We start from the raw sequence: 267,617 nt of genomic DNA, 5'->3' as shown, positions 1-267,617 counted from the left end.
GGTTTTTCTGAAGTCAGCCTGTTCATCATTTCTTATAGCACAATAGTATTCCATTACATTCGTATACCACAACTTGCTCAGCCATTCCCCAGTTGATGGACATCCCCTCAATTTCCAATTCTTTGCCACCACAAAAAGAGCTGCTATGAATATTTTTGTACATGTGGATCCTTTCCCCATTTGTTTGATCTCTTTGGGATATAGCCCTAGTAGTGCTATTGCTGGATCAAAGGGTATGCACATTTTTGTAGTCCTTTGGGCATAGTTCCAAATTGTTCTCCAAAATAGTTGGATCATTTTGCAACTCCACCAACAATGTATTAGCATTCCAATTTTCCCACATCCTCTACAACACTGGATTTTATTTTAATTAAAGGGGCCATCCCTTGACTCACTTCTTAAACAGGCCTAATCACTGAATGGCTGTTGCCTCAGACAAACTGAGACCTAGGAAAGACTTCAGCTTAAAAAGACCAAGGTCTCCCACTACATCCAGGACCATCTCCAGTCATCCTGATCTATATCTTGCTACTGGACTCAGATGGCTCTGGAGGAGAAAGTGAATCTGGTGACTTTGCACTGCCCTCCCTCCTTCAAATCCAATTCAATTGATAGTAATGGCATCATCTTCCTGATGTCATGGTCCTCTTCCAGAATGAAGTACAAACCACAACAACCAGGAGAGTGGTACAGACATTAATGCCACAGGAATTCAAGGAAATAAGAAATTATTGAAGACAGGGAATAGGAGAAGGACTCATGGGAGAAATGGGACTTGAACTGGACCTTGAGGGCTAGGTATAGCTTTGATAAGCACAAAGGGTGATAAGTAGAAAGGAAGTGAGAGAAGGGAGGGCATTCTAAGCTATGGTAATGGTATTAACAAAAGCATGGTGGCAAAAGGGCAGTGAGTAGATCAATTTGGGCACGGGGCCATGCAAATGACCTTGAAGCTTTTGTAGAGCTCTATTAGCTTGTCATTGTAAATATTCTCTCCTTTCATATAGATGGCAACCCTACTAAGACTAAGTGGATGGTCTTTATGAGTTTCGGTAGAGCAGTCATGAGGCTCTCCTTGATGAGGCTCTATGAATTTAGCTAGCCTGGTCCTTGGAGGACCTGAACTATATCCCAAAGTTCCCAGTTTGGCAGAACCTGCCAGATATTGCATTCCACTGGCCAAGACTTTTTGAGTTTCCAAATTATACTAAGCTGTTCAAGTATGACCTTAGTAGAAGAGTATATTATTACTACTGTGTATACTACCACATCAAAGACCTGTAATTTCATCAATGTAGAATCTTCCTCTATGCACATTGATCTTAACACCCCCTGTGACTCAATAGATGATCTCAAAATACTACGTTGGTTGAAAATTGATAACTCCACAGTCAATCTGATGATGAGATCCTCTGAATTTAGCTAGCCTGATTTTGTATAACAGACATTCATTACCAGGCTCATATCATACTTCTATTACTTTTAATGAGAATGATAACATATTTACATAGCATTTTATAGTTCCAGAGAACTTCCAGCACTTATTTAATTTTATTATCCTCATTTCATCGCTAAAGAGACAGAAATTCAGAGATATTGTGACATGTTCATGATTTACCTAGTATTTAATGGAGTTAAGACAAACCCAAGTCTTACTCCACTTCCAATTCTCTTTCCATTATAATAGCAGATGATTGGCCCTTAGAACCCTGGACTAAGGATCTTAAACTTTATTCTAGAGCCAGCCAAGTGTAGTCTTGGTGATTTTCAAGTAGGGAGAATGATACCAAGAGAGTGGCACAGATATCAATGCTACAAGTAATTCAAGGAAAGGAGACATGAGTGAGGACAGGGCATAGGAAAAGGGCTCATGGGGCATATAGGACTGGAGCTGGACTTTGAAGGTTCGATATGCCTTTAATAAGCAGAAAAGAAGAAAGGAAGGAAGGAAATAAACATTTATCAAATGCTGTGCTATGTGCCAGGCACTGTGCTAAGCACTTTATAAATATCTCATTTTATCCTTAGGACAATTCTCGGAGATAGTTGTTATTATTATTCCTATTTTACAGTTGAAGAAATCAAGGCAGATGAAAGTTAAGTGACTTGCTCAGGGTCACACAGCTTCTAAGTTTCTGAGGTTGGATTTAAACTAAGATCTTCTTGCCTCGAGGCCTATTTGTTGTACCAAGTAGTTGCCACGGTGTACACATTGTTATTTTAGGAAGAATGATCTGTCACCTGTGGATGGGATGATTTGGCAGGGATGAAGCTGGGGTAGGGGATTGTAGTAGTCAAGCATTAGAGAGCAGATTTCAAGGGATTCAGATTAAAGGCATGTAGAATCCTGTGGCCTGAGATTCTGTTAATGAAAATACAAATGGTTCCATTGAGGAAGAAAAGGAAGACATGTTTAAAGAGACTTCAATGGCCACACAGGAATCTCTCTTCTAAGTTCAGATTTTTAAAAGGCACATGTAGGAAGAGGTGAAAGTCAGAGTAAGTAGTCTCAGTGTCTAGGTACCACTTTCAGCGCAGGTGCAGAGGCACACATGTATGGGAGAAGTGTCTGTGAATAATAATGAGTCATAGATCATGGTGAGAAAGTTTAACCTGCTTAACTCTAATAGCCAACATCTTGTTCCTGCTTGTGACTCACTTCTCTGTGTCTGTCCTGGTAATCATTCCTGAATCTTCCTCTTCAGGCTCCCTGCACTCACCCCTTGCTTTTTCCTGGACAGATCCCTTGGGATGACTTGACCTTTGGTGAGAACCTACCTTTGTATGAACTACTAATAGATAACAGACTCAGAATTGGAACCTGAGAGACCAGGTTCCTCCTCGTTTTACAAATAAAAAAAAACAAAGTTGAGGCACATAGCCCAATGCCCTCCAAGCTACCCTTTCTGGTCTACAAAGTCTTTCATGCCCCTACAAGAATAACTCACACTGTAAGGCAGAACATTATTTTACCATTTAGGTAGTAGGGCTCTTTAAGTCATGGAAAGCAGAAATTACTGCTTAATCTTGCCCCAGATCTCTTTTCTCCTAAATCTAAACAATAGTGAAATGCACTCTTGCATAGCTCAGCATAGCCCGTACCTCCAAAGCATATAGATAAGAAAGCTTGCAATATAATTGCTTTAGATAATTATGTTTATACCAGAGACCAGGACACCTGGTCTAGTCTGCGTGATCTCTGACCTGTAATGATGGGGTGCTCGGGTGCTTGTGCTTGTACATGTGCCCCAATTTCTCCCTAGTCTCAGAAACACTGTCTCTGACAAACACTCCCCAACCCAAGGACACTGTGCCTAGCAGTTATTCATGCATGGGCCTCAGCACGACCCTTATCTCTCTCCCTGGTACAACTACACAGAGCTGGGCTGCTCAGGCCCCAGCCCTCAGATCATGTCTCTGGAAGCCTCCCAATTCCTTAGTAAGTTCCTGTGTTGTGAGAAAGCTTTCGCCTGTTGCAGAGCATTCTCTCATCAAGACAGAGGGAGAGGGGTGTCCTTGGCCAGCCCAAGGACTCTTCCTCCTGCCAGACTCCAAAGATTCATCCCCCTCCCCGTCCGGTATACTCCCTGTACTTTCCCATACATAGCCCCCAAAGACACCTGCACTTTTGGGTTACCTCATCAGTGTTCCTGGCATTTCTTTCCCATGTTCTTTTCCGTATAAACCCTAGCTCGACTCCTGATCGGGGCTGCTTGATTTGGGTATGCATACCCCTTGCAGCCGCGTGCTAATAAATGCACACTTTAAATTACGTCTGGGTCTCGCTCACTGATTTCTCGGTACAACATTTTGGAGGCCCCAGCGAGATAGCAGCCTACCGTGTAGCTGCAGAGACCCACCTGGAGAGGACATCAGACTCAGGAGGGGGGAATTGTTCTGTTCTGACTTTTAAGGGAGCTGGCCCCTGATGATGTTCCAGGGCCCCAGAACTCAGGACTAGGAGAAGCCTCCCTCCCCGACTCTGACTGTACCTCATTTTGGCCCCCATGGACCTGGTAACCCTCCAGAGGTAAGTGTCTGCAGACCTGTTTTCTGGTGGGGAAGCAGTATAGGATGTGGCAGAAGCACTTAGCGCCTCAATCCCCTGGGAACCCCGGGACGTTGGGACTATGCCTGTATCTGGTTCCTGGTTCCTGGTTTCTGTCTTAGTTGTTTTGGTCTATTCATTTATATGTGTAGAGATTGTGTTTTTAAGAGATTCTGTTTCGCAATCATCTGCCTGAAGCCACCTCTGTTTCATACTGAAAGGCAGGTGTCAGACTGGATTGCAGACAGTTTTCTCCAAGGCAGTTCCTCCAACTTCCATTGGGAGGATGTGTTTGTGTTCAGGCTTTTATTGTTTGTCTGTGTCTGTGTTCTGCAATAATGGGGGGTATGGCTAGTACATCATTTCCCTCGGCTTTTGGGTTGTTTGCAGCCAGACAGCCAAAGGCTGCAGCAGAACTCTGAAAAGTTGCCTTCTTTCTCCCCCTCTCCCTCCCCAGGTAACAGGAGCTTCAAAGGAGTGTGTGGATGGGAGAGGGAAAGAGAGAAGAATACTTTATTATTTAGGTTATATGGTTGGTAGAGGGCAAGTTGGGAAGGATTTTTGAAGTGTCAGGTTGGAATTAGAAAGGAATGAGATATGTACAGGTTTTCAGGGGATTTTAAATCATTAGAAAGAAAGGCAAGGAAGTTTAAGCATGTAGGAGAGAGGAGTGTGTGTAGAAAATTTGAAGGGAATATGGTTTAGTTGCATGGTGTGACTGGAGGTTTTGAAAGTGAGAAGGTTTTGGGACTTTTGCATGAGTAATAGTTTCTCTCTCTCTGCATTCTAACTCTGGCCAAATTTGAGTGTGGAGACAAAGAGAAAAGTTCTTGTGTACCAGAACATAGCAAATGGTTTATGTGCTGAGGACTGCGGCTTGCTGGGTTTAGTTGATATTTTCCCACGAGCCCCAACTCATCCAAATTGGTAAATATGTGATGTTTTCAATTTCAGAACTTGTTACACTGTTTTGCACTTAGGTACATTGAAGGAAACTCAGATGAGTGGATTATTTTGAGTGTATAGTAAGGGCAGTTTGAGGAGAGAGAGAGGGAGGGAGAGCCCTATTCAATTGTCTCCCTTCAGATTTAAAAAAAATAAAAGGAAAGCTGAATAGCTTTAGATAGTTTAGGAAGGTGTGAGGAAGTTGTCCGTTCAAAGTAGAGGGATGGAGAAATAAACTAATGTCCAAACCTATAGATGGAGCTACGGAGAGATGGAGGGAATTATGTCAACCCACCTTTCAGGCTAGATCCCCGGGTGGGTTCTTTTAAAGATTGGTCATTATGGGAAAGAAAAAGCAATCAGAATACTGGTCCAGTACATTTCTAAGCTTAACAAGAGTATTGCATTTGGGAATACATTTTTGTCTACCCCTCCAAAGCTAAATAAATAAATAGGGGAGAATGAATGGGTTAGAATAAACTTCCAAGTTTTATTTGCTTTTAAGAGGAAGTTTCACCTATAATCCTTATCAAATCTGTATAAACATTTCCTGTGTTGTGACATTCCTGAATAAATGAGAATCCTTGAGATATGTTAATTTGGAGATTTATGGACTACCACATTCACTGTCTAGGTGAGATTCCAGAATATAATAGTTTTTCCTAATTTCCAGTGATATATTTACAGACAAAGAAAAAAAACTGAGTACATTTTTAAAGGTTTGATAATATTTGTTATTGTGGTAATGTTCTTCACGCATTATAAAAACTGAATTTTTTTTCTCCATTACAAACACCTTTTTGGCTAAGGAACTTTGTGATGTCTAGGAATTCTGCAACAACTAGGAATTTAGTTTGTTATGGTACTTTGGGAAGTTATTTATGTTACTTGAGGACATTTTACATCAACTTAGTTTTAATGAATTCCATTTTTAAAGGTTTATTTTTACTTTAAGGTAGAAAGGAAAGATATCTATCACCTTAAAAAGTTTTTCACAAATGTTCTTCATGAAAGTTTAGTGATTATTCTTAACATCAGGATAAATTTTAATCTGTTTTTAAAGAAGGGCTTATAGCTAAAACAATTTGACTATCACTTATGAAAGTTATCAGACTGTTAACTAAGTTATTTGAAGTTACTGTTTTAATGTTACAACCTAGAATTGTTAATTGATTGCTGTGTGAAAAGGAGGGAATTGGGTAAAAGCCTTATCCAGATTGGTTCTGCCGGTTCAGAACGGTCCTCCTTGGGATAAAGAAGTCGACAGGCAGGAGCACCAGGATTAGCCCCTCCCTGGGGTATAAGGCAATTCCCCTTACTTTGTAAACTTGCCCTGGTCCCTGAAAAAAAATCTGTGTGAGCAAGGTCATCTGCTCTGAGAAAAAAAAAAACTTGTTTGGAGTTTCTAACAATGAACTTGGCTTGCTGAGAAGTTACAAGTTTATGTACAGTAGATAGAAATGATTTCTAATGATTGGCTTTTACACCAGGACAAGTTTAAATGTTAAGTGCAATCTCTTATGTATGTGAGTCCTGGTAAATCTTTATTGCTTATTGCAATTCCATGGGAGTATATTAACTGTATCTGTCTTTAAGCTATGGTTAGTGAAACTTGCTGTTGGAGGAAAAATGCTCTTGGGACTATAACTAATTTTGTTTTGAGTTTGAATATGGGTATCTGAGAGAAATGCCACAAGCTACTAACGGGTAGTGATCTGCATCTGGGAAAAAGCTGTGAGGACAATCTTAGCCTCAATCTAGGATGGGATCCTCCTGACTCAGTTTCCCTATTGTGTTCCTTTGAGAAGGAATGTTTGCCACCTGACTATTGCTGAGTCTGGCTATGATGTGGAATTGATATTGCATGGTTGGAGAACTGTAACTGTTACCTGAATTCAAACAGAGCTAAGGATTTTCTATCCTGTCATATTTGTATGTCACATGTCCCTGCCTTTTTCCTTTTGTAGTAGATTTCTCTTATCAGAGCAGGTGATCAGTAAAAAATATCAGCACAATATAAGTATGTGAGATCTTGCTGTTTTGATCTGAATTTGTAGTTATCCCATGGCCTAAGTATACAATCAGTGTTTGAATTTATCATATGTAAAAGATTCAATTTCTGAAAGTATAATTAGAGAAGAATAAACAAGCTTGTGAACAAGGACATAAATCCATCAACTTGTGAGGTTGAAGTTAGTAACCTCTTTGTTTTGTTTAAGAAATAGGATTCCAGCATAGTTATGTTAGTGAAGAGTAGTAAGACCTCTTTTGTGTTAAATTAATGGGAAATCTAATATTATTTTTAATCTGGAATTAGAACATGTGCAGAAATTTATACAAACTTCTGGAGACTCACCTCAAGATGTTTCCATTATTTAAAGGGATTATGAGAGCAGTAGTATTTGTCTGTGGTCAGTCTCTTACTGTTACCAATTTGAGATTAAATTCTTATTATCTAGGGTATGTGATTGTGTGAGACAGAAATTTGCTATTGTTTTGAGCTTTGATTACCAGGATAATTGTCTGAGTTGTCATGAAGCCAAGAGTAGAATGGCATGTGCTGCAGGCTGATAACTGATAAAGGTGGAAGTCTGTGCCTGGGAAGACTTTTGAGGACCACCTTGGACACAGCCTAGGTAGGATCTTCCTGACTCTATTTCCCAATTGTGCTATTTCCTTTATGAACAGGAAAATCCCCACCTGATTAATCCCAAGCTCTGCTTTTAACATCCAGTGACTGCATGATTGCCTATCAGAGATGACTCATGCCTGGAATCAAATAGAGCTAAGGAAGTTCTTTCCTTCTGATATATGACCCTGTTCCTCTGGAACATCTCTGCATTACCATAATAGGATGCAAGTACATTCATGGCCAAATAATAATAATATAGGGATAACATCCTCCTAAGGAGGAAATGTTTACACACAATAATAAGACAAAGGTGTAATGTGATAGATGTCTAATTAAATAGGATAGCAAATTTTGAGAAAAGAGGTCTGGGGCAAGATTAAGCAGTAATTTCTGCTTTCCATGACTTAAAGGGCCCTACTACCTAAATGTTAAAATAATATTCTGCATTACAACACATATATCACACTTGAAAACTTCCAAAGTACTTCCTTACGACAACCCAGGACAGAGCCTTGGGGGACATCCATGGCTATTGAGCATGACATGGATGAAGGTCCATTCAAGGAGACTGAGAAGAAGCCATCAGATAGATGGGAGAAGAACCAGGAGAGAACAGTGTCATGAAAGCCTAGAGAGGAGAAAGTATCAAGAAGAGGGTGACTGACAATGTCAAAGGCTGTAAAGAGGTCAAGAAGAATGAGAATTGAGAAAAGGTCAAATTGGGCAATTAAGAAATCATTGATAACTTTGGAGAGAGCAGTTTTAGTGGAATGATGAGGTCAGAAGCTGGACAGCAGAGAGTTAAGACAAGAGTGAGGGGAAAGGAAGTGGAGGCATTTGGTAGAAAGCCTTCTTAAGGAGTATAGCCACGAAAGGAAGGAGAAATATAGGCCAATGGAATGAATGGATCAGTTGAGAGGGCTTTTTTTTTTTGAGAATGGGGAAGATATGTACGTCTTTGTAGGCAGTAGGGAAGCAGTCACTAGACAGAGAGAGATAAAAGATTTTAAGAAGGAGGAGGGTGCAGGACTTTGAGTTCGTACCATATAAGACTCTTTGAAGAAACTGGGATTGTTTAGACTGGAAAAAATAAGCTTTGGGGACATGACAGTTATCTTTCAGTGGGGAAGATGGATTAGATTTGTTATGACTGGTCCCAAGGCACAAAACTAGGAAAAATTAGTGGTAATTGCAGAGAAGCAGATTTACGTTTGATGTAAGGAAAAACTTTCTAATAATTATAACTATCCAAAAATGGGAATTGGCTGCCTTGGAAGGTAGTAGGTTCCTGCCTGGAGGTCTTCAAGCAAAGTCTGCATAAATACTTTTCAGGGATGTTGTAGAAGAGATTCTTGTTCAAGTCTAGATTGGACTAGATTGCCCCTGACATGCCTTCTGGTTCTTCGATTCTGTGGTGCACTTAGACAATTGAAAACCTTAGGGGTGATAGACTGGAAGATTGAGATGAGAAGTTTGACTTCAGGGTAGTTTGGGGGCTTAGGCAATTGGAGGCATTATTAGATCAGATTGACAGAGATGGAAAATGGGAGAATTTGGAAGGTGGGGAGGAGGGTATACTTAGGGAGATAGCAAATTTTGTCAAAGGCACCAGAGCACACAGACATTTGGGATGGGAGGGATGTCCCTTGCATGCATGAAAGTGTTTGCGCATAGTGTGTGTATGTGTGTGTGTGCGAGTGTGTGGTATGTGCTTGGTGAAGTAGCCTCTGTCTTTGACAATCTGTGCTAGGTGGAATTCCAGGACAATGTTTAGGAATGAGGAGTCTGATGGAATATGGAGGGGGAAGAGGTGGATCCTCTGCCCTAGGACATCTTTCAGACTAAGATGAACTGCTACTGATACAGGGTCAGTCAGTCAATCAATAGAAATGTATTGAACTACATTAAAGGCACTGCACAAAGCATTTTAAATAGGATAGATATTGTTTTGCCAGCAAGAAAGGGAGTTGGATTAGATGACCTCTTGGAGTTCCTTCTACTTCCAAGATTCAGGCATTTATTGAAAGGAACCAGATGGTTCAAGGGAGTTTCTATTTTCATGCTATCAGGCACCAGTTTTTTTGACTAAACATAGACTCTGGCTCCCATTTTTCTGGGTGGCCCTGGTTTGAGAATAGCCTCCAGCTATACCCACCATCTGGACTTGAATGTCCTTTCCAGGAGGACATGCCTTCCTGAAGAGAAGACAGATTTCTTGAACAGAACCTATAGAATGAGCCAGAATTCTTTCCTAGAGGTGTCTTCCATGCAGGATCCCAGTAGTCATATACATTCAAAATGAAGGGGTCCAATTGGAGTTCAGACATATTTGGTTCTGGCCCAAGTTAGATTGTATGAACATAATATGGACATGCCCATGGATGTGACATAGAGTACAGAGTTAAATTTCGTTTCTGTATTTCTACCTTATTGCTCTTTAGTTTCTTAAGATTTAGCTTTCTGAGTATGTAAGATCCTGTGCCATTTGACCATCATTGTCAGCCTTATCATTGGGTTAGGCAAGGAGGATACAGAGGTATAAGACTCATAGTCTTGGAGAGCTGCTTGTTCCTTTAAGAGATTGAATGACTTGCCAGAATCACACATCCAGTAGTGTCAGTGGTAGGATTTAAACCCAGGGCTTCCTCACTCCAAGACCTGTTCTTCATTTCTCCCCTAAGCCCTAGCTACTTGTAATTATACATAAAGTTTCTGAAAATAAAATGCCATGCTGCTTCCAGGAGAGATGTGCCTAAGTGTGCCTGGTGTGGGACCCAAGACCTTCCCTGGGTTTGTGGTGCCTAGGATAAATCACACTCTATGTTTCTCCCTCAGAAACATTTTTAGCAGGTAAAATATGGTTAAACTGGGCAATTTTGATGGGGGTAATAAGTCACAAAAGGCTAACAAATAGTCTAAGAAGTGAAAGTAAAATTAGGTGGGATAATCCTATTTGCCTTTCTTTAGGTGTTATAGTCTGATTATATATATGAGCCTCAGGTTGTGTGTGTTCATTTTTTTTAAAGCAACAGCTGGAAGAGTTAATTCCTTCTCTCAAGATGATTGCCTCTTTGAATCATTTCCCAGTTACTAGATCTTTAAGGGACCCTGAGTTTAAGGCTTGGGATAATTTCCCCAATTTTCCATACACTGGGGATAATTCTGATTACCTTAAGGAATAATTACAGTGAATGGTGAGTGAAAAGGTTCCTGGATGACTAGTACTCATTGGCTCCTGATAGATTTCTGGTGGAAAATTCAGTCTACAAAACTGGTGATGGTCAAAGTGGAGACATGGGAGACTTTTAGGTGACGGAAAGAGTGACAATACAAGTGTCTGTGCTCCTTGGATCTCTTGCAGCCCTGATTAGAACTGATATATAGGGTATGGTTGTACAACTACAAGTAAATAGAAAAAAAATTATTGATGTTTTCTTGACACTCCTTATAACTCCACAATTGCTATAACAAATAGTCCTTATGTAACTTTTGGAAAGGAAAAGCTTCAACAAATACACAATGAAGTTGTTTGTAGAGGTGATAAGTTGGAGATGGTCTTGGGGATCTTGGAATCATGCCTTAAGCTGCAATTTCTTGCCCAATAATCTATACTGGGTCATTGTGAAGGCCCAGCGAAGAGCATCAGTCTCTTGATAACAACCAAGAAGCACTTTGGAGCCTTCTACATATCCAGCCCAGTGCTAGTCATAGAAGGGGATAGAGAAGAAATATAGAATATGGTCTGTGTAAGGATGTGCAGGCACCCACCTAGTCCCTCAGCATACTGAGCAAAGCTTTATCTTCTAGGTGGGTATAGTGAACCTCACCACCTTTCCTTTGGACTATTGCAATAATCTCTTAATTGGTCTCCCTGCCTCACTCTATGTAATCACATCTCATTCTGTATAATCTATCTGTAATATAATTGCCGAAATGATTTTTCTTAATTACAGATCTGACCATGCCACTCCCCTTTTAAAGAAGTGCCAGTGGCTTCTTGTTGCTTCTAGGAAATACATCCATACACACACACACACGTACACACATATATATGTATGCATATATAAATATATGTTTATATATAAGTATATATGTGTATATACACATAAACATCATGCACACACATACATGTATATACATACACACATATACATCCATACACACACACACACACACATACACACACACACACGCGCAAGAACTTTGCTGGCTTGTAAAGCCATTTACATCCTGATCCCAACCTATCTTGCCAATCTCATAATGCATCACTCCCCTTCTCTCACTCTAGCCCAATTGAACTCCTTTCTGATCCTCACACTTGGCATCCCCCTCTCCATGTCAGTGACTTTGTACTGGCTGTCCTTCTTTCCTGTAATCTTCCTTTCTACCTTATGGAATATCCTACTTTCCTTACTTCTTAGCCCAAGCTCTATCTTCTACCTGAAACTTTTCCTGATTCCATGCTTTCTTTCCCCCACCTAGTTATATCCTCCCTCTTATATCCTCCCTCCTACATCTACATGGCACTCATTTTGTATTTATTCTGCACATACTATTGTAGTGGAGTAGTTGATCTTTGACCAGTCCCTTAGACTTGAAGGTAATCACAAGGTGCTAATGAAATGTTAAATTAATTATAAATATATGTCTGTGCCCTGTTCCTTTATTAAATACAAGCACCTTTCTCTGAATGAATCAGAAAGGGCAATCTCATTGGTTAATGAAAGATGGTTAATCCCCAGGTGATCTTAAATTAAAAAAACAACACAGTTTGAGTATTAGAGGTTCAGAGATGTTTTAGAGTAAGACTTTTGTATAGGAGGAGGAGGGGGTTTCTTTCCTCTCCCCCTACCATTGACTATGGCATCTAGTAGTAACTTATCCAGGAGACATGTCATTCAGCAGTTTGGGAGTTCAAGGCTCATTTGGCAAAGCAGAGACAAACTCCAGATAGATACAGACAAACAGTCATCCAGAGGAGGAAGCCATTTCAAGGTCTTAGACTTGAAGACTTGAAGACTCAAGAAAGAGTTCACAATTGAGATTTAGACTGCAAAGAGAACTACACAAGGAGAGAAAGGACTTCTAGGTCCTATGGTTCTGGATTGTAAGTTGCCTTGGCACATGGACTTTCTACGCATATACCTCATTACCATTGTACTCCAAGCTTGAACCCACTCTTTCCATGGATGCTATGTGTATTTGTGGGAAAGGGTACCTCAGGTTTTGAGGAGAAAATGTCTTGTAGCAATTATTTTGATTAAGCCATCTTAGTAAATGCCTTTGCTAAGAGCTAATTATGTTTACTGGCTGATTGTTAGTGGGAAGCACACTAGTGGGGGCTTGTAACCTATAGTTTTAGAAGGGTAGCCCCTCAGGGAGTACTCTAAAACCTGATGTAGCAGCACCCTCTGGTGACCCAAGCCATGAGTTCAAGTTCAAGAAACCCAGAGGACTGTTTTATATTTGTATATGTACATGTTGTCTCCTACAATAGAATATAAATTCCTTGAGGGCAGGGACCATTCCATTGTTGTCTTTGTATCCCCACTGCCTAGCACAGTGCCTAACATACAGTAGAGGCTTAATAAATGTCTATTGTCATGGCATGTTTCACTCTACTTGTAGTATACAGACTTTGCTGGCCTCCATTGCCTGGTTTTCTTTCCTTTGATCACTTTCTGGATCGTTCCACAGCTCTAGTGAAAACAGAGCTCCTTGTCTATTCTTTTCTCTTTCCTTTTGTTTTAATTAGCTCTGAAATTCTATTTTAGGGGGCCCCAAACCATATCTGGATTCACTTCTCTGAAAGATGATGGGCAAAAATCAATAAAACTTGCCTTTTTATAGCTGATGATAGCTTCCTTGGTTAAGGGAGAAAAACCCCCAAAACTATAGAGAGAAGACCAATATCAAAACCTTTATTACAGAAATATCAGCATTTGTGTTTTGTTTCAGCCTCTCTGTCTTGGGAAAAGTGGGCAGTGATGACTTAAAAAATACTCAGGAGGTTCTCGCTTTGGGGCCAGCAGATAATCCAGGAAGAGGAACTGAGGAAGTTGTTATCTTGACTACTTTTCTGCCTTTTATGTAACATGCTGTAATGCTGAACATCCAAATGAGACAGGCTGTGCTGTTTTACAGTCATTAGTTGTAGCTCTATTTTTATTTCTCCCAACTAAGGACTGGAGCTGCTGTTTTCACATTCTCACAAAGGACACCTTTGCTGGGGGAACAAGTGGATTCTTGTAAAATGCTCATTATTTTAACCTCTGCACAGCCCTGTCTGTGAGATTTCTTTCATCATATTTTAGGGGCTTTTTTTTTTTTACTAAATTTACAATTTATTTAAATCATGCATGATGTAGGATGGTTTTGTCTAGTAGCAAAATTAAAAGGAACTACCCAGCCTTCCTGGTTATTTTTTTTAGTTGGAAGTGACTGTTGGAAAGGAGATGATTTATTCCACTTGGAATGAATTTGGGTGAGCCTATGGCAAATAGCTCCAAACTAAACAGTTTGACTAACACTTCCCCACCCCCCACCCCCCTCCACTCCCTGTCCTTTGGTAATCTACAAGGAGCTAGTCAGACATGGACGAAGTAGAGATATCATTGTATTTTTTTTTTTTGTGAGGCAATTGGGGTTAAGTGTCTTGCCCGGAGTCACACAGCTAGTGAGTGTTATGTGTCTGAGGCCAGCTTTGAACTCAGATCCTCCTGACTTCAGGGCCAGTGCGCTATCCACTGCGCAACCTAGCTTCCCTGAAATATCACTGTATTTGCTGGCAGGAGATCTGGTTTGGAACCCTGTCTCAGCTTTGTGCTACTTGTGTGTCACTGCACAAGTCACTTGGCCTCTGTGATCCTCAGTGTCTTCATCTTTTGAATGAGGGGGTTGGATTAGGTGATTTCTATGGTCCTTTCTGTCATTAAAACCTAGGATCATAAAAAGAACTGGAGTTTAAATTTCCACAGGGCCCTCACTGCTATGTAATCAAGGGGGCTTTTTAATCCCTCTTAGGGGTATAGAGGGACCTGTGATTTTATTGGTATAGGGAACTCCCAGTGAGGGAAGGTCACCTACCACTGCAGATTTGTGACTAGTCTGCAACTTGTAGTCTTAGCAACTGGATAACTGAGATGGTAAGTGACTTGCTCATGCTCACACAGCTACATGTCAAAGATGTGACTTGAACCTGTTATGGTTAAAACAAGGCAAACTGAGACAAAAAGTTCCATGCATGATCAATTTATTAGTAAAGCACAAATTTACCAGTCAATAGGATCTCAGCTTCTTCAGTAAAGCTAAGACCCTAAATGAGGGGGACAGCTCTCTTTTATAGTTTTGGGGAATACAGAACAAAGAATTGAATTTCATTGATGGAGAATAAGGGATGATCGGTTAAAAGAGCTTGAATCATGAATAGTGGACCAGAGTTCTTTGGATAACAAACCAGACTTCCTTGAAGGATAGTTTGATGTAAAGATACTGCACCAGACTTCCTGGTGTCCATCTGCATCTCTCAAGGATAACAGGTTTCCTTGAGGCAAGAGTAGAACAGTAGGAGGGCTGGATTTCCAAACTTAACTCATTACAGGCCAGCTGAATTTCTGAACTAAGTTCAGAGACAAAGAATCATGATTTGGGCAGTTACAGGAAAAAAAATCAATTAACTATAAATGGGATCAATTTAAAATGATATAGAATCAATCTGATTATTTCAAACCAAAGTCTTCCTGACTCTACTTTCTATCTACTACATGTCATGTCTTTATTCATTCAGTTAAAACCCCCCTCCATTTATTAAACATTGGCTTTGTTGAGAGCTTCTTACAGGAGGTGCTAGGAGTGATAAGATATGCTGGAGCTAGCTCTTACTGCCTTGAGAGAGCTGATTGTTTCTTTTTCAGTGTATGCATTTACACCCTGGCAAGCATTACAAATCAGAGCTTCATTTATTGTTTTGTTGATTGCCTAGACTTAAGAAAGTTTTAGAGAAAATGTTAATAATGCAGATTAAACTTAACAAGTTTATCTTGCATACTTTTTTTTCTTGGGGAGCCAGTTGTTAAACATTTATCATCATACCGCTGGATGTAGTTAAGTCCTTCATGAAAGTTGTAATATAGTATAAGGGTGGAGTTTTCTATCTCCCTTCCCTCTTCATTGAGGGAATCACAGAAAGCCCAGATAGCTCCATTGAATCAAATTCATTAATATATCGAGTACAAATTATGTGCAAACAAATCCTTAATATATTTGAGAGGAGTAAAGTGCTTTAGTCAATGGATAAAGACAGATGATTCCACAAAGGAAGTATCTTGTGACTACTCGATGGAATGTAAGTTCTACTGGGGACAGGAATTCTTCCTTCCTTCCTTCTTTCCTTCCTTCCTTCCTTCCTTTCCTTCCTTCCTTCCTCCTTCCTTCCTTCCTTCCTTCCTTCCTTCCTTCCTTCCTTCCTTCCTTCCTTCCTTCCTTCCTTCCTTCCTTCCTTCCTTCCTTCCTTCCTTCCTTCCTTTCTCCTTCTTTCTTTCTTTCTTTCTTTCTTTCTTTCTTTCTTTCTTTCTTTCTTTCTTTCTTTCTTTCTTTCTTTCTTTCTTTCTTTCTTTCTTTCTTTCTTTCTTTCTTTCTCTCTCTCTCTCTTTCTTTCTTTCTTTCTCTCCTTCCTTCTTTCTTTTTTGTATTTGTTTCCCCAGTGCTTAGAATAGCTTTAACAAAGTAATAAACTAATAAATGCTTGTTGAATGATTGATTGTAGGACAGATGATATTTGTAGAAGAAAAGAAAATATTAATAATTACATGAAAAGATGCTCCAGCTCCCTAGTAATCAGAGAAATGCAAATCAAGACCAGCTCAAGATACCACCAGATGTATACTTACATGGCAAATATTAGGGAAAAAAATGATAAAATTCAGCATTGGTGAGGCTGCAGGGAAACAAGCACTCTATGTTTGCACTTTGTTGGTGGGAGCATAGACTTGTGCTAACATTTCGGAAAACAATATAGTATAATGACAGTCTACAATAATAGTTAAAAAACAGTAGTACTTTTAAATCCTCCTAATACTAAAACTTTTCCCTAAAAACATAACAAAAAGGGACAGAAAAGGACCTATTAGAAAGAATTTGCATTCCCTATATTCATATGTAATTGCAAAACTCTGGAAACAGCCCATATGCCCAACAACTGGAGAATAGACAAGTAAATTATGGTCTATTTATTTAATAGAATATATTATAAAAATCAGAAGTGAGAATATAGGGAAATATGGAAAGACCTTGTAATAAAGCCAGAATTGTATATGCATTTACTAGAACTAGAAACACGGAAAAAAAGAGAGCAAAGGCAAAGGTAGCCAGAAGCTCAGATAGACTTGGAAAAAGACACAGACATTAAAACACACACACACAAACATTTCTTGCTTGTTTTATTTCTGTTTATTTGTTTGGTTCTCCCTTATTAAGCAATAATGGTCTTAGATATAATCCTATTTCTTATTTTTATGTTTGTTTGGTTATTTTTCTTCCTCACTATTATGGAATTAGAACTGGAAGGGACCTTGGAGGCTGTCTTGATCAACCTCAATTTACAGAAGGAAGCTGAAATTAAGTCTTGCCTAAAGTCACATAAAAAGAGGTGCTCCTCAAGGCTCTTTCCATTGTGTTGATGGTTATTAAGTTTATAGTAATAAAAACAACAAAAAAGACCTCACCCCAAAATCAAATACTGAAACTCAGAGGCTAGAAGAAAGAAAAGAGAGTAGAATAAGGTTGTCAAGGAAACCTCCAGACTAGGCCAATGACAGTCATGAGAACTGGTGACCTTGGCCATCATATTCCTTTTCTTTTTCTCTCTTCTCTGCTTGCTACAGAGGTAGAATCAAGGATATGTGTGTGTGTGTGTGTGTGTGTGTATATTTATATATATATATATGGAGAGAGAGAGAGAGAGAGAGAGAGAGAGAGAGAGAGAGAGAGAGAGAGAGAGAGAGAGAGAGAGAGAAACAGAGAGACAGAGAGAGAGACAGAGAGGAGTTGCTGAATATAGATTTTTTTTAAACAAATGAAACACCTATAGGTGAGTGAATATTTCTCTTTAAAGCAGAACAAGGAAAACTAAAGTGAGATTAAACAGTAATAAATAATAGTTGAAGTTTACTAGATTTGAAATTAGAGAACCTGTGTTGAATCTTGGATCTTTTATGTGACCTTGAGTGAATCATTTAACCTTTTTAAGCCTCCATTTTTCATCTGTAAAATAAAGGGGTTGGATTTGGTGGTTTTGTTTTTTTTATAATCCCTTATAACTCTAAACTCTATGATCCTGGTCAAGATGGTACAGTGAATAAAGTCACAGACAGTGTGGTGTAGTGTTTAGGAAACTGATTTCTAAGCCAAGAAGACTGCATTCAAGTTTTGCCTTGGACATATGTTGGCTGTGTGACCTTGGCTAAGTCATTCTACTTCTGAGTACTCTGGATAACTGTTAGACGATAAGTTGCAACCTGAAGTAGTTGAGGGAGTTTACTCACTTGGGAGGTCCCTAAAACAGTGAAACCATAGGTCCTCTTCTTATTCCAGGTGATCTTAGTCAGTATCATGATAGGATGTGTGCAGCAGCAAGGCACAGCTGGTCAGGGATTGGGAGAGAGCCAGGAAGATTTCAGACTTTCAGAAGACTAGTCCAACCCATACCTGAACAGGAATCCCCTCGACAACAACCCCAATAATATTTGGAGATGGAATCTTTATTATCATTAAAGTATGTAATTTTTATCTAGATGGATTTACATTTCTTTAGATTCTCCCCTCACATTATGTATTATTTGCTTTTACATAGTAATTACAGAGCAGTTAATTTATGCTTGACAAAGAGTTAATTCTTTTTTAATAGGAAAAACACAATTGACAAGCTCATATACTCTCTTAATTATCCATACCTGGGGTCATTAGTCCATTCAGCTCTGGAGCAAGACACCACTGCACACCTAATGAAAACCAACTGAACTGCAAAGCTAAAGCTGCCATGAAATAAATAGTGTCATACAAGTTAACCTTCCAGATCAAAACCTATACCATGGCAACAAGGTCACAATAATGATTTCCTTTTTTTTTTTTTTAAATTAAGTGGCTACCATATTAGACTGGAACTCATTGGTACCATTTTGCTTTTACTTCAGTCTGTCAACAATCCATGACTGCGTTGGTTTGCATACTCCCTCCACCTATGTAGACTGCAACCCCCTCTATACCTTAGTAGATAGCTATATACAAAAGTTGGGGGGAGGTGTGCTGAAAAAACTGTCACTTTATAGCCAATTTTCAGGTAATGAGCCTCTCCAAGCATAACTAAGATGGTTCTTGTATGACAGATATACGGTACATTTCCAGGTTCGTATGGAAGACCTTTCCATACTTCTGTACTTCCAGAACTCACACTTTGCTAGAATAGCTTTTGAAAAGCTAGACCCACCTGCATCCCACAATACAGTCTCATGGCGGAGCTTCAGTAGGGGCTATGCTTAATCATGTCCCCAAAAGTAAAATTGTGAAATAGGAAAAGTTTTTGTCTTTGGTGGACTTACCCACTGGATGGGTATTTCCATTCTACCTCACATTGTCCATCTGTTTGGAAATTCTTGGGACTGCTCCTGGCTGCCTCAGGTACTATGATATCCCCTTTCCTAGGTTCTATGTTTTTTGTTAGAGTCCTTGGGCAGTCAGCCTCTCTCCTGAGAGTAAGAGAAAGAGAGAAGGGAGAGAGAAAAATAATAATGATGATTAACAATATCTAGCATTTATATAGCCTTTTAAAGTTTGCAAAACACTTTACATGTTAACTTATATGGTGAGTTCCTCCCAGGGGCTCCATTTTGGTGAGAGGCTTGGGCTGGCCAAACTTTGTTCCCTTCCCAGCTATGCTTTTGACTTCAATATCATGTGCTTTCACACCAGAACTTTCCTCAGAGAAAGGAAGGAAGGGGGAAGGGGAGTATTGAGAAGAGGAAGAGGGGGAAGAAGGTATAAAGAAGAGAAGGAGAGAAAGTACAGGAAGGAGTAGAGGAAGAAAAAAGGGAAAGGAAGAGCAGAAAGGAGGAAGGGGGAGGGAGAAGCGGGAGAGAGAGGAAAGGAAGAAAAAGAGGAAGAGAGGATAAAGAGAGACAAGACAGGAGGAAAAGGAGAGAAGAGGGAGTATGGGGAACAGGAGAAGGAGAAGAGAGAATAGAGCTTAGAGATCATTGGAGTTAATTCCATTTTGTGACATCTCAAGTTTGTTTATAAAAAAGGAGCATATTCACATGCACTGTTATGGTATTGCCATCATTGTAACACATATGTTTTTATGGTGATTAACACCTTTTATATCAGTGCTGCACACTTCTCACTTTTTGGAGGTGAGTTTCGGAGAACATTGGATTAAGAATAGAAAAGCCTGTAATCCAGGGCTGGCTCTACTACTGATATCTGTGTGACCTTGGATAAGGTACTCATCCAAGTTTCTGTGTCCTCATCTGTAAAATGGAGATAGTAGTTTCTGTGCTACCTAACATTTTGTCATGAGGATTAAATCAAATATGATAATGTATATAAAGTGATATGCAACTCTGACTTCACAGTGCCATATGTGTGTCATGATTATTATAAAGATCCCAATTGCGTTGAGGTCATGCATCACTTACTAGTTGCAGCATACCTATCCCTATGCAACTGGAGAATCAAAGACATTATTATGTACAGTTGTATTTTTAGTGAGGTGCATTTTGATTTTGAGCGAGATGAATTAGAGTCTCACTTGGGGACCAGAAAACAACAACTGGTTCCATCAAAACTTTTTATATCAAAACAATGTTTCATTAAATGTAAAGCAAATGTGCTGATGCAAATCCCTTTTTATTTTAGAAGCTGATCTTTTTTGTAATAGAACAAAGACTGGTAAAAATATTCCCATTTGCAGTCATCAGGATGGCAAAACTTGAATTTAATGAATAAACGTCTTTCTCATTCACATTTTTACATTATTCAGCAGTTTGATCTGTACTGACCATTTAGAAATGCTTCCTCAGTGAGGCTAAAATTGGTAATAAAATCATTTATTACTTTGGAATAGTCTTGGTGTGAAGCTCCAGTCACAGTGCTGTATTTTTCCCTGGTCTTGGTCTGAATTAAGAACTTCTGAACATCAGAATTGACTGTACTGAATTAGACCCATGTTCTCTCCAATCTGAGAGACAGGTGGCAAAGCGTGGCCACTCCCTAGGTTATTAACTTCTAGAGGCCATGAAAATTTCCTTAAACATCCTAGCTTTGATTCAATCCAATTTAATCTAAAATATTTGCTAATTATGTGAGAGAAACTATGCTAGAACCTATGGGGGTTAAAGTGATGAAATAAGACATGAGATCTGCCCTGAAGAACCTTATAATCTAATATCAGAATCAAAGACACATAGACAACTAACTGGAATACACACTAGAAACTGGCCAAGTACAGAGGAGAATTGTAAAGAAAATATCGTGAATGATTTGAGAAGATCTGAGCTTGCCTAAAAACCCAGGAGAAAGAACAATAAACATGGATTCAAATCCTGACCCTGTTACTCAGAGCTATAAAAAGAAATTCTGGCATTCATGACAAATTCATTTGTTGGAGGTAGGAAAAAACTCATGGCATTTTGCCTCAGCAGAAGCCTGCCAACATTATATTTACAGAGAGTCCAGTAGTCTATGCCATTGTAGCACCACTGGCAATACTTTATCCCTCTACCCTCAGAAGGGAGTGGTGATGCAAGGAGGTGTGGTAGTAGGGAAAGGAAGGCCCTAGGAGAGTCACCATGATATGGTGACAAGGCCCTGTGGTGATGACCTAGTACCAAGTGAGGAAGGGAGTGGAAGTGGTACAAATCTAAGGGCCTGGGTTGGGAAGGAAGTGTGCTTCTCCTGGATGTGGGCTTACCAGAGGCCCTCACCACATTGCCTAGTTGCTGGTGTTTTTACTTACTACTTGTGTGAACTTGAGTAAATCACTTGACCCAAATACTGTCTACTGAGCCCTCTTCTCTTTCTATACTTTCTCTTTTGGTGATCCTATCAGCTTCCATTTGTTTAATGTTCATCTCTTGGTGGATGGTCCACAGATATCCATCCATTCATCCATCTGTCTATCTATCTATCGATCTATCTATCTATCTATCTATCTATCTATCTATCTATCCATCTACCTGTCCATCCATCCATCCATCCATCCATCTATTCCTAGTGTTTCCCATGAGCTACTGTATTATATCACCAATTTCCATTTGCTCATCATAAACGAGGCATCCCATAGACGTCAAAATTCAACATGGCCAAAATAAAACTCATTATCTATCCCCCCCCCAATCTAACTACTCTTCCAAACATCCTTATTTCTGTGAAAGAAACCCCTGTTTTTCCAGTCTTCCAAGATTATCATCTTGGTATAATCCTTGACTCCATATTCTCCCTTACTCCACATAGCCAATCAGTTGCCAGATTTTGCTATTTAAACCCCCTCAGCGTCTCTCATATCCTACCCCTTCTGGCACCTGTACAACATAGTATCAAATACTAGTGTAAGGGTTATTAACCAGCATTCCAGAAAGTCACCCCAGAACACTATGCGTAGCAAAACCCCCCCAAAACAACAGCAACCCAGCACCAATATATGCAAGAGACATAGCACAAATGCAGAGTGGCTTCAGTTGACAGGTTGCTTCAGTGACCAAAGTCAAATTCTTAATTATATTCAGGATGTATCACATATACATTTCACAGTGTCACTTGGATATTTATAGAATAAAAGCAAAAAATGTAGAAATAATAACAGTGGTAGACCTACTAACAGCATCATAGACCAAATTGCAAGCGAAGCAAGATTATCAAACAAATGGAGTCACAAAGTGGATATAAGGCCAAAGTTAATAACAACAACAACAACAACAACAATAATAATAGCATGAAAATATAATAAGCAGAAGCATAATTGAAAAAAGTAAATATATGAGCATAGGCAATTATATTCAAGACACATAGTACAAGAGTAATGGCATCGTCATCTGGCCATTTGTGTAACTATTTTCCCAGTTTCAACTGGGATGTTGTAAGTCAGTTTAGTCATTGTGTGGATAGGCCTAACCCACCTGTGACCTGTTGATTTATCTACCCTTGTACTTATGCTTGTCAATGGTATGAGCTGATAATAATTCTCATCAGAATGATAATCTTGTCCACCTAAATCTGTCCCTGTAGGGGACCCAGGTTGGCTAGTAGTGTTAACTATAGCTGGAGAGAATTCTCTATCCCCAAACAGTTTCTAGGATTGAAATATTAGGCAGAAAATGTATTTCTGATGGATTCTCTCATCTCTCCTCACCTGAATTGATTATTGGGGTGTAGAACGCAGGGTCTTCTTTACTTGAAACATCTGTTTCTAATCTGTTGTGTGAATCAGACAGACTTTGCATGACTAGCAGATAGATATTTTTTCTTAGAAACTGCTGAAGTGAATGAGTATTTGCCAGCTTCAACTTGCCTATCTGGGCAAGGTCAACTAACACGCCAATTGGCCATAAGTGATTAACACGAATTATCTTTGCTGTTTCCCCACTAGTCTCAAGGGTTATTTTGTAAATAGACGAGTTTCTTAGCCTTTCCACACATAAGACATGGGTAGTTTTCCATTAGTCTGTTAGCCTGTGTGTCCCATGAATATCAAGATTTCTTAGCAGGACACTGTCATTTTATTGAGGTTCCTGACAATAAACATGAGTTTATTATCATCATGTATTTCTTTCATCATTCTTTCTGGCTGACGATGTAGCTATGTGGTAAATATCTTTCAACTTAACTCTCAACTGAAAGACACACTGGTCATGAGTATCTGCAGTCTCTCTGTCCTCAGAGACCCCCAAACACAGGCTGATAGGTAGGTGTGGCTCATGTCCAAATACCAGCAGGTAGGGTATAAAGTCAGTAGCATCATTCCTGGTGGAATTGTATGTATACCAGAAAAACCACATACTGGATGCACTGAGATTTTTGTTTTCATCTCATGTCCCTAACATGTTCATCAGAGCGTGGCCAGAACATTCAGATTGTGGGTGCCCTTGGGGAAGGTAAGATGTTGTTTTAGACTTCTTGATGAAAGCCAAAGCCAATATCTCTTTAAACATATCTACCTTAATATGAATGGATCCTGGCAGGAAGTCTATACATTGAGAAATGTTTTTTCCCCACAATACTTTAGCATCTACAGAGACTTTCTGGTTCCTTATTGGGTATGTTTGAGACCATTTGGCAAAGTGATGTGTCACCACCAATAGGACTTATGTTATTGCTATCTCCTTCCAGAGATAGGAAGTCAATGCAGACAAGTTTCAAAGGTTTTCTAGTAATTCTATTCTTAAAGCAAGCAACATGAGTTAGTGGTACTTTTGGGGAGGAGAAGGCACACAATGAATACAAGTCTCACGCTTCTTGTTGATAGCTGTGGCCATCTTGGACCAGCAAAATTTGTTTCTATTAGGTCTAGAGTCCTTTCTTGATCCATATGTCCACAATCACTGTAGAACTTTCATGACGATAGCATGATGTGCAACTGCTTCCTGACACCATGAGTGAGAACAGTAGCAGTCTGGTTTAGTACTCCATTGCCTAGCTCTGACTCCCTCTATTGTCTTAATAGCGCAGCATCTTCAGAAGACTGGCACTTGAATCCTTTGCCATCACCACCTCATTTCTTGGTCTGTATTACTTTGGTTAGTCGTTCATCAGCCATCTGCTCTCCTTTCCAGTCATTGATAGACAACTGAAGCAAAGAAGGTTGAATCAACGAAGCCAGATTCATGTATGCTGCTGGCAGATGGTCTATGACATGGTGGAAGTCCTGGACTTTAAGATATATTTCCCTCTACTTGAAGACTAGTCCTTTGCCTGTTGCATATAGCTTTTACATCTTCTTTAGGTATTACCGGAGCACTGGTGTCCCATGGTCTTCTAGATAGTGCATCTGCATCCACATTAATCCTTTCTGGCTGGTAGCAAATGCTGAATTCACAGTTTGCTAGTGCTGTCACTCTTCTCTGACAAATAACATCTGACTTGACACTTGTCAGAATATGTCATGATTTTTGTCAGTCCACACTTGCAACTTTGCTCCATACACATAATCTCTAAGTTTTTCAAAGGCAGCCCACTTCAAAGTCAGAAACTTCAGCCTGTAAACAGGAGAGAATGGTTTCACTATTGCTCAGGCTTCTGCTGGCAAATGTAACTATTTTCACACTCCCATCACTCTCTTGATACAAGACTGTTCCCAAACCCACCATGCTGGCATTTATATGAAGGACAAGAGGCTTGCTTGGGTCAGCATAGGTCAATACTGGTGCATCTGCAAGGCAGTTAACCAAATCTTTAAATGCTTGTTCATGTCTATTCAAATTTCAGGCAATTTTCTTCTAGCTAATCCAACACTTTTGTCAGTCTCTCCTCATGTTCTTCCAGGATCTTCCTAAAAGTGATGTTATCAAGGTACACTAACACTTGTCACCAACCACTTCCTCCAGTTGTTTCTGAAAGTTCAGAGAACCTCTTGAGATGCCATAGAACATATATTTGAACTAGCAAAATCCAACTGGACAGCTGAAAGCAGTCTTTTTTTTTTTGTGAGGCAATTGGGGTTAAGTGACTTGGCCAGGGTCACACAGCTAGTAAATATCATGTGTCTGAGACTGGATTTGAACTCAGGTCCTTCTGACTCCAAGGCCAGAGCTCTATCCACTGCTCCCCTAGCTGTTCCTGAAAGCGGTCTTTTTAAAAAAAGTTTTTGAATGTTTTATTTGTTCCTAGTTATATGTAAAAACAATTTTTAACCTTTGTTTTTTTTTTTAAATTTTGAGTTCCAAATTCTTACCCATCCTCCCTTTCCTCCCCTATCATTAAGAAAGCAAGCAATTTGATAAAGGCTATACATATGAAGTCATGAAAAACAATTTCCATATTAATCATGTTGTGGAAGAAAACACAGGCAAAAAACCTCAAGAAAAATAAAGTAAAAAACCCCAAACAAACAACAACCCAGTATATTTTGATCTACATTCAGATTCCATCAGTTCTTTTTCTCTGGAGGTAGATAGCATTTTTCATCATAGGTCCTTCAGAATTGCCTTGGATCTTTGTATTACTGGATCATTGAAAGTTAATCATTGTACAATATTGCTGTTACAGTGTACAATATTCTTTTGGTTCTGCTCACTTCACTTTGCATCAGTTCATGCAACTCTTTCCAGGCTTTTCTGAAACCATCCTGCTCATCATTTCTTATAGCACAACAGTATTTCATCACAATCATATATCACAACTTGTTCAGCAATTTCCCAATTGATGGTCATCTCCTCAATTTCTAGTTCTTTGCCACCACAAAAGATCTATTATGAAGATTTTTGTACATATAGGTCCTTTTTTTTTAAAAAACCCTTTCTCTTCCATAGAAATCTGGTAGTAAGTACCATGCAAATCCAACACAAGAAAACCATCGACTGCCTAACAGACAATCAAAACCATCTTGAATTCTTGGCATAGTGCATTGGTCTGCTTTAATTCTCTTGTTAAAAACCTGGTAGTCTACACATATGCAAATCTTTCCAGATTTCTTTGATACCACCACTATGGGCAATGCTCAAAGGCTATTAGACTCTGATATCATTTAACAGCAGGTTCTTGAGATGCTGTCTGAGGTCATTCATCACAGCCAAAGAGATCTTTCTAGGTCTTTCCTGAAATGGTTGTGAGTAGGTGAGCTCGATTTTGTGAGTTGCTCCCTGTGTACAATCCACATCCTGCTGGTGCAGGGAGAACACACCTGTCTCTTGCTGAATTTCTTCCTCAGTTACCCCTTTCCTCTAGCACCAGGCAATCCTCCAAATCAAATATCTTAGGATCCACATCAATTGTTTTTTTTTTAAATTTAATTTAATTTAATTTTTTAAAATTTTTTTCCCATATGCTTTTGAGTTGAAAATTTTTTCTCCCTTTTTCTCCCCCCCTCCAAAGACAGTGCACAATCTGACATAGGCTTTACATTTACATACCCATTAAACATATTTTCACATTAGTGAAGTTGTAGGTAAAAATTAAAACCAATAGGAGGAACCATCAGAAAGATGAAACAAAATTCAACTTAAGGTAAAAATAAGTGAGAGCAATTCGACTTCCATAGTTCTTTCTCTGGATGTGGACAGCATTTTCCATCCTGAGGCCTCTGGAGATGTCTTAGATCCTCGTAATGCTGAGAAGGGTTCAGTTTAACATTCTTAGTCATTGCATAACATGGCTGCTATTGTATACAAAGTCCTCTGGGTTCTGCTCACTTCACTCAGCATCAGACCATATAAGTCTTCCCAGGTTTTTCTGAAGTCAGCCTGTTCATCATTTCTTATAGAACAATCCACTTCAGTTGTTGAAGGATGAGGCATGCCCTTGTGATGATTAATGTCATCATTTGACTTTAACCTACTATATAGCTCTGTGTATGGATGGTCATACACAAATAAGTCACAGTGTATTTGTAGTATTCAGGTAGTATTCATAACAGATTGGAATTAATTCCAGTTAGTACTGAAACTCTATTGACACATAAGTGGTCTGGACAAACCAAAGCCAGAATGTTCATTACTTTGTTGGCACCAGCCTTAGCTTTGCAACATTATAAGGACATTGCAATGTATCCCAGGTCTGGATAGTTTTTGTCACTCTGTCCTCCAAGGCCAAAATCTACAAGAAGCTGCACAGGTATTTCTTCAAACAGATGAATGGAACACAATGTTAACTTCTGCTACCTTGTACAGAACAACAAAGCAATTCACATTCCCAACTTTTACAGACATCTCTGTGCAAGGTCCTATGAGAGCAGGCAGAAAAGAGCCAGGAGAAATCACTGAGGAGGTAATTGTCTGTTTGTTGTACCTGGAACAACCTCCTTCCCTGGGGCCATTTCCTTTTCCCTGAAACTCATTCTGTAGTCCTTAGTCTGTAACTAGCAAGGTCCCATTCTCTTTTTGAGTGTACTTAGCTAGTGTATAGGACAGCTAGTTGGTGCAGTGGGTAGAGCACTGGGTTTGGAAGCAAGAAGATTCATTTTCATGAGTTCAAATCTGGCCACAGAAACTCGCTAGCAGTGTGACTCTGGTCAAGTCACTTAACCTTGTTTGCCTCAGTTCCTCATCTATACAATGGGCTGAAGAGGGAAATGATAAAAGATTCTAGTAACCTTGCCAAGAAGACCTCAGATGGAGTCAGGAAGGGTAGTTGGACAATACTGTAAGGACTCAACAACAACAAAGCTAATGTGTGATCATTTTCTTCATAGTTGTAACAGAAATTAGATCTACCTCCCAGGTCTTCCCTGTGTGATGATGTACGTATGTTAATCAGTCATGGTCTCCATTCCTTGGTTCCAGGACTTTTCCAGTCACTGCTATTCTCCTTCAGAAGTGTTTTTGTGAGCATCTGTTTCAACTTCTCTGTTCCACCTCATCTGTTTGGTCCATGTTTCCACTGTCCAAGTAGTTTCTACTTAACGTTCCAATTGTCCGAGTGTACTGAAATGGATTCATCATATTTGAGCCCTGCATGCACTCGCTCCAACCTGATATCATCTTCTATCTCAGGGAACTGAAGATGTGGTGGACGTTGGAGGCTGCCATAGTCTTGCTGATGCCATGGGATGACCATCTCCTTTCCCTTCTCGTCTTGTTCTTCTTGAGAGTCCCAAAACTCCTACCGCAGCTGGAGCATGAAAGCCTTTAACTTCCTATCTGAGGACTGATCTTGAATTAGCTTCCTCTGTTCCCAAACTGGGAAGAACTATTAATAAAGTGAAATTCACTTCACTTGTCCAGTTTCTTATTTCTAGAATGAGGAGATTAGGTTAGACGTGTTCTAAGATCCTCTCTAGTTGTAAATCTTACCTGTCACCTAAGGAATCACTTTAACCTTTCCCAAAACTGGTTAGATTTCCAACCTGCATTCTCTAGGGAAAAAAATCTTTAAATTTCTTACCCAATGTGAAAAGTAGTATTCTTTTTTACATTTCCTAAATGTGTCTATTTAAAACTTTAACATGTTTCCCAACTCTTTGGGGCCCTATTTCCTTAGACCTGTATGTGGACCTGGAGAGGAAACTCTGGGGATTTTCAGAAATAAGGAGAATGAATGTTTCTAATTGGCTGATAGTGACGCTGTGGCATTTGAACTCATTGATAATGCCCATCCAGTTCTTGCTGACTACAAACGTAATGACTACTAGACAGACTCTGCAACCCTGGGTTGAGGCAGGGATAAAAATGAGGATATTTTCATCCTGACTCAGTTCTTGGCAAGAAGAGCCATCTTTTAAAAAATTATTTTAAGTTTCCACTGTGTAAATTAATTCAGCCGTAAATAACTATTCAGACAACTAGGAATTTGACAAGATGAAGTGTCATCTACCAAAGAGTCCTGGTAATTGGGTTGCATTTTTTGTATTTGTTTTGCTAACAACATTAAGTAACACTTGCTTAATTCCTGGTTTTAACTTGATAGTGTTATTTCTAGAAGTATGGTAATTATATTGATATCTTTTTTTAAAAAAAGTTTTATCTTTTGCTTTCACATCACCTTCATACATACACACACACACACACACACACACACACACACATGCATGCATGTGCACAAAACCATCCCTGTAACAAAGAATAAGAGAAAAAAATTTGTTTACTAAAACTAACATATCAACTGAACCTGATGGCATATGTAATGTTCCACAGCCATAATCCTCAACCTCTACAAAAAAGGGAGGTGGGTGCTTTTTCTTATCTCTTTTTCTTCAGGACCAAACTTTTGGTCATTATCAATGAATTATCAAATGGATGAATAAAAAAAGTGTCTGTTAAGTGTTTACTATATGTCATTATATATTTTCACTATGGCATGTTCAGGTTTTGTTGCTGCTGTTGTTTTTCCACTTGTAGTTTGTAGTCACGATGTAAATTATTTTTCTGGGTGTTGATATCTTTGGAAAGAAGTTTAGACTGTAGAGTGCAAAAGAGGACACAGAAAATGAGAGAGAGTCTGACTGGCTGCAAGAACTGTTCTCAGTTCTCTTTCTGGTTGAGCATTAAACCTTGAGCCAACCCACCAGCCTTTCATTGACCCATTTTCTTGATCTATAAAATGAGGAATAATAATACCTGCCTATGTCCTAAATGCCCAGGGAGGACTGACTAAATGTGTGCAAAGTGCTCAAAGCTAGGGATGATTGAAGCTAAGTGAGCATAATGTGTTCCTAAAATCGGAAAAGGAATTTCCTTTGCCAAGTTTATCTCTACACAACTGCTTCTCCCAAATCTTTCTCTCTGTACTTGTGGGGAGTTGAATCTTTCTTAAGGAAAGAAACTCAGGTATCCTGCTATTTGGAATTATTTGATTCTCTGCTTTTGCTGAGACCTGAAAGGCATAATGATGCTTGAGATAATGGATGTGAAAGTGCTCTGAAAGCATGATGGGATATACACATGTAAGGGTATTATTATTATTAAGCATGAATCTGCCCTCTATTTTATGTGATATACATACACACATATTTCTGGAAGTTAAATCTGGAGTAAAATGAATGAACTCAACACTTTTCTCTTATAAATTATTATACAGCATAAAGCATTACTCTCCTAGATGAGCAAGGTGGTAGCTATTTCTAAAGTGGAGACTTTGGAATTCAACCCTCTGAATTATTCAAGCTCTTATAATTAGAAAAATTAAAATTAAAACAATGCCAGGATGCCACTTTAGGCCCGTTAGATTAGCAAAGATCATTATTTTTTTTTTAAAAAAAGATAAAATTCAATATTAACAAGCCTGTGGAGAAATAGGCAACCCACACTGCTGGTGGAGCTGTGAATTTGGTAAAATTAGTTTTGGAAATCAAAGTAGAATTATACAGTAAGAGTTACAAAGCTATTTGTACCCTTTGATCCAGTGATCATACTATTAAGATTGTACCCTAAGGATGCTATTGAAAGGAAAGAAAGGCCTTTGTTGATGCAGGTATTCTATCCATGCACTTGGATGGCATGATTCTTTTTCGTGTCCTGTTGTGAGACCTTCACAAGATTTATACAGGACTCTTGGAAGTGGAGCAAAGGGGGAAGACCCTCTGTATGAGAAAGATGCTTCTCTCATGCTTCAGTAACTTTATCCTGGAAGATCACTTCAGCCCTGGAACTTACACTTTAGAGTGTCCTTGGGCCCCTCTGTCCAATTGGCGGGGATAGGGCTCCTCTGCACTTTTCCATCACCCCATACCCCACTGTATACCTTCTTCTTCCACCCCTTTTTCATCTTTTATGTGCTCTTTTCCCCTTTAAAATATAAACCCTTTGAAGGCAGGAACTGTCTTTCCTTTGTTTGTATATGTATTCCCATCACTTAGCACAATGCCTGGCACATAGTAAATACTTAATGCTTGTTAGCTGACTACTGACTTTCCTCACAGTCTCATGACATTGCATGAATACCATGTGATTCCCTCTGCTCTTCCTTTTCTTCTTTTCTGTACTTTTAGAAAATGCTCCAATACCCTTTCTTTCTTTTCTGTTTTTTTGTTTTTGTTTTTTAAGAGGCAGCCCTCTAACTGGTAGCCACTCTGCTCTTCCCACTCTCCTGCCAGCGGAACAAACAAACTAACTTTGTAATACATATGCATAGTCAAGCAAAACAAATTCCCACATTGGCTATGACAAATAATGAGTCATTTTGTATCTTAAGTACATCACCTGTTTGTCAGCATAGGGGTAGTGTGCTTTATCAGCAGTCCTTTGGAATTCCAGTTTTGCATTGCATTGATCAAAGTTCCTACATCTTTTTTTAGTTGTTTTTCTTTACAATGTTATTACTGTATAAATTGTTCTCTGGGGCCTCACCGCTTTACTCTGTATCAGCTCATACAAGTGTTTCCAGGTATTCCCAAGTTGTCAATTTTGTCATTTCATATGGTGTAATAATGTTACATTACATTCATATACATATATAATTTGTTCAGCTTCTCACCAATTGATAGTCACTCCTTTGTGTACAGTTCTTTGCTGCCACAAAAATCGATGCTATAAATATTTTTGTGTTTAAAGGTTCTCTTCTTTCTTTGCTGTCTTTAGGATTACAGGCTTAGTGATGTATTGCTAGGTCAAAGATTATGCATAGCTTAGTGATTTTTCTTTTAGGCATTGATCCAAGTTGCATTCCAGAATGGCTTTCTGTACCAACATTGCAACACTTTCCTCATTTGTAAAACAAGGAGATTTAGTTAGATGAACTTTGACATCCCTTTCAGCTCTTGATCTATGATCTTTCCATTTTGCTACAACTTCTTTTTTGTTTTATGGTTCAATTTATTAAGTAGATTTTTATTGTTATATTTTATTTTTATATTACCTAGATTTCCCTGAGTATGCCTTCCTTTCCCCCTTCTAGAGGGCCTTTGTTATAAGTAACAAAGTTATGTTTTAAGCTATAGCAAGAACATCAATGTTGATATAACTAATTTCTTCCGGTAAGCTATCTACTGACTGAGATCCCTGGAAAAGTATGCTAAGTTTAGAGTGCCAATAGTTAAATCAGTGTTTATAGACCATTAAAAAACTGTGTGATTCTTTTTTAAAAAATGTATTTATTTATTTATTTTAGTTTCAACATTCACTTCTATAAGATTTTGAGTTCTAAACTTTTTCCCCCTCCATCCATGCCCCCCTCTGAAAGATGGTATGCAATCTGATATTGGCTATCCATATACATTCATATCACACATATTTCCATATTAGTCATATGGTAAAGAACAAAGGGGAAAACCACAAGAAAGAAGAAACAAACAGACAGAAAAGGAGAGAATAGTATGCTTTGATATGCATTCAAACTCCATAGTTCTTTCTCTGGATGTGGATAGCATTTTCCATCACGAGTCTTTTGGAGTTGTCTTAGATCCTTGCATTGCTGAGAAGAGCTAAGTCTATCAAAGCTGGTCATCAAACAATGCTGCTGTTACTGTGTTCAATGTTCTCCTGGTTCTGCTCACTTCACTCAGCATCAGACCATACAAGTCTTTCCAGGTTTTTCTGAAGTCTGCCTGCTCATCATTTCTTATAGAGCAATAGTATTCCATTACATTCATATACCACAATTTGTTCAGCCATTCCCCAATTGATGGGCATTCCCTCAATTTCCAATTCTTTGCCACCACAAAAAGAGCTGCTATAAATCGTTTTGTAGACATGGGTCCCTTTCCTTTTTTATGATATCTTTGGGATATAGACCTAGTATTGGAACTGCTGGATCAAAGGCTATACGTAGTTTTATAGCCCTTTGGGCATAGTTCCAAATTGTTGTCCAGATTGGTTGGATCAAATTGTGTGATTCTTAATGCCTTCTGTCCCCTTTCCCACTATTCTGCCAGTGTCACTTCAAAAGCAGAAGGGGGCCACCTAGGACTGATGACCATTTTCTATTTCTCGTAGTTTCAAGGATTGCTATAGCCAAAGTGGGAATCACCAAGGGGCTATTGTGTTGGTGATGAGCCTCTCCAGACGTTACTAGGCTTATCTTTTGTAAGCCCACATAGTTGATTGCTTGGACTGAACCTGAAGCCATTCCAGCATGGTAGAACCTGCTAGAGCTTTTGCTTTGCTGGAATTGCTGGTATATCATTTGATAGATGCACTAGGGAATTGCAAAACAGAGAAAGAAGGTTGTTGCCAACAGGAGGATCAGGAAGTACTTCAAAGAAGAGATGCCTTTTAAAGAATAGATAGAAGCTCAACAGATGGAGATGGAGAGTAAAGGCATTCCAGGTATAGAATCCTAATTTCCTAGAATTTTGGAATGGGCAGGGACCTTAGAAAACAGCTAGTTCCAACCTTTCATTTTACAAATGAGGCAACTCATCCCTAAGGCCTGGGGACATAAAGTGATTCATTCAAATGAACAGCCTGAGTGAAATCACAGGAGTATGAAAAAGTACGTATGTGTTTGGGGGATGTAGAGTTTTGCCAGAGCATGGAGTACATGAAATAATGCTAGTGGAGGCTAGCAAGGTTAAGTCGATACAGGCTTGTGGAGAGCCTTGAATGACACGAATTTTACTTCTTGATCTCATCAGCTCCCACAGATTCAATTATTACCTCTATGTAGATGTTTTTCAGATCCACTTATCTAGCCCTAAGTTTTCTCCTAACCTCTAGTCTCTCATCTCCACTTGCCTATTGGACATCTCAGGTTGGATGTCTCATAGACATATTAAACTCAACACTGGCCAATAATTTTGTCCCCTCAAACCTTCCACTCTTCCTAACTTTCTTTTTTTTTCCCCAACCAAAGACAAGATTTATTAAAACATCCATCACATTGGGCAGACCCTTAAGGAGTCTGAACATTAGTGAGCTATTGGCTAGATTGTAAGAATCTGAGCAGTGGCTAGCTTTTAGGAATCTGAGCCCCTAACTTTCCTATTACTGTTTAGGGCACTACCATCCATCCAATCACCCAGGCTAACAGTCTAGGTGCTATATACCCCACTCATCAGTCTCTCTCACTTCCCCCTCTCTCCATATCTAATTTGTTTCTAAGTAGATTCTAACTTTGTAACATGTCTCCAATATTCCCCCTTCTCTCCTTTAACACTGCTACCATCCTGGTGCCACCTCATGCCTGACCTATTGTTATAGCCTTTTTATTGGCAAGTCTCTCTCCACTCCAGTCCCTTCTCCTCTGAGTTGTTAAATTGAGCTTCCCAAATTGAAGGTCTGACCATGCAAGGACCTCCCATCCTATCTTCAGTAAATTCCAGTGGCTCCCTATTATCTCCAGGATCAAATATATAGTCCTTTGTTTGACTTTTAAAGCTTTCATAGCCTTCCTGCCTTCCCGGTCTTCTTATACCCCACTTTTCATCATGTGCTTTGTGATACAGTGACATTGCTGTTCCTTTCACCAGATAACCTATGTCCCAACTTTCTTTTTTTTTAATCCTCACACCTTGAATTTTATTTAATTTTATTTTTAATTTATGAAATAAAACAAGCATTTCCATAACATAGTAGAATAAAAATGATTGCACATGAAACTGCAAATCTGTTATGTACAGCTTGCTATTCCTTTTAAATAGATAATAAAGTTATCATGTAAGTGTCTTTTATTCTTTTTTCTTCTCCTCCCCCACCCTAGAGACACCAGTATGCACAGTACAGTAGGCTACCAGTAGACACAAATATGTGCATATAAAATCATTTTATACATACTTCTATTGATCAATTCTTTCTCTAGATGCAGACGGTGTCTTCCTTCACATGTCCTTTGTAGTTAATTTGGGTATTTATAATAGACAAAATGACTTAGTCACTCAAAGTTGCTCTTAAAACAATATTGCTGTTACTGTATACAGTGTTCTCTTGGTTCTGCTCATTTTGCTCTTTATTATTTCATAAGTCTGTCCATTGCCTGTGCCCACGCCTGGAATGCTTTCCTCATCTCTGCCTCCTGGCATTCTTCAAATGCTAGCTTAAAGTCCTACCTTCTGCAGGAAGCCTTTCTGAATCCCTCTTGACATCTTCCCTCTGAGATTATCTGCAAGTTAGCCTGTACCTATATGATATGTACATAGTTGTCTGCATGTTGTCTCCTATATTAGGTTGTGATCAACTTGAAAGCCTTTTACTTTTTTTTTCCTTCCCCAGCATTTAACACAATACCTGGCAGATAGTAGGAACTTCATAAATGCTTTTTGATTAGACTTGATTTGATATGTGATATGCCTATTTGTGTAGACATAGTAGATGGTTATTAAATGTTTATTCTTCATTATCACACACTGGGGCAAATATGCACCACTGAAAATCTGAAGCACAGCTTTTGTTGTCAATCAGCCTTTTCAGTCATGTCTGACTCTTCATGACCCCATTTGGTGTTTTCTTGGCAGAGATACTGGAATAGTTTGCCATGTCTTTCTCTGGCTCAATTTTTTTTAACAGATGAGGAATTGAGGTAAACAGGATTAAGTGACTCGTCCAGGGTCATGAAACTAGAAAGTGTCTGAGGCCAGATTTGAAGTCAGGAAGATGAGTCTTCCTGAGTCCAGATCTGAGCACTCCATCCTAAATCATTTCTTTTTGATGTGAATCCACTGAAAGCCCCTGGAAGCTCCTTTGGTGTCCTAATCTCAATTTTGAGAAATGCCGATAGCCAAATAATCTTGATGTCTTGAGATAAAGCATTAAAAATTTTTAAAAAAGGGATCCTAATGTAACTGCATATGGCATGCTCTTCTGAGCATTCTTTCTCAAGAAAAATATAATCAATAAAAGAAACTAGATAGATCCAGAGGAGAAATCATGTAGTCAAGGTGATGGGGTAAGTGCTACCAGGATCATAATTAGCAATTTTGAGATACAAGCACCACAAAACACATTTTTTCAAGTCAAATTTTTGTTTGTTTGTTTGTTTGTTTTTGGCTAGGCAGTAGGGTTAAGTGACATGCCCAGGGTCACACAGCTAGTAAGTGTTATGTGTCTGAGGCCAGATTTGAACTCAGGTCCTCCTGAATCCAGGGCTAGTGCTCTATCCACTGTGCCACCTAGCTGCCCCTCAAGTAAAATTTTTAAGGAAAAAAGTCTGTTGGGGGCAGGGCAGGAGAACTTGGGACCTGGGGCCATATAGCAGAGAAACAAAGATTTCCAGATGTCACAAAGCTGCTGCTGGGGAGGCTGCCATGGAGAGGCATGGGCAGAGCATCTCACTTGGTAGATTCCTATTTTAAACAATCATTCCAGTTAACTAAGTTAACTGAGCACTAGGCTCAGTTGTTTTCTATGCAGTTTCACATGCCCGGAATACTCTCCCTCCGTATTTCTGCCTCCAGGCCCCTTTGGCTTCCCTCAGAGCCTTACTAAAATCCCACCTTTCCTGATCCCCCTTCATGCTAGTAGGGCCTTCATTCTAGTGATGACTTCCAACTTACCCTGTGTACGTCTTGTTTGAACATAGTTGTTTTCTCATTAGACAGTGAGCTCCTTGAGATCAGGGACCATGTTTTGCCTTTCTCTGTATCCCTGGCTCTTTGCACAGTGTCTGGTATAAAGTAGGTGCTTAATAAATTCCTATTGACTGGCTGACTAAGTTTTGGTTCCTAAAATGACATGCTGGTTGCCTCATTCTTGCTATGTCTCTGGGCATTGTCAATGGAGCCAGATAATAAACCTAGAACTCTATACTTTGGAAAAATAAAACCCAAGATACATATGATAGAAATAATGAGGGATTTTGATAGGATAAATAGATTTTTCACCAAATGCTAGAAGCTTATAAGAGGCAAATTTAGGAATTTCAAAGAAAATACTATTTCACACAATGGATAGTAAACCTAAGTAACTCATTATTTAGGACAAAGTTTCTGTCTTTTTTACCTTTATATTTCTCTTGGTACCCAGTAGATTATTTGTAATAAGTATTTATATTGAATTAATGAACAAATGAATTCTCCCCAAAGCTGGTATAGGCTGAAAATATAAATAGTGTAGCTAGAAAAATAAGTTAGATAAATTCATGGCAAGCAGATTCCTGATGAATAATCAGAGGGAAATTAGGGTGTTTGGGGGTATAACCCTAGCTGCTGCAGCTGACAATAAGAAGGATGCCCTTGCCTTTTCACAACCTGCCCCTTCATACCCACTATCAGAGACAGAACACTGGACTGATTGTGCAAGCTATGGGACTTAACTCACTATTGTAATTCTCATTCACATATTCATATTCTGGGTCTTTAACATCCATTTAATTCTCCCAACCAGCTTTCTCTAAATGAGTGGAAACATTTGTTAGCGTAGAAAGATCTAAGACAAAATACTTTAAAAGCATCAGAGCAAAACAAATGCGCCTTAGGAGAAATATCGGGATGGTTTTGCATGTATAAAAATAGTTTTTATAATTATAAACTCAATAATCATCAACAAAGACAAATAAATAAGTGTAACCTTTGTGCCAAAGTCCATTGGTATGAGACCATCTTCTGGGTGGTGGAGCATCTGCCTGCGTGTGGGATAGAGCCAGTGAGAGTTAGAGAGAGGACAGGTTTGGTCTCTTCAGGCTCTTTGGGCTCTGCAGTTTCTTCAGGTGCTTCTGGCTTCCAGCTTCCAGAGAGAAGATGGATAAGTCAGCCCCGCTTTAGGCTGCTGAAAGGAGAATAAATTCTGGGAAGAAGCTGACATGAAAGGGGCTAGCAATTTCCATCTAGTTTGCTACACTGGAGACTTCAGGGAATTTCCACTTGGGTTCTCTGTCTCTGTCTGTGTGTTGGTCTGTCTGTCTTTCTCTCTCTTTCTCCTCCTTCTTTTCTCCTTCTCCTTCTTTTCTCCTTCTCTTCCTTCTTCCTCCCTCTCCCTCTCTCTCTTTCTCCTTCACACAGTATTGTCTGATATATATTCTCTTAAGTATACTTCTTCTGATTTCTGTTATATTACTAAGTTGAATGAATGGGTTTCTTTGCTACTTGCCTTGTGTGTTCTCTGTGGAATTAGTATTTGGTGGGAAGGGAATCAAGTGTTGGACATAGAGTTTGGGGTCTTCTCTTCCCCATTAATGAATAGTGATCCATTTAGCTTTTATCTGAAAACTACAATCCCTAAGAGACCAGATAGATGTAATTCTAGCCCAATATCCCCTATCTCTAAGAAGAGCCTCTACCCTCCAACTCCTACTTCCTCTCTTGGCAGGAAATAAAGAATCCCTTGGAGAGGGGAGAGGTGGAGAAAAGGTTAGAGATGTCTATTCTGTCTCCCTTTGAGCCACACAGTGATACCCCATGCCACATGTAGGGGACAGCCTCCATACATAAGTACACTGAATCTTGTGTTAACTCCTCTATGTTTAACAGAGCAAAGAGAAAACAAAACAAAACCCAAGAAATTTACTAGACTGTGAGCTCCTTGAGAGTAGGGGGTGGAGTCTGGTTTTGTTTTGTTTTAGTTTTGGTCTGTTGTCTTTCTTTGTATCCCTGGCACTTAATAAATACTTGTCGACTGACTGACATTTTGACCCCTTGGTCCAGTTTAACTCTACACTGCCCTCCTCTCTCAAGCCCCTTTATCCTGTCATATATCTTGCCCTTCTTCCTTCCCTCCCCACCAGCCCCTTGGATTATTCCCATCACGTGCCATCTTAGGGTCTTAATTATGTGCTCCCAAAGAAAATCATGAAACTGTGCTGACTATGTTCACTGCAAATTTATAGTATATAATTTTTTCATAGTATGTAATTTCAACTGGGCTCTCACTGAAGCAGGGCAATATTTTTACATATCCCTGACTCACTATTCCACTTTCTGCAGCCTTTCCAAACCTTTTCATTCCTTTTCAAACCTCTCATGCCTTCCCCTCCCCACATCCTCTTAGCTGAGAACTTTGCTTTATATTTCACTGAAAAAATTGCAGCCAGTCACAGAGAGCTCCTTCTTATCCTCATCTCCTATCACCCGGGTCCCTTCTGCTGCTATATCTCTCCTCACCCCTGTTTCGTATCAAAGGTGTCCTTCTTATTAAGGCACATTTCTCTACATTCACAAGTGATCTCATCCTGACCTGTCTTTTCCAGTAGATTGCCTCCAAAGGCAGCTGGTGGTGCAGTGGAAAGAATGCTGGGCCTGGAGTCAGGAAGATCTGAATTCAAATCCAGCCTCAGAAGACACTTGCTAGCTGTGTAAAACGAGGCAAGTCACTTAACCTCAAGTTTCCTCAACTGTAAAAAGAGGGATAATAGTAGCATCTACCTTGCAAGGTTATTGTGAGGATCAAATGAGGTAATATTTGTAAAAAACACAGCATAGTGTCTGGTATGTAATAGTTGTCTCTCCTCTGGTGAAGGCTCTTATCACATCATGCATGTACTACTGCAATAGTGGCCTGTTGGGTGGTTTCCCTGCCTTAAGTCTGTCCCTATTTAGCCCATCCTTCACTCAGGTGTTAAATTTATCTTCCTGAAAACGAGTTCTAACCATGTTACCTCCTCTTCTCCTGTTCAATGAATTCTAGTTGCTCCCTATTGCTTCTAGGAACCAATGTAAAATTCTCTGTTTAGCCTTTAAAGACATTTGTAACCTGGCCCCTTTTTATTTTTCCAGTCTGCTTACACTTTACTATTTTCCACATTTACCCAGTGGCCTTGGCTTTGTTGCTGTTCCTTGAACAAGACTCTCCATCTCCCACCTCTGAGTAATTTCATTGGCTGTCTTGCATGCCTGGAGCTCTCTCTTTCTTTCTCTCTACCTCCAGGCTTTCCTGGCTTCCTTCAAGTCTTCCCTTCTGCAAGAAGCCTTTCCCATTCCTTCTTAAATTTCATGCTTCATTCCAAGACTACTCCCAGTTTATCCTGTGTATATCTTGTATGTACAGCATTATTTGTACAGCTCTGGTAACATCCTCTGTTATACGTGAGATCCTCTTTATATCCTCAATGCTTAGCACAGTTCACAGCACATAGTAGGTGTTTAATAAATGCTTGTTGAGCAAGTAACTGAGTACTCTGTTCCTTTCCAAGCCTAGTTGAGTTTCTGTGATGTTCCATATTGTTTTTTTCCCCAGTTCTATATTAGTTGTGCTGATCTCAATATCCATCACTTGATATATGTCTTTCCATATTTACTTGTATTCACTTTTGCCATTTTTCTATGGCACATTCTTTCATTACATTAATATTTGTTGTTGTTCAGTTGAGTCTGCCTTTTCATGACCTCATTTGGGGTTTTCTTGGCAAAGATGCTGGAGTGATTTGCCGTTTCCTTCTCCAGCTCATTTTACAGATAAGGAAACTGAGACAATTAAGGTTAAGCAACTTGCCAAGGATCACACAGCTAATAAGTGTCTGAGGCTAGATTTGAACTCTGGTTTGCCTGACTCCAGGTCTGGCACTCTATCTACTGCACTATCTAGCTGCCCTTTACATTAATATGCCATGAGTTATTGAGCCACTGCAGTTAAAGGCAAATTGTAGGTGTTTATTAAGAATCAATGTCCCATGACTTGTATATTCTCCCTCTGTTTATTCTGATAAGACTTATTCTCCTAATTTCTCAGATAGTAATGATCATAACAGACTGTCTCTTACTTTAGAATATGAAGATATGGTCCCATTCAAAACCACTGATCCATCAAACTTGCCCAATTAAAAGCCACTGGAAAATGTTATGCAGGTGAGCAATAAGGACAACTTTCATAATGTTTTGTATTAGTTAATAGGATTATACATCTAGAGCTGACAGCGACTTTAGATACCATGGAGTCTAAAACTTTTATTTTGCACATAAGGAAACTGAGATCCAGGGACGTTAAGTGACTTGCCTGGGGTCAGTGATGTTTTTAGTTGCATGTGTATGCTCTGCTTTTATGAACCATGACTGATACCATTACTCTCTTTACCTGCTCCCCAAAATAAAATAGAAGAAAGATTATTTTTGTCCTTAAGGATGAACTTTGATGGATATTTCTTTAATGCATTTTATCAGCCATCAAAATTCCTACCCCTTTTAAAGGGCCTGCCAGTCTCCTATGCTCTGCTTCAGAATGTGACACTTCAAGTTATCTCTGATCTGTAGAGTTGACCAGGTGGAAGTACTTGGCTAAAGCTCTCTCTTCATACTAGGTTTGAGATACAGTTTGGAAAGGATCCCATAACATCTCAGATTGCTGCTTTGTCCTGTGGTTACCATCCCCTTTCCCCCTTTACTTTTTAAAAAAAATTTTTAAACTTTTGGCTAGACCATGGCAGAAAGTAATTAAGATTATGACATTAACTGGTTATTATGGGAGTCATGCCATTTAGGTCTCAAGTCTAGACCTAGTTACCTAGAACTGGGTCCTTTCCACTCTGACATCCTACAGTCTGTAAATCAGAGAATACTTTCATCCACAGAGTGCTGAAGAAAGACTAAAAATATTCTTGTTCTGTTTTTTGTTTCTTTATAATAATAATAATATATTATAATATAATAAAATAGAAAATGAGATATTGAATTATATAATCAAATTATATATTAATATAAATGATATTATTATTATAATGCTACATTGCCTCATTAATATTAATTATATATCAATAATATAATATTTAAATCATATAAGATTATTATTAGTAGTGGTAGTAGTACCCCTGGGGTATAGTAAATCTGGGTAATCTCCTAATTTGGGGATTTTGAAGGTGGTAGGAGGAGGCACCTAGCAATTTGGTGGTCAACAAAGGCCAATCAACACTGCTTGCAACTCTTCCTTCCTCACATCCTCTATCCTCCTCTTATGACTTCCTTAGGATATTTCTTTGTGGTAATTACTGTTTACCCTACTTCTATCAATTGTTATTTACAATTGTCTGTACTCCAGGGTTTGATGGTCAAGGCTTCCATTAGTGTTCATTTTAGCCAGCTGTAGTTATGTATAAAAATGGTAAGGATAAAAATGTTCATTGTTAGCACATGAGGCTACAGGGAGTAAAGATGCTAGGTGAAAGATATATTTTTTCTTTTTCCTTTATGAGTACTTGATAACAACTTTAGACAACTTGTTGAAAGATCTTGAGCAAAGTACTTAGTTTAGCCCTATGACTTGAAAAACTACTAAAATTTGGGAAGGACAAAGGAGAGGCAGAGAAGAGGAAAAGTAATAGGCATAGGTAAGAAGGCAAAGTAATTATCCGAATATATTGTGGTTCAGTGTCTATAAGCGGTAACAAAGGAAGAGAAATAGTAGTGGTAATATTTGGCCTCCATAAAATTGAATACAACATTAATCTGGTGAGTTACGCACTCATTAGCTGTGGAGCTAAACCAGGCACTTAGTTGTTCAAGATTTTCGGCAGGATGCCTGAAATTGTTATGCAGACTGGAGCACCCCCTCTATGCTCATTAAAAAAATATCTGTCTTTCACATCTTGATGGAAGCCTCAGTCTCCATAGCCTCATCTGACTGAGCTATCCAGAAATAATAATAATTGTATTATGTAATAATAATATTAATACTAATGCGCAGCATCTGTCTACTGAGACTCTCAGAACATTTGCCGTCCACTCTACTTACTAAAGAAGACTAAGTGCCAGTGGGGACAATTGGGATTTAGACTTCTGATTGTGGAAATTGGGCTATTTTGAAACTGAGGATTCTATCATTAAGCTACCCCTCAAGCTTTTGCATAACATGATTTCCCCCTGAAACAGCAGCTGCCTTTTAAGCAGTATTGTTAAAACAGATGATAAATCTCCAGGTGTAGAACGAGCCAAGGCACAGAAGCAAAACGTGCATTTGAACAAAGGCTCATTGTTTCCAATCTGTTTACAGCTTCTGTTTAACATGTGCTATTAATAGGAAAACCATTTAATTTCCTAGGACTCTGCCACACTTATAGGAAAGTGGCATTGAGAGCCAGCTTGGGCTGGAGGATGGCAACACATTATGTGGAACTACTCGGCATAAGGTTCTTGCTAATTGTGAAGTCTATTGGCACTGGACTCTTGCTCTGTTTACTTCTCCTCTTGCAAAAGATTTCATTGCCAAATCGGGGTCTTAATTGACTGGATCAGGGTTACTGTGATCAATCTGGGCAAAGGCCATATCTTCATAGTCTGCATTTGGCCACAGCTGTGGTCTCCGCATTCATGCCAGTTGCCCCTGACTATCTGTCCAGTTTCTGTGGCCAGTGCAATGCCTTAGGAATAGAACTTCTGAATGGAATGAGTTTAATGGACACCTAAAGAAGGTCAGTGCTTAGGAACTTGATTTAGTCACTGATGAAGAGACTTTCATAACATGCCATGTTGGGAGCCTTAATGGCCTTGTTTCATATACCTGGGATCATAATTACTTGGGAGAATTGTTCCAATTTAATAAAGCAGGAGTGGTACATTGTTTTTATCAATCTGGTATCTCATTGATGTGAATATTCCCTCCATTGGTGCAGATTGCAGCCCACCTTTGCCTTTTTATCTCACACAGTTCTTGACTATATTCTTTCCTAGATCCTTCACTACCACTGTGCTGAAGGTCTTCCTCAAGGGCTTTTTAGATTTCAAGAGTAGCAAGGTTTTATATCTACTTTCTTAAAAAAAAATCAGGTCATTTTGACATGAGCTCCTTCAGTTTCCCATCTGCAACTCTCAACTTCTCTGTCTTCTCCTTCTAGCCATTCTTAGTGGATGAGGGGGCCTAACTAGCATCTCCAACTGCTTCCTTGATCTCGTTCTCTCCCATCTCCTTCAGGCTCTTACTCTGTCAATTACCTTTACACAACCCCCATCTTTGGCCTTGCCCTCCTCACTTTGGCTCTTTCATCTTTGCCTACAAACTTGTTCAGGTTTCTTGTCTCCTAAAAAATAAACCTTTTATCTTAACCTTGCCATTATCCGAAGCTATTGAAAAGGGAGCATATTCTTGCTGCCTCTACTGCCTTACCACCCACTCACTCCTTAAGCACATGCTCACACCACATTTCTTCACAGTTTGGCTTCCTTCCTCACCACTTCACTAAAACTGTTCTTTCCAAAGTCTCTAAATGACCTCCTTCCTGCCAGTTCTAAAGGTCTTTTCCCAGTCCATATCCATGTTGACAGTTCTCCAGCATTTGGCATTATTACCTATTCCTTCTTGGTCTTCTCTCTTCCCTTGAACTCTGTGCTGTTGTAATCTCATGTTTTTTTCCTCTGTATTCTTCCTCTTTCTGTCTCCTGGATGAGGCTGTCTATTGCTGGCCCTCTGTTCTATCTACGTTCTCTTTCTTGGCAACCTTAACCATTCCTGAAACTTCAGTTACCTCTTTGCAGCTGCAAGGATCTAAATCTATAACTTCCAACCTTAACTTCTCTGAGTATAGGCCTGCATTTTCAAATGTCTGCTTTCTGGACATCTTTATCTAGGTGCTTAGCTTTCATCTAAAACTCTGTATGTACAAAACTGAATTCTTTTCCCTGAAACCTCCTTATCCTCTTAACTTCTCTGTTTCTGCTGATAGTACCCCATTTCTCCCAGCCAACTGATTTTTTCTGCCCTTCCTCACCTCCCTTGTATCTAATGAGTAGACGTGTCCTATTGGTTCCCTCTCTGTAGCAGTTCACAATCTATGTCCCCCTTTCTACTCAGACTTATCAAGTGAACTATTTTAACAGTCTCATAAATGGCCTTATATCATATATATGTTACATATTATATTTTATATTATATATCTGCTTCTTATATGCTCTCTCTCCAAGCTATCCTTCACACTGCTGGCAGGGTAGTCTTTTTTATGCACCAGTCTAAACTTGTCTCAGAAACCTTTGTTACTTCCCCTTGCTTACCAAAATAAAGCACAGACTCCTTAACTTAGCATTCAGGGCTCTTCATAGTCTAGCTCCAATCTCCTTTTCTAGCCTCATCACCCACTACTTCCTTTCATGAACTCTGTATTCCAGCCAAACTATACTTGTCAACATTCAGTGAGCTCATCCCACCCCTTTCCAGCTCTATATCCCTGCACTCTGTTGCCTATACTTAGAATGGCTTGCTCTAAGATATCTACCTATGGAAATCCTTCTAATACTTTAATGTCCAACTTAGGAGACATTTCCTCTCATATCTCCAGCACAAGAGATGTCTCCCCCTTAAATCTCTGTTTGAACTTCTCCTAAGTTCTTAGATTGTTAAAACATAGTTGTCTTTCTGTTTATTGTATTTCCTTGCTAGATTATGAGTTCATTGAGGGCAAGGACTACCTACTATTTCATCTCAGTCTGATAAAGGTGGATTAGCCTAAAGCACATTCAGATATTTCCTGCTGATTCCTCCAATTATGTGGAAACTCTGGGGAGCTGATTTCCAGTTATGAGTGACTGTGGTGATGAAAAGTCCTCAACGTGGCTGAGGAGCTAGAAAATTGATTCAGGTGTTACTGAGCCAGAATTAAGTAGATATGCAAAAGGGGCAACCCACTCCTTCATTGCTTTCTCTTCTTCCTGGTAGCAAGTGAAGTGGAATTACTCTCAGCTGCCAAGTGGTAAAAGAGTAGCTAGCAATATCTCCTTATCTGGCTGCCGTGTGTCCAAGAAAACCCAAAACGAGGTCATGAAGAATCAGATGCAACTGACAACAACAAATGTTAATGTAATGAAATAATGTAGTGCCATAGAAAAATGGCAAAAGTGAATACAAGTAAATATGGAAAGATATATATCAAATCATATAAATTGAGATCAGCAAAACTAATATAGAACTAAAAAAGGAAAACAGTGTTGAATATCACAGAAACTCAACTAGGCTTGGAAAGGAACAGAGAATTCATAGTTACTTGCTCAACAAGCATTTATTAAGCACCTTCTATCATACCAGGAACTGTGCTAAGTGCTGGAGATATAAAGAAGATCTCATGGAATTACAGGGGATATTACAGGAGTTGTACAAATAACTCTGTGCATACAAGATATATACAGGATAAACTGGGGATAGTCTCAGAGGGAAGGCATGAAGCTTAAGAAGAAACAGGGAAACTGGAAAGACTTGCATGAACTGATGCTGAGTGAAGTGATCAAAACCAGGAGAACATTGTACACAGTAACAGTAACATTGTGCGATGACCAACTTTGATAGAATTAGCTCTTCTCAGCAATGCAATGATCTAAGACAAATCCAGTTTTACCCCAGTGCTTAGGAAACATAGTGCCTGGCACATAGTAAATACTTAATAAATGCTTTCCCCCTGCTTTTCTTCTTTCTTTCCTACCTAAGTATTCTTAACTCCTAGGTCTCCACTACACCACTCTGTCTCTTGTGTTACCCAGAATCTCCACAAAAGAGACAAATGGTCCATTGTAAGATTTCAGAAAATAAAAGAGAATCCCAAATAGCTACTGTACATTCATTCACTCAGCAATTATGTATTGGGCACCTAGTAGGTGCCAGGTGCTGTGGGGAATTTTTTTCCATTTGGAAGATCTTTTCACAAATGTGGTGAACCAATTCCATTGAAGCAACTCCTCTGTGACTTTTTTTTAGTTGCCTGGGGGTATATTCAAGAAGTTAAGTGACTTTCCCATAGCCAGACCAGTAGTATTTGTGCCATAAGCAGAATTTGAATGCAGTTCTTCCTGCCTCCAAGATCAGCTCTCTATTCACTATACCAGGTTCCTCTCTGCAATGAAACGGATGTCTTAGAATCTGTCCCTGTCCTTGTCCCTACAGGACTTTACAATTAAATTGGAGAATTAATAAATACAAGCAACTACACTAAATGGCAACTCATGTCAAGCACTCTACGGGTAGTACAGATGAGATACAATAGCTGGCATTTATATAGCACCTGCTCTGTGCCAGGCATGGTGAGGTAGGTCTTTTGATTCATTTTTCTCCTATTTTTAGGTGAATTTGAATTCTTAGATGGGGGTGCCCACATTACGTGGTGGATTTGGGAGATACCAGAAGTCCCACTTGCCACCGTAAGGTTGGTGATTGAGGTATCCCCTGGACCAGCAATGGACAAGGACAGCATCAGAATACAGAATGAGAGACACCCAGAGGATGAATGGACATGCAATGAGAGCTACCTCAGAAGAGCAGCAGCTTCAGGGAGTGTGATACCTTGCCCTAGAGAGAAGTGTAGGCTGTGGATTCACAGGGCTCCAGCTGGGTTGCCTGCCCAGAAGTGAGCTCCACATAGAGGATACTTTGTGAGGACTCTGTGAATGGACAAAAGGACACCTAGGGCCAGAAGCTGGGAGGTGCCTCTTTCTCCCATGTGTTCCCTATATGTATACCTCACTGTACTTTAAGTTTAATCCCACTCTCCCCATTCTCTCCCATGATTTGAAGGGAATGTTTTGTACTAATTGCTCTTTTTGTATCTTCCTAGTAAATCCCTCTTTCAAAATAGTGAATGGACTCTGGCAGACTGAGAATGGGGGTATGTAGGTGGGGGCTCAATAGAAGCCTCAGCCCTCATGGCTGCCCCTAGATCACTGAGGGTAGTAATTAGTTGTTCCACTGGGAACAACCTGTGAACTCGTGTCCATTGAGGGAGTGCCCAGAGGAATTGCTATATTTGTACCCCTAGCACCTAGCATAGTGCATTTCACTTATTTATTGTTTAATAAATGTTTATCAAGTTGAATTGAATTGAATGAGGGGGTTGGACTTGAGAACCTCTAAGTTTCTTTTGGTTCTTAAGGTCTGACATAATTGTCTGTCTGAACTTTGGGGACCTAGACAAAAGTCTTTCTGTTATGCACCTTGTAACTATTCCTAGGGTCTCTAAGTACAAAAATGTACACATAATCTACCTCTGAAGGGACTGTTAGAAGGTCTGGACAGAGGCATGCCATGAAAAAAAAAACCAGACAAAAATGGCTGGCTGTCAGGTGGGTCATTGTAGGATGACAGTGCTGTGGTAGGATCATCATAGAGCAGCATCCTTCCTTCAAGTATGTAGCTTCAGAAACTTAATCTTATAGATTCTGTCAGGGATATGGTAACTGAAATTTCTTCCTTTCCTTCAGGCTGCAGAGAACTGATTTATAAATAAAACTACAAATATCATGTTTTGTGATCAGAGATATAGCTGTCTACTGACCGAATCGTCACATCTACTATCTAGTTTCTAGGGAGCTAGGAGACTGAATTCCTAATCAGAAGGTTGCTTGACGAGCATAGAATCAGAGCAAAGGGGGTTATGGAATCCTTGAGGAATATTTCATCTAAGCTATGACAGAGCCTAGTGAATTATGCATGCCCTATGATGAAGCATGCTTGGTGTAGGGAAAAGGGTGCTGGAGAGGGAATGAGAAGATCTAGGTTCGGGTCCAGGCTCTGTGACTTAATAGTTGTATGACCTGGGGTACATTGTTTAACTAAGGATCACAAATTCCTAAAGCTAGAACTAGAACAGATCTTGGGGGCCCTCTAGTCTTATCCCCTCATTTTATAGATGAGGAAAGTGAGGACCAGCAGAATTAAGTCAGGGTGATATAGTGTATTAAGTATTAGAAACAGGTGCTCTTTTCACTGAATCTCATTTCTTCCATCAATCTACAAAATGAGGTTGTGTAGGATGTGGAATAGATCAGGGGTCAACACACTGTGACCTGAGGGCCTAATCAGCCCATCTGCTTATTTTTGTATGTTCTATGAGCTAGGAATGGTTTTTATATAAGTTCCTGGGTGTACAAAAACAGGTGGTGGGTCTAACATAGTTTGATGAACCCTGAGCTATATAGACGATGAGGTTCTTTCTAGATCTAACATTTTATAATCCTGTGATTCTCACTTTGCTTCTGCAGAGATAGATCCATGGAGTTCATCAGAAGATAAAGAATCCCCTCTGTCACATTATGTACTTAACCTTAGTCTCTGGGGTTCATCCCCTGTGAGTAGAGCCTTTGCTCACTTCCCACCCAGGAAAAGAGGGTAGGTGCTTTGGGGAATGTTAGACTCAGGATATAGAATCAAATGTGAGTAGGAAAGAGCATTAAGCCAAAACTAACTGTGCCTGCCCCTCTCCTCACTGTTTCAGCTGTGCAATTGCTATTTCAGTTGTGGTCTGGAATCAGGTGTGATTCTGATCACATTGAAAAGGGGGGAAGGAGGTAAACTAGAGGGGAATCAGAACTAGGGAGATGGGAGGAGCACAGCTGGTGAGTCAGAGCTTTCATCATCATTATCATAATTAAATACACATATATATGGAAGCCATCCTGTGGTGGGCACTGGACAAAGGAAGATAAATAGATGTGGTTCTGAGACAGACAACATTAACTCTGACACTTAAAGGGGCGTGGACAGCAATAAGCACTGAATAGAAGAGAGAAATGCATTTAATGGAACAATGTGTAAAGAATGAGTCTCAAGGGGGCTATATTTGAGAGGGGAATTGCTGGTTCTGTTCTAGAGTAGGGGTTGCCCACTTGCTGGACGTGCCAGAAAGGGGATTTTTTGGTCGGTGTGGGTTGGACTAGATGTTTATTTTCAGTTCTGAGATGCTGTGGGAAGGCTACTGTAGAGGAGATGGGATTTTAGAAATTCCTTTGAATCATCAAACACATTTATTAAATGCCAAGGGTAAGTAAGGAAGGGAATAAGCATTTATATAGCACCTACTATGTGCCAGGCACTGTGCTAAGCGCTTTACAAATATTATCTCATTTAATCCTCATGACAACTCTGCAAGGTGGGTATTATTATTATCCCCATTTTATGGTTGAAGAAACTGAGGCAAACAGAAGTCACACAACTAAATAAGTCTGAGGCTGGATTTGAATTTAGATTTTCATGACTTTAGGCCCTAGCGCTCTATCCATTGTACCACTTAGCTGCCAAGTGTGTACCAGGCCCTACATCGGGCAAAGAATTCGATAATCCACATTTCAAGGAGCTGAGGGAAAAGAGCTTAGAGAAATGGGAACTGAAGGAAAGACTTTCTGGGATTAGGCATCATAGATTTAGAGCAGGAAGGACTACAGAGGTCACACAGTCCAACTCCCTAATTTTATGGATGAGGAACTGTCTCAGAGAGGTTAAATTACTTGCCCAAGGTCACAAAGCCAGTATACATCACAGGCAGAACTTGAACCCAAGTCTTACTGATTCCAGGGCCACTTCTCTATCCACTCTCACATATCTCCTGGAATTTGAGAGAGGGTTTGATGGTAGGAGTCAGATAACTGGATATATCAGGATAACTCTTATCTATAACCCTGAGAAGTAACCAGAGAATGGATTTTTAGCAGAAATGGCATTGGGAAAGGAGGTAGGAGGACCAGTTTTTTTTGGGCTAAGCCCCCAACTCTCTGCATGATGTTGGTCAAGTCACTTTACCTCTATGGTCCTGTTTCCTCATCTATAAAATGATTAAGTTGGACTAGATGAAATCTAATTTCTTTTCTACCTCTAACATTCTATGACTGTAGATCTGTGGGACATCCATAGAATAAAATTAAGAAATTTCTAGTGGCTTGAAACTTTCTGTTGAATGGAATGAACATAGTTTCACTTTGGAGCACTAGTAAAGTGGACAGAAGGCCTGTAAGCCCACCTCTCAGAGTTATCTATAAATACAAAGACATCTCAATCCTAGTTATACTTACTTCTCTGACCTATACTTAGGAGAGCCTGTGACTAAGGTTTGGGTATGTAAAAGAACCTTAGGCCCTTTCACATCAGTAGATCGAGGTCTCATGACATAGATGGCATAATGCCAAAACTAGCTTCTAAACGGAACCAGCTGGAAGGAATACAGAACAGATGTGCCAAGAAGACAGAACAAATCAACCCCAGCTTGTGAACATGGGGAAAAGGCTCACATTGTATACTTACACAGTTCATTTTAATAAAAGAGCATGTCTATTGTTTGGGGTCCTTCTCAAAACAAAGCAAAGCAAAAATCTGACTCCATAGTAAGCATTCCTGATCACACCAGCCAGAGCCAAGGTGAGATCTTGGGCAGCAAGGTGGTGCAGTAGATAGAGAATAAAGCCTGAAGTTAGGAAGACCTGAGCTCAGGTACTTCCTAGCTGTATGATCCTGGGCAGGTCACTTAACTTCTGTTTAGATCAAAAGATCTACCTATCTATCTATCTATCTATCTATCTATCTATCTATCTATCTATCTATCTATCTATCTATCTATCTATCTATCTATCTATCTATCTATCTATCTATCTCACTGTATAAATGCTAGCTACTATACCTCGTTCGTACTACCCTTAGGGTGCTTATCGTGTGTTGCCATTTACTGTAGTGGTTTGTGTTTATTTATTCTCCAATTTAGTTATAAAGTCTTATAGGACAAGGACAGAGTCTAAGACATCTGTTTCATTGCAGAGAGGAACCTGGCATAGTGAATAGAGGGCTGATCTTGGAGGCAGGAAGAACTGCATTCAAATTCTGCTTATGTCACAAATACTACTAGTCTGGCTATGGGAAAGTCACTTAACTTCTTGAATATACCCCAGGCAACTATATACCAAATATACACCAGTCACAGAGGAGTTGTTGATCTTCTTCAATGGAAAATTCTGCATCTGAAGTTCCCTGCATTTGTGAAGAGATCTTCCAAATGGAAAAAAAATTCCCCACAGCACCTGGCACCTACTAGGTGCCCAATACATAATTGCTGAGTGAATGAATGTACAGTAGCTATTTGGGATTCTCTTTTATTTTCTGAAATCTTAAAATGGACCATTTGTCTCTTTTGTGGAGACTCTGGGTAACACAAGAGACAGAGTGGTGTAGTGGAGACCTAGGAGTTAAGAATACTTAGGAAGGAAAGCAGGAAAAAAGCATTTATTAAGTAGGCACTGACCATGTGTCCTAAGCACTGGCCTAAAACTGAAGTGGAAAGAAAGCCCCTGGCCTCAAGGAGCTTACATTCTAATGGGGGAAGAAAACACAAAAGAGTCCTGGAATGGAGTAGGGAGGAAGGGAGTGATAAAGGTGCTCAGTTTAGAGGCATGGTTTTGAACTCTAAAAGCCAGGAACAGGGCTAGGAGGGGAAGGGAGACCAGTCTGGGCCCCTCCACAAAATGGAGGCTCCAGGAATAATGCATCAATAGGAGAAGGGGGCAGGCCTTACAGAAGGATGATGCATTTTGGGAAAGCTGTAGGATGGTTGGATGTTCCAGGGTTTAGATGCTCCAGGCACTGATGAGACAACCTGGTTTGGAAGTCTGGGAGCCAGGAGCAGGGTGAGGAGAGGTCAGGTCCTACCTCTGACACATATTGGCTCTGTGACCCTTGGCAAGTCACTTAATTTTCCTCTACCTTGGGCAACTCTTAAACTATAGACACCTGTGGAGAAGGGACCCATCTGCATTGATAGGGGATATTTTTAACTGGGAACTCCCTGCACTGGTGAAATCTCAACTCTGCTTAGAAAGATAAAAGGACTCACAGGACTCTGGAGAGCTGAAAGTAGTAGCTGGCCAGTCAAAAAAGGCTGCTCTAAAGTGCTCTGAAAAATGTTCTTCCATTCCACCAGGAGAGATGTGATGCAGTAGGATGGCAAACCCTTTCTGCTGTTTTGTTGAGACCAAGGAGGTTCATAGGTCTACTAGAGCTGAATGGAAGGGTGGCCTGGGCAAATTATTTAACATCCATGCTTACCTGGGGCAGGAAGGTGATTTGAAACTAGGTCCTCTGGCACCAAAGAACTGCTTTTCCCTCAAAGCCCTGCTCTCAGTGGTGGGCTGTGTTAGGACTGAGGCTGGGTGAGCCAAGAGAGCCATCAGAGATTGAAGGCTCCAGCTTCTCATTTTTCCTGACCAGAAACAGGACTAGATTTTGCTCAGTATAGCATCATCTAGTCTCATGGAAAGAGCATTCACTGAGTCAGGAACCTAGCCCTGTCTCCACCACTCAAGTCCATAATGTGACCTGGGGCAACTTATTTTAATCTTTCTGCACCTCAGGTACTTGCATCTGTAACATGAAGGGGCTGGTTCCTTCTGACTCTCATGCTCTATGAACTTGACATTGAGGGAATGTAACAGAACAGTTAAAATCTGCTGTGTGCAATGCAGCACTGTATTTGGTGCTGTGAGGGTACCAAAAATTATAAGACACCCCTGCTTCTCTTTGCCTCTCTTGACAGCTGATTTCCCAGTAGCAAATCCAGGATACTCACACTAGCCTGAAATTTCCCTCACTGCACAGTAAAGGTAGGGCTGGACAACTTCCACAAAGCACATCAGGAAAATTTCCCTATTAGGAGACCAGAGTTCAGATTTCTACAGTGCTTTCCACTTTACAAAGTGCTTTTTTCCCACCCTTGAGATACCTCTCAAGTTGTTCAAGTATTATTAATTCCATTTTACAGATGAGAAAATGGAGGCTCAGAGATTTCAACTTATTTACCCAATGAGTGGAACTCTGAAATCAGTGGTCTTTCTAGTGTACCACACTTCTAAAGGGCTGCATGTCATTCTTACTTACTCTCCCCCTGGAAAAATGAAAGGAAAAGTGCTGCTTAGTTCATGGTGGAGATTTCTATACTCCTCCATACATTACCAAATATTTCATATGTGTAGCTTTTGTGGATTCTTATCTCAATCTTTAAAGTAGTTGGTGCAAGTCTTACCATCCCTGTTTTTTTATGGAAGACAAAACTCAGGCCATAAAAATAAAGTGACTTGCCCAAGGTCACCCAGTTAAATTCAAATAGACATTTATTAAGTGTAGGGCACTATGATAGATGCTGGGGTTAGACAGAAAAATGGCTATGAAACAGAACACATCTTCAAGGAACTCATAGTCTAATAGGGCATCAAGGAAAACTTACTTCATTGAAAGACAGCATAAGAGTTGGACCTTGAAGGGAGGGAGATAATTTATTAGAGGGAGTTGGAGATGGGTTAGTCTTCTGCAGGCAGTGATGGGCAGGGCAAAGTAGTTCAAGGACAAGAAGGGAAACATAGAGCAGTGCCAGTGGCAGAGCCCAAATTTGAACCTGTGCCCTCTGATTCTGAGACTGATGAATGTTCTTTTCACTATGTACACCACATTGTCCCTGGGCAAATAGCTGAGTATCCCCTCTGGGATAGCCTGACTGTGCTACAGGTAGGGAGAGGAAGAAGATAATAATTCAAAGTTTGGAGAATAACAGGATAGGGACTATCCTGGGATTTCATAAGTATAGGGAAATCCAAAGTGAGGAAACTTCCTTTACTAATGCAGGGCAGCACCTTCTCTACAGTTTATATAGCCTCTGACAGTTGCCCAGAGCAGAGGTGTGTCAAATTTGCCACCCTTGGGATGCAAACAGCCAGCAAAACTCCAAAGTGAGCAGTCTGATCTGGATTAAAATGTAATTTGGAAATATTGAACAAATTAGATAAAATCACAATACAATATAGATAATGTTAATTTGTAGTTTTCTATGTCAATATGTGACCCTCAGGGATCTTTTTGCGTGTAACACTGGAGCAGGATAGGGGTGGGGTGGGGCAATTAAATGACTTAGTGGTCACACAGAACTAATATGTATCTGAGGTGTGACTTCCAGGTTTTCTATCCGTTATACTATGCTGCTTCTCTTGAATCATAAATTACATTTATATGCACTTTTAAGACATGCAAAGTACTTTGCTTAAACAATCATAGGAAGGAGGGTGGGTATTATTTCTATTTTACTGATGAAGAGACAGGTTCTTCGATGTCAAATGACTTGCCCATAGTCACACAGCTAGTAAGTAACAAAGCCGTGAGTTAAACCCAGGTCTCTCAAAATCCAGTATTTTTTGTTTTTCGCAGTATACCCTGAAACTCTGTTTTGGATTAGGCTGACCCTGTTTGGAGTAAATGATAAGGAATCAAAGCTTTAAGAAGCATGGTGTTTCATGGAGCTGAACTGTAAGACCAGTTTGGAAAGTATCTGGGGGCTGAGGGCCAGGAAAACACTAGGGAATCCAGTAGGCTAAGGAGACAGCAAAAGAGACATCAGAGCAGTATAGTGGTTGGAGCACTGGACTTGGACTCAGGAGGTGCAGATTAGTGTGACCCTGTGCAAGTCATTTAATTTCCTTGGATCTCGGTTTCCTCATCTATAATGTGAAAGGAAGGAAAATAATAAGCATTCATGCTAAAATATCTCATTTGACCTTTACAATAAGGCACTTCCAGGTGTATGCTATTATTATCTTCATTTTACATATGAGGAAACTGAGGCTGAGAGAGGTTAAATAACTTGTCCAGGATCACACAGCTGTAAGAGTCCCATTTGAACACTAGTCTTCCTGACTCCAGGCCCAGCTATTTAGTGCCCACAATGGGCCAGCCACTGTGCTAAGTGCTTTACCATTTCTATCTCACTGGATCCTCACACAAATCCTATGAGGTAGTGCTAATATTATACCCCCACTTTACAGATGAGGAAACCAGGCAAGCAGAGGTTAAGTGCCTTGCCCAGGGTCACACAGCTAGTGTTTGAGGTCACATTTGAAATCAGGTCTTCCTGACTATAAACCCAGCGCTACATCCACTGAACCACCAGCTGTTTCTTGTATGAGGAGGTCGAACTTGACTTAAGGTCCCTTCTTCCTCTACAGTCATCATTTTACGATTAGCTTCCTAGACTCCTCTCCAGGACAGGGCAGGTGCAAGGCAGAAGAGTGCAATGGAAAGCTCAATAGTCAACTGTCAGTCAACAAACATTTATTAAGTGCCTATGTGTTAGGCATTGTACAAAACTCTGGATTTAGGGATCCTCATGAATTATCCACGTGCCAATTCAGATGAGACTATCACTGTGCCATCGACCTAGCTTAAAGCGGCGTGAAACACGCACAATCACACATACAATCTTTCCTCCCCACCTACTTAAGACCCACGTAGTTAGAGTCCCCGCCCAGGGAGCTCATTCTTCGCTCTTAACCCACCTCCCCTTCGCTGTGCTGCCTCTGCGGCCGCACACCGCACACCAACGTGCTCCTGGCAACACCTCCTCGAGTTTAGTCTTAAACTGGCGGTGAGTGCAGCTGCGGCAGCGGTGGCGGCGGTGCCGCACCTCCGGCGACTAAAGTGGCTGCTGTCTCTCCCCGCCCGCCCTAAGGGAGGGAGTGTGCGGCGGAGGTGCGGGGTGGGGCACGGGGTAGGAGGGGATCCCGGGACATCCTCCTTCTTCTCTCTGGTAACCACGGCGGCGGGAGCAGCCGCAGGTGGAACTGGACTCGTTCTGTTCTCCATCGCGGCCTCCGGGGACTGAGCTTTGATGATCCGAGGTTTGGTGGGTCGGAGCTTGCTTATTCCCGCTTCTGTCTCCAACCTCCCGGGGATCCCACTCGGATTTCAGAGGACTGTCCGGGATTGGGTGCCTCCAGAGTGCACAGCATCCAAGAAGAGGGAGCTGCGGCGGGAGGGCTGAGCTCTTAAGAGCACGCGGTTGTTTTCGTTTCTCCTTTCTACGACCCAGAAGACCTCCTCTCCTGGGGAAGAACGTGTGGCAGGTCCTGAGACAGTGGATCCTTTAACCGTGTGGAGCTGGAGCGAGCAGTGCTGGGCACCGCGCTGGACGCTTCTCGAGTGCGCCTCGGAGGTGCCAAAGCTGTGCAGAGTTCCTGGGCGCACCTCTCCTCCTTGGATTAAGTCGGGGTGAAGACAGGCTTTCTCCGGGATCACATTCCCTTTGTTTTCCTGGGGGTTTCTCCCTGCTTTTCTGTCCGAGAAGTGTTATTTCTTGGCACTGCTCCCCCCTTTCCCGGGACTCTCTCATTCACTGCTCACAGGAGTGAACCTGGCCCCTCTAATCCTTGCCACCCCGGTTTCTCCTAGGATTTGAAAAAGGTTCCCTTCCGGGGCTCTTAGACCTGAAGCTTCTTTCACTGCCTTACATTTTTAGGTTCGGAGTCTATTCCTTAGAGCCTGGGGGAGCCCCTGTATCCTTGCCCCCCCCCCCATTGATTTCCATTCTTTCCCCAATTGATGTGCCTGCTTGTTCCAATGAGCATTGAGAGAGAGTGAAAGCTTGGTTCCCTACCTTACCGCTTTGGGAGAGATTTTGAGAGAGAAGGACTTGGGGCTCTGGTGGGCTTTCTGTGTGCTTGCAAAAGAGGAGCACCTCTACCAGGTGGTCTCTTCGCCATGGCCTTCACTTTCGCTGCTTTTTGCTACATGCTGTCTCTGGTCCTGTGCGCGGCGCTCATCTTCTTCGCCATCTGGCACGTGAGTACCCGGTAGCAGTTTCTAACTCTTGTCTCGGGCCGGGGACTCATTCTCACATGTCTCCCTTAACCTTTCCCACTGCCCTATAATAATGCCCTACCCTCCCTGAGTTTTTGCAAACACAGGGTGGAGGGTGGTGCCCGGAGGTTAGCCACTCCACTGCTTCTCGCTACTGACGCCTTCGTAGCAGTCAATAACCAGTCGTGGGTGTTGGCAGGTACGGGAATTGACGCCACCTGAGACACTGGCTCAGCTGGGAAAGGCAGGGGGAGTCCTACTCGCCTTGCCAAGGCTCTGGAGCTTCCTGGGGGCACCGTCCACGCAAACTTTCCTGGGCTGGTCAGTGAGGTTGGTCGTGTCTCCCAGGGCCTGCGGAAGTGCTACTGTCCGCTTCTCTTCCCCTTTATCGTGTGTGTGTGTGTGTGTGTGTGTGTGTGTGTGTGTCGGTAGAGAAGTTGGGCAGAAGAAGCGTCACCGCCGGGCCCGGCAATTAGTCAAGTAACTATAACAACTAAACATTTAAAATGTCAGCATCTGTGGTGGGTTGCATTTAGACATAATTGGAGACAGTGAAAAGCGGTGAAGGGAGAGGTTGGCAGGAAGAAGCAGAGAGATGAAGGGAGAAGGAGAAGGGAAAACCAGAAAAGGAGAAAGGCAGATCGATTCACGGCAATGAGGGAGAAGATTGAAAAGCGGGAGTTAGAAAAACGAGGTGGAGGGGGAAGGGGAGAAATGGTAGAAGGGTATAGAGAAACAGGAGAGACAAAAGGGAATCTAGGAAGAGGTAAAGGAGAGGGGGCCAGAGAAAAACAGAAGAGGAGGAGAGATTATTTCCTTCCTGTTGGGAGGAACCTTTTGACTGCTAGAGCCTAAAATCCTTCCCAGATTGCTTCTGGGGTCGAAACCATGCCCCAGCCTCAGACCTGCTGGGCTGCTGACCCTTGGAAGCATTCAACATCTTTTCCATCTCCCTCCCGGAGGTGTGCCGGGGAAGCCAGCCCAGCTCAGATTTCCCTGCCTCTGCTCCCGGGGTTTCCTCCCTTCCTGGATGAGCAAGTCAAGGGGTTGGCTCCAGGAGGGAGTCCCGGGGATCAAATAGACAGAACCATTTAAATCGGTCCTTTGATGGTGTAAAGCTGGAGGCGGAAGGAGAGGGAGATTGGTGGTGAAAACGAGCAAGCACTGAGAAGAAACCCCATGGAAAGAGCTCTCTCTTCATATATGACTACAGGTTTCAGTGAATAAGCTCCAGGCTCAGAGAGAGGAGACAGAATTGAAACCCTGACCTTGAGCTCTAACCCTGCTCTCTTTGTTCCAGGGGCCTTGCCAATAAACTGAAACTCCCTGGGTTTTCATTTCCTTGTCAGCAAAATAGGACTCAATGTTTCTGCATTAGTGATAGGAAACAGCAAAAACCCAGAGGATTGCATGCTAACAACATCAGTCAGTATGAGTGACAACAGTGATGTATACAGGGAGGAAAATGGGCCATCCTGGTCCCAAGGAGAACAGATGTTGGGAACCTTTCACCATCTTCTTGTACCCCTGAGCTGTGAGGCGCAGCTGTCCCAGAAAAATGGTTAGAATTTCCTTTGAGGAGGTGACCCCAGAGGACAGAACTAAGAGCACTGGGGGAAGGTGCAGAGAAGTCAATATTAATTTATGGAAAAAAATAACCAAAGATCAGAACTATGGTTGAGTGGAGTGAACTGCTTTGAAAAGTAACGAGTTTGCCATTACTGGAGGTCTTCAAACAAACTGGGCTACTACTTGTCCAGATTGTAGAGAGGATTCCTGTTAAGGGTTGAATTACATGACCTCTAAGGTTCCTTTCAGCTGTGATTCTGTGTCTTGTCTTACCAAGGGGATGAACCCTGGGAAACAAGTTCACTGTGTTGTATGGTTGTGGCATGTTTTACTGCAAGCAGAGATGGAGGCTCAAGGAAAATTGTGGGGTGGGTGAGATGCTGGGTGTTTTGTATAAGTGGTTTCTAGAGTGTGTGAGAGAAAGGGAGCTTCTCTTAAAAATAGAACTAAAGATCACAGAGTTCAGCTACAGCAGTTTCTACTAGGGGACTGTGAACAGGAAGGGTATGGAAAGAGATGCTCTTGGCAGAAGGAGGATGTGAAGCATTGAGGTGGGCAGGAGCAATCTGGGATAAGGAAATTTGCATATGACAGATATCTGGGGATTGGTAAAGCAAGTTGCTGAGAGGGAGGCAAAGAAAGGTTTCAGGCCCAGGAGCACCTGAATTGTCAGAAGTCTGGTGGGCAAAGGATCATAGATCTAAAATTAGTGAGTACCCTTGGAAACCATTTAGTTAAACCTCCCAATTATCTTACAAATAAGGAAGTTGAGGGCCAGGGAAATTAAGTGGTCTGACCCAAGTCACATAAATGTATCAAGGGAAGAAGATAAATCCAATTCCTCTATTTTCTTTCCACTGCACTACCTCAGATCAGAGTTGAAAGTTAAGGACGTCTTTTGACGGGCATAGAATCAGAGATCTAGAGTTAAAAGGAATCTCTCAGAAGCCATTTCTCCTAATTCCTTTCTTTTACAGAGGAAGAAATAAGGCTTAGAGAGTTTAACTAAGTTGTCCAGGGTCACACAGGTAGTAAAGTAGCAGAACTAAAATGTTAACTGAGGTAGGCAGACGGTAAACATTTATTGAGCACTTACTAGAGTCAGGCATTGTGCTAAGTGCCAGGGATACAAAAGAAAGACAAAAATCAGTCTCTACTCTCAAGGAGCTCACAGTCTAATAAGGGAGACAGCTTGCAAACAACTAAATTCATAGTTACAAGATAAATGCAGTATAAGCAGAAGGTAAGGTAGAAGATAGTTTATCCTGGCTACCCTAAAGACCAAGTGACCCAATTTACAGAAAAGAGTTTCAAAGGGCTAATCAACAGGCGCTCTCTGACCTTATATTTGTTTACTTTACATTTTGCTGTTTTGATCCTTACCCAAAAGAAGCCTAGGCAGACATTATGATGTTTACTTTGAAAATTAGGAAACTGAGGCTCACAGAGATTAGGTGAGGTCTTCTGACTTCAAATCCTACATTCTTTTTATCATCTCATACTATCAGCAAGGGAAATTATGTAAACCAATGAGCCTTTTGCCAAGTGAATGTAGGCTGTTATTCTGGGGGATAAAACTGACTTATAGGCAATCAGGATTATAATGAGAGAAGATAATTTCACTGATCTTTTCACTCTGAGCTGAAAAGGGAACAGGATGGAGGGTGCCAGATAAATACAAAAATTCCTTGCTGATAACAAGTTTCAAAGGAATTCCTCCCCTCTTATGAATTATTGAAGTTGTTTTCTCGAAAAGGTTAAATATTCTTCTTATTTCAGGAAAAGAAGTTATTACTACTTTCCCTTTTCCTCATGTCCAGAAGGGGGCAGGTACTGAAGAAGACAGAGCTTTGAAATTTGCTGAACTTTCCATCTGAAGTAAAATAGATAACCAGAAAGATTCTTTTTCACCCACTCAGTAGGAAGATAATAAATAATTCAAAAATAGGTTAATTAAGTGGGTGGTTTGTGCAGTTAGTAAAGTAATAGAAGATTAAGTGTCACATTGAAATAAAAAGCTAGGCTTTTTGAGTTGCCATTGGGTTTGCCTCTCTATGAATTAGAGGGTCATAATTTAGACTGCCCTCCCTAGGGATTACTGAACACAATAGGACTTTCAAGTCTGTGACAAGTAGAGATTTATATTCCAGGGAGAATGGCTAGATTTGCATTTCTGGCTGCCGTTTCTATAGAAGAGAATTCAGTTGTCATTTTAATGTTCATATTACAAGGATACTTCTGGTACTCTTCTCCCAACTACGCCTTCTTTCTCTTGTTCCCCAAACCACCTTCTTTTGTTACTTAAAGATATTTGAAACACACTGAGTAAATTGCTGAATTGTGGGGGAAAAAATGAACTTCATTATCTGAGCTACAGTATATCAAAGTTGGTTCTGTGTTAGCATAATTTTTGACCTTTGACCCAGCACTGTGTTTGTCCTCTGAATTTCATAGATTCATAGACACTGAGACTTGGAAGAGACCTCACAGGGGATCAAGTTCAACTATCACCAGAAGCGATGACTCCTTTCTCCTAAATGTGTTGAACTTCTTAATTGCTTAGTAGTTATTGGATAACAATAGCTAACATTTGTATAGTGCTTTAAGTTTTGCAAAAACACTGTAAATATGTTGTATCATTAGATCCTGATAATCACCTTTTATTATCATCTCCATTTTGAAAACAAGCTGAAAGAGGTTAAGAGACCCGCTCATGGTCATACAACTAGCAGGATTTGATTGAATTCGGTTTTAACCTTACTTCTACTGTGCAACCAAGTTGTCTAAATATTGATCTTTATTTTTATTTATTTATTTTGTTTTTTGGGTTTTTTTTAGTGAGGCAATCAGGGTTAAGTGACTTGCCCAAGGTCACACAGCTAGTACATGTCAAGTGTTTGGTCTGAGGCCGGATTTGAACTCAGGTCCTCCTGACTTCAGGGCCAGTACTCTACCCACTGTGCCACCTAGTTGCCCTTAAGTATTGATCTTTAAATAAAGTATTAAGTGTTATACCTGCCATACAAAACCTAGGCCCTATTCTAGATGCATGTTTTTCCTAAATTTATATATTTACATGTTTATATAATTTATGTATTTCCTAGTATCACTCTACCTGTGGATTAACAGCTACCATTTTATCTTCAGACCATTTCATTTTAGAATTAAAAAATTTTTTGACCTGGAAGGGACCTTAGAAATCATCTACTTCAGCCCTCTAACTTTAATAGGTGAGGAAATTAAACAACAGAGAAGTGAAGGGGAAGGGAACAAGCATTTATTAAATACCTACTGTGTGCAGGGCACTGTGCTAAGCACTCACAGCAACCCTGGGAGGTAGGTGCTGTTGTTATCCTCAGTTGATAGTTGAGGAAACTGAGGCAGATAAAGATTAAGTGACTTGGCCAAAGGTCACATGGCTTGTGAGTATCTGAGGCTGAATTTGAACTCCAGTCTTCCTGACTCTAGGTTCAGGACTCTATCCACTATGCCACCTGGCTGCCAAGTGACTTGCCCAGAGTCATACAGTTAATAAGTGGAAAGAACTACCCATGCTGAAGAAATTACAAATCCTTTGCAAAACTCCAGCTAAGAACTTGACTCCAAATAGTTTATTTTTACAGGGGAAGAGAGCATGATAGAAATATTCCCCACTCTGAGTCAGCATTGGGTTCCAGGCCCAGCTTTACCACCAAGGTTCACAGATTTTGAGCTGGAAGAGATTTTAAAGGTCCCACTACTTCTCCTAATCTATAAAATGAACTCTAACTTCCCTTCCAGTTCCACGTCTGTGATCCTTGGTGGAAGAGCTGGGGGGCTTGGAACCCAGTTCATCTATCTCAAAGTGGGGATTGTTTTACTCATTCTTTCCTGTTGTTCCAGGAAAAAAAATATTCTTACTGAGTTCAGCTGGCTGCAGCCAAATAATACTATCACAACACAGATATTCCACAGGTTAAAACCTAGATTTTATTAAGCTTAAGCACAAGTTCAGAGCTCAGAAAAATAACTGAACCCTAATGAGGGTTCTAACAAAGCTTGTGTCGTTTTCATTTGTGTTAGAGAGAGAAATAATTTTTGGTCTTATAGCAATCTTGTACACCCTCTCATAATAGTAAAACAAATTTAATTAAACAGAATCATAATCTCATTCATCCCCTAAGTAAACACACTCAATTTTAGTTCCAGTAGGGAAACTAAGGCCAGTTACATATTAAAGTTAGATTGTCAAGAGTTTACAATGGGCTAACTGAGAGAAGGGATTTATGTGCTACAAAGATAACCACAGGGTCAGACCTGGTTGGGATCCTCCCACAAATAAAAGGAGTCAAGTCATTTTGAAATGTCTGACCTCACTTTTGACTTTTTATCTCAGAAATGTCTGAAGCTTTTAGTAAATTTATCATGCCATGGGGCAGGATTCACTCAGACAATGAGAGCTAACCAAGAGAGGCAACCCTGAACCTCAAATAATAAAGATTAGTAAAAGGAAATAAAATGTTCTTATGACTTTATTCGGTGAAAGTAAAGTATTTGGAATTAATCTCTTATAGGACTTATTGTGTGAGAGGCCTGAAATTTCTTCAGCAAGCCCTATTTGTAAGGGGAAATGTTTGCTACTTAATAGATAAATCCTAGGGGGTTGCCTGAGGCACAAAGATCTTAAATTACTTGCTCAGGGTCACTTACTAATATGAATCCAAGTTAGGATTTAAAGCTTGGTCTTTCAGGCCCCAGCCCAACGTGTTATCTGCTATTCCACTCTGCCTTTCAGGAACTATTTTGAGTAAATAACTAATTTCTCTGAACATCCCTCATATACCCTTGTTTAAAAAAGAAAAAAAAATTCCTGAAGGCTTCACATGTCAAGCTCACTTCTTGCCAAAATAAGGTGAAATCCACCTCTAGGAAACCTTGCAGGCAAAGCTGTTTAGAACACTTGAATAAACGTGATGGAAAGTCATCCCTTGCAGAACCTTTAAGACCAAAGTTTCACTGTTTATGTTTGCATCACATCAAGAATAGCTTTTCAAAAAGAATTCATTAATGTGCGATCCTGGGCAAGAGATTTAGTTTCTTAGTTCCCCAATCAACTTTGTAATAATGGCTGTGGTGTCAGAGTAGCTGACTTTGAATCCTGGCTCTGTCACTTGCTTATTGTATGACCCCTGGTGAAGTCACAGTCTGGCTGGGTCTCAGTTTTCTCTGAAATTAAAGGGTTGAATTAGAGTGCCTCTAATGTCAGTCAGTAAACACTTATTAAGTGCCTACTATGTTCCAGGCACTGTGCTAAGTGCTGGGAATACAAAAAGAGGCAAAAGACAGTTCTTGGCCTCAAGGAACTCACAACCTAATGGGGGGGGGCCGACAACAAGCACAGAAACAAGCTATGGACAGGATAGAAAGGAAATACTCAGAATAGGGAATGCACTAGAATTAAGAGGGATTTTAGTTGGGACTTAAGGAAGCCAGGGAAATCAGTAGGCAGAGATGAGGAGGGAGAGCTTTCCAGACATAGGAGACAACCAGAGAAAATGCCCAGACCCAAGTGATGGAGGTTCTTGTTCATTGAACAGCCAGAAGGACCAGTGTCAGTGGATCAGAGAGTCCCTGGGAGGGAGTAAGTGTAAGAAGACTGGAAGGTAGGAAGGGTTTTGAATCCTAGAGGATTTTGTATTTCATCCTGGAGGCAATAGGAGCTACTAGAGTTTATTTAGTAGGGAGATGACCTGGTTGGACGTGGGCTTTAGAAAAGTCACGTTAGTGGCAGGATGGAGAACGGGTTAGAGTGAGGAGAGACTTGAGGCAGGCAGATCCTCTAGCAGGCTATTGCAGTGGTCCAAGTTATGAGGTGATGAGGGCCTTCACTAGAGTGGTGGCAGTGTCAGAGGGTAGGAGGTTTATTTGAGAGAGGTTGCAAAGGTGAAATCAATAGGCCTTAGCAATGGGATATGGGGGTGGGGAGGTGTTGAGAGATAGTAAGAAGTCAAGGATGACTCCTAGGTTTTGAGCTTGAGGGACTGGTCAAATGGTGTTGCCTTTTAAAGTAATGGGGAAGGGAGGAGTAGGGAAGAATTTTGGGAAAAGATAATGAGTTTGGTTTTGGCCATATTGAGTTTAAGATATCTACTTGACATCCACTTTGAGATGTCTGAAAGGCATTTGGAGGTGTGAGATTGGAGGTCAGCAGAGGGGTTGGAATAGGATAGGTATATCTGAGAATCCTCAGCATAGAGATGGTAATTAAATCCATAGGAGCTGATGAGATTACCAAGTAAGGTGGGATAGAGGGAGAAGAGGGTCCAGGACACCTACAGTTAGAGGGCATGATCTAAATGAGGGTCCAGCAAAGGAGACTGAGAAGGAGCAGTCTGATAGATGGGGGAGAACCAGAAGAGAGTGGCATCCTGAAAACCTAGAGAGAAGAAGATATCAAGAAGAGGGTGACCAAGAGTGTCAAAAGTTACAGAGAAGTAGGAGAGAATAAGGATTGAGAAAAAGTCATTGGATTTGGCTACTAAGAGATTAATGGTAAGGCATTTTCTGTTTCTAAATCTATAATTCCCAAGTTACAGGGCGGTTGCTGATGTTCATTGATACAGGGAGTTCCCTCCCAGGGCATTCTTTAAACCAATAAAATAATGGGTCTAGACCAAAAAATAAATCAGCAATACGAGACTGAGATAAGAAGGAGGCAAACCAGAAGAGAAGAGAGTCATAAAAACCCAGAGAGGAGAGAGGGTCAAGGATGAAAGGGTGTTCAACAGTGTCAGATGCATCAGGGAGGTTGAGATGGATTAAGACTGAGAAAAGACCACTAGATTTGGCAATTGAGACAATTGGGAACTTTGAAGAGATCAGTTTTAGTTGAGTGATGAGGTTAGAAGCCAGATTGCAAAGAGTTCAAGATTGAGAAGAGATCAAGTGTAGATGATTCTTTCAAGGAGTTTGGCTGAACTGGGGAACAGCACTAATGTAGTTGCCCAGTGGCTGTGTAGACATAAAATTGATATCGTAGTCTAGAGGGATTCCAGATTTCCTGATAAAGGACAGCTCCTAGAGAAACATGCAAGAAAGCATGCTCTTCTGGAGAGATGGTCACAGAATTTCAGAATTGGAAGGGACCAGTCCAACTCATATCTGAAAAAGAATCTCATCTACAATATACTTGGCAAGTGGTCATCCAACCTTTGCTTGAAAACTACTAATGAAGGGGTTCTTAAACTGGGATCCATGAAGTTTTAAAAATGTATTTTGAAAACTGTATTTCAATAGCATTGTTGTTCTTTGACAGCTGGGTGGTGGAGTAGATAGAACAGTGAAGCTGGAGTCAAGAAGACCTGAGTTCAAATCCAACTTCAGACACTTACTAGCTGTTTAACTCTGAGCCAGTCACCTAACCTCTGTCTGCCTCAGTTTCCTCAACTGTAAAATGAGGATAACCATAGTACCTACTTCCCAGGATTGTTGTGAGGACCAAATGAGATAACATTTCTAAATAACTTAGCACAGTGCCTAGCACACAGTAGGCATTTAATAAATGTTCATCCTTCTTTCCTTAACTTTGTCACCTATGTATTTAAAAACATTATTCTGAGGAGGGGTCTGTAAGCTTTCCCAGACTTCCCAAAGGGGCCATGATACTAAAAAAAGATTTTAAGAACCCAATAAGAAAAGAAGAATTATGTCACCCAAACTCTCGTGAACCCACTTGGGGTGATGGTGGTGCAGGTTGATAAGAATGATGAGCAGAAAGATTTAGTGTTTGGCTAGATTCATTGCATATTTCCATGAGTTAGTTCTCATGGATGACATCAGCATTGTTGAAATTGAAATGTGGGTAAGTATCATTGAACCTTGTGGCACTACCAATAAAATTGGCTGTGATGGCCTCCTTTTGCTCAGGCAGTGAATGACTCAGTGGCTACCTCCATTTGCTCAGCTGGAATGACCAGGTTAATGGGAATTGGCAGTGGCCAGATCAAGCTGCCATAGGTAGCAATTGGGTTAGGGTGACTCTGAGCTAAGGTGTTAGGAAGCAGGAACCCAAGAGGAAAATATGTTAATGGAAAAAGCACTCGCAAATAGTGACCATTATTTGTGTACAAGGGAGGCGATATGGCAGTAGTTGAAAAGGCCCTGGACTGGGAAGCATACTTGGGTTCAAATCTTAGCTCTTCCCAGAGGTGCACTAATTTGCTGTCTGAACTTCTGCAAGTAATTTAGCCTCTCTGGGTCTCAGTCTCCTCATGTGTAAAATGAGGGCACCTGTCTCTTCCAGCCCTAGTAAATCTGAGGACTGCTTTTGAGAATGTACACTGTAACCCCTACATTAGTCTTTTTAGCTCCACCTGTGTTGGAAGATAGCAATAACCTTGACATTTTTAGGTAGGAAATATGGTGACACATACCTCTTGACTGCCAGCATATGGATTACCTCATTTGGGGATTATCTAAAGGAAATTTCTAAATCCAGGCTGGCTTACCTTCTCTTATTCATCTTACTCTGGAGTTACCTCATTTCTTTGTCCCCTCCATCAGTTAGTGAAGCGTTAGTGAATGCAAACTAATGATGTCATTTTGGTGTTAACCTGAGAGAATGGGGGGGGGGATGCTGGGTAGGAATTGAAGATACATCTGTTTCTGTAAAAAGTCTGCTATATGTTATATACACACATATATAGACATAGCTATATATGCACACACATATATATACACAAATGCATAGGTATATGTATATTTGTATGTGTGTATGTGCATGTATATATGTGTATAGGTGTATATATGTATACACACACATACATATACCCCTATAATACAGGCAACGTTTGGATTAGCCTCTCTTTTCATTCATGTATGTCATTTCAGCTTGATGTTAGGATGGCTTATGGAGAATTTTCACTACAGGCGTCTCTTCTTTGGCATTCCCTTTCCCTGACTTCCATGACTTTAGGTGAAAAAACATTAGTAGGGGCAATTGTCTCAGGAAAATTCCATAAGTAGTTTTTAAATGGGAGATATAGTAGTGGTTTAAAATTGACCTGGGCTCAGGTGGAATATCTGGGAGTGGTCCTGGTGAGGGGAGGGAGAAGGGTCTCGGGTAAGCATGGAGCTGATCATGACAGAAATGGGAGCCAGAAAGGAATATGAGGTATTTTGGCCTTGGGTCCAGGTTGAATTGAACAGGAAGGATTGAGGCAGCTGTTGACACAGGAGAGTCTATGAAAGGGTCTGAGCTGGAGCTAAACTGAGTTGGTTCAACAAAGGATTTGATGCCGTTCAATGCAATTCCACAAATTTTTATTAAGCTCTTGCTATGTGTAAAGCATTGTGACATACAGGCCAAAAAAAGAAACAGTCCCCGCCCTCAGGGAGGTTATATTCTATTGGGAGGGCGTAAAGGGAGATGTATATATGATATATACAGAGATGAGTAAATAGAAAGGAGGGAGAGAGTGCTAACCACTGGGAGAATCAGGAAAGGCCTGATTTAAGTATTATTTTTGAGTATTAGATTTTAAACTCCATGAGGGCAGGGACCAGCCATGTATTATCTAATCTTTGTCTCTCCTTTAGCACCTAGCAGAGTGCTATACATGCAGTAGGTGCTTAATAATCTTTTATAGTTGTGTTGAATGTTTACATGTACTACGCATTATGGGGCTTAAAAAATTCTTGGTTATGTACACTCATTGTCTTCAGGGAGTTTACGCTTCGGTAGAGGGAAAAGAAATAATTTTGATAGGTTTGCTACAAATTACTTATAAAGTCCAAACTCTTCAGCTCAATGTTCAAGGCTCATGTTTGTTACATTGTTTTAAGGTTTACTAAGGACCATCCACAAGTATTATCATTCCCATTGCACAGATGATCCATATGAAGATCATATGAAATAACTCAGATCCATATGAAGTAACTTGGCCAGGATCACATATCAAGTTAATATCAAAGTTAGAATTTGAACGTGGGTCTTTCTTTACTAGTGTCTTCCTTCCCACTCCTATGCCATTTTGCATCTAAATTTGGCCTCATTCTTACTTTGCAATTTAGCTCCCACTGCTCCTCAGTGGAACCCTCCCTGCCTGCTGACTGTTCCCCAAATATGCCTCATGGAAATGTCTGACACTGGCTTTTCTTACCCTGACATGCCCTTCCTTGCTGCCTATTCAAATCCTATCCATCCTTTAAGGTCTAACTGAGGTCACATCTCCTAAGCACTAGGGCCCACAGTGACCTTTTCCTCTCTCTGGACTCCATTATTGGCCTCTGGGTGTGACTATTCATTTTTGGCCCTAATTGTATATTACTATATTTCAGCTATTTGTAAATGTCCTGTATGTACCAAGTCTGTAAATTTCTGGAAAGCAGAGACCATATCATATTTTAAAATATGGGGTCAGTAAATATGGAGGCAGCTAGGTGGCTCGGTGGTTAGAGCACTGGGCCTGGAGTCAGGAAGACCTCAGAGACTTACTAGTTGTGTGACCCTGGGCAAGTCACTTAACCTCTGTTTGCCTTAATCCACTGGAGAAGGGAGTGGCAAACCACTCCAGCATCTTTGCCAAGAAAACCCCATGGATAATATGGTCCGTGAGGTCATGAAGAGTTGGCAATGAATGAACAGCAACAAAATACTTGTTAAATGAATGAGAGCTGGTAACAAAAAGGCCAGTGACATGCTTCCCTTGATTGAAATGATAATGATAACTGGCCATGTGACCTTGGGTAAGTCACTTTTTGGACTTCAGTTTTTTTTCTAAGTAAAATGCTGGAGTTGAATTAGAGAGAAGAGTTCTAGAGTCCCTTCTTCTATAACTCTATGATTATTCATCTCCAGTGTCCAGAAGCTGGCTCAGCAAAACTATAAGGCTAGCCTTTCGATGGTTCATCAGTTGAGGAAATGAATGTGCTGGTGGCCCTGGGGAGGAGAAGCAGCTTAGCTTCCGAGCACTGACCTGGAATGGGCCCAGCACAGGTGGACTGCCTCTGGATAGAGGGCGTCAGCTTATGTGCATCTGCTGCTGCCCTCACCTGCATCGGGAACATCCTTGAATGCCCCCATCAGCTCTGCTGTAAGAACCAGCTCATGAATGTGGAGAATACAAATGAGCCTCCATGACAGGATCCCAAACCAATGAATCACTCTATTGACAAGTCCCAGGAGGTCTGGGGAAAAAATATCATAAGAGGGTAGGGCTTGATGTTTCAAGTTCCCCAAATTCTGATGGAATTGACTAGGGGCCAGGAGCATCTTTAAAGATTGAGGTAACCCTCCCTTAATCTCCTGTGAACCTGCTTCCTGGGGTCCCCTCCAGCTGATCACAACACAGCTGAATCTTCTTGGACAAGTGAAAAAAATTTCTCTTGGATTTCTCAACCGTTTTTCTGATGTCATGGCCCCCTTGGGTAGTCTAGTGAAACTTAGAGACTCCTCAGAATAATATTTTTAAATTTTAAATAATATTTTAAAATTAAAAAAAATACATAGAATTACAGAGAAACCCCATTGTATTGAAATGCAGCTGTCAAACTATTAAAACCAAGTTCATGGGCCCTGGGTTAAGAACTCTTTTAATTGCTACATTTAGCAGTGTATGCATATGGGTAGACAATGAGGGGCTCATGAAGCAAAAACAGTATCATTTAGTCTAGTTTAGGTGTTGTCTGGCTATGTGAGGAAACAATACAACTCATCTGGCCTTGAAACTTGGAACGGATTATATAGAACGCTCCATGAATCTTCACACTCTTGATATTTGCTGGGCATTATTGCTACTATTCATTGATGCAGCTCCCCCATCTCTCTTAGAAATAGTTCAAGCAGGCAGGGCCAAAGGGATAGATGGAAAGTTTGATTCCCAGCATTTCCTGAATTCTCTTCCTCTGCCCTGGGTTCTAAGAATTTCTTTCTTTATCCCTCCCTTGCTAGAATGAGAATTCTAACCTATTGTTCTATCTCTTGGCAGTGCCAAGAGCATCTCTTCCTGCCTCTACCAAACTCAGTGGTTTCATAAATATGCTATTTTATCTTTGTACAATTATTAGTTGTGAGTTTTGTTAAAATCTTAAATAAAATTCAAATGAACTCAACAGCTCCAGTCTTCACCTCTGTCTATATAGCTTAGCGCAGTTTCCCCACCTCTGTTCTTAGCCAATCATCTCTAAAATAATTCAACATGGATTTCACAGGCAAGGAGCAGGACAAAGAAACAGCATCAATAGCCCCAGTGCAAAGACTGTGAAAACAATACTTAGATTTCATACTAGGAGAGGCAGTCAGTGCAATGGACAGAGAGCTAACTTCAAAACTAGGAAGCTGTTGTTGCCCGGTCGTTTTCAGTTGTATTTGACTCTTTGTGGGCTCATTTGGGGTTTTCATGGGAAAGATACTGGAGTGGTTTGCCATTTCTTTCTCCAGGTCATTTTACAGATTAGGAAAATGAGGCAGACAAGGTTAAGTGACTTGCCCAGGGTCACACAGGTAGTAAGTGTCTGAGGAAAGATTTGAGCTCAGAAAGATGAATCTTCCTGACTCCAGGCCTGGAGCTCTATCCACTGTACCAAGTTCAAACAATACTTAAATTAGGTATTCTCCTGGAGGGCAGAGACTATCTTTATTTTTGCTTTTATTTATTTTTCCAGATTTTAGCACAATGCCTGGTACATAGTAAGCACTGAAATCAATGCTTGTTGACTTGACTTCATGATTTGAAATCCTCTTAAAAGGGGCCTTATGTAAGGGAATCCATGATCAAGCCTCCTGACCCATTTTAGCTGTGTGACCATGAGATCATAGGATCATAGATTTGGAGCCAGAAGGGACCTTAGAGATTACCTGGTCCGAACCCTCTCATTTTAATGATGAAGCAATTGTGTCCCAGGGTAGGCTAAATGACTTGCCCATGGCCACATAGGTAATAAATAACAGAATTGGGATTGGAGCCCAGGTCCTCAGACTCGAAATCCAGTGCTCATTCTGCATCACCAAGGGAAGTCCCTTAATCCCTTAGTATTCAGGCCAACTCTGCAAATTATACATTGCAGGCAAGTTGCCAGTGTGCATTGGTGGAAGAAGTAGAGCTATCTTCCACATTAGAAGTCGATAATGAGATCACAACTCTTCTCTCCTCCCCCTCCCATTCCCTGATGGCCCCTGGTGAGCATCCTCCAATCCCCTGCCAGTCTTTTGGAAAGAGATTTCCAGATTTTACTTCATTCATCTCTTTTAGAGAGGACAGTGTTTTTTATATCTGTTATCAAAAGCACACTTAGCGGCAGGATATTTTCTTAAGTGGGAACAATGATGAGAGCCCATCAACAGCTTTGGGAGGACCCTGGTGGCCAATTGCTTCCCCTCATTTGTCACACACACTTGGTGGTCTTCATATAGTGTACTGAGGGTCTGACAAACACAGAGAATGCAAAACCTCCCTTACGGGAGGGCGCAGGAGAAATTTTAAAAAAAGAACACTGACGTTTTTTCCTTGATGTTGATTTCAGGCCAAAAGATATTTTAAATTTCTGTTCGTTGTCATTGTCCCAGGGTGAAGCATGAAAATCGCATCCAAGTTTCTTTTCTCTTTTCTCCACAGTGGATGCTAAGGGAGGGTTTTTGACTGAATGACTGGCTCATTGACTGACTTCATTTCACTCTGGCCCCGCTCCTGGTAGTAACAACTAGCTGGGAGCAAGATAATTGTTCCTGCCAGTGATTATTTGGCTTAAGGGACTTCATCTTGATTGCTCCCACTATGTTCATCAGCATTTATTGTTTATTTTTATGTCTTATTCAAGCCTATGAGGCGGCAAGGTATGGTGGGTAGTACATCAAACTTGGATTCAAGAAGACTTGAGCCTCTGGCACATAGGCATGGGCAAATCCCTTAACCTCTTGGAGACTCAGGCAACTCCTGGCAACTTTTCTGTTGGCAGTGATCTACGATTTCCTCGTGTACGTTGTTTATTTATTCTAGCCCATGAGTTGTGTCAACCCATTTAGATGATAAGTCCTATAAGGTCATGAAGTAATGTTTTCCATTAAAAAAATGTCCCCCTATGGTACTTGACACAGTTCTAGGTACATTAGGTGTTACTTAACAAGTCTTTTTTTCCCCCCTCTAATTTTCCATCTCTGCTCATCTATTAAGTCCTTCTCTGTTCCTCTGTTGCCAAGTAGTAATGCCCAAATTTCCCCTATCCTAAAAATTCTCACTTGACTCTACTACCCTTTCAAACTATTATTCTGTATCTTTTTCCTTTCACAGTCAATTTCCTAGAAAAAAGGAAACTGTCCATACTCATTTCCTCCTATTCTCCCTCACTTTTCAACCCTTGCAATCTGGCTTCTGAACCTCATAACTCAATTGAAACTACTTTCTCCAAGATTACCATTAGTCTTTTGATTCCCAAATTGTGTGACTTCTTCTCAGGCCTTAGCCTTCTTGGCCTCTGTAAAGCATTTGGAACTGTTGGCTGCCCTCTCCTCCTGACCGCTCTGTCCTCTGTGTGTGTTCATGACGCTATACTACCGGATGGATGGCTACTCTTCAGTCTCATTTGTGGGATCACTATCCATGTCCTGCCCCACCATATTTGGGTGTACCTGTAGACCCTGTCCTCATGCTGCTTTTTTTGATTCTCTACTCTCTTTTGATTTCATCATCTCCTATGGGTTCAATTATCCCCTCTGTGCAGAAGACTCCTGGCTCTGTAAGTCTATCTGTCTCTATATCTCTGCCTCTATCTCTCTGTTATAATCCCATATATCCAGCCTTTTCTGAACTCCAACAGCCTCTTGGACATTTCTAGTTAGAAGTCCTATTGATGTCATAAACTCAACATGTCCAACATAGAGCTTCTCATCTTTTCCCCAGAGTCTTCCCTTTTCTTAACTTCCTTGTTTCTATTGAAGGTCCTAGTATCCTTCACATTGCCAAGATTTACAACCTTGAGATCCTTTTTCACTCTTCATTCTTTTTGACCACTTCTTCTACCCCCTCATATCCAATTAGTTGTTAAATATTATCTATTTCTACAATGTAGTAAATGTTATGTCCCTTTCTTTCTATGCTCACAGCCACCACCCTAGTTCAGATCTTCATCAGTTCTTACCTAAACTAGTGCAATAGTGTCCAATCCCTCTAAATGGATATTCCAAAAGCACAGATCTGATTATGTCCCTTCCCTACTCAGTAAACTCCAGCAGTGACCTTGGGATAAAATACAAACTCCTTTGTTTGGAAGGGAAAGCCCTTCACAATCTGACTTCAGCCCATTTTTCAGATAAATTAGGTATATCTCTCTTGCACAAACTCAGTATGGCTAAACCAACCTCCTGTTGTTGGCCAAACCAACTTCGCTGTTCCATTTTATCTCCAGCTTCCATGCCTTACCTGTGCTATGCTGGAAATACACTCTTTACCTGTGCCTCACAGCATTCCCGGTTCTCTTCAAGGCTCAACTCAAGGGCCGTTTCCTCCAAGCTCCTTGGATCCTCCCAACCCCCCAATTTTCCAGTGCCCTTTCCACTGATTCTTATTGATTTTGTGTGTACTTTGCATTTGCTTCTCTGTGTTCTTGTTCAAAGTTAGCTAGTTGTCAGAGAGATAGATTGTCAGAATTGTCAGTTGGACTTGGAATCAGGAAGACCTGAGTTCAGTTCCAGTCTCAGGCACTGTCTTTGTCACCTTGGGCAAGTCACTTCTTTTCTTAGCTGTAGGATGGTGATAATACTTTCTTCTACATCCCGGTTGTTATGAGGATCAGATGAGACAAAATATGTGAAGTGCTTTGCAAGCTTTAAAGAGTATATAACACATTAGCTATCATGACCGTCATTATTATGTTGTAGGTATGGTTGTTGTTACTTTGTTTTTCCTCCCATAGAATGTAAACTTCTTCAAAGTGGGGACAGTTTGGTTTTGCATCCCTAGTGCCTAGCAAAGCTAATAAATGCTTATTGAATGAAGGAATGAATAATACAATTTGGCTGGCTGATTGATAGTGGGCAGGCTTACTATCAACTCCTCTTCACTCCTTGCAACGTGAAGACAGGTAATTAATTTCTCATCTCCATCATATGTGCCACTTTCTCCTTTTTCTCCATCCCTGCCCCCAAAGACTCTCTCTTCCCCCTTAAAATCCTTACTTCTTTCTCCTCCCTCTCTATATCTTACATCTTCCAGTATCCTTCAGGCATTGCTTGTAGCCTATCTTGTGGTTCCTTTGGGCTGCAGGGAGAGATGACCATCTCTTCCCCCAAGAGTCTGAAGTAGTGCACTGACATTTCAGCCCACGATATCTTTTGACTTTGGAATCCTACTGGCTGGCTGAGGGGGATTTGTGCAGAGAAAGAAAACAGAATCTTGGAGCTGACTTCCCTTGTGCAAAGAAGAGAAGCATTTTTTTTTCATTACTGGCAACTGATTCATGAACCCTAAAAAAGAGTTTATAGCAACACAGCCAGCTAGCTATAGCAGCGCAGATGGCCCCCTATATAATATACAAATTGGCTTTGTATCTTAGATAGGAAGCAGATTTCAATGTATTTTCTAAACCTTGTTAAAAAAAGAAGTTAGCAATTGTTCTCAACAGGGAAGTATTTGTCTTTAGCTGCAATTTGGAAATTGCCAAATGAAATTCCCCAATTCTCTAAAATGCAGAGATTAGGAACACAGGGGCCCTGATTCCCACTGCTGCTTCTGTCTCTGTTGAATTATCATATGACCTTAGGCATGTCACAGAATTCTCAAGGTGCAAACATACTGCATCTCCTAGGTCATAAGATTCAGTTCAATTCAACAAACTAGTTTGGTCAGTCAGGTAAAATCTAGGAGCATTTATAAGCACCTGCTTTATGCCAGGCACTATGCTAAGTGCCCACGATACAAAGAAAGGCAAAAGATGGTCTCTGCTCTCCAGTTCATGGTCTTTTGGGGGAGGTCAACATGAAAACAACTATGTGCATAGTTACAGGATAGGTGGTTGGTTGTTGTCCTTCTGTGTCCTTTGAAGAGGTGGTGACGGTGTCGGAGGAGAGAAGGGAGGTGTATATGACAGATGTCATGAAGGTAGGAATGACAGTGTTTGGCAGCTGGTAATGCTTACATAGTGCCTGGCACATAGTAGATGTTAATAAATGCTTGTTGACAACTGATTGGATTTGGGGAGGGGTGAGGAGTTCAGAATGACTCCTAGTTTGTCAGCCTGCGTGCCTGGAAGGATGTTAGTACCCTTAGACAGTAATAGGAAAGTTAGGAAAAGGGGAAGTTTTTTGGGGAAGGAGAATGAATTCAGGTTTGAACATACGGAGCATAAGATTGCTATGGGACATCCAGTTGGAGATGACCAATAGATAGTTGCATATGGGAGACTAGAGGTCAGGAGAGAAGTTAGGGCACGAGACTTAATCTTAGGGTTGTGGTTTCCTCCAGGTTGGGCAATACCGCTTTTGAAGAGGCAGCTTGGAATCAGGAAACCTCAGCCATCTACCACTTGTGCAGCAGGCACTCGATACCTATGGGACCCAGGCAAGTCGCTTAACTCTCTGTGCCTCAATTTTGTATCAATACAAAGACAGAAACAGAAACATCTTCCCTCTTAAGGAATTTATATCCTAGTGGATCACAGATTTAAAACTGGGAGGGATCTTGGAGATCATCTAGTCCAGTCTTGCTCATTTTACTGGTGATGGAACTTAAGCCTGGAAAATCAAGTCCCTTGTCCAAGGTCTTACTAACACATCCTACTAGCAAATGGCAGAGGTGAGATTCAAATCTAGACCCTCTGACTCCAAATCTAACCCTTTTCCGGTGGTCCAGAAACCAGATCCAGCTCAGGGTAGATTGAAGTTGTGGTTCATAATGGGGAAAGGAAGAGGAAGAAGAGAAGGGTAGCTTCGTGGAACTTGTTCTTGTGATGTGATCAGCCAACGAGGCCAAAGAAGATGATGTTGAATCTTTGTTTGTGGATAAGCCAATGTGGATAAACCTTTGTTTTCCAAGGGAACTTTTACAGACCACTCCCTGTTACTTTGTTGTTTGGTATTTTGTTCAGTCATTTTTCAGATATGTCTGACTCTTCGTGACCCCATTTGGAATTTTCTTGGTAAAGATACTGGAGTGGTTTGTCATTTCCTTCTTCACCTAATTACACAGATGAGGAAACTGAGGCAAGCAGGGTTATGTGACTTGCCCAGGGTTACATAGCTAGTAAATATCTGGGGCCAGATTTGAACTCAGGAAGATGAGTCTTCCTGACTCAGGGCCCAGCACTCTATCTACTGTGCCACCTAGCTGCCCTACTCCCTGGCACGATAATTGGTTAATGATGTGTAGGTCATACTTATTTAACAGTGAATTTCAGGATTCTGTCTAAATGCTTCCCCAGTAAAGGAGCTTTAGAATTTGAGTCAGAAGAAACTTGGCCATCATTCTTTGTGGCATCAAATATAATTTGAAATAAGCAAGCCAGTGACCAAGGCTTGGGAATCTGTGTTTTTGGTGGGTTTTAGTGTGATGCATTTAACTTGTGATGGCTGTCTTACAGGGTAATGAGTGGGATGGAGGTTCCTGAGGATATTCTGATAAAGAGATTGTTGTCAGTGAGTGTGGTAGAAGCATCAAGATAAAGCACCGTGCTGGTCATGATGGTTGGGGAAGAGGTCCTCTTTCAGAAAATGTGAGGATTTCAGGCAATCTGGAAGGCAACATCAAAGCCAGATGTTATGAAACTTAAAATCACTACATCATCACTGGACTGTGAATTTTCCTGAGGCACCTCATGTGCTTTTTTCTTGGAAGCTCTGACCAGGATTTGAGCAGGGGCCAGCATTACATATATGCTTTACTGTATGTATTTCAGTTTCAGAAAGAAAAAAATAATGTGTTCTCCTTCTGACATTCTCTTCTCTCTTTGGTTTGCTGTTTTAAAAGAAAACCTCATAGATAGCCCTAGAAAGGGGCTAGGCAGCCTTTAAGGCAGAATTCTGAAGCCATTGCTGCTAGGACTAGCTTACTTCCTACCTATGTGATGTTGGATAAGTCATTTAATTTTTCCAGATCTTTGTTCATCTGTAAAATAAACGGATTGTAAGCATGGCGGTGCAATGGTGCGAATCCAAATAAACATTGGATTTGGAGTCAGTGGAGAAAGAGGAAGGAATAAGCATTTATATAGTACCTACTATGTGCAGGACACTGTGCTAAGCACTTCACAAATATCTCATTTGCTCCTCACAACAACCCTGTGAGATAGGTGCTGTTATTATCCTTGTTTTATAGTTGAGGAAACTGAGGCAAACAGAGAAAGTGACTTGCCCAGGGTCCCCCAGCTAGTAACTGTCTGAGGCCATATTTGAACTCAGGAAGATGAGTCTTCCCGACTGCATCTACTCTTATCACCTAACTGCCCCCTAACAGTCTATGTTCACCGCCATATTTCTCTTTTCTTCCTCCCACCCACTGCCTTTTCTCTTCTCCTGTGGTATATTTCCGAATTACTTGATTCTTTGGGTGGCATTCATAGTAAATAGATTGCTTAGCTCTGCACCAGAACCTTACAAGTTTTTTTTTTTTGCTAGCTTTCTGCCTTATCTTCTGTTACAAAGAATGCAAAAAGTGACTCCTGTCTGTGGCTTCTGCCAAGAAAGGTGTGCTTGCAGTAGTAAGGTTGGTAAGTTCTAAGAACCATAGCAGATTGGAGAACCAAAATACTTTACTTCCTCAGACAGAAGAGAGAGGAAAGGGACAATGTCTTCTTTTGCCTTTGTATCTCTCCTTGTATTTAGCATGTTTCTCTGATTAATTCACTTATTGAGTGTTTGTTGAAGTTCTTTTTACAGGCTTATGACCTTTCTCCAATAAGCCACTGAAAAGCATATATTTAATCTTAATTTTTATATTCTAAGTGGATAACTGTACCTCTGGACAAACAGGTTGATGTAATACATTAAGTTTCCTTGATCTGTGTTCTGCCTGGGGGAGTGTTTACTGTCCCCCTTACTGATTGGCAAAGACTTTCTCTTCATAGCAGATCACCCATATTAGCAAAGGGCTATTATCATCTATAAGTCAAACATTCTGTAGAGACTTATAAGAATGATTTGAGGACAAGTTGCACTGTCACATTTGTGTAGATCACAGAATTTCAGAACCAGAAGGAATCTGAGAGATTATGTATTCTAACCCTCTGATTTTACAGATGAAAAACTAGCTAGCTCAAGGTCACATAGTTAGCAACAGAGAAGACACTGGAATGTAGACCACAGGATTCTTATTCCACTGCTCTTTGAACCTTATCATCTTGGCTCATTACTCTTCCTGATAAACTTGAGGCATACCATTTATCCTTAAATAATACAGCAAAATACAAAAAAAAAAATCAAATTCACAGACCCCAGGTTAAGAACTCCTGGCCTAAAGGGAGAGACACCCCTCACCAATGCTACATGAGGAAAGAATCTCTCTGGGTAAACCCTACATGGGAGAGCTTTCCTTGTTTAAATGTTATATATGGGAGTCTATTATATTAAGATTTAAGGAGACAGTGTTGGTGCTTTGAAGTTCCCAAGGCCATTGCAAGAGTGGAGAGAAATAGAATTTTCTGCCAGTTTAACATCTCGTTGGACTCCTAGTCCCAAACCATGGAAAATAACAGAGAAGTGAAATTGTACTGTCGGGTTCTAAGGCAACCGCTTCCTCCTTCCTTCCTGCTTATCTTTTCTTCCTAGGTACAATCCCTTCCTGTACTTCTCCTTGGGAAATTCTACCTTTGTCTAAGGAGCACTCCACATCTAGACTGTATCTGGTAAATTTGCCTTATAATTAGCAAAGTTTGCAGCTTTTGTTACTCTGCTGTGTAAATTATTTTGCCCTGTAAATGGGGGAAGAAACATCAATTGTCTCACATGGGGGGGATAGTGATATTCTGGCTTATAGCTGTGTGGGGTGTACTCTGTGCTGGCATCTCTGTGAAAATTAGTTCCTCCTTGCTGTTCTGATTGTCATAAATGAGCCCAATGAGCTTGGTGTGAAAGATTATTAAAATGAAGAAAGAACTGACTCTGTAGATAATATGAGATTCTTGAGAAATAAACACCAGATAGCTGTGACAAACAAAATAATAAATGTTGGAAATGGGACAGAGACATCAAGCCTGGTCAGGAGTGGGGGTGAGTGGAGAGGTGTGTGTGAAGAACACCTCAGATCCCAAGGAGAAAAAACAGAAAAGAGCTAATCAGAGCTTGGTTGAAAGTCAAGTTAACTATCCACTTACTTGTTGCCTTTTACTTTTCTGTAGCTAAAGCAGCTGGTGAATCATTTCTTTCTTTAACTCTCCCTACAATCTGCCTCTTCCCCCTCCTCCAAACCCACAAAACAAAACAACTCAAGAAGTAAGAAGCGTTCTTCCAGGCGCTCTAACAAAGGTCAGATGCAGTCTCCATGTAAGTCTCAGGGTCTGTTTCACCTGTCCATTCTTCCATGCATTTATAGAACAACAGTAGCTATTGAACTAGGCCTGGGGTAGGGGACCTACAGCCTTGAGGCTACACGTGACTCGTTAGGTCTTCAAGTTCGGTCCTTTGACTGAATCCAAACTTCATGGAACAAATCCCTTCATAAAAAGAATTCGAATATCTTGAATTCCATCTTGGAGGGGTGAGAAATCCTCAGGCATCCTGAAGAAATAGCAAAAGGGAAAAAAAAGTTGAAATGCTTCCTTAATCCTTAATAAAAGGATTTGTTCTGTGAAGGTCGGATTCGGTCAAAGGGCCACACTTGGGGACCTAGAGGGCCACAGGTGGCCTTAAGGCTGCAGGTTCCCCACCTTGCCCCATCTTTCCCTGGTATTGGTGCTGGGTTGGACAATTTGGGGGTGGGGAGAGCCCATTCATAGGAAGGACTTGGGAAGTTCTGGTCTTAGCTAACTAGTTTTTTCATCTTTAAAATGAGGGCTATTGGACTAGATCAGGGCTTCTTAAACTTTTTTTCCACCTTTTTGAGTTTTGGCAGCTTGCTGGCATAGTATGGCATGTGTGAAGTTGCCTGATACAACAAGGGCGAGTGTTGCCAGAAATACCTTGGATTCTTTATGTGTTTGATTTTTAATTAATTTTTGGTTGTTTCAAGTTCGAAACCTTTTACTGTTGCCAAATTTTTTGTGAACCCATATGGGGTTGTGACCCACAGTTTAAGAAGTGCTGCATTAGATAACCCACTTATATACCTTCAGCCCTAATGTTCAACGTGAATTTATTGAACGATTCACTTCAATGCACATTTAAATGCCAATTATATGCAAGGTATTATACTAGGAGCTGGAGTTACATAGCCGAAATATGACATTATCCCTACCCTCAAGGAATTTAGTCAATTTCAGTTTATAGATAAGAATAATAAAAGATTGGAAGATCATTCAGTGTAATCCAGCCAATTCAATAACCACTTAAGTGCTTGCTATGGATAAAATATTGTGTTAATCATTTGGGGTATAAGGACAAAATGAAAACCACTGGCTGCCCTGAAGGAGCTTACATTCTACTGTGGGAATACAACATGCTAGCAGTTAAGTATATACACTTATCCCTTCCACATCAAGACTCCCCATGGCGGTTTTGCTAATTGCTGGTTGGTATAAGAAATTAAATGGGAATTTTTTGGGAGTTTTGCAGAAGCTGCAGGCAACATGTGAAGGCCAGCAGATCAGAAGCTCAGAAGTGCATAAATACATGTATTATATTGTATAACATCAACATATTTTATCTTTTAATAGAGTAATAATTCAGATTTTCTCTGGTATTAAGGGAGAGATTTTACCTAGATTTTCCAGATCATGAGAGTGTTGGAAATGGAGGTGTTACACTCCTAACCCTGGAGATACAGAAAGGATCACCATATATGATGATTTGAGGCAGGGGAGAGTATTAAAAACAAAGGGCGCCAGAAGGGCTTCCCTTCAGAGGTGGTATATGTGCTGAGCCTTGAAGGAAGGAAGAGATTTTAGGTGAGGAGGAAATGAATTCCAGGTATGGAGTAGGGGGAATGGTGAGGTCAGCTTGTGCAAAGGCAGAGATGGGAGAGGAAAATACCTGGGAGGCCAGTTTGGCTGAGATGGTGAATGCATGAAGGGGGAATAACATATAATAAACCTAGAAAAGCAGTTTGGAGCCAGATTGGAAAGTATTCTAAATGCCAAGCAAAGGAGTTTGTATTTTATCCTTGAAGCAACAGAGGAGAGGAAAAATATGAGATCTTTTGAAGTAGGGGAGTGGGGAGGGAATGGGAATAAGTATTTATTAAGTACCTACTATGTGCCAGGCACTGTGCTAAATACTTTACAATTATTATTTCATTTGATACAACAACCTTATTATCCCTGTTTTACAGATGGGGAAACTGAGGCATGCAGAGGTTAAGTGACTTACCCAGGATCACACAGCTAGTAAGCATTTGAAGCCAGATTTCTTCCTGATTCCAGACCCAGTCCTCTACCCACTGTGCCATCAATTGCCTCTTGAATACTGAATGTAGAAGAAACTTTGGGGGTACGGGGAAGAGGAAGGGAAGAATCAAAGATGACTCAGAGTCTATGAACTTGGGTAACGGGGTGGATGATGGTATCTTCAAGTGAAGCAGGGAAGTTTGGAGGAGGGTTCAGTTTGGTGGAGGAGAGGAGGATGCAAATGATGATGAATGCTGTTTTGGACATGCTGAGTTTGAAGTGTTTGTAGATGTCCAATAGGCAGCTATAGGGGAAAGGCTAGGGCTGATATATAGGTCTGAGAATCATCAGTGTGAAGATGATAATTCAACCCATGGGAGCTGATTGAGATATGACTAAGAGAGGGTGTAGAGAGGGAAAAGACTCTTTGGGAGCACCTGGCTTGGAAGACTTGAGTTCAAATCCAGCCTCAGACACTTATTAGCTGTGTGACCCTAGGCAAGTCACTTAACCTCTGCATGCCTCAGTTTCCCCATCTGTAAAATGGGCATAATAAAAGCACCCATCTCCCAGGGTTGTTGTGAGTATCAAATGAAATAATAATTGTAAAGTATTTAGCACAGTGCCTGGCACATGGTAAGTGCTATATAAAATGAACCTGACAGTTATAGGGTGAGATACAGAACAGTGTCACAAAAACCCAGGGAAGAGAGTATGTTCAGAAGGAAAGGGCAGTCAACAATTTATAACTAGAAAGGGCCTTAGAAATCATCTGCTCTTGCTTGCTGTCTTGGGAAGGGGGAAGGGAGAAAAATTTGGAACTCCAAATCTTTCAAAAAAGAAATGTTGAAAATTGTCTTTACATACAATTAGAAAAAAAATACTATTAAATTTTTTTTTAAAAAAATCATCTGCTCCAGTTTCCTCATTTTTACAGGTGAGGATCTGACACTCATAGATATGTCCAGGGTCACGCAGGCCTCAGGTAACAGATTTGGCATTTGACCCCAGTTCTTCCAGCTCTAGACACATGCTTTTGGAGCGTGCTAAATGAGATAAAGGCATGTAGACAAAATACTGGAGGAAACTTTAAAGATGGGGGGAGCCTTTTCAGTTGTGGAGAAAAGGTGGTACTTGAGGTGGGCCTTGTCTCGTATCCAGATTGTTTGTCTTATTTAATATTTGTCATATTTCTTTCCTTGTAATTGAGTCACATTTTTGAAGGGCCTTAGAATAATAGGTTTTAGTAAATAGGGGGTGAAAATCTACCCTCCTGTCATTTTACAGATGAAGAAACTGAGTCTCAAAGAGTTGAGTGACTTACCCAAGGCCACACAGCTAGTTCATGGCAGAGCCAGGATTAGAGTGAAAGCCTTTTGATTCCACAGAATCCCCAAGTTTTGAATGGCTCCAATTGTTAGGAAGTTTGTCTAAATTGGCCTCCATGAAACTTCCACCCATTTCTGGTTCTACCCGCTGCGATCAAAAAGAGGATATGGGAAAACACTGATCATGTTCCCTTGTGAATCTTTTCTTCTCCAGGCAAACCATCTCCAGATGACTTCACCTGGTCCTGATGTGGCCTGGACTTGAGGCCCCTCGCCATTTTGCTTACCCTTGAGTAAATTCTCTCCAGCTTCTCGGTGGCTTTTCGAAGTGTCCAGAAACTAATATTCTTTTCCAGAAGTCATCTGAACAGATGTGGGAAGTTCAGACTCTTGATTCAGACTAGGCTTTTTTGGTTTTGTTTTGTTTTTCTTAACTGTCATTGTTAACTTACTGAGCTTATAGTCCACCAGAACTCTCAAATCTTTTTCCAGGAAACTGCTTAAATGTACCTCTCTTATTTTGTCCCTCTGTTATTGTTCAGTCATTTCAGTCATGTCTGAGTCTTCCTGACCCCATTTGGGGTTTTCCTGGCGAAGATACTCCAGTGGTTTGCCATCTCCTTCTCCAGCTCATTTATCAGATGAGGAAACGGAGGCAAACAGGGTTAAATGACTTGCCCAAGGACATACGGTAGTAAGTGTCTGAGGCTGGATTTGAACTCCTGAGTCTTCCTGATTGTAAGCCAAGTGATCTATCCACTTTGCCACCTAGCTGCCTCATTTTGTGTTAGTGAAGTTGATTTTGTATAAGACTTTCTATTTATCCCTATTAAATTTTGTCTTCTTAGGTTAAGCCCAATAGTCTACCCTGTTAAAATCTTTATGGATCCTGACTTTCTCATCCAGTGTCAGTCAGGCAATAAATACTTACTAAGTGTTTATTGGGGCAGCTAGGTGGCACAGTGGATAGAGTGCCTGGATTGGTGTCAGGAAGCTGGGTTAAAATATGTCCTCAGACACTTACTAGTTGTGTGACCTGGGCAAGTCACTTACTCTGTTTGTCTCAGTTTCCTCATCTGTAAAATAAGCTGGAGAAAGAAATGGTAAACTGCTCCAGTGTCTTTGCCAAGAAAACCCCAAATGGAGTCATGAAAAGTAGTTGGACACTACTGAAACAACTGAACAAAAAGTGTAGATTGTGCTAGACTGTGCTAAGTGTTGGAGATACAAAGAAAGCCAAAAATAGTCCATTTCCTCAAGGGGCTCACAGTCTAATGGGGGAAAGAACATGCAAAAACTCTGCATGAATAAGCTATATACAGAATAAATAGGAAATGATTAACAGAAGGAAGGCAGTAGGATTAAGAGAGGTTGGGAAAGGCTTCCTGTAGAAGATGAGGTTTTAGCTGGGACTTGAAGAAAGCCAGGCAAGCCAGGAGGCTGAGATGAGGAGAAAGAGCATGCTTTGAATGGTAAAAATATCCAGAGCTGGGAGATGGAGTGTCTTGTTCAAGGAATAGTAAGGAGAGACCAGTGTGTTAGCTGACCTTCCCAGCTTAGTAGCATGTATGCGTTTTTTCCAAGCCACTGATAAAAGTGTTAAACAGTGCAGGAACCAGTACAAATCTCGTATGTATTAGCATGTTTAATCCCCTTTCTTTTCAGTTAAAAGTCTTTTTGTAGATTTAAAAAAAAATTAGACAAATACAGTTTTACTAGCCCTTGTTATATAATATTCCATTCCTGGACAAGATCCTATCATTCTTATATTTTAAAGGATGGTCTGGATATCCAAAGTCTATTCTCAGACATCATCTTCTTAATTAGTTAGCTGTTCACTGCCCAAATCTCTCATTAGTCCATTCTCAAATTATCCAAAGTTTGGATTAGCTATGGCACATATGCATTTAAATTTTAGAAAAAAAATTTAAACTAACAATAGTAAGTTACAACAGAAAGTTGTCCAACAATCTCATAATTGCCCAATTTTATGGTCTTTCCTCCTCCTTCTAGACCTAGCTGCTGTTTTTTGACACTGTTGACCCAACTGTCTTCTTAGATACTTTCTCCTTTCTGGATGCTCATCACATGACTCCTAATCTCTCTTTCTACTTGTCTGACTGCTCCTCCATTTCCTTTATTGGCTCATCAGCCATATTACTGCCATAACACTATGGATATCTTCTAAGATTTTGTCCTAGTCTTTCTTCTATTCATCTCTCTTTCATTCCTCCCTGGGCTCCACTATTGACTATGGATTTGTTTTTCTACCATAACCCAGCAGACTTCTCACCCTGGAGGATCAGGCCATCCCTGTGGCTCCGTACTGTGATTGCTCAGTTCTTCCTGGAGCCTCCATTTTGAAGAAAGTGTCTAGGCCAGCCATGCTCACTCCTTTGTTCTTCTCTGGGCTCTGCTCTGGACTCTCCAGACTTCTTTCTCCACCATGCCTCCACATCAATACCTATTCCTTTTCCTTTTCAGTTTCCTTTTATGTATTGTCTTCCCCTAGTAGAATATAAGCTCCTTGAGGGCAGGTACTGTCTTTCTTTTGGCTTGTATTTGTATTTTTAGCACTTAGCACAGTGCCTGGAACATAGTGAAGACTTAAATAAATGCTTGTTGCCTCAACTTGACTCTTTACACTCCCTCTCTTGGTAACCTCATCCATTTTCATGGGCTTAATTATCATCAGATGACTCACAGATGTCTATATCCAGTTCTGGTTTCTCCCTCGAGCTTCAGTCCTGCTCCACCAAAGACTGTGTCATTCACTGTATTTGTATTCCTGACACCCAACACAGTACTTGGCATATAATAGGTGATTAATGAATGCGTGGTGAATAAATGACTGATGTGGGCAAATCAGAAAAGCAGCAACTTAAAGAGGGAAGCTTTTTAGACCAGTGCTTTGCATCTTCCTAAGAGCAAATTTTGCACATATGTTTGACAAAAACTGCTGGGAAAACTGGAAAAGCGTGTGGCAGAAACTGGGTATAGACCAAAATCTTACACTAGATACCAAAATAAGGTCAAAATGGGTTCACGACTTAGATATAAAGGCTGATACTATAAGAAAACTGGGAGAGCAAGGAATAGTTTACCTGTCAGATTTATGGAGAACAGGAGAATTTATGACTAAATAAGAGATAGAGAACATTATGAAATACAAAATGGATAATTTTGGTTACATTAAATTGAAAATTTTTTTGCACAAACAAAGCCAATGCAACCAAGATTAGGAGGGAAGCAGAAAACTGAGAAAGAATTTTTACAACCAGTGTCTCTGATAAGGGCCTCATTTCTAAAATATATAGAGAATGAAGTAAAATTTTTAAGAATGCAAGTTATTCTGCAATTGATAAATGGTCAAAGGATATGAACAGGTGGTTCTCAGATGAAGAAATTAAAGCCATCTATAATCATATGAAAAAATGCTCTAAATCACTATTGATTAGAGAAATGCAAATCAAAACAACTCTGAGGTAACACATCATACCTATCAGATTGGCCAACATGACAAAACAGGAAAATGATAAATGTTGGAGAGGATATGGGAAAATTGGAACACTAATGCATTGTTGATGGAGTTGTGAATTGATCCAACCATTTTGGAGAGCAATTTGGAGGTATGCCCAAAGGGCTATAAAAATGTGCATACCCTTAGACCCAGCAATAGCACTTCTAGGGTTGTATCCCAAAAAGATCAAACAAATGGGGAAAGGACCCACATGTACAAAAATATTTATAGCAACTCTTTCTGTGGTGGCAAAGAATTGGAAATTGAGGGAATGCCCATCAATTGGGGAATGGCTGAACAAATTGTGGTATATGAATGTAATGGAATACTATTGCTCTATAAGAAATGATGAGCAGGCAGACTTCAGAAAAACCTGGAAAGACTTGTATGGTCTGATGCTGAGTGAAGTGAGCAGAACCAGGAGAATGTTGTACACAGTAATAGCTACGTTGTGCGATGACTAACTTTGATAGATTTAGCTCTTCTTAGCAATGCAAGGCTCTAAGACATCTCCAAAAGACTCATGATGGAAAATGCTATCCACATCTAGAAAAAGAACTAGAGAGTCTGAATTCAGATCTAAGCATACAATTTGCTCTTTTTTCTGTTTTGTTTATTCTTTCTTGTGGTTCCTCCTATTGGTTCTAATTCTTTACAGTATGACTAATGGGAAAATAAAAAAAATTATAAAAAATATTTGCACACATGCCTTGCACATCTGTTGATTCCCAACTTGCAGTGGGAGGGCAAACCTCTATCTCATCAACAAACATAACACAAGAAGCTGAAGAATAACCCCAAAAAGGAAGTAAATGCTAAATGGAAACCCAAATAAAACCTTTAGCAGTGGACAGGGCATTGGACTTCAGGCTGGAGACCTGGATTCAAATTCCAGATCAGTTACTCATATGCTGTGTGACCTCAGGAAACAAGCCAAACAAAAACTATTCCCTACACATGTAGAATGGCATGGGAAGGTTTCTGGCGAGTCCACATAATCTTGTTTTCCTCAAACAATTGGGTATTTTTGCTGGTCTTTGGGGAGTGATGTAGAGAAAGCATATTTGTTAGATCATCTTAGGACACAGTTATCAAGTTCATTGTTGAGTGCAAAGTGTAACATTGAGCAAGAACGCTTAAAATGGAAATATTTAGAGAACTGTTTTAGTTTGTGGCTGCTTTATTTTAATTCACAGTGTTGCTAAATTATGTTACCAAATGAGTGATGAAAAAAAAAAGACTAATACTAGAAGCTTTTCTTCCTTGGTAACACCTGCCAATGCCTTAACTCTCCGGGCAAAACCTTCAAATATGGGCGCAATCTCTTCACCTCTCTGACGCTGTGTGTATTATCTTGAAGGTTAGGGAAATGGGGTAGATTGACCTCTAAGGCATCTCGGAAAAGAAATAATTCTGTTTTGTGGTTCAGTTGAAAGGATGATGGAAATTAGATAGAAGGGACCTCAATAATAATAATAATGAATATATCATGAATGTTTAGTGCTTAGTACAGAGCCTGGCACATAGCTGGTTGGTTTTTTTCCATTCTCAAAGAGGCTCGAAATGATATCACTATGCTAGAGTCAAATTACAGTGTGTCTGGCTGTAGCTGATCAGACCAATATGAACTTGGAATATTCTACCACAGGTTGGGCACAAATAATCCACGTGAACATTTGGAGTGGGTTTTCTAAATTTGCACATCTTGCATTTCTTTTGAGCTATTTCAATTCTGCTTTGCTCATAGTAGGCACATAGCAGATATGTAATAAATGTTTATTGAGTAATAATAATAGCTAATATTTACTCATTTGGTCCTCACAACAACCATGGGAGCTAGGTGCTATCACTATCTTCATTTTACAGATGAGGAAACTAAGGCAAACAGAGGTTAAGTGACTTGCCTAGGGTCACACAAATAGTTAAGTGTCTGAGGCTTAATCACTGTGGAGCCACTTAGCTGCCCCATATTGATGTCAAACAATCGCTAAGGTGTGGGCCCTAAAGTTCCCCTCACCCCTGATTCCAGGCAGCTCTGATAGTAGATTCCAGCTTCATTATTAGTCTTTCCAATGAAAAACTCAGCAGTTGTCCTTCTTGCTTATTTTTGGAAGGTCTTTGTAAGCCAACAAGAAATCTATAACACTTTCTGAGGAGGTGAGGAGGGAGACTCCCTGTGTCTTGGCTAATCTCTCCTGGCTCAATATAAATAAGTAGGACTTTTGTCAAGCTGAGGGTGCTGTGTGATTTATCACAAAGTGTCCAATGGCTGCCCTGTGGCTGGCTCCATTGACCATATTACTCACCAAGCTGAGAGCTGGATATCATGTGGTGTGGTATTTTGTTCTTGGAATAGGTCATATTAAACCAATAAGAGACCTGTCCTTGGTCCAGTACTGTAACAGATTTCCAGCATTTATCACATTTGCCCAAGAGACGTATTTGTTCCTTTTCCTGATTTGTCTAGGGGGCCTGCTGGCTTTTTCTGCAGCTCCCTTCTCATATTGCTTCCTGACAGACAGTGGCATTCGGGACAATTGTTCAGGAGATGGACTGTCATTTCCTCTTTGTGGTCTCAGGGCTTTTGTTATTGATGAATGGGAAAAAAGGAAGCATTTCAACCTTATTTTTTTTTCCTTTTGCTGCTTCTTCAGAATGCCTGAGGGTTTGTCATCGCTATGAGATGGAATTCAAGATATTTGAATTTGGGGGCCCAAACTGATGCAGTCTTCTGCCCTAACAATAAATGAAAGGAAAAGCCCATTGTAGGAGCTTGGGAGAAATGCTTGACAGCAGTGCCTGTGGAGAGGGGTGCATCAAGGTCTGACAAAGCAGGCATAGTGCCAGAGACCCCAAACTAATGCCTGTCAAAGCAAGAAAAGTCAGTGGCCCTTCCTTTGTCAGGTTTTGAATTATGTCCCAAAGAACTCTGAAAACACTGTAAGAGAGCCAAAACCGGGCTAATGAAAGCTTCCAGGTGAAATTGTGACACCGAGGCACTGGAAGAGGTCATCTAGTGGGTACTACAGAATCACTTGATTCCATAAACATTTATTAAGCACCTACTATGTTACAGGCAACTGTTGGGTGGCATAATAACTAGACCTGAATTCAAATCCAGCCTCAGATACTTACTAGCTCTGTGATCCTGGGTAAGTTGCTTAGCCTCTGTCTGCTTCAGTTTCCTCATCTGTAAAATGAGACTAATAATAGCAACTACCTTACAGAGTTGTTGTGAGGATCAAATGAGATCATATTTGTAAAGTGCTTTGCAGACCTTGAAGTGCTCTACAAATGGTTAGCTGCTGTCATTGTTGTTATGATTGTTACCATTCCAGGCACTGTGACAGGTGCTAAGGGCACAAAGGTAAAAATCTTGAGAAACTTCCCTCAGAGGCTACCTAGTCCAAGTCATGGCTGCCTTTCACTTTTTTCCCCAAGAGAAGATGAAGGACCCAGCCCTCCTATTGAGCAAACTGAGGCTTGTCTACTCTGAGGCAGCCTTGTGCCACCAGGGAAGAAGGATCAGCATGGAAGGGTGCTGGAGAGCCAGTATGGGATAGAGTACTAATGATAAACTCACATAGAAACAGATCCCTGATGGCCACAGACAGACTTAGAAAACCACAGGTCAACATCATCTATGTTATATTGTAGTTCTATTTATCTCATTAAACATTTCCCAATTACATTTTAAAAGATCTCGTTTGGACAGCGCTCTATAGTTCACACGTATCAAGAGATTGTCATCTCTGACATAAAGGATACAGTGTTGGACTTGGATTCAGGGAGACCTGAGTTCAAATCCTGCCTCAGACATTTACTAGCTATGGGACCATCAGCAAGTCAATTAACTTCTCTAAGCCTCAGGTTTCTCGTCTGTAAAATGGAGTCATGTTACCTCACAGAATTGTTGTGATGCTCAAATGAGGTAATGTATATAGTAAATAAAGTGCTTTGCAAACCTTAAACCCTCTGTGGTGATGAGAGGTGGGGAGGAATGGAAAGGAATATGTATTTATTAAATAACTACTAGGTTCCAGGCACTGTGCTAAGCACTTTACAGATATTATCTCATTTGATTCTCACAACAACCTAGGGAGGTAGGTGCTATTATTATCCCCATTTTACAGTTGAGGAAACTCAAACAGACAGAAGTTAAATGACTTTCCCATTGTCACACAGCTAGTGGGATCTGAGGCTAGATTTGAACTCAAGTCTTCCTGACTCCAGCTCCACCCTATCTGTTGTACCACCTACCTGCTTCTTTTATGGATTGTAATAAAGCGACTGAATAATCCACTGCCTAACTGGCCTTTTTTGGAGGGCCAACACTCTCAGTGTATGCACCACTATTTCTCATATTTGCCCTTGAGAGAAGTCAGACTACAAGCTAATGGAAGAGAAACAATGCTTCCATGAAGAGAATTTCCCAGCTGGTCTAAGAAGAGCTGAATCCCTACTGAGCCTATAAATCTGTCAGTAACTTGGGCTTTATAAGAAACTCAATCTGAAACTAGTTCATCTTGAGATGGAAGTCTGTAACCTGAAATTCTTTAGCTCAGAGCAGCCAGCCACCAAGATCAGAGCCCTGAAAAGAGCCCCGTGGAGCCCCACATCCTACATCACAGTGCTCTAGGAGTAACTCAGCACTCAGACTGTTGCTGATTGGACTCCAGCGATTTCTTGGAGATTCCTCAAACTCTTCCTGTCACACATTTCAGCAACCATTCCCTTCATCATCAGAACATTCCTCCTTAGGTCCAAACTAAATTATTTCTTGCTTTAGCAGCATTTCTTCTACCTATCATATAAAACTGAAATTTCTCATCCAAAGCTTACCCTGTTTCTTGGACTATATTTATTGTTTTCTCTCTATGAACCTTTTGCTCAAGTCAAGATAATTTTCTTCCTGTCCCTTGCTAATTACTAATTCCTGCCTTGGTGCTTTTGTAACTTATCATTCCTTTCAGGATTCATCCCGCACAACTCTTTGCTTTTTCTTTCCAAAAGCAGATTTTACCTCCTCCAGCAAACCTTCAGTTTACATTTAAAATTGATGTCTTTGGATCCATTAACAACACTAGGCATTTATTAAGCACCTACTGGGTGCCAGGCAGTGGGCTAAGTGAAGAGGATACAAAGGAAGACAAAAGCAGTCCCTACTCTCAAGGAGTTTAAGGTCTAATGGGAGAGGAATTCTTAAGTGCCTGCTATGCACCAGGCATTGTACTGGCTTACAAACAACAACAACAACAACAACAACAACAACAACAAAACCCCAAAGCAATCCCTACTGGCAAAGGATTTACATTTGAACTGAGACTTAGGAAAGACTTTACCTTAAAAAGCCAAGATCTCCCACTGCATCTGAGATCATCTCCAGTCATCCTGATCTGTATCCTGTCACTGGATCCAGAGGGCTCCAGGAGAGAAGGTGAGGTGACCTTGAACAGCTCCCCCCTCACTTAAATCCAATTCACTTGGAAGTCATGGCATCACTTTCCTGATGTCATGGTCTCTTTGAGAATAAATGACAAACAACAACACAAGTGATTTACTATTCTGCCTGTTCCCCATTCTCCTTGACACCCCTCTTGTTTTCAGTATGTGCTTTTATTTGAACTTAGAGCTTAATAAATGAATTTTTAGAGTCGTATTCTTTCTCTCCTTGGTTAATAATAATAGCAAATATTTTCAAGGCATTTTATGATTTCAAAGTGCTTTCACTTGCATTATCTCATTTGATCATCACAGTAATCCTGCTATGTGAGCAGTACAAATATTATTATCCCCATTTTACAAGTGAGGAAACTGAGTATTGAGGATCACAACAGATAGTTGGAAGACTCAGGAGTGAAATCGAAGTTAATTTTTTTTTTTACTCACCCTTTATTATTTACAAAGTGTCCAATTAGGAAATTCCACAAAATTATGAACTTTTGAGATCTTTTACAACAAATGGGCACAACACAATTAATAGGTACCTCTGTTGTGTTTTTAAAAAGTAAAGCACACTGAAATGAGGGAAGGAAAGAAATAACGAATACCTAAAACCTACTGTGATTAAATGTCAGTACTCAAATAGCCCAACCAATATATTTTGTGAAGACAAGCAAAAAAGGAGTCAGTTTTTAATTTAATATTTTAGCTGTAGTACAAGAGAAAAGACAACCTGCCTGTGCTGATGTTTTTGCAAACTAACACTTTGGAAAGAAGATCAGTTTCTGGGGCACTTGTCTTAAATAGATTTTATATTTCCTTGAATTTTGAGTGGTCTTTGTCCTCTAAGAGTTGTAGCTGTGCTACCTTATTTGTGGTAACTGTAATTCCAGTTTGAGTAAGAAGCTCAAGGCAAACATCTCATCTGGCATATTTTTTAAAAATTAATTAATTTTTTAGTTTTCAACATTCACTTCTACAAGATTTTGAGTTCCAAATTTTCTCCCCATCTCTTCCATCCCCCACCCAAGATAACGTGCCTTCTGAATACCCCTTTGCCCAATCTTCTGTCCCTTCTATCACCACCCCCCTTCTCTTATCCTCTTCCCCTTCTATTTTCCTGTAGGTTGGGATACATTTCTATATCCCTTTGCCTGTATATCTTATTTCCCAGTTGCCATGTAAAAACAATTTTTGACATTCGTTTTTAAAACTTTGAGCTCCAAATTCTCTCCCTTCTTCCCTCACCACCCTCCCTCATTGAGAAGGCAAGCACTATGATATAGGTTATACATGTGTAGTCACACAAAACACTTCCATAATAGTCATATTGTGAAAGACTAACGATATTTCCCTCTGTCCTATCCTGCCCGTCATTTATTCTATTTTCTCCTTTGACCCTGTCTGTCCCTCTTCAAAAGTGTTTGCTTCTGATTGCCCCTTCCTCCAATCTGCCCTCTCTTCTATTATTCCACCTCTTTTATCCCCTTTCTCCCTATTTTCCTATAGGGTAAGATAGATTTCCATACTGAATTGACTGTGTATGTTATTCCCTCCTTAAGCCAAATCTAATGAGAGTAAGATTCACTCATTTCCTCTCACCTCCATCCTCTTCCCCTCCAGTGTAAAATCTTTTTCTTGACTCTTTTATGTGAGATAATTTACCCCATTCTGCCTCTCCTTTTCTCCTTCTCCCAGTACAATCCTGTTTCACCTCTTAATTTTAATTTTTAGATATCATCCCTTCATATTCAACTCACCCTATGCCCTCTGTCTATATGTATTCCCTCCAAATACTCTAATACTGAGAAAGGTCTCATGAATTACAAATATCATCTTTCTATGTAGGAATGTAAACAGTTCAACTTTAATAAGTCCCTTATTATTTCTCTTTTCTGTTTACCTTTTCATGCTTCTCCTGAGTCTTGTATTTGAAAATCAAATTTTGTATTCAGCTCTGGTCTTTTCATCAAGAATGCTTGAAAGTCTTCTATTTCATTGAATGGCCATTTTTTTCCCCTGAAGGATTATATTCAGTTTTGCTGGGTATGTGATTATTGGTTTTAATCCTAGGTCCTTTGACCTCTGGATAATCATATTCTAAGCCCTCTGGTCCCTTAATATAAAAGCTGCTAAATCTTGTGTTATCCTGATTGTGTTTCCACAATACTTGAATTGTTTCTTTCTGGCTGATTGCACTATTTTCTCCTTGACCTGGGATTCTGGAATTTGGCTATAATATTCCTAGTAGTTTTCCTTTTGCAATCTATTTCAGGAGGTGATCAGAGGATTCTTTCCATTTCCATTTTACCCTCTGGTTGTAGAAAGGGAAGTTTTCCTTGATAATTTCTTGAAAGATGATGTCTAAGCTTTTTTTTTTTTTATCATGGCTTTCAGGTAGTCCAATAATTTAAAAATTATCTCTCCTGAATCTATTTTCCAGGTCAGTTGTTTTTCCAATGAGATATTTCACATTGTCTTCTATTTTTTCATTCTTTTGGTTTTGTTTTATAATTTTTTGATTTCTCATACAGTCATTAGCTTTCCTTTGTTCTATTGTAATTTTTAAGGAATTGTTTCTTCCATGAGCTTTCGGACCTCCTTTTCCATTTGGCCAATTTTGCTTTTTAAGGCATTTTCCCCCTCATTGGCTTTTTGGATCTCTTTTGCCATTTGGGCTAGTCCGTTTTTAAGGTATTATTTTCTTCAATATTTTTTGGGTCTCCTTTAGCAAGCTGCTGACTTGTTTTTCATGATTTTCTTGCATCATTCTCATTTCTCTTCCCAATTTTTCCTCTACTACTCTTACTTGATTTTCAAAATCCCTTCTGAGCTCTACCATAGCCTGAAGGCAATTCATATTTTTCTTGGAGCTTTGGATGTAGGAACTTTGACTTGGTTGTCTTCTGGTTGTATGTTTTGATCTTCTTTGTCACCAAAGTAAGATTCTATGGTTTGACTTTTTTCCTCTGTTTGCTCATGTTCCCAGCCAATTACTTGACTTTTTAACTCTTTGTTAAGGTAGAACTCTGCTTCCAGTGTGGAGAGTGTACTGACCCAAGCTTCAGGGGTTTTGTGCAGCTGCCACTGTGGCCACCACCCAGGGGCTGCACTAGGGCCAGGACTGGACTGCATTCCTCTCTTACCCAGATACAAAAGACATTTCCCGCTGACCTTCTAAGTTGTCTAAGTTGTGGGATGAGCTGTCTAGAAATTACTACAGCTGCCCATGATTCAGTCTCCTGAGGCCTGCTCCAGGTTTACTGTGGCTCCATCTTTGCCTTCTTCCTTTCCCAGCTTGATGCAACAGACCTTTCCTATCAATCATCCAGGCTGTCTTGGGCTGGAAATTTGTTTCACTCTGTCTTTTTGTGGGTTCTGCTGCTCTAGAATTTGTTTAGAGTCATTTTTTACAAGTATTTGGAGGGGTTTGGGGAGAGCTTAAGCAAGTCACTGCTTTTACTCTGCCATCTTGGCTCTGCCTCTCTGAAGTAAATTCTTACAGGATACCAGGATCTCTGAGCTGGAAGGGGCCTCCCAGCTTCTCTTGTCCTGTAGCTGGACAGAAATTCCCTCTCTGACATCCCTGGCAGGGTTCACCCCACCTCTTATCCCTAGGGATTGGGGACCCGCTGCCTACTGAGGCAGCCCATTCTATATTTGTAAAACCTTCGTTGTATGGGAGTTTTCCTCTCACTGTTTAAATCTAACTTCTTTGATATTCTCCTGTTGCTGTTAGTTTAGTTCTTGAAGGCCAAGTGGAACAAATATGACCTTTATTCCATATGGCTGACTTTCAAACATTTGAAGAATCTGTTATACCTTCTGTAAATCTCTTCTCCAGACTAACCATGAATGACTGACTACATGAATGACTGACTACATGAATGAATGAAAAAGCATTTATTAAGAGCTAGCTACATCCCAAGCACTCTACTAAGCACTCAAGATACAAATATAAAAGCAAAGATATCACTCATCTCAAGGATGTTCTTAGGGTGGAAATAACATACTGATGGTAGCCTGGGAGGGGCACATTGTTATAGAAAGTTAAGGGGATGGTGAATGGGGCCATAGGGGAGTAGATTGGCACAGAACCCAAAGATGATGGTAGAGTGAATCATGATCCCAGAACTGGGAATAGTGGATGAGGGGATGCATCACCAAGGCTGCTGGTGAAGCTATTTAGAAGATGGTTGAAAAGTAGGGAACATAGCAGAGGTGAGGGGGTGCTGCCTGAAATAGCAGATCAGGTGAGGCAGTCCCCAATCAGGATGGTGATGTTCTGATCTTTATTCCCTTCACCTTCCACCTTGGCTTTGTCACAAATGTCCTTCCTAACAGTGGTACTCAGAGATGAACACAATACTTCAGATCTGATAACAGTAATCCAGTTGTTAGCTATTTGAGAACAGGATCTAGTGTTCTTGTCCTCCTCTGGAGAACTTTCATTTCACTTCAATACTTTTAAGTGGGATAGAGCTATTTTGGGATACTCTCTTCTTGTGATGGTGTGTTTAGTGGGAGTAATGGGAGGATGAGGGGGAAGGACAGTGGAGGAAGAAGAATCAGATGAAGGAGGGAGATGATTGTCCCCATTTTCTTCTTCCCCCACATCCCAAGCACTGGTAGTAATAGATACAGAATAACAGGAAGCAGCACAGGAATGAGGAAATGATATCTATTTTCTTTTCTTCTTTTTTTTTTTAAGGCAATTGGGGTTAAGTGACTTGCCCAGGGTCACACAGCTAGTAAGTGTCAAGTGTTTGGTCTGAGGCCAGATTTGAACTCAGGTCCTCCTGACTCCAAGGCTAGAGTTCTATCCACTGTGCCACTTAGCTGCCCCTAAAAGATATCTATTTTCCAAAGTGCTTAGTGAAGCCCTTGCCTAGTCAAAATTTTTTGGTGCTAAGCTTTTGATTAGAGAGTTAACTAAGGAGAGCTTATTTAGGTTCCTTCCCTCTCCCCTGCCACGGCTCCAGCCCTGTGAATCTCATTGGTGTTATTTTATTATATCTATATATATCTATATATATATATATATATATATATATATATATTTATGTATATATATATATGTATATATATATGTATATATGTGTGTGTGTGTGTATGTGTAAATATATGTGTGTATTTATATTTCCAATGACTATAGTTGATTTGTACACATTTATTTCCACCACATACCTTCCCTCCCATGGAATGTAAGCACCTCAAGAAAGAAATAGTTTCTCATCTTGTCTTTATATCACCAGGGCCTAGCACAATGCCTGGTGTATTATAGGCCTTATGAAATGCTTGGTGAATTGATTTGGATTTTTCTCCTGCCTGCTGGGCATAAAGGTGATTTCTTTTTCCCTTAGTATCTCCAGTCAAGGATAGGACACCAGCTTACAGAGTACATGAAATTCAAGTCAATCTAATGTTCTGACTAATTAGCTGATTTGTTGGAGTTTGCCCCTAATGATAGGAAACGATCTCGGGAGATTTTGAATCTCAGCTGTCTAACAATACTGTTGAACACAGATAATTGAGAGTTGACTAGAAATCTAAAGATCGGCAGGGGTTGGGTGTTGTAATGTTGGATTTGGCTGAGAAGCAGTTATTTGTGAGAGAGGGAAAGGAAGGGAGGGAGGAATAAGGAGAGAGAGAGAGAGAAAATTTTGATAAAAATTATTAACAAAATAAGCTTTATTACATCAAGTTATAAATACATACAAAGATGCATGCAACAGTTTTAGTCATTTATCCAAATTTTTAAAAAAATCAGTCTGCGGTAAACTCAAGACCTGTAATCTACAGTCTTTGTCTGAAAAGTAACTGTCTGTGTTCTTAATTTTTTTAGTAGGCTGATCAGTCTTCTGTATTTATAACTCTTGCATCTTAAATTGGCTTTTAAGCATGAGAGGAGAGGAGAAGAAAGGATGATCATAAGGGAGAGTCATAAGGACCTATTTCTAAAGAAATGACATTTGACATCGCAAAGATTATGCCCAATTGTGTGTCTTTATATGCTACTTTTCCTTTACCTGTCATGCAATTGCAATTCCCCAGGGCGCGGGAGGCTCACTTCCAGGGTAATTGGGCTGCAAAGATACTGAGGATGTAGCCATTTTGAAGCATCAATCAACCAGTTGTAGCTAAGCTCCTAAGGAGAGACATGGGACCAGTCAGCTCCAGATCTGGCTGAAGAACTGGCATTGTCATTGGCTAGTAGGAGGATAATGTGGGGGAAATGAGAGCACCTGCTGAGTTTTAAGAGGTAAGCAGTTGGATGGAATGATGACAAAAATTAATGAACGTAGATAGGAGAGAGGTGAAAGCAAGGCTAGTTCCATGGAAGAAAATGGTATTCATTGCTAATTAGACCTTTTCGCTTGTCACCTCAAATGCAATACTGTATTAAAAGAGAACTTATCACTTTCTCCCTCATACTAGTTCCCCTCCTGACTTTATTTCTGTTATTAGTACCAAGGTTTTCCACATTACCCTTGGAGGAATCTTTGACTTCTCATTCTCCCTTGCCTCCTACACTCAGTTACAGGAAGGGACGTCAGAGACAGTCTAGTCCATCCCCCACCCCCTCACTCATTTTAGAGATTTAGGGATGAAGAAACTGAAGCCCCAGGAGGTCTAGTGATTCATCTAAGGCTGCACAGGTGCAAGCAGCAGGAGTAGCATTTGAATCCAGGTCCTCTAGCTTCAGAGTCGTATTCTTTCCATTGTAAAACTCTTTCTCACTTGTCCTATTGATTTTTACTTTGTAATGTGTTTCTTGTCATACTTTCCTTTCCTGCATGATGTGATGGAAGAAATACTGGATTTGGAGTCAGAAGAACTCAGAGATTCCAGCCCTCCCATTTAATAGGCAAGTCACTTAACTTTTCTGGGCCTCAATTTCCTCACCTATCAAATGAGGGAGTTGATTGGATGACCTTCTAGCTTTAAGTCTGTGATCCTAGAATCCCTGTCTAGGGCTCATCTCTTCATATGTTGAGGGCTAGAGCATTAAACAAAGGGCCTAGCACCGTCCCTTGCTGGTAAGAGAGCAACCACCAGTCCCCTGGCTCTGAGCCTAATTAATCATGACTAATCAATATCATAACGTCTGAGTGAAGATGGTTGCTAAGATCCTCGATGCAGGCTGTGGGTCTGCTCAGATGGCTCACACAGACGCTCTGTGTTTATTTTGAGCACCAGTATGTTTCCAATGGGGAAGACAGCCAGGGCTCAGTTATTTAGGGGATGATCAGCCAGGCCTTTGCACCTGTCCTGCAGTCATAGAGCTGAAATGTACCTTTAGAGACCTTCTATTCTAACCTCTTCATTTTTTTTTGAGTATGATCAAATTTGATTGATATACATCATCTACATTGTTCAATGTATCCTTTACCTACTTCCTGGTGAGACATCCTTTATAACAAAGAATAAAAAAAGAGAAAAAATAGTTCAGTAAAACTAATACGTCGGAATAGTCATTATTTTCAATGCTCCTATCAATAGTTCCCTACCTCTGCAAATAAGGGGAGGGGGCTTCTCATATTTCTTCTTTGGGGCAAGCTTCGTAATTATAATTTTGTAGAATTTACTTTCAATTGTTCTGTTGTCATTCTTTCCATTTACCTGGCTATTATTATTGTATGGATTATTTTCCATGTTCTTCTTACCTCACTTTGCATCAGTTCATGTGTCTTCACATACTTCTCTCTGTACCTCCTATTCATCGTGTCTTAGAGCAAATCAGTATTCCATTACATTTACATACCATGACTTATTTAGCCATTTCCATATCAACAGATGTATCTGTTTTATTTCCAGTTCTATGCTATTTAAGGTACCGTTATGAATATTTTGGTGTATATTGATTTCTCTCCCTTTTTTGAAAGCATCAACAACTTGAGTTTAAATTCCTAGCAGGAGAATCTCTGTGTCAAGTTTCATATCAGTTTCATAGCATAATTCCAAATTTCTTTCTAGGACAGTTGGACCCACTCCACTAGTTTTTGTAGACAAGCAAACTGTAGCCTAAAGGTGAAGCAATTTGCCTAAGGCCATGCAGTGAAAGAACAAGGTTTAAAACCCTATGTCTCCTGATGCTTAGCTCATTGCTCAGCCAGTTATTGGACTTAGTCCCTTGGTTGAAGTCCTACTTCTGAGGCTTACTACCTATAAGGATTGGAGCAAGTCACTTAGCCTGTCTGGGCCTCAGTTTCCTCATCTGTTAAATGAGGAGGTTGGACTAGATGGTGTCTAGCTCTGTGATTCTGCTCCTTCTTGGTTTTGCCCTTTCTGTCTTTTCCTGGTCCTTAGCATCTCAGCCTGAAAAGAGAAAAAGCTGGTTGAATTAGATTCCCGCTGTTGAATGTTCTTATTAAAATTGTGTGACCTTGTGAACTCCAGAGCAGTTTTGGAGAGCTATTCTGTACTCTCTAATGTAATTTGCCTGTCCACTAAAACAATTTTAGTGGCAGCCTTTCTCTTTTTTCTCTTCCCATCCCAGAAATTCTGGAGTGTAAAGAAGTGAGCTCAGGCAGGTGGTGGTGGTGGTGGTGAGGGGTTTGGTTGGGAGTGCTTCCCCTTTTCCTGTTTGGGGAAAATATGTCTTATCCACATTCTACCAAAGGGAAGCTGAGAATCCCAAGACTCTGATAGGTGTGAAATGTCAACTGAACCCAGATATCAGTCTTTTCAATGCTGCAAGTGAGCCTAAACTCATGCCTTGTAGATAGGCTGGGAGCTTGGTGGGAGGTACATCAAGGGGTCAGTTTTGAAACTGGAAGAAAATGGAGTTGGGGTGTGGCACTGGTCAGCCTAGTCATGAGTAGGTGCTGAGCTCTCTTGAGAGAGGCTGCTTGGTGGAAAGGTTGGGTGCCTGATATTTGTTAGATGACAAGGAGGGATTAAGTCAACTCTGGCACACTGTGCTAGCCGTTTATAGCCAGATAGTTTAGGAAAGGGATTCTTAACTTAAGGTCCATGGACCCCTTCGTGATCTTGGATGAAAAAAAAATTATATTTTCATTTTCACTAATCTCTAACTGAAGCTCAGCATTTCCTTCAGTTATGGATTGTTTTAAAATACTGTGTTGAGAAAGGGTCCATAGGTGTTACCAGGCTGCTAAAGGAGCCCATAAACAAAAAAGTTAAGAACTCCTATTTTGAATTATTATTTTAAATGTCAGTAATAATGACAATAGCTAGCACTTATATAGCAAGGTTTTCAAGACACTTTACAAATATTATCTCATTTTAATCTCACAACCACCCAGGGAAGTATATAGTATTATTATTCCTGTTTTGCAAATGAGGACATGGAGGTAGGCAGAGGTTAAGTAATTTGCCTGAAGTCAGGCAGTTATTAAGCATCTGAAGCTGTATTGGATTGTATAATAAGATTATCATGTTCTGTAAATAGATCAGTTTAATCAATTTGTAAATTATCTTATTGTCCTCTGTATTCCTCCTAATTACCAGTAAAGTCCTTTATATGTGAGGTAGGAGTAAAAGCTTAGTGGTAGAGAAAGGTGTAGGGTATAGGTCTATTGTATTTATTTATTCCTGGCCTGGACCTGTAATTTAATTGTTGTTGGGAGGCTCTCTGGTGAGAAACCTCCTTCCATGAACACAGGCTAACCTTCCATGAACACAGGCTAACAACTTCTTCCAATCTACCTTCTTGGGAGCAGGGAAGCTTCTCTAGCAACTTGGAACATCAGAATGTTGCCCGAAGTATTAAGAGGTAAAAAGGCTCTTGGCCAGGGTTACTTGGTCGGCATGCATCATGGGCTGTATGTGTTGACAGGTGATGAACCTAGCCGGTGCTGTTTCTGAGCTCACCTCTCTGTCCCGCACAAGCTCTTGCTTCATTTGTAGTAACCATGTTTTTTTCCTAACCAAAATTTTGGACACATGATCTGGCAGAAGGTATTCCTTTCGTAAAACCTTGTTAAAAATATACTTTCTTTTCTTGAAATCGGGATGTCCCAGATTTTCTGGGACATACAGTTGCCAGAGTTATATTAAAGAGAGTAAAAAAGACTCAAGGGGGTTCTGAGGTTTGCAGACAAGTTCTATTCCCCCTTTTGCTTGGGGGTATTTCCTTACAACACTATAAGGTAGGGCAATATAATAGTGTGGAATACAGCAGGTTTGCCTGGGATCCTGGGTGCCGTGGGAGTGGGGGTTATAATTCCCAGTCATACCATGATGTTCCAGTTCATCTTGACAAATCCTTTCTCTGAAATCCTATGATATATACAATCCATATTTCATATTGTAGCATCTAATTATAAACAGCATTATTTTCTCTAAGTGTTTCATAGGTATTCACCTTGTCTCCCTAAACAAGTTCTAAGTTCTGCAAAGGCAAAAAGCATTTCTTAAGTTACTTCTGGATTCCCTCATGGTACCCAGCACAATATTGGGTGCACAGAATATACTCAGTAATTATGTGATTGTCGATTGTTACAGTTCCCCCTCCTGCCCAATGTTTTCTCCAGATTGGTGGTTCTTAAAATGTATGCCAGGGTGCACTGGAGCATTGGGAATTTTGGTGGGTATGCCACAAAGTTGTAGATGTCACATTTTGCAGATGGAAATTTAGAAATGATTTTATTTAATACAAATTTTTACTTACCCAGGATACATAGTATGGGAAATGTATTATTCATAAAATAAACAAAACTTGCCAATTATACAGGTACGAATCTGAAAACACATCATCTCTTGAATTCCCAGAAACAAAATGACCACACCTATTGAGGGGAGATGGCACATGTGTGAGTCTTGACTCTCAGAAATTACTGCTGTGTGTGCTATTATTCCTTATAGCATAGAATACTGTGCTGTGAGCAAAACAAATTTGAGAACCAGCGAACCAGAGGATTTGGTTGGGGAAGCTAGTTCACTCAAAGGGACTTCCTCATCCCTATGTCAGGGCAGAAGGCTCATAAATTAGGAGTTGTGTGCATTCCAGAGAATACCACTGTGTTGATAGTAATAATAATAATAATAATAATAAAGTTCACAAAGTACATGTTATCTCATTTTAGCATCACAACAATTTGTGAGGTAGGTGCTATTATTATACCCATTTTACAGATGAGGAAACTGTGTTAAGTGATTTGCCTAGAATCACACAGCTAGTAAGTGTCAGAGGCGAGATTTGAATTCATCATCTTGACTTTAAGGACAACATAGTGGGACATATTCCCACCATATAGGATCTCTTTATTCTCTCTTTTCCCAGCAAAGAACGAATCCCAAGATGTATCTTGGGATTTGCATCTAGTGTCAAAATTGAGGCTGGTTCTGGCTTATTTAGACATAGGCAGTTGTACTGTAAAAGATCTGTAGCATCCTTCTATCATGTGGTCTGTGAAAAGAATATTATAGCGATGTTACGTATTCAGCTTGTCTTTCTCCTGAGCTCCAATCCTTTATGAGCAGCTGCCTACTGGGCATTTTAACCTGGATGTTCTGTAGGCGTCTCAAATGCAACATGTTTAAAATAGAGCTAATTATCCTTCCCCCCCAACCTGCCCCTTCACCTTCCCTATTGCTGTTGAGGGTTCCATCATCCTGCCAGTCTCTTGGGTTCACAACCTTAGAATCATTCTCAATTTCTCACTCTTCTTCACTCCACACAATCTGATCAGTTGCCATATCTCATTATTTTGATCTCCTTAATGTCTTTTACAGAGGTCTACTCCTCACATCGTTATCACCTTAATTCAGGCCTCATAATCTGCCCCCTGGACAACTGCAATAGCTTCCTATTTGATCTTCCTGCCTCCTGCCTCTCTCCATTCCATTTCATCTTCCACATAAAGTAATTTTCCTAAAGCACATATCTGACCAAGTCATCCCTTTACTCAATAAACTCATGGGGCTGCCTATTGTCTCTTGGATCAAATATGACCTCCTCTGTTTGGCATTTAAAGCTGCCCACAACCTGGCCCCTTCCTACCTGTCTGTTTTTCTTACTTACACATTTCTGCCCTCCACATGCTCTGTGATCAGACCATATTGGCTTACTTCCTGTTTCACACACACATAGAGTGCCCCATTTCCCTTCTCTATGCTTTTGCATTAGCTGCCCTCCATGCCTACAGTGCCACTTCTTCCTTACCTCTACCTTTCAAAATCCCTGATTTTGTTCAAGACCCAGTTTTGGTGCCATTGTACATGAATTATTTTCTGATCCCCCTAGCCGTTAGGGCATTCTGTCCCCAAACTACCTTGTACTCATTTTGTGTATAACTATATATGTACATGTCATCTCCCTTGTTAGAAATATAAGCAGACAGAGATTATTCTGGTTTTGTCTTTGTACCCACAGCATTGACAGTGCCTGGCACATAATAGTAAGTGCTTAATAAATATTTTTTAGTCAATGCATTGATGCTGTAGTATCATTATTTCATTGCGTAAGTATAAGGGATCACTTCATTTCTTTATTCAACATATTTATTGAGGACTGGCTTTATGCAAATACCTGCACTACCCATTATGCGGGATATAAAGAAGATTGCCTTCTTGGATCCTGAGCTATGAGGCAGTTAGGTTGAGTAGTGATGGACCCAGAATTGGGAAGTCCTGAGTTCAAATCTGGCCTCAGACACATAATGAGGAAGGTTGCTGTCTGTCTGTCTCTGTTTCCTTATCTGCAAAATGGAGGTAATAATAGCACATGAGATCCTATTTGTAAAGTAGTTCACAAACCTTAAAAATCTGTGTAGATGCTAACTTTTATTGTATAGTCTTATAAATACCTTGTAAATGAGAGGTTTCACTTTTTCAAAAGAGCAAGCCTTTCATTTTATCCCCATGTGGTATAAAAAGGCAGACCTGGGATGCCTAGAGATCAGAGTTTGAATCTTAAATCTGATACTTACTAGCTTTGTGACCATGGACTACAAGTCATTTAACCTGAGCTTTTTCATATCTCATGTGGGGATTATAATGTTTGCACTGCCTATGTCATAGGGTTATTTTGAGAGCTCTATAAATGTGAGTTATTAGTGTAATATCACTCTAAATCTGTGATCTCTTCATATTACTACTGTTCCTTCTCATGGAACAGATTTCAATCCATCCATGACTTCTCATCTTAAATTATTCTCATTTTTCGTCTTCCCACAAATCCTCCCTAAGGACCACACTCACAATTCTGGAGGATCTTCTTCTAATTTTCTTAACATTATAGAGGCCTAACTCCATTTCTGGTCATACTTCTTTGATATGTCTTGTGGGCAGTTTACCATTTTTGTTGTGTTTCAGTCTAAGGTGGCACAGTAGATGGAGTGCCAGCCCTGAAGTCAGGAGAACCTGAGTTCAAATCTGGCCTTAGATAATCGCTGTGTGACCCTGGGCAAGTCACTTAACCTTGGTTGTCTCAGTTCCTCATCTGTAAAATGAGTTGGAGGAGATAGCAAGCACTCCAGTATCTTTGCCAAGATACCCCAAATCCCAAATGAGGTCAGGAAGAGTCAGACACAACTGAAACAACTCAATAACGACAACAGCAACAACAACAACAACAACAACAACATTTTCATTGCCTTTCAAATGAATAACAATTTGGATTCTTGGAAGACTGATATTCTTTGATTCTTAGCTAGCTAGATCACATCAGTAGAAGAATATTGGTGTCAAAAAAGATGGGGTTTGTTTTAGGGAGAAATTTAGGGATCATTGAAAGCGCTGCAAAAAATTCCAGCCTGCTCTTTTCCTCCTATTTAAATCCAGGCTCAGTTCATTGCCTACCAGCAGTGTTTTTCCAAGATGTCTGTCTTTATGGAACATCCTTAGGGAGGCAATGTGGAGTAATGAATAGAGTGCTAGACTTAGAATCAGGAAGACCTGGGTTCAAATTTTACCTCACTAGCATGAGACCTCAGGACAGTAAACTTAACCTCTCTGTACCTCAGTTTCTTTTTCTGTAAAATAAAGGGGTTGGACTTGATGACTTCCAAGATCCCTTCCATCTCTAAATCTATTAATCTATGAGCCAGTGAACACTAATGGACTCTCTATCCAGTTGCACATCATAATTTGGACAATAGGCTTTCTTCATCCACTTGATTTTTCCCATGTGGATAACCAGGCCAAACTCTTTTGGATGATTGCAGATTTCATTTAGGAAACTCTGAAGTGTTCCAAGACTTGATACATTTATTGTAATATGATCTACAGCCAGTATTCTTTTTTTTTAGTAGGCAATTGGGGTTAAGTGACTTATCCAAGGTCACACAGCTAGTATCAAATGGTTGGTCTGAGGCTGGATTCGAACTCAGGTCCTCCTGACAGGGCCCATTGCTCTATCCACTGTGCTACTTAGCTCCCCCCCCCAGCCATTATTCTGAGAGCAGTTGGAGGACCTCACCATCTATAGGGAATCCCTCTTTCATTTGGATTTTGTGTTGGACATCTTCTGTGATAGTGACAAAAACCTTGGATGAGAAAATATCTCCTTGGTTTGGGTTTCATTTGCTATTCATAGAGGATCATTGAATAAAGTTATCTCTGTGCTGTCTCCTTCATGGAATCATTTGTTATTTTAACATATGCATGGGGGACACATTGTGGGAGGATAGCCTTTAAGCATACACTTTGCTGGATTGAATTAAACACCTTTTATAATCAACAGATAGTAAGCTCAGTAGGATCTGGAATTTTCAGTTAATTGTATGATTATAAAGATATACAATTTGTGAAAGGTGGTTTTTTTCCCTCATTTTTTCAGCTATTATGACCATGATATGTATGTAGATTATCCTTGTGAAGACTTTGTTTAGATGAGCAAGTAGGAATATTGGTTCATAGTTATTGATGTTCCCAATGACCTTTTTCAGTAATATTAAAATGATTTTCTTCCTACTTATTTTGTATTGTCCCCTATTTCAGATATCTTGACAATCTCAGTGGTGTCAAAGATGTGTCACCTCTATCATATATGGTGTATAATTGATCAGGTCCAATTGCCCTTCTTAGCTTTATTTTCTTTAGTTCCATTTCTACCTTGTCATGTAGTACATCAAGGGATTATGGTGTTCAAGTCCAAATGTGATGGTTCCACTGACATTGATGGAGAAAATAGGGTCTTAAAATGTGTTGACAGATCTTTTTCATTTTTTTTCTGTTTGTTGCTCCCTTTTTAGTTTCATGCTTAAATGGCCTTGGAATGACCTGGCTTAACTGGACTTCAGGCTAGGCTTTCTGCAAACTTATTTTTCCCTCTGTTCTTTCTTGATTTCTTATGAGGTGATACTCATCAAAATCTTCTACCATCCACTTTGAAAGATTTTTCAAATGAATTTATATTCTAAGCTAGTGTTTCCCTTGATTGTAATATTTTCATTGGCAAATAGATGTGTTTACTAATTGAAACAATTTCTAGGCTCTTTGTGGTAGCAATTGCTTTACGTGAGTTAAACTCCCATTGGAAATGATGATAGTTGATATGAATATTTGTTCTTTTATCTGTCTTCCATTTTTCAGCGTTAATAACTTGTTTAAATAGGTCAGGGTGAAGCTATTTTAATTCTCTTCTTTATCTGTTCATTTATACTATTTTTTTCTAATTAGGTATTGATTTTTGATTTTTGCTTTAACAAGTATATTGGGCTAATTCAGAAATGACTCCCACATCAGTAAGTTTGTTAAGCTGTAGTCAATTTCCTTTTTCTAGTTATTTTATTTGATAATTGTTCTGTCTCTTTAGTATGGGATTTCTTAGTTTTTTTTGTGTGTGTCATAAATGCCTTCAGCAGTTTGGTAATGCTATTGAACCTGCTTGGAAACAAAATTTAAATTCATAATTGAAGGAAATGCTAAATTTTAGTTAAAGTTTGTGAAAATAAAGATACACGGAGCAGCTAGGTGGCACAGCAAATAGAGCACTGGCCCTGAAATAGAATGATTTGAGTTCAAATCTGGTCTCAGACCAGACACTTGACACTCACGAGCTGTATGACCCTGGGCAAGTCACTTAACCCTAATTGCCTTGCCAAAAATAAAATAAAGACACCTTTTCCCATCCAAGTACATGGAGCTTCTGAAATCTATTCACCAAATGCTTAGGTGTCCATAGACTCTATGTTAAAAAAAAAAAGCACCTCTGGTCTAATATCTTCTAATTCTGTTCTTGAAGTGTTCATGATCCAAGTTTCTGTGTACTCAACAGATTTCTGGCCTCTTCAGTTTCTTTATCCTTAACCACACTTTCCAACATATTTTTTTTTTTGCTGCTTTTCCCTGCCCTCTGTTGCATTCACATTGTTGAGTATCAAAGTATATGTGTGTTCACTTAATTTGGAAGGGCTTATTGAGCTGTTCAGCCAATTTCTCTACTTTCTCATCCTCTGAAAGTTATCACTAAACTTTAGAGAGTGTGTGTGTGTGTGTGTGTGTGTGTGTGTGTTAAACTAATGGTGCCAGGAAAGATGTCCAAGTGTTCCATGAAATGATGTATTTTGTTACTTTTGAACTCACGATTAAGCCAACTCTATCTACCCTTTTATTTGCCTCCCCCCAAGACTAATCTTTCAGCTATTCTTCCATTTAGCTACAAATTTATTTTGTCTTCCAGTTTCATTCAGATATGGGTTTTGGTGAAGCCTATGGATCCCTTCTCAGAGTAATGCTTTTTAAATTCATAAAATACATAGGATTACAAAGTAAACCAAATATTTATGCAATATTTTGTAAAAGTCCACAGACCACTGAATAGTGAGAACATCAATATTGATATGATTCAATTTTTCCTGTAGTGTGTTGTCATTGCACAAGTATCTTATCTTTAGAGTGCCAAGAGTTAAGTTAATGTTCACGTAAGGCTTCAAAATATGTGATTCTTAGCATATTCTGCCCCTTTTTCTCAGTTCTGCCATTGTTACTGTAAAGGTAGGAGGGGGCCATAAAGGACCAAAGTGCATTATGTGTTTTTTTTTGTTTGTTTGTTTCATGAGTTGCTGTGGTCCAAAATTTACCACCAAGTGGCCAGATTACTAGTGATGAGCTCTCCCACCATTAACTATTTTTGTCAAGGGTACCATCATCTTTCCATGCTCTCAGATTTGCAACTTTGGAGTTGTCCTTGACTCCTTATGCTTCCTCACCCTACATATCTATTCAGCTGCCAAATCTCGACATTTCTACCTCTATAATATCTCTCACATTTGTCCCCTTCTCACTACTGAAGCAGCTTCTACCTTGGTTCATTCTTCGTCATTTCTAGTCTGGCCTATTATAATGACATTTAATTGGTCTCCTTGACTCAAGTATCTTCCAACTCCAATCCATCCTTCGTATAGTTGCCAAAATGACTTTCCTTAAGTATAGGTCACTCCCCCACCCAATAAACTCTAGTGGCTCTCTCTTGCCTCAAGGATAAAATAGAAATGCTTCTGTTTGTCTTTAAAAGTCCTTCAAATTCTAGCCCCAACACTCTGGCTATCATCCTTATCTCTTCCCCTCCCAACCCCTGCCAACACTTACAGGAACCTTGGGCTTTCGAACCCTTGAAACCACTATGGGCTTTGATAGGTAAGCTTTTGCCTTATCTTGCCGGGAACCAGGCTTTCACATCATTTCCTATCTGCTAGCTCCAAATGCTTTACATCCATGCACCCCTCTCCCCTGGTTCCCCTTTTGTGTTACCTCCCCCCATTGGAATGTAAGCTTTTTACATTCTTACAAGACAGGGACCATCTTGCTTGCTTGTATTTGTATCCCCTGCTCTCAGCAGTGTCTGGCACCTAGTATGCACTTAATACATTCTCTCTCTCTCTCTCTCTCTCTCTCTCTCTCTCTCTCTCTCTCTCTCTCTCTCTCCATCCATCCATCCATCCATCCATCCATCCATCCATCCATCCATCCATCCATCCATCTATCTATCTATCTATCTATCTATCTATCTATCTATCTATCTATCTATCCATCTACTCATCTACTTTTCCAGTTTTATTACACATGTGTACTTTCTTTTCAGTACACGATAGTCCAGCCAAACTGGTCTCCTTTGAGTCTATAATGGATTCTGCCATACCTGCAATGTACTCCTTCTTCACCCCCACCTTGCAAAATCCCTGAATTACTTTAAGACTCAATGCAAGTGCCACCTTCTACATGAAGTCTTTCCTGATTCCCATAACTGCTAGTGTCCTTCCCTGAACTTTCTTGTATTTGTTTTCTATTTATTCTGTCTTTGCTTATATACGTACATATTGTTTCCCCCAGTAAATTAGAAGTTCCTTGGTGCAGGAGCTGTTTCATTTTTGTCTCAGTACCCTTAGTGCCTAGTATAGCACATATTGTTGTTGTGTTGTTTCAGTCATTTCTGACTCTTTGTGAGCCACTATGAGGTTTTCTTGACAAAGGTATTGGAGTGGTTCGCCATTTCCTTCTCCAGTTCATTTTACAGATGAGGAGCTGAGGCAAACAGGATTAAGTGACATGTCACACAGCTCTGGGTAAGTATCTGAGGTTCATAAAGGTGGCCCTTTCTGATTCCAAGCCCAGTGCTTGATATACCGCACCACCTAGCTGCCCACTTGGCACATAGTGGGTACTTAATAAATACTACTTGTTGATTCAGCCTTCAGAAACAGACAATCTGCTGCTGGGGCCATACTCAAAGCTTCTCTAACATGATAGAACCATGCCAGAATTATTCAAGAATAGCTTTCGAGAACCCAATATCATCTTCATCCATGCCACAATGAGACAATGGAGTAGGACTTTATTTTTATGTAGTTTGTGTATCTGAATTCACATACAGCTCTCCATAGCACACTATGACAAGGATCATAGAGATACTGGAGACTATTCTACCCACTCATCCAGAATACAGAGGACTGAACCAAGTGAAGGGAGAAATGGGAACTCAGGAACTCAGCAAGTGATCTGTAAGTTGTGTGAAAATGTGAGCTGATGTCAATGTGATTTATGAACTTTGAGTTATAGCCCCAGCAGAGGGCCATATGGAAGTTTGTTTGTGTAGCTGGACATAAATGATGCAAAGTCAATTCGTATTTTCTGTGCAGTTCCAATTGGGTTCCCAAATTCTTCATGTTTTTGCAAACTAACATCTGGCTGCATATACTCATCTGCAGAACTTTTCTCAACTATCTCCCTCATTAATTGATACTCACACATTTTAGGAGAGTGTGATTTTTTAGATTCCTTTCTTGCATTCCTGTCCTCCTATATTTACAATGGATCACACTGAGACTCTTTTGACAGAATATTCTGTTACATCTACATGGATGCTCATTTTACTTAACCTTAGTGAGGAAAAAAACAAGCAAAATCACAGTGAAAATGGTTAGACACTGCCTAATGCAAATTGATACTGATTGGGCCCTGAAAATCAGTCATCTCAGGCTTTAGTGAACCAGGCAGAATAATGAGTCATAGAGACAAGGGCTAGAGAACGTGGATTGTGTGGGGGAGAGAAGATCTTGGTAGAAACATAGCCAAAGGGACTTCTATCCTGTGGAAAGGACGCTGCGGCTCTTTGGAAAGGTCATCAAATCAAAAAACTAAGAATGTTTTTAGAGTCACTGTGCTAGTCTATAGCTCAGTGGGCAGCCCATTGAGTTAGTATACTAGATCTTATATTTTGAACAGGTACTGCAGATGAATGAGGAGTGAGGTCTGGAATTTAATATTAGGAAAAGAACTGCTGATTAGCATTTGGGAAACTGCATAGCACTTTTGACAATCCCAAGCTGCTCCCTGAAGCAAATATCCATCTTTTTAGTACCAATATTTTCCCAGTGCTACTACCTCCTTGTGAACTGTGAAACTCCACAATCTGAGAAGCAACAAAACTGTGGGGGGTCCAAAGGACAATGGAGAGATGTATGGGAGGCATAAGTAGGCTATTGTTGTTCAGTCATTTTTCAGTCCTGTCTGACTCTTTGTGACCCCACTTGGGGTTTTCTTGGCAAAGATACTGGAGTGGTTTGCCATTTCCTTCTCCAGTTAAGTGACTTGCCCAAGGTCCAAGAGCTAGTAAGTGTCTGAGGCCAGATTAAAATTCACAAAGATGAGTCTTCCTGACTCCAGGTCCAATGCTCTATCCACTGTACCACCCAGCCACCTTAAGTAGGCTGTAACATACTGCTAACACTGTACACGAGAAATAGTATAAAAAAGGTATCAAGGAAATGTTTGATTGATGTGGAAGGAGAGCTAGCTGTGTAATAAGAGTGAGAAATAACACATGTACATTCTGAGTGCTGCCCTGGTCCCCACAGAATATTAAGACTTAGATGAAGACCTCCAGCACCTTGGACAGAGCTGCATAAGTTGAGAAAGGATAGATAGGTTAGGATCTGCACCTTTTGAGGAAGTACTGAAATTGATGAGAACATGGATCTATTGATATATAGGAGTATCATAGAATCATAGATTGAGAGCTGGAAGGGACCTTAAATGTAAATCTAAGATGAGAAAACTGAGGCATGGAGAGGGTAAATGACCTGACTAAAGTCACACAGTTATTAAGTTACAAAGGTGGTATTCGAACCAATGTTCTTTGTCTCTAAATCTATCTCTCTTTTCACAACAACATGCTACCTCTCCTATCTCTGTGAACCCAGGTCCAAAGTAAGCCATGGAGTAATTCAGTCTCTCCCCCCACCCCCCTGCCCACTTTCTCTTCCCTCCCAGACTTCTCCCATTTCTTTCTCTTTTGCCTCCTTGCCTGATGACAATAACAAAGATCATAAGCCATATACCTGGAAATACAGGCAACTAATAACACACTCCCTGACAATTGAATAAAAGTGATGAAACATCACTAACACTAATCTGAGATGGGACCTTTCCTGTATATAAAGGTAAAATTGCAAAATTATCTTTGGGAGAATTGGTCTAATGCAGAGTTAGAGGTTTGTAATAACCCACTCTGTAATAACTTAACTACTCTGTTTCCAGCCCTCCTGAGTCCTTGGTTGGCTATAAAGAATATACTTCAATAAGCTGGATTTGGATACGTAAGCTTTGTGTGTTATTGTATGTTTCTCTCTCTCTCTTCTTCCTCCTCTTTCTGCTTCTCCTGCTCCTCCTCCTTCCTCTCTCTCTTCTTCTGTCTCTCCTAGCATGGGTGCTGATTTACTACAAAATTCTTAATTTGAAGAACCACTTGCAGCCAAATGGAGGAATTAGAATGGGTAGGAGATCATGATCAATGCTTTTAATTTCAAGAAAAATTTTAAGGATTCAGACAATTGTATTAAATACTGCAGTGAGGTACTAGTGGTGGCTTTTTGGCACGTGTAACATCATTTTTTACACCCCCATCCCCACACACTGTACGGCAGTCAAACCAGTAGAGACAAGATTTTTGGTTGAGGAAAAGCAGCTACAATGGAAAGAGAGTGGTTAGGCTGATCACAGACACTTATTAGCTGTGTAACCTTGGACAAAGCACTTAACCTCTTGAAACTTGGTGTCCTCATCTATAAAATGGGAATGATAATAATAACAGAGTTGTTATGAGGATAAAATTAAATAACATGTAAAGCACTATATTAATGCTAGCTATGATGATGATTGATGATGATGATAATGATGATGGTAACAACAATGGTGGAATCATAATGGTGAGTGAGTGGGAGCTTTGCTGACCTCTAGTGAAGCTCACTGTGGATATGAGCTCAGCAAAAGTGATGCCCATCTCTTGGTGCTGACTGTCTGGTATGCAGAAGTTCCCTGTGCTGAAGAGGAGCAGATGGAGACCAATAAGCACTTAGGGGGTCAGTGTTTCAGGAGGAGTTCAGTATATAACATAGAAGGAGGAACTGGTAAGGAAGCTGTACATTTTCCAGCAATGTCCTGCTCTTCATGACCACTTCTGGCATTTTCTTGGCCAAGATACTGGGGTGGTTTGCCATTTCCTCTTCCAGCTCATTTTCCAGATGAGGAGTTGAGGTACAAAAAGGTTAAGTGACTTGCCCAGGGTCACACAGCTAGGAAGTGTCTGAGGCTGGATTTGAACTCAAGAAGAGGCGTCTTCCTGACTCCAGGCCTGGCACTCCACCTACTGCAACACCTAGCTGTCCCAACAAGTACAGAAGTACGGGTTAATTAGCATTCTCCTCACTAGATTTTATTTGCTAATCCTGGAGCATCCCTTATGAGGGGCACTACTGTGATTTCAGGAACACAGTTGGCTGCTTTGGTACCTGCCAGTGTGAAGGAGGAAGCCCCAGAGGCTATTTGTTTATCTCTTCAGGTATGCTGAGATAGTGAAATTCAGGGAATATGGACTACAAAGTGAGAGAGGGAAATCAGAAAAAAAAGAAAAAAGGTTTCTAAGCCATTTAAAGTCTTCCACAGTCTAGCTCCCACCTAATTTTCTAGCCTATTTTCATATTTCTCTTCATGAACTCTATGTTCCAGTCTGGTGGTCTACTAGTCCTTCTCTAAAGTTGGTACTCCAAGTCTTATCTCCAGACATTTACACAAACATTTGCCATCTTCTCCTCATCTTTGGCTCCCAGAAACATTATCTTCCTTCAAGGCTTGACTCAGTTGCCACAACCTATGTGAGGCTTTCCCTCTTTTGTAGTTCATTGTCTCTTCTCAGTGTGCCTTATAATTATTTGCGTAAATGTTGTATTACCTCAGTACAATGAGAACTTCTTGAGGGTAGAGGTTCAGCACCCAGTACAGAGCCTTGCATATAATAGGTTCTTAATGAATGTTAAATAATTGAATAATCCCCTATTAGAAGAATAGGGGGTGGGGTGGGTGGGCAGTGAACTTGAACTTGACTTGGTGTACATACTTTTTAGACAAAATCCCAATTTACTTAAACATCAGTTTATGCAGAACACAGTTGTCAGAGAATCACAGAACTGAAGGGAATCTCTTCTATTCCATTTTTGACCTGGAGGCTCCAGTGTCTCTATGTCAATAGCTGAGGATTTATTGGGAAACCAAAGGTTTCTCAGGGAGAAGATTCCACTTCCCATCACCCTCACTTCCCTATAGCCAATTCCAAAGTTTAATGATCCTCACTGCTATCAGGTTCTTCCTTGTATCTAACCTGGATCTTTGACTGTAATTCCTTAAACTATTTCCTTTTGTTGTGTTCTTAGTGAAGACATAAACGAGTTGGCTAGAGATATGTATGTTTGCACACCTAAATTTCACACTCTTTTCTTACTGGCAGAGAGGGTGAGAGTGGGGAAGAGGGGGAGAGAAAAAGAAGAGAAGAGAGAGGGAGAGGATGAAAGGGAAGGAGATAGAAGGGAAGAGAAAGATTGTGTTACCACTCACTTGGCATCTGGTATTCATGTTGGCAGTTTGTGACTGAAAGTCTTCATCTTGTGTTTTCTATTTGTGTACTTAAAGTCTAGGAATACCAAGACGGCAGAAATATTTTAATTTGGCTTAGGTCTTGGTGGCATCTTTTATTCTTTGCCCCCAATCCTTCTGTTCCTTCTGCAACTTGGAGTTGGGGTGGTTATTGACAGAGCTGGGGGTTCTAGAATAGGGGTAGAGAAGGTCTATTGAGACATTCCCTCCTCCCAGAATGGGTGGTCCTATTCCCCTTACTCCCAGTGGATCTTTTCACTGGGTAACCATAGGGAGGGAGGAGAGTATAAAAAGAGGGGAAAATCTAAGAGAGAGAGGAGTGGAGAGGAGGAAGATGAGATGTTGCTCGACCACTTTAGGCTTCATGATAAGGGTCAATGCTGCAAGGATTAGTCCTAAAGACTGGGGAAGAATTGTTGACTGCATTTAACAATGAGCCTTCTGAATAAACAAATACAGTTTACCTATCTCCCAGGCTGAAATGCATGGAAACTGCCACTAGAGGGCTAATGTTTTGCTGAGCAGTCACTGGAGTCTCTAAATACAATTCCAAGCAGCTAAGAAGGTACATAAGCAGATGGATGCCAGGCACTGGATACACCCTAAAACAACAGATGCGCATAACAGCCATGTCCATACAAAGGCTCAGGACAATGAGGATGGCTGCTTGAACTCCATCTACCTATTGACCACTTCTCTGTATCCAATCTCTGTGCTTTCAGGACGTGTTGTCTGTGAGCTTCAGGACAGAGGAATTTGTGGTTCAGTCTTAGTTGTGGGGTTCCCTTGGCAAAGATACTGGAGTGGTTCATCATTTCCTTCTCCAGCACATTTTACAGATGAGGAAACTGAGGCAAACAGGGTTAAGTGACCTGCCCAGGTAGTAAATGTCTGAGACCAGATTCGAATTCAGAGAAGTGAGTCATTCTGACTCCAGGGCTGGTGCTCTACCCACTGCTGCCCAGGACAGAGGAAGCCTCTTTAGAATTAGATTAGAACTGTGGCAGTAATGGTGTAAGATGACACCTATCCATCATCTCCCTTCCTCTTAGTCTGACCTAAGATGAGATTGGATGATGAAAATAATGATAGTGATAGCATCATTAGTGCATAGCCTTTTAGCTTTACAAAATATTTTCATTTGCTTCTCACAATAATTCTATCACGGGACAGGAGAGGGGTTAAAAGAATAAATGAGACAAAGCTTTTTCTTTTTCTTTTTTAAAATCTCACTTTGATCACTAGGTTTAAACCATCTTTTGTTTGAAGGGCTAGAAATACAGTTTATAGTATTACTATTACTATTATTGTTACCAAATCTAATAGCTTTTCTTAATAATGACATTTAACAATTACAAAGAGCATTTATGCATATCAGGCAGCTAGGTGGTACAGTGTAGATGTCTGCCTGGAATTAGGAAGACCTGAGTTCAAATTTGACCTCAGACACTTCCTAGCTATGTGACCCTGGGCAAGTTAATTAAACCTGTTTGCCTCAGTTTCCTTATCTGTAAAATGAGCTGGAGAAGGAAATGGCAAAATACTCCAGTGTGTTTGCTAAGACAACCCCAAATGGAGTCATGAAAAGTTGGATATGACTGAACCACCACCACAAAAATTTATGGCATAAATGTTGTTGAGAGGAGGGCACCCCAGTCAATTGTCGATTACCTTATAATTTCCATCCTTAGAACTTTCGCTTTCCCTCCTTTCCTCTCAACCCTTCTTCTTCATTAGCTTTGTCTCTTTTCTTTCATCCTCTTCCATTAACACACACACACACACACACACACACACACACACACACACATTACTGGGCTTTTCTAGCGTCATTCTTTGTTGGTGGCATTCAAAGCTAAGAAGGTTGTTTGACTTTGCCAAGAAGAGGACTTTAAAAGAAAGGTTCCAAAGAGATTTAGAAAAGAGAATGTGATCAGGAATCTTCCACTCACTCACCTGTTTCCTTGGAAAACAGAGAAAGGCTTTAAGAGCAGCATTGAGCTACAAAAACACATACAACCTGTCCTTGGGAAATACAAAGCAAGCAGGTTAGCAAGCACTTCAAGTTAGTTCTCAGTGAACCTGAGCTGCCCGTAGAGAAAGATGCTCAACGGAGCCTCCATAGTTCTCTTATATCCATTTCTAAATCACGTTTCGTTGCACTGTGAGCCTACCTTGCTGAATTTTGGGGTGTTCAAATGCACAATGTGCTATTATTATTGTTCTGAATTCAAAGGGGTTTTTAGCAGTAGTATATATAGACCAGCCCCTGTAATACAGGAAAACTCCAACTCATCTGAAGTCCAGTTGTTTCTCTAGCTCAGTGAAATTGAGAGATTTTGTTTTATCATCTCTCTTTTCCTGGGTCTTCTTCTTTGGGGAAGGTGTTAATGAGAAGAAAAATTGCCAAAGGGCAGCAGCAGGGGTCTAAAGAAAGAAAAGCAAAAGCCATGGTTAATTCATGAATTGGATAATCTTCGGTCCTAGGGGAATGTGACAAACCTGTATTCTAGCCAGATCTCTTTCAGGCCGGTCTGGGTGGCCATTTTAGGAAACGTGTAGTGTTGAGATGAGGGAGAGCTGGACATTGTTATTAAAAAAAAAAACTTTATCCTTATCTTTCTTTAGGGGCACTTAAAGGGAAAGTATACCGTGTGTTGGAATGACTGTTTTCTTATTGTGGGTGGAAATTGATTGTGTTCCTAAAGCATTACAAAGCGGTGGGATTCTGTCAGCCTGAAAGATAGTATTCTGGGAGTGCACTACTCCCCAGCAGGAAAGGGTGACAATGAAATGGCTGAAACTTTGACACCTGTGCTGAAGGGGTAGTAGTATCAACTGCTGGACCTGGACAAATGTGATATATTGATTGGATCCATCTGGTGCTAATCTTATTTGCCAGGACAGGGCTAAGGCCATTTGAAAGCTCTCAGCAGCCAGAAATCAGTGGGAGAGGCCAGAGGGATCCCAGCATTTATGCTGGAAAGCCTGGGAGTGTATGGTGGCGGGTGGATAGATACCACTTTACAGTGGTGTACCTGTTGGGAGTCAGTAGGAGGCTAGCAAGGTCTTACTGAGTATTTCCTGCATCTATTTACTGAGATGAGATATCCTGGAAAAGGTTAACTCCTTGTTTGCAAGGTTAACACAGATGAGTTGTGGTTTTGTTCTCTATGATTTATTTATCCTTAATAGCTATGAACTTGCCCTAGTAGTCTTGGTACATTGACACTGAATTAAGGATGTTGATTCACTGGGGCCAGTTCATACGTGCTTGGTCTTGGCTTTTAAAAGGAAAGAAGGAAAGAAAAAAGGAAGAGAGAGAGAAGAGAAGAGAAGGGAAGGGAAGAGAAGGAGGGGAGAGGAGGAGAGGGGAGGGGAGGGGAGGGGAAGAGATCAGGAATATGCAAAAAGGAAAGGGGCTAGATAGGTTCCCTAGAGGAACTTGTATATCTTTGAGGTCCTTCTAGGTCCCTCTGGGGAACCATGTGACCCTAGAGATAGGAATAGACAAAGACAGTGGCAGAGTGGTAGGGGAGGTCCTGGACAATGTTGAGGGCCTGGACTCAGTGTGAACTAAGAGCAAGAAGCAGTAAGAGGAAGAACCCCAATGTGGAGGAAATAACTGGACCTTGTCTTTCACTGGCACTGTGCTATTTGGGAAGGATTGACTATTAGCTAGTAATCTTGAGTTCATTCCACCAGGGAGAAGTCATAATCTCAGAATAGTTGGGAGGACTCAGAGGTGGCTCAGCTGGTAAAGTGCTGGACCTGGAGTCAGGAAGACTATTCAAATCCAGCATCAGACACTAGCTGTGTGACCCTGGGGAAGTCACTTAACTTCTATTATTAGCCTCAGTTTCCTCAACCATAAAGTGGGGATAATGATAGCATCTACCTTTCATGGTTGTTGTGAGGATCAAATAAGATGATATTTGTAAAAAGCACATAGCACAGTGCCTGGCACATAGTAGGTGCTATATAAATGTTTATGCCCTTCCCCTGTATCAATCCCTGGGGGGGGGAAGTAAGATACCCTGTAGAGCTCGATTGGTTGACTAGGTTGAGACCTTATGTGCCTTCCTTTTGGAGGGGGGGACACTAATCTCATATTAGCACTATATATCTGATGAAGCATATTTGTGAAGGAGAGGGAGGTATACCTGAGAGGTAAGGAGAGGTTTTTTTTATGACAGTACAGTGGCCCCTTTGTAAGCTACCCTCCTTGTATCTTGTGTTGGTTGCATTTTGGGGGGCACAACTACCCCATATTCAAGATACTTGATGGATAACTTACAAGCCTGTATTGGTACATTCATTTTTAATAATCAGTTGGTAAAATTAGCTCAAAACAAAGGCGTTTACTAAAATCCCATAGAATGAAGAGCAGTAACAAAGCATCCCCACCCCTAAATCTGGCGTTGACTCTCACAGATGCACAGAACATCGATGGGAATGGTGGACACATACATAGAGCACATCAGTTGAAAGTCACACGTGTAGGAAACACATGGCAAAGGCTCTGTCATCTCTGGCACAAAAGGTACCATTGTCACTTGGTGTCCTCATGCTGCCTCTCTGCCCGTAGGGTTCCTGAAAGGCATACTATCTCTTACTGGATGAGTTTTTCTTCCAAAGAAAAATGCTGTCATTGATGATGGTAGCAGTGATAGGAAGAAAGACATTTTCTCCTTGCCTTTTGTACTCTAGAAGTAGTGAAAGGGAGAAGGTGAGGAGCAAGAGTTGGGTTCCTCTCTCATAGATGGCTTTCTTCTCAGCTTCCAAAAATAAACAGACTCCTTTAAATACCTACAAACCTGGCTTGATTTTTAAAAGACCATTAGACAAAACTTATGCTATGAGCCTTTTTTTGCTGTTGTTCAGTCAAGTCCAACTCTTCGTGATGCCATTTGGGTTTTTCTTGGCAGAGATATTGCAGTGGTTTGCCATTTCCTTCTCCAGCTCATTTTACAGATGAGGAAACTGAGGCAAACAGGGTAAGTGACTTGTCCAAGGTGACACAGCTAGTAAGTGTCTTGAGGCCAGATTTGATCTCATAAAAATGAGTTTTCCTGACTCTAGGCTTGGCACTCTGTCCACTGTACAACCTAACTGCCTTTAATCCGTAAGAATTTCACACAAATTTTCTGGACTCATATATGACAAGACAAGTAGTTTAGATCTGCTGAAAGCAAAGTTTAAAAAAAATTAACACAGATGAGTCCCCACAGTATGCACTACTAGTATTCCAGGGATGCAATCTACATATACTCATATCAATGTCCATATTTGTAATGAACATGGTAACACAACGGATATCAGATCTTAAGCATTAAGCCATAGAACAACTATCTCAGGAAACTGGTGGGACTTGTAAGGAAATGCATCAGAAAAGTAATTGTCCAATCTTAATCTGAGAATAAAAGAAAAAAAAATACTGTTTTTTTTCTGGTGGGTGCATGCAAATGTTTAAGGCACCCTAAATATATCCCAGATGAGAATTTCTCTACAATGTAACCTCTTAATGGGTTACCACTTCTCCACAACTCATACTTGTAGGGTGAGTCCCTGGGATAGGGGTGGGGGGAACTAACCCAGGTACATGGTACTCTTAGGGTCCACATTTCTAAAATTATAGCCCCCATTTAAAAGTAAATGTTTACTTTTACTTTTAGAGATCCAAAGAGCACAGTTAAACTCATGGCAAAGGTATTTACTAATAAATTATCTTTCTCATTAACCTAGGACATACTCTCCCCCAAATACACACAGAATCAATGAGAAGAGTTTACAAGTGAAGGAGTGCATAGAATTCATAAGTAGAAGGGCACACAGGTAGAAAAGAGATGATCAAAGCAACTTCTACCAGTGGCCCTCCTGATATCTTCTTGTGATGTCTTCACTCCACTACTTGTAGGGTATAGCATGTCAGCTGGGTGAGTCACCTGGCTAAGCCCCCTGGGTCCTGCTCCTTTGGGGTCTTGGCTGCCATCTCTCTGGCAGAATCTCCACCCCCTGCACTGAACCATCTCTCCTCTCCACTATTCCACTCAATTGAAGCTAGACTCTCTTGGTTCTACTGGATGAGTTGGTCCCACTGCAAGGTGCCATTGCAGACTGGGAAAGAGGGAAAGAGAAATTTCTTCCCCATCCTTGCACTCTGGAGAAGGCACTAGAGAAGAGGTAAAGGACAGTTCCCCCTTAAGAGCAGAGTGTTACCTTTATAGCCAAGTCTCTTCTTCTCTCTTCTAGAGCAAACTTCCCTAGAAACTGACTAAGGATGTGGTTGGCTCTTCATCTAGCTGATGGCCAACCACCCTATAATTCTATCAAATTGACTAAGAATTTCTTCATACCTCCTAAAGGAGTAACAACGTATTTACACTCCCTTATACTTCCTTCACCAGTTATGAATGGGCCACTTCTGCTCTCCCACTTTTCAATAGGCTGTTCAGGATGTCAGTCACTTTGGGTTGTCATAACACTTTACAAGGTGTGAAATGATGCACTGCAATCCGAAAGGATTAAAACTTTTAACACTTCATCATCTCTGTTACCTGATTCTCACATCTTGTAATTTCATGGTGAGAGGTGGAATTCAATTCATTCGAGGTCCCTAATGACACTCACTACAACTGTTTGTGGGCTTGCATGCAAGTAATTTCCCCTTTTTGTCAGGTGAAATAAAGCCCATATATTCCATATACTTTTAGCCTGAAAGCTTGCATGGTTGCCAAGAGAGAGCCCCTTTTCATGAAAAATCTACACTGGAATCAAAGTCTAGTGTTCCTTGATGAAAACTTGGGTAGGGGCAAAATCAAGAGAAATTTGTGAGAGGCTGTTAGGATTGAACCCAGCCAGTGTAAATCCAGAACTATAGTTCTGGCCATGGGATCAAATGTTGCGGAGGAAGAAACTAAGGGAAGGGAAGTGTTTTGTTTATCCTAGGTTACATAAAATAAGTTGAGAGTTGGGCTGAGAGAGAACTGACAGGTTTGAATTCTTGATTGAGTCATTTGAAGTGGGTAACAGAACTGCTCTGTGCTGCTCTCATCCTATCAAGAGCCAGGCTTCCTTACTTCCTTCCTCCTTCCTTCCTCCCCTCTCTCTCCCCTTTCCTCCCTCCCTCCCTTTCTTTCTTCTTTCCTTCCTTTCTTCCTCCCTTACTTCCTTCATTCCTTCCTCCCTTTCTTCCTTCCTCCCTCCCTCTCTTCCTTCCTTCCTTTCTCTGGGTCTTCTTATCTCATGTAGTCATGGCCAGTCTCAAATACTGATTCACATGGAACCATGGTTATTTTCTCAGAAGGAATAATAGGATTTGGCTATGCAACAGTTTTCAAATGTGCCTAGCCATCCTGGACTAGAAATTTTTAGGCTTGGGATAATGGAGTAGAAGATAATTGGAGGTATATTCCCAGGAAGTTGCATAAATAAATTAATTAATTATGCCTACTTAGAATCAGTCCTCTTGAGCCTACCATGCAAATCTATGCAAGATAATACAAAATGAATATTGGAGCCAAATGTACTGGCTTTTTTCCTTTTTAGGACAGCAGTCCTGACCCCAATGCCCCTGTGTTTACTAACTTCTGGTTTTATGTCTGATCATTTTGGCAGTTTGGCTCCAGGACACTGGTGCTGTTGTGTTTACAAACCATTATTTTGGGGAGGGCAAGTGGAAGAAGAGGGGAAATGTTCCAATTAAAAAGAAAAATCCTTTCAACAAATTTCCATAAAAACAAGAAAGTCATTTTTTATTCATAGGAAATTTTGTAAGCTTTCTCTTCCTTGGAAATTAGAAACTAGAAAAAGAATTGTCAGAACTAGACATGTAAAGTGATGACCTTTGGTGGCTGCCAAATCAGCCCTGGGGAAAAGGAGAAGTTAGCCATTTTGGGGAGGATGACATTGAATTGCTAGACTCCCAGAGCAAATTTGTAACTAGGGCAGGATGACCAGAATTTTTCCCAAGGTTATGGAATTTAGAAGGGGCTGACGGTACTTACTTCAGTTGCAGAAAAATAATGGTGTTTAGCTCCTAGTTAGCAAGAATAATCAAGTAAAATCAGAAACTGCCAGATATAGGGCTAGGGTAAGCCCTGGTGTATTCACCTTGCAGAGGCCTCCCCAGCTTTGGCCTCATGCAAGTATCTTGGAGCCTTGAAGGGTTGCCCACCCCACATCTGAGGCTACTTTGTCATTCTGCTTGTCTCAGATACAACAATTCCTAGTTATGACTGTTCCCGGAAGAGCCTTGCAAAACTCAGAGGGAGAAACCCAGTGTTTTTGTAGACTGCTGGCTACTAGGGCAAGTAAGAGAAGAAGGTTTTTTTTTTGGAAATTGGGGTTAAGTGACATGCCCAGGGTCACACAGCTAGTGAGTATCAGGTATTTGGTCTGAGGGCAGATTTGAACTCAGCTCCTCCTGGCTTCAGGGACGGTACTCTATCCACTTGCGCCACCTAGCTGCCCCTGGAGGGTTTGTTTTGAAGGCATTGCTAACACCAGGAAATGTCCAACTTGGTGCAAATTTAGATATAGTGGTTCTTCCTTATGCCAAGGGTTGGGGAGATGCTTGGGGCAACTTTTGCCTGGTGGATCAGAGAATGGATCAAAGCATAGCTGGCGAATCAATTGCACAATTTGGAAATTAGATCAGCAATTTCTGGGTAGGAGGAGGTACCTAGTCTGGCTCCTGTGATTTGAATGCCTTACCTGGTCTCTGAGCATAGAAGCACAACTGATTGTGAGTAGATGGTTGCCATACCCAGTAAATCCCTCTCTGAAAATGCTGGGGGAATCCTTGACATTAGTGTTGTCTTACCATCCAAGTTTACAGAAATGCTTGGAGATACAAAGGAGAATGCAGAAAGGAGGAAGTGGAGAGCCCCAGCTATCACTGTAGTCATGGTGATAACTGCAAAGCTTGTACTACTTGGTGTACGGCTCACTAGACTAGGGCTCCTTTCCAGTGTTGGCCCCAAGCAGTTACTCCATTCACCTTGCTCTTGCTATGCCATTGTTTCACAACAGCCTCCATTTCTGTCCAGGGAAAATGACTTACTGGGGAATGAGCTCTTTCTTACCAGGATCATAACTAGCATTTGTATAGCTCTTTAGAGTTTGCAAAGCACTGTACAAGTGCTAGGTCATTTGATTCTCACAACAATTCTGGGAGGTAGATGCTATCATTATCCTCATTTTACCTTGCTCCCATCTTCCCTACATACTTTTTAAAAAATTCAAATAGCATTCCTCTTCTCCATCACTGGCTCCAAGATGGAGCGGTCACCTGATTCCAAGGATTCCATCATTTCTATTTCAGCAGTTAATCTCTCCTTGTTGTTAGAATCAGGCCCAGAGGAGCAGTTCTTGCTTCTTTCTCTGTTTTTTGAAGGATCTAGTTTATCTTTAAGTACTTTGCCTTCACTTCTAATAATAGGGTGATCAGTGGTACTTCTGAAGAGGTTCTCCCATTCTCTACCCAGATTACAAGGTGACATTTCTAACATGAAAAATCTGACCTGGTCACTCTCCTCCTCAATTGTCTCCAGTGGCTTCCTTTTATTTATTTTATCTTTTATGTTTTTGGTTAGGCAATGGGGTTAAGTGACTTACCCAGGGTCACACAACTAGTAAGAGTTATGTGTCTGAGGTCGGATTTGAACTCAAGTTCTCCTGAATCCAGAGCTTGTGCTCTATCAACTGCACCACCTAGCTGCCCCCTGGCTTCCTTTTATATCTAGCATCAAATATGGACTCCTCTAGCTCTTCACCACCTGGGTCCTGTCCTACCCATTGCAAGGTTGTGACATGTTACTTCCCTTTGTCCTTTCTGTATTTTTGTCCAACTCACCATCTTGCTGTTCCTCCCACGACATCCTTCTCCCTTCTCTTTTTCTCTGGGTCTTTGCACGGTATCTCCCTCACGCCAGGAATGTATAATCTCCCCATCCTACCTCTCTAATTCCCTAGTTTCTGTCAAAGCTCACTTCAAGCAGCCACCACTTACACAAGAATTTTCCTAATCCCTCAACTGCTGATTCCCACTCCCTCCCCATTATCTTGTGTTTTCTTTATATTTCTAATACACTTATAGCAGAGTTTTAATCTATGGAAGCTTAAAACTGTATTAAGCCTCTTGGGACAGCCTTTATATATGCACAGTTTTCTTTAATAGAATGTAAGCTCTTTGAGGGCAAATATGAGCTCATTTTTGAGCTAGTTCATCTATAAAATGGGGATAACAACAGCACCTACCTCCCAGGGTCGTGGTGAGGATCAAAAGAGATATGCTAATTATAAATTGCTGAGCACAATGCCTGGCACATAATAGGTGTTGTATAAATGTTCGTTGTTGTTGTTAATGTTATTGTTGTTATTTTTGTCATTGTGTCCCTAGGACCAAATTTCTTGTTGATTGATAGTATAGGGGGCACATCACTTTAGTGTGGAAAAACTAAGAAAGAGATAAATAGCTTCATACAGATATAGCAGTGCTTTCATGAAGAAGTGCCTTTATTCAAAGAAGATGAATGTAAATTGCTTTTAGATATATAAACCATATGATACTTTAGAACAAATAAAAAAAGGGCAGGGAAGATAGGACAAAGGACATGCTATGTCACTTTACTGGGGTAATAATATCCAAGTTCAAACCAGGTACTTTGTTAATCTGTTTCTGGACTGGGTCTGTCCAAGCTTATTATTGGCTTGGTAAGTGGCTGAAGGCTCACTGCTAAACTGCCACTTAATTTTTTCTGGCTATTTAAGAGGAGCAACAATTGCTTACAATGATCTCTTTAAATTTTTTCTGTCATAGTATTGTCTCAGTCCTAGGAGGTGGAGATAGGGGTCAATCTTTCTCTTGCTCTGGTTTTTCATCTTCTAAGATTGATCTCTCTCTAAGACTGGAGGCACATTCTGTCTTTGTCTGCCCTCCCTCTCACTCCTTTCCCTCCCTGATCCAATAAAGTCACTTAGTGGGTGTCTTGTTCTCTGGTTGAATAACTCATACTTTACAATCTTACTTTTTAAACAAGTTGAACTAGTTTGTAGCACCAATATGCTAAACCAAAGCAAACCACACTATCAACACAGTATAGATCAGAGAAGAAGAGAATTGTATTCCAGTGAGATCGTAGAGACTTTGGGAGTCATTTAGTTCAGCCTCATCATTTTACAGATGAGGAAACCAGGGCCTAGAGATGTTTAAGTGACTTTACTTAGATGACAGAGGTAGTAAATCTCAGGGATGAGATTTGAACCCAGGTCGGATTGGTGTTAAAATCTGAGCTCCAGTCCCATTCATCCATCCATCTAATGGCTTCAACTGGGTCTTTAAAAAAATCCCTTTGGGTATAATTGGGCTTGCATGGCCAAGATGATACAGGATGATTCTCCTACCTGACCCTGCCCTCACCCCCCCAACTTAAAGCTTAACAGCAAATACCAATCTGAGGAAAGGCAAAATTTATAGGCTGTTTGCTCAACTGAATGTCTGGAAAGCCAGTAGCTGCTGAGGGAGTGGGGCAGTGGATAGATTCCCTCTGGGTAAGTCTCACTTTCCTGAGTTGAAATCTGGCCTCAGACACTTACTAGCTGTGTGACCCTGGGCAAGTCACTTAACCCTGCTTGCCTCAGTTTCCTCCTCTATAAAATGAGCTAGAAAAGGAAATGGCAAATGCTCCAGTATCTTTGCCAAGAGAAGCCCAAAGGGGGTCATGAAGAGTCAGAAACAACTGAAAAATGAGTGAAGGAGTAGATTAGATTTGGTTTTCCTTTCAGGCCATGCCAAAGGAAAGATTGATTGGGTGCCGCTTTGATGGACATAGAAAAGGAGCCAGCAAGGAAATAATGCTGTACATTAGATGGCACTCTTTGGTGAGAGTCCTGTGCTGTGAGTCCAGAACCCTGGGCTCTGTTGCTTGATTGATTTGGGGCTGTTGAATGCAGCTTTCCTGTGTTTCAGCTTCCTGCAGCATTCCATTCATGACTGTATACTTTTGTATGACTATATAATACACACACACACATCCTAGAGTGGTAAGAGCTGTACCATGTTCACTGTATGCAAGGGTATCAGCAAGTCAAGAGACCTAGGACCTAGGCTAAGATCTGGCCGTAATTAGTAATGTGCCTTTGAATGACTTCCTTAACTTCTCTGAGTTTTCTCGTCTCCCAAATGGAGCTAAATAGCAGGTTGTGAAACATTTTCGCATGTCTTAGTCCATCCTCACAGCTGTCTTTGAACATAGTATCAATAGTATCACCCCTGTTTTTTGTTGTTATTGGGTTGCTTCAATCGTGTCTAACTCTTCATGACCCCATCTGGAGTTTTCTTGGCAAAGATATTGGAGTGGTTTGCCATTTCCTTCTCCAGCCCATTTTACAGATAAGGAAACTGAGGCAAGTGGCGTTAAGTGACTTGCCCAGGGTCACACAGCTAGTAAGTGTCTGAGACCAGATTTGAACCCAGGAAGATGAGTCTCCCTGATTCCAGGCCCAGCACTTTATCCAATGTGCCATCTAGTTGCCCTATCTTAGCCCCATTTTACATATTGGCCAAATGGGGCTCAAACGGGTTAAGGGACTTGCCTAGGGTCACACAATAACTAAATGGCAGCACCAGAACCCAACTCCAGATCTCTTGAATTCTGATCCACTCTTTCTTCTCTATCCCCTAGCTTTCCTAGCTCACAAAGTGGGTGTCAAGATCTAAGATCTAAGATCATACTATTTATGTATCAAAGTGCTTTGAAAAGTATAGTGTGCTGTTTTTGAGCTCACACGTTATATACACAGACATATAGTTTCATCTGTCAGCTTCACTGAGAACATATCTGTATCCTGGCTTCGGGGCTCTGTATGTTACTATACAGACGATGGGTTGTCGTTTTCAGTTATAAAAGGATTTACAGTTATTAAAAACAACAACAACAACAAAACTCTTGCAACATTGTCCACCAATAGAAATCATTATTCTTGCCCTTCATTTCCAGGCAAGGAGCACGAGGCATGGTTAAAACAACTTGTTCAATGCCGTATTGCAAGTTAGCAACAAAGCCCCAAAGGACAACTTAGACAGAAAATTCCCAACTTGAGACTCAGCACATTGGGGCCTGTGGTTCTTAATACACCTTGCATACTCCAAATAGAATGCTGGAGATGGCAAGGAATTTAGTATAATGTGTGGCTTACATTTCCTAAGTGTTTTTTTTTAACATTTGTGAAATATATCATAACTCTGTGATGCTGAAGAAACTGTAAAATTGAGGATTGGAGAGGTTTCGGGGGGGGGGACCTGCAGCCTCGAGGCTATATGTGGCCTTCTAGGTCCTTGGGTGCAAGCCTTTTGACTGAGTCCAAGTTTTACAGAACAAATCCTTTTATTAAAGGTATTTGTTCTGTGGAGTTTGGGTTCAGTCAAAGGGCCGAATGTGAGGACCTAGAGGGCCACAGGTGGCCTTGAGGCCTCACCCTTGCTTAGGTGATTTGCCCAGTTTCTACTATATAGCCAATTAAGGGAAGACCTAAGACCAGAACTTGGATCTTCTCATTCTGAGCCAGTGAGCTCTTTTTAGCACATTATGCCTCCCTTTTGGTATGGGAAACTGGTACAATGGTTTTAAATAGTTATGTGTGATCAACTATTCCTATCCCTGGAAGTTCAAATGCAACTTCAATACTCAGATACAGGTGTGTGACCCTGGGCGAGTCACTTAGCCCTGTTTGCCTCAGTTCCTCATCTGTAAAATAATCTGGAGAAGGAAATGGCAAACCACTCCAATATCTTGGCCAAGAAAAAAACACATGTGGCTAAGAATTGGAAACCAAAGGGATGCCCTCAATTGGGAAATAGCTAAACAAGCTGTGATATATGTTTGTAATGGAATATTTTTGTGTCATAAGAAATTACAAGCAGGATGATTTCAGAAAAACCTGGAAAGACTTACGTGAACTGATGCATAGTGAAATGAACAGAACCAGGAGAACATTGTACACAGTAACAGCAATATTGTAATGATGATCAACGGTGAATGACTTAGTTATCCTCAGCAGTACAATGATCAAAGACAATCCCAAAAGACTATCTGCCTCCAGAGAAAGAACTGATACCGACTGAATACAGATTGAAGTATGCTACTATTCAAGTCTTCTTGTATAAAATGACTAATATGGGAATGTTTTACATAATCGCACATGTATAACCCATATCTGATTGCTTACCAGTGAGAGGAGAGGTAGGGGAGGTGGGTATAGAATTTGGAACTCAAAACTTTAAATAAAAATGTTAAAAAATTGGAAAAACCCCCCAAATGGAGAGTTGGTCGTGACTGAAATGACTCAACAACAACGTTTCTAACCCTGGCATGGCCCCTATGCCCTATTCTTAATTGTTTCTAAGCTTCTCTCATGCTAGTCTTTTTTCCATTCTAGTCTGTTATTGGTGTTTCTTGGTTTTACTTTTCTAATGAATGAATTTTAGTTATTTAAATTAATGGATTTGGAGGAGTGTGTCTTTACCTCCTAAGACTTTAAAGCAAAGTTTCCATTTTAAATTGGTGCTTTTAGCTTTTACATCACATTCATTTCTGAGTGTACCTCTTCTCTCCCCTTACCCATTAAGCCTTCCAGTTACAAATATTTTAAAAAGGAAAGAAAAAAGAGGTCAGTAAAACCAAGCAACCTATCGACCACATCTTATAGCATATGAAACATTCCGCATCTATAGTCCCTCATCTCGTCAAAGGAGGGACACAGGTGAATTTTTCTCATTTTGTTCTTCTGGGCCAAGCTTGCTTATTGTAATTACATACATGACATGGTGTGTATGTGTTTTGAGCTGTCGTTGGCTCCACATCTGGATTTGAGCATTGGAGTATTGAAGCTGATCACTGTTGGAACAATCCTTCCAGGCTTGTAAAGAAAACCATGGATTCCAGGGCTGAAAAGGACCTTGAAAGACCAACTAGCCCATTGAATGGTCTCCATTTTTTTTTCTGGGGGCCTCATCAAAATCTAGGGAATACTGAGGAGGATTAAACATAATTGTGTAGTCATTTGCAATGTATTTGCACGTTTCTACTCAGACTACTTCCTCTTCCCTGGCAGTTTCAGTCTTAAATTTCAGTCTTACTACTTACAGTTAGCTTTTTTTGATTCTTCTCTTTTCCCACCCCTCCCTTCCATTCTCCACCACTCCCATTCCCTTGGGAATTCCCTTGCCCATTGCTCTCCTTCCCTCTTTTCCACTTCTTTTCCCTCCTCGTCTCTCTTCTCTTCTTGCTAAGTCACCATGATTTTCCTTACCAGGAAGGTATATCCTATGGACAGGAGAAGTAAGAGAACAAGGGAGAATGAATCAAATAATTGTCTTCACTGGCAGCAAGCTGTTCCTACCACTGCACCCCACCCACTCCCTCCTTCCCCATCTGGATACATCTTCCCCTTCTATATTAAAAGCACCATGAGGGGTAGAGACTATCTAGTTTTTTTAGTTTAGTTTAGTTGGTTAATAAATATTTATTAAATGAGTAAATCAATGGGTGAATGAATATATATGTTGGTGAGGTCCACCAGGATATCTCAACCAAATTTAGTACTTCCCAGTGAACATCTGATTGTAGCAAACATATCTAGCATCCAACTGTATCCCCTGACCCTATGTGTCCTTTTCTCTCTTGCTCAGACATGGATGCTGAGGGGGAGAAGGGGAAAAGCAGAGTATGTGGAAGTACTTCTGTTCTGTTTTGCTCCTTGGTGCATGTTCTGAAGGCTGTTCAGGTAGACCCTGCTCTCTCCATACCCCACTTAACAGCAGGTTAGAGGATGTGAGGGAGGTGGCTTCCTGGTGGGGCGGGGGTTGTGGGCCAGTGTTCAGCAGGCAGTGCCAGGAGGAGCAAATTATCTGGTGCCCTGCAGCCTGCCTGGTCTCCTGTGAGCTTGGCTCCACTCCCAGAAGTGGATTGCCTTGGGGGCATCTTTATTTTTTGTTAAATAGAAGGGGAACAGGGAAGTGGTGTCAGGACCAGCTGCGTCTGTGAGCACCAGCATAGACAACAGGCAAATAAGCCAAGGCACCCTATGTTTCCCCAATTTGTACTCATCATTCAGGTCTAGGAGTTCAGTATCAGGGGAGCTGTCTCTTCCTGTCCCCTGCTAGTCCTCAGCCTCCTTCCATACATCCTTCCGTTCAGGTCTTTGCAGCTGTACTGGTTTGATCAATGGATTTATAGCTGGGAGGCACCTCAGAGACATCTGCTCCAACCACCTCATTTTTACAGATGATGGACCTGAGGCCCAGAGATGGGGGAGCAACTTCCCCAGGGTGACACAGCCAATAAACAGCAGAGTTAGGAATTAAACCTTTGTTTTCTGATCGGAAAGTTACTGTATGCTGTTTGGGCTCTTCCTGTCTTCTCAACAGTGTTCTTTTCTCAGCAGGCTATATTTGGCTCTTTTTCTGACTTTTCCCCTTTGAGTCTGGTCACTCTGTCTACTCACCCTTTCTCTAAAGTTGCTAGGTTACAGATAACATGGAAAAGTACACAGAGCATGACTCCAGGCAATCTTGTTCCTGAAGACAGGGAGGGGAGGAGGCTTAAGAAGCTCCAAACCTCTTTTTGCTGGTGGTGGTCTTCCTTAAAGACTTTGTTTCCCTTCCTCTTTCCCTTTCTCCCATATTTCACATCTTCTATGATGCCAAGAAGAAAGTAGAACAGTCTAAACAAACATCTTTGAGGATGGCAGTTATCCATATGAGGAGGCTGACATGGCTGCATGGGTTTTTGTGTTGTAGTACAGTTCTTTGGGTATAATTTGTTGTTTCAGCCTTTTCAATCATTTCAGTGTTGTCCAGCTCTTCTTGACCCCATTTGGGCTTTTCTTGGCAGAGATCCTGGGGTGGTTCACCATTTCCTTCTCCAGCTCATTTTACAGATGAGAAAACTGAGGCAAACAGGATTAAGTGACTTGCCTAGGGAAACATAGTAAGTATCTGAGGCCAGATTTGAACTCAGGAAGATGAATCTTTCTGACTCCATACCTTCCTGCTCTATGTAATGCAACATCTAGTGCATAATAGATGCTTATTAAGTGTTGACTGAATTTGATTGCGGAGGGGAAACATGAGATGTGGTTAGCCGGTCCTGCCTCCAGAAGGCTAAACAAAAAAGCTCTTACTATATGGTGCTAGGGATACAAATACAAAAGTGAGATACAAAAATACAAAAAGTACAAAAAAAAAATACAAAAACTGAGATAGTCCCTGCCCTCAAGGCACTTATATTCTAAAGGGGGCAGGTGACTGGTAACCAGGGAAGGGAATTCCTAGGACCCATCCTGAGATTAGGCCACACCAACGTGCCAGGAGGGCCATGATTTCTTGGGCTCAAGCACAAAGGCTATGCCTGTAGAAAGATGGGATTGTAGCACTGTCAGTCTGAAGTTCAGTGAGTGACCGGGGTAGAGATAGTATATAAAGAAAGAGGGCACAGGTGGATGACAGATTTCATGAAATGAAATGAATATTAATAAAAAAACCTCTCTGACTTGGAGGCTTTTTAAAAATCAGCCTCCTTCCTAAGCTAAGCATGTTGACAGGTACTCAAGATTCATGACAGTTTCTAATTATCTGAAACATCAATGCAGGCACACCCCAAGCAGAGGATTGTATCAAAATGGTACCCTGCCAGGATTGTCATATTGTAATAACCTTACCAAATACAGTCTGACACATCCCCAACTTCCAAATGGGTCCTGGTCATTCAGATCCTGGGCCATGTTAATTTCCCACACTCTCCGACCCTCTCCCTATCCCATTAGCTCTCCATGGGATGGGGTGGAGAAGGGACTCAGTCTCCAGGGTAGGTCTATATTTTGGCTTTTTCTTTTTGCCTGGTCCTGTGTTTTCCTTGGTGTAGTGAACCTACACCTCTCCCTCCTCATCTCTGCCTCCTCTCTTTCCTGGCAGCTTTCAGGTCCCAGCTAAATTCCCATCTCTCACAGAAAGCCTTTCCCTATCCCTATTAATTCTAATGCTTTCCCTCTGCCAATAATTTCCTATTTATCCTCGAGGGCAGGGACTATCTTTTGCCTTTCTTTGTATCTTTAGCACTTGGCACAGTGCCTGGCACATAGTAGGTGCTTAATAAATGCTTATTGACTGACTACATATGCACATTGGCAATTATTCTACAATTTGTAGGCCTAGAGAATCCTGGGACCGAGAAGTTAATTGACCTGCCCAGGTTCACACACCCAGTATGTATCAAAGGAAAGATTTGAACTCAGGACTTCCTGGCTTTCAGGCTGCTTCTCTATCCACTACACTATTCTACCTGTAATATATATATATATATATATATATATAAATACATGTTCATACACATGTATATATATTATGTATGTAAAAGATATATTTTTGTTGTTATTCAGTTATATCTGAATCTTCATGACCCCATTTGGTGTTTTCCTGGCAAAGATACTGGAATGGTTTGCCATTTCCTTCTCCAGCTCTTTTTTACAGATGAGGAAACTGAGGCAAACTGAGGGTTAAATGACTCGCCCAAGGTCACACAGCTAGTAAGTGTTGAGGCCAATTTGAATTCAGGAAGATGAATTTTCCTGACTTCAGGTCCACACCCTATCCACTTCACCACCTAGCTGCCCAAAAACATATACCAGAGACCTTCAGATATAAGTTCCGACTTGAGATCTTCAAGGCCTGGCATAACACCACCTTCAAATATGCACCTAATAAAATTTTGATGATTCCGAGACTTAAAGTCTCACAGAACAGGCACAAGGTAAGAAACTGCAGGGCCTGGTTCTTAGCCTCACCACTAACTAATTGGGTGGCCTTAGACTCCTTAACCTCTATCTCTCAGTATTATCATCTGTCATATCAAGAGAATACCTTATTTGGGATGTGGTAAGTGTAATCACTCAATCAGCCAGTATTTACAGAGTGCCTACTATGTTCCAAGCACTATGCTAGATTCTAGAGTGCAAAATGAAATGGGTGATGTGAAAGCACTTTGAAAAAGAAAGTTAAGACGCCACAAACGTAAGGTAGTCTTTTAGTGCATGGAAAGTAGAATCTGAGTATGAGAACAACTCACATGTAAAGAGTGTTTTAACATTGACAAACTCCATTCAAGCCAAATCTGGCTTATTCCTATTTTACATATAAGGAAACTGAGGGTCAGGGAGGTTAAGTAATTTACTTGGGGTCACCCAGCTGTTAAGTGTGATGAATGGGAGTCAAAGCTAGGTCGTCAGTCTCCAAGTCCAATGCTCTTTCCACCGTGGCCTCAGAACACGGGTGACCTTAGCTAACCAAAAAAAGCCCAAGTGAACAGCACAGGTGTAAAGCCATGGGGCCTTGAGAGGTTCTCTTGAGTTTGGAGCCAGAGAACCTGCTGGCTGGGAGGGAGGGTGGGCAAACAGGGACAGGCTGCACTCTATGACACAGCCTTCCTATCTTTAGTACCTTTCTTGATCTGACTGTGCTTTACACGCAGCACCTGGAACTTATCACCATCCAAATGGTGCAAAGTGCATATAATCAGTGCCTTCAGCTCTATTAGCACTTAGAGCAACCACAAATTTCAGAGGGAAAACCAGGAAAGGAAACCAGCAAAATCTGTGTTATGCAGTCACACCTCCCTCCCATCTCCCACAGAGATTTCATGAGGTGAAAAAAGAATGGCCCAGCCTATCTCTGAAAGAACTTCCTGATGGCAAAAAAGCCCCCTTCTTATAACCAACTCATTCCCATCCCCGGTGGCCCTGTCCATAGGTCTATTCAAGTCTGCAGACTTCCTCCACACTTGCCACCTCAGTCTAAGCAATCCCTATGGAACATCTTGCTAAGCATGATTCACAGCAACAGTAAAGGCCTTTCAGATCCTCACGCTGCAGTTGGGATGACCGCTGTTGGGCAGAGGGCAGCCTTGAAAGCATTGTTAGATGAGTGCGACATACAACATGGCAGTCTCCAAAGAATAGATAATAAGGCTCGTAGGAGGCAGTGGAGAGGTACAGGTTAGGGGTGAGTGGGTTGGGGGTGTAACAGATCAGCTACTTTGAAGAACTGGAATAAGGAGAACGACTGAAAAAGAGAATGGGCTGGTTGTGTGGTGAGGAGGAAGGGGGTCAAAAAGGTAGGCAGCATGAGAATTCTATTTGTAAATCGGGATGTCAGGAAAAATCAAAGAAGGACCATCAGCACGTGAGGTTGACCCCATGTGGTGAACTTATGGGAAGACATGTTATGGAAGAAAAGGCAAGGATCATTGGAGGAAACATCTTTTGTCATTGTTGGGTCATTTCAATTATGTCTGGCTTGACATTTGAAAGACCATTAGACAAAATTTATGCTGTGAGTCTTTTGTTGTTGTTGTTGTTGTTCAGTTGTATCCAACTCTTTGTGACCCCATTTGGGGTTTTCTTAGCAAAGATACTAGAGTAGTTTGCCATTTCCTTCTCCAGATTATTTTACAGATGAAGAAACTGAGACAAACATGGTTAAGTGACTTGTCCAGGGTTACACAGCTAGTAAGTGTCTGAGGCTGAATTTGAACTCAGGGAGATGATTCTTACTGACTCCAGGTTTGGCTTTCTATCCACTGCACCACCCAGATGTTCCAAAACATATAGGTTCCAAGCTGAGGTCTTCAAGGCATAGTACAACACCTTTGAAATAGGTACCTAATAAAATTTTGAGGATTCTGCAGCTTAAAGTCTCATAGAAAGCACACAAGGTGAGAAATTGGAGAACCTAGCTGCTCTGGAGCCAATTATCAGTGAGATCACAGAGCTGTTTGAATATGTGTCAGTCACCGTGGTAGATGCTGGACATAACAGAGACAAAAGGGAAGCAGTCCCTGACCTCACACAACTTAACTTCTAATGAATCATCTCTAGCATGCTTATTTGAGAAGTCAAGGTTTAAAGGTAACTGCAGGGAGAAGAATTAGTGGCTGTTGGAGTTATAATAATGAGTCAGACGTAGAAGAATCTGGGAAGGTTAGGACATACCTCCTAGTGGATTATAGGAAGTAAGAGAATTCTGAGGGTCTGCTCAGGGGTATTTTCACTGCAGTACTCTAGGTAAGCCAGAAAGTTTTGGTCTTTATTGGATCTCTGGCCCAATTTCTACACTATTCCCAGAGGAAAGAAATCCCATTAGTCAAACACTTGTTGATATGACCATCCAAAGTATGGTGGCTCATCTCCTGAATATGGGAGTAATGTGGAAAAATTAGGTGAGCTTATAGAGATTTTGTTGTAGTGACCAGTTTTTATCTATGTTCAAATTGTGAGCAGCCTGAATCTGCTTACTTGCTATCCTTTAATACTGGAGTGATGGGGAGGAATTTAGAGGGGAAGTTGAGAGCTATCCATTCATGAGACAACTCTATGTGGATTAACCCTGCTCAACAGAGAATATTTTCTGCCTTTTTTTTCTGATATATATTGAATGTTTTTCATTGACAACATACTGAATTCTACTCATGCCTACTGCATGCTTGTTACCCTTTGAGTGACTTCCTATTTTAATTCTTTGGAAACTGTGGTTCATAGCCAGATAGCACACCAAAAGAATGCTGATATTAAAAGTATAGGCTTTTGTTTTAGGAAGACACTTAGAGTCAATTGGAAACATCAAATAATTTCTCCAATTCAATCCAGCCTGCTCTTTGGAAGAGTATTGATCATTTGGAGTGTGTTGAGAGGAAGTAACCATGATGGCGAGAGATCTTAAGATCATCCTCAGAAGATTCCTTGAAGGAATTAATGATATTTAGCTGAAAGAAGATTATTTTCATTCTTCATTCAACAACAATTTGTTGTTTTAAAGTTGTTTTTCCAGGTGTTTCCGACTGTTTGTGACTCCATTTGGGTTTTCTTGGCAGAAATACTGGGGTGGTTTGCCACTTCTTTCTCCATCTCATTTTATAGATAAGGAAACTGAGGCAAATAGGGTTAAGTAACTTGCCCAAGGTCACATAGCTAGCAAGTGTTTGAGGTCAGATAACAAGCATTTATTAAATATTTACTAGGTCCCAAAGCACTATGCTAGGCATTAGGGATTCAGAGGCAAAAACAAAAAATAGTCTTTGCCTTCAAGTAGATTGTATCTTACTGAGGGAGAAGGCATCAACATGTACAAAGGCAATTAAGTGCAGAGTAAAATGATTACATTACCGTGGGCACTCCATCCAAACAGAATGCAGTGACTTAGATGGTCTTTGAGAGTTGCTAAGCCTGAACAATTCACCAAACTGAGAGCAACCTGGTCATCCAGCCTCTCCACACTTGGCTGGACTGATCCTCAGATGACAGATACACAATTTGGTACTGTGCCCATGTTTGAAGTCTTTCCACATTGGTAGGATCTACCAATGGTTATGCTCATTTGATATTGCTTTTGGAAGTCAGGGTCAACTCCATGATACAATGAGATGTTTGGAGTAGGACTTGAGAGGATGTTGATAGAGGAAACGGAAAGAAACCGAGTGAATAGATCTGCCTTCTCTCACATTCAGTATCATCATCCCACTCACCTCAAGCCAAGATCTGATTACTCTTTTAATCTTCTCAAGCTTTAAATTAAAGTCCCTTTTCTTGTCTTTAATATGCATTGTCAGCTCTAGCTCATTTGTGTGCCTGAGGTTATTTTTATGAAACTTCTATTCATTTGTGTTTAATGACCTACTCTTATTTCTATCTTCTGTTCATCATTTTTAAAAAATCCAAGTTGTTTTGTGAGTTCCCTATGCAGCCACATCGGTCCTTTTAAACAACTCTTTCTTTCCATCTTCAATGAAATAATTTATATTTGTGTCATCTCATCATAAAATTTTCCATTATTCATTCATTTATCATTAATGTGTATATTTACTTATTTGCACATATTTATTCTCTCCTTCCCACTTTCCCTCCCCCTCAAATGACTAATGAACAAAAAAAATAAAAATAAGACCCTCATAACAAATATTCATAGTCTAGCAAAGCATATTTCTGCATTGGCCATGTCTAAAAATGTATGTTTCTTTCTGCATTTTAAATCCATTTCCTCTCTGGCAGGAGACAGATTGTATGTTTTGTTTTTAGTCCTGTGGCATCATGATTTATCATTGCATTCAGAGTTCTAAAGCCTTTCAAAATTTTTTCTTTATAATAGAATTGTTATTGTTTTCCTAGTCCTGCTCACTTCACTTTACATCATTTTATAGAAGTCTTGCCAGTTTCCTCTGAAACTGTCCATTTTGTTATTTCTTATGGTATAATAATATTCCATTGCATTTAGTTCCTATAATTTGTGTATCCATACCCCCCAATAGATGAACACTCCCTTAGTTTCCAGTTCTTTGCCACTATAAAACGAGAAGCTATAAATATGCTTGGACATTTCCCCTTTCTTTGATCATTGGGTGGAGGGGGGGATGTATAGCCCTAGAAGCTGTATTGTTGGGTCAAAGTGCATGAATTTTTAGACCTAGTTTCAAATTGCATCCCAGAATGGCTAGACCAGGGAGTGGGGAACCATTCTTTGTTCTGTAAAATTTAGATTCAGTCAAAAGGCTGCACTTAAGGGCCTAGAAGGCTGCGTGTGGCTTTAAGTCTGCAGGTTCCCCATCCTTGGGCTAGACCAATTCATAGCTCCACCAAGAGTAGTTTAATGTACCTGCTTCCTGCAGGTCTTTCCCCACCCCCACCTTTTTGATCATTTTCCTCTTTTGTGATCTTTGCCAATCTGATAGGAGTGAGTTGCTTTAATTTTCATTCCTCTAATTATTAGTGATTTGGAGCAATTTTTTCATATCGTTGATAGCTTGGATTTCTTCCTTTGAAAACTACCTGTTCATTGTTTGAATTTTCATTTCTGTTTTGGGGAATGGCTCTAAGTCTTATAAATTTGAATTGGTTCCTTACATTTCTTAGATATGAAACCTTTATCAGTGAAACTTTCTAACTTTAATTATATTAGCTTTTTAAAATTTAAAATTTAAATTTTTTTTTGGTGAGGCAATCAGGGTTAAGTGACTTGCCCAGGGTCACACAGGTAGGATTTGTCAAGTGTCTGAGGTCAGATTTGAACTCGGGTCCTCCTGACTCCATGGCTGGTGCTCTATCTACTGTGCCACCTAGCTGCGCCTAATTATATTAGTTTTGTTTGTGCAAACCCTTTTGGATGTTCTATCATCAAATTTGTGCATTTTACCTCCTCTAATCCACTCTATTCCTTATTTGGTCATGAACATTTCTCCTTTCCATAGATTTGAAAGATAATTTCTTCCTTGCTCCTTATACTTGCTTGTGATGTCAAATTTTATTGGGTGACCAGCACACCTTCCAATTTGTACATGACAAGATGATGCATGGCTATTTCTGTATCCCTCAACAATATTCCAGGTCTTTTACAAATTTGATGCCAGAATGCCTAGGTTTCCAAAATTTTCTGGATTTTTTTTTTATTAGACACCCACATCTTCCAGCCTCCACACAAAGGTTCTACTAAGGCAGCTATGGAAACTTCTCTTAGTTGGATCCAAGGCAGCTATAGTTTCTGCTCTTGCTAAGTTGGGTGCTGAGTCCACATAGGTTTCTCCCTTGCACTTCCCATCCTCCAGTACCTGGACAGTCTACTTGCTACTTGATCAGCACCTCCTACTGAGTCTTTTGGGGATTTGGCATCGTACCTACACTCCCTTTTCTTTTCCCACTTTCTTCTGCAGGAGCTGGGCCTGGTTATGCAACTCACCTTGGGGCTTCTCCAAGAGTCTTGAGATAAATGGAGTAGGTGTTAGAACCAGTTCCTTCCAGCTCAGGTACCTGTATTCAAGGAAGAACATGTGCTACAGGAGATGATTCCTGTAGATCCTAAGAAACATGGCTCGCAAGTTTCAGTCAGCCTTCTTCCCCTCTTTCTCACTCTAGCCTTCTGACAGAGTGAGGGCAGGCTTAGGCAGAGATTCACCTTTGCCTTTTCAGACTCTGTTTCCTTCTGTTTCCACCTTGAACCATTTCTCCTGTTCTTTTAAGGAAAATTTCATTCTCTTTGATAACACAGAGATTAGAGGGGGACTGGCCCTTTCAACTTTTCCCCTAGCAAGGGGAATAACCTGCCTTTTGTCTACATGTAGTTGTTACTTGGCACTAAAAGAAACACAAGAGTAGTATAATCTCTGTAGGCCACTGGAATATTCTTCTAACTTTTCATGAAACTGTATGCTAAGAACTGTTAGGTCCTGTACCCTAGAGCAGCATACACCCAAACCCTGTTAAATTCATGGTAATATTCTCAAGTCCTGAGCAAAGTGCCAAGAATGGCATTTAATGCTCCCATATTGCCTCTCAGTTCATCACTGTCACCATTTTTTCCTCAGAACCATCAGTAGAAATTATGAGACTTCCCATCCTAATGATTTTCTCTCTTAGCCTTCACACAGCACTTTGTTTTTAGGACTTTCTGACAAACTTATCATTTTTACCATATATTAGAACTCTGTTGGTGTTTAATACCCCAAATAGATTGCAAATTCCTTGAAAGCAGTGACTTTATAATAATGAATAACTAGCATTTATATAGTGCTTTAAAGTTTTCAAAGCATTATATGTATGTGTGTTTCTGTTATATATATTATTTTGTTGTTCTTGTTTTGTCTATGAGTCATATCCAAGCTCATTTGTGGTTTTCTTGGCTAAGATACTAGAGGGGTTTGCCATTTCCTTCCCCAGCTCGTTTTACAGATGAAGAAACTGAGGCAAATAGGATTATGTGACTTGCCCATAGTCATATAGCTAGTAAGTATCTGAAGCTGGATTTGAACTCAAGTTATTGTACCTCCAGGGCCGGTACTCTATCCACTGTGCCACCTAGCTGCCCATATGTATTATGTAGAATGAAAAAAATATTATATAACATGTAACATGTAAACCAATATATAGAATATAGCAATTATATTAATATAATTAATACATAATATAATCTACAAACATTATTTATATCATTTCCTTTGATATTCAAGACAACCCTATGAAGTAGGTAGTATTATTATCCCTATTTTACAGATAAAGAAGCTGAGGCTGAGAGAGATTAAATGATTTGTCCAAGGACACTCAACTAGTGAGGGTGTGAAGTATGATTTGAACTCTGATCTTCCTGACTCCAGGTTCAGGGCTTTATCCACTGTACAGCCTAGCTGCCCTAGTTATCTAAATTTTATAAACCCCTCCTACACTGCCATTATCATCAACTTCCTTCTCATCTTCATCCTCATCCTCATCCTCATCATCTCCATTACCTGTGTCTGTCACTGTGAATAAAGAGATGACTATGAAAGTCTATCCCTTCAAAAGGCTTTATGTAACCATAGGCTACGAATGTCTCTTCTTAATTTTAAGGAATTCTTTGTGTTAGAATCCTATACTTTTTGGAATACAAAGGGCCTTTTGAGATCATCTGGTCCAACCCCTCATTTTATACTTGAGGAAACAGGTTTGGTGATTGCCCAAATATGCATAGCTAGTTAGGGGCAGAACAGGATTACAGAGGAAGAGCTTCAAGGAACTTTGGAGGCATCTAGTTGAATCCCCCATTTTATAAATGAGGAAATGAAGGAACAGAGAGATTAAGGTACTTGACCAGAGTCACACAGCCAGTGTGTGGGGAACAGAGTGTAAACCCAGATCTCCTGACTTCTGTCCCAGATACCAGACCTCAGATGCCATTTTGGAGATGGCAACTGTGACACTTTAGTGAATTTGTACCAAGCAGAGAGTAACATCTGGGGCTGAGGGAAAAGCCCTCGTCCTCATTGTATATATTGTCACCACCATCAACAGAAAGCCTTTAGTAAGTGCCTTTTTGTGAGGGCTGCCCATCAGCACGAGATGTAATTCTGTGCTTAAGCCCTCTCTTTCCCTAGGCCTTGTCCTACCTAGTCCTCGAGGTCAGGAGCCCTGGGGGTAGCACTGACAGCAAGCTGTCAGATTCACAGATGGGCTCTGGGACCCACAGCTTCTCTCTACCTGCAACAAGTACCAGCTGCCATTGCCAGGACAGTCCGCATTTGGTGGCATTTGTACAAGACAAGAACTATCACATTGAGATGGTAGAGAGGCAGGTAGAGATTGCACATTCTCCATAGCCACTACTTCAGAGGGATCCCTTCTGCTGCTATCTGGGTGGCTTGAGTGGACTTTACACCAGTGATGGTATTATGTTTAATAACCTCAAATAGAATTATAAACATATAGTTCCTGCCCTTAGGGAGCTTACTATCTAAGGCAATCACATTGGTAAAGTTAAATTTAGAGAGCCAGAAGGATATGTGATAAAAAAAATATGTTGAGCATGATTGTCTCCTGGTATGGGGTATGTGTGTGTGTGTGTGTGTGTGTGTGTGTGTGTGTGTGTATGTCTGGGGTGAAGGTAAGTTGTTGTTCCTCTGTGTTTTTTATATGGTAGGCTGAGAGGAGAACCAGTCCCTTCCAAAAACATCTTTTGGGGCTTCTCTCCTGGCCGTGTATTGATAGAAAGGCATGCGAGATAATAGAGTTATAGCTTCATCCCTTTGACAGTTCTGCCATATGCACAGAGGCTAGGGTGGTGGCGGTGGGGAGAGTTTGGTGCTTGCCCTTGAAGTGGAGGAGAGAACATAGCAGGGGGTCAGTCTTCTTTCCACCCTCCACATCACTTCTCCTGGGGATGAGCTGATTATGGTAATTCATAGAGAGGAAGGATGACATTTTGATGGGGTAAAAGGGCCCCCAAAATATCTCTTCAGCTTTCTCCAACTGAATGACTTCTCAGCCTTCAGAGAGGGAGCCTGCTGTCCAAACACCACTTTAGGATTACAGGTCACTTTTTTTTTTTTTGGCAGAGAAAACAACCACAGTTTAGGAAGAGGACTTGGGAACGAAGCCTCCCTCCTTAGAGTGTCCTCTCCGGGGTGCCAGGGGCTCTTTTTGCCTTTCTATGTATCCCCGACACTTAGCACTGTGTCTGGCACACAGTAGGTGCTTAATAAATAGCTGTTGACTGATTTCCTTTAAGCCTATTCTTAACTCCTTCAATGGCCTAGAGAATATCACTTCACACAGTTTTTCTTTCTGATATGACCTGGGTAGGAGGCTATTCAACCAGGAGATTGGTGTTTTCTTGGAAGGTGTCAGTCAACATCCAGAAGGGTCTTTAGGAGAAGTCTGTCTTGCCAACTCTTGGTGATCTGGGGCTAGATAAACCAGTGCATGGATTAGCAAGCCTTGTTCCTGTTGCCTTTGGTATTATTTTATTTTTGATAGAGAAGGAGCAGGAGGTTAAATGCAGAGTAGTTTATTTTGCTTTTTTATTAGCAACTCCTATGAAATATTCACGGGGGAAGACATTGAAAGCGCTGGCTTGTTTTACTTCCTATGTCTGCTTCCCTTTACCTCACTTTGCCCATTTTTACTATGTGGCCTTGGGGAAATCACTTCCTTTCTCTGGGCCTCAGTTTCCTTATCTGTAAAATGAAAGGCTTAACATCCCTTTTATCAACCGTCCTATAATCACATGATAATAACTGTCATTTATGCAGTGCTTTACATTACATTATCTCCTTTCAGCCTCAGTTTAATGAAGTCAACAGCATCTCCATTTTACAGATGGGGAAACTGGGGCTCAGAAAGGTGAAGGGCCTTGCTCATGTTCACACAGTAAGGGATGGTGGGATTTGCACCAAGGCCACCCACTCTGTCTACTCTGTCTTGGAGTTTATAGCTGACAGTTGTCTTTAAGAGATTCTTTATACGTTGCTTTAATAAGTAACTTAGGTTTGCCATTGACTAATTTGATTCTCCTCTTTTCTTTTCAGATAATTGCCTTTGATGAATTAAGGACGGATTTCAAGAGCCCCATAGACCAATGTAACCCTGTTCATGCGGTGAGTAGGAACTAGGTGAGCTTGAAATGAGAGATGTTGCATGAGCTTATTCAAGCAACCTGTGCTGGAGGGAGTGGGAGGTAGTGGTAAGAGTGTGGGCCAGAAATCAGCAGGTCTGGCTTCTAAGAATTGGTTTGTCATTGATTGTTTGTGTCCCTTTGGGCAATATACTTTCCTTTTCTTGGCTTCAGTTTCCTCATTTGTAAGATGAGGATTCAAAAATCAAGGCTCTGATTTTCAAGGTCAAATCTAGTCAACAAGCCAATGAGCGCTTAGTAAGCACCTGCTGCATGTTAAATGCTGGGGATACAAAAGAAAGACAAGCTCATGGTTGAATGGAGGAGACAAAATGCACTGTACAACTATGCACTGTACAGAGAAGATATAAATTAGAGATAATCTCGTGGGGAAGACAGCAGCATTAAGGGGGATTTGCAAAAGGCTTCTTGCAGAAGATTGTGTTTTTGCTGGGATTTGAAGGGAGTTAGAGGACTCAGTAGGCAGAGATGAGAAGAGAGAACAAGCCAGACTTGGGGGAGGGGGGCAACCAATGAAGATGCTTGGAGTTGGGAGAGGGAATGTCTTGTGAGGGACAGCAAGGAAGTCAGTATCACTAGAGGTGAGTAGTGGGTAAAAAGACCAGAAAGGTAGGAAGGAGCCAGGTTATGAAGTGGGGAGAGAAGGAGACATATTTGAGATATGTTGTGAAGGTAGAATCAATAAGTTTTGGCAACAAAAATGAGGGTGAGAGAGAGTGAAGGGTCAAGGATGACTTCTAGGTCCCCAGTGTGGGTGACTGGGAGAATGACGGTACCTTCCACAGTAACAGGGAAGGTAGGAAAGCAAGGGAAGGTTTTGAGGGAAGGATGAATTCAGTTTTTGGACAGGTTGAATTTAATATCCCTTCTAGATCCTTCTATGAACCAATGACACATAGCCAAACCACTTTCAAACCAAATGTATATTAGCTTCCTGTTGCAGATTGGAACTATTTTTCATTTACCTTTGAACCACATACTCTGTGGACCTTTTGCTCAGTAAAATGTTGTTCACGACCAGTTTCTCATCTTCCCTCTTTCCTCCTTGCTCTCTGTTGGTAATCCAAGTCTATAACAATTGATAGGGTTTCACTGATGCTCTCCGTTTCCCTGAGTGTTTCTGCTCTAACGCTAACACAGACCTGTGTCTGAGCCAGGTTCATAGAAGTACCCTGGAGGGAGAGAAAGGAGGCTTCCATTGACAAATTCTGATGAAATCTATTTCCGAGACAGACTGTCTGTGTCTGAACTTTCATCATCCTAATCGTATCAAGGCTGGAATTAAAAAACAATACACTTAAAGTGTCCAGTGCCTTCCCTACTCCAACCTAGAAAAAAAAAGTGTGTGTGGTGTGTGTGTGTGTGTGTGTGTGTGTGTGTGTGTGTGTGTGTGTGTGTGTAGGTGTAGGAGGTGAAGATGCTACCCCGAATCATCAGCCTATTTCCCTCCTCTGGAGGCAAAAGTCTTCGGTGAAATCTTGGCACCTTCCTGTGAAGGCAGGCCTCCATGCGCAGTGGGAATTCACTTAGTTTTGGAGAACACAAAAGCAGCTGAGGAGTGTTGCTTGCTAAGGTTGTGTAACACTGAAATTGGGGCTTGACTTAGCCTTCTGACAGCAACAAAAATTCCACTGGGCTCTTCAGTTATTATTTAGGTATCTTTGTCACTGCATAGCCTGGGGCATCTGAAAGGATGAATGGGGCCCCAGATGTTCCTGGGAAAGTCACCTCAGTCAGAGATTAAATGAGTAGGGAGAATAAAGGGAGCTAGGTTTTCTGTGTACTCCCTGGTGGTATGTTGGATGCTGTGGGAGGCTCATTAACTCGTCTAAGCTACCAGGGTGCTTATGGGGGCAGGGTATCTGGCTGGCCTGAAAGAATTCATTAGAGCCTACTACTAGTGGGTAATAACTGAACTGTGGATGTTAATGATTAAAATAGTAATAGCAAAAATAATAGCTAGCATTTATATAGTGCTTTGAAGTTTGCAAAGCACTTAATAGGATTCAATTTGATCCTTGCAACAACCCTTTGAGATAGATGCTCTTATTATTCCCATTTTACACATGAGGAGATTGAGTTGAGTAAGGGGAAGTCACTTGGCTAGGGTCACAATGCACTGGTAGCATCTGGCTTATGTCATTGCCATAAAGTGATACAGTAAAGGTTGATGAGCTTCAGAGTGAATTTTGATAAGCCATTCGTTTTAGCTTCAAAGGCTTTCAGGGAAGTACTAAGTCTTAGACTCTGTGCCAAGCAGATCCTGAGATAGGCACCTTCCCAGGTATGGAAGGAAGACTGCCCTGGATTTTGGCTCCCCTCACTTCCTTCTTTGTATGCCTCTCCCCTCCCCATGAGATGGAAGGTTTTATTTTTCTTTTCTTTTGCTTTCTTTTATTTTCTCCTCCTCTTTCTTCCTCTCATTCCTTTTTCTTCCTTTTTCTTCCTCCTCCTCCTCCTCCTCCTTCTTCTTCTCCTCCTTCTCCTTCTTCTTCTTCTTCTTCTTTTTCTTCTTCTTCTTCTTCTCCTCCTCCTCCTCCTCCTCCTCTCCTCCTCCTCCTCCTTCTTCTTCTTCTTCTTCTTCTTCTTCTTCTTCTTCTTCTTCTTCTTCTTCTTCTTCTCCTTCTCCTTCTCCTTCTCCTTCTCCTCCTCCTCCTCCTTCTCTTTTTCTCCTCCTCTTCTTATTCCTCTCTTTCTTTCTCTACCTCTTCTTCTTCCTCTTCCTTTTCCCTCTCTTCCTCATCCTTTCTTTATCTTGTTTGGGAAGGGGAAGGAGGAGGGAGAGAAAATAAATATGAAAAATAAAAATAAATTAAATTAAAAGGAAATGTTTGTGGAAATGAAAACCAAACCAAACCCTGAGCTCCTTCTCTTTGTGAGTGTGCCTTAATTGTCCCTGATGTTGATTACCTCCTCTGTATAAGAGGTAAGAATAGGGGTCATTATATTTATGATTTAATTAAAAAACAGTTTTGGAAACTCTTTACTATCAGATCTATGGAAATGAAATCACTTATATAAAACTAGCTGACATTTATATAGGCTTTAAGGCATAAAGTACTCTACCCACATTATTTCATTTGCTTCTGACAACGACCCTATGAGGCAAATGCTACAGATATCATGCCTGTTTTATAGAGGAGGAGACTGAGGCTCACAGAGATTAAATCATTTGGCCATGGTGCTATGGATAGTAAGTGTCAGAGACAGAATCCAAAACCAGGTATTTCCTGACTACTGGAGTCAGGCCCAATACTCTTTCTGCCATATCATGATGGAACTTACTATGGCAAGTAGCACAGCCATACTCAAGATGGCATCTGGTATGATGAAACACTGCTGCAAAAAAATGAAGGGACCACCCAGTGAGTGCACTATAACCAGTGTTGCCTGCTCTTCTGCCACAGAGCCTCTCCACTTGACCATGAGCCAGACTTTGGAGATAAATTATGATCTCTTAAGAGACTCTCAATCTGAGTCTGAGTCTATTGGTATTTAATTTAATGGATAGATTGATTTGTTTCCCCCCTCCTACTTTGGAAGGTTAAAACTAAGAGGCAGGGGAACTTGCTCTGCATTAAAGACTAGCCTTGGCACACCCTGTTCTTTCTAATTTGCTGAGATAGTCAAATGGAAATTCCCCAAGGCTGGGCAGGCTGAAGGCCTTAGGAAGCTTCAGAGACAGGTGATGTTGGCTCTGCAATTATTTCCCAACAGCCCATGTGGCGCCAGGGAGATAGACCTAGATTCTTCATTTTGGAGAAGGGTGGAGAGGCAGTCCACCGTTGATACTGAAGGGTGCAGGGAATCTGTTGGAAGCCTTGGGGCTTAGCAGAAGGCTTCTTCATATATAGGCAGAGATTTAGATCTGGAAGGGCTGTAGTCTAGGGGTTCTTAATCTTCTTTTGGGACCCCTTTTGACAGAGCTAGTACAACCTCTTGACTCCTTCTCAGAAGAATACTTTTAAATACATACATCAAAAAGGAAACCAATTAGTTTGAAGTATAGTTTTCAAAACATTTTTTAAAAAAAATCATGGATCCTCTGAAATCTGTTCCTGGACCCACAAACCCCAGGTTGAGAAACTCTGATCTAGTCTAACCCCCTCATTTTTCAGTTGGTCAAACTGAGGCCCACAGAATGCAAATGACTTGCTCAAGATCACAGAAGGAAAGAGGCAGCATGGTATAGTGGAAGAGTACTGACTTTGGTGTTAAAAGGTCTGAGTTCAAATCCTACTTTTGTCACTTCTTCCCTATGTGACCATGGGCAATTCATGTAATTTTTCTGGGCCTCAGTTTCCACATATGTAAAACAAGAGGGGTTGGATTCTGTGGTCCCTTCCAGCTCTAAGCCTATGATATTTTTCTTTGAACTATATTTGAAGCAACAAATTCACCATCAGAGAAAACAATAGATAGAGAAGAATGTTTGCAGTCCTGGAACCTCCATGTTGAGGAAGGGCCCAGTCCAGTCATACATTACTTTCTAGACATTGCTTCCATGCTTTAGCCACCTTCTCCTTCTGCCTCTGTGGTTCCTTTCTGCTATTGGGGAATCTCTCCCAGAACCTCCATTTTGAGGAATGGCCTAGACCAGCCATGCTTTATTCTCCCAACTTTGCCACCATGCAAGAGTTAGAGTACCTTCCCTTCAAACCCTCTTCTCTGCTTTTTATCTTTCCATTATGTGTTGTATTCTTCCATTGGAATGTAGGCTCCTTGAGGTCAGGGACTGTCTTTATTTTTGCTTGTATTTTTATCCTCAGTGCTTAGCAAAGTACCTGGCATACAGTAATAAATGCTTAATAAACGCTTGTTAACTTGACTTGACTTGATCCGTATTGTATGGGACAGAGACCACTTACTCAAAATAAAAACAAACACTTAGATACGTTGAAAGCAGAAAGGAGTTTATTGCTTTCTCATGAGAAAGGGTACCACCCCTAGTTACCACTGCTGGCAAGGAGAATACAAATTCGTTACAGAAATCAAGGCTTATTTATACCCTAATGCAGACTCCTCCTCCCTAACCCCCCTTCCCCTTATCCCATTGGCTGGGCTTTCAGGGGGCACAATCTATTCACGGAAATCTAGAACAAAGGCAGTTACACAAGTTTGCCCAGAGACTAGAAAAGGCTGGAAGTTTTGCAAGGGCTAGCAGTTCAGGTTGGGGGCTATTCTTTCTGTTATGTGCTTAAAAACAGGGTCTGATCGGGGGAGGATTTTGAAAACAATACAAGAACTATTAACAAAAACTATTGACCCTTTGAGGAGGCTTCACTTCTGAGAGATCATCTCTCACAATGTGATATGAGCCACTGACCTTAAAAAAAATTCTTAATTGGATATGTGGTTATGGGGGATGGGCTTGATTAAATATGATTCATACATATTGCTTAAATCTATGTGTGGTTTGGGTGTGGCTTAAATCTGGGAGAACTCTGAAGTCATCAGGGGACTTAGGTTCAAATCCTGACTTTGCCATTTACCATTCTGACCTTGGCAAGTTACTTAACCTTACTTGGTACCCTTTTTTTGGGGGAGGGTGTTAAATGGCCTTTTCCCCCTGGTACATGCTGACTACGTGTGATATTTCAAGAGAACTCTAACCTCACTCTTCCCTTTCTTTCTTCTGTGCCCTTTCACAGAGAGAACGGCTGAGAAACATTGAACGCATCTGCTTCCTTTTGAGAAAAGTGAGTAAGTGCAGGACATTGGTGGCTCTGGTTGTGAGGTTCACATGGGGCAGGCAAGATGGTGGATATTTAGAACAAACATACCCTGCAACCTACCAGGTTCAGGCTGTATCTCCCAAAGGGCCAAGCTAGGGCCTTATAATCAGCACTTGGGAAGTCTTGAGAGACAAAGGGAATCTAATTAGAAGGGGGTAGCCATCAATCAAAGTGTCAGGGTAATACTGGGTATTTGCAAATGCCCTGGGGCTGGGTTTAATAACCTTTTTTCCGTTGTGTGGTGATGGATGGTGGTGCAACTGATTTTGCCTCACTCTGCTGTTGTAGATATCTCAGTGTCAAGTTTGCCCTAAAAAAAAAGCTTGTTTCCCCCTTAGGGATTCCATGATTAGAAGATGGGTTTTTGTGTGTGTGTTTATAAGTTGTCACCGTATTCAAGAAATTGATTAGCAGCTTCTTTGGGGACACAAATTGTGATTAAGGTGTAGCACAATTGCTTCTCTTTTTGAGGTTGCTGTGTCACTTAAAGAAGGTTATTCTAGGTTATGGGATTTTAGAACTGATGAAAATTGGGAGTTGGCTGCTATAAAACTTAGTAAATGTGTTTATGCCAGTAAATGATCACGTACATGCGTGTATAGCCTTTACAAGGTGGTTGGAACTTCCAACTTGGAAATACTTCTAAATGTTGGTGGGAAACAACAGTGCCTGACAGATGCCTAATGTGCCAATTAAGGATGAGGCTATTCCTTCAGTTAAAGGGGCTGAGAAGAGTGGTATAGTTAGCAGAAAGAGTCCTGGATGAGGAATCAGGATTCTGGGTTCAAATCCTGCCTTGCCATTTGCTGCTTTGATCTTGACAAATCACTTCTCCATTTTGGGCTTTGGTTTCTTCACCTGTAAAATGAGGAGGTTGATCTAGAAGACCTTTAAGGTCCTTTCTCAATCTAAATATATGATTCCAAAAGTATTCAACAGGTCCAACAACTAGCTCCTGGAGCCTCATACCGAAGGACAGTGTGAAAGGCACTATTGGTTATAAGGAAAGTGATTGGTCAGCAAATATTTAATTGAACCCTACTAGGAATGAAGGAGAGGACAGTTGTCTATGGTAGGGAAGAATTTGAAAATTTATTAATTTTTCTTTCTCTGTACTTTAGATCAATAAGATAATTGTGGTTCCTATAACTGAAAGTACTTTGTCTATTGGTGAACCATGAACATTAATAAATGAAATTGAATTAGCATTTCCTTAATGATGTTTGAATTCTATATTTTCCATTTCATAGTGAAGGTAGGCTAAATTAAGTCATTCATATGGATATACTTCTGATCAAGGCATAAAGTATGACCTGAAGAATTCATGGCAAGGAGAGGCAATGTGGTTAAGTACTGTGCTGATGATTTTTCATTTTCCTTTTATTCAATTTTATTACGCCATTTGTCCTGGAACATTTGGTTAACTGATGCTTGTTTCCTCTAAATATTAACTTTACCTAGCTAAAACCTGACTCATGGAATGATAAAATGAAGGGAAGACTTTTTGACATTCCTCAGATAAGAAGCCAAAGGGGAGTTTGAGCTTCCCAAAGTGCCTTAGCTATTTGTGGAAGGATTCTTCTGGTTCTGAGATGTTGGGAACCTGATTGCATTTATCATGTAGAATCTGTTTAACTAGATTTCCTTAGGGAATGTATGAGGTTATGATTCTGTTTAAGTTTGTTCAAATTTATGGCTTAAGAAAATATATTAGATTGCTATGTGTCAAAAATTATTTCTGTCTCTGATGTTATTTTGTCTATAAAAAGCATCATTAGAATCCTAATCTTTGTTTGGGGTTATTTTTCTGCCTCTTGAACCTGTTAAGCATTTTAAACCCAGGTTTTTAACCTCTATAATTTCTCTGTTGTGGTAGATTTATTCGGCAGCAGTAACCAACTACATTAACTCAAAGAGGAGATACTTCTCCCCTAGCAGAACAAATAAAGTGTCAGGCCATGGATTTGAATCCCAGATCTGCCACTTAGGATTATAGATTTAGATCTAGAAGGGACCTTGGAGGGCATGTAGTCTAGAGGAATCAAACGCTGGTCCACATATGGCCTGCAGCACTCCCCATGAGGCCTGAGCCAGGTTAAAATGCAATGGGGAAATATTTAATAAAATAAAATATAAAAATACAATAAAGCAAAGAAAATAAAATATTTTAAAACTAAGTCAGTATGTGGAGATCAGCGCACTGGCTAGAGTGCTGGGCCTAGAGTCAGGAAGATCTGAATTCAAATCTAGCCACAGACACTTACTAGCTATGTGCCTACGGGCAAGTCACTTACCCCGTTTGCCTCAGTTTTCTCAGCTATAAACTGAGCTGGAGAAGGAAATGGCAAACCACTCCAGTATCTTTGCCAAGAAAATCCAAATGGAGTCATGAAGAGTCAGACATGATTGAAAAAGACACCACCTGACCAAGAATTGGAAATTGGAATGCCCATCGATTGGGGAATTGGCTGAACAAGCTGTGATATATGAATGTAATGGAATACTATTGTGTTATAAGAAATGGTGAGCAGGTGGACTTCAGAAAAACCTGGAAAGACTTATATGAACTGATGCTGAGTGAAGTGAGCAGAACGAGGAGAACATTGTGTATAGTAAAAGCCACATTGTATGATGACTGACTTTGATGGACTTATCTCTTCTTAGCAATGCAAGGATCTAAGACAATTCCAAAAGACCCTGAATGGAAAAAGCTATCCACATCCAGAGAAAGAACTGTAGAATCTGAATGCAGATGGAAGCATACAATTTGCTTTCCTTTTCTTTTGTTGTTTTGTTTTGATTCTTCTTTTTTGTGGTTTCTCCCATTGGGTCTAATTTTTCTTTATATCATGACTAATGTGAAAATATGCTTAATATGAACATATAAATAGAGCCTATATCAGATTGTACACAGTCTTGGGAAGGGGGTAAGAGAGGGATGGGGAGAAAATTTGAAACTCAAAATCTCATGGAAGTGAATGTTGAAAACTAAAAATAAATAAATTGTTTAATTAAAAAAAAGACAAAAAAGACACCACCACCACCACCACCACCACCGGTGTGTCCAGTGTGTGGACTGCAAGGATCCTTATGCGCAGATTAGAGGCCCTGTTTCTATTAAAGTTTCACACCATTGATACAGGCCAACCCTCTCATTTTACAGTTGAGGAAACTGAAGTCCAGAATGGTAAAGTTCCTCCTGGAACTTCCATTTTGAGGAAATGCTTGGGACAACCATGCTTACTCCTCCATTTTGTTTTCATCTCCTTTCTCAACTTTTTCACCATGTCCTTGCTTGGGTTTTCTTCTCTTCTCAAATTCCATTTTTTCAATTGCTTTCTTCTTCTCTCCTCTCCTTTCTTCTTCTCCCTATCCCTTCCTTCCCTCCCTCCTTCCCTCCTTCCTTCCTTCCTTCTTTCCTTCCTTTCTTTCCTTCCTCTCTTTCTTCCTTTCTTTCCTCTCTTTCTTTCTTTCTTTCTTTCTTTCTTTCTTTCTTTCTTTCTTTCTTTCTTTCTTTCTTTCTTTCTTTCTTTCTTTCTTTTTTCTTCCTTCCTTTCTCTCTCTCTTCTCCCTCCCTTCCATTATCTTTCCCTTTTCTCTCTTTCTCTTTTTTCTATCTCTGTTTCTGTCTCTCTACCTCCCCTTACCTCTTCTTTCCTCCCTCTCCCTTTCTTTTCTTCTCTCCTATCCTCCCTCCTTCCCTCCTCTCATTAAAATATTAGCTTCTTGAGGGTAAAGACTTTCTTTTTCACTTGAATTTGTATTCCCAGTCCTGTATAGCACAGTGCTTGGCACATAGTAAGCACTTAATAAATGTTTATTGACTTAAATGACTTTCCAAGATCAAGATAGTAAATGACAGAGACAGAATGTAAAGTGATTTTAGAAATCATGTAGTTAGGTCCTCTGATTTTAAAGATGAGGAAACTGAAGCCCAGAGAGGTCAAGTGACTTGCCCAAACTCACACTCCTTGGAAGTGGTAGAGTTGGAATTTGAACTAGGCTCTCAGATTTCATATCTGGGGCTCTTTCCATTGTATCACATTGCCTCTCACTTTTGTTACTTTGCCTCTAGGGATCTCTTTTCTTCACCTGTAAAGTAAGGGCTTTGGACTTGATAACTATTAGTCCTTTCCATTTTTAAATCCTATGATTTGGAATTAGGTATATACCAGAGAGTCATTATAATTTTGCTAATGGTTCTCCCCTGCAGAGGTGCTTGGCATCACTCTCTCTTTTCCTCTAACCCCTTATTATCTCATTCTTTAGGTCTGACACACAACTCAATATAATAGCTTCTGGGCATAGTAAAATTAAAACAGATATCCCAAATCCTGGGTTATTTTTCTTATTGACACTCAGAATGCGTTCCCCTTCTGCATTCTCTGGCAGGAGGCAGAGAGAATGAGGAAGGCAGAGCCACAGCCCAGGTCAACCAGGATATTTGCTTTGCAGTAATAATCCCGTTGCTCCATCATTTGCTTGCTGCTCCCAGTTTGAATGCACATTGCTAATGGTTGCTGTCACTGCCTAGCCCTAAAAGAGTGCTTTATTCTGAGGTCCACATTCTGGGTTGTGAATTTATTAGTGACCCAGCCATCATGTATGTATTTATATACAGTTTGCAATACCTATGGAGTTAACAGATTGAGTCTTAGGCAGTTTTTGAGAAAAAAAAATTTGATGACCTTTTTCTATTTTAGATTCATTTTCATTCACCCATACTCAATGATTCCATTTTTCTCTAGGTCCCTTCTGCCCCCATTCCTTCCCCCTGCTGCTGTCCATGGTTCTAACCTCGCCACCTTCTCCTCCCATCCAGCGTTAGCCCAGGAAGTTGGTGCTTATCTCCTGCCTAAAGCCAATTCTTCACTCCATCCCTTCTGTAAACACAATTCAAGCACACATTAAGCATATGCAGCAAAGTAAGGCGTCCTGAGCCTAAATATCTCTACCTTGAAAGTCCCTTCTTCTTTCTTAAGGGAAATGAAGGAAGTGGCTTGAAGGACAATGGGCTATAGCAGAAAGATGAACAAGCTGGATGGAGTTGAACCCTAAGTCTGCCACTTATAGCTTCTGTGATCTTGAGGAAGCCCCTTAATCTTCTTAATTAATGGGTCTTAATCTTCTCCTCTATAAAATGAAGAGACTTAACTAAAAGATCTCTTAGGTCCCTTTCAACTTTAGAGCCTACATGATCATCATGATCCTCTCATCATGAGGTGAAGTTGGTCCTGTGTCTTGTGTCCTTTTAGGTTTGTCTCCTTATGAATGAGCTTGAGGGTTCAGTATTGCAAAGGCTTGTATGTGTGCGGGAGAACTGGGGGTGATCTATCCAGTCAGCATCACCACCGTCTGGGAACTGGTACCTTCCAAGAAATTTCTTGGAACTAGTCTCCTAAATACCCCAGAATGTGCTGCATCTCCACTACTGAGTGTTGTCAAACCTCCTCCTCAGCTTGCCTGGGAGAAAGGAAGGGATTTTCAAAGCCGAGTCATTTTTAGCACTGTAATTATCAGAAAATGTGTTCTTTGGGTAATTGTCTGAGCTGTAGGATTCTTCTTTTGATTGTTTTTGTGATGATTCATTTTTTTCCCATGACAAAAGTCACTGGTTCCTTGTTTGGCATTATTTTTTTGGGGGGAAACATGTTGGGGGCTCTGCAACCTGGGTTTAAGAGAAAAAAGTTTGACAAATATGTACTCAGACCCCTAGTTATGGATTCATCTTGGAATTGGGAGACACAGGTTAATGATTCTTCAAGTGAATGAAGGTATTCTAAGAAGAACATTGACTAGCTATGCTCCTGTGATAGCTGCATTTGAAGAAGATGCAGAGAAGGCACATGACTTAAGTTGCTGCCAATTGAATGAGATGAGAGGTTCACATGAAACTGATAGAAACAAACAAAAAGAACACCTAAATTTCTTAACCCCAATTACAATTAAACACCAGAATAGTCTACCCAAAGAGTTGCCAAAATCTCTGTCCCTGGGTATCTTTCATATTAAACAATAACTCATAAAGAGCTTTGAGGCTTACAAAGCACTTTTCTCAGAAAAACTTTGTGAAGTAGGGAGCTCAAGTATTTTCAGCCCCATTTTACAAATGAACAAACAAAAAACTTGGAGAATTGAAGTGACTTGGCCACTGTCACTCAGCTTGTGAAGTGTCAAAGCTGAGCTTTGAGCCCAGGTAGATCCTTTGGCTCTAAGTCAGATGTCCACTCTACCATACCAAATAAGAGAGCCAATTCTACTGGGTAGTTTAGGTTTCCTTGTGCTGTAAGAGACAAGACATATCTATTAGAATATCACAATCTTCCTTTTAGCTCTAGGAATTTGTTATTCTCCACATGCTTCTTTATCTCCCCAATCTTTTAAGTGTTTTGGTCCTATTCCACTCCAACTTTTCTGACATTTTCTTGAAACTGGAAGGCTCTAAATACAAGGATTTTTAATCTGGGCTTCATGGACCCCAAAGTTTTTCTACATAGACTTCAGGGAGTCTGTGAACTTGAATGGGGAAAAATTACATTTTAATTTTCTCTAACTTCTAACTGAAATTTACCATTTCCTTAAATCATTAAAAAAATTATTCTTTGAAGGGGTCTATTGGCCTCATCAGACTGCCAAAGGGGGGGTCCATGGCACAAAAAATTAAGAATCTCTGCTCTAATAGATGGAGCATTGTTACCACCCATGTTATGCGCCACTTGATTTGGTTTTATGAGAGTAGATTAGTGTGAGTGGAGAGAAGAGTTGGGGGGCAGGGTGTGATTTGATACAAAAGGTCTAGGCAGGTTAGGTACAAGCATCAGATAAAAATGGACTTAACCATTATTAAGTTCCTACTATGTAGCTAGGCTCAGATCAGATCAACCCTTCCCATTGCTTTGTTTAAATGGGGGGGGGATAATCCAGAGGTCAATCCTGATTAACTTGTTGAGGTTACAGTGTAGTAAACCCTTGTTAGGGACTTTCTGATGACTCATCAGTTGGGGATAAATTGATTGACTCCTTTTGTGCTGGAGTATAAAAAGATAACCTTTTTTTTTTCCTCTTTACCTTCTTTTTTTGGAGGATGGATCAGATTCTGTCAAGGCTAAGACCAAAGTTGGGCCTTGGGAGAGTTAGAGGTGGGCATGGATAAAGGAATTCCTTCCTCTGGGAATGACTGGTACCTGCCTTGGAGCAAAGACTCATGGGCATTGCATGTGTTCTCACTAATGCAGCCCAAACAAGATTTCTCATCAATCTTAGTCAGTCAATCAATCCACAAGTCTTTATGAAGCACCTATTACATGTCAGGCACTATGCTAGGTGCTAAAGATACAAGTGCAAGGACTCAAGCAATCCCTACTCCTAAAGAGCTTATATTCTAACAGGGGAGACACATGTACGTGTATACATTTTTACTTCATACATATAAAAGAGTTAAATACCAGGTGGTGTGGGAGGGAGAACACTAGCCATTGAAGGCTTAAAAAGGCTTCATGACGATGGTGTTTGAGCTGTGCCTTAAAGGAGGAGAAGGACTCCGTGAGGCACAAGTAAGGAGGGAACACTTGGTACCCACATTCCTGGCCCCAGCCTTGGAGAGACAGTGGGATAACTTTTCATTCTGAAAGATGTCATCTGCAGGGAGGGGACTCAGACTTCTAGTGAGAGAAGGTAAGTTCATGGGCTTTGCCAGCTTCTTGGGGAAAGGAGGATCATTCATGCGGCCCCTAAGGCTAGAGGAGCAGCAAGAGACTAAATCTTTGATAGAGGGAGAAAAAAATAATTGATCTTTTACCTCTGCTACTACAGACCATAGAGATATAGTGGGAAGGGGATTAATTCTCTAGCAACTCAAGTTACTTTCCATTTTGTGGGGATACCTGTATGGGTCTTTGGAGTGAAAGTGAAACTCATTGGAATGCAAGAAGTTACCTATTTAGCATCCCAAAATGAGTTTTCTTCCATGAGGGGAGTCTAAGCCTCCAGGGTAGTACCATAAGGCTGGATGCCTGTATGGGTCTCCATGGTGACAGTTCAAATCACTAGAATATCAATGAACTACCAGCCTAATAAACCCAAATTCCTTTTTTTTTTTTTTAAGGGGAGTCTAAATCAAAAGGTGGCCTTGTGAATCCAGGTACTACATAGGGTCCTGAGGCAGCTAGCCAGTTGGTGCAGTGGATAGACATGGGGCTTGGAATTAGGAAGACTCATGTTCCTGAGTTCAAATCCAGCCTCAGGCACTTCCTAGCTGTGTGACCCTGGGCAAATCACTTAACTCTGTTTGCCTCAGTTTCCTCATCTGTAAAATGAGCTGGAGAAGGAAATGGCAAACCATTCCAGTATTTTTACCAAGAAAACCTCAAACGGGGTGATGAAAAGACTGAACAACACATAGAGTCTTAGGAGGGTAGAATTCACTGGAGAGGATGAGAATTAAATTGTTTATGGGCTATTGCAAGTTCTTTATGTGTTTTCTCCATTTTCTGTGGAGTGAAATAAAGACCATCTGATATGCATTGTTACCTTGAGTGCTTGTAAAAGTGATAGGGATTCTTTTACTTACGTTTGAGACAACTTAAACATGAGCTATAATGAAGCTATTTTCAGAACTTTCCCATAGGGAACTCCAGGTACAGGCAAAACAAACACAGGAATTGTGATGTGGGGAGCCTTTCCTCAAGATGGAACTGAGTCCATGTAAGCCCAGAGCCTGGGGTACTTGGTCATGGGTTCCAAATTCACTGCTTTCCTCAGGGCAGTGTGATAGAATGGAAAAAATAATAGACCTTTAATCAGCAGACATAAGTTCTATTTCAACCCTGCTACTTACTATGTGTGTGTGACCTCTCTGAGCCTTAGTCTTCACATTTATAAAATGGGGATAAGACATTTATATTAGCTGTTTTAGGGGATTATTGTGACTTGATGTATGCAAAATACTTTATGACCGAATAAAGATGAGTCGTTATTATTAGGGTTAGGTTGAGGATAATGTCTTGTTCACATATTTGTGGAATTGAATTTTATTTAGTAAGGTGAGGCGGGATGTGAGAAGAAGCTACGGTAAACATTTATTAAGCTTTAACTGTGCTAAGTGATGGAGATACAAAGTAAGGGAAGACAATCCCTGCTCTCCAAAAGCTTACCCTCTAATGGGGGATGACAGAGCCCAGAAAGAAATTGAAAAGGCAGGGGAGTGCAAGGGGGTACCTGGTGAAACTAAGCAGAGCAGCTGATGTTAGATCTGCCATTTTGAGCCTTCTGTAAAGGGTGGGTATGGTAGGAGTTTTTTGCTCCACACTCCAACTCTCTAATCAGAGACAGAAGCAACTTGAGGATACTAATGAGATGTAAGTAGCAAAGCTCAATCAGTCTCCATGTTCATGATGAGCTTCCTGGCGATGAGTTCATCTGGGGGAGGAGGGCACATGATCATGAGAGGGGGACATGATGAAGATGATGGAGTCCAATCAAGCACAACAGCTGGTGGCAAATGATAATTTGTAGAATGATAGGAAGAGATAAGCGAAGCAGTGAACAGACTGTAGGAATTTCCGGTTACTTCTTCAAGAGCCTGGGCTGCAGGAAGGGAAGAAGGGGCATGCTGCTTTCAAAGTCTGTCAGGAATGAATCCTATTCCAGTCCACCATTCTGCTGACTCCTCAGCTGGAGAGTTTCAAGCTCTGTCCCAGTTTCTGTGACCCAACAGGTAGGTGCTAAGCACACCTAGCATCTTGAGAGGTCTGTCACAATTGGTGCTTAATATTTATTGAGCTTCAATTTCCTGGTGGAATAGTGAAGACAGTGCCTTCTGGCTAATTACTGGTACCCTGGACACAAGGGATCAATTTGATTCCAAGTCGTTTCTGCTGTTAATGCAGTTCTTCCTTCAGGGATCTGGAGGGAATGGTCTATTTTAATTAGAGACGGGATACATTAGGTAAAAGAATGGGCCTGCCTCAGAGGGTGCTTCTTTACCTGGAACGAGTTTTGGTTCTGGTTGTTTGGGCTCAGAACTGTGTCCTGGTTGGGAGGTTTCCTTAGATAGGAAAGCAACGGCATATGTTTGGGAAATGGCAGTTCTGAAGTCCAGCTCTTTCTTTAGAAGCACTGCCTTCTGAATCTGACCATACTACTGTAGTTTATCACTTTTAAAAGAAATTGTTCAACTCAACAACCATTGATTAAGCACCAATTGTACCTGCTGCACTACATTAGACAATGGAGGAGAAAGATGAAAAATGCCATAGTTCCTCTGGTCAAGGAGCTTGCAGCCTAATGGGGGAGGGTTGTCATGGGCACAAATTAGTATGATGCCAAATGGATCATAACAGGAGAAAAGAGTTGATTTAAAAGCATTGCTCACCAAAGGGGGATCAGAGAAGGCCATATGCATGAGTGGACACCTGAGCTGGGGCTTGAAGGAAGACAAGAATTCTGAAAGGCGGAATTGACTTCCAATAGACTGACCATGTCACTTCCCTACTTAAAAGCTCATTATGGTGCCAAATAAACAGGGAGGCCAAAATGAACTTGGGGAACAAGTAGAGATCCAATTTGGCAGGAATTTAGATTGTGTGAAAAGAAGCAATGTGAAATAAGGCTAAAAAGGTAGATTGGAGCCAGATTGTGAAGGGTCTTAAAATGCTGGGCTAAAGAGAAGCAGCATGGTATAATGGATAGGATGGTGAATTTGGAGTCAGGAAGACCTGAGTTCAAATTCTGCCTCAAGCATTTATCAGCTACATGATGGCTATGAGCAAATAACTTTCTTTCATGAGCCTCAGTTTCCTGGCCTATAAAATAGGAATGACAATGTCTTTGGATACTAAAGTGTTATACACATGCCACTTTTTAAAAATCTTTTTTTTCCACTTAAGAGTATTTTATTTTTTCCAATTATATGTAAAGATAGTTTTCATCATTCACTTTTCATTTTTTTGTTTTTTTTTTTGGCAAGGCAATTGGGGTTAAGCAACTTGCCTAGGGTCACACAGCTAGTAAGTATCAAGTGTCTGATCTGAGACCAAATTTAAACTTAGGTCCTCCCGACTCCAGGGCCAGTGCTCTACTCATTGTGCCATCTATCTGCCCCCAACATTCACTTTTACAAGATTTTGAGTTCCAAATTTTCTTCTCCCTCCCTCCTTCCCCTCTCCAAGACAGCAAGCAATCTAATATAGACTATACATGTACAATCACATTAAACATTTCCAAATTAGTCAATACATGCCACTTAGAATGATTATTTTACCTTAAAGTTAAAAGGGCACCATAATAAGCTTTGAGCAGGGAAGTGACATGGTCAGTCTATTGGAAGTTAGTTTATTTTAGTCATGGTGTAGGGAATTATTAAAGAGGAGAGGGCTGGAAACAGCGAGAATAGGGAGGAGGCCGTTAGTATAGTCCAGGAAAGAGATGATGATGGACAATATGGGAGGAAGGAACAAATGCATGAGATGTTGTAGAGGCAGAATGGACATCACTTGACAACTGATTGCCTGAGGGGGATGAGAAAAGGGATGTTAAATAAATGGTTAAACATATTAGCATAATGGGATACAACAGTGCAATTAATATAAACAAGTATGAGGAATATAAAGAAATCTGAAAAGGCTATGCAGTAAAGCTTTTAAAAAAACCATAACCAGAACAAAGTACATACTAATTAGGACCACATGAAAGGAAAACTAAATGAGAATAAACAGACTTAGAAAGAAACTTAATGGAGCTTTAGAAGGACTGACTGAAAAGTTATGACCTTTTCTGTATTGAAATGCATTTATTTAAACTTAATAGTTGCAAAACAAGTTTAAAGAGCTGTGCTAATTTTAATTTTGTTTATAATAAATAATTTTATTCATAAAGAAAGGCAGAGCTTGAGGATGGTGTTTAGGGGATAACCACGCTAATGGGAATAGAGGGAGATGAATCAGTAAAGACAAAAAAAGAGTGATTAAACAAGGAGAGAGGAGTGTCACTGTAGTCATGGAGGGGTGAGTACCCAAAGTGTAGAAATGGTCAAGAATATATGACGCTGCAGAAAGATTAAGGACAATCACCTGATGAAAGCCTTTTGGGTCTAGCAATTAAGACCTTGGCCAGTCTCAGTAGTCTGCTGTAGATGGATTTCAACAGATTCGAAAATGAATGGATGGTGAGGAAGACGAGGCAGAGAGAGAAGAATATTCTTTTCCAGAAGTTTTATCAGGGAAGGAGAGAAGAGATATAAAATGCAGCTTGAGGACGTGATAGAGTCAAAAGAAAAGAGTGTGTGTGTGTGTGTGTGTGTGTGTGTGTGTGTGTGTGTGTATTTAAGAGGCCAAGAGAGATCTGAGTTTCTTTGTCAGAAACAGTGAAGGAACCAATAAAGAGGGAAAGATTGAATGAAGGAGAAAGAGCAGGATCATGGGATCATAGATTGAGAGCTGGAGTGTAATTCTAAGGAATTTTAAACATTACTTATAGTCTCTGGGGCACTTTGGTGTCAGTATGAACAAATAAATAATTTAGTCATGCCTCTTATATATACATAGGATTCATTATTAGAACTTATAAGAGCCCCACATGGATGTTTATGTAAGACCAGCTTCTTGTATGTTAGTGGCCAGTGTGTGTGTGTGTGTGTGTGTGTGTGTGTGTGTGTGTGTGTGTGTGTGTGTACTGGGGCGTGCAAGTCAATGATAGGTGTCAACAATAATCTCCTAGGGAGGTAATTATTGGTGCATAGAACATAGATCAAAAGCTCACCACCACTGGTGATTTTCAAATTGGCTGCACTGTTTGCACATTGTCACATAAGCCAGAACAATTATAACGTCATTGGGTGAAATTTTTGTGGACAGGGGCAGAGATGGAGTCAAGACATCAGCCTAATGATAATAACTCATATTCTTTGACTACTTTAAAGTTTACAAGTCATATTTCCTCATAGCAGCTCTGTATAATGAAAAGCTACAACGTTCATTAATTTTTTTTTTTTGCACAAGAATATGATTTTATTGGTGTAGAAAACCAAATGGCAGCTTAAAAGTAACCTAAAGCAGCGTAGGCTCACTGAGAGGCTGAGTGACTTTCCCATGGTCACAGCACTCTTTTGTGTCAGTGGCAGAATTGAACTTAGGTTTCCTGGGCTTTGAGGCCAATTCTTTATCCATTAGATTGCTCTACCTCCCTAGAAAATGACAGCTTTTCTGTACTGATGCAGTCATAGATCTGTACAAAAAATCTGTATGCAAATCAAGTCAAACAAACACTTGTAGTTCCTATTTTACAGGTTTGTTGTGAGGAAAATGTTTTGTAAATCCTTTAATACTATAAGAATGAGTTATTAAATTTAGGTTAATCCCTTGGATTCATCTCTACCCACTGTCCATAGAAATGCACCCCAAATGACAGCATACTACAAGAAGTAATTGTAACCACTTTGAAAATCACCAGTGGTGGTGAATGCATATATTGTTGTTTGTCCTTCATTCTGAATGAGGACCAATGACATCAGGACAGTAATGTCTTATGTTGCCAATGAATTGGATTTAAGTGAGGCAGGGCTGTGCAAATTCATCAGCTTTACCCTCTCCTCCAGGGTCATCTGAGTCCAAGATATAGGTTAGGATGACTAGAGATGACACCAGATGCAGTGGGAGACCCTGGCCTTTTTTTTAAGCTAAGGTCTTTCCCAGGTCTCAGTTAGCCTGAGGCAACATCCATTCAGTGATTTAAGGCTAGGTAAGAAATGAGGCAAAAGATGGCCTAATTTGCCTAGGTCATCAAAAAAAAAAATCTAACTGGAAGGGAAAGATCCTCAGGGTTTCTGTCCAGAACAGAAACACTCAATTACCTGGGGAAGTGGGACAGTGTTATTACTATTAGTATCTGCTATTGACTTGCTCATAGATTCATTATACGCACATCATATATGTAGACTGAGTGAGGTCTAACTGGTAGAAGATTGACCTTGGAGCCAATTAGACTTGAGTTCAAGGTCTGCCCATGATACAAACTGGCTGCCATGGCATTCTTACCTCTGAGATTTTCCCCAAACTGTCCCCCATGGCAGGAATGTATTGACTCTTTAGAATCTCTGATTTCCTTCAAAGCTCAGCCTGAGCTCATCTTTCCATATTAGACCCTTCCTGATCCTTCCAGCTTCTAACGACTCCTCTTCTGAAATGACCTTGCATTTATTTTATATTTATGTATGTTTTCATACTATTTTCCATGCTATAATAGAAATTTCTTGAAGACAGTAAATATTTGATATTTGTCTTTGTATCCTTGTTTTTGTTGCATAGTAGTTGTTTAATTATTAATTAATTTTTATTACATATTTAATTAATTAAATTAATTATTAATAATTTTTTTTTATTAATGGAGCTCATAGGTAGATGGATAAACTGATGCTAAGAGAGGTTAAGTAACTTGCACTAAGTCACAAAGCTGGTAAGTGTCAGAATTGAGATTTGAACCCAAACTACTCCAGTATCTTTGTCAAGAAAACCCCAAATATGGTCATGAAGAGTTGGACGTGATGGTAGAACAACTCCCATCTTCAAATCTAAAGTTATTGCTGCTATACCATCCCACCTTTCAAACCTCATCTTACCCTGTGTAGAAATATTTATATATATTTTATCTTATTCATTCATTCATTTGTTTTCTTGTTTGTTTATTTATTTAATAGGGGTTAGTCCTGTGCTTTAGGAAGATTGGTTTGATAGCGGAGTGGAAAATGGATTGGAGTAAAGGACTCTAGGCCCCAGTACTTGTCTCTGTGTGTCTGTGGAGTTGGGGTATGGGTCATAATCTTTTTCCAGGTCAGGTAAATCACCACGGGAATTTACCTAGAAGGAAATTCAACCCCAGGCTCTGCTGGCTGGTGCATAGTTGAATATCATCTGAAATGGTGCCTCTATCCCAGTTAAGAAACCAGAGCAAGGAAAGAGCACAGGATCTGACAAACATAATTTCAGACCCACCATTGACAGGGCCAAGCATAACCCTTGAAGGCTTCCTTCTAATTCCATGTAACTTTTCTACTGGGGGCAGCTCACCCCTAAAGGGAACACTCCAAGAAAAGTAAAAATACACTGGGACAAAACTTGCGGCTAGTTTGGAAATCATGTCTTATACATAATTTATTTTTCAGATTTGTTCTGTGGCAAACACCTCATTAGTCAGTGATAGAAATGGCACAGTTTACTTGCTGTGTAGCAGGGTTCTTTCAGGGCTCTTGATTTCCAAAGCTGGTGGGACTTGGGGAGAGAAAGAGGAGAGGAGGGGAGGGGGATGAAGGGAGAAGAGAGGAGAGGGGAAAAGAGGAAAGAGCAGGACAAGACAGGAGGAGGGGACAAGAGAGGATGGAAGGAAAAGAGAAGAGAGAGAGAAGAGGAAGAAAGGAGAGAGGAAGAGAGGAGAGGAAGAGAGGAGAGGAGAGGAGAGGGAAAAGTAAGGGGGGGGGAAGAAGAAGGGAGGAGAGGAGAGAAAGAGTTCAGTTTTCATGTGATTTCCCTCCCATAGCAGCACCAAGACGAAACAGAGCAACACTGAAACAAATCCTTAGTATTAAACAACAATCATCAAGTATTTCTTAAACATTGATTATATGGCAGGCACTGTGCTAGCATTAAGGATACAAAGAGTTAATGCACCACCACCACCACCACCACCACCACCACCAAAACAGTTCCTGGCCTCAAGGTGTTTACATTCTGTCAGATCACCATACGGGATCTGGATTTTTTTTTCCTGTAAAGTCTTTATTTTTATGTGTTGTGAATAGTTAGTTTTCTGGAATTCCAAAGGAAATAAATTTCACAGTTAGTAAAACATGCTTGTCTGAATCAATGAAATAATATGAAGATTAGAAATGTTTTCCAAGAAGGAAATCCTGGAAATAAAAAAAATGTCACAGACGTACCAAAATCCTGTGATTCGAATGTCTCCAACTTGATATTTCTGGGTACAAGAATCAGTAATTAATGATAAGAATAAATTTTAGTATTTAGAAATCCTAATACAATTTCAGACTTTCTTTACTTTTACCGGTGGCTTGTGGCATCTGGATTTTTAATTGAAATAAGTGGGAAGGCTGTTGATCTTTTCCTTGGGAAGAAGATCAGGATAACAGGAGCTGAGAATCCTGCAGTTTAGCTTTGGAATCTATTCATGGAGTTTTAAACTTAGAAGGGACCTTACAGATCATCTGATTAAACTCTTTCATTTGATAGATGAAGCGACTGATGTCAATAGTGACCTCACAGACCATTCAGTCCAACCCATGCCAGAAAAAGAATGCCATCTCCAGCCAACCAGACCACAAGCGTTCATTTAGCATTTGCCATATTCCAGGAACTATGCTCAGCACTGAGATAGAAAGAAAAAATCAAAATGGTCTCTGGTCTTAAGGAGTTTACATTCTAACAAGGTTTATAAATTGGCACATATAAGATATGTAGATGGAATATCCCTGACAAATGATCTTTCAGTGTAGCTGCTTGTGGGCTCGGCCTGTAACATTGCTAGGTACAGCTCAAACCAATTAAAATGTAATTGGGAAATATTTAACAAAATAAATAGAAATACAATAAAACATAAATTATATTAATATGTAGTTTTCTAAATCAATATGCAGTCTGCAAGGATCCTTCTGTATGTTTTAGTGGACCTGGCTTCTTTTGAGCTTGGCGCTGCTGACCTTAACCTTTACTTAAAGTCCTGTAGTGAAGGGGGGCTGAACACAGATCTCTGAAGTATTCCTTTGGAGACCTCCTTCCAAGTTGACCTGAAACTATTGAATGATTTGTGCTTTGAGTCCCATTTTAAGTCTGCCTAATTATATAGTCTTCCAGCTCACATCTCTCCATCTTTTCCAGAAAAATAACCTGAAGCATTGTCAAATATTTGCCCAACATCTAGCTAATTCTTTTGCTCTCAGGTTACTGGGCAGAGTTTCTGCCACTGACTGCTTTGCTATCTCAGCACTACTGCCTTTGATAGGAAGGGAAGGTCTCAGACTGGCTGTGCTGGTAAGCATGGTCTCAGCCCAAACCCCAGCACAGCCTGGTTGTTCTTGTGTTGAAAGGGTGGTCTGTAATAAGGTAATCAGGTCTCTGCCTTACTTTCTTATTTCTCATCCCTTGGATTTCACACGCTCACTATAGAGAGAAATCCCAGGTAGTTACACCAGCTCATATACGGATGGAGGAGGATTGAACACTGTACTATAGGAACTCTCCCAGTTCTCTGACCTCATTCTGATCTGCTGAACTGAACAGTAATATTGCTTCTTAAGAAGCACTTCCCCTTTCTTTCATGCCTGCTGTGCCCCAGCTCCCACTGCTACATTGGTAAGCACTTTCTTCTATCACTATAGATGATGGCCTCAGATTTCTATCCTTGTTGCTATTAGTTACCAAGGGTGGAAGAATGCTGCGACTCCTTCCCTGGAATCTGCAAAACGTGCAAAGCTGTTTCATCTACCACCAGAAAAATGTCTGAATGCCTTCTTGGGGTGTCCAGTCCAGCTTGGAGGATTGACATGGTATCATAAAACTGCAGAGATGGGGACAAGGGATTCTGGCATAGTGGAAGGAGCAATGTTTAGTCCCAATTCTGCCACTAATTTAGTGTTTCTCTGGGTCTCTATTTCCTCATGAATAGTCAGCTAGGTGGTACTGTAGATAGAAAGCTGAGCATGGAGTCAAGAAGACCTGAGTCCAAATTCATCTTTGGACACTTACTAGCTATGTGACTCTGGGTGAACCACTTAACCTCTGGCTGCCTCAGTTTCTTCATTTGTAAAATGGGCATAATATTAGTATCTACCTCCCAGGGTTAGGGTGAGATTCAAATGAGATAATGTTTGTAAAGTGCTTAACATAGAGCCAGGTGCTTGTTTTCTTTCTTGCTTCTTTCCCACTCTTTTTCTTTCCTTCTTCTCTTTTTCCTCTCTCCCTCCTCTCTCCCTCCTTTCCTTCCTTCCTTCGTCATCAATAAAATGAGTTGGACCAAGTAGGCATGTCCCAAACTGGGTTCTACATAATCCTGATGCACTATGAAATATGAATAGGAATCCTATTAAAAATTCAATTGATTAATAATTGAAAACTAATAAATGCTAAAAAATTCATAGGTGCACATACTTACAAATATATTCATGAATAGAGAGACAGACACACAGAAAAAGGCAGAGAAGCAGAGACAGAGATATGCAAAAACAGAGAGAGAGAGAGAGAGAGAGGTTGGACGTGGTAAGTATTTAACAATGTGTTTTAAAATGACAATAGGTTTTATTTCTTTACAGGTAAAAAATTATGGATACTGATATGGGAATCATTTCTAACCCTGAGGTCTATGTATAGCTGGATCAATGACTAGTTAGAATACAGGTCAGTATCCATACAATAGGAATGCATAGAGCATAGACAGGGTATATATCCAGGTATGGTCCCTTCCTCCTTCCCCCCTCCCAGCTCATAGGTATATATATGCCTGTAATCAATACTGAATTAAAAGAAAGACTGAAGATAAGAAGGTGTTTTCTGAAAATTTAATAGCTCCAACCAGAACCATGTAAACATGCATGCTGTGTTGTCTCTGAAAAAAAGGAAAATAGAGAAATTTAAATATATTGATTACCACTATTTTTAGAGGAATTTAACAGGTATCAGACAGGAGCTACAATGAGTAGTGCAAAAGAACCCTGAAATCACTGTAGCTAGCAAATACTTGGCCACCTTGCTAATTAGCAAGGCATGGCAGCCAAAGGCAATGCTGGTGTAGAGTACAAACTCATTTAGAAAATATTGTAGGGGAGGATGCTGTAATATAGCCTCATAACATAGTGAAAAGCAGTAGAGGGGAAAATGTGTTTGAAGAAAGCTGCGTTTGAGACATAGCTAAAACTGATCATACCAAGAGCTTTATAAATAAAATCTGGAGAACAAATAAACACAAAATGGAACAGATTTCTAAACACCTCCATTCTCATCTTCTGTGTTATTGAAATCACAATGATTGTTCTCGAACCTTTCTGTATACTGTGAGGTATAGGAGGAAGTAGAAATAGCACTTAATAAAATAAAGTTGAGAAGAATAGCTGGACCAGTCCAAGTGCATAAAGAGGAGATTTGTGCAGGATGTGACACAATTTTGAAAGTATGGAGGGATCAATTTTTGAGGCATATCAAAGAGCAGAAGATGCTAAATAATTGGTGAAAATCACTGAAAGGACAGCAGTTAAGTCATCTTTATGAAATCCTTATTATAAGGATGTTAAGGGCATGGGCAAATCTCAAGGGCATCTCTGATGAAAAAAATGAGAAAGGAACAAGCATTTAGCAATTGAAGATTTCCTGCAGAAGACCTCATGTTCACTTTGATATTGTTGGCTGAAAGTAGGTATATGGGGTGTTGAAGGAGGACTTGCACCTCTGGTGGGAGGGCTTCCTGAGCCCTTCTCAGGGTTGCTCATCTGCCTTTGGTGTCTACCTGGCACTTAACTGTCACCTGTGGCTCCAAGAAGCTGTAGCATGCACAGTGGCCTACTAAACCACCTTGACAGATGGACTAAACCATGTTGAGGGTAACCAACATGCCTCAAATCTGTCAGTGAGGTAAGGGATGTCTACCCCAAGCATGTGAAGACTTTCCCTGATAAAATGGGCATATAAGAATACTTTGTTCCAATGGTCATGAAGGCAGCTGAAGCAGGAGCTGTGGAGTGCTTAGAGCTCAGTCGGACATGGAAGATGTCAGGGTCATCTGCTGTACCCTGGGCCATCACCAGTCATCTTGACTTTTTCTTGCCACTGGACTTCAATGATTCAGGAAGAGAGCATGAGACTGACGATTTTGTGCAGCTCTGCCTCACTTAGATCCAGTTCATGCGTGAATCAAGACCTCATTCCATGATGCCATTGGTCCGCTTCAAGACCTAAGGACAAACAGTAACAATAGTTGGCTGAAAGTACAGAAAATATATGACACTGCTATTTTTATTATTTGTTGATTACAAGAAAAAAAACCCATTTAATTCAGTAAAGCAAAACATAGCCTTAAAGGCTCTTCCCCAACAGGATTTCTTCTATGTGTAGGTGTAGGTCATGCAAGAAGTCTTGAAAGATTCCACCATGGAGAGAATTTTGTTCAATGATCCTCTGATTCTCAATAGCAAGCACAGCATCAGAGAGAGAGGTGTTGCTCGTCAATATGATCCTTGTCTGGAGGATGTCCTGTGTGAAGGAGAGACTTCTTATAAATGTTGAAATTCCCAAGATGCTTCTGTTTGTGGATAACATCGTTTTGTGGGGGTAGATTTTCAGCCTTTAGAATATGATAGGGCCTACTCAGTGACTTACATGTCCACTTAAAAGAGATCAGCCTAGCAATTCACCCAGGAAAAAAGTCAATGGAAGCTGCTAATTGCCCAGACTAGTGACATGCAGTTAAAGGGATAGGCTGTTATATTAGTCTGTTGATACATATTATTTGGAAAGATGTTGAAGATGGACAGTGAGCTGAGCCTGACTGGAAGAGAATGAAGAGAGTAGGATGGGTTACATTTGAGAAAATGCGGTGTTTTTTCAGAGCTCTCAAACTGTCTCCTGATATGAAAACACATCTTTATAGCATCAGTATTCTCTTAGGGATACTATATGACTCTAAATCATGAAACATCACAAGCTCCAAAGAATAAAAATTGTGGGTCACTCAAAGGGCAATGGAGAGATAGACACATGGTGGCTTCTTTAGGCCACAACATAATACCAGTGACAACTTGGGAGCAAAAAGTCGTGCAAAAGATATCATCTAAGAAAGATATCTGGAAAAGGCTGGTCATTTAGACAAAAAGATAACAGATAACAGATGAATAGCCTGAATGTTGTATTAGTCACCATGAAATGTTAAAAGATGCAGAAGAAAGCCTCCAACATGTTGTATAGATCATGGTATGAGCAGATATGGATGAGTTTCTGTCTGCATGATTGGAGAGAATACCCCCGCACCAAGGAAATCATAGATTCATTGAGGCATTGAAGTCCTGAAATGTATAAAAATAATCATAATATGTACTAATTTAAGAGTCTGAATATAATCTTTATTTCTTCTATTTTGCTTTAAAATCTCCCTTATCCCAATATTTCACATTTCCAGAATATCCTTTATGAGTTCTTGCAATTTATTTCAAACCCTAATATGTTCCATGGCTCCATTAGTTTGGGAAATATTGAATTAGATCATGGTGACATTGATTTAGAGCTGGAAGAGACCTTAGAAGTGATGTAGGCAATCTTCCTCATTTTATAGTCAAGGACAAGGACAAAAGAGATTCAGTTACTTAATATAGTTAATATAGTTGGTAGCAGAGCTAGGATTCAAACTGTGATCTTCTGGTTTCAAAGCCAGTGATCTTTCAGTCATTTTTCAGTCATATCTGACTCTTTGTGACCTCATTTGGGGTTTTCTTGGCAAAGATACTGGGAGGATTTGCCATTTCCTTCTCTAGCTCATTTGACAGATGAGGAAACTGAGGTAAACAGGGTTCAGTAACTTGTCCAGGGTCACATAGCTAGTAAGTGTCTGAGGTCAGATTTAAACACAGGAAGATGAGTCTTTCTGATTCCAGGCCCAGCACTATATCCATGGTGCCACTTAGTTGTCCCATATCTGGGGTGTGCATTTTTGAGAAATACATTGAAAAGCTCAGGAGCATCCAGAAGAAGGGCAACCAAGATGATGAAGAGCCCTGAGATGATGCTCTTTGAGGATTGGTGGAAAGAACTGAGGATGTCAGCCTGGAAAACAGGAATTTGGGGGATATGATTTCTGTCTTCAAAAAGTAAAAAGGGCTGTCCTATGGGAGAAGGATCTGACTTCTGCTTATCTCTGTAGGACACAACCAGAGCCATGGTAGAAAGTACAAAGAGGAAAAATTAAGCTTCGTGAAAGGAAAATCTCCCAACCATCAGAGCTGCCCAGTAGTGTAATGGGCTGCCTTAGAGTGTTCCATGTTGAATAAAAGCTGAATGACAGCTTGTCAGCTATGTTATAGAGGGGTCCTGTTCAGTCATGGGTTGGACTCGCTGACCTCTGAGGCCCTTTGCCTCTCTGTACTTCTACACTCTTTGTTTCCATCCAGAACACTTATGGTGGGGCCTTCTATTCGTCAGGCATGAAATAAACAGAATGTTGAATGAACAGAATAAAAAAAAACCAAACAAACCACAGAACAGTTAAATAACAAAGCCAGGTTGTATGTGATTAAATACCCAAATAAGTGGTCTGTGTAGCTCATCAACCAGTGCTGACAATTGACATTAGATGGACAGAGGTTATGAAAGAAATCCCTTTGTAGGTTCATGTCAGGTAAGTGAGCCTTGCTTCCCTCTATTGAGCATTTCCTGCAAATATTGGATAGGACCTAGTCACTAGGTGGTCACTGTGCCACATGCGGCCAGAGAGTAATCCAGGAGTCAATAATCCAGTTGAAAGGCATTTTTACCTTCTCAGATCCTTGGAGTATCACACAGAGAGCAGTTATTTACTAAGTGATATTTTAGGTAAGTAGTATTTTTACCAACAGATGCTCTGGGGAACAGAGAGTGAGAATCTAACTTCCAAGGAACTACTGAACCCAAGAGGAAAGATGGATTATAAACAATCCCAGTATCAGATTTATTTCCCATTTTGGAGAAATTTTGCTTCAGATAAATGCTCTCTTCCTCCCCCTCCCCCCGATTTAACTGGTAGAATTTTTTTATTTCACCTTTGAATTCTTTTACACTCTGCCTCATTATTCCACGTAAGGTAAAACTAGAACTGTTTAAAAGACAGACACAAATCTAGTACATCAATAACAAGAGATTTTCTTCTTGCTATACTATTTTCACAACCACCTGCCTGCTATGCAATATACCCATCACAGAAGCAAATGTTAGGCAGAATACTGATCAGTAAAAACAAAGCAAAAAAGAGCTACCAGTTATACAGACAGGGCTCAGTTCCACATTCATTACTGTGTTGTAAGTGCTCTCTTTCTTAAGATGGAGAGAGAATTTTACTAGAAAGATATTTTTTCCTTTCTTTTTTTTCCTTAATAGTATTTTATTTTTTTTCCAGTTATATGTAAAACTTCAAAATTTGCTTTTACAAGATTTTGAGTTCCAAATTTTTTTCTTCCTTCCTCCCTCCCTCCTCCCTAAGACATCATGCAATCTGATATACATGTACAATCATATGAAATATATTTTTACATTAGTTATGTTGTGAAAGAAGAATCAGAACAAAAGGGAAAAGCCATGAGAAAGAGAGGAAAAAAAGAGGAAATAGTGTGATTTGATCTCCACAGTTCTTTCTCTGGATGTGGATAGCATATTACATCTTGAATCTTTTGGAATAGATCATTGTATTGCCAAGAAGAGCTAAATCTATCAAAGTTGGTCATCGCACAATGTTGCTGTTACTGTGTACAATGTTCTCCTGGTTCTGCTCACTTCCCTCAGCATCAGTTCATATACGTCTTTCCAGGTTCTGAAATCTTCCTGCTCACCATTTCTTATAGCAGAGTGGTATTGCATTACGTTCATATACCACAACTTGTTCAGCCATTCCCCAATTGTTGGGCATCCCCTCAATTTCCATTTCTCGGCCACCACAAAAAGAGCTGCTATAAATATTTTTGTACCTGTGAGTCCTTTCACCTTTTTATGATATCTTTGGAATACAGACCTAGTAGTGGTAAGGATATTTTTTTTCAGCTCATACCAGTGCTTACTCTTCTATCTGCCAATTATTATATTTTTCAAACTTCGTAGGTACAGTAAGAAGCACTTCTGGGCCATATCTGAAGGTCAAAAAGTAGAGCCAGTCTCCCCAAATTGCTAGCAGCATTGGCATTATCTTAATGCCTAGCTACTGCTTATGCACTCACACTCTTCTCATGCTTTACTTTCAAAGTAAAAATGAGGTTATCATTATTTCCTCCATTTCCCTTTCCTTTCATCATATAGTTTCTAAATAAATGCTTACAAATTGATTGGCTTGTTATTTATTGAATCATCACACTCATCCCTTTGCTATGGCAGGTCCAGGTCAGGCCAGGCTCTATTCCATTTGTAACGTGATGTAGCTCCTAGTTGGAGGTGATGGTGTCCCAAGAGAGGTAGTTTAACTTCAGAGAGAATGAATGGAAATCTGTTGGCTTCCATTCTAATACTGAGTTAAAGCTTCACATACATCAATCATTCATTGGCCCCTTAAACGTTTTCAAAGCCCTCACCCTGACTAGGTTTGAATTTTACTCTAGAGTTCGACTTTTTCTGGAGTTTGGAATGTGGGTTCTTCTGTGCTTTGCAGTTCTAGAGCTTTTGAATCCCAAGTGGGCTCCATAGCATGTGTAATTCCAGAAAACAAGGAGTTATGTTTCAGAAGGAAAACATGAGAGAGCTTTGAACAAGTTAAAAATATTATATAAATGCCAAGTGTTTTATTAAAAGAGGAAGGAAAAAATAGCTTACACTGTTTGTTTCTTTCCTTTATCTGTCAAAGGGTCATATTAGTGACAAGATGATATCACTGCTGGGTATAGATCATTGTTTTTATTGCATGAAAGTGGGGGAGGCTGGGAAGGCACAAAGCAATAACAGATCTTGCTTTTTAGCTAGTGTTAGTGTTGCTACCACTTCTTCATCATGGATTTAGAACTAGAAGGGGACCTTGAAGGTCACCTAGTCCCAACACTCTCATTTTATAGATGAGGAAACTGAGGCACAGAGAAGGTCATTGACTTATCAAAGTTACAGCACTACTAGTATTGAGGAAGCATTCACAGGTAGCTAGTATTTGGTTGGGCAGTCTCATAGACCTCAGAGCCTCCTGTCCCTCTAAGAAATTCAGTTTAGAGGCAGCAAGGTGGCCCAAAGGTTAGTCAGGAAGACCTGAGTCCAGGTCCTATCTCAGATACAAGCTACTTAACCTCTTTTAGCCTTAGTTTCCCCATCTGTAAAATGGAGATAAAAGAGAGAATACCTGGAAAGCATTTGTAAACTTTAAAACATTGTAAAAAAAAATTCCTATGCCTGAGATAACTCGGCATGTGGCATACAAGCAGCTGTGCAGGAATTCAGGATTGTATGCCCTTAGGAGGCACAGGCTGGGTACCTTTCTTTGTAGATTATGTACTTCTCCAATAGAGTAGCCCAGCACTGGGTACAGTTAATGTGTTTAGCTAATGCTTTATGATGATAGGTGGTACAGCAGCCCAAACCATACTGCAGAATAGGTGAAGAGGCCTATTTGGAGCTTCATTGGAGTTTTAAGGGCTACAGCAGAGAGAAGGCCTGCTGCTAAGTTGTTTCTGGATCAGTAACAGTAACAGCTTTAAAAGGGGGTCCTTCTGAGATTATATTCAAAGTGATTTTTTCAGTATGGATTGGGGCAGTGTTTTCCCATTTTTTTTCCTGGGCCTTAACATATCCCTGAACTCAGTAAAGCAGACTGAGACATATTAGGACACAGTGCCCCTACATCCAAGCACCTGTTCCTATTACCAGCTACATACATTTATGCAGAGTCACACGCCGACAGAATTATAACTGAGAATTCTGGCACATTCAGTTGAGGTAAGTCAGGGATGAGGTCCTGGACCACTGCAAGGTCTGTTGCAGGAATTCCTTGTGAGATAGGTCCCCAAACCCAGTGGTAATCCATCCCAGACCTGTTGGTGGGAGGAAGTGCCCTGGGAGACAGACCTAATTGGCAGGTTACCTTCATTATCCAGCATGACTGGAAGAAATGTACCCCCTCTCATGCCAGTGTTCTGGGAAAAGGCCCAATAGCCCCATGCCAGGAACAGTACTATATCTACCATGTTCCCACTTCTTTATTATCATGATTACTCTGTCCTCTAATAAAAATGGGGTGGGAGGAAACCTAGAATATTGCGACATACTCCAAGCATCTTTTCATTTATGGAGAAGAATTAAGTATAAGAGACTGCTGGATATACTACTATACTGTCCTTGAGGTTCAATGGGAGATTATCTTATAGGTAAGACCACTTTGCAATGGTCATTTTGGTATATCAGTCATTCCAGATGAGGTCTGAGACAGTCATGATTAACAGTGAATTCTGCATGAGAGTAAATAGTACACAAAGTAAAAGGTGAGGTTCTAGTGTAATCATTTTAGCGGTATGTTTTCATTGAAGAAAACACAGTCACTTGTACAAGTGGACTAGAGAACGTGAGACTTTTCTACCTCAACTGAGATTTTATTTAGAATGCTTTTTATCAAGTCTTTGATACACTTTGTCTTAAGAGGTAGTGTGGAGGAGTGGATAGAGATCTGGCCTTGGGGCCAGGAAAGCCTGGGTTCAACTCCCATGTCTCATACTGGCTGTGTGGCCCTGGGCAAGTCACTTAACTGTCTGGTGGCACAGCAACTCTGCAACACTATAAGTTACTGAGAAAACGTCAGCCTGCACTGGGAGAGGGAGTTTCCTTATCCCCGGAGTTCCAGATCCTGAAGAAGTCCCAGGTCCAGTTTCTATCCCTCTCCCTTTATTTTGACATAGCAGATGTATCTCAAGAAATCCCTGAACAACATCTCTTTAGCTCTCTCAAATTCCATTCCTTGAAAAGAGTTTAGGAACCCCCTTCCCCCAGTAGGTGATTGGGACTCTCGACTTTTGGAGTTGACTATTCATTAACAAAGAGCAGCTAGGTGGTGTAGTGGATAGAGTGACAGGCTTGGAGTCAGGAAGACTCATTTTTCTGAGTTCAAATCTGGCCTCAGATGCTTACTAGCTGTGTGACTCTGGGCAAGTCACTTAACCCTGTTTGCCTCATTTTTCTCATCTGTAAAATGAGCTGGAGAAGGAAAAGGCAAACCACTCCATTATCTCTGCCAAGAAAACCCCAAATGGAGTCACAAAGAATTGGACACAATTGAAACAACCAAACAGCCACAACAATAACAACAAATTCATCACCATAATGCTTTAATTCTTTGGTACCTTTGGAAACCTTTGGTTTCCCATTTTTTGTATCTGACCTCAGTTTTACTTCCCTGTTAGTGCTATCTTCATTTGCTTTGCTATAGCCCATCACACAAATTGTTCTTTGGGCCATGATTTCTTCATTGCATCCCTGCATATGGATCTTCTCATGTTCTCTGAATTGTTTATTCATTCCTTACAGAGCAATAATAGTGCATTATATCAGTATACTTCTACTTTTCCAGACATTCTCTAATCATTTGTTTTCAGTCCTTTTTTTGCTCTTACAAACAATGCTGCTGTGACTATTTTTGTAGAAGTGGGTCTCTTCTTGCTGTCATTTACTTCCTTGGTGTACAAACCCAGTAATGAGATTGTTGCATCAAGAGTAAAGACAATTTGGTAGTATATAAGCTCTTTGTGGTAAGAGACTGCTTTTCTCCTTTGACTCTGGATCCTTAGCACTTAGCTTCGAATTTGGTAGGTACTGCAATTTTTGTTGGATTTATTTAGTTTTAGTAACTTTTCTTAAATAATTCCAAATTGTTTCCCAGATTTTTTGGTAAAAATTTATAAAGCACATGTATTTGGCATGTGCTGGACACTGATGATGCATTTCCCTCATCATGTTCCAATGAGGATAGGCTAAGTGTGAAGGAATATGTGAGTATTGCTTGTTGTTTTTCACTTGGGGCAAAGTTCAAAGCCAGGGAGTACATTTCTGGATTGCACACTCAGCAAATGGGCTTAGCTTTGCGCAGGTGTTCATTCATCATTCTAATTAGCTCTTCTCCCTGTTCTTTAGCAGGAAGAGGGTCAAGACCAAGTCTATACATCGTGAGGTTTTTCTTCTTTTCTTTTTTTTTGAGAGTGCAAATTGCTGAGTGGGTCTGAAGTTACATAATTATTGTAACTATTTTTGTTTATAGGACATGTCTTCCTAGGGGACTCTGGGCACTTCACTGACTAGAATTAAAATTGTCACTTGGGTAGCAAGACAGGGTAGCACATTCTGGGGTTGGAACAAGTCAGAGCATTTCTAACTCATAATAATGCGAAGTCTGGTCTAGAGAAGTTAGAATCCTTAAGTGACATTTATCCTCACAGTACTCAGTAAGGCAGGCTGTGAGATTGTCTTGTTGAATAAAGAGGGAAATGGAGAGATATTCAGAGACTTACCTGAGGTCACACAGCACTTCCACTGAGAGCAAGAATTCTAGGAGAAAATCTTTCTGGGTCTTGCCTCACATAATATTGTTTCCTGTGGTGTTCTTAATCATTGTACATTTGGGAAATGGTGCTACATAAGGATTGGTTTATGGAATTGGGTATGTTAGCCTAGGTGGTGCAGTAGATAGAGCCCTGGGCCTGGAGTCAGAAAGACCAGAGTTCAAATATGACCTCAGTCACTTACTAGCTGTGTGATCCTGGGCTTACCACCTGCCTGCATAAAATTGGAAAAGGAAATGGCGTCTAGTATCTTTGCTAAAAAAGGCCCGAGGACAGGTGGTTGAAGAGTTGGACATGACTGAACAACAACAACAACAACAACATGTTAGCCTAGAAGAGAATAAAAGATTTGGATGTTAACAGTCATCAGGTCTTTGAGGAGATGGATAGAAAAGAGATTAGAGATGTTCTGAAGAGTGTTGTTAAATGTTTAGCAACTGGTTCTCCAAAAAAAGTGTGTACAACAGATTTTAAAGTTGAATCTGCAGTATTAGTATTTTCTCCCTCACTTTAAGTCTAGACAATCAATAGAATGACAAATCAAGCCCTGATTTATAACATTTGTCAATTTCTGCAGTGTAAATGTTTGCACTGAAAATTTTAGCAAATAGTGGCTCTTACAAGTTAATTCACATTTACTTATTCCAAGACATCACTGGTTATTCCACTTGGCCGTAGAGATTAGAACTAAGTACAGGAGTTGCAGAGAGACAAATTTTGTCTTGTCCTTTATGAATTCAAGTCACTTTGCCCAGATAAACTAAGTCCTCAGTATGGAAAGACCTGCTAGATGTGATTGTTGAGCTTCAGAAAGTTACAGGAGGGCAGAAGGGAAAATGCTGTTCTGGTCTTCAAAAAAGCAAAAGAAAATAAAGTCTCCAGACAATGGACCAGAGAGGATTGACTAAATTCCCAAGAAAATTCTAGGAGGGATCCTTAAGGAATTGATTGGCAACTATCATGAAGAAGGAAAGGGCGATTACAAGAATGCTTGTGTCCTGATGAGATTGTACTGGACATATTGGCTCTGGGTACCAAAATTTAAGAGACACTGAGAAGCCTTTTTCTGGATGCTCAGGGTGGTGAAGGGCCTTGAGTCCTTGGCATATGAGAAACAGTTGAAGGAACAGGGGTTGTTTAGCATGAAGAAGAGAAGACTCAGGAGTGTCATAATAGATATTTTCCAATATTTGAATGGTTGGTGTTTGGAAGAAAGATTAGACTTGTTCTGTTTGGTCCTAAAGAGCTGAGCCATAAGCCAAGGCAAAACTAGGATCAATGTCAGGGAAAACAAACGACTTCCTGACCATTAGCTCTCTAAAGTGGAATGGGTTCTTTCAGGAGGGATGAGTTCTTCTTCATCAAAAATCTTTAAATAGAGGCTGGATGACCACTTGTTGGGTATTTTAAAATGTGGATTTTGGTGGGGGGGGTATAAGTTGGACAAGATGGCCATGGAGGTCCCTTCTAAGTCTAAAATTCTGTATATCTAGAATAAAAAAAATCACAAAAATTACAACTGTCCAGAAGTGCAATGGAATAACTTTGGAAGAAATGAGTCCCCATGCCCCCAATAACTGGAGATATTCAAGAGAAATCTGAAGACTCGCTTGAAAGGGACATTCTTGTTCAGCTGTGTGTTGGACGAGATGACCTCTAAGGGCTACTCCAATTCTGAGATTCTGTGAGTCTGATGAGCTTTTTGTTTGTTTGTTCATTTATTTATTTGTAGGAGACAACTTGAAAAGTACAGCTATATTCTCCACATCCACTGCTTTTTAATGACATGAGATTAATGAGAGAGCTAGGTGGCAGAGTGGATAGAATACTAGGCCTAGAGTCAGGAAGACCTGAGTTCAAATGTGACCTCAGACACAACTAATGTGACTTTGGGCAAGTCATTTAATCTCTGCTTGCCTTGGTTTCCTCATCTGTAAAATGAGGATAATAATAGCAGTTATCTCCCAGGGTTATTGTAAGGATCAAATGAGATATTTGTAAAGTGCTTGGTATGTAGTAGGTACTATATAAATGCTAGCTATCATCATCATCATCATCACTATTCATAATGTTATTACACAGAGACTATGCTGCTTTTCATCTAGGAGGATGGCAATACTTAATAATTTTATGTTCTATTTACTTTTTTACATTACTTTCATATGTGTATATTTATCATCTCTATGTTTGCCTATCTAATCTCATTCCTTTGACTTGGAAGGTAGTAGGCTAGATGCCCTCTGAAGTACCTTCTAAGTCCAAGATTTTGTGATTCAATACTAAAGTGGTCTACATATAGGCCAGTTCCTTCAAATAAGAGCTTTTTGAAAAAAAACAAATGATACACACTAAAAAAAAAAGAATTACACAAAATCACCATATAAAATACATATTCACTATGAATATTGTTAGATTTCCTTCCATTTCAATAAAGCTGTTTTATTCATTTTTATCATCACTACTCTCTTGCTTGGTCTTAATCACTTTTGTTGAGGTTCTTTCCTGCTGACCCTCCTGCAATATGGCATTTTCAGTACCATCCATCAGTACTGAGCATAGTTGTAAGGTTATCTTTTAGTTGTCTAGAATGCAAATGTGTTGAGGGGAAATTACAACCTATATTTGGACCACTGTGATATTTCACTGGCCATGGGGATGGGTTTTCTCTGAAATCTTGCCATTTTTCACCTGGCCCTCTCTGTGACCTATAGTATAGATTTGTGAAAGATCTTATTATCACTACTAGATAAAAAGTCAAGAACTATCTTTTTCAAAATTCTGACATTATTATTTGTATTTTTAAATTTTTATTAAGACTTTGGTTTTTATGACACATTCATTTCTGAATATATCCCTCTCCATTCTCAGAGAGCCATCCTTTTAGGAGGAAATCAAAAAAAGAGAAAAAAAAGCAGTTCAGCAAAATTAACTGATGTATCAACCAAGTCTGATAGTGTATATAGTTTCACACCCATTGTCCTAACACTTGCAAAGAAGAAAGGGCCATCTTGGTCATAATAATTACACAGTGTTTTTGTTGTTGTTGTCGTTCTTTCAATTTATATCATTGTAGTCATAGTACATATTGTTTTCCTGATTGTGTTTACTCCATTGTGCCTTGGTTCATATAAGTTTTCTCATAATTTTCTGATTTTCCAATTTTCTGGACCATTTCTTTTGGCCCAGTAATATTCTATTACATGCACGTCTCTCAATTTGTTTAGTTATTTTCCAATCATTTAGCACCTAATTGTTTCCAGCTCACCAAAGCCAGTTTCAGCATATGGTGTATCTATGAAAGTATTGAGACTAATCACCAAAAGTTTGAGCTATTACAGTATGTAGTTGGTTGAAAGATGCTGTTGAATATTATACCTAGATGTTTTTAGTAGGTATCATGCAGCATGGAAAAAGTAGGAAATATGTCATAGAATAAACTTCAAGCCCATTTCACAGAAGCACAGAATTTCAAAGTTGGTAGAGACTTCAGAGGTCACCTAGTGCAACATGTCTCTGAACAAGAATCCATATTTCATCACCCTCAACAAGAGTTTGTTAGACTTTATTGGAAGATAATGAGGAATCTATCACCTACTAAGGCAGCTTATTCTATTTTGAACAGTTACAATAGTTAGGAAATTTGTCCTCATATCAAATCTAGTCAGTGTTTGATTAAAGCTCAAGAGTTAACTTAGAAATATGTTTTGCAACATTAAAAATGGATTAATTCTTGCCAACCAACCAATCAACCAAAAGCATTAATTAAGTGCTTGCTATGGGTCAAGCACTGTGCCAAGAAAAAGCAAAAATAGTCCCTGTCCTTGAGAAGCTTGCCTTCTAATAGGGGTACCTAGCATAAGCATAAGTATAAGATAAGTATAAAGTAGGTGGAAGGTAACTTTGAAAGCACCAGCAGCGTTAGGGACCAGGAGAGGTCTCCTGAAGAAGGTGGTATTTGAGCTGAGTCTCAAAGGAAGCCAGGGATTCTGAAAATTGGAGGTTGGGAGGGATAGCATTCTATTTATGGGGAATAGCCAGTACAATAGCATGGATACAGGAGATGAAACGTCATGTGTCATGAATAGTAAGTAGGTCAGTAGGGTTAAGTCAGTTTTCATAGAGTAGAATAGTATGTAAGAAGATTGGAAAGGAGGGAAGGGGGTAGAGTGTGAAGACTTTTAAATGCCAAATAGAGGACTTTATATTTTATTCTAGAGGCAATAAGGAAGTTGCCTATGGTCAGATCTACCATTTAGGAAAAATACTCTGTCAGCTGAATGGAGGATGGACTGAAGAGAGAAGAGACTTGAGGCAGGGAGACTAATTAGAAGGTTGTTGCAATAGGATGATGGTTGTGTAACTAGGGAGAAGGGGACATAAATGAGAGATATTGTAGAGGAAGTAAGAGCAAGATTTGGCAACTGAATGGATATGCAGTTGACCAAGAGAGGAATCAAAGATGGCACGTAGGTTGCAAATCTACATACTGGGAGGATTGTGGTTCCCTCTACAGTAGCAGGGAAATTCAGAAGATGGAAGGGTGTTGGGGGAAAGATAATAAATCTTGTTTTGGACATTATGCATTTGAAATGCCATCAGCATCTAGTTCAAAACATTCAAAAGCCAATTGGTGATGTGGGATTAGAGCTTAGCAGAGACTAGGGTTGGATAAACAGATCTGGGAATCATCTACACAGTGATAGTAACCCATGGGACCTGATGAGATCATTCAGTGAGAGATAAAAGAGAAAAGAGTAGCAAAGTCTAGGAGAGATCCTGGGATGACACATAAAGTTAATTGGCATGACATAGATGAAGAGGTTGAAAAGAGGTAATGAGGTAGGAGGAGAAGCAAGCAAGAGTATGGTGTCAGGAGAACCTGGAGAGGAAAGACTATCCAAGAGGAAGGATGTCAAATGCTGCAGAGAAGACAAGAAGGATATAGATCAAGAAGAGACCATTAGATTTGGTAATTAGTCATTGGTAACTGTGAAGAGAACAGTTTTAGTTGAATGACTAGTCTAGAAGCCAGATTGCAGAGGGTTTAGAAGACAGAGACCATAGTTATAGAAGGCTTTTCCAAGGAATTTATCTGAGTGGGGAGAGATACAGGATGTAAAATGACGGCATGTGAAAGGTGTTTGTTTTTTTTTTAAACAATGGGGGAGACTTGGCCTTATCTGTAGGCAGTAGGGATGGAACTAGTAGAGAGAGTGGGAAAGTGGGTGGGGACAGTCTGCTGGAGAAGACAGAAGGATTAGGGTGAAGGAAGGAGTTGGGAAGAAGAGGAAGACGGTGAGCCTGACACTAAACTCATTAAGAAAGAAGGAGGGTAAATTCTGTATTTGTTTAGGGGCACAAGCCTGCCAGAAACATTATTATTAATTAAAATTATTCTAATCTAAATGATTTTCTGCTTGGAAAGAGAAATATTCAAACTGAATAAGTGCTCTTATGCTACCAGACATCTCGCTAACATAAGTGTTTTTTAAAGTCACTATTTATAGGATTCTTAAACAAAGAGGTTTTTTTACAGTCACAACTGAGTAAGGGTCCAAAGTTGAGGTAACAGTTCAGTTAATAGCTTGCTTCATCAAATAGACAAATAGTCACTTAGCTTTTGACATACCTTTAGAGAATCCTTTTACTAAAACCATTAAATTCCTTTTTGACCACTTCTTTCTAGCTGATCAAAGGTGAGCAAGAAAAGATACTTCCATTAACTGAATTGATAAGAGACCTCTTCTTTTTCTTAGGTGGATTGTTATCTTAGTCCCTTCAAGGCAGGGGAAAGACAGTAGTACTACTCTCAGGTGTACCTCTGAGAGTATGAAGTAACAGTTCTCAGGGACCCATGTTTACAGGAGGTCCTTAAGTAAGGGCCTGAGGAACTGTTTCATAGCTTCTTCCTTAGAAAGGAAAGGTTTTTTTCCCCTTCCCTTTCTTCCCAGTGGTACAAACATTATTCAGGCAAAGATGCTGAATATCTGTGAACTGGGGGAACCAGGAAGAGTTGGTAGGAGAGAGATTTTTTCCCACTTGCCCGATGTTTGATTTATTTTAGGCTGACCCTGATATACCTCAAACTTCTAGCTGTAGGCAGGGTATAGGGGAGATATGAAGGGATATAGTATGTAGAGGAAGGAGGTCAATAGCACAAGGTAGCATATGCTAGATGTCTAATGAAATGTATCAATAATAAATACTGCAAGAGTTCAGAGGAGGGAGGGGGAATTAAGGAGCAGTCAAAAAGAGCTTGATTGAGGGGAATGTGAGACTTGAAAGATAAATAATTTACATGCATGTTACTTACAGAACACTTCCCTCAAAACAGCCCCATGAGGTAAATAGTAATAGAAATGTTTTCCATTTTGCAGATCAAGAAACTGAAGCTCAGAGAGGTTAGGCAACTAACTGGTGGTCACACAACTAGCCAGGGGAAGAGCTGAGGTTCAAATCTAATATCTTTCAAAAAAAATTTAATTTTTTAAGTACATAATTTACATATAATATAAATTTATTTATTTTTTTTCAAATCTAGCATCTTGAGAGTAGGGATTGTTTTATTCTGTCTTTGTATCCCCAGTCATAGTCCAATGCCTGCCACATAGTAGGTGCTTAATAAATGCTTATAGATTGATTGATTCTGACTCCCAGTTCAGTGTTATTTCCATTACACCATGCTGTCTCACTACTCTAAGGATAAAATTTTTATCCATCATGGGGGCTGGGAGAGGGGTGACTGAAAGCGGTAATGGGAATGGAAGGACAAGTAAATGAGTTTAGTTGGAGATGAGACTTTATACAGAGTAGTTGAAGAGACAGTGCCTGGCACATGGTAGGTGCTTAAGAAGTGTTTATTGATTTATCAAAGGTAAGTTTTGAGCTTTGAATGCTATGCTAAGGAGGATGTCCTTAGCATATAGGCAGCAAGAACTGCTAAAGGTTTTCAAGGAGGTGAATGATAGGATGAAAGCTATCTGTTTTAAGAATTATTAATTTAGCATTGTTATTCAGGGTGGCCCTGAGGCTTGAAATACTCTGTCCCTTTGCTCCTGATTTCCCTGACTTCCTTCAGGTCCCATGGTCTGCAGGAAGTCCTTCCCATTATCCCCATCTACCCCTGCCTTTCCGTCTCAGATTATCTTCACTCTACTCCAAATCTTCCAAATTATGTCAACATATGTTTTGATACACGGGTGGTTTTAAAGGGAAAGTGAACATTAGGGAAGATGGGAAAAAATATGGTTCAAGGTTAAGTATGAAAATGGCCAAAGGCATACATGCTTTCTTTAAGAAGATTATTAGAAAGTGCTTTATGGGGAAAATATCAAACAAGATGACCAAAAATGACCATGATTTCCTTTTTTAAAATTTTAAAATTAAATTAATTATTTTTTACATTTTAAGTTCCAAACTGTTTCCCTCCCTCCCTACCCTGTACCACTGGACACTGTTTTACACACACACATACACACACACACACATACACACACACACGCACACAAACACACACACACACGCACATGCTCATGCCCGTGTCTACCTCTGTGTGTGTGTACCATACTAGGCATACTTCTATTTACCAGTTCTTCATCTGGAGGTGGATAGCATCTTTCTTCATAGGTCCTTTGTAGTTGATTTGAATATTTATAATACTCAGAATAGCATAGTCATTTGCAGTTATTCTTTGAACAATATTGCTGTCACTGTATATAATGTTCTCTTGGTTCTGCTCATTTCACTCTTCGTTATTTCATCCCCATGATTTCTGAAGACATGAAATGCCTAGTAACTGATGTGAGGATTTTTTTCTGAATTCAAGACTCACAGGTTAATCTAGGCCAGAGGTGTCAAACTCATGGTCCTTGGGCTGCTTGAAGCCACAAAACTCCCCAGTGGGAATCAGATTAAATTATAATTGGGAAATGTTTAACAAAATTAATAAAAATACAATACAATATAGGTAATGCTAATTTGTGGTTTTCTAAGGCAGTGTGCCACCATACAGGTAACAGGGATCCCTTGCTCTTTGAATTTGACAACACTGGTCTAGAGCAGGAAGGGACCCACCTGATCCAGTTTCATCATCACAGTAGTTGTATATAGATAGAGACTTAACTAGTTAGGTCAAAATCAACACCAAATTAAAAGAAAGGGTAAAAATGAGAAGATATTATATGTAAATGCAGTAACTCCAACACTGTATTTTTAAGCAGGTTTTTGATCCCTTCCCTCAAAGGAAAAAAGAGAAGAGTAAAGACATGGACTGATGAGCTCCAATTTTTTTTTATAGGACTTGTGATTTCATCTGTGCTACATAGAAAGCTCCCAATACAGAATTTCCTCTACCAGAATAGCACCTTCTCTCCAACTTATGGTCTTAGAGAAATGTGTAGGGGACCAAGAGGTTAAGGGACTTGTCTAGGGTTAAACAGTAAGTATCAGAGGCAGAACTTGAACTCAGGTCTTTGTAATGTAAGATAAAATCAATGAGGAAGCAGGTAGGATACAGAAATTGCCTTATCAAGCAAAAACTTTATCTTCTTGCCAAGGGGAGAGACATAGCATGCAAGGGCAACATAAGTTTAAAGTATGAAGTCATTTGCCAAGCATAATGGAGAAAAAGGATGAAAAACTACAGAATCAGAGAATCATAGGATTTTAGAGTTGGAAGGGACCTCAGCGGCTATCTAATCCAATTCACATGCAAAAGGAGCCCCCTTTTCCTCTTGCCTGACCATAATATACCTGACAAGTGTATTTCAGCCTCTGCCTGACAGCTTTTTCAAGGAATTTGGCTGAAAAAGGGAGGAAAAATATGGGAATATAGCTTTAGGGGATTATAAGATTTAGTGAAAGTTTTTAAATGATGATTGAGACTTGGACTATTCAAGTTATTAGAGGTTAAACCAATGGGTAGGGAGAGGTCAAAGATTTGAGAGAAAGAGGACACGATTGAGATTGTAATCTGTTGGAGAAGAATACAGAGAAAGGGATCAAGCATACATATAGAGGGGTTGGCCTTAGCAAGGAAAAGGGTTATATCTCTACGGAGATTCAGGGAAAGGAGGAGAGAGTGGGACATGGTATTAAAGGGGTTTGAGGTGAAGAGAATGGGAGAAGAGGGATGTTATGTCAAAGGGTTTGTCTTTTCACAGTAAAGTTAAGAAACAAAGTCCTCAACTGATGGGGATGGGGGAAGTGTAGGATACCTGAGGAAGGAAGAGAAGTTCTGGAATAGCTTCTGTGGATGGTGAGATAGGCAATCATTTAGGGAGCAAAGGATTGCCTTGCTATAGGGAGGGCCCAATTGAGATTGGATAACATGAATTGGTAAGGTAACCAGTCAGCACAGTTGTGAGGCTTCTCCCTGCTCTATTCAGCAGCCTGTGAATAGGAGTATAGGAGGCAGATGATTGGAGTAATCCACGGTTAAAGCCTGGCAAGAGGTAAGCTCTGATAGGACACGGAGGCAAGGGATTTGAAAGCAAAAGGCAATGTAGAGTTGAAATGTCTAGGTATAGGATTGATTTTTTGTTTTTGTTTTTGCTTTTTGGTGAAGCAATTGGGGTTAACTGACTTACCCAGGGCCACACAGTTAATAAGTGTCAAGTGTCTGATGCCGGATTGGAACTCAGGTCCTCCTGACTCCAAGGCCAGAGCTCTATCCACTGTGCCACCTAGCTGCCTCTAGGTATAATATCGAGACTGGAAAGGAAGGAAAATAAAGTCAGTGTCCTCATCTGTTAGGCAGAGAAATCTGGAGAAGGAAATGACAAACCACTCCAGTATCTTTGCCAAGAAAACCCTAAGTGGGGCCACAAAGAGTCAGACACGACTGAAAAGACTGAACAATAATAATAATGATAATAATAAATTCACATAGAACTTTAAAGCTTACAATTAATTTTACATATTATTTCATTTGATCCTCACAACCATTATAACTACTGTTATTATCTCCATTGTACAGCTGAGAAAACTGAGGCAAACAGAGGTTTGCCTTGGTTAGGGTTGCACAGCTAGTCAGCATCTGAAACAGTATTTGAATTCAGGCCTTTTTGTCTCCAAGTCCAGTGAGAGGATGGCTGGGAATGCCCTGTTGTCAGTGGTAAGCCAGGTCTCAGTGAGGGTTTGTAGATGGACAGAATGTGAGAGAAAGGGGTCCAGGATGAAGGGTAGTTTTTTCCACTGTGGAATGGGAATTCCAGAGGGCATAGTGAAAGAAGTGGGTGGAGGAAGATGTTCAATGAGATCTATGAGACCCTTTGCTTCAAAAGGATTAAATTAATTGCAAATTGGGGAAAATACCCTTAAAAGAGGAATCAAAAGGCTTAAGACTGGAAGAAACTCTTCTAGATAAGTAAGTTGAGGCTTAGGGAGGGGAAGTGAATTGCTAAGGTCACTCAGTCAAGATGTGGTAGAGTCAGAGTTTGAACTCAGATCTCCCAATTCAAAAACTCTGCATTCTGTCTATAACACTGTGCTGTTTCTGAACTGTGTTTTTGAGTTGTGCCATTACTGGCTTGATGGCTTTCATATATGTGCATTATTAAAAATAGAACATTTTGGCATCTTCCATTGTCTTGGCCCCTGAGGTTGCTCTGGTAACCACTGCTGAGGCTCCAGGCAGCTGTTTCCCAAATTCTCTAACTTATTCCCAGACTTTCAAGTTGGCAAGCAAACACATTTTCAGAAGGTGCCTTGATTCAAAGGTTAAAGCTAACCTCTCAGATGAACAGAAAAAGTGCATTCAAGCTATTGTGAAACAAAGGGCACATTTTATGTCGTATTCATCATGTGGGTTTTATGGAGTATTGAATAATTAATGAGAGACCCAAGACCAAGGGTTCGAACCTGGGCTCTATGAACTTCTTTTTACAAAACATTTTTATAACTGTATTTTAATATAATTGTTTTCCTTTGCAATCTTTGTATTTTTATTTTATATGCTTAAAAACATCACACTAAAGGGGCAGCTAGATAGAGAGGATAGAGCAGCAGCCCTGAAGTGAGGAAGACCTGAGTTCAAATCTGGCTCAGGTCAAACACTTGACACTTACTAGCTGTGTGACCCGGGGCAAGTCACTTAACCCCAATTGCCTAAACAAAAAAAACACCCCCCCAATCCCCAAAACATCATACTAAGAAGGGATCCATAGACCTCACCAGACTACCATAGGGGTCCATGATACAAAAAAGAACTCTTGCCCAAGGTGATGAGGGGAAGCGTAATCTTGAGTCCCGTAGCAAGATACATACCCAAGCTGCCTGATGTCTTGACAGTGTCTAACTGAAGCAACAAGGCACCCTGAAGGAGATACAGGAGGCAGCATTTGCCAGGCCAGTCAAACTGCTACTACTGTCACCATCTCCCCTCAAACCCCAGTGGAGACAGCCTGAACCACCAAGGGCCTTAGGAATAGCAGTGTTGCCCACACCGAGTGATCTGCTTCCTGCCCAGCTAAAATCCTGCTTTCTACAAGATGTCTTTTCTAATCCCTCTTAATTCTAGTGCATTCCCTCTGATGATTTATCCTGTATATAGCTTGGTTGTACATAGTTGTTTGCATGTTGTCTTCCCCGTTAGACTGTGAGCCTTGGGAGGGCAGGGATTGTTTTTAACTTTCTTTGTATCTCTGGAGCTTAGCATAGGGTATGGCACGTTATAGATACTTAATAAATGTTTGTTGATTGACTAATGGTTCTAATTTCTAATTGTCCCATCCTCTTGTCTCCATCTGTCTCTCAATTTTGCGTAGGAAGACATACCTAAAGGCCACTTTCTGAGGGTTGTCATAATTGTTCTCAGTCTCAAAGGTCAAATGGGGTGGAATTCTTGCTTTAGTGCAGAGCTTTCACGTCTTGCTGATGTTCCTGTAGAGGATGCCTCAGCTCACGCCTCCAAATGTTATGACTCTCAGTGAATGTGATCCATTTGAAAAAGAATCTACCACAATGTGCCATGTCTGGCTCTTTGAAAGTCCTACCAGTGAGGACAATTGCAGTATGATTTCCGAAGGCTGTCCTTTCCATGAGTGCTCCCAAGGCTCTTTTAGCTCTAAGCTTCTGTCTCTCGTTGGTATCTAAAGTCTGGAAAGTGCAGAGGAAAACAAGTAATGAGTCAGAAGCATGCAGCTGCTTCAACTAGGGTTACATTCAGATTCAGGAATGAAAGGTCCATCAGGCTAACTGACTTACTTGTCCGAAGTCACATAACTATTCAGCATCAGAGATGGGATTCAACCCAGATATACAGATCTCTAGTCTGCACTCTAGTTACACTAGTGGTTTTTGAACTTTTTGGTCTTGGGATCTCTTGATACTCTTAAAAATTACTGAGGGACCTGAAAAAAGCTTTGTTTTATGTAGGTTATATCTAGCAGTATTTATAATATCAGATATAAATTTCCAAAATATTTATTAATTCATTTAGAATAACAATAACAAATGTGTTAACATATTTTTGAAAAACAACTGTTTTTCAAAACAAAAAAATTTAGTAAGAATGGCATTGTTTAACTTTTTTGTGCAAATTTCTTTAATCCTTGGTTTAATAGAAGAGAGCTGGATTCCTTTATCTACTTCTACATTTAATCTATTGGAATATGTTGTTTTGGTTGAAATAGGTGAAGCAAATGTGACCTCATACAGATATGTAGTTGGAAAAGGAGTATTTTAGTAGGCAAATAATGTAAAAGTATTATTATAAAAATGGTTTTGATCTCACAGACCTCCTACAAGGGTCTCAAGGATCCCCATAGGGTCTGCAGATTATACTTTTGGACAACTATTCTACTCTGTTACTCTGTCTCTCTCTAGAACATTACAGTTACATTATATGTAATTATGGTGGGGATATTGGTTACATTTGAAGAACTCTTGAGAGTGGGAGAGGTGTAAATCAGGACTGGAAATGGGCAAATGTTGAATATTTAAAATGAAAGGAGGGAAGATTCGAACTATAATCCTTAATGGATTTGACTTTGGTTCTTGGTAAGATTCGAACGCTTCTTATTAAAAGGTAGTTTGTAAGCGTTTAGAAAGGGAAGAGATGACCACTAAGAGGGAGTATGGCTTCATCAAGAGCAACCATTCCATCTAACCTCATTTCCCTTTTTAATATGGCAAATCAAGGAAATGTCATATATAAAAATTCCCTCTTGTCTTTGTGTACAAGAAGGAAAAAGTGTGGATTACGTAGTAGTTAGGTAGATTTGGAACTGGCTAACTATTTGGTCAAAAGAATTGTGGAGTGACATCCTTGTTCAGTTTAACACATTTATAGGTGACTTGGATGAAGACATAGATTGCTTATCAGATTTTCACAAGATGGTACAAAATTAGGAAGGATAGCTAACACATTGGATGATGACTCCAAAACCAGAAAGATCTTGTTGGATTACAACATTAGGTCAAATATATATATATAAAAAATTACTTAATGGGGTTAAATGAAAAGTTTTATTCTTGTTTCCAAAAAATCAACTTTGATAGTGTGAGATGGGGGAAGCATGGCTAGAAAAACCATCATTTGAAAAAAGATCTTGAAGGTAATTAACAAGTGAAATTCAGAGCAAATTGAGAAAATAGAATGATCAGAAACTAATACACAGTTCCATATCAGCAGAATAGAATTCAAAGGAAATTGATGAGAACCTATAAAAATACATAAACAAGCAAATTAACAGAACAAGAAATACAGATCTTAAACATCCCAATCTCAGAGCAAGAAATCCTGCAAAACATAAATGACTTACCTGAAGTGAGTGGTGGGTGGAGAGGACCTGGCTCAGATAGATTTAGAAGGGATAGAAATACTATCAAGTATCTAAAGAATAATTAATGCCTATGCTGAACAAAATATAATAAAAACAGTATAAGGTAGTGTGCCAAACTCCTGTTATAAGATAAACATCATTTGGAGACCCAAACCAAGAAGAGATAAAGCACAGAAATATCAGTATATCTATAGTTATAGATCTTCACATATGTCTATACATATAGACAAGTATATAAGTATATATATATATATATATATATATATATATATATATACATATGTACGTATATATACATATGTATATCAATCTCACTGAGAAATACTGATGAATACCTCTTAAATAAAATACTTGCAGGGAGACTACAGAAATATACCCACAAAAGAATTCATTATGACCAAGCTGGATTAATACCAGGAATGCCAGGATGGTTAACATTAGGAATACAATCAGCATAATGAATTATATAAACCAGGGGTGGGGAGCCTGTGGCCTTACAGCCATGTGTGGCCTTCTAAATGCTTAAGTGTGTCTTTTTGACTGAATCCAAATTTTGCAGAGGAAATCTAAAGATTTGGATTCAGTCAAAAGGCCACACTTAAGGATTTAGAAGGCCACAGGTTCCCCATGGCTGATATAAACAATAAAGATAAGAAAAACCACCTATTTAAAAACCATAAAGAGCACAGGACCCTTCTTTGATATGATCAAAAGCATGTATGAAAAGCAAAGAGCGACATTGTTGGTAATAGAAAAACACTAGAAGTTTTCCCAGGACAAACAGGGTTAAGGCATAGATGTTCCTCTTGCTTCATTATTATTTGAAATAATTCTATAAATATTAGCTAGAGCAATAAAATGAGAGAACAAAATTGCAAATATAAACACAAGCAAAGAGGACACAAAACTATCCCTATTTGAAGGAGAGCAGAGGAGAGGAGAATCACAAGCAGAAGGGACCTTAGTGACCATATGGCCTAATCCTTTCATTTTACAGGTGAGGTTCAGAAACATTAAGGGGCCAATTTCAAATCACACGGCAAGTTAACAACTGAGCCTAGTCTAGAGACAGCTAAGTGAGGTTGAAGCCCTAGGCCTGAAGTCAGGAAGACCTGAGTTGAGAAACAGCCTCAGATGCTTTCTAGTCAGTATGGCCCTTGGGCAAGTCACTTAACCTCTGTTTGCCTCAGTTTCATTAATTGTAAAGTGAACTCATTGAAAGAACTGAATAAGACAAACATAGGCCCTGCTTAGGGTTTCCTTTTGCTGATTTTAAGAAGGAAGTATCATAGGGTGCTTGGAGGGAGTGATGTGAATAAGGTTGGAAAGGTAAGAAGGGTGTGGTTGTGAAGAGCATTAAATGCCAGAGAGAGAAGGTTATATTTTATCCTAGATGTAATAGGGGGCCACTGGAGTTTATCAAGTAAGGAGGTTAATATGATCACAACCGCACTTTAGGAAAATCACTTTGGTAGCTGTGTGGAGGATGGATTGGAGGGTAATGTCATTGGTCCTCTTCCAGAAAATTAAGGACTAACTACAACAGACAAAAGCCTCCTATTTGCCCTCCCTACCTTTAGTACAGGGGAGAGGTGAGCTAGGGTGGTAGCTGTGTGAGTGGAGAAGACAAATTGAATATGAGAGACATCAAAGAACTTGATCTGGCAATTGATGAGATATGTGGGGTGAGTGAGACTGAAGAGAAAAGGATGATACTGAGGTTGTGAATGGGGGTGACTGTAATGATGTGGCACCCACAATGGTAATAGAACATTTCAGGAGAAGGGAGGATTTCTCAGGGAAAGTGAATTATGACAGGGTCATCAAATTAGTTGGGAACAAAGTTGGGACTAGAACAGGGGTCTCCTGATTCAGTCATAATTTTCACTACGCTACATGATCTTTCTCAGTCTTTACTGGTGGGCAACAATGTTGCAATTTGATTTTCATTCTTTCTTCCTTCAAAATGATGATGATGATGATGATATCATATTTCTATATCTCTTTAAGGGTTTGCAAAATGCTTTACATATATTTTCTCATTTGGTTCTTACAACAACCAAGTGAGGTAAGAACCTCATTTTACAGATGAGGAAACTGAGGCTGAGAAAGGTTAAGTGTAGGGTCACACAGCTAGTAAGTGTCTGAGATAGGATTCAAACTCTATTTACCCTACCACAGAAGGCTCTTGACTGGTCTTGCTAATATCAACATTAACCAAGTTGATAAAGATGTGATATTCATTTATGGCATATTCATTTGTCCTGTCTTTTTTCTCCATGCCCCGTGAAATTTAGCATTATGCATCTATTGACCTAGTAAATGCACATTTAATATTAATTGATGATGACGTGATGGTGACAGTTGCTTTGCCCTTCTTAAGGCCAATACTCACTGTCTTACCCAATCCTTTCTCCTGTTTATTTGAGCAAAATTTCTCCAACCTGCAACACATAACAGGTAATTAACACTGCCTAATAGCTGCTAAGTAGGGTAATCATCTCTTGTTATCCTCACAAAGGCTTTCATTTCCAGGCTAATGGTGCTGTGCGGAATCTCAGGTTAACACCAGGCATGCTCTATTAAGACCAGTTTTCTAACAAAATGGGAGTAATTCTCTGCTTTGAAAATAGTAGCCCCTTCTAACACAAAATACAAGCCAGGCAGTAAAATCTCATGAGAGGAAGATCCCTTGGGGGGGTTGGGTGGGGAGCTCAGTTTGCAGTGATTCAGGAAAAAGATAGCTTTGTGTTTTTTCCATTCAATAAACATTCAGTGAGTGCTTACTCTCTGTAAAGTTAGATACTATGGGAATACAAAAATGAATGATATATAAGGTTTTGCCCTCCAAGACTTTACAATCTGGTAGATTTTATGCTCTCCCTCTTTTTTCAGATATATTCACCCATAGGAGCGTTCCTTCCATTCACCCTTAACCTTCCTGGGGAGTTGTGGGTTCTGTAGAAGGGGCATGGCAGTACTTGTGACTATGCCTAAATAGCCTTAGTTTGGTTTTATGTGGTCAATAGAGTAACAGAAGTGATTTGGCCCCCACTGGGCATACCTTGGAAGAGTGGCATGATTATTTTTGTACCTGAGCCATCAAGTGACAGGTTGCAGAGTGTGGTCTGAACATGCCCAGTTTAACTCCTAAAGTTATCCTTAAAGTTATTCTGCAAATATTTCCCATGCTATATAATTTCCTTTCTACTCTTCACTTTGTAAGGGAAAGTATGCTCCAAAATTATTTCTGTGCGCTGTATTGTAGCGGGTAAAGTTTGGACAAAGAGCATAGCATCCAGAAAAAAGAAAAATGAAGAGGAAGGGGATTGTGGTAGAAGCAATATATGCCACATAGGCTAGGTTACCTTTCCCTTTAAAATTACTGAACCCATTCTCAATACTTAATTACTTAAGGAGATTCAGGCTTAGGCTGTGGCTTAGCTTTCAGGTGGCCTACTGTACAAAAGGCAGCACATGAGGTAGCAGGAATTACTTTCCCTTAGGTTGGCCCAGTAGACCAGCATGGCCAACAGAAAGTCAGGGGAGCTGTACTCAAATGCATCAATGCTATATCCTTGCTGAGTATCCTTCCTATGTTATTTCTAAGGAAATTTCCTTTTGTCAACAGATGATCTCTGTATAAATGTCTCATTTCATTCCAGTTTTGAACATGAAGGACCAGAAAAGTCTGAGTCAGGGTTAGTCTACAATAGGGTGAAGCTTGGGACTTGGAGTATGACCTTTTGACCCCCAGGCGAAGTTGTGAAAAAGGTGAAGTTTCTTCTCTGTCTTTTTTTTTTTTTTGGTTCTATCATACCCTGCTCCATGCAGAGGAATCAATATACTGTGTATCACCAGTATGAAAGTGGTCAAGGTGTGTTCATTTCAATTCAATTTAATAAACGTTTATCAAATGCTTACTATGTGCTAAGGGCTGGGGGTACAAATAAGAAAAAGAAAGACAGTCCTTGTCCTCAGGTAGCTTACAATCTAATGGAAAAAATGGATCCTGTCCAGGTCATTGAGAGGAAAGAGGTTGATGAGAATCCTAGAGAGGGATAATGAAACTGGAATATGTGGAGCCCCTCAGCAGGAAAAATGAAAGATAGTAGAAACTAGGCCTGTTCAGCTTCAGATCTTCAACTGCAGAAGTACAAATTACAGTTTCAAAGCAAAGGAGATGGTTCCAGCAAGCCATTGCTTTGGGAAAGACAGAGGACGAAGGGTGGCAACTGGAAAGCTTGGCCCAGGAAAGTTTGGTAAAGATGTTACCAAGTTTAGCTACTTCCTACCATCCCATTGAATGAATCAGTCATTCAATCAACAAGTATTTATTAAAGACCCACTATGTGCCAAGTACTAGATGGTTACTGGCAATACAAATGCAAAGAATGAAGCAATCCCTATTCACATAGAGTTTGCATTCTAGTGGGGCAGGAAAGAAGAACATGTATTTAGCATAAAGTGAGTAAGTAGAGATATAGACTAAATAATAAATAGAAGATAGTTTGGGAAGGAAGGTGCTAGCCACTAGAAGTTGGAGGAGAGATGAGTAAAGTCTTCATCCTGAAGGCAGTTCCTGAGCTATGTCTGAAAGGAAAAGATTGATTGATGCGGAGGGAAGGAAGGAGTGCATTACAGACATGTGGGACAGCCAAAGCAAAGGCAGGCCAGTGTAGGAGTAATATGTGTGAAGACAGAAAAGGTAGGAAAGGGCCAGTTTGTGAAGGACTTAAAGCCAAACAGGGGGTTTTAAATTTCATTCTGAAGGTAATAGGGAGCCACTGGAGTTTATTGAATAGGGAAGAGTGACATGATTAGATTTGGGCTTTTGGAAGTCGGTTGGACAGTTGAATGAATGATGGACTGAAGTAAAGAGAAAATGATTCAGGAAACCAACCAGGATATTGCAAAGGTTCAGATGGGAGACGCCAAGGGCTATGACCAGGGTGGTGGTAGTATCAGAGAGAAAGGACTGTATAGGAGAGATGTTGTGATGGCAAATATCTATATCTGTATCCACAACATGCACATATGCACATATATGTAGATACATAGATATACATATGTGTACACAAATATATGTATGTGTGTATGTATATATACACATAAAAATACATACACACATTGCCAAGAGTCAGAAACAAGAACATTCCAAGCATGGGACACGGCCTAGAGAAGACATATATGGCTCCATCTATACATTTCATCTCTAGGGTTTCTTTTTTATATCCTATTCCCATCATCCTGCTTCTTGCCCCTGGTTCACAATTTTCTAGTTATGACTTTGCAAGGGATGGGGAGTCCTTTTTCTGCTTTTTGCTATCAGGGTTCTCTCTACTCCTTCTTCACTAATATTCATCTCCCCCCAGTGGATGTAGTGATGATTGTGTCAGGCTGGATACCCATAGCCTCAAGACCCAGAATTTCTGCCACTCCAAAGCCTTTACACACAGGATGGCCTGCTGTAATTCAGTTCAAATCAACAATTTTTTAAAAAACATCTATTATTTTCAAAGTACTAGGGGACAAAGATTATATAAGATATAGCCTCAGTTCTCAAAATATCTACATTCTAATAGGGAGAATCAACGTGCATACAGATAACTATAATGCACATTAGAATTCTAAGAGCACAAATCCTTTGAGAAGTTCTAGGGGCAATCTTTCAGAGGGCTAAAAGGGACTAGCAAGGCATTTATGCCTTAGCTGAGGTATGAAAATTTCACCTCTGCCCCATTCCTCCGTGGAAATACGAACACAATTTAACCTCTTCAAAGTAGGGTTGATTTCACTTTAGAAGTCTGGCATCTCTAACTCAGTAGATAAATAGACTTGAGGCTGCTTGAGGCACTGAGGTTAAATGGCTTCCTCAGGGTTGCAGAGCTAGTAAGTAGGAGACCCCAAGCTCCTGTGCACCACCTGCTCCCAGTACTCCTTCACCTGCTATGGGTCCATGTTGCCTGGTGCTTCCAACTCCAGTCTTTGGTTGGGGAAATAACTCTCTGTGTGCATGGCTCTCTCTCCTCCCTATTCTCTTCCCCACATCACCTATTTCCCTCCACCATCCCATTCCTCATCCCCATTTGCCATCTGTTTCTTTACTTTTTGTGCTATATAAAAGTGTGATAGAAGTTTCACTCCCCACTTGCTCACATTGTTGGTCTTTCCTGGCAAATATCCAAAAAACTGGGCATACCTGTCCCACCCTCCTCAAACCAGAGGGACCCTCTGTGATCCCGTTCCCCTAGTTATAACCTGGAAGCAACTGAGATCGTACATTATTCATCGACATCCCTACCCCTGAATGAATAAGGCAAAATGAATGCATGGGTAGAAAGCAGGGATGGTTGGTTGAACCTCATGTCCCTTTCCAGGAGATTTTTTTCACTTTTATTCCTGGGTCATAATAACTCAATTAATAATTTCAAGAAATAATTGGCAATTTGCTGTGCTGCTCCTATAGCATTAACACTACAGCAACAGTATAAAAAAAGTGCTTGTGTAAAGGATTTTTTGAGTGTGTATGTTGTTTTCAGATTGGATCTGTGATTTCCTTGGCCTATGCAGGCCAAAGAAATCAGAGGCACAGATCTCTACATACAGACAATGGCAACTTTAGAAATGATTACAATATGACTTTATATTAAGACTACATAACCATTGATTATAACCTCAGAATCAATATGCTTTGGAGCATTCTGTTCACTGAGGAAATACGTGGATTTAGCTGCTGTATTGCCATAAGTGGTCTTAAATACTTTTATGATTATCTTCGATTTGCTAAAACTCCTTTCACAGGATGTCACCACCAATGGGAAAGGTTAAAAAAAAAGAGAAAATACTCAAAGCTATTTCTCGGTCTGGATAGCAGTCCCTGGGGGGCACACTCCAGTATCAGTTGTAAAGATCAAAAATTGTGTACGGATTACTCAGGAGGCCATAAATTTTGTGCCTGATGCTTGAAGTTCTCCAGCATGGAAAAGAATTCTAAAACATCAAAATTCTTGTTACATTTCACAGGTGAACTGTTTGTGTCACTTTAAAAATCCTCTCTAGCCCCATATTTTCTGAAGGCAGAAATCAAAAGGAATCCAACAGCCAAAGAGGCTTCTTGTGAAACTTTCCTTCTTCGCCTTATGCCAGCATTGAGAAAGTTGGAGATTTCTTTTTTGCCTAGATATGACAAAAACAAATCCCTTTGTAGAAAAAACTAAATGTCCATTGCTCTGTTGAAGATGTCTTTTATTGCTTCTCTTTAATGGGGAAGTTTGAGGAAATTTCCAATTCTCCTTTCTTTCTTTCTTTCTTTCTTTCTTTCTTTCTTTCTTTCTTTCTTTCTTTCTTTCTTTCTTTCTTTCTTTCTTTCTTTCTTTCTTTCTATAAAAAAAGTGATTCCTCAGCTTGCTCTTCAAATAAAGCTCTCGATGTGCTTGTCAGGTGACCTAACATTGTTAAACTCATGAGACTTAGATCAGAGGTCTCTCTCAGCTTTATCAGTCTGCCTCCAAATTTGTTGTCAGACGACCAGTGATTCTCATACAGACATTGCATTTCTGTTTGATGGTGGAGATTTGGGGTCATGCAAAAAGCTTCTGGATTTGCTGACATATTTGGATGGCCCCATTCAATACCTTAAATTCTCTTGTTATTTTTGAAGGCAGTGCTTTAATAGCATAAGCTTTAGAAGACTATGGAGGGTATTTAGAGTGACCTTTAAGAGATATCTGTAATATGTTCATCAACATTTACCCATGGCTGATGGAACATGAGAGAAATGTGAAAAGTCTTTGTACTAAATGCACGTTACCTTATTCAAAGATGTTGCAGTCCACTTAACCTGCAAGATTAAGGCTGTGTGCTACAAGGTGCACATTCGGCAACTTCATCTTCTTAAAGAATGCTTGATTGTCTCCCCTTGAAACTACCCACTGAATTTTCTGCCTTCTTCTATGAAGCCTTAGCCACTGGTGGTTTTTCTATTAATTCCACCTAATCTTTATTAATGAGAACTTTGTTATGCTTTTAGTGGGCATGAATCAAGTCTTTAAAGCTCCCTTTTATGCAAAGCCAGCTACAGATATATTGATATATTTGACTATTGATACAGCTGGGCTTGGTGGGCAATCTGAAGGACACAAATATATGGACACTTCTGTGGATCTGTAATCTCACCTAGGTGGCTATTCCCTCCGATGATGCAAATCACAACTCACACCCTCTCATCCTGTATGATGCTAGTCCTTGTGCTCCAGCCAGCAAGCTTTTATAAAGTGCCTTTTATGTACCAGGGCCTGTGCTAACTGTGGGAGAAATAGAGACAGGCGAAAAAGGAAAGCAAAACAATTCCTGCTCTCAAGGAATTCACTGTCACATAGTAAGCAATTATGTATGTACAAGATCTAGACAGGATAAAGAAGAGATAATCTCATTAGGAAAGGCACTAAGATTAAGAAGGACTGTTTGAAGAAGGTGGGATTTTAGCTGAGACTTGAAGGAAGAGATGAGGAGGCAAAACATTCCAGGCATGGGGAACAGCCAGTGAAAGTGCCTGGAGGTAGGAGATGGTGTATCTTGTGTGAGAAACAGCAAGGAGGCCAATGTCATTGGATCTCACACTACGTGGAGGGGAGGATGATGTAAGGAAACTGATGAGGTAGGAAGGGTCTAGGTAATGATGGGATTTAAAAGTCAAACAGAGGATTTTACATTTGATCCCAGAGGTGATAGGGAGCTAATGGAGTTTCCTGGCTGGTGCGGCTGACATGGTCAAACCTGTACTTTGGGAAGATCAATTTGACAACTGAGTGGACTGGAGTCTGCTCCAGCCTGAAGATGGACCGCAGTAGGGAGAGCCTCCAGTGAGGTGGATCTGCCAGAAGGCTATTGCAGTAGTCTAGGAATGAGGTGATACAATCCTGTGCGAGGATGGTGGCAGTGTCGAAGAAAAGAAAAGGGCGTGGATAAGAAGAAATGGGTTGAAGGAAAAATTGGCGGGACTTGGATATAGGGTGTTCTCTTTGTAAATCCTCTGCAGGAGACCACATTAAGTATTGAGAACTTTTGGTATTGTGTGATTAAGAGTAGATCGGGTGGTAGTCCCTTGCTCTTGGCTTGGTAGTGGCAGGATACATAGAAAAATGCCCCAAGATTCCCAGGGTGGGATCCTGTATATGGAATACAGGGAAGTCCTGGAGCCAGCTTGTGCTTGCTCAGGAAAGCTAATTATTAAATTCTCAGTATGAGCATTTGCACTTCAGAAATTGGGAGTAAAAATGAAGACTCCTAAGTTTTGCCATCTGCCCTGTAGCTACATTCTGAGGTCATCAGGTCCTCACAATTTGCTATGCCTTGGGCACATGATCGGACCTTCTGACCTGATGACCCCTGGGCCTTGCTATCTGACTTATTGTTGCATCCTTAGGACTTCTAATCCTTTCCTTCTGCCCTGCATATGTTGTTGTTGTTGTTTAGTCATTTTTCTGTTGTGTCCAACTCTTCGTGACCCCATTTGGGCTTTTCTTGGCAGAGATGCTGGAGGGGTTTTCTTTTTCCTTCTCCAGCTCATGTTGCAGATGAGGAAACTTGAGGCAAACAGCATTAAGTGACTTGCACAGCCCCAGCTAGTAAGTGTCTGAGGCCAGATTTGAATTCAAGAAGATGAGTCTTCCTGACTCCAGGCCAGGCACTCTATCTACTGTGTCATCTAGCTGCCCTCCTGGTAACATAGCAGGTACCTAATAAATACTTATTTATTCCTTTCACCATTGATTATGCCCTTTCTTTTCCAGTCACATATTCCTCTCATCAGATCCTTTACATCATTTCTCCCGTATGGTAAAAAAGAAGAAGAAGAAGAAGAAGACAGTTTCCTTTCCTACATCTAGAAACTCTTTACTAAAGTCTCCAATGCCTCATGACTGCCTGAAGGTGAAGCAAGAAAAGCTTCAGTGTAGGCCTGGAGATGGACTGTATGTTTATTGTTTGAGTCAGGCCTAGATACCTCTGGAGAGGCCTATCACCAGATTGGCTGCAGTTTGATGAAGGTCCTGACCACAGCACCTCTCCAAGATCGGGGGTGTGGTGTGCTTTGGTGAAGAGACTGCCCATACCAGTGATGATATAAACCATTAAAGTACAGAATTAAAGCTATTTCAGAAATTGTTTCAACTTGAACTTTGTTGCCCATCAAGCCCATGGATTCACCTTGGATTTTATTAGATGTCATTTATAGAATCATTGTCTTTGTAATATTTCCTTCAATACTGCTCTGATTACTAATTAGCTCCATAGTGTCAATAAAAAGCCCAGCTCTCAGACTTCCAATTTCTTCAGGAGAAGCTCAAAGTGCTAGTTTATTCTTTGCAAAGAAAAGAATAGCCTGTCAAATACAGCTGTGAACATCCTGCCATTTTTTAATTGTCCTTTCTAATGTGATCCATTGTTGGATTTCATCAACAGAGTATCCTTCTTGAACTTTTTTCCGATTTTTAAAAATTTATTTATTTTTAGTTTTCATCAATCACTTCATAAGCTTTTGAGTTTTAAATTTTCTCTCCCTCCCTCCCCACCTCTCTCCCTAAGATGGTGTTCAATCTGATATACGCTGTATACATTCCTGTTAAACATATTTTCACATTAGTCGTGTTGTAAAGAAGAATTAGAATCAATAGGAGGAACCACAAGAAAGAAGAAATAAAACAGAAGGAAAAAAAGAGCAAATAGTATGCTTCAATCTGCATTCAGACTCCATAGTTCTTTCTCTGAATGTGAATATCATTTTCCATCATGAGACTTTTGGCGATGTCTTAGATCCTTTCATTGCTGAGAAGGGCTAAGTCTATCAAAGTTAGTCATAGCACAATGTGGCTGTTATTTTGTTCAATGCTCTCCTGGTTCTGCTCACTTCACTCAGCATCAGTCCATACAAGTCTTTCCAGGTTTTTCTGAAGTCTGCCTGCTCATCATTTCTTATAGCACAATAGTATTCCATTACATTCATATACTACAACTTGTTCAGCCATTCCCAATTGATGGGCATTCCCTCAATTTCCAATTCTTTGCCACCGCAGAAAGAGCTGCTATATATATTTTTGTACATGTGGGTCCTTTCCCCATTTTTATGGTCTTTTTGAGATATAGCCCTAGAAGCTCTATTGCTGAGTCTAAGGGTATGCACATTTTTATAACCCTTTGGGCATAGTTCCAAATTGCTCTACAAAATGGTTGGATCAATTCACAACTCCACCAATAATGCATTAATGTTCCAATTTTCCAACATCTTCTCCAACATTTATCATTTTCCTGTTTTGTCATGTTGGCCAATCTGATAAGTGTGATGTGGTACCTCAGAGTTGTTTTGATTTGCATTTCTCTAATCAATAGTGATTTAGAGCATTTTTTCATGTGACTATAGATAGCTTTAATTTCTTCATCTGAAAACTGCCTGTTCATATCCTTTGACTATTTATCAATTGGAAAATGACATGTATTCTTATAAATTTGACTTAGTTCTCTATATATTTTAGAAATGAGGCCCTTATCAGAGATACTGGTTGTAAAAATTCTTTCCTAATTTTCTGCTTTCCTTCTAATCTTGGTTGCATTGGCTTTGTTTTGTGCAAAATATTTTCAATTTAATGTAATCAAAATTATCCACTTTGCATTTCATAATGTTTTCTAACTCTTGTTTGGTCATAAATTCTTCTGCTCTCCATAAATCTGACAGGTAAACTATTCCTTGCTCTCCCAGTTTCCTTACAGTATCAGCCTTTATATCTAAATTGTGTACCCATTTTGACTTTATTTTGCTATATGGTATAAGATATTGGTCTATGCCTAGTTTTTGCCATACTCTTTTCCAGTTTTCCCAGCAGTTTTTGTCAAATAATGAGTGTTATCCCAGAAGCTGGGGGTTTTTCACCGATTTTTACTTCAAAACAATCTAGTGAAATTCTCATAATTCCTATATTGTGTTCTTTTTTTCCATCCAGAATATCCTTATTTGGAAATTGATAGTTTGCTGGTGGAAATGCAGGGAAGTAACGTAAAGATTTATTTACTGTTTAATACGTCATCTAGTCCCAGTGGACTGAATTTCCATCGAAAGACAATAACCCAAAAAACAATGTTAATCATCCCGGTCAAGTCTATCTTCCGACTTCGATCATTAATATTCAGCTATGGTTGAACATCACTGACATTCAGTGGAATATAAAGATTTTCACTGTTTATCGAATGCCCTGCCACTGTCTATTTGTTTTTAATATTCTTATTTAGTGAAGATTTACAGGAAATTTTGTCAATTCCTGCTGCTGTTTTCAAAAACAGAACTTTCACCCTCATTAAGTGCTAATAATTAAAGGCTGTATCCTGCACATAGATTCCATTCCTCCTGTAAGAATTTTTTTCTTTTATAGTTAACTATTTCTGCCATTGCTGTAATGGTCTGATTGCCTTATCCTTAATCTTTTCTGTCTCTCTCTCTCTTTCTTTCTTTCTTTTCTTTCTTTCTTTCTTTCTTTCTTTCTTTCTTTCTTTTTCTTTCTTTCTTTCTTTCTTTCTTTCTTTCTTTCTTTCTTTCTTTCTTTCTTTCTTTTTCTCTGTCTCTTCTCTGTGTCTTTCTTTCTTTCTTTTTCTTTTCTCTGTCTCTTCTCTTTCTCTTTCTCTCTTTTTTCTCTCTTTCTCTCTCTTCTTTCTTTCTTCTTTTTCTCTTTTTTTCTCTCTTCTTTCTTTCTTTCTTTCTCTTTCTCTTTCTTTCTTTCTTCTCTCTTTCTTTCTCTTCTTTTTCTTTCTTTCTTTCTTTTCTCTCTTCTTTCTTTCTCTCTTTCTTCTCTCTTTCTTTCTTTCTCTCTTCTCTTCTCTCTTTCTCTTTTCTTCTTCTCTTTCTCTCTCTTTTCTTCTTTTCTTTTCTCTCTTTCTCTCTTTCTTTCTCTTTTTCTTCTCTTTCTTTCTTTCTTCTTTTTCTTTCTTTCTTTCTTTCTTTCTTTTCTTTCTTCTTTCTTTCTTTCTTTCTTTCTTTCTTTCTTTCTTTCTTTCACACCAGACAGTCATTGTGACAGCATTTAAAAACTCATCTACTTACATGCAATCAACACAGAATTCAGTAAATATTGACTGTTTGCCTGATATGTGCAAGGCACCGTATTAGGTGCTAGAAATACAACCATAAAATTCAAACAGTCTCTGAACTTAAGGAATTTAACATGTTCCTGGAAGGATACAATATGTATGGAGATAAGTAAATACAAAAGTAATCACTTCAAAATGGAGAGAACACTGACTGCCGGGGTGCAGAGGTAGACCTTGAAGTAGATGGTGGCACTTGAACTATAAGGAAAAAATGGATGGACAAAATTTTTTTTTCCCTTTTCTTTCCTCTCTTTGTCTAAATCAGGGCAGCTGGGTGGAGAGAGAACTAGACTTTAAGACAGGAAGACGAATTCAAATCCAGCCTCAGACACTTACTAGCTGTGTTACCCTGGGCAAATTAATTAACTTCTGTCGTCCATAAATGGGGCTAATAATAGTACCTACCTCTTAAGGTCATTGTGTGGATCAAATGAGGTGATATTTGTAAAGTATTACATAAATGCTAGCTATTATTACTAATTCAGAGTGATGCAATATCGCATGATTACAGGCTATCACTATTTAGTAACCTCTACACAGATGCCTATTAGAATTCAACAACAAACATTTATCAGTCACCTCTTATGCACAAGGATTTTACTAAGTACTGGGGACACAAAACCAAAATAAAGCAGTCTCTACCCTCCAGAAGCTTATATTCTGTTGGCGGAGATAACATGTATACAGATAAAGATTTCTGCATTTACTGTGACTGATGGTTTCATGTATGGATGGTGCGGTGCTGGCTGGTAGAGGATCTCTGTTTTCTTGGTATTGATTGTCAGGCCAAAATTAGCACAAGCGGTGGAGGAATGATCCATATTCTGTTATATCTCGGCCTCAGAGGCTGCACTGAGTGCACAATCATCTGCAAACCAAAAGTCAGCACACCAACTCTCCCTCCACTTTGGTCTTTTCAAGTGAAATAATTTACCATCAGCGTGGAAGCTACTCTTGATGTCATTTTTAACCTTCATTGAAGGTGTCTGACAACATTGCTGAAAACATCATGCTGAAGAACACAGGAGCAAGTACACAACCCTGCTTCACTCTGCTGGTGGCGGGGAAAGCACGACAGCATCATCCTCATCCAGCACCCATGCAAGCGTGCCGTCATGCAACTGGCATATGATGCTGACGAACTTCTCTGGGCTACCCAATTTTGTTATGACTTTCCATGGCAAAATTGATAATGTCATGATTGACAGTATCAAAGTCCTTGATCAAGTTGACAAATGTGTACAAACCTCTCTTCTGCTCCTGGCAGTTTGAATGCTGTGGCTAATTCACTAACCTTGGCAGTGTACTCTCCAGGGCTGTCCATGTAGAGGATGAGGTTGACACACTCATCGCCAGAGCTAGCTTATGGTTTGGGAGGCTCCAAAAGAAAGTGTGAGAGAGAAGAGATATTTGACTGCCTACCAAACTGAGGGTCTACAGAGCTGTTGTGCTGACTACATCCTGTGAAACCTGGACAGTCTGTCATTCACGAAAACTGAACCTCTTTCACTAGAATTGTCTCAGGAAGATCCTGAAGATCACCTGGCAAGATAAGGTGCTGACATCCAGGTCCTCTCTAGAGCTGAACTGCCAAGCATTCAAACTCTATTGCAGAGAATGCAACTCCAATGGGCAGGCCACATAGTTCAAATGCCAAATGCACACTTACCCAAAAGACTATTTATGGAGAACTTGTACAATGTAAGTACTCACAAGGTGGTCAGAAAAAGTGGCATAAGGACACTCTCAAGGTATCTCTGAAGAACTTTAATATTGACTATGAGATATGGGAGATGCTGGCACAGGACTGTCCAGCATGGTGTGCCACACCAAAAATGGCGCAAAGCAGAATGAGCAAAGCAGAATCACAGAGGCAGAAAGAAAATGGGAGCTGAGCAAATCCAGAGCCATTTCCACTCTCAATATCCTAATAGACCACTTGTGCCTGATCTGTAGTAGTGGCTTCCGAACTCATATTGGACTGATCAGCCACAGCAAAACACACCATACCCTGACACCAATATTGTGGTGTCACTAGTTTTCTTCAGAAATGAAGGATAAGCAATAACAAATAAAGATAGTATAAAGATAGGCATTTCAGGCAAAAATGCTGTTCCTCACTTGAAGGCTGGAAACAAGTATTTGGAATTATTTCCATCAATGTTTGGCTGCTAAGAATGGTGGTGGACAATCAATGGCATGAAACCATATGTAAAATGGTTCTTACCTGCTTAATTACAACTGATAGTCTTTGGCAGAAAATGCTTGAAGATAAAGAGAGAAAAAATACACATTGGCACTTGTATAGACAAAAATTACAAATGTAAAGGGATGGACGAGGAGTTCCCGGTCAACTGAAAAGTTTCTTATGTAACCTGATAAGGTTGCAGGGTGTGAGCCATGTTACTTTCTGAGGAGGGTAATATTCCCAATACTTAAGACTGTGCCTGGTACTGAACAGATGCTTAATAAATGCTGGTTGATTCATTCATTGATCAGGTGACCAAATTGAAGAAACTCCACCATCAAACAGATGAGATTAAAGGGCATTGGCCCAGAAGTGTATGAAAACAAATGATGGGATGTAATGAATTCCTAGTGATTGGTTGAGTGAGGATTTGACCTATCAAAAAAAAGCAAACTAGCCCCTCCTTTCTGGGATCTCAGCTCTTGAGCACTTGCTTGGCTTTTCTTTTCACCTTCTTGCAAGATGTAACAGTCAATTTCTCTCTTCTTCCTACTAGGAGTAGCTATGCTGACTTAAGGATGAAAAAAAACAAGCATTTATTAAGTGCCTACTATGTTCCAGGCAAGTGTCCTATGAGCTTTAGAGATATCTCATTTGATCCTCACAACAACTCTAGAGATAAAAGTACTATTATTATTCCCATTTTACAGTTGGAGAAACTGAGGTAGACAGCAGTTAAGTGATTTGCCCAGGGCCATACAGCTAGGGAATTGAAAAATCACAGAGGGTTAAATGAAACAATACCTGCCCTCAAAGAGCTTCTGTTTTCTTGGGAGAAACAACAGGTATGTGCACAAGCATATACAACACGGAGACAAAATAAATACAAGGTAACTTTGTGAGGTGGGGGAGGAGACAGGAACTAGTAGCTGAGGCTATCAGGGAAAACAAAATTTTGAAAGAAACAAGGTATTGTAAGAGGCAGGTGAACTTGAAGATCTTCTTTTAGGTCTTCTAACAAATATTTTGGTGAGGCAGAGACGTAGTGAGTAGAGTGCTAGACGTGGAGTCAGGAAGATCTGGGTTCAAATCCTGCCTCAGATATTTATCAGATGTTGGGCAAGTCATTTAACATCTTCCAGACTCTGTTTTCTCATCTGTAAAATGGACATAACAATAGCATTTCTCACAGGATTGTGAGGATCATTTGGGATAAAACAAGATGTTACAAAAGTCTCGTGGGTCACTTTGTATATATAAAGTATTTTGAAAACTTTAAAATATTATAGATGTGAATTATTGTTGTTATTATTGTTGTTGCTTTTGTTATTATTGTCAGCCTTTAATTAGTGAAATCTTTGGCTTGTGGGGAAAGCATCTTTATTGCAGTGATATGGCTCTAGATGGAAGGAAAGTGGATGTAATCTGGGGATCTGGCTAAGCTATTATCAGAGTGACCATGGGGTACTGATATGCCAGGGTTGACACAAGAGGGTGAATCAGTTTCCATTAGAGTCCAGAACTGAGGGGTTCTACAAGAATTTGGAAGCTAAAATGCAAAGAATGTCACAGAATTGTCTGAACCCAAACTGCTTCCTGGAAGCTTAGATATTTTTGTTCTGAAGGCTTGCAGGTGCCACCCCCAGCTGGTACTGATGCCAGCCCTTAGTTCTCTGCTTCCCGGAAGCTTAGGTATTTTTATACTCCATGCTGGGTGTGGGCAGCATTAATCCTACGCATGTTAATTATAGGCCAGAGGAGGTCAGAGGCTCGTATGTAAAACTTGTTTTTGATTGAGCTAAATCAGAGATACTAAAATTACTTCAGAGGTAACTGGCTAATCTCAGGTCCCTTGATGCTTTCATCATTCCTAGTGAGCCAGAATCAATCTCAGAGTTGGAAAGGGGCCCAACCTGTCCTTGAGGTAGAGGCCAAGTGGCCATCTTTCGTTTGAATGAAAAACTCTAGTGATAGGAAACCCAATACCTCCTGAGGAAGTCTATTCTCCTTGGAGGTAGCTCTGATTATTTAAAAAAAATTTTTAAATGATCTCAAATCCCATTCTTGGCAATTTTTATCCATCGGTCTTAGTTCTGCTTCCCGGAGTCAAGCAGAACAAATCTAGTCTCTTTTCCTCAGCCCATCAGATACCTGAAAGTGGCTATCATGTTGGCCAAAGCAGTTTTCTTCAGGTTAAAAATGTGACTGACCATTTCCCATTGCTTAGGTCCTTGCGGTCATGGCATGTTGGGCAGAGTATTATCCAGAGAAATTAAAGAGAAAACAGCCTCATTAGATACTTGTTAACCTTCAAAATTTTGGTTCTCAGAGCACCTCTCCCTCCCCACATGAATTGACCAAGTGTTTGTGTGAACACAGAGTGCTCTGTGTGTGTATGCATATCTATCTATCTATCTCTATATATATCTATATATATACACACACACAACACACACACACACACACACACACACACACACACACACACACACATATATATATACACACACACACACATATGCATAAATATATACACATAATAGGTACTAAATTAACTCAAGGTAATTCTGGTGGGGAGGTACTAGCAGCTGGGAGAGGAGATCAGGGAAGCCCTCATCCAGTAGAAAGTGGCATTTGAATTGAGCGTTGAAAGAAACTAATGATTCTAAGAGGCATAGGTGAGGGGATAGTACATTCCAGTGAAGGCCCTGAAATGGGAGAGGGATTGTCACATGTAAGGGAGAGCAAGATGGTGGTTTGGATGGATGGTGAAGGAAAGTATTGTACAATAAGGGTAGAAAGGGAGGTGGGGACCAGGTTGTGAAAGAATTTAAATGCCAAACAGGAGTTTTTACTAAGATTTAGTTTCCCTCCCTGCCCTGGCCTTCAGAACAAGATTATTGTTTTGGGGACGTACTTAATGAGGGTATAGGCTAGGGATGGCAACACCCCGTTTTCCTTCTCAGTCATTGACTCCATCTCCAACCCTTCTACACAAAGTCAAGATGGAGGCAATTAGGATTATTGCTGCTGCAAAGAAAGACTACTGCTCTCTCTTATTGTGCTTTGGAGGTAGAAAGCTAAAGAGTTCTGGGCTCAAATTCCACAAAGGTAGGAGGCCTGGCAGAAGAGAGGGACTGGAAATTAGTAATCTAAGTCTATTCATGGCGCTGACCCCTTGGGTGACGCTTGGCAAATTATCTGCTGGCCCTGGGTCGCATTTAAGAATGAGAGCAAAAAGAGCTGGAAGCCGCAGAGCAGCCAGGAGGGTCCTTTCCAGGCTTTCTCATACATCATGTCATGTGACTGTCACTGGCGTTCTGTGTCGGTGTTGGCCTGCCCATTTTACCAATGAGAGAATTAAGATTCAGGAAATTTAAATCATTTGCCCGAAGTCACAGAGGCAGGATCATAGAATTTAGAGCTGACAGCAGCCTTAGGGATTGTCTAGTCCAACTGCTTCATTTTACAGAAGAGGAAAGAGGGCCCCAGAGTGGTGATGTGATAGTTAGCAAAAAGCAGAGGTGGGACTCATGCCCTCAAATTGTCCATCCTTTGACTCTATTTCCAATACTTTGCTCACTGCACCATGAGCTAGTTACATGTAAAATAAGTTCTGGAACTCAGATTTCTTGATTCCTAAGTCTTTCTTTCTTTCTTTCTTTCTTTCTTTCTTTCTTTCTTTCTTTCTTTCTTTCTTTCTTTCTTTCTTTCTTTCTTTCTTTCTTTCTTTCTTTCTTTCTTTCTTTCTTTCTTTCTTTCTTTCTTTCTTCTTTCTTTCTCTCTCTTTCTCTCTTTCTCTCTTTCTCTCTTTCTCTCTTTCTCTCTTTCTCTCTTTCTCTCTCTCTCTCTCTCTCTCTCTCTCTCTCTCTCTCTCTCTCTCTCTCTCTTTCTTTCTTTCTCTCTTTTTTCCCTCCCTCTTCTTCTCACCTCCTCCAAATATTTGTTGAAAGTCTGCTATGTGTGGGGCACTGCATTAAGAACTGAGGGAGATAACAAAGAAACTAAAATATATATTCTCATATTTTTTTGGACCTGGCCAATATGGGAAATTTATGTTTTCCTTTGACTATGCATATTTGTTATAAGAGTTTTGATTTCTTTTTTCAGAGATGGATGAAGAAGGTATGAGGGCATTTCAAAGAGAGTACGAGGGAGAAAAAACAGATTTTTGTTAACTGAAAAAAGAAATTAAATTTAAAAAAGAAGCAATCAGTATATTAAGTTAAAAAAAACTACATGATCTCTGGCTTCTAGGAACTTACTGTCCCAGTAAAGAGATGAAACAAACACATATGAAATAGTTTTAAGGTGAATGATGTAATAACAGCTCAGAGAAGAGGGATATGAGTTCTAGCCAGAGAAGGAGTCACTTAATAAATATTTATTGATTGATGATATAATAATTTTTAAGAATCACATTCTCAATAGAGGAACTCCACCCCTTAGGACAGGCTGAGTTACGGCAGATGAATTCCTTTCATTTCTTCTGTATTTCAGGGTGCATACTGACTAACCTCTTTGAGGCTAGGAATGAATACATACATGAAGCCGATGGGGGCTTTGCTTCTGTTGCCAACATGGGGAAGAGTTACCTATAAGTGGAATGAGTTGCCCCAGAAGATGAACCCACTGATTCACCTTCCTTGTAGGTTTTCAAGCAAAGGTTAGATGGCCACTTTTGGGGTGTATGATAGCGTACGTTCCATTGAGGCATGAATTGAACTGGATGTCTGATAAGGTCCTTTCCAACTGATGAATTCTGTGATTCTGATGACTCACTTGCACCTTGCTTCACAAATCTCTGGAAACACAGGACACAATCACTACTACCATTCTCTAGCCTTGGGTGGGAAAGGTAGCCCTTTCCCAGCAGTGAGATTATCCTATGTACTACTACAGCTGCCCCTCTCTCTTTCCACTATCTTCACCTTCTCTCTGGCATGATGTCTCTGCAAAATGAATTTGCCAATGCAACTTTGGGCACCAAGCCACTACTAACTACCAAGGCCTTTTGTTCTAAACCTCTCATTTACAGATGAAGAAATTGAGGCTCAGAGAGGTTAAATGATTAGTTCAGTGTTACACAGCTCGTAAATATCAGAGGAAGGAAGGATTTGAACTTAGGTCATCCTAAGTCCAGTACTCTCTCCATTACAGTTCTCCATGTTGCCTTAAGTCTTGGTCACTGATTAGATAAATCAGTATCTGAGGAGGGGCAGCAAATGAAACGTGGTCAATAGCGGTAGGGAGAACAGGGATCGGAAAGTCTAGAGAAGTAGCTGGTTTTAGAGAAAAAGAGACTGAATTTGGTTTTTGACATCAAGCAGCAGCAGGCTGTCCAGGTAGAAATGTCCAAAAAGAGCTGGAAATGTGGATTTGGAACTAGACAGAGGTCAGAATTAGGGAACATTTATGTGGAAGTGATAGTTGAAGTTGTGGGACCAGTTGATGGGGGAGGGGAGAGAGAGAGAGTGGGAGAGAGAGAGAGGGAGAGAGACAGGGACAAAAACAGAGTCAGAGACAGAGACAGACAGACAGAGAACAGAGAGAGAGAAAAGAGAGAGAGAAGACACACAGAGAGAAAGGGAGAGGGAGAGAGGAGAGAGAAAGGGAGGGAGAAAGAGAAGAGAAAAGAAAGCAGAGAGAAGACAGAGAAAAAAAGAGAGAAGAAACAGAAGAGAGAGAGAGAGAAGATAGAGAGAGAGGAGAAAGAGAAGACAGAGAAAAAAGGGAGAGAGAGGGAGAGAGAGAAAACAGAGAAAGAAAGGGAAGGAGGGAGGGAGAGAGAAGAGAAGACAGAGAAAGATAAAAGGGAGAGAGAGAAGAGAGAGAAGACACACAGACAGAGAAGACAGAGAGGGAGAGAGAGAGAGAGAGAGAGAGAGAGAGAGAGAGAGAGAGAGAGAGAGAGAGACAGAGACAGAGAGACAGAGAGAGACAGAGAGAGAGAGAGAGACAGAGAGAGACAGAGAGAGACAGAGAGACAGAGAGGGAGAGAGAAGGAGGGAGCTCAAAAGCTATCAGGCTATTCCACGATCTTCATTCTTCATCCACCTTTCACACAATGTGAATACAAGGTCAGATGCAATGACTTCTACAATGTGCTCTGTGCTCCTTGCTCAGTTCATTTAATTCTCTGAAATTGTTCAGTTCTCTTCCCTGAGACAGTTCAGAGCTAGCAACCTGGTGCACTTCCTGACTGCCTCATTGTGGGTCCCAATCCTACAGTTTTTCATGCTTTTGTGATTCCTATTGACTTGAGTAGAACCTTCTCCTGGGGCCCTCAGGATGAAAGGTGTGGGGAGGGGTCCTTGAAGGCCAGTTTTCTTAGGGAATAGCTCATGCTGGTGGGAGGGAGGTGGTAAATTCCATAACATCTGTCCTTTAAAAAAATAATGAATGGCTTTCAGGCCAATAAGGAATGGCTAAAGGAGGCTGGGGGCACCATTAGTAAGTGTTTCATTTGGCTTTCCTACATGTTGTCTGTTCTACATAGGAGTTGCTCTTCTAGAATAGCAGTAGAATCTTAGAGTTAGACTTGCCCTTAGAGGTCATCTCATCCAACTTCCCATACATTGTAGTAATCCTCACTTCAGCATCCTTAGCAGGTGGCTATGTAGCCTAGGCTTGAACACAGATAGTTTTATAGAATTGGTGTTGGAAGGAACCTCCGAGATTCTCTTGTCCAAATCTATGATTTTACAGATGATGTTACAGAGGCCAGCAAAGGTAAGTGACTTGCCTGCAGACACACAAGTAAGTTAGCAGAACTGGGTCTTGAACCCAGCGTCTTTGACTCCAAATCAGGGTTCTTTCCCACTATATCATACTGTATGATGTGAGGTGCCAGTTGCCCAGTGAAGGGCTGAATAGGTGGCTGGGGGTAGGAAAATGGGATAAAGGGAATAGGTTACTCACAAAATGTAGGGCTAGAATGAATCGCATCAATGGTTTCAATAACCTAGGTTCTTTATACTAAGACACATTTTTTTCCCCTGATGGGACAGGGCTTCCTGAAGAGATGAGTTGATTACTGTTGAAGGAACTTAGTGTTTTTTTTAGTATGGAGAAGAGAAGACTTGGTTGGGTGCACAATAATTTCCTTAGAGTATTCTACATGTCATATAGAAGAGAGGTTGGCTTATTCTGTGTAGGGAAGATCTAGGACCAGGGAGTGAAAGTTTGCAGGAGGAAGATGTTTTGGCTTAACGTAAAGAACACTTTGGACTGTGTCAAATCAGAATCAATGAGCCATCTTTGGAAGTAGTGAGTTTGCTGTCCTCGGAGATATTTAAGCAGAGACTGAATGCCGACTTGTTCTGACTACAGTGGATGTTGGTGAGGCTGCTCTTGCGGGGAGGATGGGTAGGGGTTGGGATGTGGAAGGCAGAGTTAGATCATGTGACCTCTCATGGTCACATTCTATGAGGGAGCTGCATACCTCCTCAGGTATGGTTTCTCCATAGCCAGGTAGGAGGAGGCTCAGAAACACACAGACAGACACGTAATTCATCATAGAGTCTGTGACCAGACTTGATTTCTGCTTCATTACCATAGCAATCTGATCAAGTTCAAGCCAGTCCCTGATTGCCTCTCTCATCTCAACAAACACAGACCAGCAGCTTCTCTTACAGAGTATCTGGGCTGTCTAGTGTCACAGGAAAAAAAAAGTTACTAATAATGAACTCTGCAATTTGGGCTCAAGTGTACCAGAAACAATTTTATTTAATATGCTTTCAAGCTATTTCTAGCTTGGAGAGATGTCCAAACTGGCATATTTGTCATGTCTTCTGACATGACTCAGCTCCAAGAAAATTTCAGGTAACATTTATAGGAATCTTAAAAAAAAATCATACTATATTAAAATAAAGTTTTGAGTTAACATTACAGAGTAGTTACCACCAAATGCATGCTGGACCACTTCTCTTTTAGAGTTCCTTCCTATGATCAATATCTTAACCTTGAATTTCAAAAGAGAAAACACTAGCCTCAGGCGTGTCATGGTAATCACTTCTGGTAGGGTAGAAAGACAGCAGATACTATCTAGACAAAGAGTTAAGTTTGTTCCATTTTAAAAGAAGGTCCTGGTCTCTGTGTCCTGGTCTCTGTTCTTCTGATTTTCCCAAGGGAAGAGTCTGGGGAAGGTTTTAGGCTGGAGAAATAATATTTCTTAATATTTTGAGAGAAAATAAAAAGCAGGTGTTTTAAGGGCAGTCAGGATTAAGTGACTTGCCCAGGGTCATGCAGCTATTAAGTATATGAGGCCAAATTTGAACTCTGATTTTTGGGCTGGTACGCTATCCACTGTGCCACCTAGCTGCCCCTTAAAAGAAAATGCTCCCACACTGGGTAGTTGCCCAGAGCCTGACTGAGCAACTTTGGAATCTGGGTTCCCATGAAAGGACAAGCCAAGCAAGGAATCTTTAACAAACTGAAAGCAGTTGTTCGGTTCCTAGGCTTGAAACAGACCATCAACAGTCAGCCGCATTGTGATGTTCACTTTGGCACATCAGAGGGAGCCTCCACCTATTTACCAGGAGAAGGCTTACCTTCTCTACTGGCTTCTGTGCCCTGGGTGACATCATGTTTGTTGCATGTGAGAGAAGCACTGAACATGCCCCAACTGTGAGGTGCTACCATGCCTATGAAATAGCTTCAAGTTATATTAATCTATCATTTTTAAGGTTTGCTAAATTATTCTACAGCAAGCATTACTACCCCTGTTTTAAAGGTGAGGAAGGTGAGTCTTAGAGAAGTTCTTACTTGCTCATGATCAAGCAACTAGTTAGAATCAGTGGCAGGATTTGAATCCAGTACTCCTGATCCTGACCCAGTGCTCTTTTCCCTATACCAGGCAATCTTGCTTTATCCTTCATCCTCAAAGCTATTTTTTCTACCTCTTTATTTAACAGGTATAACATTATGTCTGGTGAGTTTACATGACATCTACTTCTTTCTCTGCAGAAGTCCGACTTGGAATTCTGGGCCTCTCTAAGGTTGTGATGGAGAAGGAAGTGGCAAACCTCTCCAGTATCTTTGCCAAGAAAACCCCAAACGGGGTCCTGCAGAGTCAGACATGACTGAAAGGACTGAACAACATAAGGCTGGGAGGTGGGCGGTGGGAGGGGGGTGTCTGTCGTCTCTACCGCAAAGTCTTTTGGGATCTGTTGGAGGAGGATTGCTATAATACCCTCACTTAGTGGTTTGCTGGAAAATGTTTAACAACCATCTCACTGAAAAAAAATGTAGGATATACTTTTAAGTTTAATCTGCACTAATATTTTCTCCATCGCTTTCTTTTTTTTCCTCTTTTTATTTTTTCCACTTCATAGTATTTTCCAATTATGTGTAAAGATAGTTTTCAACATTCACTTTTATAAGATTTTGAGTTTCAAATTTTTTCTCCCTCCCTCCTTCCCCTCCCCCCTCACCGAGACTCTCCATCACTTTCCTAAGCCTAGACAATCAACGAAATAATAAATCCAGCCCTGATTTGCAGCATTTGCTGATTTCTGTGCCAGAAATGCTCACACTGAAAATTTAACAATTGGCTCTCTTGAGCCATTTTGAGCTGGTCCCAGTGCACCCCTGCCTTTACTCCTACAGCTGTTCACCATTCTCTACCTAATCATGAACTCTCTCTGACAGCCTATGCTCTATGACTTTTTTTACATTCTTCATTGCTTTCCATCTTACTTTCCATGCCTAGAACACTCTTCCTGATCATTTCTGACTCTTGGCATAGTTAGCTCCCTTCAGGGTTCAGCCCATGGGCCACCACCTACCAGAATCCTTCCCCATCCCTTGGTTGTTGGTGCTGCTACCCCTCCCCCTTCCTCAAATACTTTGTCTTTGTTTAGGCAGTTGGGGTTAAGTGACTTGCCCAGGGTCACACAGCTAGTAAGTGTCAAGTGTTTGGTCTGAGGCTGGATTTGAATTCAGGTTCTCCTGACTTCAGGGCCGGTGCTCTATCTACTGCACCACCTAGCTGTCCCCAAATACTCTTGTCTTTACTTATCTGTATGCAGACCTCCCCCAGTAGAATGTTATTAATAATAATAATAATAATAATAATAATAATAATAATGGTAATACTAAAAGCTAGCATTTTTAGGACACTTTAACATTTTACATATTACTTCATCTAGTTCTAACAACATAAGCTTGTTGAAGACAGGAACTTTTCCATTTTTTTTCCTTTGTATCACGAGCACTTGACACAAGGCAGCCGCCTAATAAATGCTCTTTAATTGAATTAATCTCTAAACACCTTGGCCATGTTTGTCCACCTCTCTGTGGCTTGTCTGAGGCTGTGTTTGAGTAATACTCTTTGGCCCAAGGTTGGTCTTATTACTGGTGTCTCTGAGGATACTAGTGGCTGTGAACGCCTATTGCTTCTGGTGAGTGTGAGAAAGGAAGATGAATAATCTTCCCTTAGATGGTATGAGCATGTGGTGAGCCCTGTTTTTTCCTCATTGAATTGCGTTCCTTCATGCCAATGTGAGAAAAGTACATGTGGTTTATGTTCCCTGTTGGGGTAGGGTGGATTTCAGCATCCCAGCCAAATTCACCCCTGGAAGTAAAACATCTCTCCCTCTCTACCTCACTTACACCAGAACACTGCCCTCACCACAAAGGCTGGAGCATCTTAGGGCCAGATTGACTCCATTAAGCAATTTCTCCCAGAGGTTTGACAATGACGAATCCTCTCTGCTTGGAAGGTTACAGCTTCCACAATGAATCAAACCCCAAAAAGGGAAGAGGCAGCAGTGATTAATAGTGGGGCTTGAAATCCAAACCATAATCAGACAGTGATTTGTCATCAGACCTGGAGACGGCGATGGTGCTATAATAGATGATTCAGGCACAGAGCGGCTGTCTCTAAACATGTTAATTACCCTGGAAGAAGTGGCTAATGCTTGAAACCGATGATTTAAAAAATGAACGTATGTGCACAGGAGGAGAATTCTTTCCCTGAGGTGGCAAGCTATCGAGAAACCAGAGCCAGAGCCCAAACCATCCAGGCTTTTACCAAGAAAGCTACCTACCAGGACTTCTCTAAACTTGGCCAGGGCATTAAGGGTAGCTTCTTTGCAGAGTGCAAATTATTTTATAAGATAATAGAATTTTTGGAATTGGAAGAGACATTGGAGAATATCAGATCCAACTCTTTCACTTTATAGATGAGAAAATTGATATTAAGAATTGTGAAATACCTTGTAGAATGTAAGGTTCTTGAAAGCAGGAATGATTTTATTTCGTTTTATTTCTTTTTGTTTTTGTACTCCCAGTGTGTAGGCCGGTGCCTGGCATAGAGTAGGCACTTAATAAATGTTTGTTGTTTGATTGTTCAACCATGATCATGTAGCTGGTAATAATAACAGCTAGCATTTATGTAAAGTTTTTCTTTTATGTATTATATTTTTATTGATATAAAGTTTAAATATAAAAATATTTAAAGTTTGCAAAGTCCTTTGCTTACGTTATCTCAAATTTGATTTTTACAACAACCCTGTGAGCTAGATACTATTTGATCCCCATTTTATAGATAAAGAAAGTGAGTCTGGGAGAAGTTAAGTGACTTTCCCAGGATCATACAGCTAGGAAGTGTCTGAGGCAGGATTCACAGTCAGGGCTTCCTGACTCCATATTGAAGGCTCTAGACACAGGATTTGAACCCAGGTCTGCTAAATCCATTGCTCTTTCTATTGTACCTTGCTGAGATAGTTCAAAAATAGTATGAAGGTACAGGGGTAAATTTTCTTCCAGGATGAATTTACTGAGCAAATTGGAGTCTTGCATTACCAAGCAATATACTGATGATCCCAACTCATCCGCCAAGCCTGACAATGGAAATGGTGGGCCCTTGATTAATTCTTGGTTACTCTTTTGAGTGTGGAGGACAGTGTCATTTAAATACAAAGTATAATGTCTGTATCTGCTTATATGTGTAGGTCTAACATGTCTTGGGTATCTTCCTTGGTAGATGTGTATGTGTGTGTGTGTGTGTCTGTGTGTGTGTGTGTCTGTGTGTGTCTGTGTGTATCCATCTGGGGTGGTTAGCTTAATCAGCTAGAGTCAGGGTCTCAACCTTGCTGTTCACTACACCTATGCTGTTAGTTGTTTTCTAGTGGGAGGGGTAGGTTTACTCTCAGACATCCATTCCCTCTTGATCCAGAACACATACTTGCAGTCTGGGGTTAAAGATGTACTCTATGGCCAGGAAGGTAGGACTTTTCTCTCTGTGAAGCAAAATACCCCCAAAATGGTTCACAGTGGGAATAGAACCTTGCTCTTATGATAACAGTTGACATCCATATAGCACTTTGTATTTGAGGCTCATTGCAACTCCTTATCCAGTTTTGCATCTTGGGAACCATAATCAAGTCAATGCTACTATAATTCTTGGGGCTATGAACTTGAATGGGAAAAAATATATCTTTATTTCAATCTAACTAATTTTCTTTATAATCTTACATATTTTATTTTGTGCATTTAAAAGCATTATTCTGAGAAAGGGTCCATAGCAGGGATGGGAAACCTGTGGCCTTTGGATTTAGTCAAAGGGTCATATATGGCCTCCAGGCCACAGGTTCCCCACTCCTGGTCCATAGGCTTCAGTTTGCTGATGGGGTCCACAGCACAAAAAAAGGTTAAGAACTCCTTCAGTAGATGCTTTCTCAAGTTCTTTCCAGCATTCATATTTTGTGCCTCTAGAAAGGAGTTGGAGGTTCCATCCTTAATCTTTCACTCTGGTATCTCTGCTTCTCCCTCAGCTGGTGCTGCCAGAATACTCAATTCACAGCCTTTTCTGTATCATGTTCCTGTGTGCCCAGGAGTGGCTGACGCTAGGGCTGAATGTTCCTCTGCTCTTCTATCACTTTTGGAGGTAAGACTGCCTTTGATCTGATTCACTGCTCCCCTTCATCTGCTTTACCAGCCTTCTGCCAGAGACAGAAATCCTCCAATGCCAGGAGCTACTTGATAACTTCCTTTCATCCTTTGGCAGCAGTATACTCATCCAAGTCCCTTTCATGACCTTCTCTCAGCTGGCATCCAGGGGAACTCTTCATCTCGGTAGGTTGGTCCTAACTAGAGTCCTGAACCATTGCATGAAGCATGTGATGCAGAAAGAGACCATAAGAGAGTTATTTATTATTTATTTTCATCCCAACCCCAAGTCAAGAACTCCCTGAATCTTCTGTAGGGCTGTTCCTCCATCACAGTACTTCTTTCTTATGAAAATGCCTTTGTTCTACAGATGAGCCCCACTTTGAGAAAACTTGATTATACAAATTTGGATTAAGATGAAAAGATGGTCATTCTTAGTTGTTAGGTGGTTATTCTTAATTGTAAAATGATTTACTATAGGGCTTTTAAAAATAGTGACACCTGCTCCGTACCCATTTAAAAATGTGATTCCCTTTACAAAAACTTGAAAACATATAACTTCCCATGAATGCTGTTCAAAATGAGGAATACCTGTGTTTACAAAGTAGACAGGTCAGATAGGGAATCGTATTTGGGAAGTTTAGAGTTCCATCACAATGGAACAAGATTAATTTATCGCTAACTTTAACCACCAGTCTTTATCCCTGATGTTAACCCAGTCCCCAACTTGGGATATTATCTTTAATATTAATCCCTAACCTTGACTCCTAATGCATGGTCTCATAAATCTAATCCTTATTCCTAATATAAACTCTAAACCAAATCCATAACTATAGCCTATAACCTTAATCCATAAGGCTAACCCTACTAAGGGCAGCTAGGTGGTGCAGTGGATAGAGGGCCCACCTGGAGTCAGGAAGACCTGAGTTCAAATTCAGCTGCAGATACTAGCTGTAACCCTGGGCAAGTCACTTACTCCTATTTGCCTCAGTTTCCTCATCTGTAAAATGAGCTGGAGAGGGAAATGGCAAACCACTCCAGTATCTTTGCCAAGGAAACCCCAAATGAAGTCATGATTAGTGGGACATGAGAGAACAACAGCTTCTTTAACTATAACCCTTAGCTGCTAATGTTAGCTCTTAACCCTAATTCTTTAAACCATGATCCTTTCTCCTAGTCCAAGGGTACGGAACCTGCTGCCTCAAGGCCATAGGTGGCCCTTTAGGTCCTCAAGTGTGGCCCTTTGACTGAATCCAAGCTTCTCAGAACAAATCCCCTTAATAAAAGGATTTATTCTATAAAACTTGGACTCAGTCAAAAGGCCGCCCCCAAGGACCTAGAAGGCTACATGTGACCTCGAGGCTGCAGGTTCCTCACTCTTATCCTAGTCCTAAGCTCTACATTTCACTATACTTCTTCATTCTAAATTCTAAGTCTGACTTACAACCTAGAAAATTATAAAAGCTTAGATAATAAAAAAAAATAGATCATGTATGTGAGTTTCAGATTCCATGCTGTTAGGTGACTGAGGCCAGAGGAGAAAGGTGCTATTGGAGAGCACCCCGTTCCCCTTTGGATGCTCCCAATCTACCAAGACAATGCACTTTTGTTGCTCTGGGGGCCTCCCATCTTGGAGGAAAGTGTCTGATATTCTGATTTACACGAAGGCAACTAAGTCTACCATTTCGTGAGTCCTTGTATTTTAAAGAGCCAATGAGAAGGTACAGAATCTCTAATGGAATTTTAGGTATTAAGGCAACTGGGTAGGGGAGATATTGTCCAACTGGATGGCTAGGCAGGGACTGATGAGGGAAGCAGAGTAGGGAGCTTTTTACATCTCAGATCTCATCTTCTGTGTTTTTGTCTTGAGCTTCCCTATCACTATCACTATAGTATCTCTTTATGGTGGAGCCCTCTTTCCATCCCTTAGTGTTGAAGTGTTCCCTATTGCCACTGTAACAGCTGCTTTATGCAGTCCTGGCCAGTCCCTGCCCCAGTGTCCACAGATTTCTCTCTCTGTCCCCCTAGGCTGGAAAAATGATGTACTATGACCTTTTCTTGGCTTTCCTGATCAGAATTCAGCCTGGCTGTTTTCCAGGATTTTGTGGAGGAGGTGTTTTGGGTGAATGGAGACAGATATGCTTCCTTTCACTGCACCATCTTGATTCTGCTCCACATCTCCAGTCAAATCCCCTATGTGGAAGGCCAATCCACAGAGTTTACAGGCTTGCTTACCATGAGGCTACTGGATTTTGATATTTAGGGGTTGTTATTTGGCAAGTAGAAAGTAACCAGGCAATGCCTCATTGGTGTTTTCTTTCCATCTAGGTATTTCCATTGCCCTGCAGATAGTTCCGAATTAGCCTATGATCCTCCTGTGGTCATGAATGCAGACACCTTAAGTTACTGTCAAAAGGAGGCCTGGTGTAAGCTGGCTTTCTATCTCCTCTCCTTCTTCTACTACCTTTACTGGTGAGTTTCTTTTCTCTCCCCTGTAGCCCTCAGAGTCTATATAGCAAATGGAAGAAACCTCTATGTAGAAATCCAGGGTGGCCTGGTTGATACTGACTAAGGAAGGCAAGGGTGGTCATAGGATCAAAGGATGTTAGAACTAGAAGGGAGCTTAGAGGTCATATTCTAACTCCCTCATGGGACATGAGAAGATGGAAAGATTTCAGGGCCACCTTCGAGATCTGGGACTAGCTTGGGAAGTTGAGTATATGCCAGAGAACCCCTTCTGGACTTCATTCAGAAAGCTTCCAGCTGAAAGGCAATATGGTACAGTAGAAAGTTCCCACTGAAGTCAAATCTTGCTTTTGTCATTTACTACCTGTGTGAACCTGGACAAATCACTTGGCCTCCCTGGGCTTCAGTTTTCTCATCTATAAATTGAAGGGGTTGAGTTAGATTGTCTCTGAGGGATTTTTCAGCTCTAGATGGAGGGTCATGTGCTTTTATATCCCTCTCCCCACCCTCATCTCCCTGAAATTTCTGAGCTAGATGGGGGAAGGTCCTGCGGCCTATATCAAACTTAGACTTACCAAGGGTCTGCTAGAATGTATACTTGAAAAGAGTTCTCAAGGGGGCAGCTAGGTGGAGCAGTGGATAGAGCACCGGCTCTGGATTCAGGATGACCTGAGTTCAAATCCGACCTCAGACACATAACACTTACTAGCTGTGTGACCCTGGGCAAGTCACTTAACCTCATTGCCTAGCCAAAAAAAAAAAAGGTACTCAAAAACATTCTTCTGTGGTCCTCCAGACTTTAAAGATTGACATGGCTCAGACTATACCCATCCCATCCCACTGCCAGCAACCCAGTTGTGGACTGAACTAGAACTCCTGGATTTGTGACTCTTCTTAGCCTGGGATGGTCCTGTGGGCATGCTTAGGGTATGCTACAAGATACCATAGAACTTCTAGGGCTCCTGGGATGAACAGCCTTTGGAGGGCAGCTACTTGACCAGCATGGAGCCATGAATAGCTAAGGCATTAACTCTTTGCTCAGGCATAGGTTGGACTTGGTCTCTGAGGGCCTTTCCAACCTTGTGCTTCTATGATTCTGAGTTTGGCCATGTGATAGAGGGAATCACCCAGTTTTAATTATTATCTTTAAGTCCTTGATCAAGTCATTTACCCTCATCTTAGAGGGCTGGATTACATGATCCCAAAGGTTGATTCCAGCTTCAAATATTAAGATTATTTTAAAAAATAGAACCCTATTATAATCCTAGGGCTAGAGAGAGTTGCTGCAGCAGTGGTCCCAGACTGAGGACAGCTATGATATGTAGTCAACAAGAAAAGACTTGAACCCCGCTCTGACTCTTTGTTGATCAGAAATTTAGGGCTGGAAGGGATCTCAAAGGGCATCTTGTCCAATCTTTCCTTTTACAGACTAGAAACTGAGATTGGTGAAGGTCAAATGACTTGCCCAAGGTCACACAGATAATAAGCATCAAAGGCAGAATTTGAACCCAGGTCCTTTCAGTTACTTGATTGTTTATATTTTAATTCTTTACTTTGCCTCATTCTGGCTCTAGGGAAAGACAAAGAGAGAGGAGGAGGAGATAAAGAGGACCCCGGTCTTCATTTTGGTGCCACTGACATATCTGTGTCTGAGCACTGAGATGCCACAGGGAAAGATGACATATGAATTTATAGACAGATAGCAATGTGTCTCTTTGGCTGCTTGTTTGGGGTGATGGGAAGGGATGGTGTTGGCAATATTGACAACAGCTTGTCACCGAGAGTGTTCTGTAACCAAATGTGTTCTAGACGTTCCTTTTGACTCATTATCCTCCAATCCTTTAGTTCAGAGTAATTTTGGAATGGCATTTTGTTAAATTCATGGTTTCTGTATTAAAAAAAAATATTAAGTTGCAAGGACTCTTCTTCCACCCTCCATAAGAGCTGGAGTTATGGCCAATTAGCATTTCACTGAGTCTGGCCTATCGTCTTGTCGTCTGTGCTAGATTCAACATAAGTCTCTTGCTTCTTGGGCCAGTATAGTATCCATAGATTGTAACTCTAGGACTGGAAGGAAACTCAGACATCATCTAGTCTTATTTGCAGATGAGCAAAGTGATGCTCAAGGAGGTTGAATAATACGTCCAAGGTTATACAGGTAAATGTCAGAAGTGGAATTTGAATTCAAGTCTTAGGCCTTCCAGTATAAGGGCTTTGGATTCTTTGCCTGTAGACCCTTTGTCTCTCTAGACCCTTTCACTCTAGTAGAGGAAACCTCATTGGTGTCATTCCTAAGGTTGGAAGGAGAGTTAGAGAAAAGAGCAGGGAATAAGGGGAGCTGGCCTCTTTACCCAACCTGTCTCATGATTGTGTCTTTGGCCACATCATGTCACTTCTCACAATCGCAACTTCCCTCCCTCCTCCCTTGCCCCTACTTACTTATACTTTGGCAAGGAGACTCTTGAAACAAGAGGCATCAGGCTGGAAGACAGAGCTGCAGTTAATCAGGACAGTATTACTCATTGTGACTTCAGAACAGAATCGGTTCAAGAATCATAAGCTTCTTTCTTCTAGACTCTTCAGATAAGCTTATTAACAGTCACTGTTTCCCCCACCCCCACTCTGTGAAGAGATGATTGTTTCCCCTTTGGCCCAATGAAGAAACAAAATTAATGCATTTTGAAACAAGCTGTTCCTCTACCTCGGGGGAATTACCTGAAGAAATTACACAGAACCCAAATGTTCCACCCCCTACTTCCTCTCTTCCATTCTCAGGGACCAGGCCTTGGATCACATGTTCCTAATCCATATTTAACACACAGACCCCAATGGTTAGTGACTCAAAGGGTCCCCAAGAATAGTCCAATTAAATGTCCATTTTGTACAGGTGCCCAGAGGCCATTGTGCTCACCAATCAGCCATAACAATTGTGGTAATAATAATTACATGGGCAACAATAGCGTGAGAGTCATCTGAGAGCCCTGGGACCCTGGTGTGACGCGTGGCAGCTGGCAGACTCCAATACTTCCTCCCCTGGCCTGAGCACTAGCTGTGACCCCCCTAAGTCGAATATTGAGTAACAGCAATGACAATAACAACAATAAAAAGAGTAACAACCATAATAATGAGAATAATAGTAGGCACTTAGCAACAATCACATCTTTCTTTTTTACCCAAAGGACACAATATGCTTTCCTAAGAAACATTTGGTTAAAGATTGGCAAGAGGAGGAGAAGGGGATGGGCCAATAGAATGTGCACATTAACACCCAAAGCTAACGCTGGTGACTGGAATAATGAGGGCAAGGGAGGGGGTTCTCTTTTGAACAAGTCCTTCCTCCCTCAGGCATGGAATGGACCTGTTCCCTTGGCCCCTGCCTGTCACGTATTTCTTTCTAATTGCAGCATGATCTACACTTTAGTGAGTTCTTAACTGAAAGATAACCCACGTCATCAGAGACTGGCACCAGAAAAAGGACGGAGGCTTGAGGAGAGAAGTCAATTGACACTGAGGATTGGATTGGAAGGACCTGGAGGAGGCGGTGGATTTGGAAGCTGAGGCCCTTGGTAGAGCGTGTGGAGAAAAAACAGAGAGACCCAGTAGGCTGAATGACTGGCTTCAGAACTGAAAGAATGCAGCCCGTGGGCTAAATAAACTGTGATCGGCTCTTGTTACTCCATGCATTGCAGTCTTTGGCATTCCAAATCCCACACATGAGCTGTGTATCACTCCTGAGGATTGGGAGAGGTGGGGGAGAGATACAAAGCCAAACCTCTCATGGGGGAGAATTGCAGCTTACAGAGAGTACTCCATAAAACAGCTCCTGCAGATACTTTTCACACTGGGTTCCTGGTAACTGTTCAGATGGACTGTGGGAGTGGAGGCTGGGCTGGCTCTCTGCAAAGGGATTTGAATGCCTGGCTATGGCAGTTCTAAGCCAGGGATGTGGCCTGTATGGACGAATGACACCAGAGAAGCCCCTTGCCTCTTCCAAGCCCTGCTGGTGCCCCTGTGGCTAGCAGACATGTGTGAATATGGTCTTCCTCCAGGCAGCCCCCCAGAGTAAAACCTCCAGAGGTGTTCATTTGGGTTTCTTTTTGTCATGTTCCAATTGATTGGTGATAGAATGTAGCTAGGGTTCCATGGATTGCTAAGAATTCTCTCTAAAGCCAGGAAAAGGAATAGCTTCCCCACCCCACCCCCATAATTGTTTGATAATGGCAAATAGCTGGTTGTTTACACATGTGAAAGGAACCCTGAGTTGTTAGCTGTTAGCGCTGATGTGTCCTGTTGTCCTGTAGAAACCAGGAAGTGTCAATCAATGTATTCCAGAAAGAACACTTCAGAAGTCTGGAGATGGGGGATCTGGGTTTGAATTCCAGCTTTACTACTTGTGAAACCCTGAGGGGATCACTTCCCCTTGCATGGTATAGAGTCCCCACTATTCTTATGCTTAGTGATACAGGCCAGATTCCAGTTTTAATGGGTAAAGCTGTAAATCCCACTTAAGTAGGTCTTAAATTTACAAGAGTCTGAATAGACTGTTGGACTTGGAATCAGGAAGACCTGGGTTCAAATCTTGGCTCAAACACTTAATAGCAGTATGGCCTTGGGCAAAACAACTTCTCTGAGCCTTACTTAGTCTCCTCATCTGGGACAGTGAGGGAGCTGGATTGTTACCTATGAGGTTCCTGGTAGCTCTAAATCTGTGATGCCAGAATCTTATGACCATTATCTATGACTAGATAATGTCTGAGGTTCCTTCAACTCTCTATATATCATCTCCAATCGATGATCTCCACTGGAGCCAGATTTGGAACCAGGAAGACCCAAATTCAAGTTCTGCTCTGACAAATACTGTTCATGTGACCCTAGCCAATTCATTTACCCTCTCAATATTCTAGGCCAGAGGTGTCAAAACTGTTGCCCAAACCAGATTAAAATGTAACTGGGAAATGCTTAACAAAATAAAAATATAATAAACGCAGATAACATTACATTTACATCAAGTTAATATGTGGCCCCCAGGGATCTTTACGTATAGATTTGTGTAGTAGCCAGTTGTGTCTGACTCTCCATAACCCTTTTTAAGGTTTTCTTGGCAAAGATACTGGAATGATTTGCCATTTCCTTCTCCAGCTCCTTTTATAGATGAAGAAACTGAGGCAAACAGGGTTAAGTGACTTGCCCAGGAGGGCCACCCAGCTAGTAAGTGTTAGGCTGGACTTGAACTCAGGTCTTCTTGACTCCAGGCCCAGCACTCTATCTACCCTGCTACCTAGCTGCCCCATGTACAGATTAGTGACTCCCATTTTTATTTGAGTTTAACACCTCTTTGCTGGGCAACTCTGTAAGACTCTGAGTTATGTTGGTAGAGGGAGTTTCCTGACTGGGAGTTCTCTATACCCATGAAATCCCATGTTCAGTCCTTATCCATATTTATCATCACTAGTCACACCTTGCTCTGATGTGGAGAAAAGCAAACACATTCTATAGAACTTGGTGAGCATCAGATACCCAGAAGAGAAGACAATATAATTTTCAGCTTCATTTTTATAATGCTGCTTTGTGCATATTGTACAATTTGATGTAAAGATATTTGACCATTTAGGAATTTTCCGTTGAATATTTTCCCTTTTGTCGGGTGGGAGTTGTGAAAGGGGTCTGTACGCATGACTAAGGCTGGGGGCTTGTTTAATTGGGCATAAATGATTTCTCTGCTGGTTGGCACAAATGGACTATTTGTACATATGCTGATGCTTGGTTTGAAACCTGTGACTAAGGTTTATGAATGGCGTTTGTGTTACACGCTATGTGCTATGTTTAAAAATGCAGTGACGACTTGGGTTTCTCACCTAACTGCCTGTGTCATTTTGCCCTCATCACAGGCCTCAGTATGATTTGTAAACTGGTAGGTGGGGAAGCCAGTTTAAAAAAAATGAGAAATTGACTGCAGAATAGAAGACATTTTGTTGTGAAATTCTGCAAGAGCCTGGGGGCAGCAAGGTGGGGAGGTCTGAATAGAGTGCTGGGTTTTGAGGCACCAAGATCCGAGTCCAAATCTTGCGTCAGACACTTACCGGGTAAGTTACCTGCAGCCTGTTTCCTCATCTAATATGTGGCCACCAGAGATCCTTATGTGCAACTTTTGTTGTTCTTGTTCAGTCTTTTCAAACTGAAGAGTCTTCTGACTCTTTGTGACCCAATTTTTGGAGTTTTCTTGGCAAAGATGCTGGAGTGGTTTGCCACTTCCTTCTCCAGCTCATTTTACAAATGAGGAGACTGAGGCAAACAGGGTTAAGTGACTTGCCCAGGGTCACACAGCTAATGAGTATGAGGCCAGGTTTGAACTCATGAAGAGGAGTCTTCCTGATTCCAAGCCCAGCATTCTATCCACTGCACCAGCTACCTGCCCCACGTATCGATTACTGGCCTCCATTTTTATCTGAGTTTGATACCCTTATGCTAGGCAATTCTCTAAGACTCTAAGTTGAATTGGTAGAGAGCGTTTCCTGACCTGGAAACCTCTTTAAGCGTTAGTGTCCTGATCTGCTAAAAAAAAAAAAAGTACCTACTCTACGAGTTTATCATGAGGATCAAATGACATAATGTTTGGAAAATGCTTTGCAAACCTTACACATGTACACATTTTTTTTTTTTAAAGAGTGGTTTAGTGCATTGAGGGCCAGATTTGGAGTCAGGAAGATGAGTTAAAATCCTGACTCAGATACTTATTAGCTGTGAGACTGTGGGCAAGTCACTTAACCTTTGCCTCAGTTTCCTCTTCTGTAAAATGGTACCTACCTCCCAGGGTTGTTGTGAGGATGGAATGAGCTTATAATTGTAAAGTGCTTAGCACAGTGCCTGGAACATAGTAAGTACTCTATAAATATTCATTATTGTTATTGTTGTTGCTATTTTTGTTTTTTGTTATTCCAGCTATGTAACCCTGAGCAATCTGCTTAACCTTGAGCCTGCTTCCTCATCTGTAAAATGGGGGAGTTGGGACTTTGAGTTCCTTTCTAGATCTAAATCTGTAATCTTATGACATGAAGATTTTTACACTGAGGCAAGATGGCAAGCCAATGTCAATAATAAGACCTTTTGGAAAAGCTACATTCACTCCCTTGGACAGGAGGAGGAGGTAATGAGTCCTTTGACTACACAGCTTACTGTCAGGACTGGTTAACCCAGCGCTCATGAGTGTAAGCCTTGGGTGCCATCTTTGTGTGTCAAGTTACCTTTCCCCAGAGAAACAAGTACTTTTGATCCAAGGTCACAAACTATATACTCCTCATCCCAATATTAGCAAATGCAACAGAGATCCAGAGAAGAGAGTGGCTTTGGGTAACTTTTCACCCCCTGACTAGAAAATCAGATCTGATTTTCCATCCAATTAATGGAACATCAAGAACAATAACTCTACCTGTGTTGCTTTTAAAAATAAACTTCAGAGTAAAACAGCAAATGCTTGGGGGTGAGGGATTGGGTGGGAGCTGTTGTTTTTTTTCTTCTTTAATGAGTAAAGCTAGAAATGCCACTTAAGTAAGTCTTCAACTTACAAAAGGGCAAACAGACTTCTCACCAACTCCCACTGTCTTTTATTCTTTGCCATTGCTACTCCTATACCATGTCCCCTAGCCAGGGAGAGGTTCTGTGTCCTCTTTCTGCTCCCTCCCTTTACCTCCTCCCACCTCTCCAGGTGGGCTAATGGATAGAACCCAGAAATGAGCCTGGAAGTAACAATGATGGCTCAAGGTTAAATACCAAGTGGAAATACCTTATTATGTGACCAGCCAATCTCCAATTCATCTTGGCAGTGAGGGAGAGTGAGAAAGTAGAGCATAGCATTAGATTTTGACTCAGAAGACCTGGGCTCTCAAATCCTGGCTCTGTTACTTACCATCATGTGACCTTGGCCAAGTCATTTAATTTTTCTGGCCCTCAGTTTCCTCTTCTGTAAAATGAAAGGTATGACTGTATTCATAAAATCATTGATTTAGAAATGGAAAGAACCTATGAGATCATCTAGCCCCAACTGTCTCATTTTCGAGTCAAAACTTCTCCCCAACTAAACATTCCCAGTTCCTTCAACCAGTTTTCATATGGTATGATCTTGAGGTCCGTCAACACCTTGGTGACCTTTCTTTGGAGCTCTGCAGCTTATCAGTTCCTACTAGTAAAATGCGGGTGCTGCAGAACTGAAAACAATAGAATTAGCTATAGTTTGCAAGTGAGAGTTTCCTAGGAAAACGAATTGTTTGATAGTGTTAAGGGCTGCTTTTCTCAAAGACTAATTGGAAAAGCACTGCTATTGGATCATTGACCACCCTGGTTCATAAACACTTTTCTTTGGCTGGAAAAACAAGAAAGACAAGTGAATTATTATTATTGTGTAGAACATACCGTAAAGGACAAAGACTTCCTACCCGCTTCCCTAATGTCTTGGACTCCCAATGACATGCTGAACCATTGGTCCCAGCATTTGATGCATAGATCCTGGACCCTCATGATTATCTGATCCACTCTGGCTTTTAATCCATTAAGCCCTGTAGTGAGGCTTCCACATATTTCAAGGGGCTGTTTCCTTACATGTAGCATGGGTGTGCCATTGTGGGAGTGGCTTAAAGGAAGGCAGAATAGACATTTCTAGTCTCTTCTCTCCCCACCCTTCTCCAAGGGAAACTTTAATTCCTGCCAGAGGAGAAGTAGGAAGTTGGGGCTGGAGGCCATTCTCCTCTCCTTAGAGAAAGGAGGTATTGGGCTAGAAATATATCAGTTTGCTCCCTTAAATATTGTCAATTTAGAAAATGTGATCAGGTTCAGACTAATTTCTTATCGCTGTTTCTTTTTTGGGGAAGGTATGACCTCAAGCTTTAAAGCCAGGGCTTTGTTCCCACCAAATACCAGTTCCACAATGAATATACGAAGCACTTAGCCAAGAAAACCCAGTTGTCTGGATCAGTAGCAAAATAGAGATCAGAGAAAGTATAAGAAGGATAAATACCAGACAATACAGATGGAAGGAGCTCTCCTATTGGGAGGGAGGCAACTCAGCTTAATGAAGAAAGAGGGAGAGAGTCCTCGATCTTACTCAAGGGGAAGTTCCCCACAGACTAGTGTAGCAGGCTGGAGACAGGGACACAATGGAGACTGTCAGCTCCTCTCATGCCTTCTCAGGGTCTTTTCCTTCAGCAACCTGAGGTGGGGTTGGTGTCTTCTTTCTTCCTTCTTGAAGCTGGAAGCCAGAAGCACTCAAAGGAACTGAAGGGACCAAAGCAACCTGGCAACTTGAAGACAGCGTGGAAGCTTGAAGAGAATCTGAAGGAACTCAAGGAGAACTAAAGAACTCTTCTCTCACCCACTCTCACCAACTCTGCCCCTTTTCTCCCACAGGGCAAGACATTTCTCTCCACCAGTGAGGAGAGAGTCTGTCCCAAAAGGCTTTGAGAATGGCATTATACCCCCTTACAGGAAGAGGAGTGAGAGGAGGAAGAATCTTAGGAAAGGGAAATGGATTAGGGGGAACAGTGATAGAGAGCAATATGGCAGAACCACTTATCACTCACTAGGGACATCTCCTTTAGGGTCCTGTGGGAATGGGGAGGTGATGCCTGGCCACAGTGAACCAGTTTAATGAGAAGGGCAACACTTTACATTACAATGTTTGAAAGAAGGAAAAAAAGTCATCCGTTTGTTGAGGTTAACACCATTGATGTGTCATCAATAGGCTAGAGAAGGATGGAATTCCAAGCTGTTCCCCTGGATCCACAGTGCCATCCTCATCTACTGAGCTTTAACTCAATCCATAAGTCACACAATTAGCAAGCGTTTATTAAATATCTGCTGTGTCCCAACACCTATGCTAGGCACTGGGGATACAAAGGCAAAAGTGTAACAACTCCAGCCCTCAAGGAACTCATGTTATATTGGGGGGATGTGTACACACAAATACAAATACATAGATGGCACAGTGGATAGAGCACCGGCCCTGGAGTCAGGCGGACCTGAGGTCAAATCTGCCCTCAGACATTTACTAGCTGTGTGGCCCTGGGCAAGCAACTCACTTAACCCAGATTGCCTCCCCTCCCTCCCCCAAATACATTTTTAAAAATTATAAAAAAAAATGGAGCAGCTAAGTGGCTCAGTGGATAGAACACTGACGCTGGAGGACCTGAGGTCAAATCAGGCCACAGAAACTTACTCGCTGTGTGATCCTGGGCAAGTCATTTAACTCCAATTACCTCCCCCCAAAATCTATAAAAACAAAGAATACTGGAGTAGTTTGTAATTTCCTTCTCCAACTCATTTTGCAGAAGAGGAAACTGAGGTAAACAGAGTAAAGTAAACACAAAGTGATTGGAGGAAGCACTCATAGGTGGGGGGACTGCTGTGGTATAGATGAGTACTCTGGCTTCTTCAGAACTATGTGGGCTAGTCCAATAATAACCAGTGGCTACCCTCATTTTGAGGCTGTCTTTAATTGCTCTTCCCCTAATGAGTAACGTTAGAAAGTAAGTAAGAAACTGCTTCTCTTGGTGGTTGGCTTCTAATGGTACCTGGGTGTGCTGTTTCTCAGTGTGGCTTCATGCGTGTAGGAGGTGGGTCAAACCTGCCTCCTCTGCTAGCTTATGTCAGGGGGCATTGCCTCTTCAGTCCCCAGTGGACAGACTGCCCGATTCCTTTGGCCTTTATTTGCCTACCGCTTCCTCTCTTGTTTTGCCTGTGATTTTCTAATCTTCTCCCCACTTTGGTAAGCATGCTGCCCCATTGTTGTGTTATTTGTAGGGGCCCCAGGCTCCTGCCAACTGCAGTTTTTCTTTCTTGGTTGCTGATAATGTGTTTTGTTTTGTTTTGTTTTGTTGGTCATGGGGAAGAATTGTACTGATCCACCCCCTCTTTGTTACTTGGCTCCACTCATGACTGGTGCCATACATTTCCAAGGTTGTTGTGGAGGCCTCAGACACGTTCTATGGCTTGAGTATGGAACAAGGCCATATAAGCATTGAACCTGTTCCCTTGGCCTTATTAGCGCTATGCCTTGAATCTCTGAGGGAAACACTGAAAAGAGAGAGCAATGGGAAGAGGGAAATGAGGGCAATGAATAGAAAAAGAAGAGGAACAGGGAAGAATACAAAGTTGAGATCTCCTCTCCTTGTACGCTCATCATAACCTCCCATACCCAGGGAGCAGACTATTCTAGCCCAGTGACATGGCGCCACATGGTGAACGCAGAACCCTGCCCTCCCAGGAAATCCTTGTTTTCCTTTCCTATTTTTAGGCTTGCTAATTGCACCAACGTTGAATAAAGTTGTCACCACTATGATGGGTTTGTTCTCTGACACAAGAAATTAATGTAGCTCTAAATATGCTTTGACAACAAACAATTAATTGCACTCATACTGGGTCATTATGCAGATCCATTTCATAACCTTTTGTTTGCCTTGACTTCTCCTGTTTTTCTTGAAACTATACATTTACAAATGGCTCTGTTTTGTCATAACCCTTCCTTAATATTAGAGCCCTCTTCCTTTCCACTACCCTCCACCCCCATCCCAATTTGTGCAGAAAAGCCAGATGCCTCAAGGGCAGGGGGCAGAGCCCTGGTCGCTGATGCTCAGGAAGAAGGCTATATTTGTCCTAATATCCAAGTAGAGAGCATGTGATATTTCTTCATCCCAAGATAAGACGCTATAATGAGCAGGGTGGGATTACTCCCATGGAAAATCAAGCATTCTATCTGCTAGCCTGTGGGGTAGTCTTTAGTTTTTCTATTTTCCCAGCTCTGGATTGGGAGTAGGAAGTGATAGTAACCTGCTGTGCTTATCAACTCTGTCTACCATCCTGGTAGACAGAACTTTGAGAACTTGTCTGGTCTGATTTGTGAGCACTATTCTTTCTCATCTCCTGAGATTTAAAAAAATTTCTCTTTGGTGAATTTTCATTTCATTTATTGATTGATCTGCTCATTCAATAAATGTCTATTAAGAGCTTGCTATGTAAAACCTAATAACTACTCATATTTATATCACATTTTAAGACTTATAAAGCATTCCCACCTTACCTCCACAACAGCTCTCTGAAGTCAGAAGTCTTCACCCTCATTTTACTTAGGAGGCCACTGAAGCTAAGGCTTGAAGTGACTTGCCTAGGGTCATACAGCTACTGTGAATTAGAGCCAAGATTCTAAGCCATCTCCACTGACTCTAAATCCAATACTCTTTCCACTACCAGGAGTTCTTAAACTCTTTATGTGTTATGGACTCATTGGCAGTTTGGTGAAACCCATGGACCCCATCTCAGAATAATATTTTTAAGTACATAAAGTATATAAGATTACAAAGAAAACCAATTACATTAAAATAGTTCACTTCAAACACTTCAAAAACAGGTTCATGGACACCCTGATTAGGAACCTTCATGACTATGCTATACTGCTGTCTGGCCTAGACAAAAAGCTTATAATCTATTTGGGGAAATAAGATATAAACACGTGAAATAGTTAAATTACAACATAAGGCAGTATTTATAAGGGCCAAAATGAGGGATACACATGATTAGTGCTATAGGAGCAAAGAAATGATGGACATAGTAAAGGCTGACTTGCCTTAAGAAGGAACTGGACTTTATCTGGCTAGACTCTTGAAGAATGGGTATGTATGGATGGGGGGTTGAAGTTTATGCTAAGAATGTGGAGGTGGGGAGGGGAAGAGAATGAATAAGAAGCTTAGAAAGAGGAATGAGCACATGAATATTCAGGAACAGTAAATTGACAAGTCTTGTTGGAGGAGTCAGGCAGCTCAGTAGGGGAAAGAGTCAAGTCAACAAGCATTCATTCATTCATTCATTTATTCATTCTATCTATTTATTTATTTATTTGTTTGTTTGTGTTTGTTCATTTATTTATTTATTTATTATTTATTTATTTATTTAGATTAGGTGCATACTATGTACCAAGCACTGTGCTAAGTGCTGGGGATACAAGTACAAGTAAAAAAAAAAAAGACAGTCTCTGCCCTCAAGGAGCTTACATTCTAATATGGAAAGATACATAAAAGGGAGCTGAATATTAACGGATAGGGTGAGGAGGAAGGTACTCATGTAGGAGCATAGTGATGAACTTCAGAGAATCAGAAACAGAGCCAAAAAAAGGCACAAAGTATGGTTGGCCTAAGCTTGTTTTCAAAATGGCGGCTCTAAGAGGAATTCACCAATAATAGGAGGGGGCTGCAGAGACAAAGGGATATTCAAGGGTGAGAAGATCACAAAGACAGAGAACTTGCAGGGTGAGAAGGCAACTAAGGAATGGTGGTGAGGTCTAGAAAGTCAGGAGCAGAGCCAGGAAAGGAAATAAGATTGAAAAAGTAGAGATCTATTTCCTATGTGATGGAAAGGCTTAACTACCATACTGAGTTTACTTAGAGTCATAAAATATGAAGCAAAAGGGACTTTAGAGACCATCTAGGTCAAATGCCTTATTTTACATGTGAGGAAGCTGAGGTCTTGTGACCACACAGCAAGTTGTCGGCAAAGCTAGAGCTAGAACCCAGTTCTGTCAGGTTAGTGTTCTTGCCATAACAGTACACAACCTCATGCAATGGGAAGTCATTTCTTGAACAAGGTTCTTGAACAATATGATGTCATTAGCATCATAACATCCTGTTATATAGGATAGGTTGGAGGAGATAGAACCTGGGAGCAAGGAGACCAGTTATAAAGTCTGACAAATGGCCTAGAGACAAAATGGTGAGAGACCAAGCTAGGGAGTGTTGCTGAGGGTAGAAAACAATGGAGAAATCCAAGAGCCTCTGTGAAAGGAAAATGGGAGAGGTTGGGAAGCTTGGTTGAATGTGAGGGATGAAAGAAAGATTTAAAGATGACTCAGAAATTTAAAGCCTAGATAATTTGGTCTGAGAATAGCAAGACTGGGAAAAGGAGTCGTCAGCATAGAGGTTAGAGTTGAGACTATGAAACAGTAGTGGTTTATTGAGTAAAAGGCAATATTGAGAATGGAGGACCGTGAACCAAGTTCTTGGCACACCCAGATCTAGGTCCTACTTTCTACCTGACAAAACCCTCTCCTCACAACTGTCATAAGCATACAGTGTACAAAAAATTGTCTCAAAATGTGGTTTCAGGGGCAGCTAGGTGGCTCAGTGGATAGAACACCAGCCCTGAAGTCAGGAGGACCTGAGTTCAAATGTAGCCTCAGACCAAACACTTGATGCTTACTAGCTGTGTGACCCTGGGCAAGTCACTTAACCCCAATTGCCTAAAAAAAAAAAAAGAAAGAAAAACAAAATGTGGTTTCAGGCATGTAGTAAAGCCGAGCCTGGGGTATTAAGTCAATACCCACCAAGTTCCTCTTGACTTTTTATGTGTTGAGACCTTCCAGCATTTTGTTAGCATGACTATGGGCATACCTGTTCTAGTCAAGGTTGCACACGTGAGATGTGTCACAAAAGCTAATTCATCTACAGCCCCAAACCACCATCTTGTTGCTACAAGAGCCAGCCTTGCTCCTTCTGTCTCTTGTCTTGCACTCATTTGCTCTGTAATAAAAGAATAATGCTTGGCCTTAGAAATAAAACACTAGCAACCTTCATGCCTGTCTGCAGCCTGAGTACACAGATGAATTATACCTGCTGATGAAACAGAAGCACTGCTATTGCCCTGCCTTGAGCTCATTCCCCATCCATTTATTACAGAACCTACTGTTTGGAGGCCACTGTGCCAGGGAGGTACTGGGGCTAAAAGATAAGAACCAATGTAGTTCTTGCCCTCAAGGAGCTTATGTTCTGCTAGAGTAATTTACATTTGGATAATTGCTGCAATTTGGCTGCCCTCCTTTTCTCATTGTGCCAACCTTACCTGATAATACAGTAGAGAAGGGGCATTTTTGTGGAGCAGTGAACAAAGGGCAGGTCTGGGATCCCTGAGGGATGTGGTGACAGAGGTGCAGAGAAGGCAAGTAAGAAGCAAACCCCCAAGGGAGGCTTTAAATAGACTTAGAAAGAAAACAACAAGTTGTCAGGGTCTATTTTTTATATTTGGAAACAAAGGTGATTTATAAACAAAGATATCAACAATTCTTTTTAAACACTGAAAAAAGGAGAGGGGTAGGCGTAGTTACAGAAGACAAACAGCTGCTACTCTAAGATCAGGGTCCTCTAGGCATATTCTTCCGCCTAGTACACTACCCCTGAATGACCTGGTCTGGGGTCATCTTACCTCCTTTAACCTCTTCTCCATCTTGCTGACCTCCTGACTCTTGGGCTATTGGCTTCTGTGGCCCTTAGACCTCTGCTAGGCTCTCTTTTATTTTCAATTGATGAGCCTAGTGTCATGAAACCCTAGGATATCTGTGTTCACTTCATAGTGAGAATACCTGAATCCCTATGGAGTTTCAGCTGGACTAATGGTAGAACAGGGCAGCTAAGATAGAGCACTCTGCCTGGAGTCAGGAAGACTCATCTTTGTGAGTTCAAATCTGGCCTTAGACACTTACTAGCTGTGTAGCCCTGGGCAAGGCACTTAACCTTGTTTGCCTCAGTTTCTTCATCTATAAAATGACCCAGAGAAGGAAATGGCACACCACTTCAATATCTTTGCCAATAAAACCCAAAATGGACTCACAAAGAGTCCGACACACTAAAATGACTAAAAAGCAACAGTAGAACCCCCTGTAGGTCCCCTCAAGCCACATTACCAACTGGTGCTATGTGGTCTAGGAATTAGATAGTTATAATGCTGTCATTTAGGGATGATGGACATGGTGCCATGCACCAGAGTATGGGTGGGCATGCCTTGCCTCTCGTAGACATCACTACTGGCCCTTTACCTGATGCCCTTCCATGGCCTGTGATATATGCATGCCTATGGTGAGATGCACATTTAAGTGTGAGCAACAGAACTGTTACTCAGGTTGGGCAACCAGGGATTTGCCCTGGGTCTTGCAGGACACCTAAAATAGGCCATCTCTTCTCCCCTGCCTTGACTAAATCCATGATCAGACTACCCTTTGTGCCATCGCAGCCCACGCCCCTCACCACCCTCATTCCCATATCTACTTGTTGAAATAGCCTCTGCTCTACCATGCCTTTCCCTTCCCCTTCCTCAGGTGTAGGAATTCCTCGTCGGGGCTTAAGTGAGTAAGGATACCCACAATATCCTAATACTCATCTCTCTAGGTCTTAGAAAACTGACCTCAAGATGTACATGTGAGTAAGGTGACATTTGGCTTCTTCGACTTATAACTCCCAGGCCTGGTTTTCAAGGCCCTTAGTTAATTACTTAAAAGGCTTAATCATTCACCACTCTTAACACCCATAAGTCAGACATCAGAGTCAACACTTCAGCCAGGTCAGTATTTGATTATCCCCAGCATGCCTCAAAAATATATGAACCTATCTTTTGGTTTGGAGACCAAGCAGTTTGAGAATTTTGCAGTTTCATGAATTTGAAAGAAAATTGGACTTGTCTTCAGGGGATCTGAGTTCAAATCCCATCTCTAGCTGTATGACCTTAGATAAGTAACTTTCCACTTTCTAGGCCTCTACTTCCTTATTTGTAAAAGGACGGAGCTGGACTAAATTATTTGTAAGGTCCCCTTTCCAACTCTAAATCTGTGAATAATTAACAACCAGCCAGAGAGATTTAAATGTCACTGCAATGTTTTCCTTAAAACAGCATGGGGGTGGAGAGGGAGACTGAGATTTAAACTCTGGCCTTTCCAGAAATGTGTGAACTCTAGAAAACAGGCAGCACTACTTTTCCCATTAGAAAATTTTTCTTTCATCTTAGGGAAGGAGAGGCGGGGAAAATTAGAACTTATATCAACACCTGTCCAAAAAGGAAATGTTAAGGCATTTTTACAGTCTCTCAAGTTAAGCCTTTATTTTTCTAGTGAAGCAGGAATACAGGTCAGCACTAGCCTTTTTATTAGAGGCCCTTCCCAGTATTGATACTGATTGGATGCTATTTGGGGGCATGTCTGTGTGCTTTATTTCAATGGAATATTTGCCATTAACCATAACCTTTGCTATGAGCAGATTGAGTGTCCCTGGTATAGAGGGCAGAAGGTCACAGAAAATTTTGCTTGAATTAACCCGAGGGGTCAATTTAAATGAATGAACCTGGGAAACTGCCCTTACAGATCATAAAGTCCTCTAACATGCATCATGCACCTTTTCTGAGGAGCATTTTGTAATTAGGTTTAATTGTAGCATAGGTTTAGAGAGGGTCCCAGAAACCAAAGAGTGATCTTACTGAGTCTTGTATACCCTTGCTCTTTGGTCTAACAAAGCAGGGGGTCTACTCCCTATGTACCATTACTTCATCCCCATTTCAAGGTGACTGAGCTTTGATTTTCTATGGCGGAGGAATTTCTCAATTTCTGAAGAGAAGTAGGAGCTGTAGTCGCAACTGGCAGAGAGATGCCAAGCCCTTTCATTTGGGTCAAAGAGAAGTTATCTGCTGTATTCCCTTCCACAGGGCCTAGACTTCTTGTCAATAAACCTGCTCTATAAGCCTGACACCCTGCCCAGGGCAGCCTTGCTAGTAAAGGCAGCTTGTTCCCATTCTATATTCACCCCCTCCCCAAGTGGAGCCCAGGCCCTTGTTCTTATCAGGGGTGTTTGCCAAGGCTTCTGGAAAGCCCTGTCCCTTCCTTCCTTGGGCAAAAGTTGCCTTTGCTAGATTTTCTCCACTTGCTGCCCTCTGGTGTCTCTTGGCCCAACGGAGCCATTTTCAGCTGATGAAAGAGGCAAATTAGGTTTGGGAATAAAAACTTGGCTTTTGGTGTTCACCTGGGTTCTGGCCAAGACCTGCTGCTCCTCTGGCTTCCTCAGTTGAAGAGAGTTCTGGTGGAAAATGCTGACCATGGGAGTTTTGTGGTAAATGTGATCTCCTATTAGGATCAGCTGCCTGCCCCTCTCTCCTTCCGTTTCTCTCTCCTTTTCCTTTCTCCCTCCTTTTCATAATTCAAGGCTATGTACATACTTCTTGAATGTTGAAAATTAATGCATTTAATACTGGGTCAAATCAACAAGCATTTATTAAGTGTCTACTATATAAGGCATTGCGCTAAGTTCTGGGGATACAAATTAAGGTAAAAAACTATCCCTGCTCTCAAGCAGTTCATAGTCTAATGGTTAAGAGAAAGCACCGAATGTCAGAAAAGACAATTAATTTGTTTGCTGGCTTAGCAAGACACTTCATTCTCTGGGCCTTAATTTCTCCACTGCTAACATTAAAGGGTCAGACTATGTCAGGGGTTCTTAACCTGGGGTCCACAGACTTGTTGGATTTCAAGGGGCTTGTAAATTTGGATGGGAAAAGCATCTTTATTTTCATAAATTTCTAACAAAAACTTAGCATTTCCTTCAATTGTGAATTCTTTAAAAAAAAATGCTAGTTGGAGTCCATAACCCAAAGGTGCCTAAGCTGTCCACAGTGGAAAAAAAGATTACATTCCCCAGACTAAGTAATTGTTAAGGACTCTTCTAGTTTTAGATCCTGTAAAATGCATTTAGAATGATCATCACATCAATTACGTGTAACCCATGCCTTGGGGTAAAAATAAGGCTGAGTTTTCAGGGCATTCTGGGATATGGAGGATGACAGCAGGAGGCAGGAACGGTTCCATCTGGTACAAGACATCATTTCTACCAGAGCTTCGGGGTGCGCTGGGGACTATGGAGATACAGATGGGAGAGTTCAGAAGCAGATGTGAAGTGAACATGCAGTTTATGCCCCAAGAATGTTGATGGACATTTGAACAATCTGACTCTTTGGAGTCTGCTTTTATTTTACTGGCTCCGAAGGCTGAACAGATTTCTCCTTTGCTCATGTTTGGAACAGCCCTTTGCCAGAGCCTATCAGAGACAGGGTTTGAATGGGGCTGACTCCAAGTATGTGGCTTATTTTTGGAAGAGAATGAACCTGTCAGATCATTTTCTGAGCTGAAATAAGGCTGAATGATCCATCCGTGGTGCATGGGGCTGGGGAGCATGCAGCCATCTGACTGTCATGTGTCCTTGACTCAAAAAGAGAAGCATATGTGATTTTACATGCTATTTTGTATGTTACTTGCATCCCATTCATTTAGTGCCCAAATGTGCCCAGTCAGCAGTGCCCTGGGCCTGCTTGTTGACGTGTATTCCCTATTTCCTCTATTCCTTCTAACGGCTATCAGCCTGGGAAACTCTACCAACTGGACAGCCTAGTGCCCAGGAATCCATGATGAGGAAATTCTCTTCAGCAGTGGCACAGAGGACATGAGATGCAGGGTATTTTCCCTTTTACGAACTGAGACATGATCCCTGATGCCTAGAGACTTTCTTAAATCCCTAAAAGAGGGAATCTATCCATTCTGTGGAAAAAAAGTTTTGTTTACCAAAAAAAATAAGGATGGAAAAAAGTTTGAAAAGGACCCTCCCTCCAAGGGTAATCCATATGTATTTTAACAACATCCTTTGGGGAACAGAAATCCTGTCTCTTGGACAACCTTTCTCTTTCCTCACTGCTACAATCAGAGGTATTCTAAACCTTATTTTTTCTATTTGCAAAATGGAGATAATAGAACCTACCTCAAAAGGCTTTCTATGAGCATCAGAACACATAACATATGTACAGAGCTTTGCAAACCTTAAAGTGTTATATAAATGTTAGCTATTTATTATATTAGTTAGGGAGTATGAAGGTTCCCAATATTTGGATGTGGCATATAAAAGCAACCTCTTTCATAGAATTATAGAATATGAGAAACTGCTATTTGCATTCACTAGAGGCTATTCTTTGCCTCATTTCTTACCTAGACTTAATCACTGAATAGGTGTTGCCTCAGTCAAACTGAGACCTGGGAAAGACCTTAGCTTAGAAAGGCCATGGTCTCCCATTGCATACAGGACCATCTCCAATCATCCTGATGTATATCTTGCCACTGAACCCAGATGGCTCTGGAGGAGAGAGTGAGGCTGGTGACTTTGCATAGCCCTGCCTCACTTAAATCCAATTCATTTTCAAGTCATGGCATCACCTTCCTGATGTCATGGTCCACTTTGAGAACAAAGGACAAACAAAAACAACCGAATGTCAGAGTGATCAAATACTGCTACAGATATGATCAAATCTAAGCCCATCTTTTTACAAGTAAGGAAACAAGTTCAGTATCATTCAACTCACATTTCCCCTTCAACTCAAGCTGCTTTCAGAAAGGAGGCTGACATTTTACTGGAAAGGCCAGAGTTAGAAGATCTGAATTTGAATCCTAGCCTTGACATTTACCAGCTATGTGACCTTGGGCCACAGTTAGCAAAGTGGGTAAGTTACTTACCTACTCTATTGCTTTAAAAGCAATATAACAGAGGGACTTAGGCTATAAAGCACCCACCCAGCTATCCAGTGTCCAGATAGCAGGGATTATGTGGGTTGAAGGTGCTAGGCTAAAAATTCTTGGACTTTCTCCTTCCATGGCTGCTGCTCTGATACCACCAGAATTTCCTACTAAGATGAAGCCATGGCAATTTAGAGAATATCCTACAGCGTCAGGGAATGAGAGTAGAGTCTTCATATCAATGCTTATATCCAGGACCAGCCCCAAATATATGGTGCACCTATTTGTAGAATTTTACTCCTATCCAATAATTCCTGCCACCAGTCATACCCTAGAGATAGACAGCAAAGAGGGGGCATGATAAGTAGGGGTTTTCTTTCTCCAGCAGGCTACTTTTTTTCAACTAACAAAAATCTATCTTTTTCCCCTTCCAAACCACTTCCCCAAATTGAAAAAAAAAAAGACAACCAAACCCGTTGTAACAAATATACATAGTCAAGGAAAACAACTTCCATTGCTAGCCATGCAAAAAAAAAATCATCTCATTCTGCATCCAGAATCTTTGTCGCTACGTGGCTGGCATGCTTGATCATTATTCTTCTAGAATCATGGCTGGCCATTGTGTAGGTCAGAGTTCCTAAGTTTTTCAAAGTTGTTTGTTTTTACAATGCTGTTTTTGTATAAATTATTCTCCAGGTTCTGCTCATTTCACTCTGAATAAGTGCATATAAGTCTTCCCATATTTTTCTAAAGCCTTCCCTTTTGTCATTTCTGATAGCACAATAGTATTCCATTGCATTCATATAGCATAACTTGTTTAGCCATCCTCCAACTGGAATAACACTCTCCTACTTCCCAATACTTTTGCCACAACAAAAAGCTGCTAAAAATCTCTCTCTCTCTTTCTTTTTCTATTTCTCTCTCTCTCTCTTCTCTCTCTCTCTCTCTCTCTCTCTCTCTCTCTCTCTCTCTCTCACACACACACACACACACACACACACACACACACACACACACACATTGAGCGGAAGAGTTCTGAAAATCTCTTAGATCTTTTCCTTTAGTACAAATTAATTTTCATCATCAGCTGGTTATTAGCTTAGAAGACACAGAAAGTCTGGTCCTGAGAGGGATGAATCACAGAGTTTGAAGGTGCCTCAGCCATCATTTAACCAACCCATACTTGAAGAAGAATCTTCACAGTAATATGTCCAATAAATGGTCATGCAACCTGTCTGAAGTTTTGCAATGAGGGGACCTTACTTAAGCTCTAAGTTTTAGAAAGTTTTTCCTTACATCAACTCTAAACTGGCTTCTTCTACCTGTTGCATAAGGAGCAGGATTTGTAAGCTTCAAACAGGCAAACGGAGGTAAGTGACTTGCCCGGGGTCACATAGCCAGATCTGAGAGAGTAGTCCTAAGAGTAACATATGTGAACCAGTCAGAGGAAGCCACCCCTGGAATATGAATCACCTGGGTTGGTTTGGGGGAGGGAACAATATACAAGGAAGTGGGTACCAAAGCCAAACTCTGCCAACCTCACGTTTTAGTTTTAAGCCAGCCCTACTAACACCAGGCATACCTAGCTGATCTAGGGTATATGACCCCATAGAGATACACTTACTTGGAAGGAGACCAATCATCCGTCAATGAGGAATGAATGAGGGACATCAAACTATCCAGGCCCTCAGGTGTAGAAGGAGGTAGATGGTATAGAGGAGGAAGTTTGTTTCGATCTTGAGAACCCTAGATTTAATTTTATGAAATGTCTTTTTCTCTAATAGTCTCATTATGATATAATGAGATATATATATATAGCTACTCAGCCTTTAGATAAGCACACCTATAAGGAAAACACCATTCATGCGCATGATAAAAGATGTAGGGGTGAGCAATTTGAAAAAGGACACTAGCATGGCAGGGAGGGCAGGGACATTGAGATTGAACCAACCAGTCTATCCTTGCCCAACTATTTACCTTCACAAAGCCTTTCCTAGCCAGGCAGCATTCTTTGCCTTTGGGTCAACTAAACAGATTTTGTTCTGGGACCAAATAGGCAGAGTTTGACAATGCTTGAACTCAAATGATGCATGTTAGGTATATGTTTGGTGATGCTCAGAAATTATAACCATCTACACCCGGATTTTCCCCTTGTTTTCTGCAACTTCCAGAGAAGCAGACTGTTAACTAACCAGCTCTTTGACTAATAGGTTCCAGTCAAGGGTCTATGTCAGACACTATTTAGTGAGTATATACTCATTTCCTCAAAGGTTGAAGTGACCCAAATGCTTCTCAATCCATCAACTCTTAGATAACCTTCACTCCCACAACCTCAAGTTCTTCTGACAAGTCTTCCTGGCCCCAGTTTCTATAGAGATCTAGGAGTGATCCCTGGATTATACTGCAGAATTATTAAAATAGAAAAATCTCTCATCTCTTCTTCGAGCTTCCACTTGGTATCAAGGAAATCTTTTTTCTCAAATGACCAGCCTCTTTCGTAAGACTTAGACAATTAACTTTTTAGTCACCACATAATTTATTAAAAATACGGTATTGTTGTTTAAGTCAATTAGTTATGCCCTTCATGACCCCATTTGCAGTTTTCTCAGTAAAGATCCTAGAGTAGTTTGCCATTTCCTTCTCCAGCTCATTTTACAGATGAGGAAACTGAGGCAAAGAGGGTTAAGTGACTTGCCCGGGGTCACATAGCTAGTAAATGTTTAAGGCCAGATTTGAACTTAGGTCCTCCTAACTCTAGGCCTGGCATTTTATCCACCACACCACTTAGTTGCCCAAAAATACAGTGAGGTAATTACAAAAAAAGCAGAAGCACATGAAGAAAACTGTGAGGAAGTTTTCAAATAGCAGGGCTCCTGTAAAGAAATGTTGTCCAAGTGTCTCTTTAATCCTTTTGTTAATCACCATCACTCTTCCTTTCCCCTCTCCTTCCCTGCCCCCATGGGGAAAAAGATCAGAAAAGATGTTGGGGGTATAGAATTTGCTGAAAGCAAAGTCTGTAAGCACTCGGAGAAACAGGAGGAACTACCTCCTGCTGCTCTTACCATGGCTGGGGACTTCATGGCAGTTGCCTGTTCCAGTCCAGAGGAAGCCTGTCTCTCCACCCTCCTTCCACACCAGCTTGTATTTGCTGATGCAGTATCCTGGAAAAATACCTAGGAAAATTGTTTCAGCACTCGCTAGTCCAGCTGAACGATCAGACCTGCTCATGAGTGACTTACCCCTTGTGGCAGAGCTAAGAAAAGAGACCTGGAAACAATCAACCGCAGCTGCATACATGGGAGAAGAGGGGTGAAAGTTGGAGTGGAAATGAAGTCAGTCAATCACTAAAAATTGAGTAAAACCTACTATGTGTCCGGTACTGTGCTAAGCACTGGGAATACAAAGGAAGACAAAAGACATCTGTCCTGTTCTCATGGAGCTCACAGGCTAATGGAAGGAAAAAATGTGCAAACAACTGTTGTTTAGTCATTTCAATGGTGTCCCACTCTTCGTGACCCTATTGGGAGTTTTCATGGCAAATATGCTGGAGTGGTTTACCATTTCCTTCTCCAGCTCATTTTACAGATGAGGAAACTGAGGCACACAGTATTAAGTGCCTTGCCCAGAGTTACACAGCAAGTAAGTGTCTGAGGCTGGATTTGAGCTCAGAAAGATGAAACTTCCTGACTGTGGGTGGGGCACTCTATTCACTGTGCCACCTAGCTGCCTGCATGCAGAAAACTATGAACAAACAAGAAACGTGCAGGATAAATTGTAAATAATCAACAGAGGGAAGGCCCTAGAATTAAGGGGAATTGGGAAAGGCTTCCTGTAGAGGGAAAGTCACAACATGTGATACGCTCAGTTAAAGTTCTGATACTAGTATATTTGTCTTCTACTCCTCTAATTGAATTCATTTTAAAGATATAGCCTCCATGTAGGCAATTTGATTAAGAAGATGCCCTGTCCAAATAGCAAGAGGAGTGGCCAGTGGGTGAGGGCACAAGCTTAGAGATTTGATTGGACATATATGTCCCCCACACACACACACACACACACACACACACACACACACACACACACATGCATGCACACGCTCTCACAGAGTTTTGGCAGCTAGGTGGTGTAGTTGATAGAGCACTGGGCCTTGAGTCAAAAAGATGTGAGTTCAAATCTAACCTCAGATACTTTCTAGCTGTGTGACCTTAGACAACTCACTTCACCTCTGCTTGACTCAGTTTCCCCCTCTGTAAAATGGGGATGATAACACCTACTTCATAGAGTTATTATGAGGATCAAATGAGATAATAGAAGTAAAGCACTTAGCACAGTGCCTGGCACATAGTAAGTGTTCTATAAAAGTTAGCTATGATGATGATGATGTCAGAACCTAACCGAATGCATAGCATAGAGGTGGTGGATGGTTGACCCAGCTAATGTGACATTCCTATTGAACAACAGATGACTTGACCCGTGCTCATAGTGCCCCCTGGTGGTTACATTAGCATCATCACCCAGCTGAGAAGAAAGGGTCAGAAGATTCTGGATCCTCTCCGCCTTGGCCCAGGAATAGCAATCCTACCCTAGCTCTTTCTTAATTTCGTTGCAGATGAAGTTGAAAGGCAATATGATAGGTTTCATCATTTCTTCAAATAATTCATAAATTCAGAGGAACTCACAACTATGACATACTGCGTAGGAGTATTTCAAGGTCTGATAAAGTAATAATTACTAGGGCTGAACAATTGGTGCTGACAGCCAGTAACGGGAATGGTTTCTCTTTCTGTCTTTCTCGCTCTTTTTTTTTTTTATTGAAACATACTGTGTGATCAGGAAAAAAAAAAGACAGTTAAATTGAGTTAATCATCAGAAAGGCAGCATGCCCACCACCCTCTGGGTTAGATCAAGGGGAGGGTGATCTATTAGGAGATGAAGGAGTCCCGAACAGCTAATTTAGTGCTTAACAGGCTACAGTCTCTCAATCTTACCATCTACAAGGGCAATTAGTACATACATGGAGGACAGCGTTGTTCATTTAGTTCTGGCTTAGAGGAGCTATTTGAGAAAGTGGATGCGAATTCTTTTATTAGCACTGGTAGCTTCTTTGCTAGGAGCTCATACTCCACACAGGCTTAGGTGCATGTTGAGACAAGAGACTAAATACATAGCCACCCTAAATGGAGGTTAGGAAGTAATAACAAAAAATAATCGATTAGAGGTTGACCCTTTAGCAAAAGATTATGGTTTTAGCAGGAACAGAATGTTGTCAGTCAGTCAATGAATAAGAATTTTTAAAGCATCTACTGTGTGCCAGGTGGGCAGCTAGGTGGTGCAGTGGATAGAGTGCTGGCCTCAGACACTCACAAGCTCTATGACCCTGGGCAAGTCATTTAACCCTGTTTGCCTCAGTTTTCTCATCTGTAAAGTGAGCTGGAGAAGGAAATGGCAAACCACTCCAGTATCTTTGCCAAGAAAACCCCCAATGGGGTCACAAAGAGTCAACACGACTTAAAATAAATTAACAGCAACATATGCCGGGCACTACAAGCACTAGTGATACAAAGAAGGGCAAAAGACAGTCCCTGCCCTTGAGGAGCTCATAGACTTATGGGGGGAGACAGCATGTAAATGGCTACATACAAACAAGATCTAGGCAGACTAAATTGGAAATAATCAGTAGAGGGAAGGCATTAGAATTAAGGGGGATCAGGATATTCATTCGGTTGTTGATACTTGAATTATTATGCATGTGTGTATACATATATGGTTATGTATGTATGTATAGGATGTCTCAAAATTCTTAGTTTAGTCTTCTGTTATTAAAAGCTAAATACTGCACTAAGATTTTGGGACACACTGCATATGTGTATAGTACTTCCTACCCTGGAATATTATATATATGAATATGCTGGTGTGTTCTCAGGGTGGTTAGAACTTTAATAATCCAGTATTCCAACGGCTTTGTGGTCTTACTGCTATAGGTCTTGTCTCTGGTGATGTAGTTTGGTCATGCAGTAGAAAGAGCTCAGAACTTAGAATCATATCACCTGAATTTGAATCTTGACCCTCACTCCTTATGTATTCTTAGGAAAGTTTCATCACCTTTTTGAGCCTCACCTTCCTGAACAATAAGATGGTAGATAGGTTACATTATTATCTCTACATTTCCTTCCAGCTCTAGAGCAATGATCCATCCATGCCTGGCCATCCTGTGCTATTCATCTCCATGGTCTCCTCTTGGTTCACTGCATGAGTTCCACCTGACCTTCTCGGTGCCTATCTCCAGTTCTTTTGCTAGTATAAAGCAATCATGGAAACATAAGGGCTATCCTTTAGTCGCCCTTTTCTCTCATCTTATGACCAGCCCATCTTCTTTTTTCAATCATATGTTTTCTTTATGCAACTTTTCCTTCATAATTTTTCATAATGTTGTACCTGCTCTGCTTTTTTCCATTGCCCTTTGGGGTAATCCTCAACTGCAGTTATTCAGAGATTGTAGTGTCCTATGACTCTCAGCTGTACAGCATTATCAGAAGGGTATTGAGATGGAAAAAAAGAGCCTTTATTTTAGGGATAGACTCGGGGACATTAAAATAATTTCATAATTCTTTGAAGGCCCACTCTCCTCATTTTGATTAAGCCTATTATCCACTGGACGAGTTTGTCCAAGAAATACACATTAATAGATGAGCTCCCTACGTTGTTCTTTGAATGGGATATAGTCTAGACAAGGGGTTCTACATATTTTTTGTGTGCCATGAGCTGCCTATGAATCTATTCTCAGAATAATGTTTTTAAATGCAGAAAGTAAAATACCTAGGGTTACAAAGGAAATCACTGATGTTGAATTGCATTTATCAAAATATTTAAAAAACCAGAATCTCAGTTAAGAACCTCTGGTGTAGACAATAGGCACCTTTCGTCCACTTGTCTTTTCCTCTGTAGATAGTTAGGACAAACTCGTTAGAGGGATAATGGATCTTGTTTAGGAGTTTATTCCATGGCTCACTGCAGTCAGCTTAATGGCATCTGTAAACAATGATATCTTAAAGACCTCCCTGTGTATAGCAGTTCATCTTTGACTTGGATCCTGAGCTGTATGGATGACAGTGGTGAACACCCTTGCTGGGAGTATTGGTCTCCTTGTTTTATGCCTTATTTAATATTGAGGAGCAGAGGGTTATCAAATAAGGCATCTCTGTTGCTTTGTCTTCCAACTAGCAGAAGCTGAACCCCGTGTATCATGCATGGGAATGGACCTTTAGAAGCCATTTCATCGAGTACACAACTGAGTTTCCCAGGCAACTTCAAGGGCACAGGCTCAGTACTCTAGGTAGTAAGAGAGGGGGACTATTATTTACTCCACCTCCCCCATTACACAAAGATCTCATATCATTTTGACATATGCATGGGAGATATCTTGTTGGGAAGCCTTTAAAGGCAGTGTTTTGCTGTATCAAATAAATGCCTTAAAAAAAATTTGACGTACAATAAGCACCGTGGGATCTTCAGTTCTATACATTTTTAGTCAACTGTATGACAGTAAAGTCATGGTCTCTTGTGAAATATAGCTTTTGAAAGCCTACAGGTTACCTTCTAATGCCTTTATAAAGATTCCTTAATGCGCATGTACCTTATTCTCAAACATGTTTTACATAGATGAATATAGGTCAGTACTATTGATGTCCTCTAGATTGAAATATATGTAAGATATCCCCACCCCCATCCCCATGTTTTTGTTATATTCTCTTGAAGATACTTTGAAAATTGACCCCCTCAATACCCTCTAAACTGCATCATTTCCAGTACTGGCGTCCTCTTTGCATATTTAGTTTACACCAATGACTTTTCCCATCTTTTGTTTTCTTAAATGCCATTTTCACTTTCTTGGGCAATACATTGATGACTGATGTTAGAGTCCAAATGTGGTACCTCCATTGTCATTCATGATGAAAAGAGTTTATGAAAATATTTACAGATCTTTTTTTTTTTTATAGATTGTAAGCCCCTTGAGGACAGAGATTGTTCCATGTCCCCATTGCCTGGCCTGTTATAGACTCCTAATAAAATATTTGTCGGTTTTTTATTTTTCATCTTTCATCTTTACCATTTCATCCCTATATGACCTTAGAATAACTTTTTAGTTGGGTCTCTTGCTTTCTTTATAAACTGTTTTCCCCCATCTACTGCTTCCTATATTTATTGGGTAAAGCTCTTAACCTTGTGCCTGGTAAAGAGAGATAAAGGCTGTTTAAATAATATGTTAATTGCTCTCCTGAGTGTTAGATATGTGTATCCCCCTTTGACTGAGAAATTAGAGTATTGCTGAGACGGAAGCCTGCAAGACTGAACAGAAATCCAAAGTTAACCAAAGACCATCAGAAGCTGTGACTGCTTTGGAAATAGGTAGTTCTCCCCCCAACCTCTTCCCCTGCCCTCCTACTCTCAATACCCAAGTAGAGAGAGAACTTAAATCTGTATAGATGAGAAGTGTGTAAGCTGAGAGATGGTCAAGGGGTAAGGGCTTGCTGTCAGCACGAGATGTGCAGAAGCCAGTAGGGCTATAGCAGTGCACTTCCACTGTCTTCTCTTAGCCAGCTTTGTGAGCCCTTTGTCCTCTGGTTATTCCTATGGCTGAGGCCACTTGGAGGGGAGGTCTGACAGGGACTGGGGACAGCACCTCTTTGTTCCATACCTTCACAGCCTCTAGCTCTCAGGCCCTCAATTACTTCTCAATGAGATTTCAATTCTCACCTTCAGGAAAGAGGAGGAGAGGCTGTCTTTTGCAAGGCAGTCACAGCCCCTAATCCTACTTTGGGTGAGAATATTTCTGATGATCCTTATCCCATTCTATAGTAATATAGAATGCCTTTACTTTATAGTGGTATGGGAATTACTTGGAATAAAATAAAATAATTAAATTCATGACTGATACAATGTACCTTTCAACTTTTGCCATCTTTTAAAATCTATTTTTATTTTGTTAAATATTTTAAAAATTAATTTATTTTAAACTTATATACTAAAACTTAAATATACAATAAGAAAAGAAAAATAAACATATTATGAACTTAAACACCAAAACTTAAATAGAAAATAAGAAAAGAAAAAAAAACATTGCCATGTGCACAGCAGAACATGATTGGATTCAAATTATACAATGAATTTTTATTTCAAGAAAGCCTATGTAACAAATACTACACATGTATTATTTTCTTTGCTTCCTTGTATCTTTTGTTTTCTGCTATGCACTTTACTTAATTGCTACAATTAAGAAAGGATACGTTTGTATGTATATACACATACACACATATACGTGCATACACATATATACGCATATACACAAACATATATACATATATAAATACACTTACATACACATACATCTACTTAGATATCTAAAATACTCATATATAAATATATACATTCATATGCATCTATGTAAGACTATATTACACTTGTTTGCCCTCTGTTTCTCTGAGGGTGGATTATGTCTTCCTTCATAGGTCCAAGTCTTTTCCTATTTTTCTAAGTCCACCAACTCATCATTTCCTATACCACACCAATATTCTGACCTTGTACTGTCTAGGCTATAACAATATCGATTAATATGGCTGATATATAGTGTAGTTTTCTTATTTTTCTCTTCTGATTAAATCTATTTTAGCTTTAACTTTGTCTAAGGTCATGATTACTACTCCTGCTTTTTTCCCCCTAATAAGTTCTCCTCCTGAGCTTTATTTTATATTTGTATCTCTGATTTCCTATCCCTCCTAACTCTTCTACTTTACTTCTACCTGCTACCTTGCCCTCCTATTATTTAACTTAACCGCCCCCATCAAATATCCCTCCCTTATCCTCTCCCCCTCCCTATCCCCTAAGCCTGTTATTTCTTTCTGAATTTAGAAAACTTTTATACCCTTCTAGACATATATGTATTGTTTCCTCTTTAACCCATTCTTTATGAGAGTAGGGTTCTGGAACTACTAGCCCTCCTCCCTGTCTAATTCCTCTGTGTCATTTCTTCTGCTTGCACCTCATTTGTATAAGATAATTACTTTTTAAATCTTTTCCTAGATGCTTTGCTTTTTAGTATCACATCACATTCAACCCTACCCAAATCTTTCTCTCAAACTACCCAATTACTAATAACAACCTTAGACATACAATTTATATTTCCTTGTATAAAAAGTGAACAGTCTGTCCTTATTAAGTCACTTGTAATTGGTCTTTGTTTACCTTATATTTCTCTTGGATCTTTTATGTCACATTTTCTATTGATTTCAAGTCTTCTTGCAACAAAATCCTAAAAGTCTAACAATTCATTGGATGTCCATTTTTTTCATTCAGAATTATGCTTAAGTTTGCAGTATGATATTTTTGGCCACAACCCTTTAAGCAGTCACAGCTTCTGATGGTCTTTGGTTAACTTTGGATTTCTCGTCAGTCTTGCAGGCTTCCATCTCAGTGATACTTTAACTTCTTAGTCAAAGTAAATCAGACTTAGTCTCTTGACACTCAGAAGAGCAATTAGCATATTATTTAAACAGCCTACATCTCTCTTTACCAGGCCAACTACATAATTAAGACCATCTGCCCCAAATTGGAAGTATTTACTGAGTCTAAGTCAGAGCAAGCCCTTATGCCCTTGACCATCTCTCAGCAACTTTTGCTCTTCAATATATAGTGTTCCAACACCTGTTGTCTTTTAGTGTAGCTGCCGCTAGATCTTCTGTGATTCTAATTGTGGCTCCAACATATTTGAATTGTTTTTCCCCCCCTTATTGCTCATAATATTTTCTCCTTGAGCTGGGGGCTTCAAAATCTAGCAATGACATTCCTGTAGGTTTTCCTCATAGGATCTCTTTCAGGTGATGATTGATGAATTTTTTTTTCTATTTCTACTTTCCCCTTTTATTCTAATACTTCTGGACAATTTTCTTTCATTATTTCTTGTATTATTGTATCAAGATTTTGTTTTTTGATCGTAGGTTTCTGGTAGCACAATTATTCTTATGTTTTCTCTTCTTGATCTGTTCTCCAGATCAGTTGTTTTTCTTATGAGATGTTTCACTTTCTCTTTTTTTTTAATTCTTTATATTTTGTTTTGTTATTTCTTGGTCTCTTATAGCTTCAGGTTTCCCTTTGCCCAATTCTAATTTTCAAGGAATCATTTTCTTCCTTAAGATTCTGGATCTCCTTTTCTAGTTGGTTGATTTTCTTTTTATAATCTTGTTTTTCTTGGATTATTCTTATTTTTCTTTTTAATTTTTCCTCAATCTCTCTCATTTGATTTTTAAATTCTTTTTAAAGTTCTATGAATTCTTTTTAGGCAAGTGACCACTTGATGTTACTCTTAGGGGTAGGAGAGGCTTTTTTTTTTTTGCTCCTCTGAATGTCCTCCTCTGAAGATGAACCCCAGTCTTCCCATAGTAACTTTCTTTGGTTGAGTTCTTTCTTCTTTGCCTGCTCTTTTTTTTTTAATAGGAATTTGTAATTATAATCACCTCTAGTTCTGGAGTGTGGGGGATGGTGTCTCTGGCCTCAGATCCTCCTTCAGTTCTCCCCTCTGACCTAGGACAGAAACCAAGAACTTTAGCCTCCTATAAGTGCCCACAGCCAGCAACATCCCTGCCCCACTGCTTCTGCACTGACCTGGCATGTGCTGACCTGGGAAATGTCTCAGCAGTGAAACTGGGCTGGTGTCCTTTATCAGCAGAGGTTCCCTCAATCTTTCCCTGCTTAGATGCCCAACTTCCCACACTGCCTGGGAGGTGAAAGTTCCTGTGGCTGGGCGAGATTACTTCCCAACCCAGCTAACCCCAAGGCTTACAGCTTGGTGTTTCAGAGGAACTAGCCTACAAGTGCTTCAAGTGATACAAATGATCCAAGAAGATCACTATTCTGCCCCAAATCATTTGTTTTTACTGCTCTCTGTTTGCCCTGAGGCACTATTTTGTCTTGTTTGTGGGGGAAATCTGGAGAGCTTGGAATTTTCTGACCTACTCTGCCATCTTTCCAGAATCCTCTCCTTTTACTATCTTAATTTTTTTTTTAAATATACAATATGGCCTTTTGTTGCAATCACTAGTCTTGCTAGATTTGGTATTGAATTAACAAAATTTGACACATATTTTTAATTTGTCAGCATGAAATTGCATTTACTGGAGGAAGGAACCCATAACCTTGAGAGGCAAGCCATTCCAATTTTGGATAGCTCTAGTTTTTAGGACATCTTTTTTAGGGTGAACCTACATCTACCTCTCAACATCCACCCACTTCACCTAGTTCTTCCACCTTGAGGCTGAATGAAAGAAACCTAATCCCTCTTCTGGGTGACAACTCCTTAATTACTTAAAGAACAGATATCATGTTCCCTCTAGGTCAATAATGTTTTCAGTTTTTCTCAGTCCCTCCCAAAGTGCTGAGTACAATAGTCTGTACATAATAAATGAATGATAAATGTTTCACTAGCTACTCAATGTCTATCCACTCTTGGTTAGGAAATACTGAAATGTGTTTGGCTGCCCTCTTCTCCGCTCTCCTTCCACAAGACTTTCTTATGTATTATATATTTCTGTCATACCCTGCTACTCACTTCCCCTCTCCCCGTTTTAACTTATCCTGTTTCTTTTGAAGAAAGTAAACTCTTCCTGAGCCATATTCTTTCAATTTTTGGTGATATCTGCAATATAAAAATTTCCACCTTACACGAGGATTTCTAAATTACTCTGCTTATTATCTACCATTTGTGAATTTGTGTATAGACCTTGGGATTTATTGCTGGCTTCCTTCTTAGATTTTTGTGTCCTCTGAATTTATGAGCATCTCTACTGATACTTGTCTTTTTCTATTGCAGTTACTCTCTGAGTCTATGGTCCCTAGCCTGGCTAGCCAGTTTTTGCCCTCTTTCCTGCCCTACTCTCTCTCACCCTTGTTTTCAGTTTAAAGGCTCTCCTTTAAACCTATTCTTCTAGAGAGTTCCTGCCTATTTGTCTCCTCACTGGAGAACCATGGCAACAACTAATTTTATTTGATGTTAATTGATTGATGTGGAACCTTTATGTGATTATAAAACAACTTGAGGGCAGAGATCTTATCTTATTTATTATTATAACTAACTTCTTCAAATCCTAGCACAGGCAGCTAGGTGAAGCAGTGGGATAGAGTGCTGGGCCTGGAGTAAGGAAGTCCTTATCTTCTGAGTTCAAATCTGGCCTCAGATACTAACTAGCTATGTGACCCTGGGTAAGTCACTTAACCCTGTTTGTCCCAGTTTCCTCATCTGTAAAATGACCCAGAGAAGGAAATGGTAAACTACTTCAGTATCCTGGCCAAGAAAACCCCAAATGGGGTCATGGAGAGTTGTACATGACTGAAAAATGACTTAACAACAACAAATCCTAGGGTAGTGCTCTGCTTATATTCTCTGCCTCATCCAAATCTATCGTTTCTGCCTCTTTCCCCTCCCAGCCCCTTCCCCTCACCTTCCAGTAAGTTCTCATATCTCAGCTTCCTCATCTTTCAAATGAGAGGACTGGTTTCAAGGTCCCTTTAGGCTTGAGCTCTATGAATGGAAAATCGAGTAGGGGGATCTGACGTATCCATGAATCACTAGAACACAAAATGATGCATGGATATCTACAGGTGCTTAGAGTTAATTGTTGCCATGGATAATAATGAGGTAGAGGGTATGAGGAGCTCTTCAGGTAAAAATAATTCATCAGAAGCTGGAGGGTGGAGCTGCCCGTGTGCAGCTAGGCAAAAAGATATGCAGACATTCGAATAGGCAATTTGAGAGAATTTTATCAAGCCCCAAACCTTGTTGTGTATCTCACTATGAAAGTACTGTGGCTGGACCCTCAGACCTCATCTCTTTGTACTCCTGTGGATTTAGAGAGTCTTGAAGAAGCAAGAATTAGTAAAACCTGTGACCCTGATTCTGCTTAGGAGACTGTTGATCACTTCTGTCCCTCCCCCTTCACAAATCCATTTTTCAAATGATTGATCTTGGCTTATTTATGTAGATTTGCATGGATTACATCGTCTTTACCTTCCCAGGAACTATTATGCTGTGACTTCTACTCCTCATTTCCAAACAACCCACTTAGCAGTAGTCTGAGATAGACCCCAACTGACCCAGGCTCTGACCCTGGGTAGCTCCAGGGAGTCATACAGGGCTATATGCATGTAGAAATCCTTTTATGGTGAGAGTGATATTGGGTATGAACAATATCTTTTAAGTGTTCTCATAGACAAACACACCAAATCTCCACTCTTCTAGCTTGTTAATTACTCATTACCTTGTTAATTATCTCCGCGGTTCAAAGAGATCCTGGTATGTATTAATAGGAATTACCAGAAAGTACTTAAAATGTACGATTTTGACTAATGAGCTCTGAGCCTACCCTATTTTATGAAACCTGAGGGAAAAAAGCTCTTTTCCCATAAATACTCTCCCTTTGTCTCAAACCTTGGTGTCATAGGTTTAGACAAACATCAGTGTTACTGGCTATAAAATTTATTAACAGTAACAAATTATGTAAAGACATGAAAATATTTCAACAGTGTGAGAAATCTCATAAGTGTAGTTACCTATTACCGATAGCTGCAACTGATGACTCTTCTAGATCATTGAGACTTCAGTCTAACAATTCAGTTCTTTCAAGAAGGCAATTAGAGTCTCTTAGGAATTCTCAGGCTATTGTCTCTAATGAAATAAGAATTATACTTGCTTTTCTCAAAGAAGTTAACTCTCTGTCTCTCACAGATTCTTTCTCGATGACAGTTAACTCTCAAAACTCCTCAGGGAAAGAATTACTCTTAATACTTTCTTAATGCCTCAGCAGGGCTTTTCCAAATATGACAGTTAACTTTAGTCTTTAAGATTCTATGACCATCAAAGAATTGGAAATTGAGGGGATGTCCATCAATTGGGGAATGGCTGAACAAGTTGTGGTATATGAATGTAATGGAATACTATTGTGCTATAAGAAATGATGAGCAAGTGGACTTCAGAAAAACTTGGAAAGACTTATATGGACTTGTATGGACTGAGTGAAGTGAGCAGAACCAGGAGAATGTTGTACACAGTAACAGCCACACTGTGTGATGACTAACTTTGATAGACTTAGCTCTTCTCTGCAATGCAAGGATCTAAGACATCTCCAAAAGTCTCATGATGGAAAATATTATCCACATCCAGACAAAGAACTATGGAGTTTGAATGCAGATTGAAGCATACTCTTTGCTCTTTTTTTTGTTCTGTTTTGTTTTGTTTCTTCTTTCTTGTGGTTCCTCCTATTGGCTCTAATTCTTCTTTACAACATCACTAATGTGAAAATATGTTGAATAGGAATGTATATGTAGAGCCTATATCAGATTGTGAGCCATCTTGGGGAGGGAGGTGGGAGGGGAGAGGGAGAAAAATTGAAACTCAAAAGCTTGTGGAAGTGAATGTTAAAAACTAAAAATAAATAAATAAATAAAAAGAAATGATGAGCGGAATGGTTTCAAAAAGAACCTGAGAAGACTTATACAGACTGATGCAAAGTACAGTGAGCAGAACCAGGAAAAAAATCTACACAGTGACAGCAATATTGTAAGGATGATCAACTATGAAAGACTTAGTTACTTTGATCAAGACAATGATCCAAAACAATTCCAAAAGATTCATGATGAAAAATGCTACCCACCTCCAGAGAGAGAACTAATGAACTCTGAATGCAGATTGAAGCATACTTTTCTCACTTTCTTTATTGTGTGTGTGTTGTTTTGCAAAATGGCTAATATGGAAATATGTTTGCATGACTTCATGTGTATAATTGATATATAGCTGTATAGCTTGCCTTCTCAAGGGTTGGGGGAGGGGAGGAGGAAGAGATTTGGAACTCAAAATTTAAAAAAAGGAATGTTAAAATTTTTTATATGTAAGTGCAAAATAATTATCAAAATAAACAAAATATATTTAAAAAAAGATTCTATGACTGCATTTTTAAAAATGTACAGTAAAAATATCCAAATCTTGATGAGCAAAGCTTTTTAAGCTGGGGTTATATACTCAAGAGAGATGCAAACCAAGTGTTTTGCAAAGTCCTTTAAGGGCAGAGGAGGGGGAATGATTACAGGTTTTTTGGAGAACATGACATTTGAACTAGACCTTAAAAGAATTGGTAGGATCCTTAAACAGGGAAAGTTGTCAATGGGGCATGTGAATTCCAAACTTAGGAAGAAATATAAACAAAGAAATGCAAGGAGCACAGGACAATTATAGTAAGGGAAAGCAAGTAGTTCAATGTGGGTGAAGCATAGTGTTACATCCCTTCAGATTTCACTTGCTCAACTTATTGCCACTGGTAGTTTGGGTTCCCAGGTGTATGGCTGTGCTTACTCCTAGGGTTCTTGTGCTAACCCAATTGGTGTCTACCCTCCTAGACACTAGCTCACAAGCCACCACCAGTGTGCTACCCCTCATTCAGCCAGTAGACTTAGTTCTTTAACAAAGGTGTTTCTTAAAATGGCATAACATGACAGTCATTGCCAAACATTTCCCTCACACGTTACAGGCACACTCTCCTACCAACACAACTAGAGTCTAGGAGATGGGAAGATTGGACATGAACTTAAAATGCAGTGGTAGTGAGACAAACATGTAGGAAGCACACATAGCCAAGGGGACTCACAACTCTAAAACTGTAGGTCCTTGATATCTTTTCTCTGTTCAACTCTTCAGCAGGGCTGGTTCTTTGTAGGGCTTGCTCTTCTCAGAGTATGGATGGCATTCCTAGTAGACAGGTCAATCCACTGATCTCCTGGGCTCGCTCTTCAATGGTCAGTTTTCATCTTCTACCTTCAGCCACCAGCTGGGCTGGAGGTAACAGTATTCTTTTCAACTGGAGTCATACCTTGTGTTTTTTTTTCCAACTGAAGTGCTACATTTCAACTTGTATGGAGACCAAGGAGATGAGAGAAGGTTCTTTTGTCCTTTGACAGATCGAAGCTCAACAGTACCTTTCCTCCATAAGCTACTCCTAAAGGTGATCATTTTCCTTTAGTCATATTCATCTCCCATATTGTTATGGGAATCTTATGTAGGTGAGTGGCTTGAGACAAAGGTGTGAATTCAATCTATGCCCATAAAGTATAGCATAATTGGTTTTAGTTTGTAATTTTCACTTCCTTTGAGAATTTTCTGTAGATGAGTAGCTAGGGACAAACTAAAAATTCAATCTATGCCTTGCAGGCATATTCATCAGCTTTCTGGTCTCTTCACATGCAATCAAGGTTTTCATTCCCCCTGCCTTTTGTAGGGTGGGAAAATGTTTTGTATTTCAAGGCTTTCTTCTTTACCCTTTAATGCCTATAAGCCTCTTCAGATGTTCAGCTGTTGCTTAAGTCTCACTGGGGCAGATGTGAAACATAGTAGTATGAAGTAAGCCTGGAAAGTTGTACAGTAACAGATTTTGGAGGACCTGGAAAGTAAGGCTAAGGAATATTAAATCATCAATAAGGGACAATGGAAGGGTTTTCAGCAGACTTGCATAAGCCATGGCTTGGGTAAAATGAAGCAGTTAGACTAGATGATCTCTAGTTCTAAATACTATGATTCAACACATTTGTTGAATGAATGGTGTTGGGGGGGCAGTGTCCTGCTCGTGGTGAAGATGGTGGAGGATGGATTCAGTTACACTGCTTTCTCCACTGATACTGGATGTTGGGAAAGGTTCAACTTCCAGACTTATCCACTATAGGGAGTAGTGACTTTGCAAAAAGTCACTCGAGGTCCTAGAGGTAAACCAGTTTTCCCCTTTCCCCAACAAAAATAAAGAAGAAATCGGCCTGGAATACAGGAACCTGTCAGATTCTGGGAGGTTCCTGGAAAATACAGGAAAACCAGCAAGCTTTGAGTCTCCTTTGACCTGGTAATGGACTATAGCTTCTGAGGAGGGGCTCAGGATAGGTTTTTCATTTGTCTTTCTAATGAAGATCAATGAGATGGCACAGATTTAGTGGTACCAGTAAACATTAAATGCATCCTTAAATCCATTCCAAGTGCAAATGGAAGAGGCAAGACCTTCTGCCAAGAACCAGGGTACTTGAGAGTGCCCTTTGAGGGTTAGCCACAGTGAGGAAATGATTGAGTCCCACTATTTTTAACAGGATCACAATATCTTGGCTTTGGAAGAATTCAGACGCTCTCTCTATGGGAGTCCATGCTGGAACAGGCCAGCTTTCTATAAAATCTACAGCAAGTAGACCTCTCTTAAAGACAGTTAGGGATTGGGTATCTGATAACTCTCAAAACAAGCCATTCTAATTTTGGACAACTCTTTTAGAATATTTTCCTTACATCCAGCCTAAATCTGCCTCTCTGCAACTTTGCTCCTTTACTCCTAGTTCTCTCCATTGTAGCAAAGCAGAAAAATACAATCCTTCTTTGATACGAAAGACCCCAAAATACTGGAAGATTGCCACTATGTTTTCCCTAAGCTATTTCTTTTACAGTCTAAATATATCAAGTTTCATCAAATGATCCTCACATGGCATGGTCTTCAGCCCCCTCATATCATATTCCAGACCAACTCAAGTTTGTCAATATTCTTACAAACATCTAGTGCCCAGAAGTGATAACAATATTCCAGATGCAGTTTGACCAGGGCAGAATGGGACTATCACTTTAAAAAAATTTTAATTTATTCATTTTTGTTACATTTTAAGTGATTTGTAGTATACTCTAATGATATTATTCATTTCTTTTTTCCATTAACCTTCACCCAAATACCTTTCATCTCTAAAGATGGCACCCAGTACTGTGCTTTCCAAATTGCATTCTCAATAATGGGGAAGGAATTGCACAGTCGTCCACAATACTCTTCTCCTGATGATCAGTGGAATGTTAGTGGTCCAGGTTAACATTTCTGTCATTGACTGTGGAACAAAATGAAGCCATTTGGGGATTAATAATAGGGAATGAGAGAGTCCCTAGGTAAATACTGAAATTCATTAAATCATTTTGCCATCCAAGTTTCTCTAATTATCAAAATCTTTTCCTGCCTCCTTGGCTCTCCTCTCTCCCTGCCACTCACTGTCAAGTTCCCAATGCCTTGTGTTTTCTGTCTGTGATCCAATATGTCAGTTACTGTTCCACCCATCTTCCAATGCTTCATAGAGAAAACAGGCTTTCCTGAATAAGAAGAGACTTGGGTCTAGTCCTTTTGCAATGTCATCTACCCATTTTGTGTTCACAGCAATAGGTGATATTTTGAGGTGAAATGTTAGAATCCCACAATAGTCATGATTTGTGCATGAGAAGAGTCCTTGGGCATGACAATTAAACTTAGCCAGAATAGGTCCCTCATCCTGACCCCTCTTTGTTGCTTTTCCTATATCTACCAACTATCTCTGAGGAGGGGAAGGAGTAGGTGCATCCAAAAGGCAGGACCAAATAAATACCCAAATCTAGCCTCCCAGCAGCTTCCTTCAGCCTTCTCAGAGGTGGGTTTCCTCTTGTTTCTCTTCCTATTAATCACTGACCATTTAGGAGGAAACTATTTTCAGCCATTAGCCCTGCTCTGATTTTATTTTTCTCCTCCAATCTCAAACCAACAGTTGACCATTTCAACTCTATACTCTCTTTGTTCTTGAATTTCTTGCCACCTCATACTTTTGACATCTCTTGACAAATTTCAGCCCCAGATTACTCCCATCATTTACCTCCACTCTTACTTGAGTCACTGGAAAAAGTCACTGTGACTTCTTTCACAGATGAAAAAGTCTAACTAGGTGCATTACAAACTCATATTATCCAACCTCACCTTGGCTCTCACTGCAGTAAAGCATTCCTTTTATTCCTGCCTAATTGATTCCCTATGTCACTCCTCAGAGAAGATACTCTCAAACTTTCCTTCCTTCCTTAAGCCTTCTATACCTTTCCTCCCCTGTCCTCTCAGCCAAAGACCTTCTATTTTACTCTGTCTGGAAGTTTGAGGCCATTTGGCACAAGCTCCCTCTTATTCTATTGCCTTTATTGAAAAACCTTTGACATCGTCTCCTACTCTCTTTTTCTTTCCTCCAGTCTTTGACAGAGGTGGGTCTTTTCCTTATCTAGGCCAACCCTTCTGCATATGCCTGGCATATAGTAAGCACTTGATGAATGCCCTTTTCCTTTCCTTCTTTCTTTTCCATAAACCCATCCCTTCCTGTCTTCTCCAGAAGATTGCATCCTCAACCATCTCTTTTGAATCTTCAGTCTCTTCCTAGTTGACTCCTTCCCTACTTCCTTCAACCATACCTCTTCCATCCTTTATATGTATATATTTTAAATTTTGAACTTAAACACAAAAAACACACAAAGCAGAATGCACAAAAAAGGGATTCTATGTGAAACTCTGAACATCTATTTCATACCATTTGCTTTCTTTTAAATATACAATCAATTCTACATGTTACTTTCAAAACTATCCTGTTTGTCTCTGCTTCATTTTGAGCTTCTATTTTTGTTGTTAAAATTTTTTTCACCATTATTGCTAATTCTCCCTTCACCAGAACCCTCATCTCCAACAAACCAAGGGTAAGAAAGGAAAAAAAAAGTCCTTATAACAAACACACACACACACACACACACACACACACACACACACACACACACACACACAGAGCCTAGGATGATATCTTTCCACGTGGGGTTCTTGAGAAAGCTGCTTGCAGGACAACTACTACGCCTGGCAAGGGAATTACCTTAGAGAGATTGAGACCATGGAAGTATGTGTAGACATTCTGTAACTGGTTCTGGTCAGCTAACCACGCATTGAAGAAAAAATTCTTTGATTGTAGAGACATTCAAAAAAGCCTATCTGTTTAAGCTATTTTCTCTTTTCCATCATTGTCTTTTGGCTTCGTTTGGAGCTTACAACATCTAGTAAAAGACCATGACAATCTTGGGAATTATAAAATGTCAGGAGAGTCAACCATAAGAATCCAGAAGTTGGGATCCAGAAAGATATCGATACCCCACAGACCTTTGAGAATGGCTTTCAGGACCCTGTCCCTGGCAGTAGCTGAGAAATAGGCTGATTCTTAGATTTCCCTTGTTGGAAAACTCTGCCCTGATTTTTTAGTTCCTCTAGAAGGATATCCCTGATATGACCTGGTTTGCAGCAAGGCACCTCCTCTATTGCTTACATCCTTCTGGCTGACCTGGCTCCAACTTGTTCTCATATACCTCCAAAAAAAGTCGTAGGTAGAAGCCCCACTTCTTGATTGTAGAAACCACAGGGTATCAAAAGAAATTAATGTCTGCTAGAGTGCTCTCTGTGAAGTGATCAAGGACCATTATATGCAATCAGAAGAATCAAAAGGGCAACCTACACTGTTAGAAAAAGGAAGCTGGGAAAGAAGTTTGGACAATGTCCCTGAAATGGATAATTTTATGATGTGTAATTAAAGATGAACCTTAGTACTACTTCTTATTTCCCCTTTAAAAACATTTGCTAGTACACTAATGAAAACAATTAAGTACCAAACTAGCAAAAAATATCTGCTTTGAAAATTTTGAAAGAATTTATTTCAAGTTAAAATAGGAGATGAGAAGGTAAAAAATATTCTCTTTTATGGCCTTCCATTGTTAACTACACAATACTGGATAAAATAATAGAACTTCAAATGAATGATATTTTGTAAGCTTGAACTTAAACAGATTACTGATCTCTTCCTGTTCCCTGCTGAAAGGTAGAGGGAAGGCACATGAGAGACATTTTATAACAAGGTCAAGAAAAGGAACCAGTGTCTGAACTTGTTACAATATGCATTCATCTTTGTTTTATGCTCAATGGAAATACACAGTGCAATGGTAGATGTATGACTTTAGAAAGTTTGCTGGTTGGTCTGACTCAGTTTTGCTCCTGCTCAAATTGCTGGGAGAAAAGGTTTTCCATTTATACATATGGTGTTCTTTTAGAAGGACTGGGAAATATTCTTCTTTTCCCAAACACCTCCCTTACCTGCTCTCTGCTGTCTTAAAATTCCTTTAAGATGTGACAAATTCTTCATCTTCACAATTTTAATGGGTTAAAATGGAAATCCTCCAGGGGACAAAACATTTTGTCCTGCTTCTCACACCTTGGTATGAGAACTGTGGTATGCTAGAAAGAACATTGGATTTGCAATCATAAGACCTGGAAATATATTTCTAACTTGGTATCTATTGAATTCAGAAGTTACCCCTATGCACCCAGACTGCTATAACAGCCAGTCATGCCATGAAGACTCACTCCTCCTAGGAATCTAAGGCCAGTCTCCTTTTGGAGCCCTTCATGACCTGATCCCAACCTAGCTTTCCAGTCTTGTTATCACACACTTTCACACACTCTATGGTCTAGTCCAGGGGTGGGGAACCTGCAGCCTCAAGGCCACCTGTGGCCTTCTAGGTCCTTGGGTGTGGCCTTTTGACTGAGTCCAAGTTTTATAGAACGAATCTTTTTATTAAGGGGATTTGTTCTGTAGAGTTTGGAGTCAGTCAAAGGGCCGCACTTGAGGACCTAGAGGGCCGCATGTGACCTTGAGGTTGCAGGTTCCCCACCCCCAATTCTAGTCAAATAGGCCTTCTTACTGCTCGTTATACTTGAGTCTCCACTTCTCATCTCCCGTGCATTTGCAATGGCTCTCTCTCGTATCTGAAAAGCATTCCATTCTCTCTTTCCCCCCAGTCTCATAGACTTCACAGTTTCCTTCATGACTCAAGTGCTGCCTCCTATACAAAGACTTTCCCAGATCCCTCTGGTTTCTAGTTCTACCCCATCCCCACCCTGCCCTGACGTTACTGTCTGTGATCATGTTGCTTTTCCCAGTAATAATAATACCTGTCATTCATAAAGCACTTGAGAATTTGTAAAGCACTTCATAGATTATCTCATTTCATCCTCACAACACCTCTGGGAGGTAGGTGCCATTATAGTCATTTTAGAGATGAGGAACTGAGGCCGAGAGAGTTTAAATGACTTGGCTAGGGTCACACAACTTTTTGTGTCCAAGGCAGCATGGGTCAGGGATGGTTTCTCTTTCTTCTTTATATCCCCAATCAATCAAGCAATTATCAGTACCCTGCTATGTCAGACACTATACTAGGCACAGAAATACAAAGAATTAAACAATGTCTACTTTTCATCCTTGCCTTAGTTCCTGGTATACAGTAGGCTATTAATGAAAACTCATTTATTGATTGAGCCAATCTGAGCTTGACCTTTAAGGCTGAGAGAAGTTGTATAACTAACCCATTGCCTGAAAGCAGAGACATAACATGTCTACAGAAAAACTGGCCCATGTCATAAATGCAGAGAGGGAGGTGGATAAAAATAAGCCATGCTCATTACCAGGTTCCTTGCCCTATATAGCTGGCTGGAAAAGCTAGGATAAGTTTTGCTCAAGTGTAAATAGCCTACTGGGCAAGAAACCACATAGCTGGAGGTTAATGAGCAGGCTAGGAGAAATGAGTCATATCATATCAGGCTAAGGGACTCAGCAATTATATAAATTAAGGCCTGGCCTGGCCTATGGAAACCCTGGGAGTTGCATAATGCTATTCAATAGGGTGCTTTGTCCCTCAACGTCAGATGATTCTTGTTAATGAAGTATCCATGGACATGGATCTTGGTTAAGGATTCTTCATGGCATCATGCAACAATATAGTCAGAGTTGGAAGGAACCTCAAAGATAATACAGAGCTACCTTCTCATTGGACAGGTTTGGAAAATAGGACCCAGAAATGGGAAATGTCTTTTCCATCATCACACAGTAAATGTCGCTCTAAAACTTAGGTTTCTTGAATCTCAGCATGGTTCTTTTAGCACAAATAT

At 40.5% G+C, this 267,617-nt stretch overlaps 2 protein-coding genes across 2 annotated transcripts; one reads left to right on the top strand and one right to left on the bottom strand.

The window, feature by feature from the left end:
• Nucleotides 1-55,855: 55,855 nt before the first annotated feature.
• Nucleotides 55,856-57,260, bottom strand: LOC144457789 (uncharacterized). Its single transcript, XM_078156294.1, has 2 exons — nt 57,186-57,260; nt 55,856-56,864 (listed from the first exon to the last, which is right to left on the bottom strand). The coding sequence occupies exon 2, from the start codon at nt 56,393-56,395 to the stop codon at nt 56,045-56,047; it is 351 nt and encodes a 116-aa protein (XP_078012420.1). The 5' UTR covers nt 56,396-56,864; nt 57,186-57,260; the 3' UTR covers nt 55,856-56,044.
• Nucleotides 57,261-57,288: 28 nt separating this feature from the next.
• Nucleotides 57,289-230,338, top strand: CNIH3 (cornichon family AMPA receptor auxiliary protein 3). Its single transcript, XM_020982173.2, has 6 exons — nt 57,289-57,370; nt 144,892-144,960; nt 150,650-150,697; nt 220,853-220,965; nt 223,296-223,439; nt 226,838-230,338. Exons 1-6 carry the CDS (start codon nt 57,290-57,292, stop codon nt 226,863-226,865), a joined length of 483 nt encoding a protein of 160 aa, XP_020837832.1. The 5' UTR covers nt 57,289; the 3' UTR covers nt 226,866-230,338.
• Nucleotides 230,339-267,617: the final 37,279 nt, after the last annotated feature.

Source organism: Phascolarctos cinereus, unplaced genomic scaffold, assembly GCF_003287225.1.
Source record: "Phascolarctos cinereus isolate Bilbo 61053 unplaced genomic scaffold, phaCin_HiC Scaffold_5;HRSCAF=322, whole genome shotgun sequence".
In the NCBI taxonomy this organism is placed as follows: domain Eukaryota; kingdom Metazoa; phylum Chordata; class Mammalia; order Diprotodontia; family Phascolarctidae; genus Phascolarctos; species Phascolarctos cinereus.
Note: the sequence above shows the minus strand (reverse complement) of the source record. Positions and strands in the feature narration are given on the sequence as shown.

Bases quoted from the DNA above. Each gene is read 5' to 3' on its own strand.
- LOC144457789 (XM_078156294.1), bottom strand. From the start codon at position 56,395: ATGGAGAACAGAACGAGTCCAGTTCCACCTGCGGCTGCTCCCGCCGCC.
- CNIH3 (XM_020982173.2), top strand. From the start codon at position 57,290: ATGGCCTTCACTTTCGCTGCTTTTTGCTACATGCTGTCTCTGGTCCTG. The intron at 57,371-144,891 runs GTGAGTACCCGG...TTTTCTTTTCAG, and splicing joins TCTTCTTCGCCATCTGGCAC to ATAATTGCCTTTGATGAATT. The intron at 144,961-150,649 runs GTGAGTAGGAAC...GCCCTTTCACAG, and splicing joins AATGTAACCCTGTTCATGCG to AGAGAACGGCTGAGAAACAT.